Source organism: Melanostigma gelatinosum, assembly GCF_949748355.1.
Source record: "Melanostigma gelatinosum genome assembly, chromosome: 22".
NCBI classification, from domain to species: domain Eukaryota; kingdom Metazoa; phylum Chordata; class Actinopteri; order Perciformes; family Zoarcidae; genus Melanostigma; species Melanostigma gelatinosum.
This window is the reverse complement of record NC_136655.1, coordinates 15,215,616-15,503,973: the sequence shown is the minus strand read 5'-3', so window position 1 is coordinate 15,503,973 and position 288,358 is coordinate 15,215,616. Positions and strand designations below refer to the sequence as shown.

Here is a 288,358-nt window from a genome sequence, read left to right as displayed (position 1 = left end):
ACAGCTTTATCTCTATATGACAAACTCACCTGGCCTGATAGTGAGGTCAGGTAAAGACCTGGTGGACCTCTCCCCAACTACTGCTCGATTGTCTAAAACCGGGAATATTTATACTCTAGAAACACCGGAGGAAAGGTTCAACCCCCCTCCATGCCTGCCTCGTGAGACAGGACTCGAGGTAAGGCCTCAGGGTGTTGATGGTTCCTTCACTGATTTGAGACAAGTGTCCCTATTGGTTGCACTTCCATTTGTAGCCAGGCTGCACCACAGAGGAATTGGGCTTTAAGAGTTGTTAGTGACGCAGTCTTCTGTAAGGCAAGGCAAGTTTATTTGTATAGCACATTTCAACAACAAGGTAATTCAAAGTGCTTCACATAAAACCATTAAAAGCATCAAAACACAAGGCAAAAGAAAAGGAGATTTCAAGTTCAAAGTTCAAAGTTCAAAGTTCAAAGTTCACTTTATTGTCAAAGTTTCCACATGTGTTATGCATACAGAAAATTCGAAATGCCGTTTCTCGCAGTCCCACAGTGTAATATAGACATGAACATATAACATATAATAGAATAAAATAGAATAAAGTTAAGAACATAAGGGCCTAGATAAAGGATTAAACAAGTAGCAGCAGAGAATAAAAAGTGACTGGTGCTGATAAAAAGTGACTGGTGCTGATAAAAAGTGACTGGTGCTGGATGAGGGAAGGGGTGTGAGGGGGAGTAGATGTCCTGGTATGTTCCATTTGAGGCAGTGGGGAAAGGTGGGTGAGGGGGAGGGTAGAGAGGTCAGGGGAGAGATGGCAGAGATGGCAGGGGGGGAGAGAGGGGGAGCGAGAGGAGAGAGGGAGGGAGAGAGTTCAGCATCCTGACCGCCTGGTGGAAGAAGCTGTTCCTCAGCCGGGTAGAGCTCGAACGGAGACTGCGGAACCTTCTCCCTGAAGGCAGGAGGCTGAAGAGGCTGTTGGAGGGGTGGGTGGGGTCACCCGCAATGCCGAGTGCTTTGCGGGTGAGGCGGGTGTTGTAAATGTCCTGTAGTGTAGGGAGTGAGACTCAGATGATCCTCTGGGCAGAGTTCACAATGCGCTGCAGGCTCTTGCGGTTGGAGGCGGTGCAGCTTCCGAACCACAGCGTGATGCAGCTGCTGAGGATGCTCTCAGTGGCGCCTCGGTAGAATGAGAGCATGATGGGGGGGGGGGCTCCTGCTCGCTTGAGCTTCCTGATGAAGTACAGGCGTTGCTGGGCCTTCTTTGCCAGTGCAGTGGTGTTGCTGTTCCAGGTGAGGTCATCTGTGATTGTCACACCCAGGAATTTGGTGCTGCTCACCTGTTCCACAGCAGCACCATTGATGGTCAGAGGGAGGGGGGGTTGGGAGTGGGTTCTCCTGAAGTCAACAACAATCTCCTTTGTTTTCCCCACATTGAGGAAGAGATTGTTATTTTGGCACCAACGGACCAGCTGGTCCCGTACCCGTACCTGTTTTGAAACCGGTTTGTATTTTAATTGTTTAAAAACAATTAAAGAAACAGTGTAAGAAATAAAATGCAGTAGTAAAATGCAGAAATGCAGGAAATTGATTAATATATGAATTGAATGTGGTTCAATTAAAGGCAGCAGCAAACAGAAAGGTCTTCAATCTTGATTTAAATGAGCTGAGGGTCTCAGCAGACCTGCAGCTTTCTGGGACTCTGTTCCAGATATGTGGAGCAGAAAAACTGAACGCTGCTTCTCCATGTTTAGTTCTGACTCTGGGAACAGAAAGTAGACCGGTCCCAGACGACCGGAGGGGTCGGGATGGTTCATAAGGTAGCAGCAGATCAGAGATGTACTTTGGTCCCAAACCATTCAGTGCTTTGTAAACCAACAGCAGGATTTTAAAGTCAATTCTTTGTTGGACAGGAAGCCAGTGCAAAGACATCAGAACTGGAGTGATGTGATCCACCCTCCTGGTCTTAGTGAGGACTCGAGCTGCAGCGTTCTGAATCAGCTGCAGCTTTCTGACGGACTTTTTACAGAGACCTGTAAACACACCGTTACAGTAGTCCAGTCTGCTGAAGATAAATGCGTGGACAAGTTTTTCCAAATCCTGTTGAGACATAAGTCCTATAATCCTTGATATATTCTTCAGGTGATAATAGGCTGATTTTGTAATTGTCTTGATATGGCTGTTCAGGTTGAGGTCTGAATCCATAACTACACCTAGATTTCTGGCTTGGTTTGTGGGTTTTAACATCAGTGACTGAAGCTGAGCGGTGATTTTCAATTGTTCGTCCTTGGTACCAAAAACAATTACTTCAGTTTTATCTTTGTTTAATTGAAGAAAATTCTGGCACATCCAGTTGTTGATTTGTTCAATGCAGTTACCCAGCCCTTGTATGGGATTATAGTCCCCTGGTGACATAGTTATGTAGATTTGTGTGTCGTCTGCATAATTATGATAAAACACTTTGTTGTTTGCCCCTGTAGAGAATTTGTGTACCTTTTTACAGTGTGAGAGATGGATCCAAGATGATCTCTCTGCTATGCGGACAGCAGTTGGTGTGCTCAGGAGAATTTGAAAAATCCAGTAATCCTAGTGGAGAATGAACACCATCATTGATATTTACAAAATGCTTAGTGTGAGGGTTTTAAGTTGTATTTCATGCATTAAGTGTCTGTGAGATGGGGTTTGAGGAATGTGCAGGAGTGGGGGTGGTGTGAAAGTGGCAGAGAGAGGTGTGAAGTTTAGGACAATGGGGCATAGGCCCAGGTGGGGCTTGTTGGACTTCAGCCAATCAGTGAGCTGATCGATGAGCTGAGGAATGCAACTTTGAGGGGTCAAAGGGTTTGAAACTCTGGGGGGTTTTCAGATCTTCTGCTGGCCACCGAGGAGGCAGACCAGCCTTCTGGGTGGCTCAGATTGGATCTCACATTTGATTTTATATATAGGTTTGTTAATAATTGTGTGATTCGGTTTGTAACTGTTTGTATCTGTTTGTATCTGTTTTTATCTGTTTGTATGCTTCTTGGATAATAAATCCATTTGATTTTTACTTTAACCTGCTGTTGTGTTTTGGAGACGATTGAGACAGCATGGCTGCAAGGGGGGGGGGGGGGGGGGGCGATTTCTCCCTGTGACCAGAAGTTGTGGCCTTAACATTAGCTTGCCAGAGGTCATGCTCGGCGGGATCAGCAGCTGCTTGTAAGGCAGCCACGTCATGGAGCAAGGCAGACAACGGTGCTATTTTTGAACAGAAACTGGTAAATCGGCCTGCCGGCCTGTGAAGCAGCCGCTCTTGCGGCAGCATTACCGAGAGAGACCGTGTCTTTGTTGGAGGTGTGTGCATCACATTTAATGATAACGACTGCTGAAGGCAGTAGTAGGGCACCTAAGAGGTTATTAACTCGGGAACCATTTTTGATTGGAGTGCCTGCAGCAGTAAGGAAGCCCCTTCTCTTCCATGTTGTGACAAAATCATGGCAGGCCCCAAATGCATAGCGAGAGTCAGTGTAAATTGTGACCCTCTGACCTTCTGCTATTTTAAATGCTTCAGTAAGGGCAACCAATTCGGCCTGCTGTGCAGGCAATTTTCCTGACCTGACGACTGAGTGGTCATTAACAACTGCGTAGCCTGCGTCAATTGCTCCCAGTAGATTGCGGGAAGCACTGCCATCTGTGTATAGAACAAAGTCACAGTCATTAGGTGGCAATGGTTCATCATACATGTCCACACGTACCTGATGTGTTTCACTAGTAACAGCATCACAGTCGTGAGGGTCACCATCATGTGGACTGATTTGCCATGAATCAATACTTCAATCGTAGGTTCAGGGGTAAAGGTTAATGGTGATGCACATACTGGGGCCAGCGGGCTGTCCTATTGAAGAGGTGGTACCCACGGATAAACAGCTGGGCCTCGGCTATACTGCTGTTGGGTACAGAGACCACGAGCCTGTCCTTGTGAATAGAAGTTTCCTCCTTCTCTATTTCCTCGACCACGCTGCCTTCCTTGGGGCCTAAACTGTCCCTGCCAGTGGCGGCTGGTGGAAAATGTTCTAGGTAGGGCCATCCTATCAATTTCAGCAAACATCCCAGTATGATTTAATGCAAAAAATTAAAGTATCAAACACACATTATTACTTGGAAGTTAAATATTTAACATTTATTCCAACACGAAAACAATCAGAAAACAACACTTATATAATATAATATAACATGTTCATTTGTTGAGATGCCCCTATGGACCTTGTTATAGGAGGTAAAGATCAGGAGAAGTAAACATGAAGTGTAATTATGAATACTGATGTTAAATTAAGCTATGATGAGTTTTCACTGTTAATTTAACATCTCTATTACATGTTGATGCCTCCATGACCAAGTTAAGCAGATGAGACTGAGGACAGCTATGTAGAAGAAAAGATGTTCACTTTGTCTAATATGTAGCTTGACAGAGTTCTCCATGTGTGTCCTGGTGTTCTCATGTTTCCTTACCTCCTCATCCCTCACTCCCTACCCTGGTGTTCTCATGTTTCCTTACCTCCTCATCCCTCACTCCCTACCCTGGTGTTCTCATGTTTCCTTACCTCCTCATCCCTCACTCCCTACCCTGGTGTTCTCATGTTTCCTTACCTCCTCATCCCTCACTCCCTACCCTGGTGTTCTCATGTTTCCTTACCTCCTCATCCCTCACTCCCTACCCTGGTGTTCTCATGTTTCCTTACCTCCTCATCCCTCACTCCCTACCCTGGTGTTCTCATGTTTCCTTACCTCCTCATCCCTCACTCCCTACCCTGGTGTTCTCATGTTTCCTTACCTCCTCATCCCTCACTCCCGTAACTGTCCGTGCTGGATCCGTCCCCGTTGTTTTAAAAAGCTAAATAAATGATTAGCATGACATCATCCAGCTAGCTAACCTGTCTGGTGTACAGCTAGTGAAGCTTTGCATGTACTGCTTCCCTTTCCCACGAGTCTGCTGTCTGATTGTGAGGTCAGGCTGATCTGATATCAGCTCTTTGGCTGCAGAATCTCCGCCAAAGTTCTCCTCTCAAACGGGTCTTGGAGGAGGAGTGCTCGCCTGTAGAGACTTCTCCTGACGAGAACGCGCAGCGAGGGGGGCCTGATCGTTCTGGCCCATGGCTGAATCTATTTGAGGGCGCTGATTGGCTAAATTGTATGTCACTCATTTATATCTTGAATCAGCAATTGGCTAAACTGCTTCATAGACCCGCCTCTTTTGGGCCAAAACGATCAGGCCCCCCAAGCTGCGCGTTCTCAGTGTCGTGCACACAGACAGAGAGGACGAGCAGGAAAAGCATATATTTTGCGCAGATATCATACTTTACACACATTACTGGGTACATTCCTTAGTTCAAAAACACAAATATTGACAATTTGTATAATTTATTTTTATTATAATTATTATTTTTTTGTGTGGCTCAAGGTGGGGCCATGTCCCATTGCCCTCTATTGACCAGCCGCCACTGTTCCCTGCCCTTGTCTTTGCTGTCCATACCTTTGCTGTTCCTGCATTCTCTGTTCCTCCTCATAGCTCCTTAATATTTGTCCTATCAAGGAGGGCCATTTGGCCCCTACAGTGTGTCTCAGGTCACTGTTGGGTCATATATGGCCATCTGTTGGCGGAGTATGACGCAAGTGTGTCTTACATTTTTTTCTGGGTCTCCTAAGTCCTAAACCATCCCCATAATCTCCTCCCTTTTCCATGGTCGGTGTACTCGTGTTTGGTGATCTGGGTTATTATCTATGGGGGTTGGGAATGCTCTCATTGGGAGTACTTTGACTGTCTTACTCTTTTCATCTTGCTCCTACGTGAGGACTTAAATCCGCAAAACATTACAGCCCTTCCAACAGATCATAATTTGGTGACTTTCAAAACTTTCCCTTTACATTTCCTTCTGACTTTTCTGAATTTCAAAATATCGAGGACACATAATCCGTTTGTTTTTGTTGCAGTTAGTGTGAGATTGACCCACAGTTTTGGGTAAAATGCTTGGACTTCCTATAGACACACAGGAATACCTCTCCAGGCTTATACCCTTGCATGGATAATATCTGTTTCACAACAATCACTCTTTGATGATATTTCAGTACATTTCACAGCTAACATGCACATGAGCATTTGAACACAACACCTCCTTCCTCTTCCTACCCCTCACAGGCAGAGGTGTTCAATGCGTTGAGGGAGTTCTTCCAGGCAGCGTCGTCTCGACCGGCTCCGTGTGGTGTATGTCCCTACCCGTCATCCCGGGCCATCTACGCCGTGGACCTCATGCTGAAGTGGAGTACGGGGCAAAAGGGTGAGCGTTGGTTCTTTACATGATTCAACAGCATTCTAAAGAAGTGTCTACTGACGTTATAGTGTGAGCCTCAAGGGATCGGAGCTCGAGCCCAAACTAAATGCACCGATCTGACTTTTTCTGTCCATACCTGGGGTTAAGGTACCGATACCGCTGTTTAATAAATACGCTGTATGCCTCATTCTTTTGTGTAAGGCAACATCAGGCTTGACTTAAACATTGCTTTACTAACTTTGTAAAACAAAATGTAAAAAATAAATACATAGATATAAATTAACCAAATTGTTATTTATCAAAAATAACGGCATCCGATACCAGATCGGCCCATTGTCACAGATAGCCCTACTTTCTGCTTCGCTCAGATGTTGATACTGAAGAGGTTTCAACTTTCAAAATTGGCAAAACTCTTCAGCCGTTATATAAATAGTGCCTTTATCAGTGACCTATTTGTCACAGTCACATGATTGAGCATGCCAAGTTACAAAAATTCAGAGGTGCTCAACCAAGCACCGCGCACCGGCTAGTAAAAACTACCCTTTACTCCTTTCTTCGTAAAGTACCCGGCATGGAACAGAAACTCCGAGAGCTGCGACTCTGCTTCCGTTAGTGTTCTCCATTTTGAAAAAACCTGAAACGATAAATTCTATGTGTTACATGAAGTCAAAAGTTCACAGCTTCACAGTTCTAATTCAAAGTTATATGGTGATTTTCTTCAACATAATTTGAATAATGAAACACCCCATAACAGTAAGCTGTGAAAAAACATTTTTAGACACATTTACTCGTGACAAATCATTTTTTGAGGATTTTTAATCCAGGGTGCTCAGAACCCCCCACACCCGTATTTCACACACTACCTATGATACTTTCCGTGTGCTCAAGGCCTCCTTTTTTTTGGCAACACACACACACACACACACACACTCACACACACACACACACACACACACACACACACACTACATGTATTTTCCTCTTTTTGTCTTTTAAGATTACTTGAAGCGAGACCATTTCTCTTTTGAAAGAAGACATTTTTCCCTGAGATAAAGATCATGCACTTACATCTTATTTCCTTATTGTGACCTAAATCATACCGGGTTACCCCTACAAGATATTGGCAGATATTTTCACCCCCGACTCAAATACCGACTCTTGTGTCAGTGACTGTTGTAGCGAAAATGACGAGGACAGACGGTCAACTGGAGTTGCCAACCAGCGGGTAGTGTTTTAATAAGATCAAGCCACCATCAACAAGTTCAGTATATTGAATACGACTCCCCAGTACTGCTTTTCACAGATCACTCTTGTCGTCAAAATTCACGCCCCCTTTTGCTACGTTCCACCAATCAAACCTGTCTGTTGAATCAAGGATCAGGACACATCTGGACTCCTAATTAGGGCATGTTCTTATTTTGTTCTGGGCACACAGAACACACAGAACACAGCTCCATGTACGGAAATGTTTTGGTACACTTGAGAGATTAATTACTTTTTGTCTGGCCCTGATAGTCATTTCCCAAAAACGATGCTGAGAACCAGAATAACACGTTATGTAACTGTTGCCTGTGAGCCCACACTTGTGTTCAGTTCAATTCAAGTTCAATTCAAAGTTCAATTCAAAGTTATATGATTTTCTTCAACATGACCCTCAGACTTACAAACCTAAACACAAGCAAAAGACACAAAGGGACTGACTCCTACATTCAAACAATAGGAGTTCCCTGGACTTTCACAACTTGTGATGGCCATTTAAAGTATATTCTCACATAATATAGACTAAACAATTGGTCAAATATTTAAATGCATTCTAATATGTGTTGTAATGGTACATTTCTACTTATTATTTATTTCTACTTAGTGTATATTGTGTAAATGCTTAAGGTGCTGGTACTTTTGCTGTGAACTCGGTACACCTTCACCCTTTGTGTTAGCGTACATGCTCAAATGTATCTTGCTGTTGGCTAATGGAAATATTATATTCTTATGAGTAAACTGTTTTATAACTTGTTATTGTACAAGCTATCATAAGCTTGCATCATGTAGCTTGTGATCCATGCAGCAGCTGCCTGCCTGCACACATATCCTCTTCTTCTGTGTTGGATAACAAGTACTTACTGTATATTCACATGTTCTAAGGATACAACGTATCTGTGTGTCTGTTGTTACACAGATAAAGCACTTCTTTAAATGCTGTGGCGTACACGGCCTGAAACAGTTCCAGTGTACAGGCCCCCACCCTTGATCACTCTTCTATATAACTCTGTATACTCTGTGTGTTTAAGTATGATTTAAAAGACAAGCTGTGTTTCACGATATTCTTCATTTCAGCTGAAAAAGACAACAGCGGGTGAAATCATTTTCCATCACAGTGTAAAGAAATACAGTATTTTCCCTTCTGTGGATGTCTTTGTTTAGGATACTAACCTTTTACAACACACGTTTCTGTGTAATCGTCTCATTTGTGTGCCTTCTGATCCTGGGTCAGGTGAGCGAGTCATGCAGCCTCAGATCCTGGAGTTGAACTTCAGCCCAGACTGCGCCAGGGCCTGCCTCTACCACCCCTCCTTCTACAACCACATGTTCCAGACACTGTTCCTGGATCAGCCCGAGCACTGTCCGGTTACACAAATAGCATGATCGGCTCCACTCTGTATTTCTCTGTCACCGGTTTACCACCTACGTTCCAGTTGATATTCAGAGCTTATGAAACACTTTTGCCTCTGTCACTCAATTCCTCGTGAATCTTTAAATCATTACCTTTTTTTATTTGAATAGTTATTACAAGGTTGTCCTCTGAACCTGATGGTGTTATGAACTTGGTGGTGGTGATTAAAACGCAAACACTGCTGTACACAATGAGAAGCAATAAAACCATGTTTGGATTACACATGATTGTGATGAAATTTAAGTATTCAGTTACCTCTCCCCACCTTCCTGTTCATCACTTCTTTCTTTCCTTGTGGCTTCACACGTCGGTCGTCTACTTGAAGAGGAGAGAACATTCAGACAAAAATAGATTAACATCTGCTTAGTCGTAAAAAGGGAAGTGTAAGCAAGCAGCTCTAGATAAAGAATGTGCAGAAGATGAAATCTGTTCATTCGATGTGTGATTAGATATATGACCGTAGGTTTCCACCAGAAAAGTTCTTTGGCCCTGTGGCAAGCGTCTTTTTTTAAATTCTTTAATGTATTTTTCTTTTTTTCTTTGTTTCTATTATTATTCAGTGAATGCTGACTTGTCAGTGATTTTCTACCTGGTGTAGTGTAAATGTATCTTTACTCAAGTAGACTGGGCCTTAAATCTATAATCTGGGTATTTATGTGTGTGTATTTTTATGTTTGTCCCAATTAATAAATACATGTTTAACTTTAAAAGCTCAGAACCAACACAAACAGCATTTGTCATGTGGATTTAATTTCAATACTACTAACAATAATAAACTTTTGGATTCCAGACATCTCTCCCACCACTTGAGACATTGAATTGCCTCGTCCAGGTGCCTTATCATCCCCTCCCCCTCAGTATGAAGGTCAGAGCTGTGAGGCGTCTTTCTCCAAAAGAAAACACTAATGCAGCCACAGCCAACCAGTCGTTCAACCCCAGAACTCCTTTTTTTTTCTTCTTTTTTTTTCACTGAAATATTTTTCCCTGAAATGGATGTTTAATGAACTCAAGTTTGAACTTTATAACCCATCTACTTTTTTAACACTGTATTTATTGTGTTTGTACGTGACAATAATCAAGACACTCAGAGCAGCAACTAACCCAAACCCAAACTAAGGAGATAAAACCATATCCAAAGCAGCCAACCTCCACAATGAAATGTTGAGTGTCCGAGAGAGCAAGGATGGGTGCAGCGGGCCCCTCTGCCTGGAGGATCCACTGAAACTTGACATGTTGTGAGGTGAGAGCATGAAGAGGGACACCAACAGAGCAAAAGCTTCTGATGAAACGTCTGTAAAAGTTGGCAAAACCTAGGAAATGTTGAACTAGCTTTCAACTTGTAGGCGTGGGCCAATTCGCCACAGCACTGACCATAGAGGGGTGGGTCAATGACATGACATGCATATTTTTGTGTCAGAGTCCACTATTACCTTTTAAAATAATTGTATCAATTCATGACATATATCAGTTCATTCTATAAAACATATCCGGTTTTGATACATTTTCAGTACAATCAAATAATATATATTATTTTATGTTTTGGCACCTCAAAGGCTGAAAATGTCAGTCTGTGCACCTGTCCTAGCAGATGAACAGACGAAGAAAACTATTAAAAAAGGTATTTAAATGATAATAAATTACTATGGCATGCTTTTATTGTTGAAACGACGAAAATAAACCAACTTTTTACAAATGCCAATAGTTTTAAGCTGTTGCTATAATTTAAAAACTTGTCCAGCAATTTGAATGTTCTCAAATGTCAGGGTGGCACAACTGTAAAGATGGGACTTTTATTATGAAATGAAAGTGCAGAACAGTAAACAGGATATTGCATCTTCAAGAGGACCTCAACGGACCTTTATGGCAGAGTGAAAATATTTTTATATCTTTTTTGAATATTGATAAAAACAGCTACTTTCAATTTATATGTAGAGTGGTTCACTTTCCATGTCAGGGTGGTACAACCAATGTAAAACTAGAAACGTTTTATTTTATCATAAATTTCTTTATTCTATTTAAAATGTACATGCATGTTGTTGGCAAGAACAAAAGCTAATGCAAGTGTCCTAGTAGATGCCTGTTTAATTTGAAATAAGTTGCAAATGTCTGGTGCGGCGCCAGTAACTGTCAAGTAAAGCAAAATCAGCACGACACAGGGAGCAGACAAGTCCTGTATGGAGTGTGTGCAAAACGCTGACATAATGAGGTAGAAGTTGCAACACCCAGGTGGAAGCGACTGTGATTTTGCCTATTCCAGTTATATGCTAAACATGATTACTATGAAATATTTCCTACTTTTAATTAAAAAGAGACTGTTGAGAGACTGTTGACTAAAAAAATGTTGTTGTATTTGAAATAAAAATGCAAATTGTCTGCATATTTCCTATGATTACGAATATTGTCAGGTGGCACAACTGATAAATGTCATGGTGGTGCGACCAGGTAAAATATTAATTTAAAGCAATAAATAATAGGTTGAAGTGAATTTGGTTTTGCTTAATATGATGTGAAGAACTATTGTATTGAATGTTTGTATTATTATGTTTGAATGTTTAAATGTTAATACTAAATACTTGGCCAAGAGAACACAATTATGATAAATGATTGTATATACATAAAACACAACCACAAAATACGATGTGTTAGACACAGTAGACACTAAGGGATACTTGTCAAAAATTTCAGTTTGAATAAATATTCGGAAAATATATATATTCTTATAAATATGTGGTTACGCCACCTGACATTTTTTAGCCTGTGAAGTTAAAAATGCTTGAAAAAACTATTTAAAACACTATGAAAAGTTGGTTCACAACTTAGACTTGTTTCACCACATGGTTCCAGACACAAAAATATGCATTACATCCATTTTGAAGATAATTTTAAAAATGACCTTTTTATAAGCCTTATTTGTCAATGACCGGGTCCGTCTGTATGCAGTTTGGGGAAAGGATGAAGCCGAGGAAAGCGGGAGTGGGGGTTGTTAGATCCTGGGGTACTTCTGGCCCGATACGGGGCTACTTACTGACTCAGCTCTCTATTAAAAGATTGTCGAGCTGGTGTTCTTGCGAGGGAACTCGCCTGGCTCTGCTAACTGCCGTTACTTCCGACCTCTACCCTGAACGTGTCTGAGTATCCAAGGCGGCTTTCTCTGTGAGCTCAACTCTTCTCGACAGGGTGTGAAGGTCGCACTTCTCAGTCCAGGCAGGTGTACCTGATGCCAACATGTTTGGGGGTTTCCAAAGTGTATTTTTAAAAACTTTAATTATACATTCATTATACATTTAAACAGGTTATATGTCAGATCACTTAAATCATGCTACATTAACACTAATTATAATATGCAGATGTCATAGATGTGTGCATAAAACATTTAACATATTCAATAGTGCTCCAGCTCCAACTCAGGGTTCAATGTTGGCCTGTGTTATGGAAGAATTCATGGGGTCTGGAAATTTCCATTTCAGCTGACACTGAGCCAGGTGTCCTTTCTCTCATTCTCTCTCTCCCTCCCCCTCTGTCTCTCTCTTGGTGTGTCCACTCAGCCTGAACTGTTCTGTTAATGATTCTCATTCCTTTTGACCCTGGCGTTTTCGAGCACCGAAAACTGAGGAGTTTGAAAACGCTTCCGAGGACGGATAAGTTTGAAAAAAACGCTGGGTTTGCGTATACGTGTGGATCAGGGGTCACCAACCTTTTTTAAAGTGAGAGCTACTTCAAGGGTACTGAGTAGTACGAAGGGCTACTTATTTGATACAAACTTCCTGAATAACAAAATTGCACAGATCACCTTAATAATAATAATACATGTGAAGAGACTGTTTGATCACATGTCAGTTAATTATTCCTCACAATAATTATTAATAATGATTTCCACAACAATGATGGTATAGCTACACATATATATTTAAACATGCAACTTTTATTTCTGTTAATCTGTTTCAACATTTGAATGTCAGAGGTATCACATCTCTGATATTTTTGTATCATCACGTGATCAAAGCCGGTTACTTTTGCACATAGAGCCTGCTGGTGAATGATGCAGTGGTAATGTAGAAATTTTGCGAAGTCTGGGTCACCTTTGCATTGCGCAATGAAGCCTGCATGCCGGCCCGTCATCGCGGGAGCCCCGTCTGTTGTCACCAGCTTTTCCAACGGAACCTTTTTCTCCACGAAGAAACTAGTAAAACGTCTCGTCTATAGCCGAGCGGGGATCCAACCCTCCAAAGCGCCCGCGTTCAAACCTCTAGTCTGGGCCTTTTCGGTCGGATTGCGTTGCCTCGCCTCTACCCCGCCACCCCTGAGTTGTTGCCCCGCGGGCTGTTCCGAGGATTTATGGACCTGACGACGGGGTGCGCTCGCGGCGTGCGTCTGGTGCCAACGGGATGCGCCCGACATTCAGAACCTGAAAACCTAGTGCGGTGCGGCAGCCTCGTCCTGGCTGTCCGCCGTGCGCCTCCGGGTACCCAACTCTCTTAACTCTCTCTTTTGATTAAAAAAGAACAGCAACTACAATTTTAGACGGAGCTCCATAATGACTAGTGCTATTTTTAGAACATGTCTTGCGGGCGACTCACGTGGTCCCTGCGGGCGACAGGGTACCCACGGGCACCATGTTGGCTACCTCTGGTGTGGATGGTCGAAAATGCATACGTTTAGAAACGATGACGCCCACACCCGCGTTCGCTACTTGATTAGTTCTTAGCAGTCATGACGTGTCCTTCCCTGATTCGTCACACTCCTATCACGTGACCATATCCCGGAAATCATAAACAACATTGATTACCGATCGACTACCAGGTTAATTTAACATGGACAACTGATTACAGGCGATGCTGACCTTGTTGTCTTTACTAGCAGCTGTTGTGCAGTTAAAGTCTGCATCATTATGGAGGAAGCAGCTGTTATTGGAGCGATCAGCGAGCGACGTGTCCAGCGGCGTTATCAGCCCTACGGAGCGGACGTCTGAAGTCACGGTTAGCAGTAAATGCTCTCCAGTAGGACAGATAGCTAAGCCACCATCAGAGTTACGAGTGAGAACAGACAACAACACCGAGGAAACGAGTGAGAGACGTGTGTTGACCACATTTATGGACCATAATCTAGTAAACCTTTATGTGTAAGTGTTGATTTTAAGTAAATTTGATATGTGAGAGAGAGATAGAGCAAGACCTGCAGCGCTGTAACTAAGTCTGAAAAATAAAACTTCTAAAACTTTCCACGAACTGTGTCTGTTTGAGTTCATAGAGGAAGATTTTAGAGAAGATCTTAAGAATGAAACACGACCTTTAAAGACTACTTTATTACTCTGTCGTATTTTTTTTGATGAAGCAATCAATCTACTTCCTGTTTACATCGACATCCACACGCATGCCCAGTGTACATGAAGAGTCATGTGATATCAATGGTGGGCCGTGCATTTTATACCGGGGCCTTGTGTTCAAAAGTTTCTCAAACAGAGGAGAAAAAGCAGCTCAATGATTGGCTGAAGTCCAATAAGCTCCTCCTTGGCTCTTGACCTGTTGACCCAGCCACTTCTTCCAACCCCCCTGCTCTTAGCACATTCCTCAAACACAGACACTCAAACACACTCCTTGGTTCAACTTCTACAAGTAAATACACTGTATCACATAATATCCATCACTAGGAATGCTTCGAAACTTAAATTCCTCACAGCATTCTGTGCTGTCCTACTGAGCTACGGTTATTTGTTTCTACGGGTGTAACATCACGTATTCGTATTAAACCGTTCGGTACGAGGCTTACGAACTGAACAATACGCTTGAATAATATGAAATGCAGAAGCTTAAATTGTGGGAAATATAATGTTTTCGGTGGACTGCACTCACATAACAGACAATGGGATGTGTGACCTTTTGAACCCGGAACAATAACAAAAAACAGCTGAGGCCCCGCGTGTGTTCAGGGAGGCTGTGGCGGCTGCAAACTAGCTAAACCATCAATTATGAATACACTTGTTGTGATGTTGAGTTAAGGTGTTAACTTTCCTGTCAATGTGTTGCAGCCGACCATCCTGGCAGAAGACTGAGCAACTGCGTCACACCTCTCGAAGTAGAGCAGCCTGGATAATTGGACTGTGCCAATATGCAGCAGCAAGAGGGGTGTTGGCGGGAACCTTGCATCTGCGCCACAGCGGAGGAGTGTCTTCGCACCCCTGCGATTGACTATGGACTGGGCAGCCTTGTATGTATTCTGCAGTTAGGAGCGGGCGAATTGAGTGTCCCTTGATCAGAAGAGCACTCACTATATTGTTTAACCTAAGTTCTGTTTAATTATGTTAAGTTTATACAGTTCTTCTAATTTGTTACTTTGGCTGGTGTTAAATAATTTTAAAAATGACCTTTTTATAAGCCTTATTTGTCAATGACCGGGTCCGTCTGTATGCAGTTTGGGGAAAGGATGAAGCCGAGGACAGCGGCAGTGGGGGTTGTTAGATCCTGGTATACTTCTGGCCCGATACGGGGCTACTTACTGACTCAGCTCTCTATTAAAAGATTGTCGAGCTGGTGTTCTTGCGAGGGAACTCGCCTGGCTCTTCTAACTGCCGTTACTCCCGACGTCTACCCTGCTTCCTCCGGTCTGAGTGCTCTCGGCCGAGAGGCCAGCCTGGCCCCGGGGGCTCCTACCAGTCGCGTCGGTTATGGCAGCTTCCCTCTTCTGGATCCGTGCTCTTGGTAAATGCCAGGTTAGGTTTTGACGGCTAGGATTACTTCTAAAACCGTAAGGGGTTGTTAAGTGGATTCGGTCTCTAGGATAACCTTACAGAACTCAGTTGTTAGACATACAATGGATTTAACTTTTTACTGCCACGAGGAACTTTTTACTACTTGAGCAAATGAATGCAGTTGAGAAATTTACTTTAAATGCAGATTAGATATTTATTGCAGGTTATATTTAGTTAGTTAGCAAGGGTTAAGCTACAGCTCACATAAAATGTTACTACACTTGATTCGTTACTTTAATTTTCTTCTAAGATTATACTCATTAGTTTCAGATGCCGAGACGGCTCGGTTGGAGCTGGATTTTCAATGGTGCGATGAAAAGGTTCTTTTGGCGTTGTTAGGAGCAAAGGTCTGACCGGACCCTCGGATTCCTCCTGCTCGAGCAGTGGGGAGAGGAAAATCTCCGTCTTTCAATCTTTGTCCACGAACAGCGGTCTTCTTTCCGTGAACAGAGACGAAGTCCTCGAATACTTCAGTGGCGATCGTCCGTATCTTCTTCTCAGAGCGTCTGGACGGCTTGTGTAGAAATCCCAGCCTGCGTATCGCAAGCATCTCCTTTTATCCTTGATTTGGGCTGTCTGTTCCCCCCCCTTTGGGCTGTCTGTTCCCCCCCCCCTCCTATTCTGAACACATGATCCTTATCCCACCCATATGTGTGTGTGCTTATGTATGGAAAGTACCGGAGTTCTCCTCTTGCTTCTATGAGTCATCTCTTGCAACAGACTTTGCTGCCGCGTGTCTGTTTTTCCGACCTACGCCCAAAACATCTGTTCCTGACTCACTGTTTCTGGAAGGTTCCATATTTCCCCAAAACCTCTTTCATACACACACTTTTCACGTCTCAACTCTGATGCACAGATCCTTATTATAATCAGTTTTTACATTTGTTAAATCACTCTGTGCATTAAACATTCGTTATATAATGATCATAAACCTTATCTTTCGATTACACTTTCACTGTTGATTTCTGAGTATATGCTTCGTGCTTTTATATCCTGACTTTCCCCTGAATGTGTATGCATGTTTTCGAGGCAGCTCTCGTGATCTCAACTCTTCTCGACACTGGATTTGGTCACCCATCCTCATTATTGTACATGTTTTGGGTGAATAAAATCCCTATTTTTCCAACTTTACCTGCTCTCCCAGCTTTATGCGTACCCTGGTCCCTCACAGAGGCTAAGCTAACTAGCTTAGCGGGGAAACAACAGCAGTTAGCTGTTCCCTACTGATTCAAACAGAGAATCAAATGTCCGAAATAACCCCGCGATGACGGGATGCTTCGTCATTAACGAACAAGTCAGAATCAATGTAATTAACACAATGACAAGAACAAACTCACAAGAACCAGTCACATATATTTATATGCAAGTATGACAAATCAATCCAGCAACACAGCAGCGCTAGAGCACGAGCCATTCCTGTTATTCATAAAAATTACACGATGGACAAATGAACACTGTAGTACGGTTCCTGCAGACTTCAGTCAGTAACTCCTGAATCCATTTCTCCTCCTTCAGCCATTGAGTGTTAAAAAAACAAAGAATCTACAACAAGCAAAACACTAAAAATGTCATAACTTCTCTTACATATGTTTCAACCTGAACTCTTACTAAACACTAAGATCTGCTAGCTAGCTTTCTGTTTGACAGAAGTCACGCTGGCCCACTGACCAATCACGGCGCACGTTAATGCAGACGTACTTAGCAGGCTACCTGGGTACCACTGACACGTCAAATAATACGCCCAACATGTCAAACTAAAGATCTGATTGGTTGAAGACTATGACAATCAACAATATCGTCCCCATTCACTTAAAGGGAAGGCAAGGCAAGTTTATTTGTATAGCACATTTCAACAACAAGGTAATTCAAAGTGCTTCACATAAAACCATTAAAAGCATCAAAACACAAGGCAAAAGAAAAGGAGATTTCAAAAACAATTAAAAAACTGTAAAAAATAAAATGCAGTAGTAAAATGCAGAAATGCAGGAAATTGATTACTATATTAATTGAAGTGCAAAGGCTCTCTAGCGGGCATCGGGCCTCTCTCCTTACAGAGAGACATAGGGGCTGAATCTGATTGGATAAGAGCTCTCCTTATGTTGTGAAGTGGAGCTTCTATTGACGACCAAGACACGTCTGGTTTGAACAGAACACGTTTACTTCTCAAACTGCAGTATTACAACTGTTACAGTAAACAGAGCGCACTCTTGCACCCGACATATAGGGTTTTCCTTATATCATTATCATTGTTAGCATCAATAACACACGTACCATGCTACTTCTCGCTCCTTCACAGTAAAAGCACGTCCTGTTTCATGCTCTTCACAATAAAAGTAAACATGCAACTCAAACTATTTACAACACCTTAAAACAAGCTGTGCTGGAAGCAGCGCTGCAGGCTGGAAGCAGAGCAACAGAGGAACACAGGAGCTGTGCAATGAGAAAATAAGCTAATGGGGAAAAAAATTATAATTCATGTTGTGTATTTGTGAAAAATTATTAAATTATAAAATAGCTATAACTTTGTGATTCTGTTTAGGCCAGCAGAGAAGGCTTAGCTGGCCCTGACGGCCCACCACTGCGTGATATTTGTTTTCAGGCATTTTAGTATGGATGGAGATCAATTAGAAAACGATGCTGAAACGCCGTGTGGAAAACGTAGTAGAAAACGAGTAGTGTGGACATGGCCTTAGTTACAAGGCTGCAGGTCCTGCTCCATCTCTCTCACACACACATCAAATGTACTTTTAATTAAAATATGTGTTTCCTTGTTGTTTGTTCTCACACTCGTAGCTCTGTTGGGTGGCTGAAAGTCCTACTGGAGAGCATTTACGCATTTGGGGTTTCTTTGTGAACATCACAATACCTCTGTAGAGCAAAATAAGCATAGTTTAGTGGTTCATATGCAACCTGCACAACAGCGGATCCATAACTTTTGACTGACACTATTCATCCATATAAAACACATACCAACTGTCAAGAAGAGTTGAGATCCCAGGAAGGCTGCCTTAAAAGAAGGAATACATGTTCGGTATGTGAATCAGGCTAAATGGACCCAAAGCGTATACTTATGGTTGAAAGCAGTGGCGGCTGGTGGATTTATTTTGGGGTAGGGCCATCCAATCAATTTCAGCAAATAGTATAATTCAATGCAAAAAAAAGAAAAAAGGTATCAAAAACGCATTAGTACTTTGCAGTTACATTGTTATCATTTATTCCGACACTAACATAAGGACATCTTATTCATACAATTCTGTATATTAATATATATATATATCATATAATAATAATATTCAGTATAATATGATATATAAATACCATATAATCATAAATATACAATATAAATACCATGAATATATTATAATAAAATATAAATATCATATATAGTCTAATAGAACAAGTATATTTTAAGATGCCCCTATGAACCTTGTTTGTTGGAGAAACACCCAATCAGTGCGGTGAGGAAACCTGCATGTTTTTATGACAGTTATTTGTCAAGGAACTTTGCTCTTCTGAGTGGCAAACCTCTCAATGACCTTCTTATTGAAGTCAGGCATGTCCCTGACAAGTTTCTTCTCCATGGAGAGCATAGCCAGAGCATTAAGGCGATCCTGTGTCTCAGGAAGGTCTTGATCCTCTTCAAAGTAGAGAAACACCTCTCGGATTCAGCTGTTGTCATGGGTGTGGTGATGAGGATCCTGAGGAGAGTGACAGTATCTGTGAAGGTGCTCTGAAGGTTGTTCTCCATGAAAAACTGGTACATAGGCACTGCACCACTGCAAGCCTTGAACTCACTGTTCTCATAGATATGGGACAGTTCTGTTTTCAGCTTGGCCTGGTTCAACATGGGGTAAGCCTCCACTGTTTTTTCAAGCACCGACTCAGGGAACCTCACAATGTGTTGTGATAACAACGCTCCAAGCAGCAGTGTTGCGCTGACGGGGTGCTGGGTGAAGGATAACCGCGCCTTGGCTTGCATCAGGATGGTATCACATACCTGTAAAAGATAAATCAACTTAAATTTGCAATAAAGCTATTTTGATGAAAGTGATTCTGATTGAACACATGCTTATGTGATAAAGTCAAGTATTTAAAAAAAACAATGTATGTAAAATCTTACAAATAACTTTAGATGATGGGAAATTATAACTACATCATCAAAATGTATCAGACGGTCAGTTACCATTTTGTCCTCCCTTTTCAGGAGACGGTCAACTATGTTATTGAATATCTGACTACTTCCTGTAATTAGCATGTGCTGTGCATACACACCCACATAGTACATGTATGTGTGCGAGTGTATAAAGTATTTATATTGACAACTACATCACAACTTACCTCTGTAGCCAGCCTCTGTTGTTCCCCATGTCCCAGCATCCTGCGCTTTCTGGGCTGCTGCTGCTGGTCAGATCCACTGTCCCCACACAGAGGAAATGGACGCCCTGTTCCAAAAAATAAAGTTGAAGTTTCTAACTTGACATCTTCAAAAACAACTCTTCTAGAAACTGACTTGGTGGACACCTGAATAAGCATGTTATTACAAATTGTGTTTAATAACTACCTGCATTTTTATAGAAATCTGATCTTTTTCCTTTTAAAATATTTTAACAAATATCATTGTGATGTTTTCTATCATAATCATTTACTTTGATGACTTGGCCCATTTAGGCTTTTACAGACTGTTGGACGTGAGCAACTCATCTTTCTAACAACAAAAGCTTTATGAGCTAGTAGTAAATATAGTTATTTACCTGATTATTTACCTGATTATTTACCTGATGCTGTCTGTGAACCTCTGGAAAGTCCTTTAATGAAGACAGGGTCGATGTTCCTCTTCTGCAGCTGGCTGAATAGCATGTCCACATTTGGCATGATCTTGTGGAACAATGCCAGGAAACATAGAAAGTCTCGTCTTCAAGCATCCTCACGAAGCCCCCGGCCTCTCTGACAGTTGTGGGATCAAAGTTCCCAGAGTCTCTGATGTTCTGGAAACACTTTAGGAGGTCATCCTGGTGCTCGTACACAGTGTTTACAGCGCGACTCTGGAAGTTCCACCGTGTTGTGGAGGCTCGAGGAAGTCTATGCGTAACCATCTGGTCCAGCACGATGGTTCGCTTGGGTGTTCCATTGTCATGCCGTTAAAATGGTGGTGCGAGGGACGAGCAGACGAGAACACAAGAGACAAGAACACGAGAACACGCGAGATGAGAACTAGACACGAGTCCTGGCGAGAGACACGGGCACTCGCAGCCGTGGGCCAGATGAGAATGGCCCTCCCGGAAGTCTTTTATAGGGCGCTGATTGGCTAAATTGTAAGTCACTCATTTATTTCTTTAATCAGTGATTGGCTGAGCTGCTTATTAGACCCGTCTTCCTTGGGCCAAATCGATCTGGCCCCAGCACGTGCACGCGCAGTAGAGACTTGCACGGGGACAGCTGAGAGGTGCACTAGCGGAGAGGACAAGCAGGAAAAGCATTTATTTTGCGCAGATATCCTATTTTACAAATATTACTGGGTATATTACGTAGCTCAAAAACACAAATATTGACAATTTGTAAAATTGATTAATATAATTGTTTTTTTTTTAAATTAATACTCTTATAATTTTCTTTTGTTCTTTTTTTTCTTTTCTTTTTTTTTGTGGCTCAAGGTGGGTGGGGCCAGGCCCCGTGGCCCTCTATTGGCCAGCTGCCACTGGTTGAAAGGATGAAATCCAATAATCATTTTAAGCAAGTGTGTATTACATAAAAATATGAAGTGATTTAACAAACGTAAACTGATAACAATGATGTATCTGTTAAAAATTTGATGAAGTAAAAAATCATAGTCTGTGTGTGTGGAAAGAGCTGACATAAGGGGAAGTGAGTTGGGTGTGAGCCTTAGAGGCTGAGGTCATATTGGGTTTTGAGGGTGTGTGCAAGGGTGTAACCGAATGCATACACATAGAATCGATGAAGTAATGGCAAACACACCGAAAAGCATGGGTGTTAACCGAACAGATACACAGAGAATCGATGATGTAATGGCACACACACAGGAAAGTTAGGGGGTAACCAAGCACATACACAGAGAATCGATGAGGTCATGTTAATCATGTGCCGGAGAAGGGACTGTTGGGGAATGGATTTATCACTTCTTCAATCCAGCTCCACCGAGCCTCGGCATCGAAATAATGAGTATATAAAGGGCCGTATAATCTAACAAGAAATTGTAACGAATGGAATTAAGTACAGTATTATTTTGTGTGAGCTGTTGCTGTGCCCCTGCTAAAATATCCTGCAATAAATATCTAATCTGCATTTAAAGTAAATCTCTCAGAGAATTCATTTGCTTAGGTAGTAAAAGTTCCTTGTGGCCGTGAAAGGTTAAATCTATTGTATGTTCAACAACCGAGTTCTGAATGGTTATCCTAGTGACCAGTCCACTGAACAGCCCCTTACGGTTTTAGTAATCCTAGCCGTTAAAATATAACCTGGCAATTTACCAAGAGCCCGGATCCAGTAGAGGAAAGCTGCCATAACTGATGCGGCTGGTAGAAGCGCCCCGGCCAGGGTGGCCCCTCGGCCGAGTGCACATTACCGGAGGAAGCAGGGTAGACGTCAGGAGTAACGGTAGTGAGCAGAGCCAGGCAAGTTTCCTCAGAACACCAGCTTGCCAATCTTTTTTGTAAATATGTTTTATTGATTTTCACAGTTTTTATCCCACCAGGGAAGAGGATTACACATGTCTGAGGGCAATTACAGATTGAAATTTAAAACCTCATTCCCGACCCTGCCCACCCAACCTACCCAACCCACCCAACCCACCTAATGCAGGGTTACAGGCTATGGAACTTATACATTCAGGTAAAGTCAGGTACATTCAGGTCACGGAGCTGCAGACATATTATCAAATAATTGCATTAATCGATCAGACAAAGTAAAGCAATTTGGAAAATAAAAATAATAGCGAGAAGTTACATATAAAAACTAAAATGATTAATAGCTAAAGAAAACAAAGAAAATTTAAATTTAAAAAAAAAAATTTAAAAGGAGGAGGGGGGGGGGGCTGCTCACTGTTGCTCTGGGGCGGATAGGGGATCCACATTAGTCTTTGTCGAGAGGTTCTTGTAAGGAGTCGTAGTATTCTAGAAAGGGTCTCCATACGTTACGAAAGGTTTGGGAGGACACTCTGAGAGTATATTTAATTTTTTCAAGTGTCAAGAAATACATGACATCTTTGACCCAGTGGGAGAACGATGGGGGGGCACGTTGCTTCCATCTCAGAAGGATCAAACGTCGGGCAAGGAGTGTTGTGAAGGCTACGACCACATTGGCTTTATTTGGTAAACGGGCACGGAAGTCTTCTAGTATTAAGCCAAAGAGTGCGCAAATTGGGTCCGGGTCAAATTGAGCTGCAAACATCTCACTATAAGCTTTAAAAATACTTATCCAAAAGGTGGAGAGTTTCGGGCATAGCCAGAACATGTGCAATAAGTCTGCTGGCTGGCCTTTACATCAAGGACATAACGGATCAGAGTTATGCTGCGTTCACACCGGTCGCATTGATTTTTCAACGCACTGCAAAATCGCGTCCAACGCACTGCAAAATCGCGTCCAACGTGCCGCCGGTCGTGTTCACACCAAACGCCGCAAAATCTCGTAGCGCCGGAGAGGGGGCGTGGTTTATCGTCCTGGAAGCCGTTCACCTGGCCGCCATTTCTTGCCGCTGTCAACCGTGAAAGGAATAAGGACAATTGCTGCTTTGTACGTGTTGTGGAAGTCCCTCAAACATCGGAATGCCAAACGCCGTCATGTCTGGTTCATAATATTGTTCAGAGGAGCTCCGTGGAGCTCCGTCATATTCTTATTGTGTGATTTACTATTATGTTTGTACTCAAGTTATTGCTAAGAAGAGGCAGGGCTGCACAGACCACTGAGCCGATGTGGTGCCGGCAGGAGGAAAATTCTATTTGTACCCAGTCCGCCTTTCCCACAGTTGGCCTGTCTTCAAACCATGTAGCTTCTGGATATTGCATGCCCAATAGTAAAAGAGAAAATTGGGTAAAGCTAAGCCTCCTGCGCGCTTTCGTCTTTGGAGTTGAGGCTTGCTAATCCGACTAGGTTTGGTCCCCCATATGAAAGAAATTATATCTTTATCAAGATTTTTTTTTAAATATTTTTTAATCAGGATAGGAATATTTTGAAAGAGATATAAAAATGTGGGTAATACTATCTTTTTAATTAGGTTAACACGACCCACTACTGATAATGGTAACGAGGCCCAGCGAGTCATATCCTGTTTGCATTTATTCAACAGGGTACCGTACTTTCCGGGCTATAGAGCGCACCCGCATGTACATAGATAAGCCGCACTGGTCTATAAGCCGCAGGTGTCCCCATTGAACGGCAAGATGCTTTTAACAGTACTAAAGTTGTCTTCTTCTCTGAACATCATAACATGTCGCTAGCTTCTAAGCTAATTTTAACATTACCGCCAATGGGGAAATGCTAACCGCGATTAGCATTAGCGAATATAATATATCTTCGTACATCTTTTCATGCAGACATACTTACAGACTAAGGTCTCTCAAGGCTACCAAACGGAAGAAGTAAAACGAAGCAGCGTGTCTTCTCATTAGAATCTAAAAGCAACGAGGCAATAACTTGTTAAATAAGAGAAATGATGAATGCAGGCTATGAAGGGACGAGGCGCGCCGTCCGGTCTCCTCTGGATGGCCACCCTGTGCGCTCTGTCCACGGCTAAACCATGGGGAAAAGCCTCAGCGCCGAATAATTCTCCTATGAAGGATTCAATGAAGGAAGTTGGGCGGGTGCCCTCCGCTCTCTCAGGTATGCCCGTAATACGGATATTGCACCTCCGTGATCGGTTCTCGAGGTCGTCGACCTTAAACTTCAGTAGTTCGTTCTCCTTCATAAAGCTGCCGACCATGGTCTCCAGTGTAGTTATTCTCCCCTGAAAGTCGTTCATTGACGTCTCAATGGCTTGAATTGTCTGGTCGTGTCTGGTAATAGTGCCGTGGTTGGCTGAAATTTGTTCCGTCAGATTTGTGATTATTCGCTCCTCCATACCGGCCAGTAGTTTCTGCATGTCAGCGAGGGACAGCGCTGGGTTATTGCCGCCACCATGTGTGGCGTCGCCGCTAGCTAGGTCTGATGCTAGGCCGCCATCAAGTCTTTCCTCGCTCTCGCTTTCGGGTTTTTTACCTCCTCTGGCTGTGTTGGGCTTGCCCATGCTGAACTGAATACAGCGTACACCCTAGCAGGAATAGATTTTAGAAGCTGGTTCTCCAAGTTTCAGGTGGGTAATTATTAAAGCAAATGCCAAATAAATGTAAAATAGTGACAGAGCCCTTCCGACGAGCTGCCTACTCCGTCATTCGCTAAACCGGAAGTCGCTTGCCAATCTTTTAATAGAGAGCTGAGTAAATAGTTCCCCGTATCGGGCCCGTGAACCCCCGGATCTAACACAACGTTCACTGATTATAATACAAGGAAGAGAACATGTTGACAAAGAGCACAGTGACCTCCAAAGAGTGAGCATCCCGTCCTCGATACTCCCCTTTAGGAAAACAAAGAGAACAGACTATCCTGCCCTACTCTTGACACAACTTGCATCACACGCGGCAGAAATACGACCATTGCTTAACTGTATTTGATTGACATAATGCCAGAAAATCCCATCAGTGGAAAAAACACGAAGAACCCAGTAATGGGGAGTAACAGGAAGTGCTACAGTATCAGTGTGTGTCTATAAGCCACTGTAATGTGTGCATAAATCAGTTGTGTGCTCTGCTCATTTCTTTGTTCTAAAGAAACTCATGCAGATGTAGTGGAGAATGCTCCCCAGAGAAGGAAGTGTAGGGTTGTGAACGCAGCCCTCAGGCTAGGTTCCTCCCCCCAATCAGTGCCAGCATATAAAAGGCACCTAATCACCTTATCCCACAATGCCTTGGAAAGCAATTCACTTAATTTGTCACGTGTAGTGGGTCTTTATTTCTTAAAAATGAACCAAGCTTTTTTGACTTGCCTCTTCAAATATAAGACATGTTGCAATTGTATGTGCACTTCACTTTAGCATGTCATTCAGCTCACAGAGTTAAGAGTCAAACATTTGATACAATAATAATAACAACGGAGAGTACATTATGTGAACAATCTTTATTTGAGTTGTCTAATTTCAAATATTACAATATATTGTAGTATTTTTCATATCCTCTTAAATAACAGTGTCTCATACAATCACTCTAGTTAGAATGTAAAGCCCTCTGACAGGACAGTGAGCCTTGTTGTTGCCAAAATGAGAACGCTTGAAAACATGAGTGAGAAAAGACACCCTTGAGACAGCAGACACACACACAGTACCACGTTCAGTGTGATCTGGATTCTGGTCTGAATAAAAAACATGTATTTCAGTGGATTTTCCACTCGCTCCATATACTAACTCGGTTTTTGTAACTTGCAACAAAAGTATCTGCTTTGTGATTTCTGTCTCCTGCGACATGTTTTTCTACTACAAGCTTCTTCTTTTTTTTGACACGCAATCATACCCGCCCCTTTTCAACCCACCAATCAGAGCCCACGCTGTGCGTAATATATACTGTCCGTCGGTTGGCTCTCCTCCTTTCTAAACTCGGAGACTACCAGGGAAACTTTCTCAGAGTGGCGTGCTGCAGCAGCACACGAAGACTGCGGCTTCAGTGGGACTAACCTCGAGGAAATTCAGCCCCCAGCTTCTCTACTTGGGACCCGTGGACGTGCATGGACAACCGCCACAGGGGCTCCTTTGGCTGAGGGCCTTTCTAGCTTTAGGTTTTTGAGGGAGCGCGGAGAAAATGCGTTACGTTAGGTGACATGTGATGACAAGGTAACGTCGACGTTTTCTATTTTGAATGCATTTTTCCCTGAACCTTTTCTTTTAAATGTGTCCAACCGTAAACCACGTTGTTCGTTGCCGTTATCTCCGTGATTTCGGACGATGGCGTTCACGCGAGTGCATCGTAATCACCAACGGTGTTATTGCGCCGCTCGCCGCCGTGGGTGTTGTGGATCGCGGTCTAACAACACCACGCCCTCTCCTATGTACGGGACGCACAGCTTCTGGTGCAAAAAAACAAGTATAAAAAGCACAGCGCGTGAGGCGAGTTTACATAACTGCGTAGTACTTTATAGACTTATTTATTTGACTGTTACCGTGTTACAAAAAGAAGAGGAAGCTGGTGGGGAGTGAGATACAATGAAAGTGCAGGCAGGGAGAGACTGAGTGGTGCTTTAGTGCAGGCAGGAAATGAAGGGACTTTCCAAAACGGTTAGTAATACTTACTGGTGCAACGGATCATAACGCTCACAGATCGGATCGGAGCAAATACAACTTTTAGATCCCTGGTCGCGTTTTTTTTGCCGCTGATACTAATTGCAGATCATTGATGAGCCATATTGGCAGATACAGATCCCGTTGTTGTTTGATTATAACGGCTGGTCAAAAATACTTTTTGCCTTTTCTGAAGTCAGTGTAAACTATCAAAAATTCAAAATGCCATCTTTTCACTTTGTTATAGTAATTTATAGTGGGGTTTTTTCTTCCTAAAAACAGAATTCAAATAAGGAAATAAAAGATTGTATTTTTAATGAAAGAAACATTGTCAGTAGTTTTAATAAACTGTTAGAGCTAGTGTAGACAGGGTCATAATTCATCTCTAATATCTATTTATATTGTTGTGAAACATCTCCTTCAAACAACTGGATTTATTCAAAAAACACTACATTTTACGAGATCACATGTGAACACATCATGATAACGTTATAATTTACCTTCACACAATACTCATTCTCATGACTGCAGTTATGAAGCCTCAAGCCGCCATGTTGTTTTTTTCGCAACCAGTGAACAGAAGTGACCATATTTGTAATGCAGAGGAGTGAAGTAGCGATGCTGTATACAGCTCTGATAGTGGCAGTGGACTGCCAATCACTGTAAGCCCGCCCTAAAGCATACCCTGCTTTATGGTCTAGTTCAGTGGTTCTCAACTGCTCTGGCTGCGGGACCCACCATCACCCCTTATTTTCTCATAGACTTCTATACAATCTGAATTATTTTTGCAACCGGCAGATCCGCCCCTGCTGGTCAGCAGAGAGAATGCAAGTTTTAAGAGACTTCCGTATTGGCTTCACTCGGCAGAACCGGAGGTTGCTGCATGATCGCGATGCATCTTAGATTCAAGAAATTTCCACACCTAATGTATACATGCTGTAAATACAATGTGTAGGATTTGCAATGATGTTTGGTGCATTCAAAACTATACAATATATTATAATTGTGTATGTTTTGGTGGCTACATCCATACTACTCCGTTTTCAAACGTAAACTGAGTTTTCAAACAACATTTCAGCATCGCCTGTAATCAGTTCTCACCGCAGACTAGGGCTGGGCGGTAAACCGGTATACCGGTTTTATTTTCCTATACGATATGAATTTTTCATATACCGCCACACACACACACACACGCATTTGTTAATCTACCGCGTGTAGATGGACGAAGCTCACTGTATGATCTGTTCATCATGTGATGTATGCTGATGTCTTTTTATCTATGTGCCTATTGATGTGCATTCTACACAAATCTGCTTTCAATGGCTTGGTTTTACATAATTTATCCACATTGCCTGTTATCGGTGCGTACTCGTAGTGTTGCCAACTTGCCGACTTTCTTGCCAAATCTGTGACTTTTTCTGGTGTTATTGCAGACTTTTCTGGTGTTTTGGAGACTCTGACTTGAAAGCATGTATCGTTCTGCAGTTACTGTCAATGAGCAGCGGGAGCTGTCTTGAGCCACTCCGCCATCCCAAAGCACTCACCGGCGGTCAGTCTCACAGTAGCCTCGTGCAGCAGTCCCAGCTGCAGTCGGGGCAGACGGGTCTTTTAAAACAGAAACTCCTGGGGTCCATAAGAAGTGATAACTTATTTCAATGGCAAACAAAACAAGAATCAACAGAAGAAAGTTCATTTGTAGTTCTAAACATATTTAGGGTGTTTTTACTCACTTTTTACAATTAGGCAATGACGTCATTTAGCGAGTTGGCAACACTGCGTACCCGGGGGGTGCAGTGCCCAGGCATGTCTCACGAGGCAGGCACGTGGGGGCTGGACTCTGGTCCGCGGAGCTGGCTATAAAAACCCTTGATTTTAGAACATCAAGGCAGTTGTGTGGCGAAGACTACAATGTCGTACTCTTTGTTGGATTTACAAATCTCCGGACTTTGTAAATACTTACTCAATGGATTAAGGGTTTTTTTCCTTCCCTTTTTACATTTTTTTGTGGATTTACTTTTTCTTTGTCTTGGAACCAAAATAAATATACTCTGAATTGGATTAAATGAGACGAGTGGAAACTACATTTTTCTTTTCTTCATTTTTCCTTTTTGGCGGAATACAAAAACTTAAAAAGAGGCTGAGCGAGTCTCCCCCAAGAGGAGACTCGCTCAGCCTCTGTGGTAAGTTGCAGGATAACTACACCACGGCACGCTACGGATAGCAAACGCACACATTTTACAGTAAGACAAACCAACAAACGCTCCAAGCCGGCCATAAACGACCGTGAGCTTGGATGACACTTACAGCTGTTCAGCTTTCTGCAGGGGCTAACTCATAAAAAGTGAACTTTTAGATGACATCGCTATACATGTTTGCTTGTTTGTTTCGTATAATGTTGGGATAGCAATTTGGCTGAAGTATTTTCGCCCCGGGAAGACATACCTTGAATCCAGTGTTTTAATCATTGCTCTGAGCCCGTCTTTCTCAACTGTCTGTAGCGGGATCATGTCCTTGCATAGTGGATGTTATTGCATTCGTAATGTCGCTCCACCGCTTGCTTTTCTTGTCATATGCAGTGCCTCGAGCAAATGCCTCTTCAAGCGATGTCTGACCCTTTGGCTTCACTGTTTCACTCGCGTTAATGTTACTGGTTGACGACCGTCATCACACTCTTGGTATTCCAACACATTCTGCTGAGGTGATGGAGTAATGGACGTCGAATTTTTTAAAAGCAAAAAACTTCCAAACAGCAGACCCAGCTCCTCTCTTTGGCCCAGACTCTATTGGTGCATCTCCGGTCTGTTTTTGTTCATCCTGCATCGCTCCTTTCTGTTCTTTAATCTAACGTTACTGTAGCGATGGAGCCTCTCCCAGGTGTTAACAGACTGTTGTGCTACCAGGCTAGCTATCGAGCTGTACCCAGCATGCCGTTCAGCGGTGTAACTTTATAAAAGTACAAATTGTTTATTTGTCACAAAATGTTGTGTCGTGGTATTTTGCCCTGTTAAAGATCGTTAGTTGTGAGTTATTAATTGTTATAACCATGATTAAGGGTCCCTCTCAATACACTCTAGACAACTAGCTCCAACCATAGCACCCCTAGCGGCGAACAATATATTCAGCTGCCTGTTGAAGAGTGACAGCAGTTGTTCCGGCTATAGATATTGAAAACTGCACCAAGCCCTCTTCAACAATGTGAAGTTAATCAAATATCTGAATTGGTTGTCTTTAGCATTTTTACAAGTCAACCTCAACAGATGTTCTGGTTTCTCTGGAATTAAACACAGCTGTGTGGAGACTACCAATGTCTCCTAATGTCCAATTTAACTTAGCACATGTGTCAGAAATGGTGAAGATATATCTGCGTTCCAAATTGCAAACTTTATCTTTTTACCTTTTTAGTAGGTTACTACTGCTGCTCTTCCAAATGGCATACTATTGGATACAGTATGCTTTCAATTAGGACATAGTACTTCCTCATAACAATGCCCCTTGCACTGGTTCATCAGCAATGTTTTGGACATTTTTTGCCTTTTGCAGGTGGTATACTTAAACAAACTCCCTACAGATTTAATCAGGTTGACTTTAATCTGTGTCCAAGGTCTTTGAGGTTTGCTATGGTAAAATGCAGATGACTAGCATTGGCGCGTACTGAGTGAGCGAGTTGAACTGTGTAGCATTTAACATACCTGCAAAATTATTCACTTTTCGGCGAAATTTCCCATTTTGAATCAAAATGTCATCCACGTGAATTGTGTAGATCCGTAGAATTTTTTTGGGGGGGGGGGTTGTTAATCACATTGGCGTGAGACAAGGAGAAAGGGTGATGTCGTGGTCTTCGCAATAAAACGTCTTTGATGTGTCGAGTCTTGGCCAATCAGCGTTAAGATGTCTACACCGTCTTCATGGCATGCGAAACTGTCGACTGTTAACGTTCGTCATTATGAATCAGAACTGTTTATTGCCAATGTATGTAACATACAAGGAATTTGTCATGGCAGGTGTAACATTAGACAATAACATTGAACAATAAACAGTGCAAAAAATAGAAACATATTAAAATTTATAATAGAATATAAAATAAAGTGCATGACAAACAGATAACAGGACTGTAAACAAGTGTAATGTAATGTAAAGTGACAAGTGTATTTATGATGTGAAGTGATGTGCAGGGGAGTAGTAGGGAGGGAAGGGAATTGTCCTGGGGATGACGGAGTCAGTGGGGGACACGGGCTCTGTTAATGAGCCCGACTGCGGCCGGGAAGAAGATGTTTGTGTGGCGTGAGGTCTTGGTCCTGATGGACCTCCGCCTCCTACCAGATGGAAGGGGCTCGAACAGTTTGTGTCCAGGGTGAGAGGGGTCGGCTGCAATCTTTCTTGCTCGCTTCAGGGTTCTTGAAACGAACAAGTCTTGGCGCGACGGCAGATTGCAGCCAATCACCCTCTCGGCTGAGCGAATGATGCGCTGCAGCCTGCCCTTGTCCTTGGCGATGGCTGCAGCGTACCAGACCGTGATGGAGAAGCAGAGGATGGACTCAATGATGGCTGTGTAGAAGTGCACCATCATTGTCTTTGGCAGGTTGAATTTCTTCAGTTGCCTCAGCACATCCTCTGCTGAGCCTTTTTAGTGATGGAGCTGATGTACAGCTCCCACTTGAGGTCCTGGGATATGATGGAGCCCAGGAAATGGAAGGACTCCACCGCATCGACGGGGGAGTCACACAGGGTGATAGGGGCAGGTGGGGCTGCGTTCTTCCTGAAATCCACAACCATCTCCACTGTCTTTAGAGCGTTGAGCTCTAGGTTGTTCAGACCGCACCAGGTCGGTCACCAGATGGTCAGTCCCCCACCTGTAGGCGGACTCATCCCCACCAGAGGTGAGTAGGGTTGGGTATCGTTTGGGTTTTTTACGATACCGGTGCTAAAACGATACTTTTAAAACAATACCGGTGCCTGAACAGATACTTTTTTTCTTCAAATTGAACAATATATTAACTGTTAACAGTATACTTAAATAAATATAAATAATACAAAACACACACTCTGTACGCACACTACAGCTTCAAACTTCAGCAATTATTTTGCAGAAATATGAGCATATTTGCCTCTCCTGACTTATTTTATTTAACCAGTTGGTGGCGCTAATGCGCAAATTCGTCGTTTGCCAACCGCCACTACACCTCAAAGAAGAAGAAAGTTTCCAGTGCCTGTGTTGTGCTTATGAGCGGCAGCGCCAAGTACCTGGATGTCGATGGAGGAAGTCTGTAGCCTGCCAGCCGTTTGACAGATCACGTTCTCGTTTTTTGTTTTTTTCAAATCATGGCCCGAAGCTTCGTCAGAATGATGGAGGGGTTTGTTTCTAAGCGCGCACTGCTCGTCCGGTTGTAATAATATTATGAGAGAGGAGCGGAGGACCGATGCTATCGTTAGCATCGGTCCTAGGACGAGGTAACCTAGGACTGAGTCATCAGAGTAGTGAAAAAAAGTATTTCAATCTGCTCGGGCACCGAAATCTGCGTTGCATTTCGATCTGGTAGATACCGGTCGTATACCGGCACCGGTTTTTGGTACCCAACCCTAGAGATGAGTCCAATGAGGGTGGTGTCATCCGCGAACTTCAGGAGCTTGACGGACTGGTGACTGGAGGTGCAGCTGTTGGTCTACAGGGAGAAGACAAGAGGGGAAAGAATGCAGCCTTGGGGAGAGCTGCTACTGATGGTCCTGGAGGCTGAGACGTGTTTTCCTAGCTTCACGTGCTGCTTCCTGTCAGACAGGAAGTCTGTGATCCACTTGCAGGTGGAGTCGGGCATGTGCAGCTGGAAGAGCTTATGCAGCAGACGGGATGATAGTGCTGAAGGCAGAGCTGAAGTCCACAAACAGGATCCTGGCGTAGGTTCCTGGGTAGTCCAGATGCTGGAGGATGAAGTGAAGGGCCAAGTTGACTGCGTCATCCACAGATCTGTTGGCTCTGTAAGCGAACTGCAGGGGGTCCAGGAGTGGGTCGGTGAGGGTTTTTAGATGGGACAGGACAAGGCGCTCAAAAGACTTCATGACCACAGAGGTCAGGGCGACGGGCTTGTGGTCACTAAGTCCTGTGATCCTTGTTTTTTTAGGGACAGTCCTTGTTTGTTTTTTTAGGGACTGATCAGCACAATGCTTCAGGGTGGAGGGGGAGAGAGTCCGGGCCGGCTGCTTTGCAGGGGTTCTGTTTTTTTAAAAAGCCTGTTGACGTCACTCTCCAGAATAGAGAGTCGTCACTGGGGAGGGGGGGACGTTTATGGACGAAACGGAGAAAAATCAGACTCTACAAGTATGTATCCGACCATTCAGGCAACAGAACAGTATCCAGTTGGAGACCCACAGATTATCCACAAGGATTTTGATTCTATTGATAATTATTTTGAGTTTGTGAAGTCTACTGTGTTCCCACTAAAGGGCTTGTTCCATCCTGTCGTACCCTACAGGTCTATAGGTAAACTCATGTTCCCGCAGTGCAGCAAGTGTGCACGAGTGAATGTACGGACAGTGACCGTGATGGACAGATTTGGGTCTCGCGTCAAAAGGCGGTTGAAAACATGTATCCTAGTGTGGCATTTTCCCAACAAGACACATTGTTATGGGATTATGTTGAAACATTTCTCCAATGTAGGCCAGAAGCTTCTGGCTCCCTGAGGAGAGCAGCTCAAATACATGACTGTGAAAAGGGCATCATCTTTACAAAGTCTGTGTCAACAAGGCAGTCAGGACTCCTAAATGCTTTGTGAGGCAGGTTTACATGAGTGTCCTCTTGATCGCTGATCACTGAACCAGACAGATTTACATAGCTGATGTTCAGCAATCATTACGATGTGCGGCAATTCTGTTTTATCTCGGATGAGGTGGCAATGGTGCAACAGCTTAATGGGGACGACAGAGGGTCCCTCAGAGAAGATGTCTTCATAGGGGCCAAGACCACTGCCCATGTCAGACTGATTCTTTATGATTTGTGGGATAAATTGCAGGAACATGTGTTGTAATGTTTCACTAAAAGTGTTGTCTTTACATCAGGGGCTCGTGATTGGGTGCCGCCCATCCAATCGTATCTCAGTGATTTGACAGATGAGATAAATGATGGTGACGTGTGTGTGTGAGGCCCCCCCAGGAAATTACAGCACCGTTTGTATTGGGGGCCCTAAAGTATTGTTATGCCTATCACACGAGACTTGGTACAACACATCTGGCGTTTCTCAGCGCCTGGCTAAACATGTATTTTGCCTCTTTGTACAAGTCCTTGTCCCCACTCCTGAATGCCTGATCTTTCTGCAGCCTTAGCTTTCTGAGTTCTGCTGTAAACCAGGGTTTGTCATTGAGTTTTGATTTATTGGTTGCCAGATTTCACCCATTTTTAATGATGAATATACAATGGGGGACAATGTCAGGGTTCCCATTCTTCCTAGAAAACAGACATTGAAAACATGGAAAATGCGAGAGAAAGTAAAATGTTCTGGAAAATCTAGTTTTGTCCTGGAAAATTCTTTGAACATTTTCCTATTATCTTTTGGCTGACAATGAACTACCCCGCTATCTATCATGGCTCTCCAAACAAGATAACATGGCTATCTGAAAGTTATGTTCAGGGTAATATTAACTAGTGATGGCGAGATGAAGCTTCATGAAACATTGAAGGTTCACTCATGGGCTTCATTTGCTCTACTGTGCCATCAAGTGGACAATAAATGTAAAACAGGCAGAGTGATTATGACACCATGGCTTTAGTGTGTGAAGCTTTGAATTTAATAAATGATGTTTGTGATGCTCGAATAGATTGCAAACAAACGACAAAGTCCCAAGTCCACAAAATGTGTGTGGGGTGGGGTCCAGTTTCGCTGCCCCTTATATTTCGAATCGCACGCCAAACCAGAGAACCATTCCTGAATCAGTCACGTGGTACGGCCGGCTCGCGAGGCTTCGAACGCCACCACATACGTCATCAACACAAGCCTCGATACGCGCTTTACAAAAACTCGACACGCTTCGAAGCCTCGACACAGGACACATCACTAATATTAACGTTGACATGGTAGTTTAAGGACCAGAGTATTTTGATTATGTTGTGGAAATGCTTTGAAAACAACCCCCAAGTCCCATAACATTAGTAGCACATGTAGGTTTGATGACATTACATAAGTTTGCTTGAAAAGTAAAAATAAGAGCTGTGATTTCAGAGAACATGCCGGCATCACGGGAGCAAGAGAGGCGTGATGTTCTGACACAATAGGGTAGGCATTCCTCCGTGCCGACTGTCCCTTTTCACACAGACGTCTTACACCGCTGCCGGCTCAGCAGCCAAATACCTCTGTCCCCCCCATTTTGCCATCAGTGTATGAATGGGTGTGAATGTTGACATGTCGTGTTAAAGTGCTTTGAGTGATCGGTAGGCACAAATTGTAGGCTACTATTTGTGTCATTACTGTAAAGGCTATCCAGTTATTTGTCTTCAGGAAGCAATGGCTTATATAATTAGAAAAAGGGGATTCATTCAGTGTTTTGGTGACTATTTCTGCGGAAGTGTTTCAAATAGATTGAAGCACAATATTTTGTCGGATAAAAACAATGTTCAGCCGGAAACAATTCTACCCAGCTACCACTGGAACGTAATTCTACAAATAGTACATGGTTAATCACTTCTAAATCTGTTAATAATTGGTACTGGTTATCTTAACGTCATCTGTCGTTATGTGTGGAAATACCGGAATGAAATAGACATACAAAATAAATGGTGCGCAGCATTCGCATGTTGATTTACAATTTTAATGTAAACGTTATGAATGCTTTGAACTATTCGGTAAAGCCCAACAAAACTTCCATCCAAATCGGATAGGTCAAAGAAATAAATTTTGGCCCATAATCTGCCTCCCTTTTAAAGACGTTTGCCTACACAACATTGTGGATAATGTGGTAGTTGATTTTCTTTGAAAAGACTGGTCACAGATGAGGTTTGAGTCGAAGATCAACTTTTCAGAATTCTTTATTGGCCATGAATCATGGGAGGAAAAATATAGCTTGCATACATTATTGTCTGGCTTCCCATCCATACATTGGACCATATGTTTCAACCTAAAGGTCAGATAGAGAAATGGGGAACCCTGGCATCCCAGACCTAATGCGTTCACACCGGTCGCGTTAATTTTTTGACGCACTGCAAAATCGCGTCCAACGCACTGCACAATCGCGTCCAACGCGCCGCCGGTCATGTTCACACCAAACGCCGCAAAATCTCGTAGCGCCGGAGAGGGGGCGTGGTTTATCGTCCTGGAAGCCGTTCACCTGGCCGCCATTTATTTCCGCTGTCAACCGTGAAAGGAATAAGGACAATTGCTGCTTTGTACGTGTTGTGGAAGTCCCTCAAACATCGGAATGCCAAACGCCGTCATGTCTGGTTCATAATATTGTTCAGAGAAGCTCCGTGGATTGTATCGAGCTGTATTCACTGTCTAGCAAGCCACCGGTCGCTGTTTACTACAGCTGTAGGAACACAAAATAAACTGATTTGGCTGTGATTCAACGGCAATAAACCGACAAAAAGGGACTCCGAAATAACTCCGTAATGATGCCGATTTGTACTTGTCTTCTCCGACAAAAAGGGACTCCGAAATAACTACGTAATGATGCTGATTTGTAGGTTACTGGTCTTCTCAATGGAGCTCTGATGGATCGGTGCTAGGCTATGCTAACATCGTAGCAGCTCCACCAGCACTCAATAACGTCACGTAGACGTAAATACGGCAGCGTCTATTCATTGTTTGTACCGTATGGTTTACACACACACATGTATACACAGAGTTTGGTCCGGTCTCTATTGATATGAGGTATCGTAGAGCTCTGGGTGAACACAGACGGCTACAGGATTTATTCCCTGATTCAACAACGGCAGGAAGCCAGTGATGACAGGGGGAGCAACTCAACGCTGATAGGCTATCGCGCCACAGCGTCACGCGATTATGTCGCTGAAGTTGAAAATTTTTAACTCGCGCGTTGGCGATTTTGCGGCGTCCAACGCGTCCACTGCAATAACGCGTCCAACGCGCCGCAAAATCACGGCGCGCCAGTCTCATCGCGTCTGTGCATAGACTTTGTATGTAATCTCGACGCGCGACAAAAAATCTACGCGACCGGTGTGAATGCAGCATAAGTCAATATTTATCAGGGCTGAGCCCTGGGTCAACCAAACACATCTGTTCAAATAGGGTGCATCTGGTCACACAAAGCTCGCATTACAACAAATTGAAAAAATACATTTGCGTTTCGTTGAGAATGCACATAAGCTGCTATAATACGCCGTACAATGTTATCAATCCTAACATGTATATACAGGATATAAAATAGCTCTACAATAACAATGGGGTTTCCTGGTATTGGAGGTGCAGCAGAGAGATTATTAAGATAGTGGACTGCCGAGTATTTAAATGCCTAAACCCCAACCTTGGTGAACTGCAGTTGTATGTGATTGTAAATGTTGTCTTTCTCTATATTAGCTCTGTTATTGACTGGAGACCTCTCCACGATGTGTCCGTCCTCTTGCCCAATGTCAGCTGGGATAGGTTCCAGGCCCCCACGATCCTGCAAAGGATAAGCAGTTACATATTACAGAGGTTACAAATAATAGATGGATGGATGGATTTACATGGGATGGGACTCTCACATGGGCCCCACCAGCAGTAGGAGGTGGACAGAATGGAGTAAATGGAGTACACAAGACTGGCACCAGATTAGTTCCCACATTGCCGACCAGCTCTCCAGAGCTGGGTTTTCTCCTCGGGACGAGGTTGATGCTGGACTACTTTCTGCACTGTGCTGTTAAAATAAACCTCTCACGACTTGATTTGCTCCTGAATGCGAAGGCAGTGAGAGGGACTGTATAGAATGTGGTAGAGAACGTAGTGCTGGATAAATCATTCAGAGATTTTTGTTATTCTTCAATCGAAAAAATATTGCAATGTAGCGTTTGGCTGTGTTGTCGGGTTCCCACAGTGGAAAAGGCCTATATTGTAGTGATGTGACTCCAACCAATCACTAATTTTCCTTCTGTTTGTTTCCTAGATTTGAGAAGCGAACTGAAGTCATCACTTGAAAGATTGCTCTACATGCGATGCAATCTGGATGTCCACACAGCCTAGGAGGATTCTATTCTGCATTCCAACACAGGAGTAACGTTGGTGCTCAGTCATCACCTCAGGCCATCAATGTTACACCTGTACCAGTGGTTCACCCTGAGAATGAAATACATAACATGGTAGCCTCTCAATATCCCGGGGAGCTTGGAGTGGTTCACGGGCCTGCTCTGTTGCAGAAAAGCTATAGACAATCACAACAAAATTCACAGGGACTCCACCACCAACAGGAGTCACTGGTAAGTACAGTAAGCACTGGATCCCAGCCCCCCATATGGACTAATACAACGACTAAGTTGTATTCATCAGCTGACTTTTATTCATCAGCACACATCTCTGCACAGCACGGCAGTCATTTTGGGACATCAGTTAATGGTTTTCTGAAAGAGTCGGATTTGGACAAGAATACTGGACTGCAGCAAAGAAAACATTTTTCCAATGGTAGCAATTCTGCAGCACTTCAGGGAGACAGCCTTGAAGTAGCACAGACAATTCCTCAAACGGTTCAGTGTCCTGTGCAGAAACGTTCTCCATTGCTGTTTGACTTACTGAAAGGAGACTCATCCAAATCCTTTACCTCCACGTCTTCTTCATCAGAGGAAACTAATGCAAACATGGCGCTCAATACCGTTACTCATGTTTCAGGCAGAAGACACCGTAAAGGTCTACAAGTTAAAGGTTCACCAGCTGCTCTAAACTGTGGACAGACTAGAAGACGACACCTACATCATTCAGGAGGAACTCCTTCCACTGCCCATCAGCAGCAGGTCTCCTTTCCTTCTCTCAGCCGTCAGCCATCCACAGACAAAGTCTTGTCAGTTGGAGAAACGGAACCGCCTACACCAGTCGAAATACATGCCTTTATTGCAGAAAAGCTTGCATATTTTCGCGACTGTTTAACTAAAAAAAACAGAAATGATAGACATGCCAATAAGGAGTTGGGCAGGGACTCCACACTGCAGTCCCATCTCCCCACAACCTCTGCCTCTAAAGAAGATTTGGAGAGGCAGAGTCTCAACTGTGCTGCGATAGAGTACTATGCTGCAGTTGGACAACCACTTGAAGACAGTTCAAAAAGCGGCAAAGCAAATACTGAGTTGATGCCCCAGTTTAACGAGACACGTGATTGTGCTACATCTGCTTCAGAGAAACATTCAACAGGTATACTAGACACTGCTGTAGAAAACTCAAAACATTCTCCTAAAAATGTATCTGTAGAAAAGAGTGCATTGGTAGTTTTTGATTTGTCAGTAAAAAAACATTTGGATATATCTATGCCTGCTAATAGCCATTGCAAACTTGTTTATTCGGATGACTGTGAAGATACATTTATCAGAAACAATGATGAAAGTTTCCGTAGTAAATGGTGTGATAAGTACTTAAAGAATGGCATGAGCACTCTTTATTATTCACCAACTGCACTAAATGAGCTCATTGCCAGTCTAGAGACTGTAGACAGCATTGCCAAGACAGATAACGTTTCTAAAGTCATACTGCAACAATATTGGAATGCGAATATAGATAACGTTAATCTCTTTGCATCCACAGAATATCCACAAATAATGCTGAAAGTTGCTGACACTTGTACAAAGAATGAAGATGAGAGTCCAAGGGTTATCACAGCAGTGCCTGGAGTGACCTGGGATGACATGAGGGAGAAGCAACCCACTTTAATGCTCAACCACAGCTTGTCACAAGAACAATACAAGTCTTATTTGTTATACAGCAACAAGAATTTGGATGACATAGACCAAGTGCCTGATGTTTCGTGGGCTCTCAACCACATGACAGAGAGGGAGAAAGAAGATGCAGCCCTTAAAACTGTGGAGACAGTAGGATTGGACAGTGCGCAAGGTATGGCTGATGTCTCAGAGGATCCTCAAACTAAGTCAAGTTCAGTGGCGTCTGGAAACAAAACATTTGGATTCTCATCACTCATTGAAAATCGAAATGCAAAAAAAAAGAAAAGTATTGAGGATCCACAACATCGCGGGGTTACCCGTAAGGAAGCAACTGCACATTCAGAGTTAAATTCTTCAGTTGGGGAAATTCTGATCCATAATATACTATCAATTCCTACAAAGCAAAGTGAATGGCAGAGCAGCCAAAAAAATCGTGAATGTGCGAGGGAGGACACTGGTTCTGCGCATTCACAAAGTAATTTAAGCATGGTACCTGCAAACAAGTTACAAAAGCATGCTCCGCTATGTGAAAGCAAGGTTGAGGAAGCACATCCACAGTATGAAGACGTTTCAGACGATGACATGTCACAGCTGGCCACAGAACTACCAAACACAGAGCATGGGGAAGTTAACAGTCCTGCGTGTCAACCGTATGAAGATATAAGTGAAGCAGAAAGTCAGACTGAGTCTAAGGCTGTAAACCCCTCTGTTTCATGTAGTCCTTCCTCTGTTTTGAACAATGAAGTTGAGACTGATGATGAGGTGGATGGTGACGACTATTTAGTCATACCTATAAGCATTTTCAACCTTAAATATGAACCAGAAGATGAAGACCAGGATAGCCCAGAAATGATTGTCTCAGAAGGTGGGGAAGCAGGAGGCCAAGAAAGACTGTGTGGCACAAGTCCAACACACTGCCCATTTTCAAATCTTGCGCTAGCTACTGCTTTTCCCCCGGTGCTGGTGTTTGACACACAGGAGTGCTTTCTGCAAGCTGTGCATTGTGAAAATATGATTGAGGCGGTATTAGGCATTAGCCCCCTTGAACATGAAATAGACTCTGAGGGAGATGTACAGACACTTCAGAAGAGAAGAGTGTCTGTAGACGGCTGTGAAACGGAAGACAGTTGTGAAACGGAAGACAGTTGTGATTACTCATCTGCATTAGAACGCAACTTTTTGACAGTGTCCAGGGAGATGTTGACTAGACGCTCAGCACCTGTGCCCTTAGAGACAGATGATTCTACGTCTGAAAAAGAGGGTGAGGGCAATGAGGTTACAAATGTGCGAAAAGTCCAAGCGAGGGGTGTGGACAAGTTGCGCAGTATGCAAAAACCTAGACAGCCGTTTCAAGCCGAAGCCCGCTGCGCTAAGCGTGTTAGGAGTTTAAAATGGGAGGACGTAATAATCATAGACTCTGACACAGAGGATGAAGATGATCAAAAGAAGGCAAAAAGAAAGAACAGGTTACACTCTTCAGGCTCAGACAGTGGCAATGACACACAGTTTAGAGACGCAACGGAGGATGCGTGCTCTGACCTGTTTCACAGTGGACCGCCGATTGAAGTTACAGGTGTCTCTGAGCATGTACTACACAAGACCAACAGACAAACAATGTCAAAAAGAAGAGTAGATAAACATCATTCGAATGAAGTGGTTAAAAATGGCCATTTCAAGAAAATGAAGGCAGTTACAGAAGGAATATTCTCATCAGGATCAGAGGACAGTAGTAATGATTTATTTGCTACAAATAGACCAATTGAATCCGTGGACCGTCTTGGTAGAACTGCGAACGCAAAACCTCCAAAAAAACAAATGTCATCTGGAGACTCGCCAGAGAAGCAGGCCCAGTCTGTGAGGAAGGTGGCAGACTCTCATTTGAATCTCAATCCTGTGATTCCTCGCTATGTTGCGGAGTCTTCTGGATCCAATGGCCGCTTGAAACTTTTAAAAGAACCTGTAGTCCACACACAGGGTAAAGATGGAACTCTGTCTCCAGAGACCTCCACGGCATCCAGCAAAAAGGCAAAGTCCTGTGAAAAGAATAAAGCACATTTGTACAGAAATAAAAAAGTACAATTCCCCACACCCGAACCTGCAAATAATAGAAACCAAGGAATAAAGAATAACATTCGGGCCAATGTACAAAAACCTGCAACCTCAAGACCTATGCAGGAAGGCCCATCCACCTCCTTCAACAGCTTGTCAGCCACAGGTGCACAACTCAGACAAAGTGCTGTCTCCACAAGAGGTTTGTCTCCGTCAGAAGCCTTCTCTAGTCTTCCATATGATCCCAGAGAACAATCGGTTCCACCCAAACTGCAGCGGTCTTACAGCAACCCCTCAACATTAAAACATCCTCCTACAAAAGGCCCAACATCAACCATGCAATTAAATGCAACTGGCAACGCAAAGGTGCAAGTGAATAGCAATCATCCAATCAGGAGAGATGGTAACAATTTAAGACCAGGACCTAGTCACCATGACAGGGCTGGTGGTGCCAGGGGACCCATAAAGAGGCACATCTCCCACAAGCCTGCAACAAGCCTGATGAAGAGAGCCACTAATGATGCCAAACAGTGGACGAAGGCCATAAACCGGGTTTCCCACAAAGAAAGAAGTGTGTACTTTTGAAGTCTTTTTAAAATGTGTTTTAATTGTCCTTAATAAATTCAGATAGTAGTCAAGTTATTGTAATCCATCTAACAAGAATGCATGTTAACCCTTATTCCTACTATAGGACACTCTGTGGGTGACGGTTACAAGTGGTCAGAGAAGTCAACGGCAAAGCCATCAAAGGGTGACGCTTAACATTTTCTCTAACATGGTTTGCCCCATGCACGATGGACATTTTTTTAAAGCCAATCAACGCACTATGCAATTGAATCTGGATTTCTCAGATACAGGTGTAATCCTGTTTTTCTGTTTCCTGCGGTTTGTCATCGTAGGTTCCAGCATGGACGAGAAGAAGGGTAGATCCCCTCCAAGACCTTATCTGTGAGAAAAGGGTGCCAGTGTCTACAAATCCGAGTCAAGTTTGTTTCACTTCCAAAGGGACAGCCGTTGCTGTTCTTTAGGTCTTTTGATTTTTCAAAACGTGTGTGTGCGTGTGCACACTTTAAATATGTTATACTAGCTGTTTGTGTTAATGACATTGCTTTTGAATGTTTTGGTGTCGAGTGTTCTTTTTACCAGCTACCTTTTTTAAATGTATACACATTAAACTCTTAACTTGCTAAATCTCTGAATGCAGTTGAAACTTTTCAGCTATATCAGGTATTTTGATATTTGTTTTTTATATCTCTATATATATATATATACACAAGTATATATTTTACCTTCTTTTTTTACTTTGAAATGTCAGCTCTGATTGCAGTATTCATATCGACAATGTATCACTTTTTAACGCGGCAATGTGAAAATGCATAAAAGTCTTAAATCAAACCTTTGCTATTTGTCTTGTGTGCTCTTCTGTGTCATCAGTAGAGAGACATTGGAATACATACTGTGCCTGTGTTAAACTATTTATTGTAACCTGACACATTCTATTGCAAGCCATGGAGGAGGAGGAGGAGACAGGTATTTTGGGGTGACTGCCTCGACTCTGGTGGCATCAGCCATCTTTTATGGAGTGGTCTGCTGGGGCAGCACCGTCAGCTGACAGGAAGAGACTTAATCAACTTGTCAAGAAGGCCAGCCGTGTGCTGAGGTCACCCCCGGTGTGTGGAGGAGAGGTACCGCCGCAGGTCCTTCCTGCCGCTGTCTGACCGCACAACCAGCTGTGCTCCCAGTAGACAACACATTATAAATACACTGCAATAAAAAAATATTCTGTCTGTATATGTAATATTTTTAGTTATTGTGGATTTGTTACTGTTTTATTACTTATATATATATATACTTGTTTTGATCTTGTTTTTCTACGATGTCTCTTGTTTGCACGATACTGTATGCTGCTGTAATCCTGTAAATTTCCCCACTGCGGGACTAATAAAGGATTATCTTTTATTTTCCATTGACAAATTGTCATGTTTGCAATTCATGTGTTTTGGGCTTTCCATTTCAGATATCTACAATTGTAATTGTTGCTAGACCTAATTTTAATTTCAGATATCTACAATTGTATTTCTGAACACTGGAAATCTGTAACAGAATTCTTACGAGGATTAAAAATCCCATTTCAGACACGACAATTCAATTGTTGCTCGTCATAATTTTAACTTCAGATATCCACAATTCTACAAAAGAATAGGATTATGAATATAAACAATGCAGTTGCAGATATCCACAAATGTATTGTTGACATGTGTTCTGGATGTCCAGAGAGGTAATATGCCCATATAGCTCACTTCAGTATGACAGTGGGATTGTCGATATCTGAAATGGGAGTTTTTACTGCAATCTCCACAAGAATGTATTACAAAGCTAATATAAGAAATAGTAAGCGTAATGGGGAAAAGTAGGTTGTAACTAACAAAAATTCTTTGAGAAATGCATTCGTGTTAATTAGCAAGTGGAGTCCTTGTCTGGCTTTTAAAACAACAAGCATGACTCAGACTGCATTTTTCATTTGTTGAAACTGATCAATTGGTGTATTTCAATGAGTCGATATCCAAGAAGACAGAACCTGTGTTGGTTGAAGGTTGTACAAATGTGTACTTTGAAAAGTCAGCTCTGATTGCAGTATTCCTATGTGCAATGTTGTATCACTTTTTAAAGCGTCAATGTGAAAATACATTAAAAGTCCGAAATCAAACCTTTGCTGTTTGTCTTGTGTGCTCTTCTGTTTCACCACTAGAGAGAGACATTGGAATATATACTGCACAAACAGTTCATTTATATTTGTCATCACACACACCAGTGCCTGCATTACACTATTTATTGTAACTTGTCACATGTTATCATAATTGTAACATTTAAAAACTAGACTGGATATATATTTCAGATGTTCGTAATTCAATTGTTCCTAGTCAAAATGAACATGTCAGACATGGATTCTTCCTAGAAAAATAATGTCACATTTGCCAGTCACATCAGTTAGGCTTTCAATTTGCAGATTAAAATTACATTTTCAGTATCCAGAATGTTCACAATTGCATTTGTGAACATTCTGGATACTTGAAATATAATTCTTACCCCCAAAAAAACCTCCCATTTCAGATATCTACAATCCAATTGTTAGTAGTTATAATTCAGTTGAAAATAAAAACATTTTTGATTTAGATATCTCAAATTGAAATCCATATACACATGAATGGCAAATGTGACGTAATTTGTCCTAGGAATAACGATGTTATGGATATCTGAAATGTTCTTTGTAATAGGAGGAATTCATTTATTAATAATTATGAGTTCATAAATTATAAATATCTACATTATATATCCAGTCTATTTTATGCCAAAACGGCTTCTTTATAAGGATTTAAATATATCTTAAATTTAGTTGTATATCTTGAAATATAATTTCTGTGAGTAACAACGGTATTGTGGATGTCTTTCATTACCATCCCGACGAGTGAGAATACAATTTTTTGCTGGGAGAAATGCTATTATTTATTTCTAAAATGTAATAAAACTGCTTGACATACACATTCTGTTCATACATCTGATTAGGGGGAGTAGTTATACTGACACTTTGGAAATGGTCACATGTTAAATTGGCAGCTGTACAATTTTGGCTCCAAGCATTGAGATTGTGTCACACATTATAACAGCTGTGATAGCAGAAAGTGGTGCCTTAACACCTCATCTGTCAAAACAAATGTTCAATACTTGACCATCGTTCATCAGAAAATCGAATGGATTTTTGTGTAATTGACTAAAAGTGGATACAGTCATTATTTATTTTAAAAAATGGAATCCATGTCCATCTTGGTAACTTCTTGGTTGACCATTACAATAATAATAACAAAACAATCAACAACAACTTAAGTTTGTATAGCACTTATCTAAACAAGGTTACCAAGTACTTATAATACATGAGAATACTCTAGAAAAAGATAAGTGACTGTACAAAATAATGTTAAAGATGACAAAGATGACAATTAAAGAAAGAGTAGATCGTCAAAACAGAACAAAAGAAAAAAAAACATTAAAAAAAACGTTTATAAATGATACACATGCTGCCTGTTTTGTTTTTGCATGTTGGACTCCTATACAACAGAACATGGTCTTAGACACTGATTGCGGCCCCATTAAAGACTTGTTGCACCCCTGGCAAAAACCTGTTAATGCCAAGCAGAAGAACGAATTCATCCGCGTAGTCCTTAGGTGCAGGCAGCACTATGGACATAAAACAACAACAACAACAAATAACACTATGGAGTGGTCTCGTGTGACGTCACAGTTTAGCTGTCGGCCATGTTGGAGTACATGTTGGAGTACACACAGCCACTGGCATGCACGGCTGAGTCGCATAACCTATCGGTGGTGAACTTTTGTGCTGTCTTTGGTTGTGGCAGCAGAGCTGATAGAGACAAGAAATCATTCTTTGGTTTGCCAGCGGTCATTACACATCAAGGAAATGACACGAAGGAGCTATCCAAGCGACGTCGCCAGAAATGGCTGTCGCGCATCTCTCGGGATATAAAGGAATCGAATTTGGCGTACACTAGAGTATGTGCGGATCACTTTATAAGTGGTCAGTGATTTTATTTGCAAATTCGTTTGTGAACAGTATTTAATAAAGGAAATATAAATTAAACATGGACATGAGAAGGTTACCGAAGCTTCATCGGCCCGTGACAGCAGTCGGTACCAGAGACGTGTCGAGCGTGTACAACAGGCCAAACACAGAGATGCAGCCTCAGCATTGCTTGATATGAGTTTAACGTCGGATCATGTATATATATATATGTGTATATATATATATATGTGTGGGGGGGGGGATGAAGTTAGGAGTTAGTTGAAAGTGAATTCCTACACACACGCACACAATGACATGCACGTACAATGTAAACAAACACACGTGTCTGTTTGCGCTGAGTAAACATTGAATATTGCTAAATATCGGACCAGATCTGTATATATTTACTCTTCCAATGACGAGATGAGAATTGTCGACGACCGTTGCTTTGACGTCTCGGACCCATCCACTGACCAACTGATTATAAGAGTCGAGCCCTTTGTAGCACTCCAACTCGTCTTTCGTGTAAGGACTCGGGGTGTTCACGAGATACGTGTAGATGTTGGCGTAGTTTACCGATGGAAGATAAGTAGGATCGGCACTGAAACGATCTGCACTCATCGTATAAGGATCCAAGTTACCAATAACCTTCAATTTGGCAAGGTAGCGAACCTTTGATGCACTATCCAGTGATTCAAAGTATGGTATTTTCGCCGCACTTCCTTGTTTACTCGCCGCCATGGAGGATCTGTATGTACTCCAACATGGCCGACCGACCTCGTAACTAAGGAGATCGTGACGTCAGTGAGACCACTCCATACTACATGATGACGTATGCCATGCGCATTAATATGTAGCCGCGGCTGCTTTGGTGAAATACGTTTGAAACGTGACTTGGGAGAGCGGTGAAGAGGCAAATGATCACTTTCTGTCCCATCCTTAATAACAAGAAACACGTTACATTTGGCCCTATGTTCCAGTTAACAGGCTGACGGGACTGAACGGAGGACTAGATTTAAAAATCCCGCCCTGCCCAGTGACTCCTCCGAGCTCCACCGAGCCTGAGATTCACACAGCGCTCTCCCGTCCAGCGCAGGCAGTAGTGTGTGTCGTCAAGCCCGGGCACGACCCCGTTGAGAGCGGACTAGCACCGCAACAACATTAAAACAACGTTAGTATGCTACCAGTCGATCAGCTAGGAACCGACGCAGAATCGTAGCCGAGCATTTTACCCCCCCACCCCGTTTTTTCCCCTGAAGATGTGTCGCTCGGAGAACTAGTAGCGGACAAGAGCTCCACACCGTCGCCGGGATGAGTTCCGCGGTGTCCTCCGCGGCGCCCTGCCGCTTCGCCCACTACTTTGCTATCTGTGGAATAGACACAGAAACTGGACTGGAACCGGACGAATTAGCAGGTATGGCCTCTCTATTCTATGACATATTGTTGGTATTGAAGACAAAAATAGAACCACAGCAGCCCTCCAACCCAACACATCTTCGAAGAATTGTTGAATACAAATAAATCCTCCACCGCTGTAAGTTAGCTAAAACATGCGTACAACAGTGAGTGTAATGCTACATTATGATATGAACCACAAAACACCAAGGACAGTGACCTACACTGCCAATAACGTTCATTAACAGCGGGATAAAGAGTTCCAGCAGTGCTTGGTGTCAGCACCCCAATGAACTGTGGTCATTAAAGGTAGATGAGCTCCTCGCGCGTTAACAGTGTTACTGTCTCAGTATCTTTTCTAAACTTTATATTCTGATTTAAGCTTCCTGTGCTCAGCTGTGCTGCACTGAACCCGTCGAAGTGAAACTACCGTTCATAACTGGACTGTAGTTTTTACTCACTGTGTTTTCCAAATAGAAGATATCATCTTTGGTCACGTGTGCAACATTCAGTCTCCTGTGAGCCATGTTCAACTTGTTTAAAAGGCTTTTTTAAATTAACCTTTAAAGCAAAATAAACCACAGAAGTAAGAGCTTGTCACAGGAAGGTCTGACCAGTTTAAATGTGTTGTTAAAGCAAAAGGCGAGTTGCATTTACGTGTGGTGAGAGGAGGTGATGCAGCCTCCACAGCTGGAGAAGAATGCTCTTATTAACAAAAAAGGGGGCAGTGTTTATTCAGGTTTGATTAACACCTGTATATTTATTATAGGATTCCTGTTGTTGTGTTTAGTCATAGGGATCCCTCTTCCCCCTGCCAGTACAGCTGTGGGCTTGCAGCGTGTTTACGCTGTCATATATATTTATTTTCACTCATTTTACTCACTTATTGTCTTTACTTTTTGACACGCTTTACCTACAGTGCTAACAGCATAGAGGGCTGCCTGCTTTTGTTGCCGAGGTGTTGCATCACAGGCAGATTGGTAGCTTCTGTCTGTGCAACTGAGCCTCTGGACCAAAGTTCAGAATAGTAAAGTGCGTTTGTGTGTGTTTCGAAAGTGAGCTATGACTGACACAAGTGGACATGTGTTCCAAAATGTACCAGTCAAGTGGCAAAATATGTTTTATTTCGGTGACGCCACCAGAGTTGCACGGGCCCTATTTGTAGGCCTCTGCTCGAAAATAGCATACCCATACTAAGGAGACCACAGTTCTGTAACTACAAGGTCTATTTTAATAATTGTTGAGGCTATAATCAGACCACAACACTGGGGAGATTGCTCAGTGGGTAATATTGTGTATATGTTGCTGGTTAATATCTTAAATGAAGACATTACACAGCTCAACTTTAAAATATTCAAGTTTGCCTGAAAAAAAAGCACTTTTATTGATATTGTGTTTTTGAAATAATGCAGCAGCTCCTTAGGTCATTGGACTACAAACAATAGTGATTAAACTACTAATTTGCAGAAACATGATCCTTGTCAGTGTTTTACTATTATATAGTGTATTTTTTGGATCATTATTCCTGCTGCAGATGTTTCAGGTGGAGCTAATTTCTCTTTCATACACTGTTGTTCAGTTTCGGTAGTTGGGAAGGGTTTAAAAATGATAATGTGCAAAGTAACTAGTAACTAAACCTGCCAGACAAATGCAGTGGAGTAATAAGTATCAGTATCTGTAATCACACTTCTTTTTGCAAAAGGAGTCGCCCCCTGATGGCCAGTAGAGAGAATTCAAGTTGTAAGACACTTTCACATTGGCTTCACTTTTCAGACCTGGAGGTTGCCATCTGGTAAAAGCACCAATGATCAACCCTACAATATGTTGATACTGTGGTATTTGGTAAAAAATATTGTGATGTTTGATTTTCTCCTTATCGCCCAGCCCTAATCGAAAGGCGGGTTCAGAACAGAAAAAGCACATAAACACACGTTTAAATCTATGCAAGTATAAAATCCACATAAACACCATACCGGCATTACATAAACGGACTTATTGCAAGTGTGTGTTGCACGTGTGGCACCAGGAAAACAACAGAGCAAACATTATTCACACCAGCTGATCCATGTACATGTTAACTGAATATTGAAGAACAATATAAATGTGAGTGAAGTCGGCAGTTTTTCTCCGAAGTGAACATGAATTGAGCATCAGTAGAGCATGAAATCCCCCCCCCCCCCACACGCTCGTCATTCATCCCCAAAGCTGCCCACCCCCATTTGTGTATCATCCAAGATCATTTACAATTCTGATGAGGCTTGTTGCTCTCCTCCCCCACGATGCCCCACGATACGGCCGACACTAATGCTGCCATGATTGATATCATCGTGTTGCCTGTGGCGCTGCGTAAACCTCCGGTCGTTTGTCAAGCACACAGCTACATCTCAGCATCCTCACATATTCTGGGACCCAGAGTTTGAGGCAGCAATGATCGCAGTGACCCACCCTGAGCAGCGTTCTATGCCTTCGCTTATTTCAGGCCATCATTTCCCCTCCTCCCTGCTCTTTGTGTGGCACATGGCCTTGTTTCCCTCAGCCCATTGTTCTAGTCAGAGGGCCAGACTTCCTGTAGACCTGCCTCGGGCTTCTCCGTGGTGTGCGTTACCTCCTCTCTCTGTCTCTGCGTGCGTTTACTCTCTACAAGATTAAACCATATTTAACTCATCTATTTCAACTCGTAATAGATGAGCCTGAGGCTCTTTGGTGAAATGCTAATTAGCTGGTTTAATTCCTATAGTAACTAGCCACTTTGTCAGTCCAGGCACCCCCCCTCACCATGCCATTGAGCCTCTGTGGTAAAAATACACCCTGGCTGGCATTCAGAACCTGAAATAGTCCCCGCATTCTAACACCAGATGCATTTTAGGGTCAGCAGCATTGTGGAGTGGAAGGGCGAGAGGAGTGAAGAGCTAGTTTGGGGGAGATGTTTGGCGTGCCAGTTGTAGAAGGAGATATGCTGCCACAGTGTGAGGTGTGTACCACTTTGCCATCTTCTACCTCTCTTGCAAACCATTTTTCCCAGACTTACTGATGAGCATGATGGTTGCAGTCCAACAGCAAACCTGTTTCTAAATCTTTCCAGGTTTTTAAAAAATGTTTCTGTTCCACTTTAATGGAGGTCTGAGTAAAGAGATATTACTGTTGTTAGGACTTCAACATTGATGAAGCAACTAACAAATGGTTTTATTATTGATTAATATGTCTATTTTTCCGATGTATTGTATAGGCTACAAAATATCTGAACATTTTGAGAAATGGGTGTCACAATTTCCCACAGTCCAAGGTGACCATTTCATATGCCTTGTCAGGCCAAAGATGTTGCATCGACTCTACAATACTTTGCTACTAAGTTGATGCCAAAATTCTGAAATGGGACTGTACTTGTCTTTCTACACGGGGCAGAGCTTCCGACTAACGGCGCCCCAGGGAACATTGAAAATGTAATTATCGTCTCGCAAGCTTGACCAAGTGCTAATGCGTTAAAATCTGAGATGATACAGTTAAGTTACTATCAATGCGTCCAAGGCAAGCACCCAATTTTTTTCCCCTGATAATGCTACATTGTGAACAACAAATCAGTTTTGAAATCGGCAGGAGAGCTAGTTAACGTTAGCTGTTAGCAGCCGGTGGGAAACACAGTCCTGCTCGGCTAAATAATGGAGCTAACAGCTAACGTTAACGGAGGTTGCATTGAGTAACTCTACAATGAGTTCAAAGCAAGCTCTATTCAGTAAAAAAGTATATTTGGCAAAGGTAAATTCTAACTTTACCATAATGCATTCAAATGTAATTTTGTAAAAAAATAAAACGAGAAATATGAATAAATCCAATTGTTTTAAAGGAGATGTTTTCACAAAATAAAAATAAAAAGGACATTGAATTGGGTAGTTCTAAATCACTGTATTACTGCTTTTAAAATGATAAACTACTGTAGATTTATCTCTCAAAGAAGAATAGGGAACAAGAACAATCTCATTGAAATCAGCAGTGATGCTGATAGAGCGGGGCGAACCTTCATGCTGGTTTGCATGTATCGTTACTGATATGCATGAACACACACAGATGTATGCAAGCTCATCGGTGATTCTCGCTTTCAGTTTTCAGAGGATCTGGTCTGTCAGGTGTTCAGCCCCGCCATCACTTGCCACTGTTGCCAGACACTTTTTTTATTTTGCTCCAGCAGCACCAGACTTTCTCCTCCTCCTACACAGTGTGCTCCTTTTGTTCTCCTTTCATGTCCTCCTCTGTGTCTCAGTGATTAACACCTCATCACACCTCACACCCGAGTGTCACCCACCGCTCTCCTGCAGCAGCACTACTGTGGTCTGTTAGACGGGCTCCTTTCATGAGTTAATATCACCTCAGGGAGAAACGGCTGGGCTGGTTTAAGCACAGGGATTTCCTCTCCACCTACAAGTTTCAACATGTCTATTTCAAGGTGAATTTCTTTTTTGAAGAGCTAGAAACTTTACTGATTGGACTTTTAATTATATAGTCAATGTCCATGTTCTAGCAGCAGCGAACAACATGAATTGTCATGTAATGAACAAGTTGCTATATTGAGGACTTTGCTAAACATGACTGCACTTGACCTGATCTCATGAGATGAATGTGATAAACCCTAAAACACACCTGTGTAGACCTCGCCAACCAGTATAATGTAAACAGTCTGGGACATTTGATCCTCATCCGAGAAATCTACAGCTACAGTGGGCCAGTCTTATTCATTTTGTACAAAGAGCTCCCTTGCTGCCATTGGGAGCTATGAAGGCGGTCGCTGCAGCTTTAAATAGGAACGGAGCACAGAGGTGTGCTGGCCGGGGCTGAGGTGGGAGTGTCCTCGCAAAGGGATTTGAGCAGCTAAAGCTCCCCTCTGGACTGGACCATCTGTCCACACAGAGGCCGGCCTGGGAGTCAGTCAGCACAAAGGCTGCACGCCGACACTGCCCAGTGACGTATGCTAATGATGACGGGGCTAACCAACGCAGACGCACGTCTCTGTGGACTTATGCCAACACAGGGTGATGGGCAAATAATCGTTTGATAGCTCCATGAAACAAATAGCAAGCCTCTGTCTATTGTAAATGAGGAATCTCCTGTTGATCTCATGCTTTATAATGACAACATTATGACAATATTGTCACTTTATCTAATTTTGTGTTGTTTTTCGAGATGATGAAACCACTTTGGCCATGCTTGCTTTTGCTACGGATTCTCTCGGTTTCTCTTTGACTCTTCCTTATCTCTCATGGCTCATCAGTTTGTTCCTCCTCTCGTCAGCCTTTAGTGATTACATCCATCTCTCTGTTTTGTCCCCAGCTCATTTCCTCGTGTTCTGTTAGCCTGGCCGGGCTGCTGTTAAGCCTGTTAGAGTAATCCATTCAGACAGCTCCTCCAGGCTATACTGAAGGCATCGCTGTAATGTAACACACAGCCAGGCCTCACCACACACACATACAGATTCATGGTCATAACAGTGACTCCACTCCTCCTGCATTGTTTGACCAGAGGCATCCTCCTGTCTGTCATCATAAAGCGACTCACTGTAGGTCAGCTTTAATGCCTCTTGATGTTTTGGCTTCACTGGACAAATAATGATTTTGTGACCAATTTTAGGATAAAGTGGAGTTCAGGGGTTTGTTGTCTGTGTACCATTACCTCTGGGCTTGACCAGTAGTAACTCCTGCAGAAACAATGGAGGAAAATGAAAAATGCAGCAACCCAGAAGTCACAGCATTTGCTCCATGCTTCCTAAATGTCTGTGGTAGCTTTTACTCCAGTAAACTCAGCCACAGGATAGAAGCAGTTTCCACCAGTCTGTAGTTTCTAGGCAGGAGCTTGCTTGTGGTGGGAACGCGGGACTAACTTAGATGTTTAGACTTTTGTTGCCTCAAGTGCATTCTGTAGGTTTAAGTTGAAGAGCCCTAAACCTGCCCATCATCTGCCTAAAATGTTGATTGTCAGGGATGTGTGGTCTCATCCGAGAGAAGGAGAGGTTGACATGTACTGCTAGTCAAAGTTCATAATGATGGATGGCCTCCTCTGGGAGTTAGCGGGACCTGACGACCTCTGAAGATGCTGCTAGCTGTTGCTGACTGGTCGCTTCCCTTTCCCACCGCCTCTCCGTCTCCAACGGCAAAGTGAGCAGTTGATCTTGGGAGGCGAGAGGAGCCATTTCACAGCCCCTCCCTCAGAGCGACCTCTGACCCTAAGCTCCATATGTTCTGTCTCTAAGAGACAAAAGAACCACGGCGGAGTTTGGGGCTGATTGTTTTGGCTTATTAGAGGGACCCACAAGTTGGTTGGAGCTGGACTTGACAATGGACACTTAACTTAATGCATGGTGTAAAGGCCAAGATTGTTTAAAGCTGTTCTGAACAGACACTCTTGGAGGCGTGATGTCATATAGACGAGTGAGAATTTGATGATCGTTCAAACGTTAGTCTTTCCTTCGAGGCATTCCTGGTTTTCGTACAAAAAGGTGCAGAAGTAGTGTGAAGAATGAAAAATAAATTCAGATTCTGTCCACCATCTCACCTCTGTACACCTGGCCAATCTCGTCAAGTTGCCGTGATTGTCAGTTGGTTTCGGAAAGGCGTTCTTAATTTGAAGCAGTCTGGCATTCTGAGCCCTTGATTTAGCCCATCTTTTTATCAGAAGCTGCAGTAGTCCTTGTAGCCTCGAGGGCCTGCTCGAGTCTGTATGACGTAGATTTTGTCGGTTGCCCATGTGTGCATTGACGACTCTGTAGACTGTCCACACGATAACACACTATAAGTTTGCCGACAGTACATGCGCTTAGGGTTGGGTATCGTTTGGGTTTTTTCCGATACCGGTGCTAAAACAATACTTTTAAAACGATACCGGTGCCTAAACGGTGCCTGAACCGATACTTTTTTCTTCAAATTGAACAACATATTAACTGTTTAAAGTATACTATAAATATGAATAAATACAAAACACTTGGCTTCAAACTACAGCTTCAAACTTTTTAACTATGAACAATATGTTAACTGTTAACAGTTTACAGTATACTTAAATAAATATAAATAAATACAAAACACACACTCTGTACACACACTACAGCTTCAAACTTCAGCAATTATTTTGCAGAAATATGAGCATATGTTCCTCCTCTGGCAAAATACGACACGTCTCATGACTTATTTTATTTTACCAGTTGGTGGCGGTAATGCGCCAATTCGTCGTTTGCCAACCGCCAGTTGGTCTCAAAGGAGAAGAAGAAGCTTTCACGTGCCTGTGTTGTTGTGCTTATGAGCGGCAGCGCTAAGTACCCCGTTGTAATAATACTATGAGTGAGGAGCGGAGGACCGAGTCCTGCTGCCAGGACGGAGTCATCAGAGTCGTGTAAAAAAAAGTATTTCAATCGGCTCAGGCACCGAAAGGAAGCACCGAAATCGGCGTTGCGTTTCGGTCCGGTAGATACCGGACGTATAGGAACCGGTTCCATATTGCCACCGCTTTTCGGTACCCAACCCTACATGCGCTAGAAAAGCAACGAAACAGCTCCCCCTGTTCTTGCGTCCTTGTGCGTTTTGAAGGTCTATAGGTTATAAAAGGTCATCAATCCAGTCCTGAAAACCAAGCCTCTTGTTTCCCCGGGGTGCTATCTGTGAATGTCACATCATGTCCTCCAGACTCAAGGGTTGATATTCCTTGTAGCTTGTATTGTTCATGGTTTCTCAGCTAAAACAGTGCAATAAGCTCAGAAATGTGTATAAGAGTGTTGTCTGGTAACCACAGGGTCAACGGTTCGATCCTCGACTGGGACGTGACGAAGTGTCCCTGAGCAAGACACTGAACCCCCGGCTCCCCGGGCGCCTATCATTGGCAGCCCACTGCTCCCTATATACAGGGATGGGTCAAATGCAGAAGTCAAATTTCGTGTATGTGTCTATGTATATGACAATAAAAGTGGTTTCTTCTTCTTCTTTCTTCTTCTTGACTGTAGCTGTATAGGCTACATCAGGGGGGGGGGATCTACATTTAAATTGTGTCACAATATTACAATGAAGAAGCAAACTTAATAATGTACATTAATGGGACATGAACTCATACAGAAGGAGATAGCGAAGAGGAGAGAGAAGCTCAGTGTATCCTAGGAAGTCCCCCGGCAGTCTAATCCTATAGCAGCATATCTAGGGGCTGGTCCAAGGCAAACCTGAGCCAGCCCTAACTATAAACCTGAGCCGTCCCTAACTATAAGCGTCAAAAAACCATAAGCATTATCAAAAACTGAACAAAGACTCAGTGGACACAGGACAATAGGCCTTCAGAATGGACATACTTCCCAACGAGCGCCCAGAAGCGCTCATTGTGAAAATGACAGCAGTGAAGAACATGCACATAACTAGGGCTGCAACAACGAATCGATTTTATCGATAAAAATCGATTATTAAAATAGTTTTCATTGTCGATGGTCAAATTTCATTTTCGATTTGTTGTGTCGCGCGATTATTACGCCACTCAATGAGTCGCGGAGATGTTTGGGAAGGAAAAAAAGAGCGGAGCACAGCGCAGGTTGTTGTGAAGTGGAGCTTCTAATGATGACCAAGACATGTCTGGTTTTGAACGGAACACTTTACTTCCTGAAAACTGCAGTTTAACAACTGTTACAGTGAACTCTTGCACCCGACATATAGGTTTTCACTTATCATTGTTGTCGTTGTCGATTAATGACTCTGAGTGAATGTTCATTGATTGCTGAACATTATGCCGTAATATTAACACCTTGTGAGTCTCCAGGGACACACACAGGTGTCATCAGCTCAAAGGAAACCTCTTCATTGTACCAGCGTAGAGTGTGCTGTTATGTCAGGCTGTAAATCTCCTTACATAACCGTGACAGGCTGCACCACGGTAACTATGACAGATTCGAGCTGCTGACAGGCCCTCACCTCACTGTGAGACATGCTGGACGCCGGATTATAGAGAGCATTACCGAGCATTTATTTACTATATAATTGCTTCTCAGGCTACTAATCAGCAACAGTGTGTGTTTGACAGAGATTGCCAAGGCATGAAGCCTCTTCTCATGCACATATCTGTTCTGTCTTCATGTAAACTCAATAGTGCTCTTTCAGGAATGAGGACAGAAATGTGTCTGTCTATGTTATGAGGACGCTTGGTTGGTCCGTCATGTCGACTTGTTCTAGAAGAAAGAACACGTGTGTGTTTGTGCTTCTGATGGCTGGTTAATTAGACTTTGATCTGAGTTCCAACTCATCCACTGGCCTCTGGCCTGAGTGATAAGGCTGGGTAAACAAAGCATGCCCGCTATCAGATAAGCTGCTCCATGTCATGTTCTCCCTCACCGCCTTTTGACAAGCTTTCTGTATTTGTTTGGAAACAGGCCTTTGCCTCTGGTCTCCCTCCTCTCCCTCCCTCTTCTGCTACATCTTCCAAAGTCCTGTATGAAGAGTATTTTATCATTGTAATGCTCCATGTAAAGTATTTTTTCAACCTGGATCCTATTTGCCCATGTTTTTGTGTCTAAGTGACAAATGGGAGAACCTTGAAATGAGCTGCGACAGTAATTGCACAGCGTCAATGTAACGTTACATTCACTAAAAGTGCTTCTTTTTGACACTGACAGGCTCAGGTTTCTTTACCTTCCACTTGGTCCAGACTTGGACCAATACAGGAAAAGTCTCTGGAATCTTTCACAGCGTTCTTCTTTTGTGGTGCGTAGGGTCACACCTCCAGTGTCCAGAGCTTTGCGGGCTTGCAGCAGCTGGTTCACCCTGTTTTTGCCTCTCGCTCTCTCATTATCCTTATAGTGTGGCTCAAATAAATACAGGTGGCCACCGAATTGAAAGACCTCATCAACATTGTCAAAATCATCTCAATATTCAGGCATGACATTGAGAATCTTTTGGATAACCCTAATCTAAGTTTTCTGTACTTTAAGACAACAGAGTTTATCCGGCACACTCTCTCCAACTCTCACACACGTTTTCACTGTCGGCATCAAGCACAAAACTCTCCTCAGTAGACTTCTTTCCATAATGTTATCAAAAAATAATAATCTGAGCCTGTCAGTGGAAGAAACAAGACATTTTAGTGGACGTAATGTAACATTGCGGCTGAAGTAATTGAATACTGGACCAATTTCAAAAACCATTTGACACACCAAAACATGGGAAAATAGGGTCCAGGTAGAAAAATACCTGACAGCCTGCAGTCCATGTTTCCAGAAACAGCAATTTATCTATGATCCATATATATATATATATATATATAAATATATATATTCTTCTAATTTACTTATTTAAACCCTTTCTACAAACCCAACAAGAACTGCATCAAATTGAAATGACTAAATAATCAGATAATCAGATGCAATCAGTAATATTAGTGGGAGCTCAGCACAGCAAGGGATCCACCCAGTGGGATTGTCACAGCACACAGCAGCTCAATGTGAATCCCCCAGAATGTTTTTAACAAACCAAATCTCCTGCAGCACCACATCATCACCAATTAGTTGGCTCCGTTTGTGTGGGTGTGATTGAACTTCACGTTCCCTCCTCAGTCGAAGCCCTCTCTTCTCCCCTCAATGTAACATCAGGTTATGTAATTGGTGGGCTCGTCGAGGCAGATTAGACAGACTCTCGGCTATTCCTGCACCAGGGCCTTGAGTTGTTTATCCCAGCGGAATGAAGGGTAAAACGGAACAGGACAGCAGAAATTAGAAATCTTGAGAGCACAGACTGATGGGAAGGGTACTACCACTGATCATCTGGTGAAAGAAACTGTATTTTGTTATCAAATTTGCATTCCAGTTTAGTATTACCTTTCCATAAAGTTGGAGTCATTGCATGTGACAGAAAAGAATAGTTAACACAGCAGAGGCCAAGATTTTCAGACGTTTAGTCCAAAACAGCTGAATCCTACATTTCCCATAATGCAACAAATGGAATCTGTTTGTCAAACCCTCCGTGCCTGGCAGTCGCCCAAATCTTTCAAATGCCACACCCCTGATTTATAGCGCCGGCTTTGTGTATACATTTGTAGCCTACAGACCTAAACAGAGATGACCCAGGTGACATCACTATGACATCATCAGGGTTATTTTCAAACTCCTCCAGAGCCAGAGAAGAATTCCCATTTAAGGTTGTAAGAAAATTCGTCTTGTATGCAAAAACCATACAATGAATGAAAAGGAAGCTATCTTGTCCTTAATTATGTGAGCGTAGTAGTGACTCCTCTATTTCAGTATTGATACTGTTCCCCATCCACTGGTCCAGTGCTCACAGCTGTGTTATCTGAGCTTTGATCTGCTGCATGGAAAGCAGAACATCATTCACAATCCTGTGTGGACACATGTTTTTGTAGCTGGTTTAACAGATGAGACTCAAGCAGATTGGGTATTTGCATGAAATGCACTCGTGAGTTGTGTCCCTGCGCTCCAGTGTAGCTCTGTAGGCAGCACCCACTAAACACACTCCCTCATGTATACACACACACACACTCCACACATTTCAATGAGTTGTCCCCCTGGGAGTTTGAGGGTGAGGTTGTGAGATCTTTATCAACTCTAGTATTTCAAAGACACATAGTGAAGTTTTTACTTATTAGATATTGCGTGATGTAATCTTACGTTTAATTAGAATTTGAAGAGTTCTACCTGTACATTCTCCTCACAGTGCACAGCGCAAAACTTAATTTCCCTACCGGCCAATAAATATAAATCTGCAGAATATGAATTTATATATTTAGGCCCATATAATATTTATATATATATATGTAAACACCTATTTTTTCACTTGTGTACAAAGCAGTCCTGTCTATTCTTTACATGCATTTGTCTAGCTTTGCTGTGCATGTGCCCAGCTTGGGGAGTGAAATTCCTTGTATGTGCACGCATACTTGGCCAATATGTGCGACTCATTCCAAAGTGTCAATAGTCGACGAATGGATCCAAATATTTACCGCTACTACTTTAATGCAGGTTTTGGTTGGAAGGCAATGCAATTAACATGTGCCTGGGTTCAGATGGGGATGACGTAACCTTTATTAACAGAGGCCCTTCAGCTTTTCTATGGGCCACGGGATGCACAGGGGTTGCCTCCTCTCATACACCTTCGTCCTTTCTCCTTCTGATTATATGGACTCATTTATGTCGGCTGTCAGCCGGCCAGGCTTGAAATTTCGGCACATGAACATGGCTGTCATGCATGATGTGAAAGCACCATGTTTGTTATATTCTTTATCGTTCTGTGGACAAGTTGACAGCTCCGTGGACATTATGGACTGTGAAACGTTTATTACAGGGAAACTTGTAAAGTACTTCCCGGTGCCATCCAGCCAGCCCACAGATTCAGTTTCACTGATGTGCTCTGACTAAAAAGTCTGGAATTGGTTTGGGATAGATGTGTTGTCAATGAGACAACATTAGACCAACAATACTGGTGATTGGATAAGCATTTACAAGCCAGAACTAACAGAGAAATAAGAACATTTGTTTTTGTTTAGAAATAAAGCTGGCATTATACGATATTTTTTTATTAACAAATTTCATGAAAAGAACCAAACCAACAATGTGTTGGTCCGTCTCTCACTACTTTCCTACCCAGTCTGTGACTCCAAGCTCATTGGTTCCTACTTAAGATGTAAATCTTTAGAAACGCCTCACAAACATATGGTTTCATTTTTTTAAAGAGCTCAGTATTTTCCTGAAACAGCTGGTCGCTGTAGTTTTTTTTTTTTATCAAACATTACTCAAACGGGAGAAAATAGCGCATTTGTTGGGGACTACTTTCGGTTTGTATCATATCTTAAGAAAAGTTTTTTTCTTTTTTCGCGTTTTTCTACGAATAAACAGCAACATGAGCGATCACTGCACTTGTTCAAGCCCTTGCAGTGTTTAGGCAACAAAACTACAGTTTAGGAAAAGATTGCTGTTTGGGTTAAAATTACTAAAGAAATGATGTACGGAAGATACGTGAAAAATAAGCCATAACTTCTGGGTTTCACATGGGGCATGAACAGTGGTCCGCTGGGTGAAAGTCTGCTGACTTTTTTGTTGTTGTTGTTGTTGTTGTTGTGATGGGCATCTATAGACTGCTCAAATTATCAGCAGATTGATTATGAAAATAATTGTTCGGTACAGTCGCAACATCAAGACTTAAGCTGTAAGGGGTAGTGTCATTAACACACCTCCTCTGCTCATGTAAATACATAGCTTAATTAAGGAAAGTCAAAGACAACTCCTTGTTTTCAGTGCTCCCCTCAAACTGCCCTGTGAACTAATGTTCCCTGAAGATCAAAGATGTCCGCCGCAGGCTTTATGGAAATGGTCCAGCACTGTTTGAGTGATCACAGCGTTTGAAGAGGCTCTTCAGGGCTGCTTTAGGTCTAGCTGTGAATGATGTGTGTTTAGAGCCAGGTTCGTACATCCAACTGGATCTCTTTATTTTTTTGTAGAATCTGTGGGTGCACCTTGCTGATCGCAGCTGGAAAAACCCCTCTACCTCTGTAATCTGATCATTCATGGAGGATATCAAAGGAGGCCGAGTCAGACCTCACCTCTCTCTTTTGATTCCTTTATTGCTTCTGCAAGCACAATGTAAAAACCTTATTGTCGTGCATTGATTACTTTGAAATTACATTTGAATTCAAATAAATGATCTTTTTAAGAGGATCCGTCCTTCACTTACCCGGTACTTTCTGTAGCATGACCTGAGGAAGTTGGAATGCATTATGTTCTACAGTGTGGTTGAATGTTAGGATTTGGTTGGTTTGAGGTTGTGTAATTGTCGAGCTGCAAAGGGAACAGAGGCTCTACAAGCAGGGCCATTTATGCTCCAAAGAGCCAGTTTAAGAGTGAGACAATTAGACACATATCACATTTCAATAATTCCAATCGATGGAGTGGTCTCACCGACGTCACGATCTCCTTAGTTACGAGGTCGGTCGGCCATGTTGGAGTACATACAGATCCTACATGGCGGCGCGTAAACAAGGAAGTGCGGCGAAAATACAATACTTTGAATCACTGGATAGTGCATCAAAGGTTCGCTACCTGGCCAAATTGAAGGTTATTGGTAACTTGGATCCCTATACGATGAGTGCAGATCGTTTCAGTGCCGATCCTACTTATCTTCCATCGGTAAACTACGGCAACATCTACACGTATCTCGTGAACACCCCCAGTCCTTACACAAAAGACGAGCTGGAGTGCTACAAAGGGCTCGACGCTTCTAATCAGTTTGTCAGTGGATGGGTCCGAGACGTTAAAAGCAACGGTCGTCGACAATTCTCATATCGTCATTGGAAGAGTAAATATATACAGATCTGGTCCGATATTTAGCAATATTCAATGTTTACTCAGCGCAAACAGACACGTGTGTTTGTTTACATTGTACGTGCATGTCATTGTGTGCGTGTGTGTAGGAATTCACTTTCAACTAACTCCTAACTTCATCCCCCCCCACACATATATACATATATACATATATATATATATATATATATATATATATATATATATGTCTGCTGTCACGGGCCGATGAAGCTTCGGTAACCTTCTCATGTCCAAGTTTAATTTATATTTCCTTTATTAAATACTGTTCACAAACGAATTAGTAAATAAAATCACTGACCACTTATAAAGTGATCCGCACATACTCTAGTGTACGCCAAATTCCATTCCTTTATATCTCGAGAGATGCGTGACAGCCATTTCTCGCGACGTCGCTTGGATAGCTCCTTCGTGTCATTTCCTTGATGTGTAATGACCGCTGGCAAACCAAAGAATGATTTCTTGTCTATCAGCTCTGCTGCCACAACCAAAGACAGCACAAAAGTTCACCACCGATAGGTTATGCGACTCAGCCGTGCATGCCAGTGGCTTTGTGTGTACTCCAACATGGCCGACAGCTAAACTGTGACGTCACACGAGACCACTCCATTCAGCTTTTTTTCTCAAAAAAAGTAAGTAAGTCTAAAAGTATTTTACACACACACACACACACACACACACACACACACACACACACACACACACACACACACACACACACACACACACACACACACACACACACACACACACACAAATAGAAACTCACCAGCCACAGAAGGGGTAATACACTTTGGTCGGTGGGAAAGCTTTTAGTGAAGGACGTCTTGAGTGTTATTCATAGTTGCTTGAAGGTGATAAAGAAAAACTAAAATGGACTCGACATAATAAATTAGTGGTGACAGTATTTCTGTGAGAGAAGACAAACTGGGCAGCAGTTTACCATACCCATCAGCTATCAGTTGTTTTGCTCATTCAGTGTTCTACACATTATTCCATCGATTAATCGAGCAATTAGATAAAAATACTTTTGCGTCATTAAGATTTTTTTAAACCGTCAACAATAACTATGTTGTCCTTGTACCTTGCTATTCTCATCCATATTGGTATTTTGGGAAAAAAAAGACACAAAATTCAAATGATAAGGAAATAAATGATTGTATTGTAAGTATTCACTTGGCTTTAGTAGTTTAAATGATGTATTATACACCGCTTAGAGCTTGTGTTGGGAAGTTAAACAGGTCGTTATTCCCCCTCTAATATCTATTTTCATATTCTGTCAAACAACTAAAACTATCCGGGTGATTCAGGTCCTGTGTCATGTCTGTTTTGTAAAAAGCAGCTCCGTTTCTGTCCCGTGTGATGAGACGTTGGCTGTGTCCTCCTCTCCTTCACTTCCTCCTCCTTCTGCCAGTCCTGTTTGTACTCCCGTTGATTTAATCTCTCCCTCTCGTGCGCTCGTCACGTCTCGGCATCGCCACGAGCCTCGCTGCGTCTTGGATCCGTCTTGGATCCGTCTTGGATCTGTCTTTCTGTCTCTAGGAGTTGTCCCTCGCTGTACATCGCTATATGTTTCCGTGCGATGCCCGTTAAACTCCCTTCACCTTGTGTTCATTCAGACAACACACAGGCTCTGTCCATGCTGCTTTGTGTCACCTCTGCCAACAAAGATAATGCTCTCAGAAAGTAACGGATGAATTCATAAGGTAACATCCATGTGCTGCTAGGAAAGTCAACATTTCAGAAGTCAAATTATCACACATCCTCAAATAAAAGCCAGTATTCAAATAATGGTACATTATATCATACTCACAATCTGAGTCTTAATTACCGGTACTGCTCTTGTTTACTAATTTATTTCAAAAGCTTTGACTTTGCAGTGTTAAGCTGCTTCAACGAAACTCAACAAATAGAGCCTTTCACATTAAAAGTCTTTTGTTGTTAAACTTAATTTACTAATTCATTTTGATCACTTCTACTTTGCAATTCTTTCTGTTATAGTTAAGCTACTTTGAATACAACTCATAAATGTCTTGTAGATTGTAGTTTTACATTTAAAATCTCAGGAAGGGATGTTTTATTGTGAAACTGAGTTGACTGTCACTGACAAAAAGTGAACACTAATTGAGAAATGCAGGAAGACAGGTGAGACTTGAGCCTGACACGCACACCTGACTGCCTTAACAATCAACTTCTATCAATATATTCTCTTCACCCCCATCAAACACATCTCCATCACCACCACGTCATAGCCTTGCAGCTGCTGCGAGAACAGCTGCCGTTTGCTCACACACACACACACACACACACACACACACACACACACACACACACACACACACACACACACACACACACACACACACACACACACACACACAGCAGCCCAGACAGCTATAGTTACAAATCTAGTCAGTACATCCCTTTAAGAGCATGCACTGTATCTGTCACTTTGTTGTCCACAGTGGCGTGAACCTGTTGAATACTGTTCAGTTTACGTGAGAATATTCAAAATATACCGGCTTCTTTTATCTGGTGGCATTTCATTTGCAAGTCATTACCATGTATCAAATGCATCACAAAGTGCACTTTCGTCCACATTATTTTTAATGTACATTTCCAATTTGAGTGTAAAAAATAAACATGTTTAAATGTTGCAAAGCTGTGGGGAAACAGTTTGTGTATTGATAAAAACAAAACGCTGGTGGACTAAAAGTCTGGACAAATTGGCCTCTGTTGCTTCAACTGTGATAATTTATGAAATTCTGTCTGTCCAACTTTATGGAGATGCTGGAGCATAGAAAAAAAAGATGGTCATGAACCATCTAGTCAGCACAAAAGCCAAGGCACATTCAAATTGGTTGCAAAATAAGCAAACATTATCTTTATTACATGCTAAAACTACTAGTTATACTGTATATTTACCAATTTGTGTTGTGTGGTTGTGTTGTGTGGTCTTGGTTTTTCTGTATGCTAATCTAGTTCTCCTAGTAAACAGGCCTCTGGCTGGATTTCCTTGTTTTATTCTCACCTATTTATATTGTGCTGACCAATGACAAACCCACATAAAGTCACTCTAAACTTTAGCCCATAGATGCAATGCCCGGCCGAAGAAATGTGATGCACAAGTTGGTGTGCAGCTGCAGCAGAGCTCGTCTCTAGCTCGATTGAGTCATGAGTAAAGAATGCTGGACGTCTGCCACTGTGGCGTCCGCAGCCTAACGGGGGATAAATGGATTGGTGGGGACACGTTTTCCTCTCCAAATCCCTCGGTGTTATCATCCTCTATCGCTGCATATGTACACGCGGAGTGAGGGTTATCTAATCTGCTCTCATCAGCCAGTTATCTGAAGTCTGAACAAGAAGTGAATCAACAGCAGCTGCTAATACAGTCAGGTGACAGTGAGTCATGAAGCAGGGACGCAGAAGCATCCCGTAATGGAAGGACCCAGGGGAGCAACCAGAGCATGTGCCTGAATGAAAACACCTCCTTTCTCTTTTCTCCTCCCTCCTCTTCCCTCCGTCCTCCTCCTCGCCACCTTAAAGTGGATAATGGAACAAAGCCGTGTTTGACAGCATGACAGCGTGGTGACATCACCATGGTAGCGTCCTGAATAGAGCCAGTAGAGCCAGTTTAGCCCTGGCACTGGGACACTGGACCATTGTAACACACACCCACACATTTGCCCTGCCTCCCTATAGCCCTGATCCCCATCATGTATGGATAACTCATAATGATTAGGAGATTAGAAGGTGTTAACTGCCGGCCCGCCACCACCACAACAACAACAGCCCCCACCCCATCTTCAGTTGCCCTGTTGCCAAGGAGACAGATGGGTGCTGATCTAGTGCAGCCCAGTGCCAGGTGTTGGCAGCCCAGGTGTGTGTGTGTGTGTGTGTGTGTGTGTGTGGGGCCCAGGCGGCCTGCCCAGTTGCAGCAGGTGCTGCTGGTGCAGCACTGTGTGGTGGAATGTTATGGTGAAGCCACATGGATGGGAACCCCCTGCTGATCTGTAGTGGAGCTTTGGCGTGAAGAAGAATTGTCTTTTCTTAACTGCTGCTAAATGGGGACAGAGCTGGCAGCACTAGCAGTGGGTTGTAGCCCTGTGAGAAGACCCGCTGCATTCTGAAGGCAAAGATACTACTATTATACTTCATATTTTATAGGTGCTTTTTGACGAACTAGAGATGCAAAATGACCTCTAAAAGACGCATAACGACACAAAGAGATGCAAAAAAATATATAAAGGGACACAAAACAACCATGAAGAGACTCAGAAAGAAAGAGATGCGATCGCATGAGGAATGCAGGATCCAGTGTTTTTGGATCTTGGTCATAGAAATAGAATAGAAGTGACATTCAAATCAACGTAGGTGGTCAGAGCGGTGCTGATCTTTGTATATAATGTTGTCATTGCAACGGTATATACTGTAACATGCACAGAGTTGTGGACTCAATCATTGGAGCCACCACGTGTGATCCACTTAAAGGTCCCACTGACGTAATGACCAACACAATCACCATTTTTTTCTGACCGAGTCGGATGACCACGAAAAGCAGTTCAATGTCAGTTCTGCTCTTCTATTCTGTTTCTATGGACTGGATCCAGACTACAGTCAAACATTCAGGACTCTGCTACTACTTTTTTGGGGGTATCCGTCTCTTTCAAGTCCCCCTGTCTTATGGGGTCAATACTGATGGGATTGCTGGAGTACCGCTTGAAAAACAAGTTCGAAAAGCATTTGGAGCAAAGTCTGCTGGTCGATTTCGAGAGTAATGGCTACACGTTTCAAGCCTCGTTTTATTTGCTCCAATGCCTTTCTGGATGGCTCATGAATAATAAATTCAATATGTGTCTGCGGATTTCTTTTGACCAATGTGATTCCAACCAGACCTGAGTAGTTCAGTAGCTCTACAGGCTGTTTTCGTGCTCAGAATGCTTTGTTGCATGATTGCCTCGTTTGGGGGGGGGGGGGATTGAACATATTCAGCAGTGAAGTGGCACGACACATTCAAAGCCCCGGAGGCGGTGGATGATGAGGATCACAGGCACGCTTTCAAAGCCATGCACACACGTTGTCCATACCGTTTTTGCTGCAGCTTGTCAGCTTGCTCTCACGGACCCATAAACACACACACACACACACACACACTCCTGGAGCAGGTTGTCTGATCACCCTGTATTGCAGGGCAATAAGCTCCACATATATTATGCATCGTGTCTGTGGCCGACATATGATTACATCCACTGCTTTGTGTGTGTGTGTGTGTGTGTGTGTGTGTGTGTGTGTGTGTGTGTGTGTGTGTGTGGTAAGTGGGCATTTTCCCCTGAATGTTTGCTCGGTAAGGGACTCTAATGAGATGCTGCCTCACACTCTCGCCTCATTGTGTTCTATGTATAAAGTGTGTATGAGTGTGTGTGTTCATACTAGTATGTGTACTAGGGGCCTATTGGATGTAATTAGAGGTGCATTAAGTGATTTGTGGCTCTAATGATGCAGCGTGTATCATATGATAGTCTGTTGGGGGGGGGCTGTAGGGGTGTCTATTGATGGAAATGACCTCATTATTTTGATGATTGTCAGAGAACTGTTACGGTTACTGTATAATCAATATTTACCTTTTTTCTGAACAGTTGTATTAGAAGTCTTTATGAATCCCCAGTAAGGAAACTCATTGGGGAAGTAGTAAAAATCTGTAAAAGTTTGTAAGTTTTATTGTAAAGTATATAAAAAGTATTCATGCAACTGTGACTGATATATTATTATATGATTCGATTATTATTATTATGACTAATACATTCTTGTGTAGGAAGCATTTTACTGCTGTTGTTGGTTGAGATGGATTAATTAATTAATGAAAAATAAATTAAGATTATTAAAATAATTAAAGTAAAAAGCAGCAAATCCTCACATTTGTGAATTGACTTTTTTGGCATTACTGTATTCAAAATAAGTTGTAATTTCTAAATAGCTATTTGAAATACACAAAAAAAAAATCAATCACAAAAGTCTAAATAATTCTATGATTCAAGATCAGAATAAAAATGATATTACGGCAGGAGCTGTCACGTGATGAATCAGACGTTCTCTGCAGAGATGATGTACCTTCACAGACAAACCCCGGAAGTCAGCATCACACTGGTTCCCTCCAAACTCATTTCAGGGTTTCCAGGCTCATTCCCGCACCACTTTGTTTCTTTACTCTCCCGATGCAAAGGTCACGTTCCTCTTTGGACCTTCTACTACATGTGTGTGTATCCAACCTGTTCGCCTTCTCAACTTGTTCCATCAGGACACTTGGTCAGGACCCCTTGTCGTCACCTGGTTAGGTTTAGTTAAACATTGTGGTTTGGGTAAAAGTAAGTGCATTTGTTACGTAACTTCACTTACATAGTTACATACTCATGTAATGTTGACTTTTGGTTTCACAAGGACACGAACGGCGATCTCCTGGGTGAAAGTCCTTCATTTGTTTTGCTCATCCATCCACCCCAACCTCCTCCCTATGCAAACTTTATCCTATGTCCCCTGACTTCTGGAGCAGTGGCTCTGTGCATCTAATGTTGCTGCAGTGCGTATGGGTTTGCATTGGAGTAAATGGAAAGCCCGGTGCGTCTCATTCAAAACGCTGGTATTTGACGCTCTGGGAATGGGACCGGGCTGGTGTGTCCATGGAAGTAGACCTCAATATACCGCATGTGTAATCATCTGTTGGATATTATAGTCACAAAAAAGACTGAATTCATTCTGCCTCATGTGTATCCAGCCCTTAACTTATCGTGACTAATGACATTGTTCCGTGTAGAAACAAGTATGAAGTACTTTAAATAAAAGTATTCATAAAACGGTGTAATCATTGCGCGAGAAGGTTTGCAGTGGAAAGCAGAAAATGAGAGGTGTGACCGTTTATAAGGAAAGAATAGTAAAGAAAGAGGCAGTTAGAGACACAGTAAGCACACACACACACACACACACAAGCTACATTTATCCATTGTTGTTGAACTGCTGCGCTGCAGCTGCTTTGCAATTCAACTTTGGGAGGCAGCACTGAGGGCTGTCCACAGAGGGCCGGCCGGCTCCTCACACACACTCTCATTCACTTTTAATGGCAGAGCTGCTTTTCTGGTGTGTAACCCGTGGCAACCACACACTTAACACCTTGACAAGGGGAGAGGGGAGGAGTTGAGGAACGAGGGAACAGATTGCTCTCACTCCTCGCTCAGCGTTGGTGATGAAAGGCATTCCACCAATCTGAAAATAAAACAGGCCGTTTTTGTCTGACTCGAGGGGATCTTAAGTGGTTTCTTGGCTGTGTAAATAGGTGATGATTAATCAGCAAACATTGCTCGGAGAGTGATGTCGTTTCCACAGACAGACGTAGTCCTGAATGCTCTTGGTAATAGGTAAAATGATGAATAACTGCATGTCTGATGTTAAGCTTAGTGCTGTTTTAATTCAGATGGTCATGACTATTATGTATGAGATACACTGTTGAAATGTGTGCAGGTTGAATTGAAACCACACAAACAACCTCACAAACCAAGAGAAACGGTTGAGACATCCCCAACAACAGAGCTAAAGCCAAATGGAGTGTACAGAGCGCCTGGTGGAAAGGACTCCACCGTAATGAAGAAAAGACTGTGGGTTAAAATGAACGAGGGATGTGAAACCACAGTGGGAATTGAGGGTAAAGAGTGCATTATAATAAATCTGAATCTGGCTGAAAACAGTCCTCTGCATCAATACAGAGTCCCAGAGGATCAACACTGACTCACCCATGTAATCTCTTTAGTTTGCTGTACAGTGAGCAGCCGAGGGAAGATCCTGCTCTGATGCAGCTCTGCTGCTGTTTTCACCACATTGTAAGAGACAAGTCCTCATGCTCTGGACTGACACTCATGCAGTACTTATTACAAAAGGATGAACCTGCCAAGAGCACCAAAACTCCACTTGTGTCAATGTCTAATCAGCTCCTCAAATATACAGTTGTTTTGTTTTTCAAATAAAAGCTCAGATATTTCCTAAAACAGCTGGTCACTGTAGTTCTTAAGTTACTCAAAAGGGAGGAAACAGTGCATTTGTTGGACTATTGGACTATTTTCACTGGCGGATTAATCCACATTTGGAGATCTAGTGAGGCAGCAGGGCGGTGTATGTGGGATTAAATTACAATAAAACAGTGTGTTCATGATAATGAAGGAACATGCCATCCAGTGCAACAGTGTGGCTCACTCATGTGCTTTTAACTTCTGAACACAATGGAGCTCTAAGGCACAGAGGAAGGAGACGTATCAGGCTTTGATACACACCCAGTACTTCTAAGGAGATACATTCACTGTTGGGTTGGCTCTGCAGCAAAGTATTTATTACACTTTATTACTGACACTATATTTAAACCTTGTAGTAAAATGGATTACCAGGACTGAGCTGGAAGAGTATCAGCAACATCAGATGTAATGGATGTTCGTGGCGACCAAGCAGCAGACCAGCTCTGAACCGCTTCATTAGTCTCCTGTGCAATCCGTGCATGCAGGGATCCATGAGAGCGAGTGTGTTTTCTAAAGACCTCATTTGAAGCAGAAAGATTGTTTACATGATTCCGATTTTTTTCTGAGAAAGTTACGATGAATGAACTATGAGAAATTAGATAACAGTAAACAGAGCCGGGCAGATAAACTGACGGAGGTGCAGTGATGTAAGAAGCAGATAATGCCTCTGTGCGTGTGCGTGTGTGTGTGGTTTTCCTGTCACACAGCAGCTGAGTAGTTCCCCTCATTTGTGACTTTTCCACCATTTGAACCAAGTGGTACCTCATTTAACATGATGACTGGTGGGACTTTCTGTTCGGTCCGAGGAGGCACAGCAGCTCCTGCGGTGTCAGCACACGATGGTAAAAAATATCCTCTCCTGTGCAGAATGAGAAACTGATCTGTGAACAGTTCCATTATGGAGGGAGGAGGTCGTGATGATCCATCGTTTAGACTTTGTTTTTCAGAAAATGAGCGTACCATACCAGTGGATAAGCATGTTGTAGTCCCTTAACTCATTGGTTTTCTTTACCAGGCAACCATGGTAAATGGACTTGAACTTGTAAAGCATCTTTCTAGTCCTCTGTCCACTCACAGTGCTGTATATCACGTCAATATTCACCCATTCAGGCTGCCATACAAGTATCACCATCTACCGGTAATCTAATGCTTTTCACACACACTCACACATTTGGAGTTCAGTATCTTGCCCGATGACACTTTTTACATTTTTAGTCATATATTTTGAATTATTAAATGCTATGCAGTTTGTTAGGCTGGCCCGCAGCGGCCGGACTTTGGAAGTAGGAGGAGGACACAGAGAGTACGTGTGCCCAACCAGGTGTTTATTTCACCAACAAAAAACAACAAACAAATACATGCATAACTTTTCCAGGGACCACGGGCAGCATGTGGTCCTGGCAGCGACAGCACTATTCATATATTCAATCAATTAAGTTACAGATAAGCAAACTAATATGTTTGTGTCTACAGGCCCGACCTTCAATAATTACTCCTGAGACCATATCAGAACCTTACAATAAACATTCAACTCAGTGTGTGAGTCTCTTATTGTCTGGACAGTCCACAAATGTGTGCAATGGAGAGGGTCTTTGTCACACAGTTATACATCATCTTCATAATAAACATCAGTTCGTCAAACTTTTCACCCCACAGTCAAACAACTGACTTTGCTTCGCCATTGCCTCTAAAAGAGACGCCTGTGTGCAGGCGAGGAAACGCACCGACGCAGGGGCAGCGTTGGCTGGTTTCCAGTTCTGACTGTAACAGCAATATTTAAGTCAATCAATAATTCAACAAATATTAAAAATGTTTATTTTTGGTTTGTTTGCTATCCCCTAGTTTTCATATGTTGAAACGGGGTTGCCACTGATTGCAACCAAAGGCCAAGAATTGGTTGCCAATGCTAACCTAACCCTTTTGGCATAAATAATCCTAGATGTAATAATAATGTATGGTGTACAATCTTTGATTGTAATCAGCAGAAAGGGAGCATGTGTACAAATAAGTGAGTCTGTGGAAGAAACTGTCCCAGACAGGAAGAGTCACACCGAGGAGGGAACAGCATGAGATAGCAGACTCGATGTATGTTGTAGACTCACACAAAACTGACAGGTGTGTGTGTGTGTGTGTGTGTGTGTGTGTGTGTGTGTGTGTGTGTGTGTGTGTGTGTGTGTGTCAGTGTGTGTCATAAAGATTAGCAGTATGAAATGGGGACAGTACTCTAAGGCAGTGATTCTTAACCATGGGGCCGCGGCCCACGATTGGGCCGCGAGCGCCACCTAGAGGGCCGCAAAACACTTTCAGGACCAGGGGTCGGCATCCTGCGGCTCTTCAGCCCGTCTGTTGCGGCTCCCTGAGTCTACATCAGGGGCCCCAACTTGCGGACCGGATCTGGACCCAGGCCCTAAATCCGATTGATAATTCGTAATTATACATATTAGGCACTGAGTTTATACTTTAACCGGCGTTTATACTTTAAATGTCTTCGTGATCATCACATTGTATCATCTCATTTATTTGACAAGGGTTTTGCTTGTTCAACTGTAAGTGGATTTAATATAGTTATTGAATACAAATCAAACCAAGAGTGAGATCAATTAGTTAAACTAATAGTGTTAATATTTGAATGGGCCCCGAGGTCAAAAAGGTGAAGAACCCCTGCTCTAAGGTTCTATCTGTGTGTGTAAGAGAGAGAAACACACACACACACACCTGGCCAGAGTGTGCACTTCTAAGTCTATTTTAGGAATGATCGAGCTCAAAATTTTGGATCGAAACATGGCCGTTATAATCCAGTACAGATTTCAAGTATATACAAGGCGAACACCGCCATGATTAGGGATAAATAGTCCCCTGTTCTGTGTTCAAAACCTTTCTCAAAACTGTACCAAGGCACTTTGGATGAAGCTATCTAACACGCTGTTGGTGTGTAGGAGAGAGCTGATTAAGTCCTCGAACCTTGGGCCGAGTGATTCTCTCACAGGATTTAGCCTACTGTCTGTATGCTCTCACAGTACCTCCATCAACAGAAATATTAGCTGGTTTCTGTTCAGCTGTAATCTAGACATTAACCTTTATTCACTAAATATGTTTACAGTGTCCTAAAGGGGAACGCCACCAATTTGTAGACATCACCATCAGTAAAATCCTCCCAGGGAGTAATACTCACCCTGTCATATCAGTTGTATAATGTCTTTTGTGCCTCTGGAGGAGCTTTGTCAAGTCTAAGAAAATAATCCCGGTGATGTCGTAATGACGTCATCAGGTTTAACTCGGCTCGGCCTCGGAGACTTATAGCAGAATGCCGGCATTACAAAATGGGGGCTTTGAGTTTGAAAGGAGTTGGCTTTCACCAGGCAGGGCGGCTACAACGCAATATGCTTTACAGTTTTACATTATTATGGAAAATGTACGATTCAGTGTGAAATATTTTAACTTTTTTTTTTATTGCCGGAACATTCAATCAAATGGAAATATTTTAGATGTTTTGTGCATCGTTTTCAATGCATTCTTCACAAATTCTGCCTGACATTAGTTATTTTGGAAACACTGAGAAATGTGTGGCTTTGAACAAAGTTTGACTGCACAGCATGAGCATCTAATGATGGTGGGTCAGAAGTCAAGATGTTCAAACAAGCACAAATTCCCATCCTCTCATTCATACAGTTTGTCATATTCACATTATAAATGCAAACTTCCATCTCTGCTCTGTTTGATTGGAAAACATCAGGAGTTTGACTGAGATCTAAATATGATGTCAGAAATGTTTCTTGCTGTGCAAATGCTGCTTGGTTTAACTCTGAAGGGTGTGCCGCTTAACACTAAACCACAAGCATGCATCTTAACATTGTCTGAAATAGCACTTTTTACTCCCTAAATACAAAGTATTCATTTAAGTCTGATGAAGAGACAGAAAAGAATGTCACACTTTGCAGATGATGACCCACAATTTCTATCCAATATTCTGCTTGTGTCTACATTTTGTGACATTTTGCGACATTTTGTTTTGTCCTCCTTATTCGGGAATTTGACCTCTATAATTGTACTGGTAGTTGGTGGTTCAGTGTCTAATAAAAAGTGCCCTTTCAGAATGCTGATACTCCATCTCATGTGTGTTGAGTCTTAAATGCCATGCGATGCTCTGTTGTGATATCGATAGCGTGTGTTTCATGTTCATACTCTACTCATTCTCATGCATTTATTAATCTGCTTTTCTGTGTGCATTTGTTTTGACATTGCGCTCTTCTTTGTTTTTTGCTCCATGTGTTTCTGCATGCGACTCGTCCATAGCTTTGTACCGATGGCTGGAAGCAGACCGCCAAGGCCGGGATCCAGACACTGCAGCCACAGGTAAACGCCACCAACTGTTCCAAATGTTCATCACGGTTCGCTACGCTGTCTGCATGCCCGCCTGCTTTTCCTCAATCCTTTGATGACGTGACAGAAAATACATGACTTGAGACACGACTTGGAAGTTATAGACTCTGGCCTTGACTTGAGACAGGATTACTTGAATGACTGTCTGTCTGTGTTCATTTTTGTTTATGAAGTTATACGTTTTTTTTATTTGATTACATTTATTTCATTGAATATCAATTATTATAATACATATTCAATTCCTTGTCATCATTTTTGAACAGGTTCAATAAATTGGCCAATAATATAATTATTAGTCAAGTACTCATACCTTGTTATTTCTCTTTATAAAGACCGGATACTGCAGGTCGGACTGCAGGATCTAGTGAGGGAGAAAGTGACCCCCCCCCCCCAAACAAACGACCTTCAGCCATGTACACACACGTATATGTACACACAGAAATATACACACAGTGAATAAACACACATGTAGACACAACGGGCATTATGGAGGTCATGACCATATATGGTACGATAAGTCGATAACGTAATTATCTGACAGGCCTCAATGTTACCTGGATCATATCTACATTGCTCTATATGCTAATAAAAAAGACAGAGTGGAAGAAAATGCTTTGATTCAAAGTGAGTTCACGCAAAAGTCATCATCACTGCAATCAGCTGATATAAGAAACAAATCAATAAACAGCAAACAGCTTGTGACCCGGAGTCAAGATGTTATGCGGTGGTGTTAAGTTAACCATCTGGGGAGGATGACGATGCCAAATAGACAACCTTTTACACTTAAGCAATAGCCTGAGCTGTGATATAATCACAACATATCACGGTCTGAAGGGAGCTATTGCTTTTGCAAAATGGTTACAATTTGTTTCGGTTACATTTACATAATAGACATTTCTGATATTTATTTATTTTGTATTGACAAAATGCCAGTATTTAAATGCCTTAACTGTTAAAGTTAGAATTATGGTGAATGGGTAACTGTATAATGAAAAGTATTTATAAACAGTATAATAATATAAACAAAATAATAAACAAAAATAAAATTAAATAAATGTTAGTTTTCCCTATTGTACCGAAAACGTACTGAACCGAGGTACATACTGTGAATTGTGTGTACCTTTACTTATTGATTCAAGCTCTCCACGTTATACATTACATTATCTGTCTTTATTTACAGTATTATACTTGAAGAACTAGGTGAAGTGCACTTGCTATCCATGATTTGATTTTGAGAGATATTCAATTAAAACCCCATTTATTTACCTCATAGAGAAATCCCTTCAGTCTTCATTATATTTGTGTTAGGCTGACATCACGTCGATGGTCTCCACCACTTCTACCTGGATTACTTCCATCGTTACATTTCATCCTCTAACCCAGTGGTCCCCAACCTTTTTAGCGCCAGGGACCGGTTTCATGTAAGACAATATTTTCACGGTCCGGCCTTCAAGGTGTGGCGGAAAAACACGACGAAATAAAATGATACGATCGGCATGAAAACAAATATAAAATGCATAAATAAATACAACTCACAATAACGCTGAATCAGTGGGAGCCCTGAGCTTGTTTCTCTGCAACGAGACGGTCCCATCTGGGGGTAATGGGAAAAGTATTTATAAACAGTATAATAATATAAACTAAATAATAAACAAAAATAAAATTAAATAAATGTTAGTTTTCCCTATTGTAAAATCCAATGTTATGAACCCAGACAAGACGGCGTTTAGTTTACCGGCATATCTGTGACTTCCACAACACGTACTAAGCAGAAATAGAGGTTATTTTTTTCATGGTTGATGGCGGACAGTTGAACGGCTTCCAGGGCGATAAGACACGTCCCCTCAGGCGCTTCCAGCGCGATTCACGCGAATGAACACAAATGGTCCCCGACGAGACCGGCGGAGCGAATGACGCAATTAACGGTGTGAACACGGCATAACACACACTGGTTTTCTAGATTATGGGTCCATAAATGTGGTCATCACACGTCTCTCACTCATTTCCTCTTGGTTTCATTGTTGTCTGTTCTCACTAGTAGCTCTGCTGGTGACTGAATTCTCCGTCGTACTGGAGAGCAATCAATGTTTTGTTCCTTTACAGTTTATGTGTGTGGACTTCACAATAGTTGTGTAAACCAAAATAAGCATTCATAAGAAAAGGAAAGTCCTCCATTTTGTGTCCGTCCTCCTCAAAACCGCAAACTGTGACTTCAGACTGTAGGTCTGACAACGCTGCTGGACACGCCGCTCGCTAATCGCTCGAAAAAAAGTACAAAATGATCCGATTTTTTATGTGAATATGTTGTGGTTTCTTTACTCCACGACGGTAAACTGAATATCTTTGAAAAGTCTTTAAAAGCAAGCCATTGGAGGATGGCAATTTGGGCTTTGGAAAACACTGACCAACATTTTTCACCATTTTCTGACATTTTATAGCCCGAAAAACTAATCCATTAGTCGAGAAATGAATCAACAGATTAATCGACAATGAAAAAAAGTTGCAGCCCTTCTATGGACACACACTGTAGGTTATTTTCCCACATACACTGTCTTGCTGCCAGAAATACTTGCTAGAGCACCAAATGTGGATTAATCCTCTGCCTAAAAATACTCTCCAACAAATTAACCGTTTCCTCCTGTTTGAGTAACTTTTTACAGGGACCAGCTGTTTCAAAAAATTACTGAGCTTTTTTTTTTAAACAAAACAATACATTTTGTTGTTTTTTAAGCTTTCTGAGTTGTATGCTCTGTTATATAGCAACATTGTCTTTCTTCTCCCTTTGACGATATCCGCCTGCCCTCCTCCCTCATCTTTACCTCGAGTGACATTACAAATAACGTAATGTGAGCCTGATTCTTATAAAGGCTTCTACAGGTTGGATAAAGACCCTGGCTACTATTTGAGAATTTATGCAGCGAGTCAATGTATTCCCCGTGTCCTCACACAGAAGCCTTTTTGATCTGATGACGTTTGAAATGATCAATGACTAAACATTTCAGTCTGCCCCTTCTCCTTTATCCTTCATCCTGCACTCTTCTTCACTACCCTTCTGACCTCGCTCTTATCATAAAAACTATCGCCAGTCGATACACAGATTCTCCGAGTCACAGAGCCCATTCACTTATCTGAAATTCTGAAAATCTGAAATGGGACCTTGATGAGAGAGTGCAGTCGCTTTGCTGCTTGCTCTTGCCTCTGCTTGCCTCTGCTTGCATTTTCTTGCTTCAATTTGCCAGATATATCACATATATCTTGCCAGATATATCACATATATCACTCTTCAACGTTTGAGTGAAGACAAATCCAGAACGTCGTCGAGCTATTTGGATTGTTGGCTAATGCTAACTAGCAGCTAAGCTAAAGCTAAGTAGCAGCAAGATGCCTCCCTTCTCCACGGACTACTACTACTACAAACTCCTACAGAAGATTGCAGTCTTGGAAACAAAAATCTACCGACTAGAAGTAAACGCAGAAGTAAATGGACTGTGTGGTGTATGGTGGTGAATACAGGATTCAGCATTCTGAATCATTAGAATGAGAACCATCTCCAGCAATTCTGAAAATAGCAAAACATAGTACAGCTACAACAAGAGAAAACAAGCTGCCAGAGAAGAAACACCAACGCTTTTGGTTTTAATAATTATTTAATAATAATGATCAGCTTCTTTGGAGGTTGACCAGTGAGGAGAGGACTGAAAGAGACCTCAGGCTTATTAAAGTTGTGTGTGTGTGTGTGTGTGTCCAGTGAGTTGTGTCCTGATATGGGGGACGAGGGAAATGTAGAGCAGTCCAGCTGCTGACAGAGAGGAATCTCATGCATGCAGTCAGAGTGGACGTCAGTGACACACACTGTTGATGAGATCATCCTCCCTGAGCCAGTGCTCCTGATTCTACACAGCTTCATGCTTTTGTTTCTAAAGCCCCTCTCCCACTGGACAAAAACAACACTGGCGTTGGTCTTCAGTTGGAAAAGTTACAATCGGCATTTATTCCCTGGGCATAAACGGTATTTAATGGCCCCTCTGCCAGTGCAATTCTATGTGACGCATGTTGAAGTGAATATATCATAAATAAAATCAACAGGGATTTGTACAATTATTGGAATTTATTAACGCACAATACGTTCAATTACTATGCTCTCCTCAAAGCCACAGTCATTTTAATACGCTGATCATTGAAACATACTTCATTCACTCGAAAAGAAACAGATAAAACTCATCAAAACTTTTGTTTCTATTTTCCACTGTTCCAAGAATCACCAACTGAATGAGTACATTTTTGTTTTTTAAATAACCACCACAGCAGTTGACTAAACCTGTTATTCAAAAATCTAACAGATAGGTAAACTGGTCAGTGCTCTTTATGCATCCATGAGCCTACTGCTCTACTGATATTGGGAAAGGAGTCTATCGCCTTTTTTTGCCTGTTTTCAAGTATTTAAAAAAAACTGCATAGCGATAATCTTGATGGAAAAAAGGTATTACAGATTTTCCCTCTGACACTTCCCTGATCATTTGCACCAGAAACATTCAACTATACAACACACAGAAACGTACTTTATATCAAACGAAGATAAAGCTTTACGCGAATATGATCGATTGTTTATATTGGCGGTTGTTAAACTTGACATACCAGCTGGTGTCATGATGCTGATGTGTTGACCAATGCATCATTGCGTTTGTCTCTGCGTCTTCTCGTCCGTCCAGGTGAAGACTTTGAGCAGAACCCCCTGAAGAGGACGTTCAAGTCCAAAGTTCTGGCACGCTACCCCGAGAACGTGGAGTGGAACCCCTTCGACCAGGATGCCGTCAACATGGTAGGTGGACTGTGCCAATATATTATGTAAAATGAGTAGATGTGTGACAACTGTAGTGAGCTAATAATACGTCCAGCAGGGCAGGAAGAGACTAGAGGGATCAATTACAGAGGACACTGCAGATCATTTAAACCAGTATTTTGGGACGAAGACACTTCTTTGTTAGGAGGAAACCACACATTAAAGGCCCTGGATTACATAGCCTTCTCAAGGGATCGATCTTATTTATTCAAATATTTTGCACTCTGATAGCGCTACGTTCTTATGTGACTGTGATTAATAAATGTATTCTTATGTTGGTGTTATTTAGTCTTTCTGAGGCTATCAAAGAGATGAGCGATGTTCCCACAAATCTGGACATATGTTGTTGTTTTTTAAATGTATTTTGAATAAATACAACGTACAAATTACTGTATAGAAAAAAGTTAACACTGAAGTTGAGTTTGTTTCGGTGACTTCTGTTACAGATATTGGTAGTTTTGTGTTACACCCTTAATGATAATACATCGTTCATTGTGGAGCGTGCTACCTATTGAGCAAGATTGGGAGATGGAAAATAGAATTGAGATAAACAACAATAACAACAGTGGTAGAGCAGGGTCGTCCTTCAATCAGAGGGTGGCAGTTCGATCCCTTGCTCTGCTGGTTTATGTCGATGTGTCCTTGGGCAAGATCCCCAAATTGCTCCTGTAGCTGTGCCTGTGGTGTGTGAATGTATGAATGTTAGTTAGTCCTGATGGGCAGGTGGCACCTTGCATGGTAGCCCCTCCCATCAGTGTATGAATGTGTGTGAATAATGACATGTAGTGTTGAAGTGCTTTGAGTGGTAAGAAGACTAGAAATATACAAGTCCATTCACCATTTACCATCACTCTGGACCTTATGTTTCACCGTATCACATCCGGAGGGGGAAACAGCGTGAAGAGAAATAATAAACGGGATGTGTGGATACGATGAATATAAAGTCCTTCTGTTTCACAGAACCAGACCTTGAGAGTCATTGAAAACTCCTTGAGTTCTAAACTATTGGTACGGTGACCTTGACAGGAAGAACAAGAGTGCGCACGGTCACCTCCCATTTTTCCACCTGCCCTGGCATCAGCGCTGATGAATAATTCAGCCACGCTTCTTGCCTTACGTCGACATGGAAACCCGACACCCGGGTGACTGTGACATTTTCTCTCTCTCTCTCTCTCTCTCTCTCTCTCTCTCTCTCTCTCTCTCTCTCTCTCTCTCTCTCTCTCTCTCTCTCTCTCTCTCTTTCTCTGTCTCGCTCTCTTTCTCTGTCTCTCTCTCTCTCTCTCTCTCTCTCTTTCTCTGTCTCGCTCTCTTTCTCTGTCTCTCTCTCTTTCTCTGTCTCTGTCTCTCTCTCTCTCTCTCTTTCTCGCTCTCTTTCTCTCTCTCTCTCTCTCTTTCTCTGTCTCGCTCTATTTCTCTGTCTCTCTCTCTTTCTCTGTCTCTGTCTCTCTCTCTCTCTCTCTTTCTCGCTCTCTTTCTCTCTCTCTCTCTTTCTCTGTCTCGCTCTATTTCTCTGTCTCTCTCTCTGTCTCTGTCTCTGTCTCTCTCTCTCTCTCTCTCTCTTTCTCTCTCTCTTTCTCTCTCTCTCTCTCTCTTTCTCTGTCTCGCTCTATTTCTCTGTCTCTCTCTCTTTCTCTGTCTCTCTCTCTCTCTTTCTCTGTCTCTCCTCTTTCCTCTCTCCTCTCTTCCTCCCCTTTCTCTACACCTCCATCACCCATCATGCTCTCCTCTCTGTAATGTTCTCATCCCAGCTCCTCCTCCACCTCCTGTTGCGAGGTGAGAGAGGAGGATAGGGGGGGGGGGGGTGTAGTCACACTTCTTGTCATGTCGGTGAAGCCTCTGTGATTATTGTTTTTAAACTCCAAGAATCTCACACACACACACACACACACACACACGCACACAACAATTTGTGATATTTTCCACCCACGCCAATTATTTTCAACCACCACAAATGGATCTCTAAAACATCTGAAATCTCCAATTTAAATGGAGGAACATAATTTTGTCTGATGCTGTCACTCAGGCTTTCTCTGTAACCATCAGACAATGCTACTGCTAAAACAAAGCTACTTCATCAAGAGACATAACATGTATTGGAACAGAAATCCCTCTGCTGACTGAATGAATTATTGGCTAATGAACCCTCCTTGTTTTGAACAAAGACATTCACTAAAGAGACTCACTAAAATAAGCAACAAGAGGGGGATGACCAAGCTGAGGTATAAAGAGAGAGAACCGCTTGCACCAGGCTCTGAGAATTAACAGTGTGACGATACTGCCAGAGAGTTTTGTCTTGATCCTCGTTGGCAGAGTGAGATCACAAAAATAACACGATAGTTTATGTTGAATAAGATAATGCCTCATTTGCATATTTTAACCATTCATTTTCAGAGCACCTGTAACACAGGTAATCAACTGGGGAAGTTTCATAGTGATATTCACGAGTTCATTTTTTACCCTATACCTAAACGTAGAAATTTATTCCAACAATTCCTCTGATTAGTTTAGTCAGACTTTTCATTCATTATCAAACGTGATGCAGTTGTCTGTTACAACCATAGACTTTATTTAAGAAGTGGACGTAGTCATCGTGACATCACTCATAGGTTTTGAAGTCTTGAGTTTGGTGATTTCGCCGTCGGCCATGTTGTTTTTTCGCAATCAATGAACGGAAGTTACCATATTTGGAATGTGGAGGAGTGATAAAGATACGCCGTATAAGGCTCTTGTAGCGGCAGCAACCTGTCAATCACAGTAAGCCCACCCTAAAGCATACTCTGCTTTATGGTCTATTTGAGTCTAAATAGACCATCATTTACTAAATGAACATCATGCTGTATTGAAGAAGACTTGAAACTAGAAATTGAGACATAAACTCATGTTTACAATGTTTACTGAGGTAATAAATCAAGTGAAGCCCTGACCGGCTGGTTAAGACGAGTGAGGAGTCAGCAGTCAGTGACGCTATGAAACGATCAATAAAATGGGTTTTTCAAAAATTGCAAATCACCGCAAACAAAAGAGGTTGTGAGTTCAAGATTGGCCGTGGACCGACAGACACACACTCAACCAAACTCATCTCCCGGCAAAGATAACAATCCACTTAAGGTATTTCCTCGAGTGTGGATTTGTCTCTTTGTAATGACTCTGTTTTTAAACACGAATTATCTTTAAAATATTTGTAGTTTAAAACCACTATGTGTAGACTTACAAAGATTGCAACTTTGATAGTATCAGAAAAGGCTATGTGGTAGACATGCATGCTTCTACAGTTCTCACAGAAGAAGAGCTAACATAAACCACAGCAAACAAAAACATAAAAGTAAAGAAAATAGTGTTTTTAACTAGAATTGACAATATCCTGTGTTGAAGTGAGTCCTGTCCTCTCCCTTTCCCCTGCAGCTGTGTATGCCTAAAGGCCTGTCGTTCAGGACTCAAGCGGACCAGCACGACCCGCAGTTCCACTCCTTCATCATCACAAAGGAGGACGGCTCTCGGACCTACGGGTTCGTCCACACCTTCTACGAGGAGGTGACCAGCCCGCAGATCTGCTCCGCCATGCAGACCCTCTACCAGATGCACAACACGCAGAGTGCCACTGCCAACACAACTTCCTCCTCCTCCTCCTCCTCCTCCAGCATGGACTCCCTGGCCAGCAGTTTGGACGAGGCCGACCCCACTACCTCCTCGTCCCGCCGGGCGGGCGGCTACAACTCATCGCGGGACACCCTCTATGTGTCCAAGGCCCTGTGCCTGATCGTGCCCATGCCCTTCATGCACGCCTGCCGACGCTTCCTGTCGCAGCTGCACAGGGCCGTGACGTCAGCCACCACCCCCCCGCTGCCGCTGGAGAGCTACGTTCACAACATCCTGTACGAGGTGCCGCTCCCAGCTCCGGGACGCTCGCTCAAGTTCCACGGCGTGTACGAGCCCATCGTGTGCCAGAGGCCCGGCCTGGGGGAGCTGCAGCTGGCCGACTTCCCCCTCGCCGAGGCCTTCAGTCTGCTGGGAGTGGAGAACCTGGTCCAGGTGTTCACCTGCACCCTGCTGGAGATGCAGATCCTCCTCTACTCTCGTGGTAAGGACACTTATGATTTAAAGTCAGCATATCAGACTTATCTTAGCACCGTCAGGCATTTTTGTACACACACACACAGACACACTTGCAAACACACACAATGGCAACTGGGATTTAAATATGTTAATTAGTTCGAATTTCCCTTTTTTTCTTTTTGATAAGGACAAGGGAATTATACATTGTTTCCTTTTTTGTTGTCATCCGTTATTACAAACATCAAGCAGTGTAAACATGAAATCATGCAGACTGACAGGTAACTCACTCACTGTACAGTTTGGTGATGTCATAGTGCATCATCAGCACTACATTGGCACAGGATTAACAGTAAAGACTGGACCTCATCAAATTGAATGACACTGATGAAAAAGCAATATGAAGAAGAGTACAGGAATGTTAGGGATAGAATAGTTTGTCGAATTCACTTATTTTTTCATAGTGACTATAAATCTTAATTGTACAGCACAATATCACAAATTCCAAATTGTCTCAGCGGGCTTTACAATCTGTACAACATATGACATCCTTGGACCCTCATAAGGACAAACTCCCTTTTAACGGGGAATAAAAAGGAACAAACCTCAGTGAGAGCAACAGAGGAGGGATCCCTCAACCAGGATGGACAGATTGTTTTAAGAACGTGGTTACCAAATGATCTACTATAACTACATACATACTACATTGCTTAGATTTTAATAGTAGATCATCTACAGCAGGGGTCTTCAATGTTTTTCAGGCCAAGGACCCCCAAACTGATAGAGAGATGGAGCAGGGACCCCCGACTATATATATTGTATAAAATTGTGTTTTATATTAAACTAGGTCTAGTACCATGAATACCTATTTATTGTGCATTCAATACTAAGCTATTCAAATGATACACAGGTTCATATATTCATGTTCTTACTTTAAACATGTGCAACGTACAGTGAGTAGGGAGGCCGTGCCACTGACATTTATAAACACACCTTGTCAACTGATACCAATGCCAATATCAACATTGTCTGTCAATTGCATGATAATCATGCACACAAGCTATTCAAACTGATGTTTTCATTTTAAACACAAATGTAGAAACGAAAATGAGTGATGGCCTATTAGTGCCACTGCCATGCATAAAGATAGCTGTTATCTTACATACAATACTGAACTATTAAAATAATGGACAGATTCATGTTTAGAGAAAAAAAAATTAAAATTTTAAATAGTCTAATCAACCAAAAATTCCGCGGACCCCCTGCAGTACCTCCGCGGACCCCCTGTTGAAGACCTCTGATCTACAGCAATGCATCATATTCTATGAGCTCATTGTATGTTTGTAGTGTACAGTATATTATTTATCCTCTGAGATGTAGTGAATCTGAAAACCACCTCTATATCCTACCGTATGTGTCAGAGTGATATCCGTCCGTTTCAAAGACGAGGATTGTAACCAATTAGTTGTAGTGATACAATGGCAACTGGATCCGCCCACTTAGTGTCAAAAAGAAAAACTCGCAAGTGAAAGTTCCGCGAGCAGAAGAGCAGTGCTGGAGATCATAGAGATCCCTTTATTGGCAGTGTGAAGCAGGCGCAAGGCACATGCCAGAAAATGCGCGTGGTCACAGCGCTTGGTCATGCACCTCTGAATTTTCGTAACATGGTGATATTCAACCCGTTTCTCTACAATGCATGTAATACTTGACTTGTTTCTTTACAGGGCTTATATAAAGGCAATAAAATAGCCCATGCATATGAGATATGAGTCAACAGTTAATTACATTACATTACATGATACAGCGAGTACAAACAAGCTGTATCAGTTATTCTGCTTACCAACACAGATGAAGCATGGAGGCAATTAAGGTACTTTAAAACCAATAGCATGTGATAGTCACAATTTGGATCAAAATTAGCATTACTTCTCTGCAATGGAAAGAATAAGAACAAGAGTGACAAAATCCATTCATATCAACATATTTCATGTTGCATTATAAATCTTTACCAGCCACAGCAATGTGGGACGAGTATTGTTTTCACCTTGTGAGTTTGTGTGTGAGTCGTCATGGCAGAATCTGGTCCTGGAGACGACTACTGTAGCAGGAACTACCACAGGAGGACTTTTCTAGGTGTTTGTCTGTGTAAAGATGTCTCACTGCAATAGCATCACAGCCATTTAAGGTGCAGTCACAAAACGTTAAAGGTGTGTAGTTGAGATTAAAATAAAGGTCCCGTTGAGGCGAACTGTGCACAGCTAGGTTTCCCTTCATCCATTATTCGTTCGACTCTCGGTTTCACTGCTCCGGTCTGCTCTACAGAGCATTTTGTAACACTCTGTCTGTTTGTTTAGCTTCTGTGCCGGATGAGTCATGGAAACCCCAAAACAAAACCACGCATCTACGGTAGTCTGCAGCATGCACAGTGCATACAGTATGTGGGCCCGTTCTTGTCGTGCAGACCCATTGCAAGAGGTGAACATGTGAAATCACAATGCTGGTGTTTGAAATGGGTGCGCTAACTCAGCATCAGTCTAAATCAGGACGTGCAGCTGTATATCCTTCTGAACTGTGTATGTTAAATGAGTACCGTACATTCATCATGGTTAATGGAGTTCTGATACAGAAACCGGTCATAGTATTATACTATTATGTCACAGTATTACAAACAACGGTGCAGACTTTTGGCATCTGAGGATGCTCCAAACTTCTGGACCTGGGAGACTATGAAGTGAGTGCTTTGACATGCAAGGCAGGTGACTTACAGCAGGCCACTAAGCTTTGTAACCTATTATGATCTTCTAGCCCACACACTTGTGAGTTTGATGATGCTATACGTTTTTATTCAAGAAGAAGTTCAAATGGACACATTCCAATAGGAAGTCACGAGTGAAAATTATGCTTGTAGTCTTTTTGTTTACAACAGTAGCATTCATTTGTTCCATATAATTTAGCTATATTGTTTGTTCTATATGGAGACATTCTGAACAGCTGTTGTAAATAGTTTGCTTGGAAACAGACTCACACATTTATGAATTTAGGAGAAAATTCTTGTAAAAGTAACTTATATTTATTCTTAAAGGGGTACTTTGGGGTTTTATGAAATACTAATCTACAGTCTGTATTACCTACAATAAGCCCTCTCAGACAAATTTGGGATTTTGGGTGATACAGAATATATTGAATTGAATTGAATAGATCCTTGAAGCAAAATCATAATGGGGGTCCTTTGTAACCAAGTGGTTACAGCGCATGCTATACAATTGCATCGTCTGTTCGATTCCAGCCTCTCGACCTTTGTTGGATGTCATACCATTTCCATTTCAACTAAAGTCAAAAAATGGCCACAAAAATGTCCTTGACAAGGAAAAGTTGAGAACTGCTGGTATTGGTGTTTTATCGAACTTTGGACAAAGCCACGCCAGTCTTTATGCTGAGCTAGACTAACCACATCTCTGTATTTAATGCACAGATATTATATATTGATATCAAAGGTTGATTGATATCAACCTTCTCATCTTGACAGAGAAACAACGACAGTAATGATCACATAACACCAAAATGTCATATTGAAAAAACAAGTCAGACGTCTCATGAGTTTGGACTGTATATGTGCTAAATTTAAGGATATTTTAAGCAAAAAAAGAAAACAAATGTTAACTGAAGCGGTCTCATCGGGAATCTCCATTGGCCTTCAGCCCGGCTCTGACTGTGTTACACGTATGTCCAAACGAAGCCTCATTTGTTGGTAACGAAGGGGAAAAAAAACTACACGGAGCGTCATTTGGCTGGAGACAAGAGATGGAATGGTTCAGTTTAGGGGAAATGAGAAGCTGTCATGACCATATGTTCCCACGCTGCGTCTAAGCTATCAACAAGCAGTTACACCATGACAGATAGAGGCATCAGCCCCCCTACCTGTCCTCACACACTTACCGGCTGTGACAGGGATAGAAAGTGACAGGCAAGGTACTCCTCCAATTATGGGGTACGGTGGGGGGCTGGGGGTGGTGCATGCAAGAATATAATTTTATGGTAATCAGTGTAGTTCATTTACATTCCTGGCTGCCACACAACTAGTGTGTACATGCTGATAGAAGCTGCTCTCATTTAAAGGAGGTGTCTCACTTACTACCACTGGTACAGTATTTGGCCCAAAGCATATGGTATGTTTTTCATGCTTTGGGCTACACCCCTCAGTTTTGATAGAGGGAAAACTTCATGCTGAACCATGTATTGATATTAAGACAACAGTTTGTTTCCAACTTTGTTTGCGATTGTCTCTTTCCTGTTTCAACATGAGGATGCCCCTGAAAGCAGATCCATAGATAAACAGTTTTCCCAGTTGGGTGTGGTAGAACTTGACTGACCTGCACCTCACCTCAGCCCCATCCAACTTGGGATGTTCTGGAACACCAAATGGGAGCCATGCCTCCAGGCCTTCAGAACAAAATAAGCCATTGCAGCACCCTTTTTGGCCGCCGTCATCTTGTTTTTTCACAAGCAGCAACAATAAGACATGATGATCCAAAAAAATAATGTGAAAGGGTTAAAGTTATAAGACGAAAACACAGAAAACTACCAGACCGTGGTAGCGACCTGTCAATCACAATGCAGCCCCGCCCTAAAGCATACCCTGCTTTATGATCCATTTTACTCGAAATGGAACCATAATTTACGAAATGTAATGGCCATTTAGTAAATTTCGCACTGGCTTCCCTTTTCAGGACCAGATTGTGAGCCTGATTGTAAAAAGAACGCAAGTGTGAACATCATTGTGAATGTTGCAGACGGCATGTGGACCATACTGAGCCTGCAATGCTCTTGTGGTTGAATGGGACCAGATCCCTGCAGCCAGATTCCACTATCTGATGGAAAGCCAGGAGGGTTCCTGCAGGACTTCCTTTAGTGGAGGTGGTGGCCATTGCATTGGGGTGAACCTGCCCTTTAATGTAACATTCTGCTCAAATTATACTAACCTCTCTTGTCAGGTCAGTTGAACAGTGGTTGACCAAGGTTGTCACACAATGTAAATGATTTCTTGTTTCTTTGATTTGCTCTGGGATGAGATGCTCCTCTAAGCCTCTTTCATTTAGATTTCTTTCCAATTGTCCCTCCACACAGTGATGATCTGACTCTTTTGTGATGTCAGCATTATCATGGTGCAGCAGAACTAAAGTGTACCATCTCTGCATTTGAAGAACACCTGATGTATGCTGTTCACCACAGACTGCTCACGTCTTCCCTTGTGAGACTGAGCTGCCTGTGTTCACAAGTCCCTGATGCACCGTTACAGTTTCACAATGACTCAACATGTCCTGTCCTGTTGTTCAGCATCCCTGAGCCCTGTCTCTGCTGGGGCTTTCTGCAGCGCTATGCTTTGCCATATCAGATTTGTTCCCTTTTTAAATGATTACATGCTTGCTCACCTATCGCAGGCGCTTGCAACTTGTCATATTTCAAAGGGAGTTTCTTTGGCGACCCCGCAAATGGAAAGGCAACAGGTAGGAAAGCATTAGATGTAACAAGAAAAAAAGACACGAGAGTTTCAGTTACTCCTACGCCGTGTTTCCCACAAAGGGGTGTGTGTGGGAGAAACGTTTGAACCTGTTCAGACTTGGCATAAAGCAAAAACAGACTTGAACATACAGCGCACACACACACACACACAAGATGAGGGTTGTGGGGCGGTTCTACTTTATTTGTTGCATGAATGTAATGTTCTGTGGGTTAAGAGAAATGGGAGGTTAGCTGATGGGATTGTCATTAGTTCTGCAGGTATAAACCAAAGTATTGGACGACGTGAAATTTTGGCCTGATGAATCATAAGGTCAGCAACCAAAGCAGGTGGTGCATGTTGTCAATGAAAGTTCAGTATGAGCATCTGACCACTTTGACCATATTTTCAGTCAAACCAATCCAAGCAGCGTTGGGTGTCTTTCAAAAACCTATTTGCTGCACTAGCACATTGGTACCATACTAGGTCCGTACCGTACGAGGTCAGTGCCCACTGGGGGCTTGGCCGTTAGCAGCCGGCCGATTGCTCAGATCCTCTGAAGTTCTAAAGAACTGCTCATCACCCGTCGACTCCTCCGCTGTGGACAGCATTCTCGACTCAGTCCGCAGAGCCCTGAAGCCCCACCCCCGCTGCTGCACAGAGCACTGTTCGCTTGTTTGTTAAGACTTGGTGCAATTTGGACACGCGACACGGTTCAATATTAACAAGTCTTAATAAACAAGCGAACCGTATTGGGGCGGGACTCCAAATACTGCACGTCCTTGCGTCCCCATCAGTACATCCGCCAAGTGCGAAGTAGATGAGATGAACAGTTCTTGAGGTATGCGATGGACCCAGGGACAGACCGACAGACAGATAGAGATTGTTAGATACAACCAGGAAGACAAGTTCATCCTTAACATGAATGTCTGTACAACACATCATGGCATTCCATCCAATAGTTGAGATACTTCACTCTGGACCCAAGTGGTGAACAACCTTCCACAGTACCGCACCACTAGCATGGCTAAAATAAGAGAAGAGGGTAGAACCCAGAATGTAGAAGTAGTCTGCCGATGTGTGCTTTTGTGTTGGTTTCCACTCATCCATTATTCAGACTCCTTAGTGGGCCGTCTGCTACAGTGGGAAGGACAGAGTGTGGTTGTGTGGCTGCTCATCAGCAGAACTGCACAGGTTCATTAGAGGAAGGTGGAAGGTCAAAGGTAACACACCCTGAAGTCAAACTGCAACTGTATTTTTTGCATCCACGATTTGGAGTGTTTGATCATCAGGAAAAGATTTCAGCATGGAAACATTTGAAGTTGTAATCATTTTTTAGTCCAGTACTAAATGAAAGTACATAGGTACAAGAAGTGACAAGAAGCAAAGGAATCCTCGGTTCAGCCAAAGCTGAAGGAAAAAGAAAATGTGTTGACACTGATTTATTGGAGTGTGTGTTTGCATTTTTGACCCTTATCTTGTTAGCATGGAGACATTTCTGAAGTATTTGACCCACTTCACTAGCATCTGTATCATAAGAGCTACTGTTCATACAAAGTCAGTGCCTGTCTAAAAGACACATCCTCACTCTCACACACACATTCTCTCCTTGAGAAGTGAACAAGCAGAACAACTGCTTGTTGTTGAATATATATCCTTGAGGTCTGTGGTTAAGGCACCGGAGAGCTCAATGCATTTCCAATGACAGTGCACAGATTACATATGTGCACGTACAGATAGGAGGACACTGAACTAGACTGAACGAAAGAGGGGGGAGGGAGTATAACTCCCATCATGTTTTATATATATATCTTTTTTCTTTCCTCGAGGTCGTGCAGGCTTTTCAGTCTGGCCATCACAATAACATCTGATGAAACTGCTGCTCAGCTCAATACGAAAGCCAGCCAGCAACAGCTGGCCTTCATCTGTTTTAGGGGACCAAGGCAATTCTCTCTCTCACTCACTCACTCACTCACTCACTCACTCACTCACTCACTCACTCACTCACACACACGTGAAGATGTGATTGAAACAAATCCATCAGAATGTAATTCCGCCTGTGTTTAACCCTAAACTCACTCTCAGATTCAATTTGAATCTGAGTCGAAAGAGTTACCGGTAATTGAAAATGCGTGTTACTTTTATATACTATGTAAAATGACCTTGATGTAGTAATCTGAATTTGAATTATTGCTATTTTACATGCTCCATTTAAAAAGCTTTACTTTTTGTAAAATCATTTTTCGTACATCTTGTATGGTGAAGTTCTTTGTTTTCTTGTCAGCGAATCTCATTTGCAGAGCCAAACCAACAATGAATTTATCCCACTAATTGTCTTCTTTTTTATCAATGAGCCACACTGTTGACATGTCAGCTTCATCATTATGAACACACACACTCTAGTTCATTTTGACTCAAACCCACAAACACCTTCCTGCTGCCAGAAATACTCACTGGAGCACCAAATGTGGATTAATTCACTCCCTGAAATGTCCTCCTGTTTGAGTAACGTTTAATAGAAACTACAGTGACCAGCTTTTAAGTTTTTAGGAAATTGATTTTACTTTCTTTCTTTTTTTAAGTAAATATATATGTGAATTTTTTTGTTTTGTTTTGTTTTTAAGGTTGGCATCTTCAGTAGCGATCTTGTGGCTGGGGCTTTTCATGGAATTCAACAACATAATAGAAACGAATAAATAAATGATAAATAACTTATTTTCTTTTTGCCGTTTGTGGTAAATGTAAAAGTAACACTGATTTATTTCACATGAACAGAGCAAGAGCAATAAAGAGGTAATTGACAGCTGATCTCTGGGAAGTTTAGTAAACATGGAATGACATTAATATTTTACATCTAAGATGCAAACGTTAATCTTTAATCAATCAGGCTCATTACTGTGCAGTTTGAAACCACAGAAACTACCATTAAAATGTACGATTACCCCTTCTTTCCCAGGGGTGGAGCACAGGGATAAAGTGCTTCTTCCCTACATGTTCTGTCAGATTTGTCTTCCTACATCCTACAAGAATGAACCATAGAGAGCTTGTAGATTGTCCCCTGATATTCTTATGATCCTTTCTCCTTCTCTCAGACTACCAGCGGTTGATGACCGTGGCCGAGGGCATCACCACCCTGCTGTTTCCCTTCCAGTGGCAGCATGTCTATGTTCCCATTCTGCCAGCCTCTCTCCTCCACTTCCTGGACGCTCCTGTTCCCTACCTGATGGGTCTGCAGTCCAAAGAGGGCGCGGACCGCTCCAAGCTGGAGCTTCCTCAGGAGGTACACAGCCAACCTTATGCTTTGTTAACTCCAGGCCTTGTTTGAACCTTCGTGTTGGGCTTTCTCCGCGGTTCAAGAAAGGCTAGTGTTTTTGTTATTTTAGAAATTTTGTATTGATATTATAGTATCGTGATCTTGGCATGTACGTAGATATATCTACAGTCTGTTATCACGACCTCTCACTCCTCCGTCACCCTCCCACTGCTACATCCTCTCCCCCAGGGTCACACAGATCACAGAAAGAAATCAGATGTACACATACAGAAAAAGTAATAAGACTAACAATAGTAGTGATAATAATAGTAAATAATTAGGGGAAAATAATAATACTATAAAAATAAATAAAGTAAGTAGGGCTTCAACTATCGGTTATTTTTGCTATTGAATATCTGCAAATCACCCTCGATCAATTTGTCGGTCCACAAAATGGTAAAAAATGTCTGTCCCAGTTTCTAGTCCAAGGCGACGTCCGCAAATGTCTTTGTCAGTCCAAATATTAAAGATGTTCAGTTCAACATGATACAAAACAGAGAAAAGCAGGATCTCTTCACATTTAGGAAGCCAACAGCAGCGCCCATCTGCTTTAGAAAACCCCTTCAACGATCAATCGACCACCAAAACAGCTGCCGACCACCCTTCTGTCGATCAGTTGACCAATCGTTGCAGCTCGTTAAGTAGGTAACAATCAAATACACCCCTGTATTTAAAATACTGCAGTACCTGACATATCTTCAGCCATTGTGTTCCAGTTGCCCTTTATGTGCAGCATTTGCAATTTATTCATTTCAAGGAAATAAAAAACCCTCAACATAACAACACAGCCCAGGATTAATCAACGGTTCTGCTCGATCAACATATCAGATACTTACGCCTATTAGAGATATTCTGGTTCATAATCATTTCAATCAGGAGAGACTTAATTATAATTTAACAATAATTTATTACACATGCATAAAACAATTGGACTCCATCCTGAAGTAGGATAATAAAGGGGTAGTGATGCTGAGGTCAGATAAGGCAGAATCCCCAGGAGGCCAGACACTGGTGGTGGGGGTGATGAAGATGATGATGAGGAGCGTGACTGTGATGCTGACTGGAGGTGACTGGGGTGGAGAAGGGTCACATCTGATTTGAGCTGAAATGACAACTGACAGCAACAGAGAGGAGAACTTTAACTTTTGGCTTAAGGAAACTGTGCAGAATCTGGTTGGTTACTTTAAAGTGAACACCCCCAATCAGCTGATAGAGCAGGGGTATTCAATTAACATTCAACGAGGTCCATTTAGAGAGAATTTCCTCATGCAAAAGGTCCATCACAATAATGTCTAACTTTCACTGTGGTTTAGTTCCATATACTGTACTATAATAACAATACTCTAATAATAAATAAATGTTCTTCTCTCGTTTTAATTCAAATAAGGGCTGGATTAAAGAATAAATGACATAACAGAAAGCTTTTGAAAAATGTGACTCTTAAAATAAATAAGAAAAATGACTAACTTGATAAAATTCAGTTTAATCAGGTGTGACGTGATGTCACTCAAAAAAGCCACAATATAATATTTTTCTCATTATTTAAATCTGTGGTTGTTGAAACCACTTGTTTCAGCCTCTGTTTACAGCATTTTTGGGCAGTGAATTCATGTGTTAGGATTCTAATGGATCAATCATATTGGGCTCAGACAGACAGGAAATTGTAAAAAAAAAAATACTGCACACACAATAGGACAGGGAATTATCTATTGTTCATCTACAAATACACCTTAAGGCGAAGTGGATTTCCATCTCTCCTTTCTTCATTCTTCTTAATTTCCACTCTTGTCAGACAGTGAGGATGTGACTGGATCTAAACCAGTATTGGGCCCGATGCAGGGTTACGGTTAATGCGTGTGTGTGTGTTCATGTGTCAAAACGAGATAAGGCGGAATAAAGCGGAACATCCAGGCTTCCTGCTTCGCTCACATCACCCCCGACTCCCGGCACTTGTTAATCTGGCACATTCCGTATGGATGCTAATCATCCCAGTCACCTCCAGCCCATCGTGCCTCTCCTACCCTACCCTCCCCACCTCCCCAAAGCCCACTCAGACTGGCGGATCTCCCTGTGTTGCTGAATGATCCTTTTGAAGTGGCTGTGACCTAGAAATGGGCTGATGATGAAAGAAGCAGAGGGAACTACGGATGTAATTGTGGAATTAATGCCAGACAGTGTTTGTCCTTCTGAATCCTGTACTTCAATCCATGTCTTCTTTTTTTTTTACCTCATATCAAATGATAACACTGTTACGGTTTCATTGCAGAGAAGATTATGTGGCACTGTTATCATCCCTTTTCTACATTGTTCTCCTCTTTTCTCTCATTCCTAGTGGGCTTTAGATTCAAACTAGTGCAACGTTTCTGGAGACAAAAAGACTTCTGATATGCAGAGTTTGTTTGACTACTTTTTTTTTTTTGTTCTTTTTTGGCATTTTAGTCTTTATTTGACAAAGTACAGGCAGAGCGGAAACAGGGAAGGGGGGTATGAAATGCAGCCACGGCTGGAATCGAACCTGGGATGACTAAAAGTGCTGTAACGATACACGTCATCATTCACCGATTCACACCGATTCATACACTGATGGCTGGGGCTGCCATGCAAGGTGTCACCTGCCCATCAGGACTAACTAACCCTTAATATGGGGTTAAGTGTCTTGCCCAAGGACGCATCGACATGGCAAGCGCTCTAACCGCTAACCCTAACTTTGGCTACCAAGCCGCTCCTGCTTGAGTTTTTGTTTCATGTTTTTGAATGTCTCCTCCAACATCTGGTGGTGGCTGAACAACCGCAGCCTTTACAAAGGATATTATCCCCTAAACAACGTCCATGTTTGATTATGATTGGTTTTTCGTCTTCTGACAATATAGCTATAGAGAGAGGCTTGTGATTAACACAAGTTACAGCGACTGTCACGTTTTCTTCTACGAGATAAAATAAGTCTGTTATTACCCCTCTGGTGAATTTAGAAGCTTTTACTTGTCTTAAAAAAGGCGGTTGCTAACAAGTGTCTACATATAACGAGAGAACACCAGTCCTCCTTTATGACATGAAGTCATGTGACCATGATGTAGTTCCTTTATTTCCAACTTTTAGCTAATTACTTCTGTTGATTGCATTAAGCTTCAGAATTCATAAAATATCTTGATGAACAAAACTTTTCAGTATCATAAATGTTTGTTTGCCACACCGATTTTATTATCCGCAATAATCCAGAATCCAATGTAGAAATCCCATTGTCTTTTTCTCAAGGGAACCAGTGTGATGCTAACTTCTGGGTTGGCCCCTTCATAATACGTCATCCTTGCAGCACCTTATTGCATTGCAATCTTATAGGCAGCCCATATATGGTTGTTGGAGATTCCACCAGCACTTGAACACACCACGCACAGGGGTCCAACCTTCAGATTTCAATCTGGAGGTTTTCTATCACTCTCTATCTGTGTTATCTGCCATGTGTACGTCACATGGGTGGTTTTGAGAGGTTTAGAGTATAATCAGGTCTTACTTTGATCCCATATGAGGGTGTGATGCTCACTCCATTATGTCAGATTTAGGTTGATATCCGACAATGCGCTATTGTCAATCACACACTGACCTACATTATCTGTACTCCACATGTCCCAGCCCCCGTCATTCCTTCTAAAACCGATTTTCCCTCAATATGACTCCTGATAATACCCTCACTCTACACCTCCTCCTTCTGTCAGTGGCACCCAAAGGATCTTTTCATGTTTTGTCTGTGATGTAGACATTTGGTTTTGTTTTTTTGGTACCAAAAATGTCAGTAACATCAATTTATATGGATGATTGTCTATTCCTGAGCTCAATTGTTGTAGTTTTAAAATATGTCCCGGTCCCAGGCCAACCTGTGTTTTGTGGATATTGACAACCACTACATCGAGCTTCCGGAGGACTTTCCCCAGTTCCCCAACAAGACCGAGTTCATCCAGGAGCTCAGCGAGGTGCTGCTTAGCTTCGGCATCTCCGCCAACACGGGGGCCCCACCGCGGACCCGCACCAGTCCCGGCAGCGCTCCCGGCAGCACCCCCTCCACCCCAGCTAGGGAGCGCAAGACCGTCTCTCTGCGGCAGCTGGAGGACGATGGGCGCAACGGCAACCTCGCAGGGGACGAGCTGGCCGTGCTGGAGCTGCTGCAGGGGAACGCCACCCTGGAGAGACTGCAGGCGCTCACCAAGCGCACCGGGGTGACGGTGGCCCGCGTGGACGCCCTGAGGGCCGGGGTGAGAGCTCAGGGCACCGAGGGGCAGGGGGGCCGAACGGCCGCAGAAGAGGAGGAGCTGAGGAACGGCAAGCTGAACGTCCAGCTGCGGGAGGTGTTCGCCAGCCGCTTCACTACCATGTTTGCCGACTATGAAGCCTTCGTCATCCAGAGTGCTCCGGACCTGGAGTCCTGGCTCACCAACAGGGAGCAGATGCACAACTTTGATAAGGTGACCAAGTCTGCACAAAAAAAACACTTCTTTCTGTACTAGGTGTGTTTTTTAAGGGTGCTCCGATCAGGATTTTTGGGGCTGTTAACATATTGTTGGAAGCATGTCAGCCAATGCTGATCACAGATCACAGGGTCTATTTGAAGCCTTGAAGCCGATTCATCATGGTGGATTTTTTTCAAATTAAGAGACGAGAAAGTACCATGAAACTGTTTATTTGCTGTCAGGCAATATGTAAAACATATTCCACTCTCTCTCATGAGCCTCTTTTATCCAGAGATCCCACTATAGTGCTGTAAAGTAGATCCCACATTACATCGTCTTTGCCGAAGTTGTGATGTATAACACAACAGCTTCATCGTTCAGTGTGTGTCTGTAGTCCTGCTATGCTGGTGATCCCTTTTACACAGACGTCAATTCAGCTCTGTGACTACCTCCACTGCCGGCTTAGCGGCGGAGCAACAACGCCACGTGCCCCCCTCCCATGATGTGTCCTTACCTTTTGTACAGAACAGCGAGGGTAAAAGGGGCTTCAGAGACACGTCTCACAACTCCAGTGAAGCCATTTCAGCGGTATATAGAGAAATTGTCCCACTATGTTTTGTGGTTCTTCTAATTGGTCTTTACAAAGCCCACCGGTCAAACTATTTTGAACGAATATCAACCGATACCGGTCGGTGGCAGATCTTTCAGAGCATTCTTACTTTTTAAAATATTTAATATTTTATACTACTAGCACATCCACTGCCTGCTGGTTCTGATACTTTAAATCCACCATCATCCGCATTAAATTGAATTTTAAAACTGGATTTACCTGTAAAAAATGTCTTACGCCTGCAAAACTGTGCATCCCAGCCACAGCAGTAGGAAGGAAAGCCCTGTTATCGCCTACACTGTGTTTCAATACAGTCCAACTCACAATTTCATTTGTCTCATGAACATATTACAAACAGCTGAATGAGCGGCATTAAGTGATTTGATGGCTCGTAATCCTGTTAACTAAGCGAACCACACTGTGTGGATATCTCTGTTGCTGACTATATTGATGTTTAAAATGAATGATTACAATAAATGAATAAAGTTTACTTCTTAAAGGCAGGGTTAGTCATTTTGAATAACTATCAAGAGTATGCCAGATTTAAAAAATGATCCAACCTAAAAACTCTGCCCAGTGTTGCTAACTCTTCATTCACACTGCAAACCTCCTGTATTTGTCTGTAGGAGCAAACGGGTGATCACAGTTATTGACTCGGCAGTACATCCTTTTTGGTCTTCAATTTGCCTGAATGTATATACATTTCTCCTCCAGGCCTCGTTCCTGTCCGACCAGCCGGAGCCCTACCTCCCCTTCCTCTCCCACTTCATTGAGACGCAGATGTTTGCCACCTTCATCGACAACAAGATCATGTCCCAGTGGGAGGACAAGGAGCCGCTGCTCCGCGTCTTTGACGGCCGTATAGACAAGGCCCGCCTCTACAACGTCCGTGCTCCCAGCCTCCGGTCCTCCAGCTACCAGAGGTGCTCCATCCTCAAGGAGTCTGGTAAGCTCAGCAGGGGGAGATGCGAGCAAGGTTTTTACTTCACTTGATTAAACATGAAACATGATTAGAATTGTAACAAAAGTGGTTGGAGGGACCTATCAATCAGGATGGTAGATGTTTGAATCGGCAGCAGGTAAAGACCTCACTCATAAGCATGCTGCACATGTCTGTCCGTCCTTCAAAGCATGCCAGTCGTCCATTGGCCGAGGTCAGACAGGATTGCACTGCACCATGCAATTTAAAAACACAAACACTCGTCTTCTATCTCCCTGTCTCCTCCTCCGTTCCTCCTCCCCCTCTCGTCTCTCATTTTAGCGTAGCTCTTGCCAGTGACCAGAAAAAACATACTTTTCACTTCTCTACAACCCGACACTGCAAACACTCCATCAATCTATGTCTCTCTCTCTCTCACACACAAGCACACACTCTCTGACACGTCTTACTGCTAGAGTGTTTACTCAGGCCTGTATTTTCTTCGTTCGTGCTACGTGTGTTTTCCCTCTGATGAGCCTTTAATTGGTGCTGAATGTGCAGAGTGAGGCAGGAGGTCCGACTCGGGACTGACGCAGAGAGGTGGAGGCCAACAGGGAATCTATGCCAATAAATGACAGAATTTGATATTATGGAATGGTATGAATTCATACTGAAACACTTTTATAAGCTGTTCTATAATGATATGTTCGATATGTCAGACAGATGACGGACAATTGAAAACACAGCTATGTCTGTAGCTATTCTTGACAGTAGAGCAGACAGTGATTGTATCAGCTTTAAGTTTGGCTCTGGTCGGAATGATCATTTTCACCCAGACTCCTTCCCTGCATTCTTTCAGTGTGTATGTGCGCATGTTGATGTTGAGCTTTTCATTGCCATCTGCAATTAAAGCTCAACGAACCCACACTGTTTCATGCTAATGGAACGAGCGATGTTGAGCTTTAATCGCAGATGGCGAGCTCATTTGGGGGCGATGGTGCGTGCAGGTAGCCAATCACTCAGACAATAGGCCGTCTGCCTTCCCCTGTGGAAGACTCGCTCTGGTGCCCTCGCTCGCTGTTTACTCCAGCACTGAGATTGATACTGCAGCTCCTGTCTGGGTTCAGTCACACACAAAACCAGTTCAATGTTCAAGCATGCAGGGCAACATAACACAGACAGTTTGACAACAAGCAGCTGCAGACAGACGGTCGGCCGATGAAGATGATAGTGTGATAAGAGAAGATAAAGCAGGTGACGGACACAGAGGGAAGAGTCAGTTTGGATCCCTGGGGTTAGAGAGGGAGTAGTGAATGGGTCAGACAGAGTGTGCATAACCGCTCACGTTTCTCAGGTCTTGGTTTACATGGCTGTCTCTTCAAGCTCAGTCCCACAATGCATTTGAAGCGTGTACTCTCTGTGTATGTCGTGCGTTTGTAATTGTTGGACGTCGTTCCTTGTATCTGCTGAGAACCAGGAACAAGTTTGGTTCATCGTTTTTACCATGTGAAAGGTTGAGCGATGTTGCGGTGTTCTCTGATCTCAGTAATTATGTTTGTTGAGTACAATATTATATCATCATCACAGTAACTGATTTTAAAAAAGAGACTTAAATAAGACCCAAGTTACTACAAATGGAATTATGCATTTGATTTTCTCTGCGTCAACTTTCTATGATTATATGGACTGTAAAATGACCACTAAACTTATACTAATTGTTCCTTTTCATATTCCTGTTTAGCATTATTTCAGACTTGACAAAGCTCCTCCAGAGCCACAGAGGACTTAAAACAAGTGCTTTTTAAAGTCTGGTAAGACTCACCATCTCAAATCAGTAGAGGAAACTGACCCTGATGTGTAAAAACAGGTATACACCAGGGGTTTTTCATTCAAATTCAAAGAAAAGGGTCAGACACTCATCATGTCTAAATTGTGTCTTACAGCCCAAAATACAATCAACAAAGTACATTTCCATATGAGATTAAACAATATTTATTTTTAATTTCCGAAGGTGTAACATACAGACACATTGACCTTGTATGGCACTTGCATATAAAAAACTATGAGTCGCCCTTTTTATCTTTTTTTATTTTTCTTACATTTTCCTTTCCTAGGGAGAGAAATGGGTGAAATCAAGTGACCGCATCTTGGCTTGAATGGAGTTCGTGTAATTTCTCATGCACACGTGTAGCTCACTGGTGAGCCTGGAACCAGACTTGGCGTTGCTGTAGATCGGCACAAACGCGGTCGGGGTGTGTTGTGCTGCTTTGGTTAAACCAAAGAGAAAAGAGTCTGTAGTCAGACAGTAGCTTCATCTCTCACAGATGTTGGCTAGATGTTCCCTCTAGCCCAGGGGTCCCCAACCTTTTTTGCACCACGGACCGGTTTTATGTAGCCATTATTTTCACGGACCGCATGAAAAAAACAAACTGAAAATACAACTGAAAAATACAACTCGCCATATCGCTGAATCAGTGGGAGCCCTGGGCTTGTTTCTCTGCAACGAGCCGGTCCCATCTAGGGGTGATGGGAGACAATGACACCCGAAGTGTGTTCCTTATGTCCAGTCTGTTCCGTAACTTTGTCTTGGTTGTTGTCACTGCAGAAAAGCCCGCTTCACAAAGATAGGATGTTGGAAATGGTAGCAAGGTTTTCAGTGCTTTTGTGGCGATGTCAGGATATTCTGCCTTGATTTTCATCCAGAACATCGGCAGAGTGGTTGTCTCAAATGTACGTTTAAAGCCACCGTCATTTGCGATCTCCAGCAGCTGATCTTCTTGTTGCACGGACATGCTGGATTCGCCCGGTTTGTTTACAAATGGGTCGCGGATCCATTCCCTCGCCGTTCGTGGGTCTTTTGTGGTCGGGAAGTAGCGCTGAAACTCTTGTAAAAGCAGAGACAGGTGGTCGCGCACCAGCTGGGAGAATGCTGGCTCAGGCGCAGTGTCCTCCTCCAAAATCCCCACTAATGTTTGAAACATGTCAAATATCCCTCTGTCCACTCGCCGTCCCCATAATTCCAGTTTGGCTTTGAATGCAGCTACTTTATCTGCCAACTTGAACACAGTTGTCATTTTCCCCTGAAGTGACAGATTAAGTTCGTTGAGCAGGTTGAATATGTCGCACAGGTAAGCGAGTTTTGCGACCCAGTCCGCATCACTGAAATGAGCTGCCAGTGGCGACTTTTTTTCTGAGAGAAATCTCTGCAGCGGCTCTCGTAACTCAAACACTCTGGCGAGTGATTTTCCTCTGGATAGCCATCTTATTTCTGTGTGTAAGAGAAGGCGCCTGTGCTCTGCACCCATCTCCTCACAAAGCTGCTCGAACAGACGGGAGTTGAGTGCGTGTGCTTTGACGTGGTTAATAACTTTAACAACATCATTAAATACACCATGAAGTTCAGGTGACATTTTGCGGCTAGCCAGCATTTCCCTGTGAATGACACAGTGCGTAGACTCACATTCAGGTGCAACCTCCTTAATCCGAGTGGTTAATCCAGACAGCCGTCCAGTCATGGCAGCAGCTCCATCCGTGCACACGCCGACGCAAAAGGACCAGTTCAGTTTTCCCGATATGTAGTCATTCAGAGACTTGAATAGTTCTGCCGCTGTGGTGTTGGTTGGCAATAACAGTGCACAAAACATATCCTCATGCACATCCTCCTCATAAAGATATCGCACATAAACGAGTAATATTGCCTTGTTGTCAATATCAGTAGACTCATCAACCTGGATTGCGTACCACGGTGACTTTTTAATCCTCTCTAACAGCTGCGTCTCAATGTCCTCTGCGATGTCCTCGATTCGCCTGGTGACGGTGGTAGCAGAAAGAGGCACCTGTGCCACCTTTTTACAGCAGGGCCGAGATCCTTCTTGTGGCACGCGTCAGTCTGTGGCACGCAGCGTCACACAGCGTCCCTCTCTGTCACTCAGCGTCCGTCTCTGTCACTCAGCGTCCCTCTCTGTCACTCAGCGTCCCTCTCTGTCAGTTCAGCGGAAAGATTCAGCTGTGGCACGCGAGCATAGTTCGGCAATTGTCAAGAAGCTGCGGAGCTGAGGGGGCGGAGCCACATTTCCTGAGACATTTCCTGAGAACACCCGTTGTTGTTACGACAGATCAGCTTCCATAAATCAGTTTTATGATTTTAGTTGAGTCACAGGAGCCCCCTGTTCTCTGTATGCATCCTTAGAGTAAGTACGTTGTACTTTTTTGTTTCTCATTCATTTTATTTCAGTATGATTTAGCTGGTTTTGCAACAAAATGGAACATAATACACTTTCCAAATTATTACTTTTATAGTCACTTACAACAATCGGCTACAATAATGAAAATAAATCATCCGTTTTAGAATCATTTAAAAGTATATATTAAAATTAAGACATAAAATGTCCAATCCAAAAATACATGTTTGAAAATATCTTCACTCTTCCTCTGCTTATATGTATATGTATGTCAGTAGGACATATGTTAACTGTTAACAGTTTACAGCATACTTAAATAAATATAAATAAATACAAAACACACGCACACTTTGTACACACACTGCAGCAATTCTTTTGCAGGAATATGAGCATATTTTCCCCCTCTGGCGAAATACAACACGTCTCATGCCTTATTTTATTTTACCAGTTGGTGGCGGTAATGCGCCAATTCGTTTGCCAACCGCCAGTACACCAAAAGGGAGGAGAAGAAGAAGCTTTCCCGTGCCTGTGTTGTTGTGCTCATGAGCGACAGCGCTACGTACCCCGTTGTAATAATACTATGAGTGAGGAGCGGAGGACCCAGTCCTGCTGCCAGGACGGAGTCATCAGGGTAGTGTAAAAAAAGTATTTCAATCTGCGCAGGAAGACAGAGGGTTACGCAGAGTGACAGAGCGTGAAGCAGTGTGACGGAGCTTGAAGCAAGGTGACGGAGCGGGACGCAGGGTGACCGAGCGGGACGCAGGGTGACCGAGCGGGACGCAGGGTGACCGAGCGGGACGCAGGGTGACCGAGCGGGACGCAGGGTGACCGAGCGGGACGCAGGGTGACCGAGCGTGATGCAGAGTGACAGAGCGTGACGCAGGGTGACAGATATTTGATGTTGATGGTTAATTTGCAACCAAGTTGTATACATCATGTATTTACTTGTTATTTGTATGTAATAGAAAAGTGAGCATGTGTACTTCATGAAGCAATAAATAATGACAATTGAAAAATATAGAGAGATGTTTGGTTCATTCTTTTCAAACACTAAGCCTAATTTACCTGAGTCATTGATTTAATTGTCACACTTAAATCCTGAATTGACTGGTGAAACAGAAGAAGTTAAAGGCCAAGATGAGAAGATATAATGTTGGTCAAATACTGTGGTCCAAATTCAATTTATTCAGTTGTATTGGCATTGAGATATAGAAAGTTTGACTCTAGAATATTCAAACAATTCCGAATCTCACAAGACAAGAGCAAAAACAAGATGAATGTGTTCTCCTTTCTTCGTTGCTGTCATGTTAACTGTCTTGTGACCGCTAAGATTGATCTCTGGAGCTGTAGGTGGAGGCAGACTGTCAGAAGTCTTACTATTTTGAAAATGTATCACTGATTGTGTTACTATGGTAACTGAAGCAAGGTCCACTGGAGGCTGTTTAATAATAGAGTGCAGTGATGAGATTAACGTGTTATACATTCATAATATCAGCAATTTCCTGCCACGTTTTTAATATTTTGTGATCCTATATTGAACGTAATTTTCTTTTCTTTCTCGGAACTGAATCACGCCGCTCGTAGATGAAAAGCAATACGTGTTTGGGATCGTGTTATAAAACGTGTTAAAGGGAACGATCTACGTGGATAACCTGTGGATACGTATAGTAGGTCGAAGTAATCAGCATACTTTTAGGAGAAAGGAAGTTGATTGACTGACTTGTACGAAGGAAATGGATCAATAAAACACGTATTGCTTTTCATCTACGAGCGGCGTCGGTGTGAGATATGTGCAAAAGACAAGAAACACGCGTCAACTAAAGGTTTACTTACAGCTAAAGATTTGGACGCTACATGTGTTAAATGCCATTTCCTACTTGTGTTAAATAAACGTAGTTGAACTGTTATGGAAGTCATCACAATATATAGCACAACATATAAAAAGCAGATAAACATTGGCGCATTACCGCCACCAACTGGTAAAATAAAATAAGGCATGAGACGTGTTGTATTTCGCCAGAGGGGGAAAATATGCTCATATTCCTGCAAAAGAATTGCTGCAGTGTGTGTACAAAGTGTGCGTGTGTTTTGTATTTATTTATATTTATTTAAGTATGCTGTAAACTGTTAACAGTTAACATATGTCCTACTGACATACATATACATATAAGCAGAGGAAGAGTGAAGATATTTTCAAACATGTATTTTTGGATTGGACATTTTATGTCTTAATTTTAATATATACTTTTAAATGATTCTAAAACGGATGATTTATTTTCATTATTGTAGCCGATTGTTGTAAGTGACTATAAAAGTAATAATTTGGAAAGTGTATTATGTTCCATTTTGTTGCAAAACCAGCTAAATCATACTGAAATAAAATGAATGAGAAACAAAAAAGTACAACGTACTTACTCTAAGGATGCATACAGAGAACAGGGGGCTCCTGTGACTCAACTAAAATCATAAAACTGATTTATGGAAGCTGATCTGTCGTAACAACAACGGGTGTTCTCAGGAAATGTCTCAGGAAATGTGGCTCCGCCCCCTCAGCTCCGCAGCTTCTTGACAATTGCCGAACTATGCTCGCGTGCCACAGCTGAATCTTTCCGCTGAACTGACAGAGAGGGACGCTGAGTGACAGAGAGGGACGCTGAGTGACAGAGAGGGACGCTGTGTGACGCTGCGTGCCACAGACTGACGCTGAGTGACGCAGAGGTGCCAGTGCCACAAGAAGGATCTCGCTGTCTCTCCCTTTTTAACTGCAGCCTCTCCTAAAAGTTCACGGCAAATATCCTTGGCGGCGGGCAGGATCAGCTCTTCACCAATAGTAAAAGGTGTTTTAGCCTTAGCAATGCGGTTAGCCACTAAGTATGATGCTCTCAGTGCACTTGCATTTACTGAAGTGGTGGCCCTCAGCAATTGCTTCTGTCTTTCTTGCTCACGTTTTTTTCTTTCAAAAAAATCCAAAGGCTTGTTTTTTAATTCAGGGTGCTTGGTCTCCATGTGCCGAAGCAGTTTTGAAGGCTTCATCGCCTCGTTTGCTAGCTTGTCGCCACGTATTACGCAGAGCGGGCTTGGCGAGTGAGACTCACCTGTGGCGATAAATCCAAATTTTAAGTAGGACTCCTGGTATTGTCTGTTAAATGAAGCCTTCTTTTTCTTCTTGGAGGTCGAAGGCTCCTCTTCTGTCTCCTCAGTTGGCCTTTTCCCCTTTGCAAAGAAGCTCTCCAAAGATGTTTGTTCTTTACTCATTTTCGCTGGTTTGCGGGCTTAGTTTTGGAATGACGCATCACGTGACCGAGACGTCTTTACGTGTCACGAGGCACAGGCGGATGTTAAGCAGCACAAGAGAATCCGGTCGTTTTTCAAAATAAAACATCTTTCAGACTCTAATAAGCAATACAACAGAAATTATATAAATTATTTATTTTTTCTGTGCGGCCCGGTAACAAATGACTTACGGCCCGGTACCGGTCCGTGGCCCGGTGGTTGGGGACCACTGCTCTAGCCAACTGTCTATGCACAGGAAACAATCGATTTGATTGGCTCAATTGAGTGAAGCTATTAACCGTATTAACTGGATTAGCAGCACCTGCGATTTATGAAATCAGTGACCATTAGAGAAAAACAAAACAACACTCAGTGAAGATTTATTTTCTTTATTCATGAATTCGTCAAACATTGGTCACGGATCCCGATAGAACCGTCACTCAGTCTGGGTCCGGACTGCGGTCCACTTTTTGGCAATTCCCCAATTCCCTTCAATGCCGTGACTGTAACTAGACTCCTCCACCAGCTACATTCAGTTGTGCTCCCTGTGACTATGATCTTTGCGTGAGCGTTGAATTGTGTCTCCCCCTACAGCTCAGGCCATCGAGCAGCGGCTGATGAAGATCGACCACACCGCCATCCACCCGCACCTGCTGGACATGAAGATCGGTCAGGGCAAATACGAGCAGGGATTCTTCCCCAAACTGCAGGTCGACGTGCTCAACACGGGGCCGACCAGTAACAAGTGAGTCCACATTTCACATCGGGATTAAAATCATCACACTAAAGCGGCAGATGAAGTCAGCACGTCAGACCAACACCTGACTGATTTTGACACTGTTGCGTCACGTCATGCCTCGGGAATGGTGTGAAAAATCTTACTTTGTTTGCTGTATTTTAGACTGAGTCAGTCAGAGCTACAATACTAAGTGCATCGTTAAGCAAGGAAATAACTTGAAGTGAACGTGTGCTTTGACAAAGGATCTAATAAAACGCAAATAATATAAGTTATTTATAGTGCTGGGCAAGTTAACGTGTTATTATCGCGTCGACACATTCATTCATTAACGCCGATAATTATTTTATAGCGCGTTAACCTGATGTGTTTGAAGTGTTTACAAACCAAATGTTATTGCCCTTTTGTTCATATAGCAGTACTTTTAAAATGAAAGTGCGCAATACACTACTTTTGAATTCATTATTGAACTTTGCCATAACAATGCGATTAATCGCGATTAAAAATTGTAATCGTTGCCCAGCACGAGTTATTTATTCTTTCTGTGCGGCCCGGTACCAAATGACCCACAGACCGGTACCGGTCCGCGGCCCAGTGGTTGGGGACCGCTGCTATAATGGACTGTTGAGAGTAGAGAGATGACTAGAAAAGAGGGAGAGAAATGGGGAATGACATGCAACAAAGGCTCCTGGTCAAACATTGATCAGGAATGCAGTTTCCTCAATCTGATCTGCTTTTGTGTCATTTTGAACAGAGCCAGCCTTGCTGTTTCCCCCTTTATGCTAAGCTACGCTAACCACATCCTGACTCCAGCTGTGTACTTAAATATTAAGACATACGCTTTTTGACTCGTCTTCTCGTATCTCTCTTAAAAAACGAAATTGAGTATTGTTCTTCACCAAAATGTTGAACTCCTTCTTTAAAGTGCATCAAACAGAAGGGTCATGGAGAAAGCAATGATTTGATAACCTCTATCAATGAATGGCAATGTGTTAATAAATTGTATTTCGAAGGGCTTTGAAATCTTTTTGGAACTGGTCTAATGACACATTGTTTGAACTGCAGGTGGTCTCACAGGACGGCGACAGCTCAGCGAAGGAAAGACCGTCACAGACAGCAAACGGAGCATCTGGGCCTCGACAACGACCTGAAAGAGGTAGAAAAACCTCCTCGCAACCGTCCCATAACCTGCCCCGTTGCCTCCTCTGTTCTCTAACGCTATGTATCGTACAAGCACGTCGTTATTTTCTGTTTGTCTCATGGCGTCATATTTTTGTTGGTTTTCGTTCTGCATCTGAATTTCTGTTGGTTTCTGTTTGAGCTTTCTTTGTCATCCTTTTTGGAAAACTTCATGTGCATGCTGCCTTCTGTTGTCCTCTCCATTCTGCTCTTTTGTTCCTGTCCTCTCCTGTCTTTTTGTGTGTCCTGTTCCTGTCGGTCCGGGGGTTCGGGTCATACCCTTCTTCCTCCTCCTCCTCCTCCTCCTCCTCCTCCTCCTCCTCCTCCTCCTCCTCAGCAGGTGGAGGTCTGTCTGGTCCTGCAGAACTCCATGGCGTTTTGGGAGTGGGACAAAGCGTCCCCTCCGCCTATCAAACCACCTAAAAAATCAGCCTCTGCGTCCTGCCTGGTATGTGGAGGAGCTGCCTGTATTGTGGACTTCCTCTGTCAGACCCCTCCACCCCATACCGACTTCACACTCACTGAAGCAGCAGTGGTTGGGGGGAGCAGTTTAATCCAGCTCTGATGTGGTGTACTGACGGTGAACTGCAAACAGTCACGGGCGATATCAATGAGATGAAATTGTTCTGGATTATATGGATGCATTGTTTTCCGGTCAATGCCTAGTGCTCAGGTCAGCAACCTGAGTCCACCTGAGTCCAATGGCGGACTCCGCCACTACCAATAAAAACTACGACTAGTGAAAGTAAATACATAGAATTGCTACTGCAGAAAATATGTCTAACATAAAGACATTATCAAAAGTAGGGTTTAATTTTATGACAATAACTTTTATATAATTTTATATATTAATATTATAACTTTAAAGGTATTCAATTTGATATTCAGAGCATTAATATAGCATCAAACAGCTATTTATCGGGTCAGGCCTAATCCGGTTCGGACAAAAAAATCCATATTTAATTAATCATTATTGCAGCCTAAAATCACACCAGGCCAGACCAGACCCTCAGAAGTTTTCTGAGCTGAAAAAAAACAAAAATGAACCAAGGAAAGAGCAGTTGGAAAGTTCTTATGTTGAGGAAGCACTCTGAGCTATGGAACATTGTGGAAAATATCTGCTACTTCAGTTTTGGCTTCAGTGGGAAGTCAACTCACCAAACCCCCCAACACTCCCACTCCTTCTTAAAGGACGCCCCGGCTTTCACTCCTCTCCTGTGTCACACCCTTTCCTCTTAACTCGCACCAATTCTTTGAGTTGGATTTTCACATCTTGTCACTTGAAAAACAGCTGATTGATGTTTGTCTGATGGACCTTTTCGTGTCTGCGCTATAGATAAAGCATTTTTCTCCAGAGCTCACTAACCAGTTCCGTTTGATCTCCAGAAATACATGCAGGAGGCCCGCAGCCTGGGGAAGAACCTCCGGCAGCCCAAACTGTCTGATCTGTCTCCTGCCGTCATCGCCCAGACCAACTGGAAGTTTGTGGAGGGGCTGCTCAAGGAGTGTCGCATGAAGGTGAAACATACGACAACAGCATGTCCCTGCACTTAGAGACAACCTGTGATGTATTAGTGACCTCCTGAGACCTTTACTTACTCACACACACAGTCACAAACCCAAAGCTTTGAGGGGAATCATCCCTCATGAATGATGCATGATGGGAGAGACAAAGGTATAAGGCTTGTTCGAGAACTGCTTCTCGCCTGGCGAGTAGGTGGCAGCAGCAGGGGGCGTTGACAAAAAACTGCCGTCTTCAAAGAATAAAAAGGAAGTCAAAGTCACTTCCTGTTAGATCTGATGTGAAGGCTACTTGTAGTTTACAGACCTCGTTAGGATTCATGTGTGTTTGTAAATATATATTTATGTGGAAATGTGCGTGTTTCTGCATTGTATGCTATCCTTTGTTGTTTTTATGTCTGCCTGTAAAACACTTTGCTGCTCATCGTGATATGTGTTAAATATAAATAAGCTTTATTATTATCGACCACACAAGATAGGTTTTTAGATTAACCTTTCTTACACAACATGAGACTAATAGCCAACAATCTCAGAGCCAATCAGCTTTCTGATCGGGCGAGAGCCATGCGTTTCCCATTGTGCTTTGGCTCAAGCAGTCGGTGGAGAGCCTGGCTCTAAAATCTGTGGCCGCCTCGCTCTTGTGAGGTTATCATCGAGTTTGAATCAGAATGATTGACCAGCAAAAAAAAAAGAAGAAAAAAAAAAAGTATTTTTTTTTACAAAAATTAAAAGTTAGATGTGAAAATAAAAATATCCCCATGGTCGAAATTATGAGATAGAAAGTCGAAGTGATGAGATAGCATGTTGTCTGTGTGCCGACATTAAATGAAAACGAAAACAGCAGGGTTGTCATATTTAGTTTGATTGTAAAAATACTTTACAGAAAAAAATGGATTAAACTCATGAGACCAGCTGAGGTGGTGATGTCATCAAGTAAGCTGTTGTTCCAATTGTCTGTAGGGCTGCAACAACGAATCGATAAAATCGATGAAAATCGATTATTAAAAGAGTTGGCAACGAATTTCATTGTCGATTTGTTGTGTCGCGCGATTATTACGCCACTCGCGGTCGCGGAGATGTTTGAGTGTAAAAAAAAAGTTGAGTTGAGCCATTCGCGCCGCCGGTCTCGCCGGGGGCTATTTGTGTTCATTCGCACTGGACACGCCGGAGAGGGGGCGTGGCTTATTGCCCTGAAAGCCGTTCAACTGTCCGCCATTAACCATGGAAAAAATAACCTCTATTTCTGCTTAGTAGGTGTTGTGGAAGTCACAGATATCCCGGGAAACTAAACTAAATATGTTAGGAGTAGTTACATTTACAACCGGCCCTTTGAGGGCGACCGTGATGCTGATGTGGCCCCAGAGTGAAAATGAGTTTGACACCCCTACTTTAAGCTGTGTGTGTGTGTGTGTGTGTGTGTGTGTGTGTGTGTGTGTGTGTGTGTGTGTGTGTGTGTGTGTGCGTGTGCGTGTGCGTGTGCGCGTGCGTGTTCAGACCAAGCGTATGCTGGTGGAGAAGATGGGCCAGGAGGCGGTAGAGCTGGGCCACGGTGATGTCAACATCACTGGACTGGAGGAAAACACTCTGATCGCCAGCCTGTGTGACCTGCTGGAGAGGATCTGGAGCCACGGGCTGCAGGTCAAACAGGTCAGCACACACACATACACTGAAAGGGATAGTTTGGATATTTAGAAGTGGGGATGTATGAGGTGCATATCTGTAGTTAGCGTATTACCTACAGTAGGTTGGGTTTGGAGACACAGACAGGAGTACCAGCACGGGAGTTAACCCTGAGTATGGTCTACCACCGCCTCGATCGGTTAGTTTGTTTGTGTTATTAATTAGTTCAGATTCACGAAAGTCACAGAATAACACAAGCGAACTAACCGATCGAGGCAGCGGGAGTCCAGCAACTCTTGTGTTCTGTGAGGTAAAATTGCTGTTTTTACCAATGGAGTCTGGTGCCTTTTGAAGAGAGCATAGATAACGGCTTCAGTTCCCCGTCAGAAAGGGCTGTCTGACAGCAAGGTATAGCGATGACAATATTCTAAATATAGCGTACACTTAAACTGACATAGATTTGTTTTATCTGTCTAAAATACATCCACAGCATTACATTACTTTGATCCCATGCTGGTTCTCCTGTCTGTTTCTCCAAACCCCATCTACTGTAGGTAATACACTGACAGTGGAGAAGTACCTCATACAACCCTACTTCTAAACAGAGTTATAATAAACACAATCTGATGGCACACACAGCCACCCATGCTGTCAGTATAAACACCCTGTGGTTAATCAGGTTTGTATGATCATATTGGATATTGAGGCTAAGGGGTTATTGACTGAAAAATCCTCTTTCTGTGTGTATAATCTTCCTCTTCATCAGTGAATGCATTAGCTGTCTATACGTGTGCCTTGATTCTGGTTCTCTGACCTCTCAGGGGAAGTCGGCCCTGTGGTCCCACCTGCTGCACTACCAGGCCCGAGAGGAGAAGCTGGAGCAGCAGCAGTCACCAGGTCACACAGACACTCACACAAACTGTCTGTCCTACATTACCTAAAACACATCTCTGATTTTAACAAAGCCATTATATCTTGTATTGTTCTTCAACAGTGTCAAATGTTCCTGAGAGGAGGAAGTCCGACTGTTCCGTAGCAATGCCGTCTCTACGCGTGTCCCTCATACAGGATATGAGGTACGTGCTGCTGTCCTCTAGCGATGGCAGGAGGACACTGGCCTGCAGAAACAGCCTCAGTAGCACACTGCTGGTTAACTACAGACAGTAGTCCATTCTGGGTTCAATACAATTTAAAGGTTCATTTTATGGACAATTACAGAAACATAGTTCATAATTGTCTTCTACTTGCAGTATTTCAGAAATACCCATGTGAAAACATAAACCGCTCAGAATCAGAGAACAAGCTCTTCTTTCTAAAGCTGCATCTTTGCACTGACCATTTAGTCAATTCCAGAAATGATTGTCAACTATTTCCATTCATCTTTTAATTTAGACATTCTCTAATTATAGACATTCTCCATTTGTCAGATGTGTCGATTCGTTGCTAGTCTTTGTTTTCTGTGGTAGTAAAATATACATGTTTGTGTTTTTTGATTGTTGAGTCGGACAAAACAAGACATTTGAACACTTTTTACCTCTGATATTTGACAGACCAAACAGTTAACAGATACATTGAGAAGATTACATTATTGGCTACCTTCTTGCTTTTACCATTCCATCTCCAATACGCCACCATCCTCACATATTACATGTATGTAATGAAGAACTGGATACGATGTTCCATAGGGGTGTAACGGTTCACAAAATGCACGGTTGGGTTGGGTACGATACAGTGGAGCCACGGTTCGGTACGTTTCGGTACAGTAGAAAACTATAAATGCCAGAGAAATGTACTTGATTTTAAAATATATTTATTCATTACAACTAACATCATGAAGTTATTCTTTGACTTTGAACAATGATGGAACTATACCTGAGTGACCCATCTTCTGGGGTGTCTTCTTAGCAACACATAAGCATAAAAAACAAAAACTGCTCCTTAATGTTATGTAGTATTGTTACTTACATCTTGTTTACATCTTGTATTGTTACTTACATCTTGCTTACATCTTGTATTGTTACTTACATCTTGCTTACATCTTGTAATCTCAATGGGACTACCTGGTTAAATAAAGGTTTAAAAAAATAATTATTTTTTTTATTCAAACGTATTCGGTTCATCATGCGTACCGAACTGTGAGCCTCGTACCGAACAGTTCAATACGAATACGCGTATTGTTACAACCCTAGTGTTCCAAGATGGCACCCCAAAGACAGTTGTTGACTGTTTTTCAGGTTTCCTGAGGCTTTTGTGTTTTCAGGGCCAATAAAGAGTTTACATTAGGCCATGCTGAGCAACATGATACCAGAAGCTGAAGCAACATGCCCACAACTTGTATTATTTTAACTAAGAACTGTTGTTTGAGTATTAAGACCTAATATATACAACATTTTGACAATACAAAGAGTCATTTTGGGGTGTTTGTGATACTCCGAAAATAGTTTCACATCTATTTCTTCTTCACTGGTTGTAATTCTGTAACTGTGACCACTATGCTGAAAAGAAAATGCTGAACTGCCTAATGCTGTCTCTGGGGTTCTTTGATACGTAGCACAGATAAACCCTGTTTCCCTAGGTGTTGTTGAGAGGCATTCTGGGAGATTTAAGAATCATGTCAAGTTCATTTTGTTTACAGAGTTCAAAATCAGGGTTTCTAGTTCAAAATGGGATTCTCATGGTTATGGTGTAGACTAGAGCCTGGCTACTTTGCAAACTACTTTTCACGTAGATGTTTGTTTATGGAACAAAGAAACAAAGATCTACGTGAACTAAATAAATGTAGAAGCCAAGAAGAGCAAGTTTACAACAGGACATACAATAAGTTCTGTATATGCAGTAGACAGGAGTAGCAGTGGTAGAATTATACAAACAGAATTGTAATATTGCATAACATGACTATTGTAAGTATTAATACTGCAAAAAGTAAAGAACAGTCTGACTCTCCTCTTCAGACTGAAGTAAAGGCTGAAACCAGCAGGTTCATGTTAAATTACACTCGTTTATTACTAAGAGTCACTGATCATCAGGGTGATGAGGGTGGACTTGTATGGCGGTGTGCCCGTTTTTACGAGCCTTCATCCATCTGTCTTCTGTCCCTCCATTGTCGGTCTCCTCAGGCATATCCAGAGCATGTCCGAGATAAAGACAGACGTGGGACGAGCGAGGGCCTGGATCCGCCTGTCTCTGGAGAAGAAGCTGCTCTCTCAACACCTTAAACAGCTGCTGTCCCGACACGCCTTAACCAAGTGAGCACACATGTGATCAACTCTCTCACACACACACACTTGCTCTGTGCTTTTGGTGAGGGTGAGATTGATTTCCGTGTTCTGAGATGCAGCCGTTCTAATATCATTGCATGTCCCAAAAGATGAGTTATTGTAAACCAATCACACCAATCTGCGAATCAAAACAAAATAAATTTATATCAAATGTGTGAAGACATTTATCTCTTTCTCCTCCCCCTCGTGGGAGACGGTTGCTCTTCATCGGACCAGACACGTTTTAATAAGTCTTTTCTCTTGTGAAAGTGAAAGTTATTGTTTGAAAATACTTCAGATAAAGCATAAACCTCACCATTATTTGGCTTGTCCAAATAAGCTTTCAAGTGTGCCGTCCATAGACTGTATTAAAGAGTGGACGTAGCCTCAGGGTCTGAAAAGTGAAGCCAATGCGGAAGTGCCTCAAAATTGCATTCTCTCTACTGAACCAGCAGGGGGCGACTACTCCGGTTGCAAAAAGAAGTCGATGAGAAAATGACTCTACTTCTCACTTGATTTATTCCCTCAGTAAACATTGTAAACATGAGTTTATGTCTCAATCTCTAGTTTCAAGTCTTCTTCAACACAGCATGATGTTCAGTTCGTGAATTATGGTCCATTTAGAGTCAAACAGACCATAAAGGAGGGGATGCTTTAGGGCGGGGCTACCTCCTTCAGTCAGATCGGCGGTTCGATCCTCAGCTCTGCTAGTCCATGTCGATGTGTCCTTGGGCAAGACACTTCAGCCCAAATTGGTTCCAAATGCTGTGCATGTCCTGCTCTGCCTAATGAGTAATGACAGGAGAAAGTGATATTAATACATGCATTAGATGCTTCGTCTACAAGCCACCAAATTATTAGAGAAATGTCATATTATTTATGAATGAAGTGCTGTTATCCAATTCAGAATCTTCAAATTCAAAAAAGTGGAAAAGATACTCCAGCTGACCACCCTGGATCAATTGTTCCCTTTCTTACATAAATCATGCCTGATGAACAAAACTAAGTACTTTAGTTTGAAGTATAAGTCCAGCCTTATGTTGGTACTGCAGCACTGTCCTCATAATCTCAATGAAAAATGAAGAATACCTTGAAAAATGTTTGCAGTTTTACACAATATACACAGAAATGATCTTAATATAATTTGAATGAAAAAAAACCACCAAGAAAAGACATTTCTCTCTGGTTTACTTACTGATACATGGCTGTCCATTACCAGCAGCTGACCCAACATGAAAAACTATCCAAACTCAAGACTGAGACAAGTTCTTCAAACAGTAAAGAAAAGGGGCGGAGTTTGAACAGCAGATGATGATATTCTAAAGTGAACCTAAGCTGGCTGTGTGGTGTCCTACAGGAAGCTGTACAAGCGCTACGCCTTCCTGCGCAGTGAGGAAGAGAAGGAGCAGTTCCTCTTCCACCTGCTCTCCCTCAACACCGTCGACTACTTCTGCTTCACCAGCGTCTTCACTACCATTAGTGAGTTCTGCCTTGCATGACCTCCGACCCCTATCTAATCAGAGTTAAGCTTCCACCTTAACATCCAAACCTCAGCTCCGATTCAAACATTAGTACAACACCACGTCTGCTTGCTGGAACACCATGATTGGTTAGAATAAGACAGTGTGGAGCATTCTGATTGGACCCTAAAGAAATAGACGATAGAGTTTTGCACTGTAATGTGTTTTGTTCTGTATTTTTCCAATACAGTAGCTTTTTAAAATATGGAAAGTATCCTCACTGACTCCTGAGTTATTTGGTTAACTGCAGCTGCTCGATGGATTCATGTGGATCAATGACTGGCTGAGCTATTAGTATGAATAAACCATGAGGATGAATGTACGGTTTAATCAAGTTTTAAATCACAATGTATTATTCAGCTTACAGACCAGCTGATCCCATTCAGATAGATGAACACACTGTACATGCAGAGTGTGCATGTCTGCAGCCACAGGCCATGCTTTAAAGTCCTCCGTTTCCTTTCTGCTACAGTGTGTTCGCCCTAAATCTGTGATTTCATTGTTAAATCAACTCAATCTACCTACATTGAGTCTAATTAGCTTGTTATGGTTTATTTCTCTGCTGTGGCGCTGACGTGGTGTTTCTGCCCCCTCAGTGATCCCGTATCGAGTCGTCATCATCCCCATCAAGAAGTTGAGCAACGCCATGACCACCTCCAACCCCTGGGTGTGCGTGTCCGGAGAGCTGGGAGACTCGGGCATCATGCAGATCCCGAAGAACGTCCTGGAAATGACCTTTGACGTGAGTGGTGTGACCTTTGACCTCTCACAAGCTGAGCACACTCCGAGCACAGTTTGGGTGATGTCCAGGCTTTCTGTGTGTCGGGCATGATGTTCAGCTTTACGCTTTATCACTGTAGCACCGCCCCTCTGTGACACCGTCACACTCTGCATGCTAGCAGCGCATACATCAAAGGAACTACTGCTAGTTCTACTTGTTCATTAAAGTGCCAGGAAAAACCATGCTTTTTTGGGGATGTTCTTGAATTTTTTAAAATATGAATGTACACACACATTATAAATAATAATTTATAATAACTATTCAATATATGAAATAATAATGCCCTTCCACAAAAATCCAACAACAATACAATATAAATATAACAATATACACTGCTGGTGAGTTGTTGTGATTACCCTAAATTATAAAAAAAAAACAATGGCTGTCCTGAAAGAAATCTCTGTTCGTTTAGAGAGGTCAGTCGACTGTTGTTCTGATGAGGACATTAATTGGAGTGCTGAGAAGATTAAAGTAGTCTACTGTTGGTAAATTCAGCCCACCTCCCAAAGAGACATGGATCACTTCCTCCTCACCTTGCATCTGTGTTCGGGCGCATGTTGCCACAAGTAATGTTTTCGTTCAGTCCGCATGATGGTTGATGTTCTTGTTTTTGGTTGTGAGATTGCCACACCACCGCTTTGATTGTCCATCCGTTTTGTGTTAACAAGTGTTTTCATCTCCCTCAGTCTGCTTTCAGGCCTCACACACACATCTCCACCTTGTTCAAGGTCAGAAGAAGCCCCTGCTCCACCTTTCATCCAACTCCCATTACCTCCATCTGTCCTGTCGCCTGATTCCCCTGTAGCCTGTGTTGTCATGTTAACTTTGGATTGGGTTATAGTTGGTCTGATATCCTGCTAGAACATGTTTCCAGAGTAGAACACCAAATTTTATTTTGCTACAATCTCAGCCATGAATTTTCTCTGTATTATATTTTATGGATTGAAAGATAAATGTTTCATACAGCTAAATGTTAAGAGTTGCTCAGTGTGGAAATTCAGCTCAGTGCATTCTGGGATAGTATCCTCGAAAAGGATTAAGGATTTTATTCAGCTAATTCTCATTTCCAGAGTCCATGAATTAATCAGGGAAATGAGATAAAGAAACATGTACAAAATTGTGACGAAATATTAATAACATTATATTTTACTGTCTGAAAGATGGGAGGTAAGAGAGGCACGGGATTACTAGAACCAGGACTGAGTGAGGCAGACCCGGCTCCAGTAAAATGAGAGGTTCTCTAAAGGGATTCTTGGGTTCGGAAACACTACCACTTTCGTCCACAGGGGCCGCCAAAATCAACACAAAATGAAAGTTCCTTGTAGTAATTTTGGGTAATTTAACGTAATCCCCGGTTCTTTTTCTGACGTTCAGTGTTTCACTATGGGAATCGCCTCGGTGTGACCACTGTCAGACAGGTCGAACTGTGCTATAGCTCCGCCCCTTCATATTACCACAGTAGACCGCCTCCTTGCAAATCATTCTCGCTTTCTTCCCGTGAAGAAACTATAGCTCCCTCAGCTCATCTAGGCTAGCTTGGATTTTCTACTCTAAGGTTCACAGACCGGGTAGTGCTCTGGGCTTGGCCCGTGAGAGGTGGAACCTGAACGGCAGGCCTGCCTGCACGGGTCATTGACACCATTCAGAGTGTGAGGGCCGCCTCCACTCGCTCTCTTTACAGTGGTAAATGGTAGGTTTTTGAGGAGTGGTGCCAGCTGAGGCACACCATTCGTTTTCAGTGTTCAGTGGTTGACCTGCTGTGTTTCTTGCAAGAATTGGTAGATAAGGGTAAGGCCTTTTCTACTGTTAAAGTTTATTTAGGCTTTGGGGAGAAGCCCGTGGGTCAACATCCTTTGGTATGTCGTTTCATTGAAGGTGCACACCGTAAGCTCCCTGTTTCACGCCGAGGTGATTCCCACAGTGAAACACCGAACGACGCTATAAAAATTGCTTTGATTTTGTTAAAGATAGTGACATATTGTCAGATAGTAAAAACAGCAGCAGTAATATCAGTCCTTTGTACTCGGGGTGGGAATCGCCAGAGATCTCGCGATACGATATTATCACGATACTGCGATATTATCACGATACTGCGATATTATCACGATACTGCGATATTCTGAGTATTGTGATAACATAGGCCTATATTGCGATTTACTACTTTTTTCAACTTCAAATGATGTCCCCAAAGTAAAACTGTGTCAACATGTTTTATCTAATCAGATAAAGTTTTCAGTCTGTTCATCTCACTTCAATCATTTTTATTGCAGCAGAATATGATTGTCAAGCAGACAGACTGACCAACAATGTCATAAATGTTGCATGAACCTGACAAACTGAACTGTTTGTATCACTACATAGTCCAACTTAACTAAATGCAAACGTGTGGAAATATATGACCTATAACTATAACTTGTATAAGTAGGATATTAGAGTTATATAACTCAGTATAACTTGTGACAGTTATGCGCTGCACTCTCCCCATGAGCCGGCTGCTGTTGGCAGGTTTAGCCAGATGTCGCTCTTTGTTTTGACCAATCACGCTGACCCAGGACCTTTGCTGACCTCACCAGAAAACAACCCAGCACCATCTAGTGGACTGAAAAAGCAATTGATTTGATTTTTCTAAAAAAGATTTTTTTTTTTTTATAGTTTATAAAATAAAACCGACACTTGGCGTCCATGTATCGATATATCGGCACGCAAAATATCGCGACACTATGCTGTATCGATTTTTTCCCCCCACCCCTACTTTGTACATCAGTTGATTGTACACTGATAGTGTATATATAGTAGGGTTTGATGTTGCAGTGTTAGACTTATTCGGTTTTGTCCTCCCTGTGTTTAGTGTCAGAACCTGGGGAAGCTGACCACGGTGCAGCTGGGACACGATAACGCCGGCCTGCTGGCTAAATGGCTGGTGGACTGTGTTATGGTGCGCAACGAGATCACAGGACACACATACAAGTGAGTGGAGTGCTGTGTGTTGTCGGCTGTGCTCGGTCACTCCGGGTGTCCACCACCCACACTGAAATATCTCAGCTATCTGATGAAGTGACATTTTTTACCGCCATTCATGATCCGCAGATGATTAATCCTACCGATATTGGTAAACCTCTGACTCTCCCTCAAGTGCCACCATGAGGTTGTTTCTTATCTCGACAATTATCAGATGGATTGCCATGAAATTTACAGACAATCCGGAGAGCTTGGTGAATAGGTTTTCAAGAGTCTGGCATTTGATTTAGACATACAATAACCAAATTATCATGAATATAAATTCCTCAGTAATATCTCCCTTAATATAAAGTGAGAAAAAGAAAGCAGGAAGAGCATGAGTCAAGTCCAACATCAATTCCAGACAGTTATTTTTTACAAAAATGACTGTTCCAGAAACCTTTTAACCTAAACTATACACACCACTTGAATATGAAGCATGGGGGAAGGATCTGTTATCAACGAAAACAGATCCCTCTAAACCCCTCTGTCTCCAGGTTTCCATGTGGTCGGTGGCTCGGTAAGGGTGTGGACGACGGCAGCCTGGAAAGGGTCCTGATCGGTGAGCTGGCGGTGCCCAGCGGAGAGGAGGATTCTGGGAGAGGCTGCCGTACACCCCCGCTGCAGCGCTCGCCATCCCAGACCAGACGCATCAACATCACGTCGTTGTCTGGACGAGGATACAGTGAGTATCTGTCAGGACGCACTGCTGTAGACCCACTCTGGTTTATATCCCCATAGCCCCACAGAAATGATGACTTACTTGGATTACCGTCAATTTGTTATTTTAAGAAACAAAAACATAACAAACACATTTTTAACTGACTTTAAATATAATTATCTTCCTATAATTAATACCAAATGACAGTTATTTACAGGATACTGCAATTTGTTAATTATACCGACCCATGAGATAAAGCTTTATAGTTATATCACAAGATAAAAGCTGTTTCAGTAGGCTGTCCAGAGTGTGGCACCAGAGGAATCACAGACTTTTAAAAAATCTATTTTAAGTTCACCCCAAAACTAAATACATTTCCTCTCACCTGTAGTGCTATTTAACAATCTAGATAGTTTTGGTGTTAGTTGCCAAGTGTTGGAGATGTCTGATTCCTCTCCGATATAATGGAACTCGTGGACACTTGTGCTCAAAGTGTTACGGTTGGTTATTCTGGACCCATGCGCAGACACCGGGACAACAGGGTAGGTGAAAAAGGATTTATTTTGTTGTCGTGGAGCCGGTGGAACATGCAGGTAGAAAGGTGAGGCGGTGTGAGTGGCGATGGCTGGGCGGCGACGCGGCACAGGAATCTTGGAGCACAAGAAAAACACAAGTTAGTTGCAGATCGGGAACACAAGCAAACTAACTGTTGAGACGAGGTAAACCTCAGAGGGGCCGAGGCTGTAGCTACCACTGAGCTGAAGAAACAATGTGGCGATGAGACTGAAGGAAGCCGGGTATTTGAGTAGTCAGTGATGATGGTCTGATTGTTGGCAGGTGTGGAGATGAGCCCAGGTGCCGGATGATTGAAGCCATGCCCATGCCATACACACGCACACACACACACACTGACAGAGAATACAGAGGGGAGACACCGACACGAGCTGAGGTCACAGCGGAGCTGTGACACAAAGAGCCAAAAAATCCATTTAAGAAACCTAACAGCAATGTCTCTTTCCAGAATTCATGACCCGGTTACTCAAGATAATCCACAGATATTGTAGTAAGCTGTTTTTTTTTTTCTACCCAACTACACCAGCCAACTGTATCACTGCGCAGAAAGATGCATCTACTCACGGACGAAAGGCTCGTGCTTGTGACAGCGCAAGGTGGAAACATTCATGGTGTCCCCCTCGACTGAGCTGTAACATTGGCTAGCTCAGTGGTGCTAGGGGAGCTAGCAGTAGCAACAGCGGTGATACGGTTGACGGGTGAAGCGTGGCACAATGAAAATAGTTCCTACATTAAACTGCTCACAAGGTCTGTAGATCATCTTGAGAAACCGGTTCAGACAGCTCTCTTTATGTTTAACGAAAATGCAAAAGGAAACCTCTATTTGCACTTTCTAATGAATAATATCTATTAGTAATTGTCTTTGTCTGTCTTTTAAAGACATAATAAGGAAACTGAATTAAGTCGACTAACTAATATTAGTCAACTAATATTCCTACGTTGTTGTTGAGTCAATATTTAATCAATAGATCTGTAAAACTGAGTTTCACCACAAAGAATCACACAAAATCACCACCTTCTTTTCATTCATACATTCACATGTTTCTTGAAAATAAGTCATTCAGCATGAAAAAGCATAAAAGATGACTAAGAGGGGGCCGCCATGCTTCTCTCTGCTTGTATATCAACACGGCCGTTTTCTTAATTCCAGAGCCGACTTCAGCCCAAATCCAAGAAGCCATCGGGGAGGCTGTAAACAACATTGTCAAACACTTCCACAAGCCAGAGAAAGAGGTGAGCGACTGATCTCCTTCTCAGAATCAGTGATGAATTAACTGATTTTTATTATTTGAATCACTGCTGTACTTTCTCTGAACATCACCAGACTGTGTGGATTTAATTCTCTCCGTCTCCATCCGACTGTTCATTATGTTTTACTCAGTAAAGTGCTGGTCTAACAGTGCAGCCCTCACTTTAATAAGTGCGCTCTTGTTAGAGGAGTGATGGAGTAAAGGGCAATGCATGCAGCCCTGAAAGAGGCTGTGAACCAGACAACACTGATTCCATGTAGTCACAGGCAGTTTTTGCCTCAAAGGGCTGCGTGAAATTCTCTCCTGCCACACTACAAAACTACAAATTCCACAGGACCACGTAAAGATTTAAGGCATCAGCAGTTTTTGTCAGCTGTGTCATGCTCTCCGATGTTCTTTGTTAACCAGGTCAAACTGCAGGATCAAGTTCAGGGGCGGAAAGTAGATCCCAACTGGTGGAGTTTGGTAGAAACAAGGCACTATTTTAGCACTAACCAGCACCAAAGTCTGAAGAAGTGGTGATCGCATGACTAAGAACAGTCCCCTGTAGTTAGCAGGGACTTTTCATTTAGCGTTACCGTAGTTTTTAGAATTGTTTTGTTCGATTTAGTCGTGACCAAAGACAGTAAAACAATGGTGTTCTTCGTGAAAAGAAGTAATTCAAGTTAACGCGTAGTGGTTATGAACCTCGTGTCAACAGTTTGCTGATATTATTGTTCTCAACTTGTTTCCACACTATTCACAGGCTTTTTTTTCTTTATATAATTTGTTTCTATATTGCTGTTTCTGTTGTCAACAGAAACAGCTGTAGACCCAGAGTTGTTTTAAATCCCATGGATGAGGTGGAGTTTATGTTTATGATTTCTGTTCTCTCCCTGTCACTCCTGTGTTGATGTTTTGTCTGCTGGGGTTGTGGATGCAGAGAGGCAGCCTCACCGTCCTGCTGTGTGGAGAGAACAGCTTGGTGGCAGCTCTGGAACAGTTCTTCCACCATGGCTTCAAGTCGGCGCGGCTCTTCCAGAAGACTGTGTTTGTGTGGGACTTTGTGGGTGAGTGTGGAGGGAGCGCCATCTGCTGACAATAACATGTGCTATTTAATCTGGCACATTTTAGGTGATTTGTGGGGAAAACATTTGTTCATTTAGTAAAAAAATTTAAAGTCAAATTTTATGTATTGAACCAGATTTTGTCAATGTGTATGCAGCACCATCGTGTATGTTTTTTATGTATTTCAGTTCAGAAATAGATTTTTATGTAAAAAGAGAAGGAGCTGCACACTGATTAGTATTTTATGTTGGCACCAAATGAATGATTTGCAGAACGTTGTGTTGGGAAACATGTCGTCCCCCTTCCCTCTGCAGAGAAGGCTGTTGCCTACATGGAGTCAGCTGACCAGATGGGAGACCTTCAGGAGACTGCGGAGCCCCTAGGGATGACCTGTCAGTCACTCTGTCGCTACGTCAACGCGATCAACTCCACCCCCAGGAACATCGGCAAGGACGGGAAGTTCCAGCTGCTGGTCTGCCTCGGAGCCAGGTACGTTTTAAGAGAGCACTGCTGCACCTACCTACGGTTTATAATTCTGTGATGTAAAGATAGTTCACCAAGAACAGGGGCGGAAATGTATGAATTATGTTTTAGAAAATGCATTTCAAGACAATATGCCACTTTTCTAGAAGGAACTCTGGTATTAAAATATTCACACACACCAAAGAGTCACGTCAAGTCAGAGACGATTTATACACTATATTTACACATTTAATGAACAGAGAGATATTCATGATCCAATATGTCCTTTTGACATACATTGTATTTGGACATAGTATGATGAGTGTATATGAGTGTTTAGGGTCCAATCAGGATCCAACCACAGAACAGAAACGTATCGGAGACAACAGCACAGACAGAAATAAAACTTTGAACTTTGGCTGAAAATATCAGTTATGGTAAGAAGCTGACCGACAAAAGAGGTGTTCAGGGACCTAGAGAATCTAACTCTCGCTGAGCTGCTGCGTCTCTCGTGTAGCGACCACACAGACAACGTTGCTGCCGGCCCTTTTTCCGACATAGTTTGCATTTAATTATTGCCATAATGTTTGATTTCATTATGAATGTCATAAAAAGGTTAAAAATCGCATGCTCATTTGTGAATAATAACAATCCACAATCAAAAGCTTCGTACAGAAATCATTTTATGAATTGATTATGTCCACAGAGCGACAGCAGAGGGCTTTATTTTGAAAAGGAAACAGGAAGTGTTTTTACCATGTCTGTGACATTTTCAACCGACTTAGACATCAAAACTGTAGTAATGTTGCTGGTATCAAAAGATCATTTCCACTGTTTCTGCTGTTAAAAATAGGCGAGACCTCAAGTCTCTGGAGGAGACGCAACAAACACACAGCCGAGTCTCAATTGCTGCTCCAAACTCTTAACATGGCAGTGTGGCAGAAAACAGATATCAGATGCTTGGATGCACTATATAGGCATCCTGCTGCCACCCAGTGTAGAAACGTTATCTCACTGTTTGTGCAGAGACCGCCTGCTGCCCCAGTGGCTACCTCTGCTAGTGGAATGCCCGGTGATCCCGCGGATGTACGAGGACATTGCTCTGCTCAGAGGCCGCACCACCGTCAACGCCCTCATCGGAGTCCTGGAGACACTCCACGACTTCCCCGTCACACTGGAAGCCTCGCTGGTTAAAGGCATCGACCTTTAGCCCTCAGGAGAGAAAGCTCTTAATTTTCCTCTAATACTTCCCCTCACTACCACCAACTGCACCCCCCTTCCACTTTTAGCCTATTGGCTCTGGGATGAGTCACATGACCAGGGAAGGAGGAAGTGAGGGACATGAGAAGTTTGGTTACCAAAGCAAAAAGTTCCACTGCTTCATGTGAGAGGTTGAGGCTTTGGATCGGCCATAAGCCTGGATGCAGTATTATTACCCCGCCTGTGGCTCTGAAAGACCCTTTTTAATTAAATTACAACCACTGCTTCATCATGCTTTATGTCATGAACTACAAATCCCAATCACGTTACCTTCCACGGAGCCACTGGCTGCATTTTTTTCATTACGCTTTAAATCTACTTGCTGTTATCCCTCGTAATATTTTATATTTTTCTTATTGTCAACACATTCCACGAAAAGACCCAAACTAACAATGTGTTCGTCTCTGAATACTTTGAATTCCTGACCCTTAGCTCCAAGCCCACTGGTTCCAACCTAAAACAGCTCACAAAGATATTGTTTTTTTAAGCTCAATCATTTCCTAAAGCAGCTGGCCACTTTAGTTCTTGAGAAACGTTACTGGGACAGTAGGAAAAAAGTGCATTTGTTTGGGAACTATTTTCAGCGGCGGATTAATCCACATTTGGTGCTCCAGTAAGTATTTGTGGCAGCTGTTTGTGAAGGAACGTGTCCCCCAATGCAACAGTGCACAGATAATGGAGCTCTATGTCTCAGAGGAAGACCATGTATCAAATCCAATGTGGGTTTTGGGTCATTGCAGACAAATATAAAATATCACCAGACTTTTTCTCTCAAATTTGTCAACATGTAATGTTAATGTAATTCCACAAAATATAACGGCAAGCAAATGGTAAGCTAATGTTTCTGCAAGTTGATTTTAAAAGTTTACTGAAATGAACTTAAACAGTGGCTGCTTGGAGAAAAGCTCAATTGAACCAAAAAAAAACAAAAAGTAAATTACTCTTTGGAAAACCACTGACAGCAACATACACTGATATACGGGGCAGGAGCATGGGTGTGTTTCTTTCAACTTTAAGGAGCAGCAGCAGCAGACACTTCCCTGTGTGCTAGCTGTGTCAGCTGAGCTTAAACTGTGATATTCACTTTCCTCGTCTGCAACTGGCGATCACAGCGCCACCATCCCTGCACCCCAGTTAGCCTTAGCGAGCATGCCTACGGGACACTGCACTGACACACTGGTTCCAGTGGGAAGGATTATGATGAAGGTGCTGATGAAGTCTTGTTGGTGTTGTGGAGTCACCGGCTCCCCATGCCTCTCTTTCTTTGGACTTGCTGGACTTGTGCTGGACATTACCTCTGCTTTGAGCCTGCGGATGGACACAAAACCTGTTCTCAGTGATGTGGCTCAGAGTCAGGAGCTGAACCCTGTGACTGCATGGACATTCCTACTCTTTTTAATGCTGTGTGTGTGTGTGTGTGTGTGTGTGTGTGTGTGTGTGTGTGTGTGTGTGTGTGTGTGTGTGTGTGTGTGTGTGTGTGTGTGTGTGTGTGTGTGTGAGTGATATGTTGTGAGTGTATGGTTCGGTGTGTCATATTTGAAGTACGTACATGCGTTTGCCCTGCATAGATTTGTATCTCAGTGATCAACTGGTTACTGCAGTGAAGTGTTACTGTGTGTGTGTGTGTGTGTGTGTGTGTGTGTGTGTGTGTGTGTGTGTGTGTGTGTGTGTGTGAGAGAGAGAGAGATTTGTGTCACACGTTAATTTATCCTTTTCTACCAGTTTGCCAATATCGCCACTTCAATAGCAGCTGTAATAGTAATCACTGGAATAGATTTGCCAGCCGTAGAGAATTTGGAGTGAACTTGCAGTTTGGTCCCTTATGGAACATGATCTCATAATCTGATTTCAGTATTATATAATTATTATAATGCACGGCTTAAGTCATACTTAAAGTCCCAGTGAAACGGAAGTTGGAGCGTATGCCGGGTGTACAGTTACAAGGGGGATTCAAATCAAATCCTTGATTGGCCACACACCTCCCTTTAGTTCGGTCAGGAGGGAAACTCCCCGAGCTCCCCACATAGTGTTGCAAGTTTCATTTGATCGGATTATTTGTTGTCAACGCCCTGGATTGCAAAGGTATGAAACCGTAAAGCTAAAGACGCTCTATATCCCTGGGACTTTAAACCGCACGAGTCAGTGTTTTACATCTACAACTGCTAGGTGCCAACAACAATAACTCCAAATATAATTATTGGACTTTTCTTTCAATTAGTTGACAACATTAAAGTATAGAATATTATTCTTTATTTCGTTACGGACATATACAATAAAATAGATTCATTAGATATCAGTGCGTGATGTTACAAGCTAGCTGTTAAAACTTCATTCCCACACTGCTTGAATGCAAAAGGACCTCTGTCACATTAAAATGGAAGAACAGGATCTTACGCTTCATTTCCGAATGTTAAAAGTATTCAATTCACCCCCACCTCCTTCAAACACACAAACTGCATCCTTTTTTTGGTGGAAACTCTAATACTGGTTTTCTTTTCAGACGGATTTTTTTTTCACCGGTAAAACATTTGCTGCATGAGAGATTTTGCCGCTGTTGCCACTTCCTGCTGTCTGAATGAATCCTGTCTGAGAAACGGTGTAAATACTCTCATTACTCCATGTTGACATTTCTAGTCTGAGCTGTGTTTATCGTGACCCCCCCCCCCCCCCCCTCTAATGAGATGGTAGATGAGTTTTGAAGGGACAAAAAGTGGACATACGTACGAACCTGTCTTCCTAGTAGTATTTTTGCTCTTCAGTGTCACAGCCTGTCATGGTTTGTTTTGAATGTCTCAGCTTCATGTATTTATTCATTTTATGTTCATCCATGACAGCAGCACTGGTATTTTAAAGTTGATGGAGCCTGTGGAATAACTGGACACATTCATGTCTTTAAATCAGTAACCACTATTTCCACTTGGTGTGTTTTTATCATGTTTTTACCCTCTGCTCTCCTGCTGCTGTGCACTTAATGCCTCACCTCCAGGACTACCCACAGACTCCTCTCTCTCGGTCTGGATTTGTTTGTGTCTTCAGGAAAGATTTCTGGTGGAACAGATTGTTGTGGACGTTTTGAGATTCCTCCTTAGACTGCTGCACACTTTGCTTACTACCTGAACATGTCGTGTGATGGGTTGATATTAACCCGGAGTGGATCTGCTGAAACAGGAAATGCTACTGACGGGGACTTTGCATCCTGCTCTTGGCATGAATGCCACCGGACAAATAGTCTGTGTAAGACTGACTTCTGTGTTCTGATATTTATTTTGTCTCTTTCAATAAAATCACCCAGTGTGTTAAAGGGTTTTGCGTATTTGTCCATAAACTACACATCATGTGCGAACAATGTCTCCATCTGTTAGAAATGTTTTCTGACAGGGAAACATGTTCAGGAAAGAGGTTTTTTATGTTTAACTTGTTGTAAATATGTTTCCTTTTTGGACCATTGCTGAACTTACAAACTTTATTTAATTTGAAACATCAGTTTGTTTTCAGGTGTTAGGGAGTACTATTGCATATGTCCAGAAGTTGCATAAGGTGGTCCTGAGAGCTCAACACGCTGCAAGTGGGGGATTTCTAAAATGTGGGGGTACAGGACAAAGTCCTCAAAAAGGGACTTCGATTTTCTTCCTGTAAACTTCTACCTGGGGTGTTTTTCATAACTTTGATAATGATGCTCGCAACAAAAATAGTACAGCAAAAAGTTATAAAATGAATCAATACTGACTCACTAAACCACATTCCATGTCATGTAAAATGATATAGTATAAGTGTCACAAAAAACGTCACAAATGAATCTCATAGTGTAGTATGTTGAATCCCCCAACATATAACCCACAAAGTTTATTTCTAATCCTTTGTTCGAGAGTCACCGGGAATCCTTCTCCCGGAGCCCACGATCTAAACGGACTGTGGTGAGATAGTGTGGGTTGAACGGACGATTGAACAGCGGCGCGTCGCCGCGTTCCCACCTGTTTTTAATTACATTTTCATGAATACCTGATGCTTTCATCACTTTAATGCCAAAAGGGGCATTTTCACATTTTATGCATAAGACGTTTCAGGCTGGAAAGAGGCCTTGAATCAGGTGTTCATGATGTGTTCATGAATACCTGATGCTTTCAACATTTTACTGCCTGAGCCTCATTTTCACCTTTTAGGCTCCCAAAAGACGTTTCAGGCTGAGAAGAGCCCAAATGTGGATTTTCTGAAAGAAAACGTAGTTTACATGATTGTCTTTACAGAAAGTGCCTCAGAACAGCTTCACTTGTTTTTTTTATTTAGCATCTTTAAACATGTCACAATCGTCTTGGGCGGCACTAAACAGTTTTCTTGCAAAATTGTTAGCGCAGATAGCAAAAGTGGAGTAGAACGACTCATGCAATATGCCCCCAATGGTGGGCTTGAACCCTGACTACGGTACATCCTGTGCTTCAGGCTCGTAAATCCTGCATTCAGATTATAATTTTTCTCCCCATTACACTTGTCAGGCTGCATTATGTGCCTCAGAGGAAATTGTACCAACTGGATGTCAATCAAACCACAACTTTGAATACTACCAATTTCAAATAAAAACCTTGTTTGTTGTTTATTGCAGTATGAAACAGTAATTTGCAGTGATTGCAGTGTACATATTGGTGTTTTAATTTAGATAAAATGAAATAAGGTCAGGGTGGGAACACGAATACAAGAAGAGTGAGTTGATTTCGTGCTGTGTGGATAGGTGGGTGGAGACGACACCATTCATAGTTCCATACTGGGAGCATGCAGTGGTGCTTTCTCCTGGATGAGGCTGACAAACTCGTGTTTCTCCAGACAGCCTCGACACTCTTCTCCCCACGAGGCTAAAATGTTCCTCAGCTCCAAGACTCTCATCTTTTTGAGCCCATCACTGCTCAGATTCTTCAGCGGAGGCTCTGCAGACAACCGGCAAAGACAAGGACAGGCTTTATATTGTGTCCACACGCAAGTGAATGGTCAGTCTTTGTTATGGATGTGAGCACAATTTACCATATCTGAGCTGGCAGATCTGCGTGTCTCTGCTACCGAGGCGCTGGCAGATCTTCTCAACAGGCACATGGGAGGCCAGAGGTTGAGACACTGATGCTGTGACACGGGTTGCTGCATCACTACTGGCTCCTAGGTAGTAACACTAGGACAGCACATGAACATGCTATTGATCAGCTTTTAAATCATTATATTAATTTCCATCCCTGAAAGAAAAAATGCTGAGTTAGGTTTAGAGGCCATAACATGAGTAGTTTTAGGTGCCAAAACGACTTTGTTTGGTTTGGGCACCAACACTACGTGTTTAGGTTTAGGAAAATATCATGGTGTTAATAAGTAACATTATATGTTTATCCCGGAGGGGGGCGTGTCCCGTCATAAAGTGGGCGTGAATTGTAAAGTAAACCGGCTATGTCTGCAGATAGAATCTTCTCAAAATGTTGTATCCCAAAGATAAATCATCATCAGACAGACAGCCGATGGGTTCCGAAACTGCATCTACGCTGTCAGACAGACTGCCGACTCGCCACTGTGTTGGTCTGAATCAGGTATTGGTCAAATCAAAGTAATATGTCTTCCAAAGTCTTCTAAGTAGATAATGCCCTTCTTTGTTTGACTCTCAAAACTATATATATATATATATATATATATATATACATACTGAGAGAGGACAAATGTATGCGTTTGCCACTATATTATTTTCTCCAAGGTTATCCTCTGTGTTTATTCATCTATCTGTAAAATGTTTTGGTTTTGAGTCTATATTATACGTTTGCGCAGGTAATCTTTATAATCTTACTTTTGTACTCTTTTGTATCAAACTCAGTTCAGGCCCCGGCATAGTCATACAGTCACTGACAGAGGATTAGTCACAGGATTTATGTCTCTCATGAGTCCTAACATTTGGTGAAATCTAGTTGGGACTGGCCGCGATATCACCCCTACCACGCCCGAGGACAACAGGACGCCCTTTGTGTACGGGCCCAGGGACCAGAATGTCTCTTCTTGGGTCTCCAGAAGTTTGGCAGGAGCATTAATAAATAAGAAGGAAGGGAGGGGGGACTGAGACAAAGCGGGGAAAGATTGAAAGCTACCATCCAATCAGCACATAGGCCCATACATAGTAGATGCACAGATACTGGACATTGGACTGCATTCCTGTTGAGTAAGCATGACGGGGAACAGGGATCAGTGGGATCGTCTGACAGGTGTCCCTTATGATATTGATTCATTAGTGAACCAACTGCCTATCTCAGCGGCCCAGATGTCCCCCCCCCCCCATCCTGCATGGGGGGGGGGGGGGGGGGGAGAGAGAGTATAAAGTAAGTTGCATTTCTTCGTTCTAGTTCAGTTGAGTCCGGACAACTGGATTTGCTTGTATTGTGTGTAGTACAAATAAATCTGCGTGAACTGAAGAAACTTCAATCTCTCTTGTGTTCTGTGGGTGTTCGTCACTGAGTTCCTGTATTAGTGAGAATCCTGTGGTATCGCACCACGAGTCAGATAGGATATAAGTGTTAAGCCAGCTTTTAGATATTACGGTAGAATCAACTTCAAGGCAACGATCATCGACATTGAAAAAAACACAACAATACACACTCACGCACTCACACTCACGCACACAGCCTCACGCACACAGCCTCAGTTTTTATTGAGGATATGCAGTCTTTGACGCAGGTTCCACACATTGTTTAACATTCTTACATTTCTTACATGGTTTTTCATATCCAACTGAAGCTGACAATGTTGTTTTTTTACACAGAATGAGAATTACTGGCTAATAAAAGGATATTGACCCAAGTCACCCCAAACTTTTATGATGGAGATGCAATGGCGAGAGATCTCTTTCAAAGTAAGAAATGGCCATGACAAAAGGAAGACAATAGAATGGTTGCCAGTTTAGAAAAGGAGGTGAATATAAAGCAATGGCTCTCTTGTGCCTTGATGGTCAAAGATTGGTGATCATGGACAAGTTGGTGTCCATATTGTAAGAATGCATGTCTCTGCTAGGTTACATGGTATAAATGATCTAAATCTTTGTAGTTATGTTTCCGTGATTGTGTCTGTGTTCTCACCAGCCTTGCCTCCTTCCCTTGGGCGGCAGTGCAGGCATGGATCAGCTCTTCCTCCACCAGGGACGGAGTGAGTTCTCTGTGGGCTGAGGTCAGACTGCCATACAGCCTGTAGAGAAAGTCCACACACACTGCAGACCAGTTCACTGTTAGGAATCAAGCTGCTCAACAGCTCTGGTTATTTGTGGACAAAGATACATTTAAGTTAACAGTGTGTTAACAGGCTCTTCGGATTTGTTTTTTTGTACATTTTGTGAGTTTCACAATTAGCAGTGTTTGTTACAATCAACACCATATCTGTTATAGTCAAATTATTCAGTATAATCATTTGAAAATATGTATGATGCATATGTATGTTATTCTGACTCAAAGATGTTATGCTCTGTGGGCGTTTCATATCCATACTCACTCCAAATTAAAAATAGATATAAAGTAGATATAATGTGCTGAGTAGCCTGACCTCTACTTTATTCATATTATGAGTATAATTTCTTGTTTTTAATAGAATGCTGACATAAGTAGGCCTTCATTGGAAGTAGAGTGCAGGACATGAAACCCAAGTGTCAAAGAAATGTGAAGAAATAAACCAATGTAATGATGTACATTTCTTTTGTTTTGAAAATCTCTGAACCTTTGTCCTATATTCTCTGTCTATACTCATAAATTCGCAGCTATATTCTGACACAAGTGATTGTAAACGTATTAAGCAAAAATCCATGTGTTGGGCTGCATCCCTAATTTGGTCCACACATGCAGGGCAGATTATGGGAGGAGAGCTCTGCACGGTTCGGTAAAGTTCGAAGGATATTGACAGATTCGGACTTATTTCGGTTACATTACATTGCATGACAGTGAAGCTATTGAATATTGTTGCAGGAAGTATTTTCCGCATTGCACTTTGTAGACGGTCCTTGCGCACTCGTCTCGCAGCCGGCCGCTCATTGAGACCAATGCCGATTGTCCAGCTCGGAGGAGTCCGTAAGACGGCCCGTTTTAATTAAGTTAAGGTTGTAGCTTGTTGTCTACTCACTACGGTTACAGGGAGGTAACGTTTGTAGTTTAGCAACGTTTCGTTCACGATTTATTGAACCGGGAAGTCCGAATCTGTCAATATCTTTCGAACTTTACCGAACCTGTGGCCACAGACATGCGCAGCTGATTTTGACATTTCAAATAAGTTCAAAGTTCAAAGTACAAAGTAGCTTTTATTGTCAATTCTTGCATGTCAGGACATAAGGAATCGAAATAACGTTTCCCACTCTCCCACGGTGGAACATAAAGTGCAGCACAACACATAAAACATAAAACACTTCCTAGGCTAAGTGAAGACAGATATCCTAGTTAAAACATATACTATACTACAATAAAACATTCAATACACATAAAAACGGGAAAAGTGGGCAATTAATGTAATAAATAATTAATAATGTAGGGGCAGGTGGGCAATTGATATAATAATGATGGGAAAATGGGCAATTAATATAATACTGTGTGTGTATGTGTGTGTGTGAAAAGTGGGCAATAAATATAATATAAATATAAATATGAGTACATATTTACAGTACTTCTGTACTTTCAGCTTCAGCTTCCGTCAGGCTGGAGGATATGATTGGGGGGAGTGAGGGGAGAGAGTTCAGTGTCCTGACAGCTTGGTGGGTAAAACTGTTCTTTAGTCTGGTGGTGCGGCAGCGGAGGCTCCTGTACCTTCTTCCAGAGGGTAGGAGGCTGAACAGACTATGTGCAGGGTGACTGGTGTCGCTTGCAATTTGAATGGCTTTCCGGGTGAGGCGGGTGGTGTATATTTCCTGTAACGAGGAGAGTGGGGCACCGATGATCTGTCCGGCTGTCTTTACAATGCGTTGGAGTGCTTTCCTGCTGTGTTGGGTGCAGCTACCGCCCCACACAGTGATGCAGCTGGATAGGATGCTTTCAATGGTGCCCCTGTAAAATGATGTCAGCACTGATGTGGGGGCTTTTACTCTCTTCAGCTTGCGAAGGAAGTAGAGGCGCCGCTGGGCTGTCTTTGCCAGTGATGCGCAGTTGGTGGCCCAGGAGAGGTCGTCAGTGATGTGCACCCCCAGGAATTTGGTGCTTTCTACTTGCTCCACAGCAGCACCATCGATGGTCAGTGGCAGGTGTACAGTGTGGCGTCTCCTGAAGTCAACAACAATCTCCTTAGTTTTGGTGACATTCAGCAGGAGATTGTTGTCGCTGCACCACGTGGTCAGAAGGTTGACCTCCTTCCTATAGTTGGTCTCATTGTTCTTGGTGATGAGACCAACCAGAGTGGTGTCGTCTGCGAACTTCACCATGTGATTGGTGCTGTATGTAGGTTCGCAGTCGTGAGTCAGCAGGGTGAAGAGCAGGGGGCTGAGCACACAGCCTTGTGGGGCCCCAGTGCTTAGGGTGATGCTGCGTGAGGTGTTGTTGCCGACACGTACTGCTTGTTGCCTCTCACTGAGGAAGTCCAGGACCCAATTGCACAGTGGGGTGTTGAACCCCAGCTGGTCCAGTTTGCAGATGAGTTGTTGTGGGATTATGGTATTAAATGCTGAGCTGAAGTCTATGAAAAGTATTCTTACATACGAGTCTGCTTTTTCTAGGTGGGTGAGGGCTGGGTGGAGAGCAGAGCAGATTGCGTCCTCTGTGGAACGTTTTGCTCTGTATGCAAACTGAGAGGGATCCATGGTGGGGGGGAGGATGGACTTGATGTGGGCCATGACTAGCCGTTCAAAACACTTCATAATGATGGGGGTCAGTGCCACGGGGCGATAGTCATTGAAGCAGGTTGGAGCCGGTTTCTTGGGTACAGGTATGATGATGGAGGTTTTGAGGTGTGATGGGACAGCAGCTTGACTCAGAGAAGTGTTGAAGATAACAGTGAAGATATCTGTTAGCTCCTCTGCGCAGTCCCTTAGTGTGCGGCCTTGGATGTTGTCTGGGCCTGTTGCTTTTCGGGGATTGATGGTGGAGAGTGCTCTTTTCACACTTGCAGCAGACAGGCACAGGGCCTGGTCGTGGGGGGAGGGTGAGGTTTTCTGTGGGCTAGTGGTGTTTGTTGATTCAAACCGTGCGAAGAAGCTGTTGAGGTCGTTCAGCAGAGAGATGTTGTCATCACAGGTCTGTGAAGCAGGCTTGTAGTCCGTTATGGTCTGGATGCCCTGCCACAGGCTGCGTGTGTCTCTGCTGTCCTTGAAGTGGTTGATGCTTTTTTCAGAGTAGTCCTGTTTTGCTTTTCTAATGCCCCGGGACAGGTTGGCTCTCGCTGTTTTCAGGCCATTTCTATCTCCGGCATTGAAGGCTTTGTCTCTGGCCCGCAGCAGCTGATGGACGGCTGTTGCTGATATCAGCACAGTTTAGTGTTGGTAAACCACGCTGTGTATAACTTCTGTCCACACCATGCTGTCTAACCTTCACAGTTGCCTGCAGCAGAAAAAGTAAACCCTCTGAAAAGCAGCAGAATGGCGAGGGACAGCACCGACATGGTGGCGTTGGTCGTTATTATTAGCTCCACGGTGTCCCAGCCAGCAGACACTTTGGGATTCACGTCACCGCGTGGTTATGGATCCAACTGGCCTGAAACTTGAACAATTAAACGAACTAAAATATTATATTTTACAGATTATACCAGCGGTCAATTTGAATTCAGCTCCACCAGCTACAGCATTAAGATACGACTCAGATATTGAGTGAACAACGAAATAATATAATAAATAAGAGCCATTTACAATATGTTTGATAGTTTAAGTACAAAGTACTCCTGTACTTTGAAGAAAGTAAGATTATGAATGCAGGTATTTTAGTCGTTATGGAGTCTTTTTTTTTTTACTGAAAGAGCTGCCTGTGGATTTCTGCAGATATAAAATATATTGATAAATTCTTTGAGACAAGATTTGCGGTTTAGACAGTGAGTAGGAAAAAAAACCTGCTGAATTTACAAGCTATGTGGGTATTTTCTAGAAAGAAATGGATACTGTGATTAAAATGATTGTTCTTTATAATAATGATAATAAATATGCACGCACACAAATAGAAAACAAATGAATAAATTGCATTTGTTTATTTTTTATATTGCCAGTTTTAGTACACCATATTATGTCAAATACTATCAAATAATCATTATCCAGTTTCCGAGTTCCGTAGGCTCATACAAGTTATACGCTTTTGCTCTGAAAAAGTTCAACCGGAAGTTGTTCCTGGAAGCGCAACGTGGGCCGCATGCGCGCGCTCCACAGCCCTCTGAGTTCTTTCCAGCATGGCGGCCATAGGAGTTCATTTCGGATATACTTGTGCTTGTGCTGCGATATTTAAGGTGAGTTAGGCTCAGTTGAATCCCACAGGGCTCTCCCACGCTTTCATTCTTGTTCTGCTCCATAAGATAGTCGAGTGTTTAGCTCCAAAATCCTACGAAAATAGTGCTAGTTGCTCAAATGCTAACCAACTGTGACGTTAACGTTAGTTGCGGACACGATGAATGAAGTCATTTCATTTCAGAATTGGCATTAACAACACTCAAGTTGACACAAAGTATTGATAGTATTATGGCTGCAGCTAATTATTATTTTCATTATAAATTATTATCTTATTTGTTTACGTCAGCCATCCCTCTATTTCCCGTCACTTATGCATGTCCAGCTCACGTAAAGCAAGGTAAACTCCTAATTGTATCCCTAGCAATGGCCTTCAGCACTTGCCAGGGGATTCACAGTGTTCCCAGGTCTCAATGGATATGTTCTCTCGTCAGGTTATTGGTCATCAGTGGAACTGCTCCACAGGGAGTCCAGCAGGATCCTGACCTCAGCAAAATCTACAAAAAGAAATGTTTTCAACTGAAAGTGTGTGTGTGTGTGTGTGTGTGTGTGTGTGTGTGTGTGTGTGTGTGTGTGTGTGTGTGTGTGTGTGTGTGTGTGTGTTAGGATGGGCGGGCTGATGTGGTGGCTAACGACGCAGGAGACAGAGTGACTCCAGCTGTGGTGGGCTACAGAGACACTGAGCAGGTACAACCCACACTTCATTTTGTGTCAGTTATCATGGCGGTCATAGTCTTTGGGGTAATCACAGTTGAAGCTTTGTGCTCTTCTCAGACCTCCTCTGATTTATATTATATTGTTGTGTTCTGACATCATCACGCCCACTGTAGGCTCCACAGGACACTCCGCTGTCTCTATAACTTACACTTAAAAAGAGGTTTAAACTGCTTTCCACACTTGCACATCAACGTACACATCTGTACTATGTAAAACCAAATTATCATTTGATTATTGACAGCTGTAGCTCCCTCATTGAGTATCAGACAATCTAACATTTGGCCTTTTATAGCTGTTTATTTGTTGGTCTGCTTATTGGCTGATTTCTATGTTTTGCAGATTGTCGGCATCGCAGCAAAACAAGGACGGGTCCGCAACGCTGCCAACACAGTCGTCAAAGTGAAACAAGTGCTGGGGAGAAGGTGACATACTTAATACTGTCTTGTTTCCAAATCTTAAAGCTACAGGGGACATCAGAGCATAATAGCTTGGCTCACTTGCTCCATATTCAAATCTAAATTATAAGCATATAGGTATTTAAATATATATATATATTTTATATTCTAAATATAGCTTACACTTAAACTGATGTCGATTTTTTTTTTTAGCTGTCTAAAATACGTCCACAGCATTACATTGCTTTGATCCTTTGCTGGTACTCCTATGTTTCTCCAAACTCTATCTATTGTAATTGATACTCTGACTATGGAGAAGTACCTCATACAACCCCACTTCTAATCATCAGACTGTCCCTTAAGTGCATATTATCACACTGAAGCTGAAACTTTCATTTTGGCAGCTTCTGTCTGGAATTCCTTTTATTTAACAAGTTAAATTTGTTCAGTAACTGCTCTGGTCACCAAAAATGTAACAATGGTGTCTCATACAATGTCAATCCTGAGAACATTTGTGCTTTCACATCACAATTAGATGAATGCTTGAAGAGTTGTCATGATATGATGGTGCTGGTATATTACTGAGATGTTTAGACTGACTAATTGATTTTCTCTTCCCCCATCTCTCAATGGGCAGCTTCGATGATCCAGAGACACAAACTCACAAAACAGAGACCAAGTGTCAGGTGAGTTTGATTGATTTACAACATAGATTGTGTTCCCCCATTAATTCCTCTGATGCTGTTCATGTTGCAGAAGTTTGCTGGCTCGTTAGTTTTGAAACCACTGTTTGAGCCCACAAGGACCGACTGTACAGGTAAAAGCTTTGGTTGCTGTGTTCAGGTGGTCAACAGACAGGAGAAACCTTATTATGAGATCACAGCGGGAGATCACCCAGAGTATGTCTCTCCAGAGGATGTTGCAAAACTCATCTTCCACAAAATGAAAGGTAGTTTGTCACACACTCACACACACGGATGCATGCCTTGCTGAAAAACGGCAAGCTGATTGATCGTTCCCACTCTCTCAGAAACGGCTCAGTCGGCTCTCGGCTCCGATGTCACCGAGGCGGTCATCACTGTCCCTTTTGAGTTTGCACATGCTCAGAAGCGCGCGTTGAGGTAAGCCAAATCACAACCCACTACAACTGTCCCGTTTCTTTTGCGGGAGAGTGAAACCTTTTAACGAAGTCCCACCACTGGATGTGCTTTGTGCAGGGAGGCAGCTGAAGCTGCAGGCTTCCATGTGCTGAGGCTGATCCACGAGCCTGCTGCGGCTCTGTTGGCCTATAACATAGGACAGGAGTGTTCTTCTGGAAAGAGGTATGCTGCTGCTGTTGTGTGATCACTTAATGGATTCATTATGATATCAAAACGTATCTACTCCAAACCATGTGCACTTATGTATCTGCACCGTGTTGACAGCCACGTCGTCGTGTATAAGCTGGGCGGGACGTCCCTGAGTGTGACAGTGCTGCAGGTCAACGGAGGAGTGTTCCGGGTCCTCAACACCCACACCGACCACAGCATCGGAGGAGAGAGCTTCACCCAGGCTTTGGCCCAGCACCTCGCCGCCGAATTCAAACGGTAGCTCCAGTGTTTCTTTCTGCTGCACCCCGAGGCTCTCATCACACTCAGTCACTTGTTTTCTATGATGTGTAACACACTTATATCGAAGATCACAGTTATGTAGCACTGACCAGTGAACTTGGCACTGCTTTGTTATACTGTGTAAAAATATTAAGGAAGAGTTTGGAGAAACAGACCAGCACGGGAGCAAAGCAAAATGTATTTCAGTTTAAGTGTACGCCACATTTAGAATATTTTCACCGCTTATCCTCGTCAGACAGCTTTTTCTGACGGGGAGCCAAAGCTCTCTTCAAAGACTCCTTTGACAAAAACAGCAATTTTACCTCACAGAACACAGGAGTTGCTGGCCTACTGCTTCCTCGATCGGTTAGCTTGTGTTATTGTGTGACTTTGATGTTCTAAAAGGGTGAGTTGGGATTCACTAAAGTCACACAATAACACTGGCTAACCGATCCATGCAGCAGTAGACCAGCAACTCTTGTGTTCTGTGAGGTAAAATTATTGTTTTTGTCAAAGGAGTCTTGTGCCTGCTGAAGAGGCTTCAGTTTCCAGTAGGGCTGCACAATTAATCGAATTTTAATCGCGATCACGATTTTGGCTGCCGCGATTAAATGAGCATGATCGTCTGCGATATTGACGTTTAAAATGCGTGCTCTGCTACATATCAAATCAAGCGCTTCCTCGACTAACAATCAGCCGACCACCAGGGGGAGTTGTATTGCATAGCAATACAACTTACTTGTTCAGCCACCTGAAAAATCACCACAAACCACAGTACGGCGAATGCATTAAGGCCAAAGCTAACGTTACCTCATTGAATCTCCGTCCATGTCCAACGTCAACCCAGAAAACCATAACAGCGACCCTGCATAGTGCGACAGCGTATCCATCCACCTCCCAAAGACACGCTGAAATAACGGATGCAATCGCATTTCATTTGGCCAAAGATGTGTGTCCAATAAATACTGTGAGCAACACAGGGTAGGAAATTTACATATTTTTTTGGGGGGCAATTTTTGCCCCCACTGACTGAAATCCAGGGGCATTTTCAAAAAATTGGGGGCACTTTTTGAAACTTGTGAAATAACATTTAACCTTTGTTCAAAATAATAAATATACTTATTTAGGCTTACAGTATATGAGCAATTGTCATCAAATGGCAATAAGACTATTAGGCAGCAGTCTACAGATTAAGAAGCGCTCCCTTTTTTTATTCGTTTAGAAAGTTCGGGGGCATTTTTTACCCCAAGTGATATCGGGGGCAAAATTAAATTTCTTAGGGGCAGTTTTGCCCTTTGCCCTCGTGTATTTCCGACGCTGGACCAACACACACATTTATTTTTAGTTAGCCCTTTATTTTGGGTAAAAATGTTATTTATATTTTGCTTCAGGTGAATAAGAACCGTATAAGTTTTATTTTGATGCAAAGACGTGTACATTAGCTCGAATGTAGCACAACATGGAAGTGAAAGCAGTGCTGTTGATTTCATTTTGGGTAAAAAGTGTTGATACTATTTTATTTATATTTTCCTTCTACGAGATGCACTGTGATCAGGACCAGTCTGATGCAAAGATTTGTACATTAGCCTGAATGTAGCACAACAATGGAAGTGGAAGCAGTGTTCTTGTTCATTTAAACGTGACAGTGCAATAAAAAGATGTTGTCCCTAAAATTAATGAATAATCGTGATAAATAATCGTGATCGCAATATTGATCAAAAATAATCGTGATTATGATTTTGGCCATAATCGTGCAGCCCTAGTTCCCAGTCAGAACGGGTTGTCTGACGGCAAGGTAAAGTGTTGAAAATATTCTAAATCTAGCATACAGAATAAAATACGACCACAGCAGTACATCACCACTTTATTATGTACAGCTGGGTAAAATTAAAGCAGTGTGATACAAGAGTCCTGCGATACATCCTCCCTGCATGAAGGTTCTGATGTTTTTGTTGAAACAAGCTAAACTGGAACAGTTTTAGAGAAGTTTGATTCAACTGTTTGATGTTACATCTTGTTGCCTGGTTCACCCACACAATGTGTGTCATAGCTCGTTGACATATTTGACTCCTGCCAGTCACCTTCATGTTGTGCGTCTATGTTTGCTGTGCAGCACCTTTAAGTACGACGTGAGCACCAACACCAGGGCAATGATAAAGCTGATGAACGGAGCAGACATGGCCAAACACTCTCTGTCCTCGCTGGAGTCAGCCAACTGCTTTGTGGACTCATTGCATGACGGCATTGACTTTGAATGCAACATCTCCAGGTGAGCTGGTCTCCACATCTGACAAGCTATGACAAAAAATATATTCTACTAAAACTGCTAAAGATTCCAGCTTTACTGCTTTGCGTAGGCATGAGTGCATCTATAGAATAGAATAGATAGATAATCTAGATACAAGTGAACAGCACAGACGGGAGCCAATGATTAGTGATTAATCCAATGATGGACCGCTCACCATCTCGCTTTCAGATTAAAACTCATCCTTACGAATAGTGTAGCTTGAAGGAGGTTGACGTACAAGGTCATGTCTGATAGATGGAGCAGCTCCTTTTGGAGGATTAGTAGTTTTGTTTGCCTCTGAGCAGCCATGTTCAGACAATCTGTGTCCATAGGACAGCTTCATCCACTACCTATCCAACTCTGAAGCCTTTTTATTTAATTTATGCAGTTACGTACTTTCCGACTATAGAGCGCACCTGTATATAGGCCGCACCTGCTGATTTTTAAAAGAAAAAAGAATGTGTGCATAGATAAGCCGCAGGTGTCTTCTTGTGAAATGAAATGTAATTTCTGGTCCAGCAAACATGATATCGGAAAAAAACTGATTATATTAATGTAATTGATATGGGTACTGCTGCTGCTCAATGTTAAAATCTGGCACCACGAATGAGTGAAATGATGCGAGTGCTTGGATGATGACGCAGCTGGAAGGCACAACTGTACTGATGTTCCTCCTTCTGCTTTAAATGCTAAATAATGTCCAAATTTCAGCATTTTCCTTTTCACGTTTCTTTATTTGCATATTTGGTATTGAGGTATAAAAAGCGCAAAATAGAAATCTGCTCCAAACTTGAATGGATGTAAATATAGTTACAACACTAGGAAATTTGCATCGTCACAAGAAACATCTGCAAATACCAAAACCCAAACACTACTGAAGACAAAACTGATTTTTTTTAACATGCATTGTGATGTTTTACCTTTATAAGCACATTTAGTGTATGCATAAATTATCATTGTGTTGACATGCAGTAGTAACCAACATGACGACCACATTGCGTGTTTCCTTAGAGCTCGATTTGAGCTGCTCTGCTCCTCCCTCTTCAACAAGAGCATCCAGCCAATCAGACCCCTGCTGGAGGAGGCGGGACTCTCCACCAGTGACATTAACAAGGTACGGTTTGTGAGGGGAGTTTTTTACAGCCTTTGTGCTTTAATTTACACTCCATTGTTTGAAATGTACAACTATAGATGTGGATCAGAGCGATCTTTATTGTGACAGATTTTTAAGAAAATAAAAGCCTGGGATCTATTGGTGATAACAGAAAAATTGTCTGATGGGTGTGTTTTAAGGTGGTTCTCTGCGGGGGTTCAGGCAGGATCCCTCGTCTCCAGCAGATGATCCGAGAGATGTTTCCAGATGTGGAGCTCCTGAGCTCATTACCGCCTGATGAGGTCATTGCTATGGGAGCAGCCCTGGAGGCGGGCTTACTGGTTGGCAAGGACGGCCTTGTCCCCGAGGAAGAGTCCGTCACAGTGGATGTTTCAGCCACCGACATACTAGTGAAGGTATTCTGGTCATTTTAAAACATGGCATTAGTAGGTTATAGATTACTCTTAACAAATTGAATCCGGTCAGTTCTAATCTTTACTGTCTGGCTCGGTGGTGTGTGGCCGTTGCAGGAGGTGGATGAATCCGGAGCCGAGGTGTTCACTGTTCTCCTTCCGTCGGGCACACCCCTCCCCGCCCGCAGACACCATGTCCTGAGTGGAGGTGGGGAGCTGTCCTCCCTCTGCTTGGAGATTTACCAGAGATTTGTCACGAAGCAGCCAGAAAAGCTAGCTAAGGTATGGAACCGCACCAAATGTTAACCCCCGTGCCTCACTAGGGACATCTCTGGCTGTGTTAATGCTTATGACATTCATTTGACAAAGGTGTACGTTTTGTTTTATTTTGAAAGTCATATGATGAGTCTAACATACACTGTCGGTGAGCTTGGTCAGGACATGTTGCATCACTTTCTAGCGCACTGGGTAGCCAAACCATGACAGAATCTAAAAGCAACGAGGCAATAACTGTTGTTGTCGTAGCTCTGCTAGCTGCTAGCACACCAGCTACGGTATTCAGAAGCTACGAGCAACAACAGTTATTGCCTCGTTGCTTTTAGATTCTAATGAGAAGACACGCTGCTTCGTTTTACTTCTTCCGTTTGGTAGCATTGAGAGACCTTAGTCTGTAAGTATGTCTGTATGAAAAGATGTACGAAGATATATTATATTCGCTAATGCTAATCGCGGTTAGCATTTCCCCATTGGCGGTAATGTTAAAATTAGCTTAGAAGCTAGCGACATGTTATGATGATCAGAGAAGAAGACAACTTTAGTACTTTTAAAAGCATCTTGCCGTTCAATGGGGACACCTGCGGCTTATAGACCAGTGCGGCTTATCTATGTACAAATTTTTTTTTTTTTTTTTTTTTTTTTTTTTGGGCATCGGCAGGTGCGGCCTATATGCCGGTGCGCTCTATAGTTCGGAAAGTACGGTGTGTATATATATATATATATATATATATATATATCCCCTCACGCAATTCCTGAGGCGCTGGCGACTCTGTTACCTGTGCGTCTGTGTTTTTATGTCTTTTAAATGCCTTCTGATTCATGATCATATATATTTATTTATTTATATATATATATATATATATATCTATCTCTATCTATCTCAGTAAGAGAACTTCAAAATAAGTTTACAACGCTTTGTAAAAAAGTTAATTTAATTCATTAATGTAGTTGCTGTGTGCAAAATGCTGGGTAAAGGAAAATATAGATCACAGTGTGTAAAAATAGTGATTTATACATATTTATTAATTTCAAGAAACATTTGTCTGCTTGTGTGTACGATGCATAGATTGTCATGAGGGACCTGGAGCCCAGAGAGGAGAACCACGACATCGACACTGTGGTGACCATGAAAAGGTACCCACCCTTCCAGGGGTCAGCACTGCGGGTCCTTTGACATGACTGCCTATATATCACGACTGCTTGTATATCATGATGTCTGTGTTGCAGGGACGGCTCCGTTCACGTGTCCTGTGTAGAACAGAGCAGTGGAAGGCCAGAGGTCGTCACCATAGCAGCTGCATCATGAAGCCGGTCTGCAGTACAAACACACACCAGCACACACACTGTCACTGCAAATGTTTAGATTTTTTTCTCACTCAATAAACATACTCAAACTATATGCTCAAGATTTTTTCTGATCTTTTAGGTTTCATTGCAATCATGGAATAATGCAGAATGTTGCGAACTTTCAGTTGAACTGTTCCGTAGCTATGCTGGTCACACAATTATATAATAAATATAAAATCTCGCGTGAGAATAAATGTTGATTTCTGCGCATGAGCTATTTGGTTTATGCACTTGTCTTTAAATGAACAGGATATGATTTACCGCACGGTTACGGTTAGCGCCTGTCTCCTTAAATCTCCCTCACGGAAAAGCCCAGTCTCCTCTGATTGGACAGCATTTTGCAGTGTTCCACATCTGCGGGGCCAACTTCAATGTATGTTAAATGTATTTAGGGTCATATTTCCTCACCATGCTGTCTGGAGCTTTTTCTGTCGCAGGCTTGTCTCCCACATCACTTTCCGTTTCAAAAAAAAATCTGGTCACTGCATTTGAGGGAACATTAGCTAGCTAACATTAATTAGCTATTAAATATATGAATCTATAAACAATTTTCATTCAATATAACCATTTGGCAGTACGTAAACTGGACCATGTGGAGTTTATCGGCACCAAAGATCTACAACAAAGATGACTCACTACAATCTCCACCAATGTCTCGTCTCGCAAGTGGCTGTGGTCATTGTGCCCCCCCCCCTAGTTTAGAAATTATATTTATATTTTCTTTTGTAACGAAATAATTTACTAACATTAGTTGCTACGATCTCGCTAGAGTGTGTTTCTCGACCAAAGACCTGAAAATGTCATTTTATTATTTGAAATTGTCGTTTTTTCTTTTTTTCTGTGAAAGTTTTTTGGGGGTTTTCTTTGTCGGGATCATTTATAAGTTGTTCGCAACCAGAAACTCTAAACTATGGGCTACATAAGTAATCTTACCTTACACTCCAAGTATCTCTATAGAATTGACACAAAAAAACCATTGCACCAGTGTTTCTTGAAATGTTTTCTATGGTACCATTCTATTTAAACATGATGATCAGGAGTCAATAATAACACGCATTCCACTCATTCCACTCTCAACTCACATTTATCCACACTACATGATATCAGGCATGAAACGGGGGCATAGTCTTTGGGTTCCAGCAAAACTCCAGTCATGATAGGAGTGAACATGCGTGCGGATCAGTAAACTTCCCGTACAGCTGAATCCGTGCAGTCTCGCCAGAGAGACGATAGGTGAATTCTTCCAACACTAAATTCTCTTTTTAGAAGATGAGAAAAGTATAATATTGTGGCCTTTTCACTTCATCCTGAATGGACTGAATTTAAAGCTGCAGGGTATTTCAGTGAAAATAATTTATTTTTTAATCCAGCCGTTATTTTACTTGAAATGAGAAGAACATTTATTCATGTATTTTTATGTATTATTTATAATCCATCTAGTTACATTTGAAAAATTTGAATAATATTTGTTGAAATATAATTGATGTGTACTTTCTTTATTTGATTTGGCAGTTGTTTACGACACAGATATGTTACTACTACTAGACTTCTTGAATATATACCTGTAAGTATGCTTGTCATTAAGGGGTGATGGTGGGTCCCGCAGCCAGACCAGTTGAGAACCACTGCACTAAAGGGCAGTGGGCATTACTCCACTATATCTATTCAGAGCAAGTAGTTGTTTGATCATTATCGAATGTTAACTTTTGGTGAATTTAGGAAAAATCTCAAGATACCAATAGATGTGGTAATAACATAAAGAAGTAGAAATATGAGCACCTAAATGTATATTTCATATTATTGTGTTTTCTTGCCATTAGTCTGAAAGAAGCTATGGAAGCAAAAATAGCCCAAAATCTCAAAAATGACCATAGCATGAAAAACATGTTTCTGTCTGGAGTGTCTCACCTTAACTGAACTGTGTTAATGTTATTACAATATGTGGACATTTTCTTGACAATAATGAGAATAAATAAAAGGTTGTATAATAAAAGAAAGATGTTTAAAATAAGAATACTTTCCTTTCATAAAGAGAAACTGAGCAGGTTTGTTCAGGGTGACGGTGACGAAGTTCCAGTGATCACTAGAGACTGGAGTCCACGTGACGCCGCTGCACGTTCACACACACACACACACACACACAGGAGCATGTTGTTGGGCAGACGGTCTCGTGTTGTCATATTCAGACTGACCTGCAGGGTAACGGGGTGACTGTAACAGTCGTACATGCCCACAGGCCAGCACCCTCACAGGCTTTGGCCTTTCACTCCATTTTGACGGAACAAGAACTGTTCTGTGACGACTCACCAGCGACTGAAGCTATACCACGCTGAAATATACTTTTGTTCATCAGTGTCTGATTTCTTTTCCTCGAAACTACACATCAAATTGATGAGGGAATTTGATGCCGTTATGAAAAAAAGCATCTAATCTAACAAGTCCTGATTGGCTGACGGCTTTGCAATCACTTTTGGGAAGAAATTAAAATGTTGGTTTCTTCTTCGCAATAACGGAATTATGTTAAACATTAATGAAACACAGTGGTGGGCCGTCAGGGCCTGCAAGGCCTTTTCTGCTGGCCTAAACAGAATCACAAAGTTATAGCTATTTCATAATTTAATATTTTTTCTTAAATACACTACATGTATTGTAATTTATAAAAATAATTTTCCCATTATCTTATGTTCTCATTGCACAGCTCCTGTCTTCCTCAGTTGCTCTGCTTCCAGTGCAGCTTGTTTTAAGTAGAGCTTTTATCCAATCAGATCTCACCTCTGTGTCTCTAGGTAAGAAGAGGCCGAGGCCTGCAGACTCACAAGTGCATCCCTTTGCAGTTTAAGTGAATGGAGACGATATTGTTGATTGTCATAGTGTTCAACCAATCAGATCTTTAGTTTGACATGTTGAGCGTATTCTTTGACATGTCAGAGCTGCTAGCTGGCCTACAAGTACGTCAGCATTAATGTGCGGCTTGATTGGTCAGTGGGCTAGCTTGACTGTTGTGAAACTAGCTAGCAGAACTTTGTAGTAGTAGTTATGCTGCGTTCACACCAGACGCGTCGATTTTTTGACGACGCGTCGAGATTACATACAAAGTCTATGCACAGACGCAATGAGACTGGCGTGCTGCGTGATGGCGCGGCACGGTGGACGCGTCCATTTTTATGATATGGTTAATATTGTTCCCTCTGATGTGAATAATATTTGAAAGGCCCGTGTGTTCTTGAGTGTGTGGATGAATGTGTGTTTTAGCGCCGCAGGTTTGCTGGATTGATTTGTCATGCTTTGTTGTCATATAAATACTGACTCCAGTGAGATGTACACACACAGACACAGAAACAAGATCTAATCTCATTTATTCCTAAATCAGAGAAAGTCAAAGGGAAAATGAACACCCATTATGCTTCTAAACAAAGATTCTAAAAGTTTTACAATTGTTCTAGGAGCAACACTAAACAAGAGTATACCTGATATTATAGGTCGCCTACGACAAAGATAGATCACTGTACAATAATGTGGTGGCTCTTTAAACAATGAATTCACAAAGAGCCGGCTTGTTCTAAAGTTTTATTGCAGTAAATTAGGCTCACATTTGCAAATGCAAATCTCCCAGCTAGCTGGCAAGGGAGATACTGATTGAAGTTCAGATAAAGAAGCCTCAAGTCCTCAACAGACATCTGGCAGGGAACAAGTGCAAGTGAAGGGACCTAAATAGTGAAGGCTAATGAGGGAATGGGCTGCAGGTGAGATGGGTGTGGAGGACCAGGTGAGGGGAATGAGAGATGATCGGGTGTGAATGGTAGGATCTGAAATGACAGGAGAGTTAGTCAAATAAGCAACAGGATGAAAATAAACTAATATGAAGGGGAATTCATGACAATATCAGGGCATTGTTTTTTTCAAACACTAATTAATTTGATTAAAGGTTATTGGAATAGCAATTCTCAATCAGCGATTAATGAGCCTAGAAAATCGGAGGATTGCTTTATGTGGACTAAAAATGTGATAATATTTTAAGGGATAGTTTCAGAAAAATGTTTGTACCTAGGTCCAGAATACAGCTTAATTTAATGGACTTTACACAATAATATATCATTGCAATAGCATTTTTAAATGCATTTCTATACTCAAGGATTTTTCCTATGTTTGGGTTATTATAGTAATTATTTAAATAACAACCACAATAGTAATAATACTCATTCGTGTTGTTATTGCTAATAATTATTTGTGTCATTATTACAAGTATTATTAGTATTAGTACATAAATCAGTGACTCATTCAATTCCATTTATTTTTGTATCGCCCAAAATCACAAATTTGCCCCAGAGGGCTTTACAATCTGTACAGTACACATACATCCTCTGTCCCGGAACCCTCACATCGGAACAGAAAACTAAAATAAAAGTTGAACGGGGAGAAAAGAGGAAGAGACCGTAGGCAGAACAACAGAGGAGGGATCCCTCTTCCAGGATGGACAAAAGTGCAATAGATGTCATGTGTACAGAATGAACATCCGAGTTACAACGGTGAAACTCGTGAATTTGGTATTGTATGTCAAGACTCAAATAGTTTATTTTTAAGTTAAAGTCTGCGCAATAGTCTGTACAACCAAAAAGCCCGAATTTAGATGAAAAAAAGTGTGATTTGTTGACGTGTAGTCTGTGACGTGTCGCCAGACTATCCGGTGTCGACGTGCGCAATGTGAGCTTGTTTTCACTCTCAGTGTGCCCCGGAGGTAAAGTGTTGGTGGAACAAGACTACAAAAGCCCACGTTTCAGTTGACAGAGTTAGCGAGACACATGTATCAAGGTTTCTATGTTCGAGGCTTCACTTGGACGAGGAGTACAAACGTAGGCATACCGTGTAGCTACCGATCCACGGCCGAAAGCAGCGCGGTCACGCACCATAAACGAGCGCTTCCCTCTCGTCTCAGTTTATTGACTGCACTAGAAAACAAAGATGGCGGCGCCCACAGCAGCTGCAGAGCAAATTATGAAGAAAGTGACAGACAATTTGTTGGACCCCGTCTGCCCAACCAGCCAAGGTAGCGAATGTTTTTCAGCAGATTCGGGGACGCGACAGGACTATTTGGTGAGTTTTCTAGAGAAAGAGGTCGGCAGCGACCTGAAGTCCCTGACGAATGTTGGCGACCTGCTGGAAAAACTGCGAGAGGAAAACAGCGTACTGGAGGAACAGGTGAGCTAACCGCTTTGACATTTGACACAAAACATGTATTTACCACTTTGTGTTTTATAGTGTACTTAAGCTCAATTGCCCTAAAGTGAATTTGAAGAGAGAGCTTCTGTTAACTCAACAAAAGTGTTACTCGTTAAGCTGCTGTAACTCCTGGTTGCAGTTGCGGCTGGTGGAAAATGTTCTTCTAGGTAGGGCTGTGCCACATCCAATCAATTTCAGCAAACATCCCAGTATGATGTCATGCAAACAAATTAAGGTATCAAACACATATTACTACTTTGCAGTTACATATTTAACCTTTATTCCAACATGGAAAAAAAAAGCAGTAAACTGTTTGATAAACACGTCAGGACATCCCTCACAGGCGAGAGCGAGAGATCCCACTGGCAGTTCCTTTAACTCAAAAATCAAACTAACAAAAAATGTCCATGAACAAACAAAGCATCCCGGAGGAGAAAGTGGTTTATTCACCAAAAAAGTAATCCAACCCTGCAAAGTCCTTGGTATGTGTTCCTCCATGTAAGCGTCCTCTCTCCTACTCCGGGACCAACTCCTCTCGCAGTGGTGTTCTGCCCTTTATTCAGTTTCCCAGCCCTGCCTCAATTACCTTAAGCACCTGCAGCTGGGTGCCTGATGATGCAGGCTGGGAGCTGTAGTCTCTAGCCCGGCGGCCATTTTGGGTTGTGGGCCCTGATCCTGGGTGAGGATGTAGCGCCCCTCCACAACCTGTCCCCTTGTGATGCCACAATATATATATATTTCTCAGACAGGTGCTTCATGTCCCTCACTCCCGTAACTGTCCATGCTGGATCTGTCCCTGTTGTTTTAAAAAGCTAATAAGTTGTTAGCATGACGTCATTCAGCTAGCCAAACCTGTCTGGTGTACAGCTGAGAAGCTTCGCATGTACTGCTTCCCTTTCCCGTGAGTCTGCTGTCTGATTGTGAGGTCAGGCTGATCTGATATCAGCACTTTCACTGCAGTTTATCCGCCAAAGTTCTCCTCTCAAACGGGTCTTGGAGGAGTGCTCGCCTGTAGAGAAGCGCATCTATTTGAGGACGCTGATTGGCTAAATTGTATGTCACTGATTTATATCTTTAATCAGCATTAAAGCATCATTGGCTAAACTTCTTCATAGACCCGCCTCTTTGGGGCAGATTCTCCAGCGCCCCAGCCAGCTGAGACGTGCACACGCGGAGAGGGCGTGCAGGAAAAGCATCTATTTACCCCAGATATCATATTTTACACACATTACTGGGTGATTCCATCCCTCCACTCCATCACTGATGCTCGCCAACCCGTCCTTATCCTCACTAATGCTCTTGATGATGAAGACTGCAGAAAATACTTATGAATTGAATTTCTGTTAATGGCTCATTTCTGACACCCAGGAACAAAAAAAACACAATCACCATCACCACGGCAACACACACCATCAGTTACAATGCTAACTATCAAGCAGACCCACCGCTGCTACATTAATACGAAGGCAAACGGCAGAATCCAATCAAACGAAGAGAACATTTTAACAAGCAGACTGCAGCTTTTATGCATATTTACAAGCTCAGTTTGTGTCTACTGTGTCCTGTGTAAGCCATGGCTCTTATACTTTGTGTCATTCAGGTTCTGACCGTATCCAGCTCTGTGCCTCCTAAAGTTTCTGCAGCGCTGTCGGCTGCCGAGGAGGCCGCGTGTTCCCTGGAGGACCTGCTGCAGAGGGAGCGACTCATCTCCAACAAGCTGCACCAGGTAGAACTTCCACTGTGAGAGCAGAGGAAGAAGCTCTAGATGTTGACTGGAATGACAGCAGCGTGCGTTTACTAGCTTCTACCAGTCTGTTAGAAATCATTTCATCTGGTTCTGTGTTATAAAGAAGTTGCATTCAAGTCCCTAAGGTTGAATATCATTGAAAATACTCAGGTCAATACAGTATTTTTAGTTGGCTGCTGATACCCAAATACAAATATCCGTAACTTTATTCAGTACTTTAAATGCTGGGGTATTAATACGGTTTTCCATAAAATGCTTCCGCCCATTTGACAAATTCAGCAAAACATTTCAAATGGTCAGTGAAGGTTCAATGGATGTGCTAATAATTTGACATTGTGGTGCCGAACTCATGAAAACATGAAGAAAAAAATAATTTTTTTAACTTTTCCCTGCACAGCTCCAATCTGAATTGAATGCAATTCAGTATAGTTGCAATTAAAATATTGTTCTGCCTTCTTAAGACAGCAATGTCTTACATTCATCATTACCTTATTTACCACAAAAGCAAATTAAACTAAAACAATAAAATGCTAACATGTTGTTTTTTAAGCAGCTAACTATTCTTCTCCAATGCAGGTCAAAAAAGGAATAAATTAAAAGGGCTTTTGAGCTCCCCTTTCACATGCCACATAGCAAATATCATGTTTATCATCTGGTAGACTTTAACAGAGAGATGAAGCAAGCACTGGTCCATTTCTGACAGAGAATATAAAGGTATGCCATTCTGGGAGGTTTAAGGAATTGTTTGTCTCATTCATTATTCTGTCTTCTAGCACCTACAGACGGCCCAGCCGTGGATGGACAACCTCGGCCAGACGCTCAACCAAGTGGACACTATAGAAAGACACGTGAAATACCTGCGATGCCTTCAACATATTGAGGAACTCAGGTACTGTCAATGAAGAGTGATGAAGACAAATATAGAGGGACATGACAGATGTGTGAACAGAGAAAGGAGAATGTAGATGAAGCATGAGCTGAAGTAGAGTAGAGGTCCAAGGCATTAAACATCAAATGCACAATGACTCTAAATGTTGACATCGTGCTGTGATAGAAATGTGCTGACTGTGCCTGCAGTGCTGCAGTCCAGCAGTTTCTGATGACCAGCATTGTGTGGGAGGCCATAAGGTCAGTGGACAACATGGCCGCGCTCGACGCCGGACTAAACCGGTCCGGATGTTGTCACCTCCAGGACTTCCTCCGAGAGACACTTCACTTCTGGCACAAGATCATCAAAGACCGACTGGCCAGGTAGGTAATGCATAGATGTCGCTGTATCGTCATCCTGTGTTCAGTGTCTTCTTACGATATATTCTTCAATTGTTTCCTAGCGATTTTGAGAAAGTGTTGACTCAACTTCACTGGCCGATCATCTCCCCTCCTACTCAGTCACTGACGCCCACGGCTAACGGTCAGGAGATCAACAGCCAGCTGGAGCTGCTCGTCACGCAGTTGCTCGCCCTGCAGACCTCGTATCCTTTAGTTTGGCCTTTCTACACGTTTTTGTGCTTTGGAAGAAGTTCCATCCGCTTTACGGTCTTCTAGCAGCACCAGTCTAGAAATGTCCGTGTCTGTTGATTCTTCCCCCTCTTTTGGGGGGGACACTAAAGGGGAATATTTGGTTAAAAAAAAGAACTACCGTAAATAGAGCGCACCTGTATATAGGCGCACCGGCTAATTTTTAAAAGAAAAAAGAAATTGTACATAAATAAGCCGCACTTGTCTATAAGCCGCAGGTGTCCCCGTTGAAACATGAGATATTAACGCGGCAAGATGTTACAGGAAAGATTTCTTTAAACTTTTAATTAAATAAATGCCGGTAACATCCACAGCTTTTGTCATCTCCAGCGTCTCACCATCGATTCATTGATGCTGAGCGTACGTGCAGCAGCTCTATTTCCTTCTTCGACAGCCAGACGGATCGCTTTTAACTTGAAAGCCGCATCATATGCATATGATGAGGGTGCGTGCACGAAGCGCAAAATGGGTGATCTGAAACTGGCCCAGGTGTCTCCCGTTTACAATCTCCGGGTTCCTGCCATTAAAGGGACACACACACGCACACCAGGAACATGGCAGGGAACCGTCACACCCATGAAAATCCATCAATTAGCCGCATCTTTGTAAAAGCCGCAGTCTCAAAGCGTGTGAAAAAAAAGTAGCGGATTATATGCCGGAATTTACGGTAATAGATATCGCCATGAAACATCCCCAGACATTAAGATGTTTTCTGAAACTTTGAGGCATTATCTTACTAAATATGTGCCAATTTACATACATTTCCGGAACATAAATCAGAACATTAGATATAAAGCGAGGTTCGACATTCTTGTTTGACTCGGATATGTCAACAACATCAAAGGTTTTTACAGAGTGAATTTTGGATATCTCTTTGTATCACTCCATGAATCAGAAAATACTGTCAACAGATATTTAGAAAAAATAAAAAATAGTCTCTATGTTTTAGTGATAAAATGTTGTATAAATCAGGCTATGAATACTTTTCAGCAAGGGCCACCAGCAGGGTAAAATGTTCAGTTATCAAAATAAATATCGATCAGATGGGTTGCCATGAAACTTGGCGCAGACATTCATGGTGTACAAGACTGTATCCCAGTGACTTTTATGATCCCCTCATCAAGTGCCACCTACAGGTTGACATTTTTGGTTCATAGTAAAATGGGACGGCAAGTTTTTGATGTGTGGGTGAGTGAGAGGCAAATATTCAGTTTAGTTTCGAGAACTTTATTGTCCTCAAAGATGCAATTTGTGGTTTAGAACAAATGGAAAATGGTTGAAACAACACACTGCAACTTGCAGCCATAAACATGCCAAAGAATATAATGGAAATAAATGTGCAAATTACAGTCTGCCCATATGCTAAAATCATGATACTTGCACCAATAAGGCAACATCACCAAATTGTAAAGTGCTTTGGACAGAAATGTGGATACCAACGTTGTCCATTGATTTGCAACTTGATGTCCAGTGTTTGTTTCCTTTAACTTTCCCTGGCAGTGATGACCTTGTATCCCAGAGGGCTCTGGCCTCTTGTCAAGTTGCCCCCCCTAACCAGCCTGCTTCTCCAGCCACACCCCCATCCCAAGCCACCCCCCTCTGTCTGCCCATCCAGATCATGCTGCTGCCACTTAGCAGGAGGTTCAAATACCATTTCTACGGGAATCGACAGACCAATTCCCTCAGCAAGGTCTGTCACAAATGGAACGCATATCACACGAACACACACACACACAAGGGCAAACACTGAAATAAATGTCAGACTTGCACCCTCAAGTTGATACACACCAGTGAAACCAAATGGACCATCTTCACTTTGTGTATAATCCTAGCAAGGTTAGACACATAAACGTACTGTAGGTCATTCATACATGAATTGTAATTATAACCAGAATTATTATATTTAGCCTGGGACAACAACAGAAAACGTATTCACCATGAAATGTTTTAAAGCAAGACACAGGAACTCTACTTTTGTCCTGGGTTTGTTTGTATTTATGTTTCTATGAATGTTGATTTCACACCTTTTACTATATAACTTGTATTTTGCCATAGATACTGACATGTCTGTCATTTTTACTTCTACAAAGAGAGGCAGTTAGATCAGAGAGAGACTAAAATAATTGAAAATTGTCTGGAAGTCTTTGGCAAAGCTCCTCATCTGTCTGTGTATTTTTCAGCCAGAGTGGTACCTCACACAAGTTCTCATGTGGATGGGGAACAGCTCCACCTTCATGGAGGAAAAGATCCAACCTATCCTAGACCGAGCTGGGGCCCCCATCAGTGCCATGGTATGCTGTGCTGTAACAGGCTCAAACTGACTGCTTTTATCTCCTTTATACAGAAGCCCTGAGAGGCCAGAGACATTTGTAAAACGGGTGGAGAAAAATAAGTTTTGCCAGGATAGTTTTTCTAAGTTACGTTAAACGTTTTGGCGGGTGAATTCGTTTTTTCGTCAAGACAAGTCATTCTTGTTGCATTTCAGCTGTGCACCACTACCTCATGTCCCAAATGGTTCTCAAAGTGAGTTTTGCGTGTTAAAAAGTTCTGTAAATTTTCCCACCTGTTTCACGTAACTTTGTTTTTAAGGAACTTAGAAAAATGATCCTGGCAAAACCTTTTTTTAACCTGTTTTTAACTCTTAAACAGTTAAAACAAGTAAGATCAGAAAATGGATCATTGCATTATTTATTCTCACTGCCCTCTCAGGGCTTTCATACAGGTATACTTTCCCCTCTAGCACAGTAAGTGTTTCATGCGTTTGTGCGTGCAGGTGGAGCTGTGTCGAGGTCTGCTGTCTCTGGTTCAGGAGAAGGTGGCCAGTGACGCCTCCAGGCTGCTGTACGACGATGTGCTCTTTTGTCACTTGGTGGAGGAGGTGCTGCAGTTTGAGAAGGAGCTGCGGAGCAACCAGTCGTATCATGCGGCGCTGCCCGGTCTGCTCCACCTCCTGCTCGAAGACGCGATCCTTCAGAAGTGGCTAACTGTGGAAAAGAAGAGTAAGTGTGAGGGTCCGGAGCAGTGTTATGTCACTCATTAGTGTGATTATTAGTCAAAAGCATATTTTAGTTACTTCATTGTTATTAAGTCGGTTTATTATTAGTTGAAGTGCAATTTATGTTTGTATTAAATTGAGACCGTGGCAATTTTACTACAGCGTCTGCATCACTCCAAACGTGGTGGCAATGGAGGAGTGCTTGTACCAATGACAATGTAATTATGATAATCTGTTTTTTTTTAATTAGTTTTGCTTCTGGAAAGCAACATTTGGAAATGCGTATTGCATTGATTTTTATAGTTCTCTATCTACATTTGATGTCACATTCCCTATTCTGGGTATAGGCTCATTTAGTTGTGTTTCTTTCATGCATTCTTTTATTACACATTACAGACTACTCCACACTCACCCATGTGGACAAAAGGGTGGCTGTAAAAACAGATTCAGCTTGGATTAATTGAGTGGATTCTAACAGTGAAAAGAAGGTGCTGAGGAGCAGGTTGAGATGTTTCGATTCTTGTTTTTACTGTTGAATTGCTCACCATTGGAATCTGCAATAGAAATGTGGCGTTATTGATGAAAAGTAAATGTGTTCATCAAGATTGCAGGTTCTGCAGACTTGACTTGGACTGACGGTGCTGTTCCATGCTGATCAGGCCTTCATTTCAGGAATTGAGCCTAAGATGTCATGAGCTAATTGTGACCGATATGGAGCTCTACCTCACCATGCATCTGCTTCAATCTTCCGAACTTCCCTTATTTATTTATTTATTTTTTTACTCCCTGCAGCGCAATTATTTACGTATGTCTTGATCAGGTTTTGTTGGCCCTGATTCCGACCTGAGTCCTCTAATATTCATGGTTCTGTCCAATCAAAATACTGAAGGTCCAAAATACTGAAGGGCCTGTTCCTATTCAGCTTAATTTATTGGTTTGATATGAATAAAGGTCAAACTCTGAGAATGTGACTGAATGTGAATCCACCAGAGAGAAGATGCATCACTATGTTGGATTTGTCGGAACTGCAAAAACACGTGTACAGTGTTATTACAGAGTGGAGGTTCTTTCCTTACAAAAGATCTTTGGAGTACAGAAACTGAAGCCTTCAGTCTGCTGTGCGTCTGTTGACCTGTACTTTAAAATTCAAAATCGAATTGCTGTATCTAATAATTAATAAAAAAGACTAAATACAACAACATTTAAAAATCTTTCTACAGCTTAGTAACGTACAAGCTAAAATAAATAAAGATCAGCGTGTCAACAGAGGCACAGACATGTGTTTTATTGACATCACACTTTATACAATCCCATAGAAACATACTACTAGTCACATGATTAGAAATGCAGTGTCTAAACGCGTCCTCTCTTGTGAACCAACCCTGTACCCCTGTGTGTATACAGTGGCAGTGGAGAAAATGGACGCCATGCTGTCGGCCGAGGGAGCGTGGAGCTCTCAGTACAAAGATATCAGCGATATGGACGAGATGAAGGCTCCAGATTGTGCTGAGACTTTCATGACTCTTTTACAGGTCATCACCGGTAAGACCGCTCATCTCAGTTTATTTTCATCTCACTGTCAGAATGCTCTTATTTTGTAATAGCATTCAACATATACATGTAATACAGCAGGTGCTTGTTTTTCTGTTCTTCTGTAGTAGCTAGAGCGCTTAAAGTGGCATCGGGGGGGAGGAGGAATCTGCAAGTCTACCACTTAAATAGTAGTGATGGCGAGATGAAGCTTCATGAAGCTTTCCATCCAATTGGTTTACTCATGGGCTTCATTTGCTCTACTGTGCCATCAAGTGGACAATAAATGTAAAACAGGCAGAGTGATTATAATGACACCATGGCTTTGGTGTGTGAAGCTTGGAATTGTATAAATAAATGAATGATATTTGTGATGCTCAAATAGATTGCAAACAAACACGCAATAAGTCCCAAGTCCACAAAATGTGAGGGGGGGATCCATTGCATTTCGCTGCCCCTTATATTTCGAAATGCATGCCAAACCCGCGAGCCATTTCCTGAAGTCAAGGACACATCACGATTAAATAGCAACCACAATATTTCTAGCTGAGGAGTCAGTAAACCGGTGTATACTGTCTCTTCAGTTGGAAATATTGATAATATCTGCGTCTTGCATCCAGTAACGTTCTGTATGTAATGTTATCTAACGCTCTTGTAAAAAACATATTGAAAGCCCACTGAGAATTAGACAAGAAGCAGAACAAAACAATTGAGACAAACTCCAAAAACATGCATGTATAAGGTTTCCTGACGTGACATTATTAATAGCCGTTCCGTTCAGTCGGCTGTGTTCTGTGGCGCTAGAGGAGGAATGAATAAACTCCAGGAGCAATGCTGACTGACAGCCATCTCAATCTTTCTCTAACACTACGATATCCAACGCTGTATCTTCTACATTGGTCATTTCATCAAAACATTAAAAGTAAATCAAAATCGGGTATCTCTCTGATAATTAAAAACTGCACAGTAATATTTGATTGCATTAGGTGATACAGGCCACTAATATGTTAATATTATTACAGTACTATTATGATGTCCTCTCAGCGAGGTTAACGGCGTTACCACAGTTTTGAACTTTATAGCCAAATAAAGGCTATTAAAAGCCCTCATAAATAACAATAAAGAAATAAATATCATTATGTAAAAAAATTGTTGTACCTTGGTTATATGTTGTACCTGTATTTTTTTCTGTGTCGGTGTTTTATGTGTATGTCTGTCTATGTAAATTCTGTACTGTTTTTGTAATATTTCTATATTTGTTTACGGTTAGTTTGTTAACTGAATTACCATAAACGAATGTAAAAAGGCAACTAAGGTCTGACAAATTTCCTAAATAAAACATTTACAGAGAATGTTTTGGCACATTTTGAAACCTGCATTCTTTATGTTGCCAGCTAGCACTCCTCTTCTTCCCTTCCTTTTACAGGCACATTGATGCGTTTCTTACTTTTATCACCAACAAATGATGACTTGTGCAAAACACGCTCATAACAGCATTACTCTGTAGCTTCACAAGTGGTGAACAACGTCACAGTGCGCCTTTTTAAAGTATTACAGGATAGTATTGTTTGCTGTTTGAGCTTCTAAAACATTTGAAGTAAAAGTCTTTCTTTTTTTGTAATCCTGCTGTATTCTGTAGAGCGGTACCGGGCCTTGCCCTGTCCTTCTGCACAACTCAAGTTTCTGGGGCTACAGAGAGAACTGGTGGATGACTTCCGCATACGACTCACCCAGGTAACAAAGACAGAGAGACTCTGGTATTACTGAAAGAAAAACACTCAAGTAATGAAGGAAAGATGGTCAAGAAGAGGGACAGAGGCACTCAACTCATGATTAAAGAAATGATGGTGAGTGAGACACCAGAACTGGGCATTTCATCTGAAATTCACATCACAATGAATTGTCCTCACAGTGGACCTCTCATTAGTGCTTTAACTGAGCAATAATGTCAGAACAATGAGATACATTTCCTTTAAATCAGCACCAGGATGGAAATCAGTGTTTCACTGCCCTCTCTGGTTAAAAAGTTTCCATCCTGTTCCTGGCATGAATGTGATGGGGATGTTCTAGATTTTTGTCTGCTGGTACTTTTAAATTTGATGGATAGTTTGGATATTTTGAAGTGGGCTGTTTAAGGCTGTCAGTCAGCCCTTTTAAATCAATTAGAATTATTAAAGAGATAAGGGCAAGAGAGAAATGACAGACAGAGGTGGCTGATAGTTATTTTATTTTTGGTCCAGGTGATGAAGGAGGAGTCTCGCTGCCCGCTGGGTGCCCGTTATTGTGCCATCCTCAATGCTGTTAACTACATTTCCACCATTCTGGGAGACTGGGGAGACAATGTGGTGAGTGTCACGAAACAAACAAAATGGGGCTTGAAAGATGAGCATGCAGAAAAGTTGTTTCAACAAAAAATGTTCTGTTCCCCTATAATTGTGCTCAAAACCTTGAATGCAAAAGGAAAATCTTAACCAAGTTAGGTTAAGTGCAGTAGATTATCAGAGCATCACAACATTGTGATGCTCATCACGAATTCTAATCAGCTTAAAATAAAATAGTCACTGTCAAAAGATGCTGTCAAACAATAACAGTCTCGTCAAATTCCCTCACTGTTATACAAATAGATCCGGTAATGTAATTTAGAAAGAAATCTCACACATATATTTCGTTGCAACAGTCTGGTCACCATAAATACAAAGTAACCCCGGCGAGGTGTGAACATCAAGCTGCTTCAAGAAAATGCTGTTTCCTTAGCAGGATGGGAAATGTTTCTTGTATTGGTGCCCAAATACCGAAATGCAACTTTTGTGAATGCCTACTTTGAAAAAGGTTTGAAAATGTTTTTATTACAAACAATTTTGTCATTGAATAAAATATGTCACACTTGTCAAATGTTAAATGTTTTCTAAACACAAGCAGCAGCACAGAAACTGTAGCTTAAAATACTTCGCCCACAAAATGACCATTTGCATATCATCTTCTCAGCCCGTGTTCTTGAATTCTTGAAAAATAATGTTTTTCTCACATTCCTCCATGGCAAACACAGAATCAAAAGTTGGAGTCAATCAAAAATCTTGATAAATTTAAGTAAATGGGGGTTTTGTTACCAGCAAAAAATGTGTTCACAGACTCTCACACAACTTTTGTAGCATTTATCCATTCTTAAACTCACTACTTCCCACTCACTACTTTTTTAGCTAAAGTCTTCAAATTTGAAATACTTCTGTAAACAGTCTCATTGTTGCGGAGAGTCCAAAGTATTTTAAATAGTAAGACTTTAGTGTGGATGCATGTGTTTGGAAAGTAGAGCATATGACTGGATAAAACACACTTGGAATATACAGCACGAGTTTTTAAACTCAGGTTTTGATATAGTTTTGCTGTTACACGTGGCTCCCATATACTTCAATTGATCAAGGGTTCAATGCCAGCCTTCAGTACTTGACAGCTTGAAAACTAGGACACATGTCAGGATGAGCGCTATGCTTTGTGCTCTGTTCCACCACAAAAACATAGACCTATAAGTTTCATGTGAGAAACGAGCTGCACAGTGCTGCCAGAGACCGGCCAGAAGAGGGTTGTGTGTTCACCAGTTCCTTTGTTTCATTTTCAGTTCTTCCTGCAGCTGCAGCAGGCAGCGGTTTCACTTGGCGAGGAAGTGGTGCTGGGAGGCCTGGGGGTGATGGAAGTGGGTCGCCTGGCCTCTCTGGAGGGCTCGCTGTTTGAAGGCCTGTTGGCTTTGCTGGATCGACTGAAAGGAGACATGATGGGAAGGCTTCTTGAATGGACCATGAGAGAAATCACGGAAAAAGCCAAGCCGTACGGCCAAGACAGGTAAGACATCGGTCTGTTGATGAGTACCATTTACATTATGTTTTAATTAGTGCTGGGCAACGGTTCAAATATTGAATCGCGATTAATCGCATGGATTTTTTGCGATTAATCGCATTGTTATGGCAAAGTTCAATAATGAATTCAAAAGTAGTGTATTGCACACTTTTATTTTAAAGTACTGCTATATGAACAAAAAGGCAATAACATTTGGTTCACGAGATGCAGGTAGCATGTTTCATACTTAATGTGAATATAATTCATACTTTGTTGGCATCTTATTCTGAAAACCGGATGCTCGTCTGAAGAAACCGGATGTTGTCTCACGTTAATGTTTCCGCTAACTTTCAAAGTCCTTCGCTTGCTCCCGATCTGTGCCGTTTAAATGCGTTTACCGTGAATGTCAGCATATAGGTGCACTAACATGTGAGTGTCTGCTGAGTTGCTGACTTTACCGCAGCGATGTCCAGTAGTCTCCAGGGAGAGCAACAGCTCCAGAAGCAGAAGTCGCCTTTTCTCTACGGCCACACACACACACACACACACACACACACACACACACACACACACACACACACACACACACACACACACACACACACACACACACACACACACACACACACACACACAACTGACTATAGGATGTTTGCTGGCTTTTATCCCACTGTTCTTGTCATCCTCTTGTTATGTCTATGTATTGTCTCTTGTCTTTCAATGAAAAAATAATAATAATTTAATTTTAAAAATGCGTTAACGCGCGATAAAATAATTGTCGGCGTTAATTAATGAATGCGTTGACGCGGAAATAACTAGCCCAGCACTAGTTTTAATCGGTAAGTGTAGGAGCGCCAGGATTAACAAAATCAGCACACCTGTCTTTTTTGGCTGCACACCAAAGTTGCTGTTAAATCCACACTCCAAAAAACATAACCCACAAGCACTGACATCACCTTTAACCCCAAAATGGCGCTGCATTATCACGGTTACACTATGTTTCTTTGAAAACATGTCACACTTACCATGAGTAATATCAGAGTTCTAGCCCTGTGAGTCCCATAACCGAACAGTTCGTGCTGACTTCACACTACACCACCAGTCCTGTTTAATTATGTCCTTAAATCCATGAAGAGTCCACTACATTAGGATAGATATGAACTCTATGATAGTGATTTTAATAAAGCGAGCCGGCTATATACTTCCAGGAGATCAACTTTTAAATGAATTGGCACATTTTTCATACTCTTTTACAATCTGGTAACTTGACAAATGGTACATTAATACAACCACTTCAGAGTCTGTAGAAGCAAATCGATGTCAAATTGTTACACAGTGGAATTTAGCCTCTGCATTTAACCTATCCTAGTGTTAGGTTAATTATTAACACCCCTAGTTGTAATGCTACTGTGTTTTCCAGCGAGACTATTCAAGGGAAGACGATCAAACTTGACTATCTAGAGGAAGTAAAAGTCGTAACACGGTTTCCGTAGGTGAACCTGCGGAAGGATCATTGCATTCAGCCTGTGAAAACACAGGACACCTGGGGTGAGCCCTGGTACTGCATTACCAATTTTAAGAATATTTGGTCATTTCATATTTTCTCCCAACGACACCAAAACTGTGCTCAAATGAATTGTGGTGAAAATATGACATTTCATATTTAAAAATGAATTCGTTTAAATGAAGAAATGATGGGACTTGGCTGAGGTCTTATTCTGCCATGTAGTTATCTGATGCTGCTGCCTGGTGGACTCATAATGGTATTACATATTTTCTACAGAGGGCAGCATCAGTCCATGAGATTCCTCCAAAACACCAGACATGTAGCCTTTTGTACAGGAATCATCTGTCTTTGGAAAGTTAGTATTTTGTCAATGGCTGTTGACATCTCATGTTCCTCACCTGATTTCCTTCTTTGCTCCGGTCACATTTACCACTGCTGCCAAGGCCCTGTCAATTGAATGTAAACAGATGTTTGGGAGAGCTGTGGTAATTCCGTGCCAATGATTTCAGTGGCTATCTTTATAGTCCTTCTTAGTTTTTTTTCTGTTCTGTTCCAAACCCAGGAATTTAAAACTGTCAACAATCTCAATAGATGACCCGTATATGGAAATAGGAATATAATCCCCTCTGGGTTTTCTAAAGTCGACAATGATTCATTTTGTCCTATTGAAATTAAGTTGTTGTCATGACACCATCGGGCTCGGTCTTCCACTATTGTTCTATAGGCATCACTGTCACTCAATACTGTCTCTGTTCAGTCCAATCAATCTGGTGGCATCAGAAAATTGTGTGACATTATTGTTGTCATGTTTAGCAGCACAGTCGTGTGCCTTCATCATTTCAAGTGTTGATTGTAAAAAATAAATGTTATTTTTACAGTAGCGGACCCAGACGGCATCCTTGCTGCGGGCCTGTCCTGAGAGTTATTGTCGATACGTGTGGATTACCTTTTCTCATAATCCGGCAGCTGCCTGTCAAAAATAAAATAGCCAGTTGTAGATGGAGTTACCAAGACCTCTGTGTTTTAACACCAGTTTGGAATTTGCAATTGTATCACGTTATTTTCAGTTGCCTTGGCTCATCTTTTTAACAGTCTCTAAACCTAAACTAGGAGTAGGCACTAAGGTTGGCTTAACCAATGGCACACCAGCAACAAAAGTGCCCTCTCATCTGCATGCCAAATGACCTCAGCCATGGGCAGTGGCAGTCTTCTTGTATAGTGCTCTCATATAAACTTACAATGTATTCATTTTGGGGAAAAAAACTGTGGTAGTTGAGTGAAAAATCAACAAATTGGTTTTCCTCAAAGTGTGTAGGATCTATTATAGGTCCACTTCTTTTTAATCTATATGTTACCTTTTTACTCTGAGATGCCATGTCATCAATAGACATGGCATCTCTTTCCGTAGTTTACAACTTTACGTGGCCGTGTCCCTACATTTTACACAGGACCAATTGATTCCCTTTTAAATGTATTTTAGACATTAATGTCTGGATGTCAAGCCACATGTGGTGGCGGGCGTGGGTGACTCAGCTGTGGAGGGGGCGGAGTTTGGGAGTGGTTCGGGGAACGGTGCCGGGAAGGGAGGTAATTAGGTGCAGCTGAAACGGAGGCTGATTGTCTCACTCTCGGCCAGTGGCGGCTGGTCAATAGAGGGTCATGGGGCATGGCCCCACCATGAGCCACACAAAAAAAAAAATAATAATTATAATAATCATAAATTATACAAATTGTCAATATTTGTGTTTTTGAACTATGGAATGTATCCAGTAATGTGTGTAAAATATGATATATGCGCAAAATATATGCTTTTCCTGCTCGTCCTCTCAGCCTGTGTGCTCTCTGCTCGTGCTCTCTTATATAGACACTTATATAATATAACATGTTTATTTATTGAGATGCCCCCTATGGACCTTGTTATAGGAGGTAAAGATCAGGAGAAGTAAACATGAAGTGTAATTATGAATACTGATGTTAAATTAAGCTATGATGAGTTGTCACTGTTAATTTAACATCTCTATTACATGTTGATGCCTCCATGACCAAGTTAAGCAGATGAGACTGAGGACAGCTATGTAGAAGAAAAGATGTTCACTTTGTCTAATATGTAGCTTGACAGAGTTCTCATGTGTGTCCTGGTGTTCTCATGTTTCCTTACCTCCTCATCCCTCACTCCCTACCCTGGTGTTCTCATGTTTCCTTACCTCCTCATCCCTCACTCCCTACCCTGGTGTTCTCATGTTTCCTTACCTCCTCATCCCTCACTCCCTACCCTGGTGTTCTCATGTTTCCTTACCTCCTCATCCCTCACTCCCTACCCTGGTGTTCTCATGTTTCCTTACCTCCTCATCCCTCACTCCCGTAACTGTCCGTGCTGGATCCGTCCCCGTTGTTTTAAAAAGCTAAATAAGTTATTAGCATGACGTCATCCAGCTAGCCAAACCTGTCTGGTGTACAGCTAGTGAAGCTTCGCATGTACTGCTTCCCTTTCCCGTGAGTCTGCTGTCTGATTGTGAGGTCAGGCTGATCTGATATCAGCTCTTTGGCTGCAGAATCGCCGCCAAAGTTCTCCTCTCAAACGGGTCTTGGAGGAGGAGTGCTCGCCTGTAGAGACTTCTCCTGACGAGAACGAGCAGCGAGGGGGGCCTGATCGTTCTGGCCCAAGCTGAATCTATTTGAGAGCGCTGATTGGCTCAATTGTATGTCACTCATTTATATCTTGAATCAGCAATTGGCTAAACTGCTTCATAGACCCGCCTCTTTTGGGCCAAAACGATTAGGCCCCCCAAGCTGCACGTTCTCAGAGTGTCGTGCACACAGACAGAGAGCACGAGCAGAGAGCACACAGGCAGAGAGGACGAGCAGGAAAAGCATATATTTTGCGCAGATATCATATTTTACACACATTACTGGGTACATTCCATAGTTCAAAAACACAAATATTGACAATTTGTATAATTTATGATTATTATTATTATTATTTTTTTTTTTTTTTGTGTGCCTCATGGTGGAGCCATGCCCCATGGCCCTCTATTGACCAGCCGCCACTGTATTGTGCCATAAGGGTTCATGCAGTTATGCAAGGTATGCCAACATATATTGTAAATATAAAGTATACTCAGTAGATGTGTGTGTGACATTCTGAACCTAATTATTGCTCAGCTTTTGCCTGCATTGTTTTAAAGAGAGATTATTTTATTCTTCTATAGCTTTTTCTGCTAATGTTATTTAACACGGAGACCAAAGAATAACGGTTTGCACTGATTTATTCTCCTTCTTGCCTTTTACTTTGTCTTTTCTTTAGGTGGTTGTCCCTACCGCCCCAACAGGACCAGTCCACCATGACCCTGTCCAGTTCAGCATGTCCCATGATGCTGTGTGTGAGGGACAGGTTGTTAAACCTTCATCAGGTCCTGAGTCTTTCTCTGTTCCAACTGGCCTGGCAGGGTCTGGCGGAGAGACTCGACACCATCCTCTACCAGGATGTAAGAGATGAATACGCATTACAACCTCATCGGACTGTTTGTGTTTTGTGAAAGCATATAAAAACACACCACAAAGTAGAGCAGTTTAGATACCACAATATTTTACACTGACACATACCGGTAATATAAAAGAGAATGTAAGGTGTCGAAGGGATTTTCGGGGGTGAATTAACCCCCCACAAAGGTCCTGCTTGGGGGTAGTACTTTCTGAGGGTACAGTATCTTCCGGGGTGGGGTTTGCAGGGATGACCGTCGCTGATTGGTCCAACACACTCACTGCCACTTCTTCAACTGGTGCACTGCTTCATTTATAAAACAAGCAACTATTCTAGTGTTGATTTAGGACGAGGGGGCAGCATTTCTCTTTAATCGAACATATAAAGTAAAGTCAAACTTTGTTGTCTGCTTCCCGACTCATAAAAAAAAAAAATAATAATAATAAATAAAAAAAGACAGTGGTTTGTCTTACCATATAGTTACAATGACACTGTCTGAACATGTCATTGTCTCTCTCCATCAGGTGATCCTGTCTAATCATTTCAGTGAAGGTGGGGCAGCTCAGCTTCAGTTCGACATGACCAGAAATCTATTTCCTCTGTTTGGTCACTACTGCAAAAGACCTGAGAACTTCTTTAAGCAGTAAGTGTGTGTGTGTGTGTGTGTGTGTGTGTGTGTGTGTGTGTGTGTGTGTGTGTGTGTGTGTGTGTGTGTGTGTGTGTGTGTGTGTGTGTGTGTGTGTGTGTGTGTGTATGTATGTGTGTGTGTGTGTGTGTGTCTTCGCCGTTGAGAAATCTGCACTGTGCTTCCTGAACCCTTGTGCCTCACTTTAAAAAAAAGTTGCTCTGATGTCTGTAGAGGACAAAAATATCTGCATAAAAAAATTGTCATAGACATATTATATGTTCATATTATTGTCCTATCATCACTTCTAAATTTTGACCCATTAAATGCCAATACATAATGCCATTGTCAAAGGGAATATATAAACAAACTAGCATTTAAAGGGTTCCAATTCAGGAAATTAATGAATATTTGGTAACTGAAGTTGGTCAAAAGATTTAAAGTGGAAAGTGAAAAATTATATTAATATTAGTGTTGGGCAAGCATTAAGAAAAATATTTTTTGTATTACAAGTTTTCTGAAATGTTATGTTTAAATTATCTAATGGTAACTTTTGGTGGATTTAGGAGAAATCTACAGACACTAATACACAAAGTAGTAAAACAAAGCCCTTAATGTGTATTTAAGATATTTTCTCCCCTCACCCCCCACAGTGTTAAGGAGGCGTGCATCATCTTGTGTCTTAACGTGGGCTCTGCTATTCTGCTGAGGAATCTCCTCAAGGAGTCAGAGGAGGAAGGGACAGATTGGGCCAGTGCAGGGGATCCTCGACCAGAGTCTGCGCTGAACGAGTTGGGAGTTTACTGCTTGGCTGCCTGTGACGTGTTGATTCTCCTCAACCTCAGAGCCTCCTGGCCCGGACTGTAACGACCCTCCCTAATGTGGACTTTGTCAAATATTAGTAATTTGCTTTCATCTTCTTTTGTAACTACAATAAATTTGGACGGATCACCTAGTGAGTAAGTAAGATCACCTAGTAAGTAAGTCGTTGTATGAACTTGTTATTGTGTTGCACTATATTTCAGGGACTCACTAACCTGTCACCTCAGTTGACTGAAGTATACTACAACAAATGAGTAATGACAATTGTTATGTCAAAATGGATTATGTAATAAAACGCTGATGGTTTCATCACGTCTGACTTGGACGGCAGACAGCAAACAAAAGCTGAGGGGTTATCACTTACACTCCGACACAATAAACAAGCTCAACACTCACAAATTGTACCCTGAGCCCAGTGATCCATCTGTCCCAAAGTTTCTTCATTCAACTTAAATAGTTCGATGGTGAATAAGTCCCCAGTTAAGGACAAAATAATATTAAACTGTCGTATCTGCTGTTCTGATGTACTTTTTTGAAGAAAATCAAGTAAACTATGTATTCTTTCACAAAATCAACTTTTGGCCTCTGCCTGAAATGTCTTTTTAAGAGCATAAAAGGTCAAAATGCACCTTTGGCTTTAAAGTGGTGAAAGCATCAGGTTCACATGAAAACATCATGAAACTGATAAATATGAAGTTCCAAGTCCCTTTATTGAAGAAAATCATCTAAACTATGCTTTATTTAATTAAAAGAAATCCTCTTTTGGCTTCTGTCCAGCCTGAAACGTCTTTTAAGAGCATAAAATGTGAAAATGCACCTTTGTCATCAAAGTGGTATTCATGAAAATGTGAAAATGCACCTTTAGGCAGTAAAATGGTGAAAGCATCAGGTATTCATGAAAACATGATGAAACTGATAAATATGCGGAACTGTATAAAACGGAACTGTGAGGCGTTTCCATCATCCCTCAACAGCTACAGAATGTGGTTCAGGATAACCCGTGTGCAGTCCAAAGGGGTCGAGCATGGACCACCTGAAGAGGTACATGATAAGTGAGGACCAGAAGAAGAAAGCGGCCATCACAGCCACCTCCTTATCTTCCTCATGGCCGTCACCGAGGAAAAGAAAGCGGAGGGTTGTCAGAGGTACAGCCTACAGGATGTGGCAGTGCACCATCAGCTGCCCCGTCTGTGCCCACAGGATGACTGGATGTGGCCTGTACAAGACTGTTCGCAAGGTCTTGGACAGCGACGGATGGTATTTTATGGGCACAGTACCTCGAGTACGTTGCCGTTTTAATGAAGTGGGATGTTAAAGTGTGTGAGATCTTTTCTTGATCGTGCTCAGAACATCTGTTTGACTTTTGGGTAAATGACGCCGCTTCAGCGACACCTTGTTAATACATTAAAAAATATATAAGTAAACATAAGCGCCAATGGTAAAAATATAAATTATAAATATAAAGTTCTGGTAAATCAGAGCTGTGAGGTTTAATGTGACTGTTAATCTGAAATCAAATTAAAGAGTGTTGATTGGATCAATATCTTTTAAAATCAGAATGATCATCAGCTTGTAACTGCTTCATATTACTGTAACTTACATTTAAATCCATGGATCATGGTTATACCTTTGCCATGATCCTGTCTATTACTATTACTATACTATTAATACTTTGACTGTCATTCCGTTATATCCACTGCTGTTATTATTAAAAGGGTTTTTGAGGAGTTTTTCCTGTGCCGATGTGAGGGTCCAAGGACAGAGGATGTCACGTACAGATTTGTGATTTTGGGCAAGAGAAATAAACTTAAATTAAATGTTTGTTTTCTTCCCTGACAGCTTACAGTCATGACAACGACTTACATCTTCCATGTTCTTGTCTGGTTTCAGAAATGGATTACAAACCTAAGTTTGTGTATGTGCTTGGGCCCACTGAGCTGCCGCTTCAGGTCAGCTCTGAAGCAGCTCGGGTGGCTATTGAAAGCCATCAGCCCCTGTTGACCTAAAACCAATAGATAATTGAGAATTATAAAATTTTGATGGAGCACTTCTATTTTAACCGGCGCAGCTTTTCCAGCCTTTATGGCACTCATTCAGCGGTGCAGGAAACACACCGACCAATGCGTTGTAAATCACATCACATGATGCAGCTCAGCCAATCATCATGGGTATTCTGACAAGTTTCCTGACTCGAGTGAGAGACACACGGGGGAGAGACGAGGAAAGAGAACGAAGGGCAGGATAATAGATAGATAGATACTTTATTCATCCTCAGGGGAAATTAGTTTGTTAGAGCAGCAAAGATATACTTCAGCAAAAGAAGTAACAGAGTAAAAATTAAAATATTAAGTATGACAAATGCACAATACATACAATAAAATAACAGAGTAAAACATATTAAATATAAAGAAAAGAAAATAACAATAAAAATGCACAGTATATACAATGAAATAGAATAGTATTAAATTAACTAACTAGGTAAACCCCCTTTTCCAGATTGTCTTGTTTGCAGCCAATGATGGAGCCGGCCTTCTTAACCAGTTTGTTAAGCCTGTTGGTGTCTCCGGCTACAATGCTGCTCCCCCAGCAGACTACGGCGAAGTAAAGTGCACTGGCCACAACGGACCGATAGAACATCTCCAACATCTTGCTGCACACGTTGAAGGATCGAAGTTTCCTCAAGAAATAGAGTTGACTCCTCCCCTTCTTGGACACAGCGTTGATATTGGCCTTCCAGTTCAGTCTGTTGTCTTGGACACACCCAGGAACTTGTACTCCTCCACCATGTCCACATCCTCTCCCATAACTCTCAGCGGTTGTGGAGCCGTCGTCTTCCTCCTGAAGTCGACCACCATCTCTCACCATCTCTCTTATACACCCGACCACTGCAGAGTCATCAGAGAACTTCTGCAGATGGCATGACCCCGAGTTGTACTGGAAGTCAGTGGTGTACAAGGTGAACAGGAAGGGAGACAGATCAGTTCCCTGTGGAGCACCTTCATCACATGTGATGTGAGGGCAACTGGTCGGTAGTCGTTGAGGCCAGATGGAGTCGTCTTCCTTGGTACAGGGACCAGGCACGATGTCTTCCACAGCACCGGGACTTCCTCCTGCTTCAGGCTCAGGTTGTAGAGTTGTTGCAGGACATCAGATGGCGCAGGTCTTGAGGACCCTGGGGCTGATGCCATCAGGTCCCACAGCCTTGCCTTGGTGGAGTCTCCCCAGCTGTCTCCTAACCTGACAAGTCGTCACAGAGAGGTCATGGTGTCATGGTGTCAGTGGTGGAAGAGCCCTTTGAAGGAGAGGGCTCTGTGTCCATGCAGCTCACCAGGGGGGACAGAGGGGGAGGGGGGGAGGCAGCCGAGGTGTTTGTGAGGTGTAGTGTGTGGAGAAGACAGATGAGGGCTGTCATGAGGGCTGTGAACTAAACCTATTGAAGAAACAGTTTAGATAGTTTGCCCTCACCAGGGAGCCTCCTGGTTGTCTCCCTCCAACCTTGAAGCCAGTTATCTGCTTCATCCCGGTCCACACCTCCCTCACGTTGTTCTGTTGGAGTTTGGCCTCCAGCTTCCTCCTCCCTGGGCTTCACCTTCAGGTCGCGCTGGACTCTCCTGAGCTCATCCCTGTCCCCAGACCTGAAAGCTGCAGACCTGCCAAGGGGGGGGGGGGGGGGGGGGGGGGGGGGGGGGGGGGGACTGCTTTGAATTAGACCAAAACGCAATAGCCTATTGGAAACTTGACCCCTTAAACTCTGATTTCCAACTTAAATTAATTTAGGTTTCCTTGAACTTCTAAAAATAGCCCACATTCTATGACACTATTACATAATACATTTGTGTGTATGAAATATTTCAAGCCAAGACAGCATGTTTTCTTTAGGTTGCACCTCAGCAAAATTAAGCAGAAATCCTTTGGTGGTAAAGAACAGCTGACCCCTCAACTGAATGTACATAAGGAGGAAGTAAGGAAAGGGGAAGCGACTGATAATATTTGTTCACAGTGAAATAGATATAGTGGTGTCTGGTGCTGGTGGTATATTGGCATGAAGAAGGCAAACACCAAACACCAATCATGCTTTGCTAATCACAACTTTCTGTTGTTCTCTCTCCTATTCAGGAACAAAGGCACAGAGCAATAAAGATTAAGCTGTTATTTTCTGGCTCAATGAATAAGACATATTACAGTTTGCATTTTCTGAATTAGGCTACTTTGTAGAGTTTTACAATTGTAGAAATTATATCTCCACTGGGGGCAAGAATTCTCTCCCAAAACCAATATACATAACTGTTATGTCCACCGAGAATTGAATGTCCACAGTTAACTTAGATGAAATTGATAGTTTAACCAAACAATGTTTAGAAATTCTTTGATATTTTGTTTTAAATTTCCAAACCAGGGTAGGCCTAATATCCCCAAACAGCATAATAGTGGAGCATCTCACAATGATAAGCAATTTACAAGTAAATTGTATTGAAACAAAAGTAACGCGTGTTAATACACTCACACTGATTGGTTTCCATTAGCCTGGAGGTTCGTCAGTGTTTTTTGGTTTGTCGCTATTATTGGGACACTGCTGCCCCGGCGTAGTGGACAGTACCGAGCGCGAGTTGTTCGGTAAATCCCGACTCGAACCCTAGATATGCGAAAGAAGCCGAGCTGGAGCGGAGCTTTCCGGAACATCCGGCTGTAGCTTCTCAACATAAACAGCAATGGCGGAGGCAGCAGCAGCGTCTATGGCGGCTTCATCAATAACAGTAGGTTGGACCAAACACGTAACCTGCAGGTAAGACATGAAAAATGACTTTTAATATCAAAGATAGTGATATCGTCTGTCGTTCAACACCAAAATAGCTGTTACGCGGTGGCTGGCTAACGACTGACAACAGCGTCATCTTCGGCTCGGCTCAGCTGTTGTCTAGCTAGCTTCAGTACTCCACTGTGTTGTTGTGTTCACTGTGTTATGGTCTCAGAGTAGACTGGCGTGCTAGCTTAGCGGCCAGCGTGCTAGCCACATTTTCAACGACTAACTCGGCAAGCATTAATGCCAGACTAAAATGTTGGAATACGTAAACCAACTGTTATACAACCGAGTGATACAGTCATTCGTTGTGAGCTGTTCTCCTTTACTTTAAAACAAGTCAACGAGACCAGCGAGTCTAGTTTATTGGTGAGTTTGAATTTACTCCGCGTACCATGACCTACTATTCATAGCAACTGCTGGGTGCCACATCCAGACATTAGCTAGCGTTATCAGTCCAAATGTTTGGTGTGACCATGCTAAGAGGAGCTTTAATGCGTTGCCAATGTGAAAGTGAAAGGCGACATTTACACACAGTTGTCTCGCTAGGATCTAGCGGGTTCGTCAAACGTTTAAAGTTAGCTTTCAACGTAAAGTTAAGTTTAACATACGGATTTGAATGAACAAACAGATGTTTTCCGTTCAAATGTGTACGCCAGTAGGCCTATGACCTGAAATCGTTTAACGTTACTCGACTCGACGATTTTGTATTTTCAGGTATTTCATGCATGGTCTATGCAAAGAAGGAGAAAACTGTCGATATTCCCACGATCTGACCAGCAGCAAACCTGAAGATATGATTTGCAAGTTCTTTCAGAAGGGAAACTGTGTGTTTGGGGACCGTTGCAGGTAAAATCACACCTGAAATCTAAGTATAAATTAGAAATGTAACATATGTGGATCCAATCAATAAGGTTTGGCTCATGTTTGTAGTCAACTGGCATGGTCAAAGTCAGCTGCCACAGCTTAAAAAAGTGCTCCTGGTTGTCAGTTAAGCGGTATCATAACTTCCTTTCTAAAACTGGCCTTGCCCTCAGTCAAATGACAGCACAGCAACTTTGCTGGCAGGGCTTGTCTCAAGTGGATCAGACACCTGAGACTGCTGCTTCCTGATGTCAATATGTTGGTCTGTATCTGTGTCAGCTCCTTGTATGTCCAAAGAGGAACCACAATCACTTGTCTGTGGCATTTCAGAATTGCTTTGCTGGATAGAATAGTCTACTATAAAAAAATGTCGTTGAGTGATAGTGGTGTATGTTCAACACAATTCTAGTACATGCATAGAGCACTCGGCTCACTGTATTTGGGAAAATCTTTTGGACTAATTTTTAGTTTCCTCAAAATCCTGTTTAAAATATACAAGTTTGTTCTGTGTTTGAATATGATACACGGACGTGTTTTTAAAGGACCATACCACTGGGCTGCAACTAATGATTATTATGTGTTTTTTTTATTATCGATTAATCTGCATTTTCATCATTACTTATTTTGTTCATAAAAAGACAGAAAGTGGATAATGCACAATTTCCTTGATCCCGATTTAAAATACTTATTACCTGACTAAAAGTCCAAAACTCAAAGGTGGTCAGTTTACTATCATAGAGGACTTAGGGAACCAGCACATATTCACATTTGAGAGGTTGGAACTAGTGCATTTGTGGCATTGTTGCTTTAAGTTATGACTTGTCTATCTAAAAATCAATAACTGATTTGATAATCAATTATTAAAATGAGTACCTATTTATTGCAATTCATTATTATTCATTGCAATTAATTATTATTGATTGACCAATATGAAAATTAAGTTTTGAAGACTTTAAACTATCCTATTGAAATACATAAAAATCATGTCATGAGGTTGGCTGCAGATTAATTGAATACGGTTTGAAAATTAGCCACGTGATTTCCCTCTATCAATCATTTCCGCACTCAACAAAAACCTTTTTAAAATCCATACATAATCCGCATTAAACATTACGCAACAATTTTCATACTAGACTGAAATCAACGTCAACCATTTGCTTCCTTAAAAATATGTTGAGCAGTTTTATTTGTAGTAAATGTGCTGGAACATGCAGCGGTATGGTCTTTTGAGAAGCGGATTAGGCTCCCAGTATACAAGCTTGAATATACCCAGACAGTGTCTGCCCCATGTCTGGCTTCAGGAGCATCCCCATAGTTAGAGAGGCACTCGGATGACCCGCCCAGCAGCAGCAGGGGGACATTAGTTATTCACATACTTGATCATTTTCTTTCAATAGTCTTGCTTATTGCCTGTAGGAAGCCTTTGGTTCGGTGTATATAACACTGAGCTGCTTCTGTTGTTGTGTTGATAAGTCACATTCCTCCGTCCTTGTGATGGTGCTGCAGTGAGGAGGTTGTTCTCATTATGTCTGTGTTCCCATGGGGCTGTGCACCCTGTATTAAGAGTCCAGAGAAAAGCTCTCCCTGTGGGGGTTTATTATGGCTGAATTCCCTTGACTCTGTCTATTGTGATGGGCTCTGTCTCACTCTGTCTGTGTGTCTCTCTCTCTCTCTCCTGCAGCCCCCATGGCCAGACAAAGTGCATTCTAGCCTGCATGGCAATTGCATAACGCTCTCCGTTTCCCTCCCGCTCTCTTTCCCTGAGCTGGCCACCCCCTCCAGTGCTCTTGCTGGGTTCCTCAGGTTCATTCTGCTGCAGCACCCTCCTCTCATTTATGTATGCATAGATCCAGCACCGCTCTTCCCAGTCAACCAACGCTCCCAGTGGCTGTCTGGGAACAGACTGGTTAACAGTGTTCTGATTGAGCTCACCATCATGGATGAGAGATTGTGCAGGTGTTCCTTTTGTATGGCTGTGTGTGTGCACAGGCTGTCCTGGCCTACGATGAGCTCCATTGTTGGCGAGTCATTCAAATGATTAGAAAATAAATGATTGCATTTTTATCGAAATAGTTTGAAAATATTTAGTCAATATCAGTAGTTTTAATGATATATTATGAGCTGCTTAGAGCTAATTCCAACTCAAATATATTTTTCTATACTGCTGTAAAACATCTTATGTATTTATTAAAGTTTCTCGCCCAAAACAAAATCTTACAAGGTTGAACACATTGTGATGTCGTTGTGATAACTTCAACTAATAATCAGTTTTACTAAGTAAAGCTTGAGAACACCATAATTCCAGTCAATACAACCTCCAGTATGTGTTTGTGTGTATATATTAGTGCTGGGCAACGAGTAAAACATTTAATTGCAATTTAAAAAATAAAAAAATAAAATAATAATAATCGGATGATATTTTTTGCGATTAATCGCATTGTTATGGCAAAGTTCAATAATGAATCCAAAAGTAGTGTATTGCGCACTTTTACTTTAAAAGTACTGCTATATGAACAAAAGTGCAATAACATTTCGTTTGCAATCACTTTAAACAAATAAGGTTATTTTTAACAGCAGTATTCCCTTTACACAGTAGCAGTTATAATAGTTATGATTCTGATGATGGATATTCAGCCAGTGTTCACAACTTTATTTTGACGTGTAGTTGAAATATAAACCTTGAAAACTGCAAACCTATCTACGTCATGTTTTTTATGTTTGTTAAATTCTCAGTAGCGATAACTCAATTATATGGTTATTATACATATTACAAACAAAACTCTAAACAAATAATTTTAATTAATCATTTCTTTTTTTGCTTTTTTTTGGTATTTTCGTCAGACACATATGCAACGCTGATTACCGTAATATGTGTGGTATTTGTTATAAATGTATGTTGGTACATAGAGGGTGATAAGAAGCTGTACCTGGAGGGATTTAGGACCCAGGGGAAAGTAGGTGAAGCATGGAACCTGTAGTCTGTACCTTGACAGTAACCTGCATGAGGAAGTTATGCTAATAAAGAGTTGCACTTAACTGCAACTCTTTATTAGCGTGTTTTTAAATATATGTTTATTTAAAAACATGACAATATGTATGTTGTAGTGCTGGGCAAGTTAACGCATTCATTAATTGACGCCGACAATTATTTTATAATGCGTTTACGCTTTTAAAAATGTTTTATTTATTTTGAAAGTCCGTTGCTCACTGGCAGTGGTGGAGGGAGGCTTTGGCAGATTACGTTGATGCAGCGTGTGGGAGAAGTTTAGATAAACAAAAGCAAGACAAGCTAACAGATTACAGAGAAGTGGATACAAACTGCAGCCGGTTAGTATTGTGGAAGATTTCGGTCTGAGGAATGTTCTCAAGGTGCGCAGATTGGGAACGAGCGAAGGGCTTTGAAAATTAGCATAACGATTAACGTGAGACAACATCCGGTTTCTTCAGACGAACATCCGGTTTTCAGAGCCCAGCACTAGTATTTTGATATTGTTACGATCCTGTAACGGTAATTATCTTATTATCCAATCAGATTTCGCGCCTGCAGAGGCCTGCAGAATTACAAGTGAATCTCTTTGCAGTTTAAGTGAATGGGGACGATATTGTTGATTGTCATAGTCTTCAATCAATCAGATTTTTAGTTTGACATGTTAGGCGTATTCTTTGACTTGCCAGAGTCTTCTAGCTGGCCTACAAGTACGTCAGCATTAATGTGCAGCTTGATTGGTCAGTGGGCTAGCTTGACTCTTGTGAAACTAGCTAGCAGAACTTTGAAGTAGTCAGAGGATTTTTTTTAACACTCAATGGCTCAAGGAGGAGAAACTGATTTGGTGGTGGATTTACTGGCAACTGCTTTCTGGAGAAGGACATTTGAAGAAAAGCTGGACATTGTAAGACAGGGTTGGCCAACCCCACAGCTAGCAGCCCTGACCCAGCCAGGAAAAAGATCTGTGCGAACGTTATTCCTGGCTAACAGTATCTGAGAAGCGTTGCAAATTGTATGGCTAAGAATGCGTTTTATTTGCGACTGAGCGTCTTGGTGTTTGGAGCTATGCTGGATTTGCAAACCTGAGTTGCCCAACCAAGGCAGCAACAAGACACTAACAATCGGCTTGTTGGAAAAAAAGATGTGAAATGTGAAAGTGAAATCTGGAAGTACTTTGGCGACATTGCAGACCGTGAAGGAAAGCCCACTAACATACAACGACCCGTCTGCAAAACGTGTTTCAAAGCCACACCGACCAAGGGAGGCAACACGTCAAACATGGCAAAGCACCTTTCAGACAGACACCCCCAACTTTTCAAAGCAAATGTGATTATTATGTGATTAACATGAACACCCCCAAGCTCACCCATAACATACCCGCGAGTAGCCTTAGCCTAGTTTGACGAGAAGCCGATATGATCATGAGGTCACAAGTGTGTATATGTGTATATATATATATATATATATATTATATGATATGATATAAATTATCAGAACTGTGAAGAAAATGCACACTCCGGTACAGTAGGTGGCGGTATGCACTATGCAAGTTGGTTGCCATCTGCCAATGGAATTTAAAGAAGAAGAAGAAGCCGCTACATGTAGCCGATAGCTTCTTGTCACCGTCTATGTACATTTACAACAAATATTACGGTAATCAGCGTTGCATATGTGTCTGACCAAAATACCTTTATTGTTCAGTCTTTGTTCATCCTGCATCGCTCTTTTCTTTAATGTAATGTTACTGCCGCGACAGAGCCTCTCTCAGCTGTTAGCACTGTCAGCGAGCTTTACCCAGCATGCAGTTCGGCGGAGAAATTTTATAAATGTACAATTATTAGTGCTACAAATTGTTTATCTGTCAGATACTGTTGAGTCGTGGTGTTTTGCCCTGTTAAAGTGCATTAGTTGTGGGTTGTTAATTGTTATAAAGTAAACCATTAGTAGGGGTCCCTGTCGGTAAGACTAGCTCCGTCCGTAGCACTCCTAGCAGCAAACAACATATTTTGCTGCCTGTTGAAGAGCAACAGAAGTTGTTTCTGCTGTGTATGACTGTATATGAAAAATTCAGATCGTACGGGAAATTGAAGCCGGTATACCGCCCAGCCCTACCTAGTGCCATGGTTAATTGTAACAAGTAGTAGAAATATAAATGCTGTCTTGAAGTGGAGATACAGTGTCATCCAGAGACGCAGCATTAAATATGGGCAACGTCCTTGATTAATGGGAAACTACTTTTGGTAATGAGTCACTTTGGACTTGAAGGAGTTATTTGCTTCTGAAAAACTTTGACTTCTTTATACTCTTATGAACTTTGTATTGATGGTAGAAGTTTGCTTTGTGCCCCCTTGTAAGTAGCAGCTCAGTAGGGTCAGTAATGTTACAATCCTGGATTGCGTTATCAACTTGGGTTTTCACTGTTTGTATTTCAGCTCGTCCCTTATAGCGCTCTGGTTCTATCTTCCCTGCATTAGTGCTGTTGTTACATGTGAACTGTAACAATCCTGGTCCCGTGTGCCTCCTCAGGTTTGATCACTGTAAACCAGCAAAGAACGAGGAGTTGCCAACCCCACAGACGCTGCCGCTGCCCTCTGTCTCGCTGGCTGGCTCGTCAGACCCAGAACCCAGTGGGTCAACACCCGGTTCAGGGGCACAAGACTGGGTCAACGCTACGGAGTTTGTTCCAGGACAGCCGTACTGTGGACGGGGTGAGTTACTAGCATTGTCATGTGTCATATTGATGCTCACACCTCCAATAATAAATGTGATAAATCAACACTGGCGCACGTGTGACATTGAGACACAACCGCCCCCACATTTGTCATGTTCCAATGGACATAATTGACAGCTGCATGCAGCCAATCGGGTTACACAAGAGTTGTGAATTTATTAAGTATCGATTATTATAATGATAATAATAATAATAATAATAATAGTTGAAAGCCTTCAGTTTAATTTTGAACTTTCTGGGGTCTTCGTGGACATATAGCCTAGATGGAAGTGTGATGGAAATCAATCAATGAATCATAGAATGTACACTCCTTATGGAGTCTCCTTTATTTTGTCCTTCAAATTTCTGACACTCAACTTGGTGACGACAGTTGGTCCTTTTGGAGTTAACGTACATTTTTTTTTTGTTGCAATTCAAACAACCTCTGGCGCTTTTCTCCATTTGGCTTAGTTCATTTATGCTTGTCTGAACTCTTTCATTCAGACTCTGATGTGGGCCAAAAGAGTGAAACATGACCACCTGAAAAGGATATTATTTGCCTTCCTAGTGATGTTATTGCTTCTCGGTTTGTTTAGTCTGTAGCAGTCAACTGAGCAACAGCTGTGAATGACTCTAATGATGCAGTGTGTGTGTTAACGGGTTCATCCACTGTCATGAGGTCTGAAAATGCAGAGCATATGATTTTGTTGAAAGGTAACTTAGACCTAGACCCTATTTACACGTTTTTGTGTCTGACTGCATACTGTACCAATTTTAGAAATTGTTGTCTATTAGTCAGACGGCAGCCGCTAAACATGCTGCAAAGAATGTGATCATATTGGGACAATTTGACATCGTCGTTTACGTCCACTAAAAGTGCAACAGGCAGAGGAGGGGGAAGCTCAGGAGACTGCTGGTGTTCCTGTGGGTGCTGTGACCCTATGACCACCGAGGTTTGCTGCTCCATATTCAGATTTCACAACGAGACTTCTCCTTGAGCGAGACGTTTACCAATAACAGCAGGGATCGAGCAAAATGTAAGTTATATTTCTCCATAGGGTTCTTCACATAATGCTGTCAGACACTTAAGATAACAATCGGAGCCTGTCAATGGCAAAAACAAGGCATTATGGTGGAAGTAGCGTTACATTTGCGCTGCGTAATTGCTCTCGCAGCTCGTTTCACTGCTGCCGCTTACAGTGACTGATTCCTGTAACTAGGCGCTCGGCTGGGTGCGGGAGAAGATCGTTTGTTCATACTCTCTGCGACATAAAGATTCCAGGCTTTGCGTATCTTTGGGTGAGGTTCCCATTTAATTAGAGTTCACAATTGACAATATAACTTGATATCACTTAGCTGCCTGGTCTCCCTCTGGTGTGTCTGGCTTGCGGTAAAAAACGCGCAATCTCCCCGTCACCCATGCATCATCACCTGTCTGTTGCACCTCTGCCCCATATATTAATTACCTGCCACACTAACCCACACTGCCACCCGTGGTCAACCTGAGGTAGGCTCCCAATATACATTTATAATACCCAGACCTAACTAATGGCTCCTACACCCTCTATACTGGACCAATTTAAAAAAAAAAAAATATTGTTCGCATTATACAGTCGGGTACAAAAACATGGAAAATAGGGCTGAAGAGTTACCCGTTAAGTTCAAGTTTAAAGGTTGCTTAAGTTGAGGGCTCATTTACAAAAGAAGGCATTAGTGGCAGCATGATGAGTTTTAGTTTTGTGACACGAAATAAATGTAAACATATTTCCATGTACAGCTGAGCCTGAGAGGTCTGTCCCTCTCATCGAGGAGTTTGACAGAGAGGCATCGCAGGACAACAAAGAGCTGAGGAAGCAGCTCTGTCCGTACGCAGCCGTTGGAGAGTGCCGCTACGGAATCAACTGTGCCTATCTCCACGGCGACGTGTGTGACATGTGCGGCCTCCAGGTGCTCCACCCCACCGACAACGCCCAGCGCTCTGCGCACACTAAGGTAGGGGTTACACAAGTAACCTAACCATACCGGGCTGTGCATTTACTATCCCACATTTCCTGTAATATTCTGGATTTACGAGAGGTGGATAATAAAGCAAATTTGTTACAGCTGATATGCTGGCGACTTGTCTCTTTCACTGGTTTAAATGTCATTTGCCATTTTAACCAGTGGAAGCAACGGTCAGTACTGTCTTAAAATGAGAAGCTGTTACGGAAATGTTTTGTTTCGGGCCTCTTTGCTAGATTTGATAATGAATTCAATGGCGTCAGAGTTTAGCGACTGTGTGTATTTGGCCGAGTCACTTGCTAGTAGAGGGAGTGGTACTTTCAGTAAAGCGTACTCTGCATAGACAGCTGCTTTAAATCACACAAATATCCCACTATATGAGTGTTTTTAAACTTAATACCCTGGATATCTTCCCTTGGCGCCAACATGAAAGCTATTTTGGCTCACGATATCTCTGCTGTCAGCCATACTGTTGTGGGTAGGTTAGCGAGCCGGTCTTTAGCTTCGGTCCAACATTTGTCTTGGGCTTAGTGTTGAAACAAACAAACGTGGGCAGAAAGATCATGTGCGCGCTCATGATCATGAAAAGAATACAAACAAAGGGATACAGCAACTGTACTGATGGTGACGTCTATGCTGTTGGAGTACAGCTGGCACCCGTCTTTATGTTACGATTTCACATTAGCTTAGCAAGTAGCTAACCTACTTACTTAAAGTTGTCATAAAGCATAAATGCCTTGGCTTGCAGTGTCAATGTTACAATTAACTATTTTGTCAGAAGACAAGGCAATTATTTTTCCCAAGGGGCCACATGAGAAACGGGGACTGTTGTGGAGGGCCAGACCAATAGACTGAACTCAATCCTGCTCTGCATTATTTCACCTCTTTATAAAAAGCAGTATGTTGTATGGTTTTGACAAGAGTAAATATTATGATCAGTGGTGGAATGTAACTAAGTATATTTACTTAAGTACTGTAGTTGAGTAAAGTAGCTGGAATTTTTACTTACCGGTAAGTATTTCCATTTTATTCATCGTTGTACTTCCACTACATCTTAGAGGGAAACTCGACTTTTTACTCCACTACATTTGTCTGGCAGCTTTAGTTACTTTGCACATTATCGTTTTTCAAACCTTTCCTAACTACCCAAACTGAACAACAGAGTATAAAGAAGTTAAAATGAGCTCCACCTTAAACATCTGCAGCAGGAATAATGACCCCAAAAATATACATATGTAATATCCATATATATAATCGTAGACTACTGACAGGGATCATGTTTCTGCTAAATGAGAATCATATTTCAAATTGTAATCCTTAAACATTGTGATCTGTTATCCACAAACTAAGCACACGGCTTTACCTTTGACTTCAGTAAATAAATACTTAGAAGTCCATGTTTTGTTAAAAACTCTACACTCCGTGTCAGTCTTTCTTTTGTTTAACATAGGCTGACATTTTTGAGGGCTAAGAGCTTACTCACATCTTCCATAAGCTCAGTACACATTACTAACGTACGTAAATTGAGGAAATAAAGAGTCTCCTTCAAAATAAAAGCAATGCAGCTGTATTTTGTTCATGATGTACACTTGTTTACGGTTTATTCCTAATTTCCCATTGATGTCCCGCAGGCCGGTCGGCGACAGCCCGCGCGCCGTCAATGCAAGTCTAGTGTATAAGTTTGATTTATTAGTAAAATGCCAGCTGAGCGAAGCGTGTAAACACTTTCACAGGCTGTACCACTGCTGTGCCACTTGCCTGCCACTATCAGCAATTGCATCGGCTGTCTCTCCATCATTAGCGACCGTTGGCTAACATGAGCATAGCTGTATGTTTGTTTGCCAGATGATGGTCTTTTCTCCAATACGTTGCTGTGGCACTTCGTTTGGATTCTTTCACAAGTGTTAAAACGACAAAACATGGACAGATGAGATCTAATCTGTCCGTGTTTTGTCGTTTCAACACTTGTGATGTTTGGGCTATTTCGCAGTCGCTAGCCATCTGGGCTGTTTCGAGGATATTCCTTCCCACCCTGTTCCCAGGTTCCCACCCTGTCGTACTAGGGATGTAAGTATATACCCCCTTGGGGGCACAAGTGTGATTGGTTAAAAATGGAAGAGACATCTGATTGGCTACAAATAATTCCCCGTTGAAAAAAATGCTTTTGTGAAAAGAGTGATGTCAGGGGAGTCTAAAAACAACACACAAATGCATTGGATTTCACACATGATAAGCGGTTTGTAAATGCAGGTTCACCAGTTTGTATATGTAAGAACATCTAAATGTTTTATAAATATGAAATTTCAAATCCTTTTATCCATATATTTGCAGATTTCTATTACATTTAATTAAACAAGAACTATTTCTGTATCATGTTTTTTTAACTGGATTTTGTTCACATTTATACATGATATATATTTGTGTGGATTGAAAACCTATTTTTAAGGAGTCATTCCGACGCACCGCCCTCGTCCCACACAACTCTTTCTCTCTGTTGATGTTGTAGCGTAGGCCTTTAAGCGCCGTCGTTTAATTTGCACCCTCCCTAGTACGACTGACTTGCACACCAATCTGATTATTGTGCTAACCTCAGCACATGTTGCTATAGAAGTGTGTTCAAGTGGAACTCACTCTTGTAAACTTTGGGTCTACATCGCATGCATCAATCTATAAACCCCCATGTTTGAAACGTTTTCAAAAAGTGTCAGCCCCATCAGGTGAGACAATGAAATATGATCAAGGAAGTCCAGTTTGAGTAATACATCCCTCAGTTTGAAGGGTTTATCAAACACTAAAACACAGCAATTTATAACAGCTTAACGTCTGGAGATTTCCCATTACAAAGTCATGTACTGGGAATGAGAGCTTGCACGTATTTGATTAGCCATTGCATTCTGTTAATGGAGGACATTGTGTTGCATTGGAGCAAAGCTTGAGCCAGGACTACAGCTGCTCCAGTGCAGTGGTCTCATTTTAAATCAATGAGTGGCTGCTACTCTTGTCAACCACAGCTCAGGAATTTCACATGAGACACGAGTGAATACCTTGGTATTGTCTCAGCTGGTAGATACTGCAGTTATTCTGCTCCATTAGGTAAGGACCACAGTTTAATGGATCACTGGAGAAATGGTTGTGGTGTGTTGGTTTAACTGTTCCCTCTCCTAGGCATGCATCGAGGCCCATGAGAAGGACATGGAGATTTCATTTTCCATCCAACGCAGCAAAGACATGATGTGTGGTGTGTGTATGGAAGTGGTGTTTGAGAAGGCCAACCCAAGCGACCGCCGTTTTGGCATCCTCTCCAACTGCAGCCACTGCTACTGTCTAAAGTGTATTCGCAAGTGGAGGAGTGCCAAGCAGTTTGAGAGCAAAATCATCAAGTGAGTCACTAACGCATGGCAAGATAGGGTTTTGGAAGTGGCTGTTGGTTCCATCCTTGTATAGCTCGATGTTAAATGACTTAAATCTGTATCTCTGGTAGATTTTCTCAGGAGATTGTCAAATGTTTTAATCTTTATGAGATTATAACATCAAAACCAATGACTAAAAAAGTTGTCAGATATATGTGACCACAAGGTATTTAATCTACAGCTTGTTGACAGAAAGGGAACATCCACACAACTGAGAAGCTTAATGCTGCGTTCACACCAAACGCAATGCACACATTCGCTTTGTGTTACTCGTTGGATCATTTGTGTTTATTTGCATGGCTTATCTCCATGGAAACCATTATCAACCAAGCCATTTGTTTCCGGCATCAACCATGGAAGAAGTAACCACTATTGCTGCTTTGTACATTTGTTGTGGAAGTTCCAGATATCTTGGGAAACTAACAGCAGTCTTGTCTGGGTTCATAACATCATCCTGAGGCGCTCCGTGGATTTCATCGAAGAGTATTCACTGTATCTAGCAAACCACACGTCGGCTGGCTTACTACAGCTAGTTTACTACAGCTGTATGAACCCAAAATAAACAATTTTGCTGTGATTTAACAATAAACGGACAATAAAGGGATGCCAAAATAACAACATAATAATGGCAATTTGTAAAAAGTCTGAATTCATGTTTTTTTTGTTTTCTCCGAAAGACAACAAGCAAATCATTTTAAAATGCTTGTTTTCTCAATGGAGCTCGGATCGATGTAGCTAGGCTTTGCTAACATTGTAGCAGCTCCATTCCATCAACACTCAATATAATGTCGTCTAGGCGTAAATACGGCAGCTACACACACACATTTATACACATGGTTTCGTCCGGTCTCTACTAATATCAGGCATCGTAGAGCTCTGGGTGAACACCTACGGCTACAATATTTCTTTTCCTCCACAGTTTGATTCAACAGCAGCAGCACCTCAGTGATGACTGGAGGAGAATCTCAACGCTGATAGGCTTTAGCAACACAGTGTAACGAGAATTTCTCGCCCGAGTTGAATAATTTCGACACACTCGCGTCCATTCGCGTCTTTGCATTGACTTTTTCATGCCATCTAGTCATGAGAAAAATTTGCATCGTGTTTGGTGTGAACACAGCATAAGACAAAAAATATAGAACAAAAAACAAAACTCAACTCTTCAGTATTGCCATTGATTAAGCTATTGTCAATAATTTCATTACTGTTATCAAACAGTTACATCAGCTGTATTGAGCTGATGATATTTCAGTTATAGAATTTGGCAAGTTTGAACAAGTAATGCCACTAGAGTATCTGAAAAAAGGGCATGGATTGTTTACTTGAATACACAATCCTTTTTAAAAATGTAGAATTCACCTCTCACTGAGGTACATTTAAGGCTCAAATACGGATTGGTAAGATTTTTATTTTGTGAATGCATGACCAGAAATAATTTCCAAGCCTGTCGTTGTATATAAGCATTTGTGAACCAACGAAAAAACTCACTTTGGGAATGTTTGTAGCTCTAGCGTACACAATTTCAAATGCCACGTCCTTCTCCAAGCTCAGAAAGAAAAGGGTCTGATGAGAGAGGTGGGCCCAAGCCAGGAGCTCTGCAGCTAGAAATGAATCCCTTACATTGTTATTAATGATAATAACATACAATAAGGTCAACAGGTTGTGTTCTTAATTAAATGTTCTGGGTCATGATGCCACACAGGCCCAATCCCAGTGACCACACAACTAATCTTCAACAGACTGTTTCCATCACTTGTTTTTTTTTCTTCGCAGGTCTTGCCCAGAGTGTCGGATCACATCCAACTTTGTCATCCCAAGCGAGTACTGGGTGGATGATAAGGAGGACAAGCAGAAACTCATCCAGAAATACAAGGATGGCATGGGGTACACAGATCATTTCCTATGCTGAGGAAAACTTGCTTAAAAGCTGTATCTCTGCTGGACTTATTTCTACCAGCTGGTCAAAGAAACAGGGACACAATCTGTTTTTCTGCTTCTTTAGTTTTCACTAATGCTTAAGCTGAGTTTTTGTTTCTTTTTTTAAAGGCATTTAATATTTTCAGTCCGGCTTATTTTCAATCTTGGATGGTGATTCTGCGGGAGTGGGCGGATGATCCAGTGTGTAAAAGAAAATTCTGTAAAAGCTCCACTGAGAAAACATCTGTCTTCCAAAGATCAATGGTGTTTGATGCCTCTGGTTTTGTGCTCTGAATCACTGAGACAATCGTTGAACTTGCTGTACTTTTGCTCCTTTTGTCTTCTCCAGGAGTAAACCGTGTCGATACTTTGACGAGGGTCGTGGAACGTGTCCTTTTGGCTCAAATTGCTTCTATAAGCACGTCTTTCCTGATGGACGGCTGGAGGAAGCGCAACCCCAGCGAAGACAGACCGGATCCAACAGCAGGAATCGGGTAAGAGATCACACTACCTCCTCAAATCCTGTCATTGGCAAGTACTCATAAAAATACTGAAGTGCTACCAAGATTGTCACCGTTTGTCAAAAGCAACTGACGGCAACACCTTCTCACCTCTGCTGGATGTGGAAAATAGAAAGTGTAAGAATATGTGACCTGAAATATTTAAACTCACTTAAAAGGTTCAATGTGGCTTTTGTAGAGTGAATACTTTTGACTCGGGACAACAAAATGAACTGATAAATGCTGAATAGATGTGTCAGTTTAAATGCTATCATGTCCATTATACTTTTTTTCTTCATTTGTATCATTGAATTTCCAGGGCCAAAATGTTTTGACAATTGCCCATCCCAAGTGTGGCGGGAGTGATTTGGATATAAAAGCCATTAGTGACAGAAGAAACTGAAAAGTTAACGATGTCAAAATGATGAAATACTGAATAAAAATATTGATTTATGTGGTCAATATTTTGTGATATTTAAATCTAGATTATGATTATCAAAATAATGAGCTAGTAAATAAAAATGTTGAGTTGGTGAATTAAATCAAACAAAATTTTTTTTTCAGTGTCTTAATGGAAAACAATGAGAAAGTCGAGCATTATTTTGATTATTAGAAAAATTTGATTTATATTACGATTTTGACTTATCAAAGGGCAAGGTTTATTGGGGGGGGATCTATTAGCTGAAATGGAATATAGTACTCATAGCTATGTTTTCATTAGTGTATAAGCGCTTGAAACTGAGAAAGATATTTTCGTTTGTTTAGAGATGAGACCTTCATACCTACATAGGGAGCGAGTCCTCTTAACGGAGTCTGCTGTGTTGTACCACCATGTTTCTACAGTAGCCTAGAATGGACAAACCAAGCACTGGCTTTAGAGAGAGCCTTTTCGTGTATTTACGCTACCTGAAGGCCACCGTAGTACTCTGACAAATTTGGTAAATATCAGCCACCGCGTGCAAAACGTAATGCTAACGTAACCATGTTTTTGCTTTCTGCGGCTCACATTCTTGGAAGGCAGGAGTGAGCGAAGGAGTATTCAGTTGGTTTGCAATCTGCAACCTCACGTATAAATGCCACTAAATCCTACACACTGAACCTTTAAGTCTGAAATTGGTATCATCATTTTTGTCATTCATAACATTTCCTCTTACTTTTTTTTTTTTTTTTTTGTAGAAATGTGCTTCCATACTTTCCAAACTTTTATTGTCCTCAGAACACGTTCTTCGTTGAGAATAAAACTCTTTCCCCCTTCCTCCCAGAACTCAAGACGAACGCCGCTGTGGGACATCTTCGACGAACGGGAAAGCACCGACTCCTTTGACAACGAGGACGAGGAGATGGTGACGTTTGAGCTGAGCGAGATGCTCCTCATGCTCCTCGCCGCAGGAACAGACGATGAGGTGACAGATTCAGAGGACGAGTGGGACTTGTTTCACGAGGAGCTGGACGATTTCTATGAGATTTACCTATAGCAGCCCCCCCCCCCCCGTGTACTAGACACTAGAATGGACTGTCTTGTGCGAGTGATGGACAGTAGCTTTTTCCCCACCCCCTGTATTGTGGCAGTGCTTTATAGCAGGCCATTAATAAATGAACTTTTAAAAGAAAAAAAAAAAAAGTCCAACAAGTGCTCGTGCTAAACATTTTCTAGACTACTATCCTCTTGGGTCTATCTTGTGCAATTCATGTTAAAAGGGAAAAAATGACAAAAATAACTCAATATAAGATATAACAAATTATAACTTTCTTCAAATATTGCTAATAAACATTGTCAAGTTTATTTGTGGGTGTGGGTTTGACTTGTTAATCATCTACCCAGGTGTTAATATGTACTTCTGAGACTCTGAGGATGCACTCTTACTTACTCGGCACCATTTACTGTAATCGTGATGGGCATGTTGTAAGATTTTACATATGCTTTTTTTTTTCTTTATTAAAGCTGCTGATAGCCAATATATTGTGCTGATGTTAAATACATTCACCATGTCATGTTGTACTGAAAAGTATTTACTGTGTCCCTTTTTTCAAGGTGAAAAAGTCTGTTGTGAGGCATTTAGATTATAATGAAACGCACACTGTCCATCCCAGACATTGGAACTCAAGCGCTTGTTGTGGCTGTTTAAAGCAGGGTGACCCCTTATCCCGAATAGAATACTCAGACATTTTCGTGACATAACATAAGTTCTGGAAGAAATGTAAAATCTTTTCTTTTTCAGTGGAAAATTACTCAAGCACACAGATTTGGGCCCACAAAATTTGAGCTGCTCAATTCTGCCACTTGTGGCTGGAAGCTATACTACACAGCATTGTACTCTCCTTTACATGTCTTCCGCTTGGACAGTGAAGCAGTCTCGTTCTTCAGTAACACATTATATGTGGATCTGGGCTATGGGAAGACCTGCTCAGTGGCCCTCACCTTCCTCTTCTCCCTCCTCTCTTTCTCCTCACACACGGACTAGTCTATGAAACGTTCTGCCCTTAGAATGAATAATGAATTTATTGTGCAATTTTAGTGACATTTTATATTGGGTTTTCAAAATACTTTTGTTTTTCTGTGATCCAACTAAAGTATGGGCCAATTGGCTCCACACAGCGGTCAAATAGACAAAATAAAGAACTTCATTTTAAATTTTCTGAGCATCTAGGTACCAAGTCCTTCCTCAAGAGTCGACTCTAATAACTCTTCAGCAGTGCAGAGAATCACGGAGCTGAGAGACTTTCCATTCCCCACAACACCAGTGTGAAGTGTCCTGCTCTGTTTCTTCGCTGCTGAGACGCTTATCCACTGACTCCTGATCTCAACCTGTTAAACTCCATTTGAATGCATATGTTTGTACTGAAATGTGTGTTTTCTATGTTCCACAGCCATCCATCTTAACTTGAAATTAAAGTTTATCAACTTTAGACTGTTGCACTATTTGAGTGCTAATTTGAATACGGCGACTGCATGTATCAGAAGATCGGCGGCATGACATGTGAGCTTTGAGTGGTATACAAGTATTTACCATGTATGTTCTTTTCGAAGTAACAATTTTCAAAAACAGTTTATTAAACTTTGTACTACAGAGTGCACTGCACATGCCTCAAAACATAGTTAATCAAGCATTCACACAGTCAATGTAGGGTGCATCAGTATGTACACCGCTTTCTATCGGGTGTATAAATAGCTAAACTTCATTTATGGAAAATTGAATTTCTGGCTTCTCTGAATTGAAAACCTGTACCGTTTAAATTTCTCCAGCCATTATCCAGACAATATTGTTATTAATTTCTTTGTCTCTCAGTCTATGTTAGTGAAATTTCACTGACTCCACTGAACTTACCTCGGGCATTGTTGATTTGATGCATGTTGACTGAACCCATAATATAATGACCAGCGTTGGGCAGCTATTACTGCAGTGCCAAATAGCTCCACAGGATGGTATCTCCCTTTTATATGTTTTAAAGATGTTTAAGTCCTTGGGAGGCAGGAATTACAATCACTGTTTTGGATTCCGCATCTAAAGTGTTTTGCACACTGATTTCTCAGTTTTCACATTGGGGCCTGTGGCTCCAATGTGAAACAGGGTCGTCCTTCAATCAGAGGGCTCCACACCATGTTGTGTCCTGATGTGCAATTTGGGTAAGACATCCAAATTGCTGAGTATGAATGATTAGATGATGGATAGATGATTTGTGTCATGATGGTCAGGTGGCACCTTGCATGGTAGCCACTGCCATCAGTGTATGAATGGGTGAATGATGACATGTAGTGCACTTTGAGTAGTCAGAATATACAAGTATAGTTTACACATTACCCATTCTTAAGACAAGGTGTTGGACAAAAGCGTTTTCCAAATCATAAAGGTCACGTAAATTAAAACTAAAAACTGAAATTGAACTCTTGAAAGATTATTTTCTATTTATCAGTTACTTTTGCAAATATATATCAGTTACACTTTGAAATCTACACAAATAACTCTTCAAATCAGCATAAATTAGATCCACCGCAGAAAAAACGTCACTTTTAAAGATGGTTTGCCTGTTACTCCAGTTATTTCTTTATTTTAAAACAGTGGTGAAAACACCTGGAACAAATGCCAGGAGTAGGTAGAGTTAACATTAAAACAACATTTTGACTGGGATGTTAACTGCATGCCAAATGAATCAGAAGGCTCCCAAGCAGGTAATGTGGCTCCTGTTTCCACTTGAAAGCAACACTAACACATCTTATTCATCCTGCACGCTCACATGCACTAAAAGCATGCATGGCTATGTCAAGAAAGCAAGGAGAAGCTCTGATAACATCACATCGCACATAATAAAAACGAAATAATAAATACATGAAAATAATTCAGCTGAAGTCCAGTCCATCAGACTCCATGCCTTTCTTTGCGCATTTGCACCTTTAAGAGCATCAGGAAGGAAGAAAGAAGGGAGAAAGGGAAGCGACGCACGACTACAATGATTGCAAAAACTAGGAACGACAATCCGAAGGCAGACTATCTCCGATCCGAAGCGAGCTATTGCCCAGACTCTCCCATCTCCTCTTCTCCGGAAGCCGGGCAGCTAAGCAGGAGGCGGGACACCCAGACCACGAGCGGCAGCATTATCCAGGAGGGGAGCGGCAGCATCCAGCCACTGGTCTACTCAGCCGCGGCCGCCGCCTGCATCATGTCATCGGGGGAGTTCATGCAGACCGCTCCGCTGCTAGCGCACAAATCCAAGAGGAGCGTGCTGTACAAGGCGCTCTGCTTCCTCCTCCTCGTCTTCCAGGGGGGCATTCTGGACTTCTACCTCATCATCTTCACCGACTTGTACTGGTGCTCATGGATCGCCACGGATCTGGTGGTGATCTCGGGCTGGGGGATTTTCTTCATGAAGAACGCGCGGAGCAAGAGGGAGCGGGCCTGCGGCTTCCACCAGAAGAGCTCCGTCTTCGGCTGCAACCTCGGGGAGTTTACCTACGCATACCTGGCCTGGCTCATATATGTTATCGCCTGCACCCCGAAGGTGGTGCTCATCCTGGAGACAGCCATCCTGGACCTGATTGAGCTCAAGGTCCCGTGTGGAGTGACCGGCTTCAAGATCATCATGCTGCTGTCCGCGCCCCTGCTCTTCTGCCTCATCAACTCTATCATCGAGGATTTAAACGGGGCGACGGGGCACCACTCCCAGAGCTGCTTCATGAGCACCTGCTTGGACCTGCTGGACAGCTTCACACTGGTGGAGATGCTGCTGAGGAGCGAGATCCCCACCGTGTACCTGAAGTACACCGTCGTCTCTGTGTATTTTGTGGCCATGGCTGTGCCGGTGATCTGGCTTTACGAGCTGACGGCGTCGGAGCTGCGCTGCCGGTGGCTGTGGGCCCGCTTCGCCACGTGCCTGGTGGTCAACGCGCCCCTGCTTGTAGTCAGGTGCTTCCAGGTCTTCGTCTACAGGATGCCGGTGTCGGTGTTCATGTTCAAAAACATCTTCTTCTTGGTCTTTAAGTTCCTGGAGCTGGTGGAGCAGTGTGTGGCGGTGCGGGGGGTCCGGAGGCTCACCGGAAGCAGCAACCCGGCCCAGTTCTCCCACTGCGTGTCCGAGAACGACATGTGTCCGCACGGATACGTCAACACCCTGGCAGTCACCCAGTCCTAGAGTCGGGGACCACAGGCTGAGGGTCTGAGGTGATGGCGGGAAAGCGGAAAAGTCGTGTTGCGTTCCAGTCACGCTCAGGAAATGGGAAAATCCAACTGGAATCCAAATTAAAAACCCAACTCCTGCTTCCAGATTGTGGCTCTGGTTAAATTATGATTTGGGAATAAAGACCCCACAAACCTACATGAAATGATATTCAGGAAATAATATTTGTTATTATATTTGCGATTATATTTCAAATTAAATTAACATTGGAAAGAAAATCTAAAGCTAATTATCCACATCCAAACGTAAAGGGTCACTTTAACCAAATGGCAAAAACACATATTATACATGTTGGGGTCTGATAAATGGCTTCAACATGTGCTGTGGACAAAGACAATCAGGCCTTAACTTTTTCAAGCAAAGGTCTCATCCTGATTTGTAGTTGATAAGAGCAAAGGGATTTCACACTCAGGTGTGAATTCCCCCCCCCCCCAAATAACCATGGTAACCGCGGCAATCTCATTGGCCGAGAGCCAAGAGAACCCAGGACCCCTGTGGTTCAGCCGATGTTCTATAAAACTCTCTGCTGCCCCCACCTCAAAGCTTTCCCCCTTCGACCTCGGTTGAGTTAGGAGGCACACAACCGCTCTCTTCGCCCGGACCTTCGTCCTGGACGCATGAAGACACATCGGCCTCTCCTCCCCCCCCCTCCAGCACGACGAGGCCACGAGGAAGCAACGGCCCTTCAACCCTACTCAAACCCTGACAAGCCGTTTCGCTGGATGAAACAGCCCGCGATAACGAATCTGCTTCAGCGATCAGTTCAGCGCTTTTTGTTTCTTTTTCTTTTGGTGCACACATTCCGGCGAAGGAAAGACGACAACGCCTCCCTCCTTCACCGACGATTCCCGGTAAGACGCACGCCGTCAGCCGAAATTAGATCACCCTCCCTGCCGCGAGGACAGATCACGTCTGCGTTTGCTCCAGCCGAGCCACGCCACGACAGACCGAAACAGCGCCAGCTCAACGCCGCGCTGAGAAGCACCCCCCCCCCCTTCCTCTCGAAGAAAAAGGACAACTTTGCTCACGAACCCTTCAACGTTGCAACGAAGCATCTACAAGTAAGATTCTTGGCATTTGGGCATAGCTTAGCTTAAATTAACTTAAGTTTAATTCAGGCCATTCATTTATATGTTGATATTCCCGTGTTTTTGTGTGTTTAAGACTGTCGCGTGATATTGAGGTATTACGCAATCATTACGGCGCAGAGAAGCGCCGCTGTATTTGTGTATCAACTATGACTGTTTCTTTGGGATTAATTTCATTCATTGTCTTCCACTCCGTGTGGAAGTTCTCTTTTCATTAACTCGACTCGGTGAGTGAGCTGAGGTGCGTGGTTTATCACGGCATAAGTTACCGGCAGTTCTCAAGACGACAGCGGTATATTTATGCGTGATGGAGCCAGCCAACTCAGGCTCACTACAACGCGCACCGCGCGCAGAAGTCTGATTCATGAGCCCCCACCTTTTTTCTCTTTCCTCCTTTCACGAAACACACACACACACAGCTCCTAATTCTACCCCTGGGGAACCTCGTTCAAACGAGCGCCTCACATCACGTGCTGCCCAGGCACACGTGAATTACGTACAGCAGCCCCATTCTGCCATTTTGTCCGGGTCCCTCGACTCCGCCATCTTTGTAGTTTTTAGCTATAGTTCTTAAGGCCCCTCCCCTTTGGCCAGCGTCACTCGACGCCGCCATCTTTGTAGTCTTTAGCGTAGCTGTAAGACTCCTTCCTGTTCACCCACAGACCCACACACACACATACACATACACACACAGACATACACCCTCATCCACTTTATTCATTCTTTAGTTTAGGCATATAAAAGTGTATGATAACGTTTGTTGGTTGCAATATTAATTGATTTGATCATTTATTATTTTGATTCAATAAACTCTGTTATACTTTCAGGAGCAGTCGTCTGTGATTACTTGTGCATATGTATTTGATAAGACTGTATGTAGTAGCCGGTGCTCGAACTTAAAAACCTTCACTGTCACTGAATGTATAGTCATACGCAGACTATTGACATTATGAGTGACTACTAATTATGAGACTTAGTTTTATCGTTTGGTTATTGGTCCCTGTTCGCAGGGTGGTGCCCCGTTTATATTAATAATCATTAATAATTGTTACATACATCAATAATTCTATTGATGTCAAGAATTCAGTTTCTTAAATGCTGATAACCCAAACACGCTCCTTTAGTTCCCAACATAATGGTGCACCGTGTGAGGGTACGTTATTCCAGTTTTGTTACAGTATATATGCACATTAATCCATAATTATTTTTGAATAATTAATTTCCAAAAAATATTTTTTTTCGAAAAAATATTTTTTTCTTCTTCTTTTGAATGATCCAAATTCCTGGAACTTATTTCCCAAAATAGGTAGGCTTTGATCTTCAAAATCTTGTCTTATTGTAATTAAATTTTTGATTTTAAATCCAGATTTTTAATCTTAATCTTTAATTCCCTTCTCGAAATTTTATTTCGTTTCCAGGTTTAATGATTCGTTTCATTTCTTAAACTAACAGCCAGCTGTGTAGTAGATTTGATCGTTTATTTGTAATACCTTGCTTGTTTTCTTAAATCCCTCAAAGAAGTTACACACAGCTGTCACAGGCCCAAAGTGCTAAACCACATTAGCATTTTCGCACCTCTGGCTGCAAAGCAGTAGTGATACCTCAGAGCAGCAACAGTAGAAACGTAAGTCACAGAGCTAGACATTTCACTGTGCGCCTGCATGAACCGTAACACTAACAGTAATTAACATCTAACAGTAGAAATCCTAAGTCACAGAACTAGACATTTCACTGAGAACCGTAAACACTAACAGTTTCCGTTCTAACACTAGGGAATTAACAACCATTGGGAGTCGCACTCACTAGAGAGAATGAGCGACGAGAAATCCCTCATTCCTGGAGCTGTAGCTCCAGAAGACACCGCATTACGAGATGTGGTGGCTGATGTCCTCAGACTCACAGCAAAGGAAAGAGAGTACTTTGCAAAATACACTGCTGTCCTATGCGACGAGCAATTAGAGCAGCTGGTGGCTTATGTAAATAACCCAGCAGGTAACAGAGAGCGCCTGATTCAGGACGTAATCGGCGAAATACTGCTCATCTACCATCAGAAAATGCAGCTGCAAGCTGCCCGAACCCGGGCACAGAGCGACGAGCAGCAACGCGAGATCTGGACACTCCGAACAGAGGTTCAGGAGTTGTCACGTGACTGTAGAGCCCTACAGTCAGAAAATAGTAGCCTGCGCAGTGACCTCAGAGAGGTCAACCTAAAACTCTCTAAAGCATCAGAGAGTGATGACAAACTGAAAGCGCTTCAAGGTGTTCCAGCAACCCCGGTAGGTACTGCTACCCCCTACCGAGCCTTTCAGCCCAGTCATTTCTTGGTCTCGGCTCCCTCATTCCCCGAGACCCGAACCACCTTGCATTTCTTGAAGGCGACATCCCCAACCAGGAGGAGAGAGGACCAACACCAGGTCCTAGACAGCCCAGGTGGCTTCAAAACCACCTCAGGCGAACGCAATCCTCCACGCAGTTCACGCTCGCGACAAGAACTGACCCCATCCCCCTCAGGGAGGGAGGATGATAGTCGTTACCACCATCGCGAGTATGGAGACTCAGACGACTCGGACGGCCCAGGCCCCATCAACCTTGGAGGCCTGCGTACTCTGCAGATTGAGTCTCTGGTAAAAGACGTAGAGCGCTTCAATCCCGATAATCACGACTCGAGCATCGATGACTACCTAAGGGAGATCGATCGCTGCCTCCTCGACCTATCGCACCCCTCATCGCGCGAAAAGCTAAAGCTAGTGTGGAAAACCACAGCGCGAAGCGTCCACGCTTTCATGGAAACGCTCCAGCCGAGCATCCGCGACTGCTATTCATCCCTTTGTCACGCCCTTAGGGAGGAGTACTCCCTGTACTCTAACCCAGCTTCTGCCACCCTCTTCGCCTTTGCCATTTCCCAGGAAAGGCTAGAGTCTCCGAGAGACTACTTCAGGCGCTTGAGATCTGCGTACTTCCAAGGACGTAACGCCCCAGGTCTAGAAGAAGACCATGCCTTCAAGTCGCTTTTCTTGCACAATCTCCACAACAACGTGAGATACGATGTTACTATGCACTGCAGAACGAGTAACCTCACCATGCCAGAGATTAGGAAATACGCGCAACTTGCATGGGAGACACGCGGACGGCCGACAAATCGGTACGAAGACACCGCCATAGTCTTAGGCATCCAACAGTCGAGCGACTCCGACCTAGCGTCGGAAGACGACGAGAGGACTTGGCCTAGCGAGCCCTGGTCACCCCCGAGGAACAAACAACCCTGGCGGTCGAAAGACCAACGGAACCAGGGGGGTGAAAGACACCCTCAAGGGCAACCCATCAGGTAACGCTGACTCAGCCAAGTGACCTTTCCCCCTGCTGCCAAGTCGACGTGGTAGGGGGGGGGAAGAGAACTCAGCACACTTCCGGAAACGACCACTCCCATTTTCGCACCTCGTTCTTCAAACCTTCTTGGGCGACCTTGTTCGCAAAGGCAATGCCCGTTATGTATATATCTATACATATTCTTCAGTCTTACTGGGGGGTCATAACACTCTTGCTCTACCCGACTCCGGGTCAGAAACGAGCCTCATGTGTTCCCCCGCCTTTTCGCATACACCTCTAGGGTGCCACAACCTTAGAGGCCCTTCGAGCACCCTAGCTCGTAAGATCTTTCGTCAACTAAGCCTTCTTCTCCTGCTCTGTCAGCATGATCCACCTCCAGCTTGTTCCACGAAGCCACCGCCTTCTTTCAGCCGAGTCATCTCCCGGGCCTGTCAAGTCGCCAGTGCCGTAGGTAACTGAACTTGACCTGTGCGCCGGACCTGTCTCCATCTCTAATTAGGAGGGTGGGGGGAGGGAGATATCACCAGCCCGCCATGACACACTCCAGAGTGAAACTGTTCGCGACGTTTCCCTGAGTGCTGGCGGTAACGTGGGATATCTGCCCTCGCCACTTGAACAGCGCGAGGGGGGTGGATCTCTGACAACAGAAACTTAGAGAGATGTACTTCACAGGAAGTACACTCTAATCTCGCCAGTGCCGAAACCAACCGGCAGAATGGCAGCTTACTATTGACTACTAACGTTTAACTGCATGCTCCAACTCACCCTGTAGACATGCACTAACCGCTAACACAGTCAACTTCAACCAGAACAGTTGCATGACCTGAAACCATTGCGACTGTAAACTGATGCTCCACTCTCATAGACAACTCTTTGCATGCTTGATAGACTCTATCAGAAGTAACCAAAGAAGACATAACCTCTGCCGTAGCAGTCAGATTTAATCCAGGACCTCATCCGAGAAGGCTCAGCTGTCAACAGCTGGAGCAGCGAGAGACCAGCCTAGCTAGTCACACTAGCCGTGCTAACGAAATCTGTAAATCTGCTACCACTACTGTTATGCAACCCTCACAGGTACCTCTGGCCTATAGTCTTGGCAACGCAACTCCAATATCGATAGATTCTAAAACTTAGACACAGGACTCGCTCTAAATCTACCGATTAGAGAGAGGTAGACGCACATATCATGTACTAATAGATCCAGAAGCGACAGACTAACTGGATTCCCTCCTATTCATAACACCACGTAGCCAACCTACGACTGCTCCGCCGACGGACTCCAGTCCTGTCTAGGAGTTGAACCAGTAACCACTGTTTGCCCCTCACCTGCTTCTTGTCTTTCTATTCTTTCCTTCTCTCTCTTTTGTGTTTTGTTTTGTTTATTTGGGTTGTTACTTTCTTTGACACTGTGCCACAATGCTAGAATATCACAACATCATAATAGCGATTGAATTATTTGGGAATAATGTTTTGCTCACCTATGATTTGAATTGTGTATGATAGTAGATGTAGGTAGAAGTAGTTAAAGTCATCTGCCCAGATGCCACCTTAGTCATCTGCCCAGATGCCAATGAACTCTGAACTTGAACACCATGAACTTGACCACTATGAACCTTGAACTCTATGAACAATGAACACTGCCTGTTTTAACCACTGCTTTTGGTCTCAGGAACACTTGGACTGTCTCACCTCTTCAGGTTTCCCCACCACATGGATGCACATGCCAGCCCTTGGTTTGCTCCAAAGACCGAAGCCAACATCTCGCTCTTCAGAACAAAGGGGGGATGTTGGGGTCTGATAAATGGCTTCAACATGTGCTGTGGACAAAGACAATCAGGCCTTAACTTTTTCAAGCAAAGGTCTCATCCTGATTTGTAGTTGATAAGAGCAAAGGGATTTCACACTCAGGTGTGAATTCCCCCCCCCCCCAAATAACCATGGTAACCGCGGCAATCTCATTGGCCGAGAGCCAAGAGAACCCAGGACCCCTGTGGTTCAGCCGATGTTCTATAAAACTCTCTGCTGCCCCCACCTCAAAGCTTTCCCCCTTCGACCTCGGTTGAGTTAGGAGGCACACAACCGCTCTCTTCGCCCGGACCTTCGTCCTGGACGCATGAAGACACATCGGCCTCTCCTCCCCCCCCCTCCAGCACGACGAGGCCACGAGGAAGCAACGGCCCTTCAACCCTACTCAAACCCTGACAAGCCGTTTCGCTGGATGAAACAGCCCGCGATAACGAATCTGCTTCAGCGATCAGTTCAGCGCTTTTTGTTTCTTTTTCTTTTGGTGCACACATTCCGGCGAAGGAAAGACGACAACGCCTCCCTCCTTCACCGACGATTCCCGGTAAGACGCACGCCGTCAGCCGAAATTAGATCACCCTCCCTGCCGCGAGGACAGATCACGTCTGCGTTTGCTCCAGCCGAGCCACGCCACGACAGACCGAAACAGCGCCAGCTCAACGCCGCGCTGAGAAGCACCCCCCCCCCCTTCCTCTCGAAGAAAAAGGACAACTTTGCTCACGAACCCTTCAACGTTGCAACGAAGCATCTACAAGTAAGATTCTTGGCATTTGGGCATAGCTTAGCTTAAATTAACTTAAGTTTAATTCAGGCCATTCATTTATATGTTGATATTCCCGTGTTTTTGTGTGTTTAAGACTGTCGCGTGATATTGAGGTATTACGCAATCATTACGGCGCAGAGAAGCGCCGCTGTATTTGTGTATCAACTATGACTGTTTCTTTGGGATTAATTTCATTCATTGTCTTCCACTCCGTGTGGAAGTTCTCTTTTCATTAACTCGACTCGGTGAGTGAGCTGAGGTGCGTGGTTTATCACGGCATAAGTTACCGGCAGTTCTCAAGACGACAGCGGTATATTTATGCGTGATGGAGCCAGCCAACTCAGGCTCACTACAACGCGCACCGCGCGCAGAAGTCTGATTCATGAGCCCCCACCTTTTTTCTCTTTCCTCCTTTCACGAAACACACACACACACAGCTCCTAATTCTACCCCTGGGGAACCTCGTTCAAACGAGCGCCTCACATCACGTGCTGCCCAGGCACACGTGAATTACGTACAGCAGCCCCATTCTGCCATTTTGTCCGGGTCCCTCGACTCCGCCATCTTTGTAGTTTTTAGCTATAGTTCTTAAGGCCCCTCCCCTTTGGCCAGCGTCACTCGACGCCGCCATCTTTGTAGTCTTTAGCGTAGCTGTAAGACTCCTTCCTGTTCACCCACAGACCCACACACACACATACACATACACACACAGACATACACCCTCATCCACTTTATTCATTCTTTAGTTTAGGCATATAAAAGTGTATGATAACGTTTGTTGGTTGCAATATTAATTGATTTGATCATTTATTATTTTGATTCAATAAACTCTGTTATACTTTCAGGAGCAGTCGTCTGTGATTACTTGTGCATATGTATTTGATAAGACTGTATGTAGTAGCCGGTGCTCGAACTTAAAAACCTTCACTGTCACTGAATGTATAGTCATACGCAGACTATTGACATTATGAGTGACTACTAATTATGAGACTTAGTTTTATCGTTTGGTTATTGGTCCCTGTTCGCAGGGTGGTGCCCCGTTTATATTAATAATCATTAATAATTGTTACATACATCAATAATTCTATTGATGTCAAGAATTCAGTTTCTTAAATGCTGATAACCCAAACACGCTCCTTTAGTTCCCAACATACATCTATATATTCTCAGTTACCTCTAGTGAGGACTAGAGAGGCCATGGGGCCCATACCCTAGATCAGGGGTGTCAAACTCATTTTCACTCTGGGGCCACATCAGCATCACGGTCGCCCTCAAAGGGCCGGTTGTAAATGTAAGACGGTGTAAATGTAACTACGGTACTCCTAACATAGTTAGTTTAGTTTCCCGGGATATCTGTGACTTCCACAACACGTACTTCCAGTTGTGTGATTTCTCCTCCGCCATTGTTTCCTGTTGCTGGTGCAAAATGCATTCTGGGATATTTGGCTGTCCCAAGTACAGACAAGTCACCTCCGATGCATCCCGGGTAAAATGGGCAGAGCGAGCCACATCCGGGCATTAGGGCCGTGCTTGGCTCGATGTGAACTTTGAATTGGAACAGTACTTGGGCTGAGACTGATGACGTTTCAGTACAGAGAAGTACGCATGTTGAGAAACTTGTTGGAAATCCTCTTTATGGGCTGTTGCATCTCCTGTCCACCTGTTGTGATAGTTTTAATGTCGGCACACAGACAACATGCCATCTCATCACTTCGACTTTCTATCTCATAATTTCGACCATGGGGATATTTTTATTTTCACATCTAACTTTAAATTTTTGTAAAAAAAAAAAAAAAAAAAATTATTATTTTTTTTTTTTTGCTGGCGGATTCGCGGGCCACATAAAATGACGTGGCGGGCCGGGTCCGGCCCGCGGGCCGTATGTTTGACACCCCTGCCCTAGATGGTGATTCAACCTTATACAATTGTGGTTAATAGAAATAGCTTGTACCACAAATTGCATGTACTACTTAAATTGACGTCTATCTTCCCATAAACAGTGTCCCTGTGACTATGGTGAATCCAGAGAGCACGCTGGAGGAAGTTTTCATCCGAATGGCTTTCTAAAAAATAAATGGTTCCTAATAAAACAGTCTGGTGTCCTTTTGATTTTTCAAAGTAACAGGGAAAGAGATGTTGCTTTAGAACTTTTACAATTGTGTGAGCACAGACTGAATCCAACCCAGGGGTGAATAAATACATCTCAGAGATAAATAAAAAATATTGAATAAATAAAAAAATTCCAGTGAAAATATCTGCAGGTTTGATTCCACTAACATGTGGGCCTACCCTCAGACAAAGCTTGGAAGAATATAGGCCTCATCTATAAAAAATGGGCCCCATGACAAAATCACAGGAGCTACCTTCGGGCCCTTGCCATTTAGTGGTGTTACCAAACAACACTGTAATAGGTTGAGTGACAAAGTATTTGTGACTGTAAAACCTGAGGCTTTCGGGGCCTGATGACTGTGTTTAAACAACAAATATATTGTGAGTATGATGGCGAAAACATCATGAAAATAATATAATCTAAGATTATGTTGCTGAGTTGGATGTGAGATAAGGGCAGCTCTGAAACCTCGACGCAAACTAATCTTTCTGAGGTTTCTACTTGGAAGTAAGACATTTTACACAACAGGATGGATTTTTAAATTTTTGGACATGTCTGGAACGCATCATCTGGACCAGCCTTACAGCCTCAGATCAGTCTACAGCTGCTACAGTGAAACCCAACACCTCCAATAGCCTACAACAATTGGACCTTGTGTTGAATTATGTGTGTTCAGTCTGAACCGCTGCACTAGAAGGTAGTGTGACAAACAGGTCTTCTACAGCCAAGTAGGCTACAGTGGACATGGCAGATCAAGAAGAAGATGTATAGTAAAAACATTGTGCATTATGGATCAGAGGGGTCTGAATGGATTTTAGTGCCTATTATTTGGAGCTGAATTAACTCAATTTATTGAGGTGTGCAATTTGCCAGCTTTGTTTGCTACTAGTGATCAGTGTTTAGAGGTTCAGATGTTGTGCCTTGTGAACAGCGTAGCGTAGGACTGCTGAGGGATCAAGACTGATGAGAAAGAAAGGACGATACACAGAATTTTGTCAAGTTTATGCCCATTTCATGCAAATCACAAACCTGTTTACATTATTGCTAATATTTTTTGGACTGTTTTACATGTTTGCCTACATCCCAGGAAGCTACTAGTTTCCCATCATTTTAATACAACTTTGAAATTGAACTTCATCCCCACTAAACCACCACAGTGGTCAATGTCTTGACAAAACAAATGTCTTTTGTTTGTCAAATTATACTTACGCTTAATGTCTCTTTAAGTACAGATTGATTTGACAAGTCTGCACTGTATACCATGTGGCCAATAGTATGAGTACTGCCCACATACTTTTGGTCTGGTTTTCCTGGTTTGGTCTTGGTACTTAAGCTCAACGTTCATATGACGTTCAAGGTGGAAGATGACCTATGAAGTAAGTTTCAGGTCTCTGCAGGTGATTTTTATGCTGCATTGAAATGAACTGATCCCAGTGACTCCCTGGAGAAAAGCAACTGCAAAACATGCTGTTTGCTTAGAAAATGGCCAGAATCACTGGCATCCAAATTATGGACACAAGACTTGTAGGTAACAAGGGTCAAACATGCAAAGTGAGACTTGCTGGGCAAACTCTGCTCTAATGGTTATGGCTGCTGACGAACACAATGTCAACAAGGAGAAAAAGCTCAGTATAAATCAACTTTAAATATGTCTTCCACCCATACGCAAACTACTACTTGAATGTGAAAGCTCCATACTTATATAACATGTTAATGATGACAACAAAAGGATCTCCATGGCAAAGACTATCTGCTGATCCAGACCATGAGATGTGGTTGAAAGTGATGTTGAGATTATTTGTGTCAAAATACTGTTCACAATCTCCAGAACAAATTGTCGGAGGGATTTTTGAGCTGTTGTCGTTGCCACTCAAGCCAGCGAAGGCGCCCAACCATGCTGACTGAGGTGGAGTCTAACAGGTCCACAAGCACATTGGTGCCACACTTGGCCTGAAGAAAGGCGCAGAGCTTTAGCACTACGTCCCTGTAAAGGCGGTGGTCCTGAGAGTAGATGACCAGCACTTTGGGAGGCTGTTTAAGTTGCTGCTCCCACGGTATTTCACCTACCACAGGTGCTGCAGTAACACCAGGTTTGCCTGAAAGTGCATGAGAGCACAGATGAATGCCATAAGCAAATTAAGAGTCATTTTGAAGGTGCTATATGCAATAAAAAAGTTGAATGAATAGATATTTGTTGGATATTCCCGTTGCAGACACCAGGCTGCTCTTATGAAGTTGACCCTGATGTGTGACCTCTCTGTGGAGTCCTGCTATACCAGTGACGGGCCGTGCATTTTATACCTGGGCCTTCACTGCTGTCCTGCAGCTGAAATACCACCTTATAACCACAGGATGGCACCACCGCTATTATTCGTTTTTAAGGCTGTAACTATGTACGTCTTCGTATTAAACAAGGCTTACAATACGTTTGAATAATGCTAGAGCATTTGGAAAATACAGAAACTTAAATTCAGGAAAATATAATGTTTCTGCGCTCATGTAGTACAGTGGTTCTCAGCTGGTCTGGCTGTGGGACCCTCCATCATTCCTTAATGACAAGCCGTGACCCACAGAGATCGTTTCAGGATTTTACTTTCACAATTCAAACATTGAATGTACTGCTCTGCAATGTCTTTCCTCGTCTCAGTCCCCTGTGTCACAGTGTGTGGTACATCTCACTCGGGTCAGGAAACTTGTCAGAATGCCCACATTTGATTGACTGAGCTGCATCACCTGATGTGATTCACTTCCCAACGAAGCCTCTGCTGTTAAGTTTCGTTTCACGATAGTCACGTGCTCGCCCACTGACCAATCACAGCACACTCTGCACCTCGCGGCAGATCTGCACATGGACGTGGACGTAATGCTGACGTAGCTATAGGCCGGCTAGCAGGCTCTGACACGTCAAAGAATACACCCAACATGTCAAACTAAAGATCTGATTGGTTGAACACTGTGACAATCAACAATATCGTCCCCATTCACTTAAACTGCACATGGATGCACTTGTGAGTCTGCAGGCCTCTGCTTCTCTTCTTACCTGGAGACACAGAGGTGAAATCTGATTGGATAAAAGTGCAATGAGAAAATAAGACAATTAATTTTATAAATTATAATACATGTAGTGTATTTAAGAAAAAATATGAAATTATAAAATAGATAACTTTGTGATTCTGTTTAGGCCAGCAGAGAAGGCCTTGCTGGCCCGCCACTGTGCTGTACACAAAATACATGACTGCTTCAGTGCTTCTCCTAGCTTTGTTTCTCATGTTGCACTGAGAGCGGCATTTTAAATGCTTATCATATGTTGCCAAAGTGTTTAAAATGTTGTATTTTATACTATTTTGTATTATTTCCATGTGCCAGTAATCTGCTAAATCGTTGCATATGTAAGATACATATAGGAGGTACCTACGCTGTTGAAAAGGCTCTCTAACAATGTTTATTTGGATTTGCACAAGAAGCTTACCACACTAAACAGCAGGGGCATTTCTTGACATTGAACTTTAAACTGAAGTGTAGTAGGCCTTTAACCTGCATGAACAAGCACAGTGACACTGAAACTACCAAAGGCTTTCATGGACATGAATATTCAAAATGAGCCAATCATGCAACACAGATTCAAATGTTTAGCCTATGTGCAATGAAAAACACAATGTGTGCACTCTGAACACTCTCTTGTCTTTCATTATACAGGCTTTCTTTTTCTTCAAACTTGTTTATAGGGAAAGAACTGTTGTTTACAGATTGGATTTCACCTGTGCTGTAAAGTCGTACTGATATAATCTATGTACTGTAGATGTAAAAACCAATTATGTGGTTAAGACCTGAAATAAATCTGAGGAAACTACTGTACAAAGTGATTTATATTTAATATTTTTGTGGGATTTATTTATAACAGAGGAAAATCACTGACCCTGACCCAAAGATAAGTGTTGTAAAAGGCATTAAAGAACTTCATTATCAAGAAAGTGTAACCCACACAAACACACTGATAAAAATATTATTTACAATATTCCAGGATATTTGACCTTTCTCCCATGGATAACAGGACAATTGTTGAAGACAGCACACACATCACATATTTCCTTCAATGCAGTTTAACGACAGAAACAAAATCAAAACAGTAAGAATTCAGATGTTTTCAGTTTAAAACATTCAACAAATGAACTCACATTTGCAGAATGCAGGAAGTAAAAGGCTTCAATGATCATGTACTGTTTTGAAGAGATATCTACTGAAATGAGCGTGCTAACCACCTAGCCCCGGCACGTCCTGTCCCGCAATACCACTTGTACCTAGAGAGGCGGTAGTGAGTCACTGTAGCGTCCAGTCTGTCCTCAGTCCAACATGACAGGACAAAGAAGTAGAACTGCCCCGCCTAGGGCTTGTAAATCCTGTTGAAGATACAGGGTTTGTGTACATTTTGAGAGTTTGTTTGTTAGATTAAATCTGCCTTAAATCCGCCTTTAAAACTAGACGTCCACGAGATTTTATCAGGGCCCCCCTACAAGAGCGTGTGAGAATGCATGTCTCTAATCAGTTCAGAATGTGTTTCAAGTTACTGCCAATTTGTGAACATGGAGCTTTCGGGCCCCAGAGGATCTGTGCAGTTGGTGCTTTGCAACCTCCTGTCTGAGTTCAGCTGCAGTTCCTCTAATGCTCAATAGGTGCTGATGCAAATGTCTCCATCATTTCTTCCTCCATTTAAGAAGTCCAACATCATTTTCCTGTACATATCTACCGGATGCAACGCCCAATCAAAAAATTGATTTTAAAACTGACATGAACAATATTCATGTAAAGTCATTGCATTTTTGTTTTATGAAGGCATGATCATGTTGATTTGTCTTCATTTGTTTTGATCAAATAACAACAACAATACAAAATTTATATTATATCCACAAAATCATCAACGAATATTGGAGCCTCACCCTTTTACTGGCCACAGAAACACCTTTGTTTTGGGCTCTTACACCCTCCTACACTCATTATGATCACACAGGTGACACAGGTTAAAGTCAGTGGAGGTTATCCAAGATTCTTCTGAAACAGCTTCTCCTGCAGTCTTCTCAGAGCCACCAGCGGATCCTCTTTGACAGGGCATTCATGCTGGGAGGACATTTTGGAGATGTACCCTTGATCAGATCCACTGCTTGGACCCTTTCCATTGGGCCCTAGAACCTCGTCCTCCTCCATCTCCGCAGGCTGAGAGTGGCAGGTTTCGGATTGATGGAAGTATTCCCTCTGCATGCTGGTACAAGATAATTCTTGAGGTTTTAAATTCAGGGAGTCCTGTGGGGCAGAGCTTCTCTTCTCCGAACGAGCAGAGAGTTGGCCTTTCGGTAGCTCTTCCTCATCCTCTGTGGGAATTTGACTGCAGGGTTCTGCCTGGAGGAATAGCCAGTTCTGTCTTGGTGGTCGCAGGTTATTTAAAACAGGCTCAACCATGTAGACAGATTCTGGCCTGGGGCAGTGAGGATGCACATCATCTGTCAACACCTCATCCAGGTTTGACAGATACTGATATTTGTGCTTAGGGTTGACTACTGGTGTAAGTTTTGCCACTGATGACTGTTCGCGCTCTGGGTTGAGTTCAGGCGTAAGCACGAGAAGACTGTCATTTTCATTGATTTCTACCTCATGGATGTAGACAGGAAGTCCATGTCTGATTAGAGGAACACACTCTAGTACTGGAGGGATCTGTAGTTGGTCTAAGAGTCGGTTAGCCTCAGTCATGACCTCCTCCTCATCGTTCACACACTCCTTCTCGAACCAGTCAGGATTATCCAACTGGTAGGCCTGGAAGGCTTCGATGGCATTCTTCAGGGCTCTACCTGATGGACAGTCGAAATATTCATCCCCACCAATGCCCTTGATGTGGTTGACCTGACCTGGCTGATACTTCTCAATGTCTAGGATGCGGAAGTACAACTCTTCGAAATGCTTCATCAGCTTGTATTTGACTGTGATATCAAAAACTGATGGCACGTCTTGTTCCCTGCTGATGTCGTCAAAGTAAGCCACCATGTACTTGCCCAGCATGCCGGCCTGGTGCATGTCTGGTAGGAAGAGGTTGAGAAAGGGAGTGAGCATGTCATCAGTAGGGGAGAGAACGTCTTCCCTCAGAGTCACCCGGCCTTGACCGCACATGGCCCTCCACTTTGCCTGGACGCCTTGCGAGCACAGCACCAGGATTTTGTCGGAGGGATTTTTGAGCTGTTGTCGTTGCCACTCAAGCCAGCGAAGGCGCCCAACCATGCTGACTGAGGTGGAGTCTAACAGGTCCACAAGCACATTGGTGCCACACTTGGCCTGAAGAAAGGCGCAGAGCTTTAGCACTACGTCCCTGTAAAGGCGGTGGTCCTGAGAGTAGATGACCAGCACTTTGGGAGGCTGTTTAAGTTGCTGCTCCCACGGTATTTCACCTACCACAGGTGCTGCAGTAACACCAGGTTTTCCTGAAAGTGCATGAGAGCACAGATGAATGCCATAAGCAAATTAAGAGTCATTTTGAAGGTGCTATATGCAAACATTCAGATCATTGATAAACAACTATTTGCTATAACTATAAAACTGAATATGTATTGCGACTAACCTTGCTTCCGGCATAGGACGTACATAACAACTGCCATCACAACACACATAAATACCACTCCCAGGACGACAAATGTGTACACGGGGACATCAGGGGTATCTGTTGGCTTTGCTGTGGAAATCAGAACACAGTTCACTCATTAGCATTTCCCATAGGGTGTTGTTTTAGTCATGCTAATGGTAAAGCTCCTGGCAAAGTCAGTCAGTCAGTCAGGCTACTGGATTGGTTGCTTGAATTCAATTCAAGAAATTTTTGTTTAGCCCAAAATCACAAATCACAAATTTACCTCAGAGGGCTTTACACTCTGTACACATGCAACATCCTCTGTCCCGGGACCCTAACATCGGAACAGGAAGAACTCCCCCCAAAAAACCTTTAATTACTTTGTTGATCCCCGGACTTTTTCTTCAGCGCCACAAGCAAGTACATTTTTTTACTAAACGGATGAATTAACATAATTCTCTTAATCGAGTTGGTTCCCACATGATGAGGTACTGACGTGGGGGATTGCCTCATTTTCATCTCGTGTTATCATCAGGTAAAATATTTCAATTTGTACAATAGTCAGAAAACTTTTATTTATACAGCACAAATCACAAACTATCACCTTTGACATGGAAAAGCTCTCCCCAAAAACCTTTAACTGGTAAAAAATTGATGAAACCAATACTTTTGTTTGTGACCAAATACTTGCAAAACGAATGACTTTCCCATCATCCTCAGTTATGCTGTGTGTTTGGTGCTAACTTGTTTGGTTGATCCAAAAGGGCCTTTTCACAGCAGCCATTTTCACATGACATTGCAGGGTAATTAATCAACATTAATTTCAGAAGGACCGTGGCCCAAAAAATAGAATGAGACCATAATTGACTTCATCACTCACACCTGTGTTTTTACGTGTGAAAATGGCTGGTAGGAACAGGGCCTTTTCCCTTAATTGTTTCCTCATTCCTCTCACTCGTGATGTGTCATCTCACATTCAAGGTAACAAGGAAGAGCAGAGAAAAAGTAAGGAATTATTTTAGGAAAGGAGCCATTGTGCCCTTAAAAGTGACTGATGGATCACATGCCATTGGGCTTAATACTAGCGTAGGAATTGGTATTGGTATTAGAAATCTACAGAAAACTAAACATTCCATTTTAACAGGTAAATGCATTGCATGACGTAAGCTATTCAGCTTACGTCATGCAGCTGTACAAGCTTAATATAAAAACATGGTGTCTTGATGTAGGGAGAGTCTGTCTATCGGCGCTCATCTTTCCTGGCTGTTACTCAAGACCTTATTGCCAAGTTCACAGATCGGTGCGGTTCAGCAGTGAGCACAGAATGGCGAGGAAGTAGGAATTTGAGAAATGTCGAGAGCAGTTTGCAGTACAGGTTTGCAGTACTCACACTATTTTCACTCACATGGCCAAATGCTGTTAAACAGGTGTGGCTACCAGCTTCTAATTTGTTAGATTTGTATTAATCTGTACTTATTTTTTCCTGTTTTCCTTGTTGCTGAAAAAAACAATTTCCTCACTGGGATCAATAAAGACTGACTGTGCCTTGCAGTATGTTCACCCCACATGGCGTTGCATTAAAACCTGCTTGATATCAGGTGTTAATGCAAAATCACTGCACAGGAAGAAGACACTATAAGAGCACAATTATCAATTAAAATGTTTTACAATCATCTTTTTATATTTGGATTGTATGTAATGGACCTACACAAAATCAGTCAAAATTGGTGAGGTGATATGAAAAACAAAACTTGGATAAAGAAGTTAAAAAAAATAAAATTGGTATTGGCTAAAGGCCGTATTGAAACGCAGAGCAGATTTCCTCTTCTCAGTGAAGGTAAAGATCCATCATTTCTCTTTCTACCAGTAAGGGTCGTGATTAGATTCTCAGGAAGTTTTTTTTTTTAAAGGAGAAACAAGAAAGAGTTTTAATATCTATCTACAAGGAGTGAGAAACAGAGGATCCAAAACAGTGTTGATTCACCCTCTTTGCTATGAAGCCTGTCAATAACATCTGGTGCCACCAATTACCTTCAGAAGTCACACAACTAGTTTAAAAAAGTCCATTTATGTGCAAGCTAAGTGTTACATGATCTGTCACATGATCTGAGCACCATTAAATCCATTATTATGGGCACCACAACCCATCTGCCAAGAGAGGACAACAATTCACGGCAAGCAAGGAGGATGTTAATCAGAGAGGCAACAAAGAGACCAAAGATAACCCTGACAGAACTCAACAAAACACTCAACAAAGCTCAACAGTATCTGGCACAGAGCTGGGCTTTATGGAAGTGGCCAGAAAAAAGCCAGGTGCTTAAAGATATGAATGAATCTCAAAATCATGGCTAGGAGCCAACATACCAGGACAAAAATCCAGAGTTCTCTTTCGACGGGCACAGTCCTGGCCACATTGTGGGAAAAGAGGTTTGATCTGAAGCGAAGAATGAAGTAATTGATAATTGATTATTACCATCTCGAAAAACTAAAATAGTCGTACACTAACATCACTCAGCAAAATATTTTACCTCAGCATCAAACTGGCAGCAAAATCGTGGCCATTTATCCAGGCTGAACGTTACATTCAGGGTCTTCTGATTGGCCTGGAGAAGAGAGTTTAATCATGCACAGAATGTTATAATTGAGGAACAACATTTTAGAGCACTGCACAGGAAGAAGACACTATAAGAGCACAATTATCAATTTAAATGTTTTACTATCATTTTGGAGCATCTGAACGTGAAAACCTTTCTGTTTAAGAAAAAATGATGTCAGTTTACCGGTAGTTTGATCAAAACGTCATGTAACACAGGGCTCATGTTCAATGCTTCCCTGTGTATGACACAATGAGTCCACTTCACGTCGGGGTTTCTTTTTTAATGCGCGCTATAAGTCCTCCCGCGCTGCCCGTCATCGATGCTGCAGGATCACCAGCTCATGCCGTTTTACCAGAAGGTGCTGACAACATAAAAAATGGCCTCCCCTGTTGTTTTCCCCTCCAACGTTTTACAGAATGTGCTCATAAATGTCGTCGGTATCGATGTATCTCACAAAAGCAACAAGGCGCAGTGTTTAACTTCTCCGCTGCATTTGAGTCCAACATGTTCTCAGCCAGCATAACAGCGGCTGGAAGGAGCAGGTCTTCGGCGACAGTGAATGGTTTTAGCGATGAGCAAAGACATCGCATAAGAGGCCTCCAGGCCCTTGGCTGATGCCGTGGAGGCTTTCCGCATCGTGTCTTGAGATGACTTGAATTCAGAGAGTTTAAAAAACTCGGGTTACCAACATGACTTGCATGTTTTGTCTTGAGATGCCGCTGAAGACGTGCTGACTTCATGCTACTGTTGGCTAATCTCTCCCCACAGAAAAAACACAAAGCCTTGGGTCGGTTGCAACTCGTGGACGTAAATCCCATTCAAACATTATCTTTCTGAATACTGCCGGCTCTAGTTTCGCCTACTTTGGCACTTGTCCCTCGGTGTTTTCAGCAGCATTGCTGCTATGCTTCAACCACAACTCCATTGTTTGAGTTTTCATGGCGGCAGTGATTGACAGGTGATGACAGGTGGCGTGTGCCAGGTGGGGTCAAACCATCCTGGTATGGGGGAGACTCTGGGTTTTTAGGACAATGAAATTGAATAGCCTACTGAATATAAAATTCAGTTTTTGAACTTACACTTATATTTTATTGACCATTTATTCAATAACTATTTTTAAAGGATTTTTGAATGGATGCTAATTTTAAATATATTTTGAAAAGAAATCTCACATACATCCTGGAGTGCCTTCACGTACCCTCAGGGGTACGCGTACCCCCATTTGAGCACCATACCTTATGTTATGCATTCCATGTATTTTACTTCAGCTTATGTTTATCTTATTTTTACCATTATTATAAAGAGTGTTTTATGTTCCATCTAATTTTCCATTAATTACGGCATTCTATTCCTGATTTAAATGTTCATTCTATCTGTATATTTCCCCCCTTATTGTAAAATCTTTTGTGTTGCATTTCTTATATGAAAGCTGTTAAACAAATGAAGATCATAACATGAAATAAGAATTGTCGTTTCAGGAAAAACGCTTGAGAATTGGATTGGTCTGTATTAGAAACACCTCTCAGTACAACACAATCAAATTCAAGAGCACCACAAACTACAGCTTGGTGTGTGCTTTGAAGAGCAGCAAGTTTACCCAGTGGGTCAAAAACCTAATTCTGTATTATATAATAATCTAGTTATTTGAAAAGAAAGTTTCAATCCACATGAATATACTAGGTACACTACTAGGTAGACAGTAGTCCTAAGGAAGGACAGAGGGAGATGCTGCTGACATCTCACTCTTAATGACCTGCAGCTCATGTCTCTGTATAACAATACAGTACAATCAAGTGCTTTGCAAAAATAATGAGCAGCCTTTCTACCATCAGTGGACATATATACGGCACAGAGAGGCAGGACACAGTTTCCCGTGCTGACATGAAGACAAAGAACCAGGCTAAAAACTAGAGGCTGAGATACAAAACACAGGATGTTGTAATATGCACATGCAGAACATTTTCTGGCTCAAATCACTGAAAATGCATTCATCTTCTATGTGAGACTATATGTATAGTCTCACATAGAAGATTGTGAGTAGCCTACTGCGACTCAAACACAGAGAAATGTCCAGCATAATGTGACCTCACCTTGTACGTGCGGACTACATGTTGGGTAGTGGAGCAGCGAACAATAACAATGTATTCCTCACAGAGAGTGTCGGGAGTGAAGCTGACAGCCAGAGCGGATCTTCCACGGACTGCAGTGATCTTAGTCAGACTGATGTTAGGCTGCCACAGACTTCCTACAGTACAGCAACAAGGCAGCGTGTTAGAAGTGGTCTCTGTAAATGACCCACTCTTTCTGGGCTGTAGAATGTCAGGGACTCACCTCTCTCTATGCAAAACTTGGTCATCTGCATTTTGGGATCTGGACAATCTGTGTAAACCAGAGAATTTCATCAAATTCAAGTCAGGAGGACTAAGAGTTCTGCAAAGTGAAAACGACACTGGATGCACCTAGTTTGCTTTCTTTCACAAACTAGGTGCTGTTTTGAGTTTAGCAAATTGGGAAAGAGTTGTATGAGTAATCACACTGTAATCTTTTGTTTGCAGATATCAGGAGTCTCATCTATAACCGTTGCGTACGCACAAAACAGGGCCTGAAAGAGGAGTACGCCACTTCCCACGCAAACGCTGTGATCTGTAAAAACTAACTTGACGGGAGAATGTGATCACCTGTACGGAAACTCTGACCCATGCATACAAACATCATGGTGAGGTGGTGAATTGAACCCAGATTGTAATGTGAGGTATAATGATGGCGCTCACATTTCATTCCACTTCATATCACACGTTACTTTGCACTTATATATTCTCTTTATCATGAACATTTTTGAACATATTTGTGCTTGTACTAGTGTAGATAACTGTAAGCACATTTGAATTATAAAAGCTATAAACCAACTCAAACCTCAAATCTAATTTTGCAACTTGCGCTAAAGAACTGCAGAACAGAGCGTCATTCGTTTCAATAATCCTCTAACGCTGTTCAGATTTCACCAAGTACAATATGAGTTTCCATGAAGTGTTTGTGAGTAAACATCACTGCAGTGAACTTTAGTTATTCAGGGTTTATTCCATAGTGACAGATACAACACAGACAAACTGTAACCAGTTCTTTGATGCAGTATCAGAGCTCACTGGAGCAGAGGAGTCACCAGGGTGATGTCACACACCTTCTCCAGTCACCTCACCTTCATCTTCATCACCTGCATATTACGATTGTGTAAATGGGCAAAGTGTGGAGATAAAGCCAGTGACAGCTCTCGTACGATCACTCCGTATCCTCATTATCAGTCCTAATCATAATGCCATAAGAAAACATACGGAAATAAATAAATATATTGTGTTACCTATCAAACTTCCTCTTTTTTTTTTAAACGATATCCAGGCCACCGATTGTCGCGATCATTTTGGAAGCTATCGGTGTGATTGCTGTAAACACAGAAATACTACGGGGACTCGTGATGTGTTATGTTGTAAGAGGTAGATACTCTGGTGTGATGTTCACAGTAAAACTACGCCACTTGGTGGGCGGCACAAGATATACATTTAGCAAGCGTTAACAGTGTGTATACGAGCCTCGGAATAAAAGCCTGTTGCTGTTCATCAAGTTGTTGTTCGTCTGGTGTATAACTACACTACAGAAACATTACATCTGGCATTAAGACTGTGTAAATGGAAGAATTGGGAGTGAACGAGTGTTTTTCCTCTCGGTCGTCTCCATGATTCACCGTAAAGAGCCACTGATCAGCAGCTCATTCCTGTGCATCAACATTCATAAGGTGCTTTGCTTTGACCATGTATTGTTGAATGTGGGTGTGTAGTGGGCGGCATGTGAAGCTGAAGCAGCTGCTCACATTTACAGGTTGATTTGGGATTTGTAAAAGGAAATGTCTCACTGGCAGGAAGGTTTTATAAATCTGAATATCTTTTGCCAAAAACGTACGTTCCTCCTTTGAACGTACGCAAACATTTAGTGTGGATCCTACGCTCAGTTTTATAAATGAGACCACAGATCTGTAAATATATACACTGTGTATAATACATAATACATATACATAATCCTGTATATTCCAATTAACCATTTTACTTTGGCTCACAGACACACAGATTAATAACACGTGTTGAAAACTAACAAATATGAAAACTGGAGTGAGATAAATTTGACTTAACACAAATGTGTAAATACATTTAATAAAATAATACATAAGCATGAACAGACAAACATATAAACTCTTTTGGTTTTAACTCACCAGGAACATTGACATCAATGCTGACGTCGTAGCCGCTGTGGTTCAGCTCTGTTTTGGGGATGTTGAAGACAGAGACCCGGTATGTCTGACCAGGGTCCACCACGAGCGTGTTGTCTGAGAACGACCACTGAAAGAGCAAAACAATATTGTCCGGTAGAAACTTTGTTGACCGATTTGACCAAATACAAACTGTGTCGCTAAGCTCTACGTGGAGCTATGCAGCAGGGTTAAGAAACATCTCAGCTTTCCATCATTGGTTTCTTATAGAGTAACATATGAACTGTTTCGTTATGTGAATTAGCTCCACCTCTTTGCAAAATCCTGATGGTAATTGTCGCCAAGGACATAAGCAGCTAATATTGTTCAATGAAAGAACAGTGGCTGAGATCAGGTCCAGTTCTGATGTTATGAACTGTGCATATACCAGCAGGACATCAGGAAAAAAACACAGAAGTTCTGAGTCATCTGATCTTAAAATCATACGAACATAATATGAAATATTTGCTCCCTTTCTGTATACCAATAGAGAATATTATATTATAAGGGTCACAGCTTTATAATGGCACTATCATTTTACGACATATCTGAGTTGTTGTGAGCCACCCACCTTTTCCCCTGTCGGACTTCTCATTGAGAGTTTGTCTTTGAAGGAATATCGGACACACAGGTTCTGGTTGGTGGACATTACCAAAACATGAAGCTCGGTGGCTTTCAGGTAACTTATACTGCCTGAGGAGAGACATAGCAGAGGTCACTGCCTGTCTTCACTACATCACATCAAATGAAGCTAAACCTAAGTCATCATCTGAAATTTAACAATTATTAAATGGACTTTTTCCTTGTCTACCACTACTTCTTGCATATTTGAATGTAATACGTGAGACAGCAGATGGACTCACCATCATCCTTTATGTTCCAGTTAGCGACCAGCACAGGGTGCAGGTGTCCTGTCTCATCCTGCCTTGTGTTCACGCTCACCTGCAGCCCCTCTGGACTGCTGGGAGTGTACTGATTCACATCCAGCCATTTACTGTCCATACAGTTATCTGCATACAGACAGACACACGCTGCATGTCAGAGAGCTGGGAAACCGGACATCGCATTTTCAATAGTTGACATCTTTATTTCTTAATTTATTTCCTCATTTAACTTTAAGATAAAGTATGATTATATTGCTGACTAAATGTGTCGAACAATGTTATTTAAACCGCTCAGAATCCAAACCTGAAATGTGTGAACGTTAGGTGACTTTGTGTGCTCAACAAATGAGAGTAACTAGGAAATGACAACAGTAAGAATAAGGAAGAGTAAAATTCACTCACTTGTGGTGACTGTACACCTCAAACCCTGTGTCAGGAAAAAACAAGAAAAAAGAGATTAACGAGAATTGTAGTGTTGTCAATCTTACAAATATAAATTTACGAATTTGCCAAGTTTTCACCAATTACACAAAGAGCTTCACAAAACAACAAAAACACCTTTGAAAAAAACATAAATAAACATGAAACAAAATCCAACATCAACATCGACAACTGAGGGCAGTAAAGAAGGCCGGTCCTTCTTTGGTCCAATCATCAATACTGTGTGTGTAGGAGCTTTCTATATGATGTTAGTACGAGTTATTTTATTCATAAGTAGTATTGGTAAATTATTCTCGATGTTTGCTTGTTGAGGTTAGATTTTGTGATACATCACAAAATCGAACTAATTAAGACAGCTTTATCTTTTGACAGTCATTCGTTTCATTTAATTATTTTTGTTGTTGAAGTATACTTGTTTTTTTTGGTTTGCTCATTTGTTCATGAATTGGTTTATAACACTGCATGCACCGGGGTGGGCCTCTGGTCTTTTACCAGAGCAGAAGAGGCTGCGATAGGCGTTCCCTTGTTCTTTCGTTTGTTTACTTGTTTTGTTTAATCATGAAAAATACATAATCCTGTCTGGACAATACATTATTTTGCCTGTGTAAACCCACAAACCCATGGTGCGACAGTGGCCCTTTGATTTCTCATTGGCCTTTTGATTTATGTTTGTTTTCGGATGTATAATACAACAAATGGTCACTACAGTGTGTATCGAGGCACAACAAATCTGGTGATCCATTTTCTAATTATGATCTAAATAGTTTATTCCTCTTTTACGAATTAAAAACTGGTGAAAAAATGGCTTTACAAGGATACTCTTTCTCATTTCTTTTTTTTCATCTGTGAAAGACGTGGGAAAAAAGTTTTAACCGGTGAAACACCTGGACAGTTGTTTTGCCTGCTGCCTCATGCCTGACACCCACTGCTGCTACTATTTTTTTATTATTGTTGTTATTAGTCACATTTACTATATTACTGCTTTTTTATCATTGTATTTTATCCACCGCTGCTGTTATTATTAGAAATCAATCAATCAATTGTTATTTATGCTGTTTTTAGTGCTATTTAGTGCTCTTGATATGTATGATTTCTGTCATATGGATAGAACTATGTTGTAAATCTATTATGTTCTTTCTGTACACATGCCATCTATCACACTTCTGTCCATCCTGATAGAGGGATCCCTCCTCTGTTGCTCTCCCTCAGCTTTCTCTTTTTTTCCCTGTTAAAGAGTTTTTGGGGGCCTTTTTACTTTTCCAATGTGAGGATGGACAGAGGATGTCGTATGTACAGCTTGTAAAGCCCTCTGAGGCAATTTTGTGATATTGGCCTATACAAATAAAATTTTACTGAAATTTTTTTATTAACTTTTATGCACGACAAGTATATTTTAATGACTATTGTAACATGAAAGTATCTTCCTTTCACGAGAAACTGAGCTGATATATTTTTTATCTTGGTATAACTCATTGGTCATATCTTGGTCATATCTCTCTACATTATGATGAAAAACAGTCTGTTATCTGAATAAGTGTGTCAAGAAGCTGTCTTGTGTGTGGCTTTTTTAAACTGATGTGTTTTACATGTTTACTATATCCAAAATGACTCAATAGGGTGACAGTTGAACTTTTTGAGATGTCATTTTCAGGTTGTTACATATAAGTTAGATGTCAAGAAATTGCTAATCAGAACACATCATTTTGTCCATATGACAAACCATACCCAACCAGCAGTGTTCTGTAAGTATTTGTTCTGTTGGCAAAACCTTGTAGAGTTTCCTACTGAAAAGTAGACATATATCTTTTTGAACGATTGAAAGCTCAAATCGGTGTGTTTCCTGTGTCAGGCGGTGCCAGCTGAACGTTACCTGTCGGGAGCAGTTGAGAAGAGGCCATGATAAAACCGGCAACGCGGACGACAGCAACACACAGATTACCACCAAAACTAGTCGAAGAAGAATCATAGTGGAGGAAGAAAGCTTCAATCCACGTCCCTGCTATGAAAGAAACATGTAAAATAGAATTTCAAACCACTACACCTGAGCGGAAACAAAATGAGAGTGCGTGACTGCCGCTCGTGTCGATAACTGAAAACTTCCTGCTTTCTACGGAAAGTACCTGCTGGGTTTACAGTAAATTATCCTCTGCTGCCTTCAGGGGACGTGGGAATATAGAGCACTATTCTGTTGAGTTTGGCTGCTTCTGATAATGATGTCACCCCTTTAAACTTATATCGTCGTATAAGAAATAATAACACGAGAGAAACGTGTTGGAAATATATTAAGCATGTGTCTTGATGATTCTAAGAGTTATAGATGTCTTAGATTGAGATATAATCTATGAACCAGCCTATTACAAATGTTTTTTTAATTCAATAGTATTAATTGAACTATTGACAGAGGAATAGTATTAAGGATTAAGGAATCTGAAAACCTTTCATGGACTGAGTGCCCAGGACCCCCCACTTCAGCAATCACTAGTTTAGAGCCTAATTAACGGCAAGGAAATCACAGACAGACCTCAAATTCTGCGAATATGTTTGTAACGTCGTGCCTTTTTGATTTGAGAGCTTATGTTATGAAATAAAATATTGAACTGATTATTTGGATATTTACATCATTTTTAATTCCATAAGAACATTTTCAACACGTGATGCAAATCCAGAAGAAAGATGTGTCTGTGGCATAGTGTTTGCCAAGTAGAGCGGAGGTCAAATCAGAATCAGAACCGTTTATTTCCAATGTATACATATATATACATATATATACATACAAGGAATTTGTCATGGCAGGTGGTGCATAACATTAGACAATAACATTGAACAATAAACAACAATCAAGCAAGAAATAGAAACATATTAAAATTTACAATAGAATTTAAAAGAATAGAAAATAAAGTGCACAACAAACGGATAACAGGACTGTAAACAAGTGTAATGTAAAGTGACAAGTGTATTTATGATGTGAAGTGATGTGCAGGGGAGTAGTAGGGAGGGAAGGGAATTGTCCTGGGGATGACGGAGTCAGTGGGGGACACGGGCTCTGTTAATGAGCCCGACTGCGGCCGGGAAGAAGCTGTTTGTGTGGCGTGAGGTCTTGGTCCTGATGGACCTCTGCCTCCTACCAGATGGAAGGGGCTCGAACAGTTTGTGTCCAGGGTGAGAGGGGTCGGCTGCAATCTTTCTTGCTCGCTTCAGGGTTCTTTAAATGAACAAGTCTTGGCGCGACGGCAGATTGCAGCCAATCACCCTCTCGGCAGAGCGATTGATGCGCTGCAGCCTGCCCTTGTCCTTGGCGGTGGCTACAGCGTACCAGACCGTGATGGAGAAGCAGAGGATGGACTCAATGATGGCTCTGTAGAAGTGCACCATCATTGTCTTTGGCAGGTTGAATTTGGCTGCCTCGGGAAGTACATCCTCTGCTGAGCCTTCTTGGTGATGGAGCTGATGTTCAGCTCCCACTTGAGGTCCTGGGATATGATGGAGCCCAGGAAACGGAAGGACTCCACAGCGACGACGGGGGAGTCACACAGGGTGATAGGGGCAGGTGGCAAATTTCCTCTCTGTCCAGAGCTGTAGCCAACATTTTGGAAATACTGAGGCCATTGCATTCTCTGCCCCATCCATCCTCAAACTTCTTTCCATGCATATATGAGCATCTGAGTCCAAACAAAGGCTTGATGATCCTGTACAGTTTTTCAACTCCAAGTCCTGAAAGAAGCATAATCAGCAAACTCCGTGTAAGGCTGAGTGAATATGAATATGAAAAGCTGAATGGAGGAGTAATTTCTACCAGTACATTTTTCCCATAGACAATGAATGCAACATAAATAGTGATTCAGGTTTCTTCCGTGTTGTGTGGGCTTCTTCTGTTGTCTTCCGTTGTTCAGTCTACAATGAACATACATTTAAACCAGATGGTGAATATAATATAAAAGCTCTGTGAACTTTCTTCACTCTGGTATGAAACTCCAGTCAGTCAGTCAGTCCGATCAGCTGCAGCGTCCAATCACATAACTGATGAACAATGAGGGGGCGTGTCGGCCGTTAAAACACTTCCTGGAAGGATGTTGTCTATGAAGGTATATTTGTGTCTTTATTACGCAAACAAAACAAAACATTTTAAAAGCAAAAAAAAAGTTTTAAAAGCAAATATATAAACTGAGAATAATTTATTTGTTAGTTTTGCTTATGAAACTAGGGGGGGGGGGGGGGGGCTGGTGACGCAAACAGGAAGTCCTCTGTAGCATAGGCCGTCTCATTTCGGAGACCGCTCGGTCCAGCCTTCGTGGTCCTCAAAGGACACGGCCGACGTGGACCGCGAAGGCTGGGTCCCCCGAAGGATGCAGTTGCTGGATTGGGACACAAACAGTGTTTACAGTGGAAGCAGATACAGAGAGCCAAGTCAAACCGACCAATAGAAACTCCCCGCCCACTACACCCAACTCAGCTTTTGGCTTCAAAGCTTTGGTTTCAAAACTTCTGGTTTCAAAGCTTTTTTATTTTTTTAACCAACAATTCTAGTTTCATAAGCAAAACTAACAAATAAATTATTCTCAGTTCATATATTTGCTTTTAAAACTTTTTTTTGGTTTGCGTAATAAAGACACAAATATACCTTCATAGAGGAGGCCAAACATTTTGTGAAAGTAAACATAGTTTCAAAGATTTTCTTCAAAAAAGTCCCTCAGGACAGTTGATTTCACAGTTTGATGTCATGTTCATGAATATCTGCAGCTTTCAGTACTTTACTGCCTAGAGATGCATTTTCACTTTTTATGCTCTTAAAAGACGTTTCAGGCAGAGAGGAGGCCAAAAGTGGATTTTGTGAAAGTCAACATAGTTTCAAAGATTTTCTTCAAAAAAGTGGCTCAGGACAGTTGATTTCACAGGTTTTGTTAAGCCTTCAAAACACAGTCGGGAACCTGTGGAAGCCCACTGTGAAGAAAAAATGAAGCTCCTGTTATCTCGAAATTTCGACTTACTATCTCATAATAATGAGATATCTCATGATTTTGACTAACTGACTGAGGCGTAGCAGATCAGAGAAGCCATGGTCGAGTAACCGCCTCCTCTCGGCTTTTGCTTGAAATATTTGTAGGCAAGGCAAGTTTATTTGTATAGCACATTTCAACAAGGTAATTCAAAGTGCTTCACATAAAACCATTAAAAGCATCAAAACATAAGGCAAAAGTAAAGGAGATTTAAAAACAATTAAGAACATTCATTAAAACAATAGAAAGCAGTGTAAGAAATAAAATACAGTAGTAAAGTAAAATGCAGAAATTGATTAATATCCTTGAATGTGGTTCAATTAAAGGCAGCAGCAAACAGAAAAGTATTCAATCTTGATTTAAATGAGCTGAGGGTCTCAGCAGACCTGCAGCTTTCTGGGACTTTGTTCCAGATATGTGGAGCAGAAAAACTGAACGCTGCTTCTCCATGTTTAGTTCTGACTCTGGGAACAGAAAGTAGACCGGTCCCAGACGACCTGAGGGGTCGGGATGGTTCATAAGGTAGCAGCAGATCAGAGATGTATTTTGGCCCTAAACCATTCAGTGCTTTGTAAACCAACAGCAGGATTTTAAAGTCAATTCTTTGTTGGACAGGAAGCCAGTGCAAAGACCTCAGAACTGGAGAATTGTATTGTAGTTACAGTCACAAACATAGTTGTCATTAACTCAAACCTTGTATTTACTTACCATGGCTTCTCTGATCTGCAACACCTGTCAGTCAAAATTATGAGATAGTAAATCGAAATAGTAAGTCGAAATTTAGAGATAGTAAGTCGAAATAGCAGGATCTTTATTTTTTCCCTCACAGTGGCGTAAATGGGCTTCCGTAGGATGCTGACTACAAAAGAAAACCTTGATTCAGAGTGTGCTGTTGCACACTAATGTCCCACAAGGCAATGCAACAAGCAAACAAAAAGGTAACAGCTGGAAAACAATGAGTAACATGTCCAGACTTGTTGCTCACCTATTTTGAAACCCAACTACATCCCACTCAACCCTTAATGGCAACTTCATTGTGCACATGGTGTTAAAGTGCCCGAGGTGACATATTGTCACTGTGCTACAAAAGTAGCACATGCATCCTGTTCCTCGTGTGTAATTTCCTGTTTCATTTTGACGGCTGCAAAGTGTATTTCACAAGCCACAGATACTGAGCCTTCGCCTCAGACGTTGTATTCTTTGAAGCATGAGGGCGGTGAGGATGTTTCTGTGGGCCTGGATGATCCTGGACTCGGCGGAGTGTTCAGCCTCACTGCCAGAAATCACAGATGGGAAGTTTATTGATGAATGTGTGAGGGCACACAACGACGCGCGGTCGTCCGTCAGTCCACCTGCAAACGACATGCTGTACATGGTAGGCACGATGGCCATTTTGATTTCTCATTATCTTTCTCACCATCATAAACAAATAAACCTGGTAAAGCCCCCTCTCCAACGGGCGGCCAAAATAATGTGAACATCTAATGGGTAAGGATTGAATACTCTGAAGGAATATTAATGCAATGGTCAAGTTAGAAAAACGCCTCAGTTGGTTTTAGAATGTACAGTAGTGGCTTGAGATCCCTGGACCATCTAGGAAATAAATGCTAATGTATACTTTGAGGGGAAAAGGAAATCACAAATCTTTTGTGCAAGGTTCAAATTCAGTGCACAATGAAACATGAATTTGCTACATTGACTCATTACAAGCAAATTGAAAACGGAACTGCCATGAGGAGCCAGAAACTCTAAAATAGAGGAAGCTATCTTAGCTTATTAGCTGATTGGCAACATTAAGTTCAACCCTCCGTTGAATACAAATGGATTCACAAAAAAAAAATGCAGGATTTTTAAACAATTATGGGAGATGAGTCAATGGCGCATGTCTTTTAAACTAACTTTATTATCCGGTTAGCGACTGAGCTATTGTCCACACAACTTTGTACTTCTCTCTATTCCATTCATTTTTGAGAGAACCAACCCTTTTAAAAGTGTCAATTAAAAAAAAGGTGGTTCATACCAAAGAACTGCTTCATATTCTCTCCCTCTGTTCACTCAGACATGGGACGAGGGCTTGGCCATTACTGCAAGAGCGTGGGCAAGGCACTGTGTGTTTGAACACAACCCCTACCTCAAAGACATCCGCCGCATGTACCCTACCTTCACCTCTGTAGGAGAAAACCTATGGGCAGCATACCCACCATCATCTTTTGATGTGTTGAAGGCCATAAAACATTGGGTGGATGAAAAACAAGACTACAACTACAACAACAACATCTGCACAACCATCTGTGGCCACTACACACAGGTGCGTGCTTACTTCTTTGGAAGCTTACTGAGAGTTGCTTGTGGGTTTTTTTGTGTGGTGAAATGTTTATATATATATATAAAAAAAGGAACTGCTCATTTTGTCATAACCGGTCTACATTGCATAATCTAACCCTTTCCTCGTCTCCAGGTTGTGTGGGGAAGCAGCTACAAGGTTGGTTGTGCCGCCCAGCTCTGCCCGAATGGTGTGACAAGCTTCACTTCTAGAGAGGGTGTCATTTTTGTATGCAACTATGCTACAGCGTGAGTTGAACATGTCCAACAATACAGACTTCAGAGTTGATCACTTAGTGCACCCCTTAAATGTACAATGTTAACAAGGCTCAAGGGCTCCGAAAACATTGGATGATTACGAAAAAGCCGTATTGTCAACATTTTAAAATTAGCGTTTTTCTCCGGTGATGTCAAATGTCCTCTACACGCACTGTGTGATTACATTTGTCTTCTGGTGATTCAGGCTGAAGTTCAGGCCTGGTTTCATGTGACAAAAAGGGTATATATAAAGTATACATGTAAGAGATACAGCTGTAATAAAATACAGCGGGATAACAATACAGTTAATAGCTGTGCCACATGCCATAATTCAGTGTGGCTTTGTAGCACCAAGGCAGTTGTGCCAAAGCACACTATATAATCCATCGGGCTGAATAATATTCTTCAGGGCGAAAATACAAAAGTTTGATGCGCTTCTCCTCACACAGCGTTGCAAACACCTGCGCAAAAAAATACATCAAAACGTGCGGCCTGATTGGGAATTGTGTGTAGTGTATTTTCTAGAGAGATTACCGAAATTCGGAGCAGAATGTCTCCATTCACTTGAATGGGGTTTCGGCGTGAAGAGAGCTAAAAAAACAACACTACGTTTGGGCCCACATTGACTAGCCATACTTTAACGTAGAACAGTGATTCTAAGTTTAAAACTTAAGACAAAACACTGGACTTTATTGAGCCAAATGGGCATTCTGATAGCTAGGACAGTTTTAATTAAATCAACGTTTAAGTTTCAGGAAAATGTTGGGTCTGTTTCAGATTTTGTAATGGGTGTGTATTGCACGTAATGTTCAGCGCTAGAGTGAGAGCATAACTGTCAGAGTGGAGCAGAGCATGAAAAGTATTCTGTGATTGTTACGAACAAATTGCGCCGAGTCCCACAATTTTTACTCTTTATACACCATTTTTGGCCAAAAAGCTTGGAAATGTGCTGTCGCACACAGATGTCCAACAGACTTACACATTTGGCTCAAAGAGCCACAGAGCGACATGAACTCCAACCAACTGCTCCATTCAACTCCATGTTAAATCTGACCACTAATTCCTTAAAGGAAGCAGATGGTACCAGTTTTGTATATTGCCCTGGAGCTCACATTTTTAACGCCACAAAAATTAAAAACCACATCAACGCGTTCGGCAGTCTTATCTTTCTCATGATACCCATATTTTGAAGACTTTGTTAAAAGGAGGCAGGAGTTTTGTTCAAAATCAGTATGCCTCTCCAACCAGTTACACATACAGTTAGACCTCTGTCATTTAATAACCTCTGTATACATGTGTCAAACATGATTCGATCTCCTCCCGCCCACCCAAAATAAAAGCCCCACAGAGTGAATTCTAACTGGAACGCTTGTAATGAAGCTGTCATTTAATAACCTGTGTATGTGTGTCAACCATTACGATTGTCTCATCTCCCCCTCTCTCACCCACCCAGTCAAAATAAAAGCCCCACAGAGTAACCATCTTAACATTAAGCTCAGAATGAGGTTCATGTTTGGAAATGTTAAGTTCAAGTCTTTCCATCACAAATACAGAAATGTAATTTTCAAAGCTATGCATCTCAAACAAAGATGTATATCTCCAATACAGAAATGACGGGAGCCATGTCCATCACGAACATAAGATTCAAGCCACGAGTATGAATCTAAAATGCAGAAAAGAGAGAAACGATATCTCAATTGAAACTCAACGATACTACCGGCAATATTGGCGTGTATATATATTGCGACGTCGTCGGGCAGTAGCAGCCACACTGTCAATTTCTTGCGGAATTTTATAGTCAACTGATATTGTTCCCTCGGAGCGTCATTTTTAAGCAATATCTCATTTGTTAAACCCTTGACTCCTGACTCCTCGCATGTCTTCCTCCCCTCCTCTGCTAGCATCTCCAGAGGGTGGGACTAAAGCTCGAGGAGAGGCCACATCTCAAAGCATAACAATGTGACGAATATAGGAGACCCTCAATTTCAGAAAAAACAATCAGATGAGAGGGCGGACGTTCAGAGCAAAGATCAACCCAGAATAAACAAAGATTTGCCCGCTACAATATGGGAAAGCGATTTAACTTTGGTGATATTTCCTTGTGCAGGGGTAATGTGAACCGAAGGCGGCCATATAAACATGGAGGGGCAGGCTGCTCTGGATGTGAAGGCACCTGTAAGAAGAATCTCTGCCGTAAGTATTTTGTCCTTCATATCCTGGTTTTGATTTTCAGTCTCACAAATCACCAATATTTGTGGCTACCGTTTCATATTTTCACCCAAACCACATTTTATATATTTGGCTTTTTTTGTGACCTCTAGATTGTTAAATTTAATCATTTTGAAAACGGCCGACAACAGATTTAAGGAAGCCGACAAAGAACACAAGCGCTTCTCCATGTTATCAGCATTCCTACTGGCACAAACACACAATGCATCTGCTAAAGAGGTGCGTATTTCAACCGTTTCTGTCATCTTGCCTTTGCAGGTAGCCAAGAAAGAGATTCACAGAAAAGTAAGTATGGTCCATAAGCGTAAAAAAAAAAAGACAGTTTGGGTTGTAAAGTACACACCCACACTTTGCTTAAAATAGTGATTGTTTTAAATACGGTACTAGTGAATTACACATTCCACAAAGCTGTGCAAGGTACGAATACTGAAACCACTTCATTGGTGTTTCCAGGTTACAACTGGACTCGAGACTGGGACCCTGCCCCCGCCACCAGTGGCTTCAATTATGAGACTATTCTGGTTGCCCGACCCATTGCCCTCATCGTCACCTTCGTCGCAGCGTATGCGGTCCGCCACTTTTATCCTGATGTCTTCTGCTACGAATAGACCACCTGAGGTGACCTGAAGGACGCAGACTTGTTCAGCCAGTGCCAAGTCCCATCAGAGCTGTACATAAATGGAGAATAAGTGCATGCGTTTTACCCACCAGCTTCTTTGTTGTGAGCTAGCTAGCCCCAGATTTAAGCCATCCGACAGGACACAAGCAACCCAATAAACCTCAAGTTCGGGAGGGAAAACTAAAGTGAACGCGCCCAAACTGTCCACTGTGCTCGCTCATTTTACTGCAGTGGTGTGCAGCTACAGATACATTAGGTTTAAGCTGCACTAATTAATATGTTCATATCAGCGACAATGTCAAATTACTGCCACATTTCTACATAGTATTTAACATTCCGTTCACTCTGGCTGCTCTCATCAACCCTGGTTACAGACGGCAACTGCACACTAGCAGCACCGCAGACAGATCGAGTTCGTAATTAGCACATTGTTGAGCAGCTAGAGAGCCAGATATGTCCATCACGAGTTGGTGGAGGATGCAGAAAAAGTATAAAATAAAATTGCCAAAAGAAGAATGAAAGTTGGACAAACAATATGAGCAACTAAGCAGCTCTTAGCAATTTGTTTTGTTTATGAGGCAATAATGTTTACAGAATAATAAACTGCTCCCACTGAGACAAAAATAAACTATGAATAATTCATTAGGGGAAAAAAAGGGTACAGCAGTGGACCTAATTTCAAATCCTGTGAACTGACCACCCATGAATGTTGACTCTCCTATAATCCTGTATCATGTCCATCAAAGAATACTTCTACCATAAGTTTGTTTGTCAAAAGGAATCAAAGTAAACCTTAAAGTCCAGGATGTTAAAAATATGCCTTTAATTTGCATCTGATGGAGTCGGCCTCTTCCTGAATACACATCAGCCATGAGGAAGGACGACAACATACTTCGAAAACCTATAAATACTGACCATTCAAAATCTGGACAATAGTTAGAAAACAATTGAGGCAGAAAAGAAGACAATGTATGACATCACTCACTGGTGTACTACTCCAGATATGAGGATTTCCTGTTCATATTGCTTCGTATAATCCTCTAACTAGCACAGTGCCTCCGATGTCCCACCTACCTGTGCCCTGACAAGAGTCTTAATCTGTCCAACAGGACTGCCGAACCAATTCCATAACACATGGTACACAACTACCAGGGTGCAAGTCTGTGGTTAGCCTTTGTTTTGCTCTTTTTCTTTTTGCCCACGGTGCTGCTGGTGGGGAGGGCAGGGTTCACTGGAGGAGCCCCCAGCTTCTTGGTTTTGGCTTTTTTCACTTTCTCCTTAATGGCTTCGATGTCCAACTTGCTTTCTGTAGGAGCCGTGACAGAAACAATGGGGGGGGGGGGGGGGTTAGCTGGACTACTGCGGTGCACAGGTTCACACATATTTGTTCTCAGATGGAGATTTGCGCCCTTATTTCTACCTTTGTTGGTCTTCTTCATTAGAGGCTTCTCTTTAGGCGGAATGAAAGCTTTGTTCCGCTCTTCCTGCTTCTTGGTCAGTGCTTCGGCTTGTTTCACCTGAAAAAGAGGAACAGTGAGTCACACCATTGGCAGTTCTCCAGAATTCGATGTCATTTTTCCTCATCCTAACATGTTTGGGCAAACTTTTACAGCGACTCTGCACTCATTTGATCACGCCAACTAATCAAGCTAATTTTCAATGAAGCCTTAAAAAAGGCTTCCGTTTTTCCTTTTCTCAACAGAAGGAAAAAAGGCCTAAAACCCAGCTGGATACCATTACTGCAATATCAGGCATGTGAACACTGCAGGAAATTAATCCACTCAGCGCTCACCTTGATCTCCTCCATCTTCTTCCTCTTTTTAACACTTTCACGGAGGAAGAACTCTCCCGTGGCCAGCTCCTTGTCGACCTAAAAGATGACCCGCAAAAAACAAAGTTAGAATCAATCCCATAAATTAGTCTCAATATGCAGATGAGTCTCAATAACATGGTTCAAACGAAGGACCCCGTTTTGTTGGCAGTTTACATTGAGGTCAATCTTTAAAATAACTATTGTTAGCATAGCTTTTTTATAATAGAACACAATGTTGTATGAGCATGCGATTCTCTTTTGCTCTTTAAGCTAGTAAGCCAACATTACTGTGTTGTCCATGTCCATGAATGTTAGAATAAAGGTGTTTAAAGCAAGCTTCTGACCGTGCTCTCCGGCTGTGACGGAGGGAATGGTGTGTACTCCTTCTTCGCGCTCTTCTTCTTGGGCTCCCTGCGCTTGGCCAGGTTCCTGTGGCGGAACTTGGGCAGGAAGCGCTCCCAGCTCTGCAGCCGCAGGTCGGGGTCTTTGAACAGCTCCTGTTTGATCATCAGTGTCTGATGGATCCAGTCGGCAGAAAATTTGGTGGTGGTGGGAGTAAAAGTAACAAAAATGTTATACTCTGTCACGCCACAGGCCCTGCTTGCTCTCAAACGTAGATTCATTAACACTGTATGCATATATTAATAGTTATTTAGCTCGTCTTCTAATTTGAAGGCAGTTGTAGGCCTTTATGGTGGAAGTGGGCCTTTATGGTGGAAGTGGGCCTTTATGGTGGAAGTGGGCCTTTATGGTGGAAGTGGGCCAGAAGTGGTTTGGCGCTTGTCCTGTCATCTGATGAAGATGAGCAGCGCCTCGGTTCAGAGCAGTCTGTTCAGCATCTGTCCCCAGGACTACTCCGACACGGCTACTCCAGTGTTGTTACAATTAGACAGGTTTAAACCAATGAAACCTTGTGCCTCGTACGAATGGGTCTACTATGAGCACAATGAGTGCTGCGGCTCTATCATGCCCTCAGCTCCAGGTTGAGCCAGCCTTGGCGTTCAAACCCAGAGGGGTTCATTTCAGTCAGGAGATCAAGAACAAGGATGGAAAATATCTTCATTGGGCATGATTGCAGTCCGTCCAAACATTTCAATCCATCCAGTAAAGCTGCCGGGTTTCTGTCAGCGGCTTGAACGTACCTTAATGTTGTAGATGGGATGAATGTTCTTCATCGTGTCCATCACCACTTTGCGTACCTAAAAGACAGACATGACAAAAATAAAATGCTTCTACATCCTCTTTGGGACATGTAATTTCAAATGACATATGAGCTCATATGCCTGAGAAATGAATTATTGAAACAACTCAGTATTTCACTGTCATGACTGAATGTGGATATCAGTTTAGACATTTTTTTCATGACAGCAGCGATATTGACAGTCAGCGCCCACTAATTTACAGCCAATCTCGTAACCCCAACCTCCCCATCCCCCAGCAAGATAACAACTACCATCACACTTAGCGAGTTAGCTCCTGCTAGCTAGAACACCAACAGTAGCAAGGTTAAATTCATGCTCTTGCTATCAGGAGCCAACTCGCCAAGTCTGATAGCAGATGTTTAGCTTGCTTGCTCGCTCAAGAAAGGGGAGGGGGCATGTGATTGGCTGAAAGCACAGTGATGCCGCCACTGTAATAAAACGTGAAATAATGTGATAAATTATATGGAAAATGCAATTATGAAATAAAAAGATGTTGAAATGGGGTCATAATTATTTATTTATGTAAAACAGGGACCAACTCTTCATTTTATCATTCATTGCTGGATCCTGTTACTTTTTACTGTTGCAACTGGCCAGATTTCACAGGGATAATTGTCTCATCACACCTCTAGCTGACAGAGCCTAATTAAATCTGAGGAGAGTTTGTGTTGCACCTCAACTGAATACAAGTTCATTTTCAAGTCACCATTTGCTAAGTTCCGCCCCTCAAACTCTCTAAACTCTGCTCCAGAGCTTCTCTTCGTGTTCAGGCTGGTTTAGTGGATTTGGAGATGGTCATGGTTAAACGTTGTGTAACAGTGATACTCGTTACCCAGAGAGGTTGGAACGAGATATAAGTTTCTAGGATGTTACATTTCTACATAAAAACCTATGCAGCTAATGTTAGCAGAGTACGTTAACACATCAGAATCAGCTTTACTGGCCATGTATGCGTTCGCATACGAAGAAATATAAAAACGGGCAGTAAAAAAAGCATAGATAGATAGATAGATATATTAGTGCTGGGCAGGTTAACGCGTTATCGCATTCATTAATTAACGCCGACAATTATTTTATAAAGCGTTAATGCATTTTTTAATTAGGGCCCGAGCACAGTGATAGTAGTGCAGTAGGACTTATTTATTGTTCATCAGAGTGACGGCCAGTGGAAAGAAGCTGTTCCCGTGTCTGGTGGTTTTGGCGTACAGTGCTCGTAGCGCCAACCAGAGGGGAGGAGTTGGAACAGCTTGTGTCCAGGGTGTGATGGTCTGCAGGGATCACAGCATCATTAACACTTCTATGCTACACTAGCTACTGAAGGTACACTGAACGCATTCACATGTTGCTGAATAAAAACCTACCCGGTTTTACAGGAACAGGGTTGTTCCTTCATTTCCTTCTGTCTGGATCACCAAGTGATGTGGTGATACGCATTTACACTCTGATCTGTAGCTTAATCTGAATCTTTTGCGGTTTAACCTGTTTTCACTGCTGAATCAGTTCGACATCCTGGATATATCCGTTGTCTGTCTGTTGATCCTACTTCAAGGCCACCTACTGGAGGCCAGTTTCTCCACCCTTTATATTATCAGTAGACTCCTGTGAACAGAAAGAGGCTCTGTGAAGTCCTTACCTCCGTCAGGCCGTTGTAAGGCCCCAGGGCCGACACCGTGTTGCCCTGAACCATCACATAGCAGTTGGTCAACAACTCTAATGCCTGGAGAAAAGGGAACGCAAAGTAAAGCATTTCACTTGTGACTTAAAAAGAAAGAATCTGTTAACAGTAACAACGATAGTCAAAATGTGTGGCTGATTACAAGCAATGCTGCCACCTAGTGACATTTTTCCCAAAATACACCGTTGTGGCCCAAGACCAGGGGTAGGCAACTCGCAGCTCCGGATCAGCATGAGACTCTTCAGCCCCTCTGTTGCAGCTCCCCGAGTCTACAGCCACACTAATATGTTTTCATTTTAAACTGAGCTTTAACAAACAAAAATGATCTGTCCACACAGCGTTTCAGCATCGCTTTCGAGATGATCTCCGTCCACTAACGCCTGAAAACGAATATCACGTGACTATTCACGTACACTGGGCATGCGGTTGGGTGCTGGTATGAACAGGAAGTAGATTGGTTACTTTGTTAAAAAATACGAGCAATAAAGTAGTATTTAAGAATGAAGGGTCGTGTTTGATACTTAAGATTTTCCTCTATAAACTCAAACGGACCCATTTCGTGGAAAGTTTTAGAAGTTATATTTTTCAGACTTAGTTACAGTGCTGCGGGTCTTGCGCCATCTTTCTCTCACACATCAAATTTACTTTAAAATGAACACTTGCACGTAAAAGTTTACGAGATTATGGGTCCATAAATGTGGTCAACACACGTCTCTCACTCGTTTCCTCAGTTTTGTTGTTGTCTGTTCTCACTCGTAGCTCTGCTGGTGTCTGAAGTCTCTGTCCTACTGGAGAGCAATCAATGTTTTGTTCCTTCATAGTTTATGTGTGGACTTCACAATAGTTAAGAAATAATAAGAATAAACAATAAGAAGAGGAAAGTATTATCACGATACTGCGATATTCTGCGTATTGTGATAACATAGGCCTATATTGCGATTTATTAGTTTTTTCAACTTCAAATGATGTCCCCAAAGGAAAACTGTGTCAACATGTTTTATCTAATAAGATAAAGTTTTCAGTCTGTTCATCTCACTTCAATCATTTTTATTGCAGCAAAATATGATTGTCAAGCAGACAGACTGACCAACAATGTCATAAATGTTGCATGAACCTGACAAACTGAACTGTTTGTATCACTACATAGTCCAACTTTACTAAATGCAAACGTGTGGACTCAGTATATGAACTATAACTTATATAAGTAGGATATTAGAGTTATATAACTCTGTGTATCGATACAATATCGCCACGCAAAATATCTCGATACTATGCTGTATAGATTTTTCCCCCACCCCTAGTGAACATGTGATCGTTTCCAAACGCATCCGTTTACGCCACATGTGTCAAACTCAAGGCCCGCGGGCCGAATCCGGCCCGCCACGTCATTTTATGTGGCCCGCGAATCCACCAGCAAAAAAAAAATTAAAAAAAAATATTTTTCTTTTTTTTTTGGAAAAATAATTAAAAGTTAGACTTGAAAATAAAAGTATCCCCATGGTCGAAATTATGAGATAGAAAGTTGAAATGATGAGATAGCATGTTGTCTGTGTACCGACATTAAAACTATCACAACAGGTGGACAGGAGAGGCAACAGCCCGAAAAGAGGTTTTCCAACGATTGAAAAAGATCGACAAATAATCCCAAAATGTCCACGAAGAGAAAAATTGATGCAGAGGGAAGAAAATGTAATGAAAGATGGGAAAGTGAATACATGTTTGTGCTTCAAGGAGAACAACGGGTCTGTCTTCTGTGTTATGAGGCGTGTCGGTGATGAAGGATACAATTGACGTCGGGATTTTGACACCAAACACGGAGCTAAATTTAGCCTCCAAGAAAAACATCAAATTGTCCAAGAATTAAAAGGCAGACTGCAATCACAGCAGAATATATTTACACAGCTACAGCCCAGTGCAGGCTAAAGGTATGTGAGCAGTGAAGAAACACCATCGCAGACCGAGTTCATGAACTAGCAGCAATCTAACAACACAGCAGCTAAGAGACGAGCAGGTACTTGTGTTTCTAATGAACTGTTGATGAAAGCACAGACAACACGGATACATCATCTATCCATGTTCATCAGACCTGACTCTCAGTGAGCAGCTCTTGGATGTAGCTGCCATGCACAGGACGACGACAGGGAGGAACATTAGTGATGCAGAGAGGTGACACAAACAGCTTTGAACAAAGTTCATGTAATAACTTGTGTTTGATATTTGTCTTTGTTATTTTCTTTAATAGTTTGATCTTTGATAGAGTCATGTGGGTTTCTTAACCCTCAATTAAAATGATTTATGTTATAACAGAAATGTGTTTAAATATCATTTATATAACTGCAAGTACAATATTTTTACACTTGAATAAACAACAATCAAATGCAGAGAAAGTTATTTTACAACATGTTAGGAGAAGTTAGTTATACAGTCTTACAGTTACAACCGGCCCTTTGAGGGCGACCGTGATGCTGATGTGGCCCAGAGTGGAAATGAGTTTGACACCCCTGGTTTACGCCATCCACACGACAAAGCAACCCCGGAGTTTTCAAGCTTATCCGTCCTCGGGAGCGTTTTCAAACATGTCTATTTTAGGTGCTTTGAAAACACTGGCGTTGTGTGGACGCTCAGTGTAAACCTAGCAAAACATATGAGTTTTCAAATGGAAACGTAGTAGTGTGGACATGGCAAAAAACAACATGGAAATAAATAACGGTTATTTTATTGTATTTTTTGGACAGTGGACAATCTCTCAAACCTCTTATCTTGGAGTTTGAGGTGATACTGTCACAGAAAACAGCAATAAATATCAAGAATTGTCTTTATTCTTGTTCTATAATTTCATAAATACAACAAACTATAGTTCTTGAATATATAATATAACTATACATAAAACTTTATAAGCTGTGATATCTAAGCTTTTGCGGCTCCAGACAAATTTTATTTGGTGGAAAATAGGGGCAATGGCTCTTTGGACAGTAAAGGTTGCCGACCCCTGTCCTAGACAAACTATTTTCACACACCTGACGTATAACCATCTGCCGTGGGCGGGACTAAGACGCGAGGAAAGGAATCGAAGACGTACAAACTGGGAAATAAGCAAAACATTGAGGCTTTGTTCACACTGTATTTCAATTCAGACTTTTTCTCCCCTTATATTAAACGGGGTTACCCTTTGACGGAGTAACGGGATCTTCAGTTGAGAAAGAAAAGAATAAATTCTCATAATATTGTGACTTCATTCCTTTTCGTTATTTTCTAGAGTCAACATGCTCAACGTGTATATCAGGGGAAAAAAGCAGCAGGTGTCTGGAGACATTTCTTTTATATTTATTTCAGCAGTAAGTTTTCCAGCACCACAGCCTTGGCATGACCTGCAACTATTCTAAACAAGACAAGTTAGTCTTCATCTAACCCTGTCTTAGATGGTTTAACCGTGGTGCTTGTTTTTTTGCTAATTTTACAGATGCCCCTTATCACACAGTTAAAAGCGCCACGGAGTTTCACAGCCAAACATCTTAACAATCACCAACAATGAAAAGAAAGCAGTATCTCTGAGATAAGAGCTGCTTCCCAGCAGGTGTGAGGTGTGTTTTTGAAAGCTTGATATTAGTGTGGGACTCACTTTTAGGGTGGAGCCCTTGGGGCCAATCAACCGCTGTCTTCGCTTCACAAACCGCTCTCTGTTCCTCACCAGGGTCCCGATTTTGATGATGTCACATGCCATGTCATCCTGTAATATCCGCACTGCCTGGAAGCAAAAAAAAAAAAACAGTACGAACAGGGAAGCAAAACGACAGAATACATAAGCATCACTCTTTTGTTTTCTAAAAGCACAAGGAGCAATATGCAGGAAACAAAATCTACATGTGGCATGTGCCACGAGACAGACAACCCCTAGACGACAGCAGTGTCCTCGGATCGTTACCTGTTCGAACGGGACACTCCTGGACAGCAGCTTGATGAGATCTCTGGCTCTCACGATGGCGTAAGGGTCGTAAGTTTTCTTTGTGGTGCAAACTGTGATGCTTCCCTCAATTAGGTCCAGAGTGGCTTTGACGTGCTGAGAAGAACAAAAATCCACCTTAGGTAAGATCTGAACACCACCAGGTGTTTAAAACAAAATTGAACTGTTTGGTGCAGGGCTGCAATTCAGCCTGACGGTAATTAAGTAATCCAGCCAAATTCATTTTCATGTGCATACTGAGGGGTCATGTACAGGCTTCTAAATACACATTACTTTTAATACTCATTAAAAGTAACATGCATTTTAAAGCCTGTTTTAATTTTTTTTTATTTAGTTAGTTTCAATACGTATCCTACTTTGACAACAAATATCTTCATAAAATCACCCTCTTGAAACCACAATATTATCATCGCTTAAAGTATGAATTGATAATTTGAAAATAATCAAAAGAAGAGTAGAATTACTATTAGTTGCAGCTCTGATCAGCACAAAGATGTTTTCTTGTTGTTTTCTTCATGTCTATATAAATTCTAAGATCCAAAATGGGCAAGAATCGTCATAAAATGACTTCAACTGCCTTGGGCTGCATAGTCCACCTCTTCAAAAACCCTGCTGTTATCTCCCCATGCTTAAGTGACCCATGAAATTTAAATTCTATGTGCATAAATTTGTCATATTTGGTCCGATAATGTTGCGGTCCATTTTCAGCACTTTGTGTGTCTGGAAAAAGCTTGAGCTGACTCGGTGAACTTACTGCATCCCCCAAGGCCTTCTCCACAAGTGGCCAGCACTCTTTCAGGTAGGCTTCTCTGTATTTGGGGAAGAGGGTGGCGAAGCTGCTCTCCTCGAGCAGACCCCGGGGATTGTCGTCTTTGGTGAAAGTCGCCTCTTTCCATCCATCAGGAACAGTCAGGAGTTCAGATTCATCCACTGCATGACGCAGATATCAGAAACGTGGAAAGTTTGAAACCTGTTATTTTCCCCCACAGAGAATCCAAATACCATTTCCTCCATTAACATGGAAGAAACTGTCTGTCCAAGATACCAACGTACACAAAGCACCCTGTCTTGTTGTACTTTGGTTGTTTTAGGAGTGATGCTGCCATTGCTGTAACACACGTGTTTAAGTACATGGCAGGAGTGCTTTTCTGTCAAAGATGTTCAGAGGAACATTAAAAGATGAGGGGTTCAAAAGAACAGCAGTGGATGGTAGCTAGCCAACTGTAAGGACCTTCTATACTAGAGGGGTGTTTCATAAAACAGTAGCTAATGTGCAACAACTCGTGTGTTTGCCATGTCTGACCCCAGCAAGAGTATTTGACAGTTTCTCCATGTACAAGCAAAGAACATGGGGATAACTTTTGCGTTGAGTTTTAGTTGTTATTTGGGGGATGCTATTAAAGACTTCCACGAAAACAATTAACAAAAATATTATTTTTCTCTAGTTTTCCGTGGTGTGACGTGAACGCCAACCAGGGGAAATGTGTATAGGTAGCGTTATATCAACCAATGTTTCCAACACACGACGGCTCCCTTGCTAGCTTAAAGCTAATTCATGCGTGCTTCGCAACAGGCATGTACACACATCACAAAAAGGCTACACCATTCAACTCTGCTTCACAGTGAATGGGTCGCTGAGTGTCAAAAATGAGTGTTCAATTCATCGTCAATAACTCACCTTGGTTTTTCGTCTTTTTCGATGTTTTCCCTGCTTGTGCTTCACTCAGCACGTCTCCCGTCGTAGAGGACGCCATTGCTGTTGGAGGGTCCGGCTTTTTCTTCTTCGTTGGAGTTTAACGGTAGCGTGCACCCTTTGCGTTACACTACTGCCATCTTCTGGAGTTAGCCAAGTCCTACAGCGTCAGGTATTTTTGCGACCTGCAGTTTGAGAGCTGGTTCACTTCATGGTCCACTTCTTGGTCAGAGAGGAAACATTACATTACAGCCATTTAGCAGACGCTTTTATCCAAAGTGACAAGTGTATTCAACATAGGTTGAATACACCAGAAATCATAAGTGCATCTCCTTTTTTTAAACCAGAGCAAAAGTACAGTGCAAAAACAAACCAATACAATAAATGCAACAAACTAATAAGAATACAATAAGTGCTAGGTACTCCTTGAAGAGGTGTTTTCAGCCTGCGCCGAAAGATGGGCAGCGACTCTGCTGTCCTGACGTAAGTGGGGAGTTCATGCCACCACTGTGGAGCCAGGACAGAAAAAATGGATGCAAACAGGGAGAATGCAGAGCCTGAGATGGCCATCTCCTCAAGGGTGGAGACGAGGATCTGGTGGTTCACCGTGTCAAACGCCGCAGACAGGTCCAGGAGAATCCAGCCTTTGTTCACCCTAGCCGGACTGATTGCTCATTGTCTGCCAGGAGTAGAAGCCACCTCTCCCACTTCAGAGCAATTGGCCAGGTGAAACTCTAATCACACACACAAAGACTGCAAAACAGTACTAATCACTGAACCAGCCCAGGTACAGCTAAAAGAAAACTTGTTAACGCTAGAATAATATACATTATATTATATATTACAGTACATCCACACTACTCTGTTTCTATTTGGATACAGAGTTTTCAAATAGAAATGATCTCCGTCCACACCGGCGTTTCAGCATCGTTTTTGAATTGATCTGCATCCACACGGCAACCTTCGAAAACGGATATCACATGAGCATTAACGTACACTGGGCTTGCGCATGACGGTGTAAACACGAAGTAGATTGGTTGCTTAGTAAAAAAAAATACGACAGTAATAAAGTAGTCTTTAATAATGAAATGTGTTTGATACTTAAGATCTTCCTCTAAAATATTCCTCTATAAACTCAAACAGACAGTTCGTGGAAAATTTTAGAGGTTTTATTTTTCAGACTTACAGCGCTGCAGGTCTTTCTCACTCACACATATCAAATTTACTTTAAAATCAACACTAACGTTTACTAGATTATGGGTCCATAAATGTGGTCAACACACGTCTCTCACTCGTTTCCTCGTTGTCTGTTCTCACTCGCAGCTCTGCTGGTGGCTTAGCTATCTGTCCTACTGGAGAGCATCTACTGCTAACCGGCGTCAGACGGCCGCTCCGTAGGGCTGATACGGCGGAGAGCTGGTCACCCCGCTCGCTAATCGCTCCAATAACAGCTGCTTCCTCCACAGAAATGCAGACTTTAACTGAACAGCTGCTGGTAAAGACAAGGACACTAACGCCTGCAATCAGTTGTCCATGTTGAATTAACCTGGTAGTCGATCGGTAATCAATGTTTGTGAGCTTCTGGGTAAGGGTCACGTGATAGGCATGTGACGAATCAGGGAAGGAATACGTCATGACTGCTAAGAACCAATCAAGTAGCGAATGTGTGTGTGGGCGTCATCGTTTCTGAATGGATCCGTTTCGGCCGTCCACACGGAAACACAACCCGGGAGTTTTGAAACTCCGGCGTAGTGTGGACGCTCAGTGTAAACGTAGCAAAAGATATGTTTCCAAACAAAAACGGAGTAATGTGGACATGGCCTAGTCGAGTATCCCGTCAGAAGCCAAACACCTTCCTCAGACCGAAGCAGTGGTGATGCTGTTGCAATGATGTTCCCGTGTACGTTAATTATTAATGATATCCAGTCTTTAAAACAGGTGACAGAAAGGCTGCATGGTGCAGGGCAATATTTATTGTGTTCCCAACGTTCCACGTTCCCAAGAATTATATGGAACATAACGAACTTGACAAAGGGTCCAATGTTCCCAGGTTTATAAGTTCCTCTGCTCTATAAAGCACATAATAGGGAACCTCAAAAAGACGTTCCCCAGCTCCATATTCGCTTAATACGACATGGGCTGTTGTGGGAACTCGTCAAAGGAGTTTTCTGTTCCCCCAGCACTGCTGCACAGCTCTCATTATAGGCTTAAACTTGAGGGAACTTACCAAATGGTTGGAGTCATGGAACCACCAAAGCTCAGCGCTTAATACGGATAATATTTATGAAATATTTGAACTTGAAACGGGTCATTTGACTAAAACACAATAGGTGAGTGCGTTAAAACATTAAACTGGGGAACATGAACGCGCTTCGCTTGAACCTATGAGACAAAGTTCTGCACAACGCTGCAATAACAGCTTAATGCTAATCTTGTGTTTTTCCTATCACATTTATAACACTAGCGTTACATTGCAATACAAGAACAGTGCATTTGGAGGCGGAATCAGTTGGAGACAGCAAATTTCTGACAGACTCATGAGGCTAACATTATCTGAATTACCTAGCTCGCCACAGCTAGCAAAATTGTTATTTGAGGATAATAGTGAAGTTTAAGAACTGCGGTTGAGAGGAGACACATTGGGAAGTTTATTTTACAACATAAGGGTTGTAAATAGTGTCACATCTACAGTTTAGTTCATGTTTTGGTCACCAGAGAGAGGGAAATAGAAAGAACACCCATCATGAGAAGCACTTGTACGACTGACCGCATGGGCTCATAATCTAGTCATAGTTCTACTACAGCGAGCCTAAGAACTCCTCTTTATCCACGTTACCTCATCACTTTTATAAGGTTTAGAAATGCACGAAAAGGATTGTTTGTGGTGTTTGTCTCTATCCTGCTGTGTAATATTCAAATAGTTCTTATCTCACCGTTTCCTTTTTTCAAACCCCAGTTTCACCTTCAGATTCATGTGTAAAAACTTTCATAAGAATTGAGATACTTTCTGTAACATCAGTCTTTTTAGAAATAATGTTCGGCATCATCAGAAGTCGGTTCTCCTTCATGATCAACATATCACACTCACAGATCGTGTTCCAAACACTTTATTGCAGCCGTAGATGCTCATAGTAAGTCATGATTGCTTTGGTTGCGCTCACTGAGAGTATGGTTACCCCCAAAAAGCCTATTGATCCGGCCACAATAGAGATCATAGTCATGTGCTCTGCCCCTGCAAAGAGAGGCACACAGGTTAGTTCATTAACTGTGTAACCAGAGTGCATGTACACACCTCACACTGAACATTAGACTTATGATAGTGAACAACACATTTCAAACAAAACTGTATGAGAGATATTTCAGGGTTCATCAGTTCATTCACTACTTCAATCTAGTGAAAAACACATTCCAACTTGTCAAAAAGATACAAAAACAAATTAAAAAGCATTGTTTGTCGCATAAACATTGTAACATACATATTATGAAATAAGAAAAATATAGCTACAGATGCAGGATGATGTGATCACGCGACAGTGTGCACAAGCACTCCTCGACATGCACTCACAGTCAGATGGTGGGACTCCTGACGCCCCCCTCCTGTTGATGACCACCAGAGGTCCAGCTGACACAACAGCAGCTCGTTTCCCCTCTCTGCCCGTCCGGCTCAATGACCTCTTAGGGCGCTGCTGGCTGGTGCATTTCTAGTGCAAAATAAGGCTCAGTTGACTTCCACGCCTCGACATGTGTCATTATGACATGTTCTCAGAGCAGTGTTTGTCTATCAAACCAGTTTAGAAATGTTCACACAGCGGCCCATCTCTATTTCACAGCTTAATTGAACAGATAATGATTTTCCTATCACAGTTACCCAACAGTAGCCTGTATGAAATAGTTGAATAGCTCCACCTTGACCAACTAAAACATAAAACAGTAAATTGTTACTTACACATTGTAATAGAGTATTATTACATTGCAGTATTGCTACTTCCACCACTGATCAAAGCCTCAAGTCAGGGAAGGAAAGTCTCCCAATTACAGTTAATGCCACAGATTACATAAAAGTCTGTAACTTGATTGGCTGCAGCCTTAAATTCTGAAAGATTTCCACTGATGAGTATGTGTGGCTGTTCTGTTGAAAGGTAACCTTTAAAGACTCCTTGAAGATAGCAGCGCCATCATCAACAGCATTGGGACACGTTCTGGGCAACATCATGGACCGAGGAAGGTGACCATTAGCTGGCGTAGACCAGTAACTGGACAACATGTAATTGGTCCAAAACATTAGCCGGTCTACCTCAGACCCTTCAGTTTACCTTTGAACAGTCCTCGACATGTCCACATACGTTGGCCTGGCAGTGGATGTAGAGGGGCAGCCCTTTGGGCATGGTGAACATCTGAATGGAAAATCTGCTCGTCTGTGTCCGGCCATTAACAGAGAGCCAGTGGAACGTGTTGTCAACGGCACAGCTGGGGACAAGAGAGGATGACGTTCAGTATCGTTATCATCCAAGGCAGCTAAGGTGGTTCAGATATATGAAATACTATCGTTAACGTACAACAGCATCAATAAAGAAAACTATCTACGCACTGAACTGAGACAGGGTGATATGCCCAGAATCTTCTATCCTGATATACATAGGTCATTCCATATCTTGAGAACGAGCTATATTACCATATGGCATGTTTTCTGGTTAGTCAATACCAAAGTAAATAAATAGTTTATATGAAATAACCACAATTCTCTTGTGTGAATTAAATACTTTACAAATAAAAATCGTTCTGCACTAAACCAAGACAACGTGACATTTTTCCACCCACCCATCCTTAAGAAGAACACCCTGGACTGCGTCCTGTGGGTCGGTGCTCTCAGTGGCCCAGCATGACTCCACCTGCAGCAGCACGTCTGAGGCAAAGGAGTTGTTGGTCTGCAGGGTCACCTGGAAGAACAGGGTGTCCTCAAGCTCTATGGTTACAGCATCCCTGTAGCTGGAGGTGAAGGACTCGTCGGTGTGCAGGGTCATGGTCAGGCCCAGCTGCAGTGAAGAGTTGAACTCCACCAGGGAAATGGCCGAGAGCCTACGACGACAGAAAGAATGTGTTCTGGTTGTTTCCGTCCTTCACACATTAACAATGCCGTTTTCTTTAAATTCAGGCAAAGAGAAAGAATACGAGGATGTTCGTCTCACCACTCCATGTCCACACTGACTTGAGCGTTGCGAACATAGTGTCGTGGGTACACACACTTCCAGACGACTTTTAGATCCCGCCTGCTAATGGTTTGATCTCTGGTCAAGGTCACAGCCAGATTGTTTTGCAATTCGATGTGGGTTTTGTTCACCTGGAGGTGACGCAAGAAGCGACAAAAAGCACAAAAGGGTTAAAAATGTATGCCATGTCTAATTTTCTCTGGAGGTCTCACCAACTTGCTGCAGTTTAGGGAACATGTAGTTTGCTGAACTTCCAAATAGTCACTCAGTAACCATACCTGGTATGTGAAAATAAGCTTTATGGGGTAAATAGGGCAAATCTATGGCTTCTTAATTACTGATGATTCAAGGCTCTTCTCATTGTATCTGTATTTATGTTCTCGTTACTTCAAGTAGTAAGTGCTGCCCTGCATGTCGCTGCACAGAATCGGTCACTGTCACTTACCCGCCTCAGAGTTCCACATTCGGAGGCTTTTCGTGAGGTGCGGAAGTAGTAGAACACCTCACTCTCATCCACAGTGCACCGCCCATCGTTCAGCCTCACGTCAACATCACCCCCGATGTAAGAAGTCAGGTAGGGCTTTGCTATTCCACCGGTCACCATTCTATCCAGACACTGGCTGAAAAGGCCTTTTTCTGCCAGTCAAAAAATTGCAATTGTTTAAGGCGATGACAACACAGAAGTAGAAGTGTTCGCTTTTAAAAAGCAACAGAAGAAACGTAACTGAATGCTAAAGCCACAGTGTCCACCAGATGCTGGCTTCTGAAGAACAGTTTATTTAGAGAGAAGTTGGGAGCTTTCCCAGTTGCTTTCAAACAAAGTCAAATACTTTATCAGGGACACCATCAATGGAGCTGTTCTCAGAGCACCCTTATTACTCTTGATTAATGGACGAAACAACAATTACCACTCAGAAGATTCTAAGCAATTTCTTTTATATTTTCTTAATTGGCAGTCGCCCCAATCAATCACAGTCACCCTGATTTCTGAACTCCTAACAGGCTGTAAACCCAAAGAAAAAGTCACTGGTTAACTTATAGTTGATGTCCACAGCCTTTAAAACGTGGCAAATTTTTTGCAGTGCTCATAATAAAGAAGTGTCAGTATTGGATTCCTGAGGAATAGAATACAGGATAGAATTCATCCTTTAACTGAATTAATATAAATAGAACTGAATTTCCACCTGTTTAAAAAGGCAGAGTGTATTTCTTTGGATAAGAAATACACGCTTAACTTTAAAACGTTTACCGTTGCAGACTGGATATGAAGCCGCAGGAGGCGCGATGACGGAGCTAACGTCGTAGTAGCCATGTTGGCACACGCAGGTGTAGGAGCCCAGAGTGTTGATGCAGAGAGAGTTACGAGGACACAAAGTTCTCCTGGAGGAAGCACACAGATCTGGACCTGACAAACAGTCGAGGCAAATCAGATTAAAGTAAAGAGTCTTAGTTTGAAATCTATCACATACTTGAACCAGTCAAGCTGGTTGTTCGCCATCACCTACCCTTCCAGTGAATGACCCCATCTGTGACCGTTATGTTGTCAATCTTCAGGGAGTGAATGTAATCCAGCTGATCCTCAACAGACAGGGGCACGTCTCCTTCAGTTTGGGATGCATCAAAAGACATGAACAGAACCTCCGTTTTATCTGGCTCGTCTGCAGGCTCAAAGGAGGCCAGCTCAACGCGGGCTGGCTGACTGAAGTCTTGCAACAGCTCCTGCATCTGAACGAAACACACAAAAACAATTCAATGAACATTTGTCAGTCTAAAGGTCTTTACACAGCAGGGGCGTAAAGAATTAACAAAATGAAAATGCGATGTAGTCGCTAGCGAATAATTCTCATGAAATCTAGTCATACCGGCAGTGATACAAATTTTGCGACAGTTGCAGCAGAGGATCAACTACCAGGATCCTATTGACCCGAGCAGCAACTACCAGGATCCTATTGACCAGAGCAGCAACTACCAGGATCCTATTGACCCGAGCAGCAACTACCAGGATCCTATTGACCCGAGCAGCAACTACCAGGATCCTATTGACCAGAGCAGCAACTACCAGGATCCTATTGACCAGAGCAGCAACTACCAGGATCCTATTGACCAGAGCAGCAACTACCAGGATCCTATTGACCAGAGCAGCAACTACCAGGATCCTATTGACCAGAGCAGCAACTACCAGGATCCTATTGACCAGAGCAGCAACTACCAGGATCCTATTGACCAGAGCAGCAACTACCAGGATCCTATTGACCAGAGCAGCAACTACCAGGATCCTATTGACCAGAGCAGCAACTACCAGGATCCTATTGACCAGAGCAGCAACTACCAGGATCCTATTGACCAGAGCAGCAACTACCAGGATCCTATTGACCAGAGCAGCAACTACCAGGATCCTATTGACCAGAGCAGCAACTACCAGGATCCTATTGACCAGAGCAGCATCCGTTTCCTTTTAGAGAAAGGCATGCAGGTGAATTTTAGTTACGCAGCGTATATGTCTCGTGCTTTTATTGTGAAAGGTGAGAACAGAAGTGAATTAGTTCTGCGCTGCCTTTGTAAGGGCTTAAGGAGTAATACAGTTTGCAGTCTTGGTTTGGCCTATAGAGCCCCCATGTTGTTCTACACGGCAATGTATATTTTTGAACGTCAGTTTTTGCCCAATGTGACTGGTTGATGCCTTTATTCAAGGCGCTAAAACTCACCAAAACTTGCTTGGAAAAAGATTGCTCCTTTTTCAGTGCATAATATTTGTGAGAAAGTATTAGCAAAAACAGTTAAAAAATATATATATTGACGTGAGATTTAATTTGTACGAAAAATACAGCCCCAGTGGGTAAAAGCCTTTAAGCACGGCCTCTGGCGGTCAGGAAGGAAACAGAAAAAATGTTTTCTCTCACCTTATCTTTGTAAATCTTCTCCATTTTAGTTCTTGGTTCAGACGCGTCATCCTGTAGATCCTCAGGCAGGGACCAGGGGACGACCATTGTGAGACCCAGAAGGAAGAAGTCAAACTGCAGAACTACAGAAGCCACAAAAATGTAGAACACATTGGGTTACGTTTATCATGGAAGGTAGTTCACAATCAAATCAAGGATATCATAACCAAAAACCCCACACGACAGCAGTCGTGTTGGACCAATGGTACCTCAGACCGACCTTCGTCCAGAACATGTCCAGCAGCCCTCATATGGAACTCGAAGGAGGCATTTGATCCCTCAAAACCCACGTGGGAATGTTTAGACTCCCACTGTCCGTCACATTCCTCCCACACGTCGAGCATGTAGGTTTTCCCTTCCTCCAGCCCCGGGAGCCGCAGCTCTGGGTCGGTCACGCTGCTGCTCTGCATGGTGGTGCCGTTGTCCATAGACAGCTGATATAAAAAGGCCACAGCTGGGTGGGTGGCGTGTGGCATCCACTGGGCGGTGGAGTCATTCGAGCGATATCTGAGCTCAGACACACCGTGAGGTCCTGGATGCAGAAAGTATCGGGCCATACATGAACAGTGATAGATAATGGATTTATGGTCGACAAAAACAGACAAAAAGACATTCAACGACACACAATAATTTAAAGTTGCTGTGAAAAACCTGAGAAGCTAATAAGTGACAAATGTCACGGATCATTTTCCTAATAAAGAGCAAATCAAATGAAAATGGGAGGAGTAACTCGATTCCATTTTGTGCCAATACCCAAGATGCTAATTATACAAAACATTTTTAGCCAAACAAATGTTACAATTAACCTTCATTAGCTGAAAACACAGTGAAAGGGTTAAAGTTGTAAGATGAATACACGGACAACTCCCAGACTGAACAAACCGTTGGTAGCGACCTGTCAAATCACAAGGAAGCCCCGCCCTAAAGTATACTCTGCTATATGGCAATTTTGACTCGCCATGGACCATAATTTACGAGATGAACATCATGCTGTGTTGAAGACTTGAAACTAGAGATTAAGAGCATAAACTCATGTTTACTGAGGGAATAAATCAAGAGAGAAGTAGAGTCATTTTCTCATAGACTATACAATCTGATTTCTTTTTGCAACCAGAGGTTGCCGTCCGACTAATATCCAAAATGTTTTTTAAGGTCACATATTGTTATTTAGAGTAACTAGTGATGTGAATATCTGTCACAGTACATATTACTTAACTTTCAAGCGCAGCGCTATACATGTGGTGGAGAAACAAATATCCTTAACACTACATAACACTGCATTTTTATAGTGGGTTTGGCAGTAAAGTTGGAATATAAATCACTTTGTCCCCAGCTTAATGTATCTCATTGTCTTATAGTATTGATTGATGCATCATATATGGATATAAGACTTATACCCATATATGATGCATCAATCAAGTACAGAAGAATGAGTCATCTCTTTTATAGCACGTTATGGGATATGTGTGTAACACAGATGGATGAGCAAGGAATCCATCAGTAGCCATGGTGATGGAGGTCTCCTGGTTATGGTGTAAAGTGGCGAGTGTCTCCACAGTCCTTCACCGTTTTCTTTCTTTAACAATTTTTCTATTTTACTTTTTCTAGCGGAAGCAATGTTTATTCTTGGATCATTTGTGAATACTGGATTCTGGTTCAAGATTGCATTGTTTGATGCATTTCATATCAGACATGTTCTTTCGATGGGAAATATTTAGTTGTATACTTTACTTCTGATTTTCCACTCGCCAACAAAAGCCCCACATCAGTTGCAAACCAGCGTTTCCAGTCGCAAAACTCCGCTTGAGCGCTATATGTGTTCAAAGTCGCAAGTCGAGACGTTATGTAGCATGCATAACTAGCATGCTAAATATCTGGACGGGGAGTCTGTGAGGGAGCTACAGCCAATGAAAATGCAGGAAACTGGTTGAGAAAAAACCTGGTGGAGTGGACGCCAGCAACAATAGCAACTTTACTGAATAAGTTGCCTTTGCAACATGGACAAAATGTGTTGCTGCACCACGGCTGTTGGATGTTTGCCTGAATAAACAAAGACATAATAACACACTTTGTCCAGCTTTCTCTGGACAGATAAAGCAGTGCATGTTGGGTGGTCTTCTCGTCAGTTCTCCCCATTACCTGTGTGTGCTGTGACCGTCTTGGTGCTCATGAGCACGTCGTCTCCACACAACGCCTCCACCGTGGCCTGGTACTGTTGGCATGGCAGCAGCCCCCCCACGGTGACGCTGGTGATGAGCGTGGTGCCCTGCATCACCCCCTCATGGTAGACTCTGAACATGGAGATGGACGAGGTGTTCCTCACCTCCCAGCTCAGGGTGTAGTTGTCGGGGCCGAACGATGTCTGACGCAAGGCCCCGATGCTGGAGTGTGCTGAGGATCGGAGGGGGGGGGGGGGATTATGATTAGCACTATATTCTTTTACAAATGTGAAGATAAAATCATATTTCGAGGGTTTACAGGAGCTGCTTGTTGTGCTCTCTCAAATATACATTTCCATATGCTACTCTCGTGTAAAATTTAGTATATTCTTGTTGCTGCAATGACCATTTTTTCCCCCCCAGAGGGGATCGCTGACGTTTCACTTAGAACTTCTGCTCTTTCAAATGGGAGACTCATCCTTTGGTATCAAGTTGTAAGAGTCACACACATTTGTGGCTTGTGGTCAGTTAACTGGCAGCTCTTTAAAGTCAGACTGTGCAACTTCTGCTACAAGGTGACGTTAAATGCTGCAACATAGTGAAGCACAAGAACAGAAGAGTCAGCAGAAGAGTTACATGGCAATATCAACAAACTATTTCATAGTTACATTAACAAACATTTGCCACCATAACCTCCCGGACCGAGGAAAGTTGTATTGGCAAACCCCCGTGTGTATTGGACTGAGGAATGGTGCGTTTGATTGCTCATCATTTCTAATTTATATTTAAGAGAAAGAAGTAGATGTGCTCTGCGAAATATTGCCTGTATATGGATAGAAAAAAAAAAAAAGAAGACAAAACAAACATGATGACCGACCCTGTGCAGCGCTTACCAGAGTTTCCATCGTTCGGGACCATCTTGCTGTAGCGGGACTCCATCCCCGCCTGGCAAACTGTCTGCAGGCCAAACTGAACCCTTGTGCAGGGCTCCAGGTCAGACAAGACAAACGCAAAGTTGTCCTTTACCAAAAAGAGCACCTCCTCTGTGACGTGGTCCACACCGTTGAGGTAGAAGGCGGTGAGGAGGAAGAAGGAGAACTTCTCAGGGCAGTCCCAGGCCAACGATATGCTGTTGCTGTTCCATGACTTCACCTCAAAGTCCTTGGGAAGGTCTGGGTCTGGTATGACGGGAATAAACAATTGGCAAAGTATTTTAAACCTGCATTAACAGATATATGGCCACTTGGGGCAGTGTAAACAAGCTGTGGACAACACTTACAGAATATCACCTGAAAGTTTGGTAAATTGAACAGTTTCATAATCTAGCAAATACAGCACAACATTAGCATTCATTTTGAGTAGTGTGTCTGGCCACTTGATGAAAAAAAGCCCTTGAAGCTGTTTTCAACCAGCTTCTGAGAAAAATATCTGGCTCTTCAGCTGCCTAATGCGCCACTTTGGTCACTATATTTGCTGTCCGTCATTAGGTTCTGAAACCGGCCTCAGAAAATTGATCGGAAATACTGATAGCAATATGTAATGGAAAATGCCATAAATCATCCGATTCCAGCTTCTCTAATGTGAAGATTTCCTCTTTCTTGCTCATATATAATAAACCGAATATCTATCAATCAATTTTTTTTTCATTCTTTTAGATTCTATTGTAAATTTTCATACGTTTCTATTTCTTGCACTGTGTGGAATTGATTGTTTGAAGTTATGCACCACCCGCCATGACAAATTCCTTGTATGTGCATCAGCAATAAACGGTTCTGGTTCTAATCTTTGAGTTTAGAATTGTTGTTTGCACCAACAAGCAATAAAAAAAAAAAGAAAAAAAAAAAAAAAACTTCTTTAGCTCTGGAAACTTGTATATGATCTTTTTAATTTAATAATGATTAGTAGCAGCCTAATCTCAAGTGTTTCTGCATTCATGTGCAGATTCTGGCAATGAAACAAGATTTTAGTATCAAAGGGCATTCTGGTTTACGTTTCTATTCAGAGTAGTATTGACCAATCACATTGGAGCAGGCTTTGATGGAATGTAGGTAAACAGTCCATGTAAAGAGCATAAGACATGGAACGCGTTGGCCGAAATGCAAAAAACAGGAAGCCACCAACCTACCTTTGGACAGTGATTTAGCTTTTTAGTGGTTTAAAATTAGCTTGTAAACTGGCTTCTTGTGAGACAATCCGGTCGGACATGTCGTCTCTCAACACAAAACGCAGTCTTGTATCTCAAGTTGGTAATCGGACTGTAAACAAAGAGCAGCGCAGAACCCCAGAACATTATCCTTCATCAGACCCATAGCTGATGATTATTTCATAAAAATTTCACTGTGTAAACATTTCGTGAAAGTACCAACAGCCAACCCTCAATATCGTCGCATTGATATTTGGTTAAAATGAAAAAAGAAAAATCAAAATATTCGATTTTCTCCATATCGCCTGGCCCTATGTGCATGACTAAATACCAAAAGAGTTAAGAGACATAAGTTTGCATTTTGTAATCTGTGTCATTTTTTCCCACCAAATGTCTGCTCATCCATCCAACCACGAGACCTTACCGGTAATAGTAGAGAGGCAAGTGAGGGAGCGAGTGCCTGCAGTCTCCACACAGGGCACATAGGCACTGCAGGCATCCAGAGCTGTGAAGCGGTAGTGGTTGTTGGTGGTGAAGTCCATGCTCAGTGTGTTAAAGGAGCCCAGTTCAGTGTAGTACAGGGTCACGGTGTGGCTGCTGCTGACTGCTGGGTGGTTCTCTACCCACGAGACCAGCAACATGGAGGGAGTCCTGGACTCCAGCTTGACAGGGAGACGCATAGTGTGGCCTATGAGCAAAATCAGAGTCAGATAAAGAAAAAAAATAGTATAACGCATAACAAAAAATCCTAAATGATGAACACATGTACTCGGTAAACTTCACTGCCTTGACATATTGGAGTGCAGCACTAGAGTAAAGGTCATTTGTCTGGAAACTGTGGAATCAGTTTCTCTACCATCAGTCTGGTCAGTAGGTGCTCTAATATCTTTTTCTGGACAGCCTAATAAAAAGAACACACCTTTAATTTGAAATTTTGGGAATTAAGCTTCTTCACATTCTCACTAAGAATCAGAAGAGAGGATCAATATCCATCTCATGTCTACCAGTTTAATATGAAGCTAAAGTCAGCATAAGCTAATGCTAGTGTATAAAAAAAATAATTAAAAAAAAAAAAAGCCTGATTTTGCTACTTTTGGACAGAGCCAGGCTAGCTGTTTCCCAACCATTTGCAGTCTATACTATGCTAAGCTGCAGCAGCCACTGTGGCTGCTGCAGCTTAGACCCAAATCCGCACATCGTCTGCCCGGCTTAACCTAACCTCTGACCAAAGTCTGCGATCAAAGCAATGTTAACCCGGAGTCAAAACCAGATTATCCCCTTTAAGGACCAAAAGCCAGGTCCATATATCAATTAAAAAAACAATACACATCAAATTCGCCCAAACAGATAATCTCACCAATCGCAAGGAAGAAGTTTTCATCCTGGTGGAAGAATAATGTTCCATTTTCACATGCAAACACCTCGGTGGGACTCATCAAGTCCAGGAAGCCCTGAAGAGAGAACATCAAAGTAGGCAAAAGAGAGATGGACTGCTCCTGTAGTTTGATCTGTTCCATCAGAATTACCTTCGTGGCATTTGTTGTTTGCGCAACAGGTTTCTGCCGGCCTCTGACTTTAGTGTACCTAGTACCTTAGATGAACACATTTAATCAAACATTTAATAACTACTGATTATTTGTGGATAAAAGCATGATTCAAAGTTAAAAGATGCTTACGCGGGGTGATACTTAAAGTCCATGCTTGAACAGAGCCTCCATACTGCAGCGTTAGCTTGTTATCTACAGCTGGGGGCACCGTCAGGGAGGTAACTTTACCCTCCTTCCTGATGGATTTTAGTGCCGTATCGTTGAGCCATATGTTCCCATTCTGCCTACAAAGATTGAAAATAATGAAGCCTTGGTACAGTCTCATTTCCCCCCTTAAAGAGAAGGTCATTCCAAGTCATATCTATAGATCTGCTCATCACCACATGGACACACCTTGTAAAACTTAAATAGTGATACATTTCACCCTACCAGCTACTCTTCAATTTAACATCTATCTGATACACTAGGTCAGCTTGTCCAAGGTGAACTTTCTTGGCCAAAAGTATGTGGACACCCCATACAGTTGTGTACTTTGGGTCTGGGGGTTTTCATGGCTCTCAGCTGGGTCACTTAGTTCAAATTAGGGTAAATATTGATGCAACAGCACAAAATGAATTCCAGACAATAGTGCGCGTCCACCTTTGTGGCAACAATTTGGAGTTAGTCCATTTCCAGTTTCAACATGCATGCGCCCCAGTGCACAACTGGAGGTCCATAGAGAAATAGCTTTGGTGGGGAAGAACTTGACTTTCTGACCGACCAGCACAGATCTCACACTCGACTGGAACGCCAACCTCGAGCCAGACCAGATCACAACATCGGCGTTGGACCCCTCTAACACACTTGTAGCTGAAGGGGAACACAAGCCTTCCTAGAGGAGCGGAGGCTGTTCAGGCTGCAGATCAGAGGATGGTTTTGGAATGGCATGTTCAACAGTCCACATACTTTTGGCCACCGCCAAACAAATTGAAAAAAAAAGTAATTTCATAGAAGGAGAGTCTGTGTTAAAATCGTGATCCGGTTCTATGACAGCTGTTATAATTTGTCTAATACTACAGATTAAAATATTGAATATAAAATGATTCATACAATCTCTCAAGTAATGTTATCACATGTCTAGACTTGCCAATTAGGAGAGAAAACTGAAAATTGTGCTTTTGTAGATTTTGGCGTGAGGTTCCCTTCAAACAGCAAACGCAACATCAAGCATTGTGTTAAATACGAAAGACTGCACGTGTCCAAAGCCTGCTTTTCTTGACTTTACCTCTCCAGAGCATCGCCCTTATTCATCCAGCAGATTGAGAAGGAAATGTCGTCGCAACGTCCTGCAGGGAAAATCAATTGAAATACTTCCAAATGTAACAAAATGTGGTTGATCTAAACTCAGTCATGTGTCGGGATGCTACTCACCAAACGATATAGTATGAGGCACCAGTATGAAAACGATGAACGACAACTGTAGGGAGTTCCTGAAAACATAAAAGTAGATTAATCCGCTGAATTCGAGAGACAAGTGATATCAAACCGAGTGTGGACACTTGTTTTTTTTCTTCTTACATTGTCTTTGTGATTCCAGCAAGGCCAAGCCTGCGTTTAAAGTGAGCGCTCGGCTGGAAACCGCGCGCTGCTAATGAGTCTCAGGTGTGCGCTGCCTTCACGCACCTGCTCAGATTCAGGACACCCTTTGTATCATACATTTAAAAGCAACACTTTTCATTTCAAACGTCATTTCACAAGGTAACGTCACAGTAGGAAACGATATTTTGTTGTGATCAACAACTCACGTGTGTGTTCTATTTCAAACAGGCGTTCTTTTGTTCAGATGTGGAACGACTTTGCTATAATTAGACTTTGAACGTTGCACTTTACTTTCAAGCACATCAGTCGGGAAAGAAACACGACGAACTTGATTTTTTGTTTTTTAATATCAGACAAAGTCCTTGTTGCAAACATACAATGCCCGTTCCCTTTACAAAAAATATATTTCATTTTAAATTGAAATATTCTACAAGAAAGAAAGAAAATGAAACAGTACATTAACAGTGATTCAGATTCAGACAATTTTATTGATAATAACACATTTAATTTGCTGAAGACTTCTGTTTGCCGCTGCCTTTTATGAAATCATTTCTTCCAATGCACTGTAACTTTTGTTCTTCTATTTTATTCTATTTGGCTTGTTTTAGTTTTCTATGCTCTTGGCTCTTTAATGACTGATTTAATTAATGACTTCATTTATATGTTTTTTTACAGTGTTTCTTTTTCACTTTGCTTTTAATCTTTCATGTAAAGCGCTTTGAATTGCATTGTTGTGGAAATTTGCAATATAAATAAACTTGCTTTGTAATTGCAGAATATAAACTCCTCCACCGGCTGTTAAATCTGCCCCAAGAAACAAACATAGTTCTTAAAGGCCTATCTAATGAAAATAAGAACACTCTGGAGGACAACATATGTGATAAAAACTGCAAGCCAGTGTTCTGAAACCTTTACAGCTTGTGACCCCTTAAAATAAATGTTCTGGTGTCCTGTAATAACCTGGTACGGTTTTAGTGTGGATATGAGTGAGCTGGTGGCTTGATTTATTTGAAGGTTTTCTACAGCCTCAATAAGTAAATGTATTCGGTATTTAATAACAAAACTGCAATAAAACAAAGAAAACATTTTCATTATGTGAAAAATAAACATAATTTTGTGACATTATTGTGCCCCCTATCATGACACTTCATAATTTTTTCTGACGTATTCAATTAAATGTCAGTAACTGATAAATCTGAATAAATAAATGATTTACAAACTGTAACAACAATTATTCCTTCGTGATGCTCGCTGTGTTGTCCCCATTCACCTTCTGTGTGTGACTCTGTGATTACATGAAGCAAAGGGAAGACGACTTGTCCTCTATTAGTGGCCTCGCATCACAGCGGCCGTGTCGACTGGAAGCCACTCAGCAGTCAGACAGAGCAGCCTTAGTCTGATAAATCTTAACAAGCACGACAGCTAAATTGGAGTCACAAGTATGCACAGTCTGTAAAGAGTTTCAGGCTGCAGGCTTGTGGGAGGGGGGGGCTGCGACTGTTTCTTCCTCTGCTGGACCATAAGTCAAGTCAAATCATGATCTGAGCAGCAGGTTCTGGGGAAGAGTCTTCCAACGCAATATGGAGAGCTGGCACTGTTTGCTGCTGTGCATGCTAAGTTTGGCGCTGGCCCCCGGAGAGGCAACAAAAAATGATGATGACATCGACCTTGTCAGCTTCCTGAGAAGCATCTACCCCGGGCTGCTGGTGAGAGACGAGCCGTTCATCGTTAACAAAGACTTTGAGATAAACTCCCTCAAGGAGCTGGGACGGCCTGTGCTCCGCTCAATCACAGAGCAAAGCAAGGTCAAGCCAGTCAATCAGGAAACAAATGGGGCTCCTGGACCGGTAGTGGTGACCAAAGACGGCCAGATCAAGGGGATTACGGTGGACAGGGCCAATATATTCTATGGGATACCATATGCAGACCCCCCTGTTGGGGCTTACCGCTGGAAGCCCCCCAGACCTGCGAGTCCTCGGCCAGGGGTTTATGATGCCTCCTTCCCCAGGGCGTCATGCATGCAGGCCTGCAGCGGACCCATCACTGAGAAGCGTCCTCGGATAGTAAGGAACACTGCAACTTTTCTCTTAATTGCATGTTGTCGTAATATTTAACTTTAGGATGATAACATGCTTGCATTTGTGGTAAAGGTGACAGTTGTACTAAGGGGACAGAGAAGGCCCCTAGTGCTCTGAAAACCGATTCAAGTTTTGGAGATGTATCAAATATATTGTGTACATTGGTTAATGATGGACGGAACTAAAGAGCCACCACTGTTTCTGAGAGTATGAGTTAAAACATGAATGTCATATAAGGACTCATTTCTGGACTCCAAGATGGCACACATTCATTCCCATCGCAGTTGCACACCCAGTTCATGCCACAATAGAGTTTCTCTGTCTGATTTGCTTTCACATTGTGAGGAGGGCTATAGGGTCCACAAGTCCAGGTTCCCCCAATACATGAAAAACTTCTATAATCTGCATGATTTGTATTACGGATTACAGGTCTATTGTGAAAGAAATACTGAATATTTCAATTATTATTTGTTGGCCTAAAAGTAGTTGAATTTAAATATAATCTAAAAACACTCAACTCAGCGTGTAACAGATCTACAATAAGAATAACTACAAATGTGTCATAAAACAGTCCCACAATGTCTGCAACACCATTTACATACCATAGATTAGTCTAATTTAAAAGGAGTTTACTGTTTGTATCTGGTTTTACTTATTAAGAAACTGCTACCTATGAAGTAGCAAATTGAAGTCGGAAGAGGTTTTCTTATTGCGTGAAGGCCGACTTATCGCTCCATATTAGCTAATTGGAAATCGTAATTATCAAAGAAGGAATTCTTGTCAAATTATCAGCCTAGAACTACAAATTGCATCAATAATCATTTATTTCTCATTGTTGGGTTAGCAGGCCAGCTAAATAGTGAGTAAGCCAGTTAGCTATGGCTTGTTCGAACCTGGAAACTGGAGTTGTGTATTCTCAGTTGGTGACAAGAATGCTAGACTTCATAGTAGCCATCTCTTCTACCACTTCACCAAGCTTATGTCAAATAATTACTGAGTGCTTACACTTAAAAGGGCTCAATACAGTTCAGCACATATCTATTGCCTCCACACGGCAACGACTGAGCCAGCAGCTAACAGTGCAACCAAAGGCAACAGTGTTCTCCTGAGGCTGCTACTCTCCCCTGACCAACAGCGGCATTATCAGCTGTAACCGCCTTATGAGAGCAGTGCAGAGCGGCGGCCATGAGCTAGTAAGTGAGGCGTGCTCACATGCACTAACTGTCACGCTTCCAGAATAGAGCAGAGGCAGGCACTGGAGACGAGATGTGGGGGAAAGCAAGGTTCTTTATTAGGCACCAAGCAGTCATCCACAGGAACACAAAACAACTCCAACAGGGAACGGACCAAACATCCAAAAACTGTAGCAAGGCAAAGTCACAAATCATAGAAACAAACACGAGGACAGAAGGCCGGAACATGAAGCACACACGGGGAAGAACAGGGAAAGCAGGGGAGTATATACACGTGTGGGGTGATGAGTAGATTGCAGGCAGGTGAGTTGAATGAGTGCAGTGTGGGGTTGGCAGAGGAAAAAGCTAGGGGCAGGTGATTGAGCACAGGTGAAGTGAATGAAAGCAATCAGGAGACACTCAGACACAGGAGGGAGCCGGGAGGAGACCAGGGGCGGAGCCACACAGACACAGGAACACAGGGGGCAAAGCCTAAACCGTGACACTAACATGCCCTTAAAGGCACGCGCGGCCAACCCAGCTATGTAAACACAGCAAATAGTTGTTAGCTGCTATATTAATGTGCTAAAAGTCGTTTAAATAACCATTCATTTGAAAATTTACATCATAACCAAGGAATATTTGTAGTCCCGGAACAGCAAGTTACAGCTAGCACTAAATAAAATGTTGAAAATAAATGGATGAATATTTCCTCTAATGTCCCAAACAGGTCAGTGAGGACTGCCTCTACCTCAACATCTTCGTCCCTCTGGATGTGGACTTCAGCTCCCCGCTGGGGACCCCACTGCCCGTCATAGTGTGGATCCATGGTGGGGATTTCATTGCTGGCTCTGCCTCCAAGCCGCTGTACGACGGACGCTTCATCAGCAACTTCACCCAAACCGTTGTTGTGAACCTGGAGTACCGACTGGGTATGAAAGTTTGGCGTCATTTTCACTTTTATTGGCCCTGTTCTACTGTAACATGTGTGTTAGCATTGTCACATATTCACTTTATACATTATCAATATGTATATGAATCTATGTAGAAAATATATACTGTATACACAATAACATTGATATCTGTGTATTTACCAGAATTCTATCTTCTTCTAAATTGTATGTGCAGGGATAAAGGAAGGATGACTTGTAGCACTGGAGTTGGGCTGGTACAGGCAACAAGCAGGCATCTCGTGGTAGACATTAATTGTGTGTGTGTGTGTGTGTGTGTGTGTGTGTGTGTGCGTGAGACAGTATGAGACTGGCTAATGTGTGCGTGTCATCATTTTAAATGAGCGAGCCGGTTGCCGAAAAGAAAACAACAGAAGAGATATGTGGACGGTAATTCGGAGCTCAGAGGAAATGAATGTCTTGCTCGATTCAATTATGTCTGATCATGTGAATTTGTGCTTGACTTAAAGGTGCTTTTGGGTTCCTCGTGTCGGGCAAAGACCCTCACTCCTCAGCTGCAGGGAATTATGGGATCTTGGATCAGCAGGCGGCTCTTCTTTGGGTCCAGCGGAACATTGCAGTGTTTCAAGGTGATCCCAGCAAGGCAAGCTAGCACAGCACGCACGCACGCACGCACGCACACCATTGTACAACAGGGTTGCATGACAGAATGAAGATTGTAGTCCCATTTTACTACCCGACATTTTACACGAAAAAAATATTAAAATCTAAACTAAACCTGTATCATATGTGGAGGGTGGAGGATCAATTAAGGAGTCTCACAAACTCACAAACAGAGGAAAGAAGCTGTTCTGTAGTTCGGTGCTATACGGCAGCTGATACTTCTGTAAGCCTCTAATTATCTGAAGAACCTTAAAGAAAGAAAAACATCACTTTCTTTTGTGTTCTTTTTTAGACTGTCAAAATCTCCAGAAATAACCTGCTTAATCAACTTACATTTTGGGATTTCTGAGTAGCGAAGTAAAAAAAAAAAGCCTTCCTTTTTAAAAGCTTACTTTGGCATTTTTCATTTCCCCATGTTTTTGTTTGTGTGACTCATGGGGACAACAATTTTTGAAACGGGTCCAGTAATGAGGGAGAAGGCTGCAGCCAGCAGCCGCTTAAGGGCCGTAAAGTTATCCTACGAGGTCAATTTGGCTCCATAAATTCATTAAATCAATCAATTCAATGTATGCTCCCTAGAAGTGCTTCTCATTGCCACTGACAGGCTCTGATTGTGTCCGACAACATGATGGAAAGAGTCACAAATCTGCTTATTTTCTGTGTTGTGTCAGGTGACAATATTTGGGGAGAGTGCAGGTGCTCAGTCAGTGAGTCTTCACCTGATGATCCAGAGCAGCAAGCCCCTGTTCAAACAGGCCGTCCTGCAGAGTCTGCCCTTCTCCATCCCCCTGAAGAGCAGGTGAGGAACAGTCATCTGAGAGTTGACACTGGTCACTGATGTTATGCCTGGCTGCAACGATGAAAACACGGCGGCCTTTTTTTCCCGTGATAGCGTCAGTGTGATTTGTGTTTTCCTGAGCTGTCGCTTTATTCAAACCTTGCAGGTGTTCCCAGCATGGTCACAGACAACTTCAAGCTGACCTGTAATTTGTCTGCGTCTCTCTCCCAGACGCGACGCTCTGAAGCTGGGGAAAGACTTTGCCAAACAGACCAACTGCTCTGCGAGCGACATCGTCTGCCTGCTGTCTCTCGCTCCGCAGGCCGTCCTGGCCGCCCAGATGAAAACAAGTAGGGCGCCGCGAACACCGGCCTACGCTCGCCAAATTTAGAGCGACGGCTCTCGGGCTGCCCACGCAGTTACATAAGACGGCAGGATACGGTGTAGTTTATTTGCGAAAGATGATGAAAAAACGTTATTCATATCCTGAGCGGTGGCATATTGGAAAACAGAATCATAAAAACGGAGGAATAGTGGGCCTCTGAACAGGCAATTAGAGGGACTTTACCGCCTCACAGCACCAAATAACTGTAATACGTCTGCAGGGCTGACAGGGTTATTGATCAGCATCACTGACTGTGTGATTAGGTCATCAGCGGCTGTTTTCTGCCTCTCTGAACTCACTTTCAGGCTCAGATATCTGGAACAAAAACACATCTGTGACAAGACATTTCAGAATCACAATCACAATCAGAATCAGCTTTATTGGCCATTGTATTGCTTAAGCATACATGGAATTTGTCTGCGGTTTCCACTCCGCTCTCAATGTACAAACAAATTTACAATAAACAAGAAAAAATATGTATAAAGAATAAAAAAGGGCAGCAATGTCAGCTGTGAAATTATTTCTATTCATCCTTTATTGAGCCGGGAAAGTCCCGATGTTCACCCCCATCCTTTGTCTCTTATTGATAAACCTCAGGGTAGACTGTATTTTCCATCTAACCGATGTGTTTTTGATCTCAGGTTCCAAGGTTGTGAACCCTTTCAGGTTCCTTGAGGTTTTTGAGACGTGGGGTCCTTTCATCGATGGGGAGTTGATAAAAGAGCAAGCGGTCACTGCCTTCCAGAAGGGCCACTGGCAGAAAGAGAAGCCGGTGCTGCTGGGTAAAAGACTCACACCCACAGACATAAACATACAGCAGTGAGCGTCTTTATCTTCTGTACTAAGTATTCCCCAGTGAAGAAGACGATTTGAGCAGTGTACATTTACAAGAGACATGTGATCTACAAGGGTTATAAAGGCAGTTTTCATTTTATCTCCACTTATATACCTATTTAGTTTTACACCACTGTATGCTACTACTCATTTACATTGCAGCGGGACTTTGAGGCACTTTGACATTAAAAAAACATTAACCTCACTTGATTAGGTGACCATGGCGGAACCGAACAGACAGAAGGTATCCAGTAAGTACGGAATATTTTAGAAACGTTACATTTACAATGTGATCTTTCAAGTGGCTGCTTAGGCTGTGAACAGAAACCAATATTTGGCAATTTCTGCCTGTTTTAACTTTCCAACTTAAATATTTACACATAACATCATGGTAGTATAAGTGGGCAATGCACTGTATTAGAGTTAGAAGCATTTAACTAATTGAAATGAAATGTAAGAGCAGCAGATACAGAAATACTTTTTGTGCTATGTGGGCACACTATTGAAGTCATTTTCTTTAGCACATGAGGTTTTATGGTCTAGAACCACTGATTTTCTGGCAGTGTAACAGGTTGAATAATATGCATTTACTATTGTTAGGCTCCATATTTTTCAATCAAAAAGGTTCGGCCACACCTACATTATATGTTCAAGAATTAAGTATCTGCAAAGACAGTTGAGAAGTATCGGTAGCCCCTCTCCCTCCTAACATGACATAAACTCATCCTCATGTCAGACTTTACAAATTGCCATTAAGTTCATGCTGGCAGCTCTGTGGACTCCCTTTGGTTCTCGTTAGAACACGTTTTTTTCCCCAAGAAAACATAGCAAATATAACAAACCTGAAGGCAAAGGACCTGCTTTATAGGACACTAAGCAGCCTAGTGAATTAAAGTGAAAGACGAAGCCTAATTTCTGGTTGATGTAAAACTGCCCACAGTCTTCACACCTGATGACAATCAGAACACAGAAAGCTTGTAAATGAATAACAAAAAAGGCGACAGGCAACATGGAAGTCTACCTGTTAGTACTGACTCCGTTGTCTGTCCTACAGGTACAACCTCAGAGGAGGGGGTGATCTTTGCGTACGGTGTCTTCAACAAGCCGGTCTCCGCATTGGAGAGCACTGTGTACGTCACAGCCATCTTTAAACAACACGCACTGCGGATCCTGCACAAGTACCTGCCCCTGTACAAGGACGCTGACCGCAGGGATATGCTAGCTCAGGTAAGAGTCTTCATTTTCAGCACTGTAGCTGATATATGGTCCCAACACATTCTCACTCCCAACTGACAGAGTTTTGATTGCACAAACAACAGTCTCCTGGGTGAAAGTCCTGTGTTTGTTTGAGTCTTGCTCTTTATACTACATCAGTTTCTCTGACTAATAATGACGTGTAGGGGTTTACGTTAGTTAGTTGAAAGATGTGTTGCGTCTCATACAGACGTTGGTATCCAATGCCGAGTCTGTATTTCCTCTGCCACTGACAACTCTTATTCAGGCTTAGAGACAACGTGTAAAGTTCATAGAGAAATCTTCAGCTCACACTATGTAGATTCTACATAGTGTGTCAAAAGCAGTCTTCTACATTGTAGAAGACTGCTTTTGATCAGATTGTGGGAAAATTGCATGTGATTAATATTCATCCATCTGATGTGGCTTTGTCTCTTCATCGATAGCTATACGGTCAACCAATCAACAGTTGGCTTACTTTTAGACAGTAACATCTAATTTGTCAGAAACTGCGAATGTGTGGAACATCTCTTCAGAAGAAATGCCCTCTCTGTGTTGACAATAGGGAAGTAGCTGGTCTGGAAAAAGGGAAAAAAATGAGGCAACATTCACAGTGTAAAATGCTCACAGACTGAAAAGTGAACACTCAGACAAGGTCTCCCTCACACACCCAAACACACATTTGGTGGCTTTGCGAGGCGGGCGGTCATGCATGGGTCGATGTCCCGCCCAGCAGGAGCTCGGTGTGTAACAGGGACCCAGCTGTCTTCTGTGCTCTTTACAGCTTTCGTAAACAATTATTCTCTTTTGCTGCTGGGATTCATTTCTGTAAAAAAAAAGGTCACATTTCCTCGCAACCCAGGCAATTCTGAAAGACTGTGGACACGGTCCACCTGGAGAGCTATCAGCATGGTCCGTTACCTTAAGTAAAAGTTCAGTATTATCACCATCCTGCAGCAGTCAATGTTGCTCTTTGGCTCCTCAAACACAGCTACTGTCATTTGCCCACAAGGAAAGGCAAGTTTATTTGTATAGCACATTTCAACAACAAGGTAATTCAAAGTGCTTCACATAAAACCATTAAAAGCATCAAAACATAAGGCAAAAGAAAAGGAGATTTAAAAACAATTAAAGTGTAAACAGTGTAAGAAATAAAATTCAGGAGTAAAATGCAGAAATGCAGGAAATTGATAAATATATTAATTTAATGTGGTTCAATTAAAGGCAGCAGCAAACAGAAAGGTCTTCAATCTTGATTTAAACAATTTAAAATGTCAACCCTATGGTGGCACTGGAGGAAAAGTCAGAGGATCCTAATCTTCACAACTTCATGGCAGCATCCAAAAGTTACCGGTAGTCTGGACCAAACTGTTGACATGCCAACTGACTGACAAAATATGTCATCCATTGAGCCAAGCCAGTAGCATGGCGGAAGATCATTCAATTCAGTTGAAATATATTAAAATGTCTGACCAGCTCTCTCTTCCTTTCTTCGCTTTCCTCAGATTGTCACCGACTACGTCTTCCTTTGTCCATCCAGGAGGTCGGCACGTGCTGGCACAGCAGCGGGCAGTGAGGTGTGGATGTACGTGTTCGACCACGTGGCATCAGACTACCGCGTGTGGTCAGGTCTGACTTTCTGCTACCAGCACACCTGTCACGGCGCCGAACTGCCCTTTCTCTTCGGCTCTGCTTCGGTGGCCAACTTCACCCTGTCAGTACCAGAGAAGCTACTGTCCAATCGGATGCTGTGCTACTGGGGCGCTTTTGCACACACTGGTGACCCTTCCTCGCGGGCCCAACAGACGACTTTCTGCCGCCAGCAGCGTCTGCCCGTTTGGCCGCGCTATTCCGACACCAGCAGCTGGCTGGTCATGAACCTGACTGTGCGTTCGCATGCGCAAGTGGGAACCAGGGACCATATATGTGACTTCTGGGACCATCTGGGCATCTATTAGTGAGGGGGCACAGGTTGGCCAGGGACAAGTTACTTTGTATTGAAGTAGCATCAATACATGCTTTTGTTCCTCAGACTATCAATTCTGTCACTACATCTTACAGCATGGAGTTAAGGCATTCACCACAAAAATATATATTTATCAGTATTAACAAATTACTTTTTGGGCATTGCTACCAAGCAGCAATTATTTCTATAAATCACCAGCTTTTTGGCAGAGAACATTATTTCTGTTTCCTCTCTTCAGCAAAGCTGACAGTCCACATCAGTTTCTCAAAACTGCTATGAATATGAGCTTTCTGTCGTCTTCTATTGGTCACCAGTAGGTTTTGCATCTCTGGCCAAAGCCCCACCATTTTCCTTTTAACATAAGAAAGGATGCTGAAAAACAAGTTTCCTCTATTTCGGGTAAATTTGGGTGAAGATGAGTTTGCACAATTTAAGAAATATTTCATTCTGAGCAGGAAATGTACTCTAATCATATTCTAAGTGCAGAGACAAGGACAAATTGAGATGGTCTAAAGGAAAACTCAGTTTTGGAGATCAATATCTTTGTGCTAGTGCTCAACACAACTTTAGAGTGGACCCATTCTCAAAGTCTCCAAAGATGAATTCTATGAGACAATAAATTGCTGGACAAAAGGCCTAAAAGCGTGGTGAGAGTCCCAAACCATTTGTTGGCATAATTTAGTAAATAATGTATTACTACAAATGAACTACAATAAGTTCACCAAAAAGTGTAACTGAGAGCCCCGTGAAAGGGTCCGTTTCCTGTTTCCAAGAGCACTTATCAAATGTACCAGTAAAACAGTGTGGAAAAAGCTGATGTACTGTGGTGAATATTTGTCATTTAATGACTTCAATTAGCAGCTGTACTTTATGGTAACATCCTGTGTGTGGCAGATGCTAGTCTTCCAATTGTCTGTTAAAAAACGAAATGCTTCAATTGAAAGAAGAAAGTTCTCTTTTGGTTTTATTTAAAATTTTACTTGGGTCTGAATCCTAGAGCTCATGTTCTATTTGAAATGTATTTTCGTGGTTCACTTGTTTGAAGGTACAGTATAAGATGGGTTTGATTAAAACCCCTAATTTCTCATGTTACTGGTACTTTTATAGGAAAGTAGATTTACGGGGGACAATGATTTAGTACTCAAGGACAACTTATTTGTGTTGACCATTTTATTGCACCACTCCGACTTCCTGTTGGTATGGATACGGTATGGATTAGTCTCTTAGTCATGTGGAGAATTTCAGTATTAAACACATTATAAGTAGGATTAAATAACACCCCTAGTGATGAGTAGACGTGTCACAATAATAATATGATAGTCACAATATGTTTACAATATTCTTACTTATAGAGGATATTATATGTTACAGTATACTAACTAATTGAATGTATTAAATCATAAACGTATAGTCACTAAAGGTATTAAAACACTGTAAGAATAGTTTGAGGGTCAGACAGGGATTCTGAATGGGACATGCAGCAAATGGAGGATGTGGTCAGTGGGGAGGACAAGCTGACCAGAGGTGGAGTCAAGATGTTTTGCGAGGAGAGAAGCTGTTTCGCTAAAGGATCGATCCAGGGAGGGGACAGAAGCCAAATGGAGCCAATCACTAATCGCCACGGAGGGTTATTCAGATGTTTTATGACTGTTTCGGACATTTCCAACTGTCGGGGCATATAAGAGACTGTTCTGGAGAGCATTCCTCAGACCACATCCGCTCTCGTTTTTCAGTACCTGAATTCAGACCTGTGAGTGAGACGCGTGTGTGTGGTCTCTGTTCTCGAGAACATTACTATCGATAGTTGGTTCAGTTTGTAAGTGAACTTTGTGCAGTACATTAAATATTGTTTAATTTTGAAACCGGATTCAGTTCCGTTTTTCTGATGCGCGTTCGCAGTAGGAAGCTTGAAGCAGAAATCTCCCTGCAGCCTGTTGAAGCCTCGCATCCTTCTGTTTAAACCCTAACAGTCACTACGCCCAATGTATTTCTTAAATAAAATAAATCCTTAAAGTTGTACTAATCATTTTGTGTCAAAGAAAAAATTACTGTGTATGATGACAAAGATATCGCTAGTGGTGTCAAACACAGATCATCATCTGACTCTGCAGTTCCCCTCAGTTATAGAGTGTTTTAGCTTTCAGCAGATGTCTTGTTTCTTTGCCTGCAACTTTACAGTTTTGGTCACCCACTTTTAATGTAGTCAGTCAATTGAATGGGTTAGAAGGGGCTGCTTAGTAGGTTCTTTTAAAATATTTTTATTGATTTTGCAAATACTTTAGACAGAAAGGGAGAACAGGACTACCCCCCAAAAACTAGGATGTACAGGATATTACATTCAGTTGCGTGTCGCTTGGAGGTAGTATAACTGACAAACTGCGACTGAATACCAGTGGCGGACCGTGCATTTTATACCTGGGCCTTCACTGCTGTCCTATAGCTGAAACACAGCTACGGTTATTATTTGTTTCGTGTAAAAATGAAGCTCAATACCTATAAATAAAATGCAGAGTGCAGATACATGAATATGCCTAGAGTGTCTCCTCTCGTCTCCGACTGCAGCGCGAGGCTGCTGCGAGAGTTACCGCCTGTGAGTGCTTTGGGGGCGGCTCACGGCAGCACCCGCTGCTCGTTCACGACAGTGCAGAACGGTACGTGCTTTCACGTCAGAGTCAAAACACCAGAAAAAGTCGCTAGATTTGTCACTAAAAAAAAGCTTTTGACAATGGAAAGTCGCCAAGTTGGCAACACTGGCACCGGCTAAATATATCCCCAGCGCAACATTGGATGTAACAATAGTTCCTATCACATAAAACCAAACAAAAATCCATCTTCATAAAAACAAGTTGTACAAAATAATATATAAACAAGCATATTAAAGCTACTGCAGATGTAAAAACAAAAGCAGTTCACTTACCAAAGCTGTTCACTTAAAGATAAAGTCCATCCTCCTTTCTTTGTTAACAAAGAGTTTAATCTCACGGTTGTTCAGTACATCCGTGCATTGTAGTTCCAGTAAGTCCTTCTCCATTCATGGACGCCAGTGAAGCCAGTCGAGCCTCCCCAGTTGTATTTCTCGAATACGTTTTACTGCAAAAATGTCCGCTCGACAGAGGCAGCAGATATTGGGATTGTCACCGTATAACTTGTCACGCTAGCCCACTGACCAATCACGTATGGCTAGGCCAGCTAGAAGGCTCTGACATGTCAAAGAATACGCCCAACATGTCAAACTAAAGATCTGATTGGTTGAAGACTATGACAATCAACAATATTGTCCCCATTCACTTAAACGGCAAAGGGATTCACATGTAATTCTGCAGGCCTCGGGCCTCTCTTCTTACCTAGAGACACAGGCTGAATCTGATTGGATAAAAGCTCTACTTAAAAATAGCTGCACTGGAAGGAGAGCAACTGAGGAAGACAGTAGCTGTGCAATGAGAAAATAATCTAATGGGGAAAAATAATTATAATACATGGTGCATTTATGAACAATTATAAAATAGCTATAACTTTGCGATTCTGTCTAGGCCAGCAGAGAAGGCCTTGCTGGCCCTGATGGCCCACCACTGCTGAATACAGAAATTACAAATACAGTTTTATACCTAATACTGTCCCAAGTGTATTGAATATTTGATCCCAGAAATCTTTTATATTTGGGCACGACCAAAACATATGGTATGTTTAGCAGGTGACTGTTTGTACCTATTGCAGCTGTCATTCATATTCGGGTAGATTTTAGCCAGACAGGAATTTATCAGTGTACACGAAACAAAACCTTGCATTTCAGCAGCCCGTATCTTCCAAAAATAGAGTGGGATAAGGCCAGAATCCGAACCCAACGGTTATTAGATATTGGTTTACCAATTTCTCTTTCCCAGGTCTGTTTCAGATGAGATGTCTGGTCCGGGTTAAGGGAGTCAATGAAATCATAGATAGTTGACATGGAGCATTTTTGCACAGGCTCTAGAGTAAGCAAGGAGTCAATCAGAGATCCAGGGGGAGTGCTTCAAGAGCCACCACATAGACGTATCCAGGAGATGGGCTACAACTGTCGCATTCCTTGTGTCAAGCCACTCCTGAACCAGAGCAAACGTCAGAAGAGTCTTACCTGGGCTAAGGAGAAAAAGGACTGTTGCTTAGTGGTCCAAAGTGTCATGGGGCATGATGGAGGACTCAAACGTAGACAGAGGAGCGTGAAGCCGGTATTTATTGGCCGAAACTGGAGATCGCTGCTACTCTGAGACTACGGCGGCAGTCCATCAGGTCACGGTCTGCCTTCTGGACACTCAGAGGACCTCCAAAGGCCAGGCGGGTTCCCATAAACTGTGCATACCACTCAGGGAGACGGCACTCCAAACTGTGGTCTGCATTCTTGGCCAGATCATTCTGTCACGGGGCATGATGGTGGACTCAAACGCAGACAAGGCAGAGTAGCGTGAGGCCTGTATTTATTGAACACAAATAGGAATAGTTACCAACATACAACAGGGAGTCCAAGCACAAGACAAGAGACGAGGGGGAAAATCCAGCAGGACGGGGCAGGGCAGGCAGACGGGGAAACCCGGAACAGGACGAGCAAAAACGGGCAGGTAGACATGAACAATGATCTGGCAGCGAGTGACTGAGAGACAGGGGTTTCTAAAGTGGCTTGAACAGGTGAGGGGAGTTGTGCTGATGAGGAGGGCGTGCTTGATTAGAGACAGGTGAAGGGAGTTAGGCTGATGCTGAGGGAGTGACTGACAGGTAGAGTGAGGAGGGTGAAGCTACACAAAGACACACAGAACACACAAGGCAAAGCCTGATCGTGACACAAATTCCTCTTTCCTCTTCAGGATGAAAGTCAATTTTGCATTTAATTTGGAAATCAAGGTCCCAGAGTCTGGAGGAAGAGTGGAGAGGCACACAATGAAAGTTGCTTAAGGTCCAGTGTGAAGTTTCCACAGTCAGTGATAATTTGGGGAGCCATGTCATCTGCTGGTGTTTGACCACTGTGTTTTATCAAGTCCAAAGTCAGTGCAGTGTCTACCAGGAGCTTTTAGAGCACTTCAAGCTTCCCTCTGCTGACAAGCTTCATGGAGATGCTTGGCACCTGCCCACACTGCCAAAAGTACCAATACCTGGTGACGACAGCCCCCTAGCCCTATTTTTAGGCCTCTGCTAGAAAAGTGCATGCCCATACTTAAAAGACTGTAAATCTGAAACTACAAGGTCTATTTTAATAATTTTGATGGTATAATACAGATAAAACGTGTGAAACACTTGTTCAGATGTGTAAATATTGTGTACCGTACTTTCCGGACTATAGAGCGCACCGGTATATAGGCCGCACCAGCTGATTTTTAAAAGAAAAAAACAATTCGTACATAGATAAGCCGCACTGGTCTATAAGCCGCAGGTGTCCCCGTTGAACAGCAAGATGCTTTCAACAGTACTAAAGTTGTCTTCTATGAACATCATAACATGTCGCTAGCTTCTAAGCTAATTTTAACATTACGGCCAATGGGGAAATGCTAACCGCGATTAGCATTAGCGAATATATAATATATCTTTGTACATCTTTTCATGCAGACATACTTGCATTACAGACTAAGGTCTCTCACGGCTACCAAACGAAAAGCAATGAGGCAATAACTGTTGTTGCTCATAGCTCTGAATGGAGTGGTCTCGTGTGACGTCACAGTTTAGCTGTCGGCCATGTTGGAGTACATGTTGGAGTACACACAGCCACTGGCATGCACGGCTGAGTCGCAGAACCTATCGATCATGGTGAACTTTTGTGCTGTCTTTGGTTGTGGCAGCAGAGCTGATAGAGACAAGAAATCATTCTTTGGTTTGCCAGCGGTTATTACACATCAAGGAAATTACACGAAGGAGCTATCCAAGCGACGTCGCCAGAAATGGCTGTCGCGCATCTCTCGGGATATAAAGGAATCGAATTTGGGGTACACTCGAGTATGTGCGGATCACTTTATAAGTGGTCAGTGATTTTATTTGCAAATTCGTTTGTGAACAGTATTTAATAAAGGAAATATAAATTAAACATGGACATGAGAAGGTTACCGAAGCTTCATCGGCCCGTGACAGCAGTCGGTGCCAGAGATGTGTCGAGCGTGTACAACAGGCGAAACACATAGATGCAGCCTCAGCATTGCTTGATATGAGTTTAACGTCGTATCATGTATATATATATATATATATATATATATATATGTGTGGGGGGGGGGGATGAAGTTAGGAGTTAGTTGAAAGTGAATTCCTACACACATGCACACAATGACATGCACGTACAATGTAAACAAACACACGTGTCTGTTTGCGCTGAGTAAACATTGAATATTGCTAAATATCTGACCAGATCTGTATATATTTACCCTTCCAATGACGAGATGAGAATTCTCGACGACCGTTGCTTTGACGTCTCGGACCCATCCACTGACAAACTGATTATAAGCGTCGAGCCCTTTGTAGCACTCCAGCTCGTCTTTCGTGTAAGGACTCGGGGTGTTCACGAGATACGCGTAGATGTTGGCGTAGTTTACCGATGGAAGATAAGTAGGATCGGCACTGAAACGATCTGCACTCATCGTATAGGGATCCAAGTTACCAATAACCTTCAATTTGGCAAGGTAGCGAACCTTTGATGCACTATCCAGTGATTCAAAGTATGGTATTTTCGCCGCACTTCCTTGTTTACTCGCCGCCATGGAGGATCTGTATGTACTCCAACATGGCCGACCGACCTGGTAACTAAGGAGATCGTGACGTCAGTGAGACCACTCCATAGCTGTTGTGCTAGCAGCAACTGGCCAAGCCAGTTAGCCGTAAATGCTATTCAGAGCAATGAGCAGAGAAGATCAGCTTTTTCTCAAGTCTGCCAGTGGATCCTAACAGCACGGAACAGTGTGAAAGAATCCACCATCACCAACGGGTTCTGAAAGGCTGGGATACTATGAGATTAAGGGGACAGCGCAATGAGGAGGACAACACAAGCTCAAGGGCGGATTTGCCCCGGTTCATGATGTGGTGTGTTCAAGGACCCAAATGCAGACTCGTTTTTTGTTTTTTTTGTTTTTTTTACAGTTCTACAAAACTTGTTCTACAAAACATTTATTTCTCGCACTCAAAAACACGCGCACAAAAAAACTCTTGAACAAGTTTTGTAGAACAAGTTTTGTAGAACTGGGAAAAAAAACTGGAAAAAAAAAAAAACTGGAAAAAATGAGGTTGGTATAATTGTGTTTGGAGTGTGTAAAAAGTGACTTACATGATAGTGTTGCCCAGATGTTGCTGTTTAATAAATCTGGTATATAACATATGTATACATGCACAATATTCGCTATCGATATGTACATTTGTGCGACGATTTTTGCTATGCCACTTGAGCACAAAGCCCCCAAATTTGGGGTGTCGTGTATATCTCATTTAATGTGTCCTTTTAAAAAAAATAAAAACTGTATTCAATGGTCCAAGGTTAAATGGAAGAAAACACTCCAGTCATCAAAGGCCTATTCATACCGTTACCTTCCAGCAATATAAATAAAGAAAGGGAAAACTAAATAGAATGATGTAACATTGAATGAAATATTCTCCCCGGATAGGTATTAACCCCAGAAAAGGAAAGTATTTTGAGTGCAAATGTTCTTGGTCTTTCATCATCAAAATTTTATATCTTAACATCTCTGCAGGCGTTGTAATAATTACAACAATGCAGTACATTTAGCCTTTGAGTTATCTCCATGGCATTAAATAAAAAAACTCTGGTAATAGTTCTCGTAAGGAGGAGGAATAGGAATATATTTGCTGTTTGTTATAGCTGGCCCCTCTGGAGTACTCAAGCATAAGAAGTGTTTTTCATTTTCATTCATAGCCCAAGGATAAAGGATAGCAAGACCTTACAATGTGGAAGGAAAATAAGCTGCAAAATTGCACTGCTCTTGAGTCACGTCTCATCTTGACGTGTTCCTAATCATGAAAAGGAGACGTAGATGTCTATTTTAGCTTTCCTCCTCTGGAGACCGTCAGCTTTTGGATATCTTCCTCTGAGTGATTGAGCGGCTTTGTTTCCCTTGGATTTTCTGGTGATGAAGTTGGAGTTTTGCTAAGTGCCACGCTGTTCATGCCAACTGAATGCCAAAAGAAACCACATAATTTCCTGTTAAGGAGAACATTTTTTATTTCCAACCTCATCGCAAACTAGTTAGTTAGATATGAGGTATCGTAGAGCTCTGGGTGAACACAGACGGCTACAGGATTTATTTCCTGATTCAACAACGTAAACATGTTGGAGTCCTTGATGAGGAGGAAGCAGTGGCGGCTGGTGTAACATTGTCTATGTAGGGCCATCCTATTAATTTCAGCAAACATCCCACTGTGATTTAATGCAAAACAAATTAAAGTATCAATCACGCATTATTACTTTGCAGTTAAATATTTGACATTTATTCCAACACGAAAAAAATCAGTAAATAACACTTATATAATATAATATAACATGTTTATTTATTGAGATGCCCCTATGGACCTTGTTATAGGAGGTAAAGATCAGGAGAAGTAAACATGAAGTGTAATTATGAATACTGATGTTAAATTGATTTTGAATGTTGAATTAAACATGACCAAGTTAAGCAGATGAGACTGAGGACAACTATGTAGAAGAAAAGATGTTCACTTTGTCTCATATGTAGCTTGACAGAGTTCTCCATGTGTGTCCTGGTGTTCTCATGTTTCCTTACCTCCTCATCCCTCACTCCCTACCCTGGTGTTCTCATGTTGCCTTACCTCCTCATCCCTCACTCCCGTAACTGTCCGTGCTGGATCCGTCCCCGTTGTTTTAAAAAGCTAAATAAATGATTAGCATGACGTCATCCAGCTAGCCAAACCTGTCTGGTGTACAGCTAGTGCAGAAGCTTCGCATGTACTGCTTCCCTTTCCCGCGAGTCTGCTGTCTGATTGTGAGGTCAGGCTGATCTGATATCAGCTCTTTGGCTGCAGAATCTCCGCCAAAGTTCTCCTCTCAAACGGGTCTTGGAGGAGGAGTGCCCGCGCTGGCGCTCGCGCGTAGAGACGTCTCCTGACGAGAACGCGCAGCTAGGGGGGCAAAATATTTTTGGCCCCACACTGAATCTATTTGAGGACGCTGATTGGCTAAATTGTATGTCACTCATTTATATCTTCAATCAGCAATTGGCTAAACTGCTTCTTAGACCCGCCTCTTTTGGGCAAAAACGATTAGGCCCCCCTAGCTGCGCGTTCTCAGACGTGTCGTGCACACCGGCTGAGAGGACGAGCAGGAAAAACATATATTTTGCTAAATATTTTGCTAAAAATCAGCTAAATATTCAGCCGCGACTTTGAAAAGGTTTTATTAACACTCAGCTATGCTTTCTGTACTCCAACACAACAATCTGACAACATCTGCACTCCTCTGTCCAGCTCTCACTCACATTTCAACCACTGTCACATGACACAATAACAGACAGAAAGCGAAAGGTAGAGAAAAAGGTTTTGTTTGTCTCTTGGGTTCTTTCCATCATGTTAACAACTAATAATCTGAGCCTGTCAGTGTCAAACACATTCAACACTTTTAGTTAACGTACATTGATGGTGAGTTGTGTCCCGGAAGGATTACATTTTAGCCTGTTTAGCAGCTGCCGTCTGCAGCGTTCTTCCTCATTGCTGGACCAATTTCAAAAATTGTTGTCCCCATTCGTCACTTGGACACAAAAACATGGGAAAATAGGGTTGAAAAATACCACAGCTACTCATTCAGTTTAACATTCAGCATGATGACAGAGGGTGACTAAGCCTATGGATTACTGCACACAGATACATCGTGGGACTGAATGGTTTTGTCATTGTTGAAAATCACTAGCAGAATCAATGTTGCACTGCTAATCAGCGACATACCAGGGCACGAGAAGAACTGACAGAATCAGATTATTCCAAACAATTATTTTAATGTTTTACAAGTTATCTATTTAATCTAGAGAGGAATCCAATTTAGGAATCCTTTATCAGGTTCAGTGCTTATGCATTCTTACTCCACAGGGAAACCCAGACCCTCTATATCTCCATATAACCAAAGTCATGCCCCTTTTATTTTATTTTCTTTTGCCTTATGTTTTGATGCTTTTAATGGTTTTAAAAGGACTGCACAATATATCGCCATTTCCTCCAGGACCGAGTTCGTGCAAGGCGTACACTATAAAACGCAGATCGGCAGAGATCTTTTCCAGACGTGGTTTGTGTGCGAGTAATTGCAGAATTGCGGCAGTGTATGGTTGATTGCATGCAGCGTAATGTCTCAGGGAGACATCGATTATTGTTTCAATGTATGTTTTAAATCTCCTTTACTTTTGCCTTTATGCTTTTAATGGTTTCATGTGAAGCACTTTGAATTACCTTGTTGTTGAAATGTGCTACACAAATAAACTTGCCTTGCCTTCATATGGTTTGAAAAACACTGGCACATGCACAGTAGGTCCTTCAGGCACATATGCCTGTTCAAGCGGCAATGAAAAAGTCCCCTAATCAGCTTTTTTATTACTCTATGATACAGAAACTATGTGCATATAAATTGCTGCTTCCAGAAGATCTGGGTTTGTGCTGACTCGCAAGCCTCTGTCTCATTCTCTGGAGATTTACCATGTAATGGGAACGCAGCAGCCAGCGCTTTTTCTCTCTCTCCCAAACCTGAATTGAATTGGTCCCAAGAGCTATGTGTGAATTCAGAAGGTAGACTACAGCAGAATTTGCTCATAAATTACAAAAAGCACAGTACCGGTAATGTTGAGCAGAGGCTTATGTAGGGAAGAATGTGAAGGTGGGTGGGAAGAGATATCAGTGCATTCAGACTGCTACAGCCTACTGTAACAACAGTACTTGAGAGGGCAGTTTTACTGTACCGAGCCCACAGCATCAACGTTCTCATTATAGCACCAGAAAGTTCCCTTGTGTGCTACAACTTTACAGCAGTTTGACCCTAAGTGGTCTGACTGGAGAAGTTTTTATTTTGTACAAAATGGATAGTGGGAAATAAAAAAAAAAGAAAAAAAGATACAAATAAGAAATCACTCGTATGGAGTACTGCCTGTGGCATTTGACTCAGCCAACCCCGATGTATCCTGGTCTCAATGAAACCTTTTGGTTTGACATTTAGCCATTTCACCTTTAAAGGGTATTTAAAACAGCTTCCTCAGGAGGACTTATCATTCGTCTCTTTCAGTTACTTTGGTTAAAGGTGGCAAGATTTGGTGCTGAGACATTAAGTCAATGCAGAAGTGAGGAAAACTACAGTTCCTCAAGTGGCTACTTTAGGCTGGCTCCAAAAGCCAGTCAATCCCCATAGACCCCCTGTCATGGGAGTTCACAGGTAGGACCCAAACGCAAGACCACAGGAGACAGACGTTAATATAAACAGGTTTTATTTAGAATGTGTGTGAAGGTGTGGAGCCCGTGGTCCAACACCAGAGAGGCAGATCGACAGTGTGAGTCCCGTGGCTCGACACCAGAGGGCTGGCAGCTTGACGGCGTGTGTAGTCCGCTTAACACAAGGAGGGCAGAGCGGCGGAGTGTAATCCGTAGAACACAAGGAGGGCAGAGCGGCGGAGTGTAATCCGTTTAACACAAGGAGGGCAGAGGATGCCACAGGGTTGAAGCGGGTGAAAGACGGTACGACCCGACAACCCCAGACTGCAGGACCAGAGTTTATATAGAGACAGGGGAATCATTAGTGGGCCCTGAGTCTGGTGTGTCAGGCAGCAGGAGGTGATCGGCTGGAGTGTCCTCAGCTGTGCACAATCACGGGTGCGGCCATGGGAGGTGTCTGGAGGCAGAGGACAAACACAGAGCACATGGCACACAATAACAAACAGGGGAATGACAGAACACATGAGGAGAGGAGATCAGGGGAAACACACAACGGGTCAGACAGGGATCCTGGATCCTGACACCCCCATGGTAAAATGCACAACTTTACAATATAACTAAATATGTTTACAACATGGTACAATTTATTTCGTGATGTCGTGTGCACTGGGTTTATCTGAGCTTTTTTGCAGGTAAAAGCTGCAACATGCTGCCAGAAATAGGGATGGGCATCGTTAGTATTTCATCTCTACTAGTACTATTATCGATACTGCTTATCGGTTTGGTTCCTCTTATTGGTTCTTTTTGATTATTTTGTGAAATATTTACTTACTTTACTTTACTTACTAAATATTTTTTAAGTTGTCACCTAAATCCCTTTGACTCCACTGTTAAAAAGTGGTGCAGACAATAAACTGGGTCACAGCCCTATGACATTTGTCCACCCTCTCCTCTGTCATCTTCCCTGTAGCTGCTAGCGTGAAGGGACTTGGGCTAGGACCGTTTTATTGCATTTGAGACAACGACAGTTCTCAGGATCTACTGGAGTCTTTAAAAAAAAGAAATTGATCTTCTCTGCCATGATGTGTGTCTCACACTGTACTGAGCCGTGTATGTGTCAGAGTAAAGCATGGCTCCGCCCCTCGTGCAAAGACACAGAGACAGAGAGAGGAGGTTTGCAACGCTGCTTTTTTTCGCTGAGACCTCACTTGATAACTTCTAAAGTATCGATAGCAGAACCTGTAACTCCAGACCTTATCGATACTCCGGGGTTTTACTACTATCCTATCGGTTCCCGTTTAGAACCAGTATCGGTATCAGCGGAAACTAGATTGATGACAGCGGTGATAATGAAAAAAACATTACAATTTTAAGCCTGAAAACCAAAACAATGGGCTGAAAGATGCTAAAATGCTCTGCAGAACTGAGAAGTCCAATATAAAATGTCTAAGTACATTGCAACAACTGACCAAGAACAAGACCGAACCCCTGTCAAGAACATTGCAGTGAGAGGTACGAGGACAAGGCATTCAGGGTCTAGGCCTTTAACCTGGCTCGGAGGTTAGCACTTATTCATTTGCCCTCATTAGCAGCCAATTAGACTACAGCACAGGAGCTAACGGAACACAGCCGAAGCCGCCGGGTGATGGACACAGGGATCAATGCGGCTGACAGGTTCGGCTGTGTTGGGTGAATTTATCGGTCCATCCGTGAGCCCAGGTCTGCTCTACTGATGACCGAGACAGTTCAAGGTGCATCTGGCTGCTCCTCAAGTTAACTGCGCTGCACATCAGACACAGTCCCACTGGCCAGGGGGTTTATGGACCCTGAAATAAAGTGAGTTTATGAGGCCATTTCCTCTGTTATGGAATAATCTTGTCGGTAAGCTCTCGGAGCAGCACAGAATTTTAATACACAGGTTTTGACAGCCGCGGCCTGCTCCTTGAGGTTGAATGAAAATGACCTGCAAATGCAGCCATCTGTCAACAAGCATTAGCTTATCATGCCGCGTGCCACTCTGAGCCTTACTCTTAGGGCAGAGGAGTGAATCATCAAGTGAGTTGCAGTCAGAGCACAACGGCTACATTAACGCGGTCTCATTATAGCTGGAGCGTGGATCACTTATGTATTCACACACTGATAGTGATCAGACATGTCTTAAATAAAAAATACATTTCTTTCACCCTCCCTCACCAGCTGGATTTGGTGTGAATAAAGGGTTCAAAAATTGCAGTGGAGGGCCAATCACAATGATGTGAACACTTTCAGATTTATACATTTTTTACTCATTTGAAAAACTCATCAGCAATGTCTCTTCCCAGAAATCATGACCTGGTTACTGAAGATAATCCACAGACCTTGTTGAGAGTGGTTTAATGTAGGAACTATACGGTATTTCCTATTTTTAGACTCTCTATGACCAATATCTCCAACACTCGGCAACTCACACCAAAGCAATCTAGATTCAATCTATCAATCTTTGTCCCTGACTTATCTGTAGTCATTAGGATCCATATGAGACTCCCTTTCAACAACTGCACATATCTCACATGCAAACAAGTAATAGTCACCGCAATCCCAGCCTCGTCATGCCACAGTTGATTTAAAAAATAAATAAATGATCATGTCTTAGGATATACTGACTGAAAATACGCAAAGAAAGAGCACAGGACACTTTTTCTACATTTTTCCTACATTTTCTGAAGTGCAATTATTGGCTACTGTCACTTATGAGTAAGTTAAGGTGCAATTGAGTAATTCCCAGTGAGTCATTAATAAGTATCTGGAGGGTTTATATTGAGGACATTAGCCCCTACTTAGCCATGAGAACTTCAGTATTCTTCATTCATACAGTACAACAGGACAGGACAGTACAACTCTGTAGATGAATAGATAGTATAGGAGAAGGTAGACAACATTTTTCAAACAGCCACAGTTTTTTTTTCTCTTGAAATTGAAGGCTAGTGACTAATGATAGTGCAGCAAGTGGTGCGTTCATTCAGTGTCTATAGGAAAGGGTTAGTGTTGATGTTACACAGGCTCACCGAGGCACAATGAGTGAAGCATGGATAATGGGATAGCTTTGCCAGGATAACATTTTCATACCATGTACAAATTAACTAAAATCAATGGATATATGGAGGGTAGGAAATCAGTAACTAGGCTGCATTCAATGGTCAATAGTGAATGCAGTTTTTGGCCGAAAGCATATTGTTTCATTATAAATAAACAGCCAGTCATCGTAGCGACAGGATTGTTTTATAGCTTGAGATGACTGACAGTCAGCCCCCCACCCACTCAGTGCTTCTCCAGCACATAATGACTTGATTGATGTGTTCATACAAGCAGAGCGCCAGAGATAGAAGGAAATTGTCAATCGAGTTGAGGGTGGGTAGGGGGTTGGGGGTCTGCTGTTGTGTAACTTTGCTGGAGAAAAACCTTGAAATCTCCTGCAGTAAGATCCACTGGCTGGTCTTTTCACTCTGGCTGTTTGTCATGTTTGACTGTTACAGCTCTGAACCTGGGAAAGTTGTCTGATTACTTGCATCACAGCAGGGGGGCCGCTGCTGTGTGCCGTAGGGGAGATTCTGTCATCACTCACAGGAGGAAATGTGTGTGCTTGTATGAGTGAGTGAGGACTTTATTGGTTGCCTGTGACAGTGTCTTTCCTTTTCTGTTGTGCAATTACTGTATGTTTGCACTTCATGTTTTGATGAAGTGCAATTCAGAAATTGTCGTTCCCAGTGAGTCATTAATCAGTGTGTGGAGAGGTTGTAATGAGAACATCAGCCCCTATTCAGCCAGGAAAACTACAGTATTCTTCATTCATATAACAGTGGAAAGACAACTCTGTGGATAAGGAGAAGTTAGACAACACTTCCCAAACAGAGAGGTCATCATTGTTACCTGTGATTAGAGCTCTTTTTCAGCAGTGTGTGGGCTCACACAGACTGTTAGCGTTCTTTCAAAGAGAGGTGTTTATTCAACTGAATGGTCATTTTGGAGGATGATCTTTGTGCTGTTGTTAAAGTTGTTGGGAACGTAAAGGAGCGCGTTTGGTTGTCAGCAAATATGAAACTAAAGTTCCAGAGGTCTTCAACAGGAGGTACTACAGGGGGTCCACAAAATTTTTTGGTTGATTAGAAAATTTAGAAAATACATTTTTTTTTTCTCTCTAAACATGAATCTGTCCATTTTTTTAATCATTCAGTATTGTATGAAAGATAACCGGTATCTTTATGCATGGCAGTGGTACTAAGATGTATAGATGTATGTATATATATCTATATATGTATATATATATATATGTAGATATATATATATATATATATATATATATTTATGTACATGTATATATGTATATGTGTGTGTGTGCCTATGTGTCTGTGTGTGGAAGAGGAGGGAACAACTCAGACAGTGGGAGGGGTGATCTAAAAAGGGGCGTATGAGCCTATGAGCGAAGATGGCGGAGTCTAGAGGCTTGCGACAAAATAACTGAGAGGTGGTCACGTGTTACCACGTGGGACGGCGCACAATGGGTTGGGACAATAGATTACGCGACCACGTGTCTGAGAGGGTCAACCAACATCAGTGAATCTGACGATGTGTATGCTGTTAGTAGGAAGAGAGGGAGCGAGAGCGAAAACCCAGCTCTGAGCGCGGTGCTCGGCGCCACAGTGAGACTGTGAGAACAGCTGATCACTTCATAAAACTCTGTGGTCGGATTCTAAGCCGTTTATACGGTGGGAGTTGCGGTTCTGAATCTCACTCACAGAGCCAGTTTAAAGAAGAGAATAAAACCAAAACAAAATAAAAGAATCCCCAAAATACAACAGATCTTTATCACTGCGGTGAGATGCAAGTATTGCTTCCTTATCACCCCGAAACTCGGTCGGCGAGACGAGGGTCCGCCACCGTGATTTTAGTCTGTGATAAAATCACAAACTCCACATCCACCATCAGCGACGGATCTAATGCAAACAGTTACAGCAGGAAATACACAATATAACGGGACTCCGTGGCCCGCGATGATTGCGCAATAACACGTGGTGTGTGCACAAAAAGGGTGAGGGAACGGGGCATAGAAGTTATCCGTTCTCGCACTACAGGATCCAAAACTCAAAATAAAAACAGTCTGTTTTCGACCAGCGAATGTAACATGTGACCTGACAGTATTTGATGAGGCCGCGGCTCCTCGTGAATCTTGTGGACCTCCTCACATCAGCATGTCTGGACGGAAGAGCCTTGTGGGTCTTCTTGTCCCAGGACGAGTCCGGAGTGAAGAGGAAGAATGGAGCTTCCTGCTTGCTTATAAACCAGGTCTCGAACCCAGTGGGGGGCCCATTCTTGGCCAATGAGGGACCAGCATCAGGTTTTGGCCGGAGCTGGGGGGTGTGGTCATCAATGAGGTTTCTAGCCGATCCCAGATCAGGCCTTTGTTGAGAGGGAGGAAAACATGGATGCTCCTTTGTTTGAAAACACATGTGAGGGACTTAGCCAGCCAGGAGGCGTCGTCAGATCCCAACAAAGTGTATTGGGATATACTGTATAAGCTTGGCATTTCTTGGCATATAAGCTTGGCATTTTCGGCCTTTTGTTTTGAGCGGGCTTTTTTGGATTGCTTGACCTATGGAAATGCTGCCTGCAGCTATGTCGAGAATCGCTCTTAGATTGTTGACTCCAGGGAATTGAAGAAGAGCTTGGTTGTAGCGTTAGCATATACAGTATCCAGCAGCTACAGTGACCTGCAGTCAATGAGCCGCCGCCTGTAAAGGCCCGACGACATGCTCGACTCACTACTCAGCGCCCTAAAGCCCCGCCCCCGCTGGATTTTCTTAAAAATGTTGAATCATTAATTTTGGAGATACATGGTTTTCATTGGAGAGCATCAGTCACATGCTATATAAGCTGATAATAATAGTCTGAATCAGCTTAATTGGCCAAGTGTGTGTACAAATACAAGGAATTTGTCTTCTCTATTGATATCTAACAAAATGACAACAATAATAAAATATAAATACTTTGTACATAATGTGAGACACTTTGCATGCAATCACTCCCTCTTCTACCTCTCTATCATTCCAGTGGGCGTACCCTTCACCAGTGCGTTTATCTCGTTTATTATGTAAGTTTCAAATTGTCATGGAAAGGTGTTGAACACATAAACGGACGAAAATCAATTAACCCAGTCACCTTTCCTCTAGCACCACCTTCTGGGCAAACCTAACTTTCTAATATCTGAACTGGTCGGCTCCAAGAACAACTACATGTGAGTCAATCAACTTGGTCACTCACTTGATCTTAGTTACGGATAGACATCCTTCAGTTAACAGCATCTTCGTTTTAGTTTGCATTGTGTTTGAGTACTGTTGAGAAGCTCGGACATCTGACACTTGAACTGTAATTGCAAATCAGCACTGACTTCCTGCGAAAAGCTGAAAATCAGACACTCAGAAGCAAAAAACAATCAAATGTATTTCTTTCATTGCATCTCCGGCTTCTGTTTGGCAATCTCTCAAGCATTCAGATTTTAAAGTTTCTCACCAGGAGGCAAATCATTTGTGTCCTGGGGTATTGATAAATAATGCCGTCACCCTCCTGCAAAAATATTACGGCCATTCTAAGTTGTGGGTCTGTATTGACAGAGAGCCAAACGGACAGCTTTTCTCCAAAAAAACAGCCAAAGAACTGAGTGTGGTTTGCAGTGTTTCCCGCCCACTGCCTCGCCTTTCTTTCCTGTTCAGCCCCGAGCGTCTATCAAAACGCATTACATTCTCCTGTGTCAGCGCCACCGCAGGTCGCCTCTCCAGAGCCTGATGCCGCTTGTTGTGGTGACCTTACCCTGGGCATCATGCAGACTGGCCACTCTGCGTGCACCAGTGTGTGTGTGTCTCTTTAGGGTGGGCTGAGTCATTCAAGTCCCTGTCTGTCTCTCTCACACACACGCACGCACGCACACGCTCATTTGCAAGAGTACTGTCTCCAGTATATATCGCCCTTGTTTTTGCTTTTATTGTCAAGGTCACACAGTAAATTATATAGCATTGTTGGGATCTGACTATATGGCTTCGACATGTGCTGTGAACAAAGAGAGTCAGGCCTTCCCTTTTGCAAGCAAAGGTTTCATCCTGATTGTGGTTTGATGATAGCAAACCTCCTCTGAAGGAATTTCACATTAGGGTGTGAATTCCCCCCCCCCCAAAAAAAACTGCGTTCCTGAAGTCACCTGAATGCACCGCTGCAATCTCATTGGCCGAGAGCCAAGACACCCCAGGACCCCTATAGTTCAGCAACTGTTCTACAAAACTGCCTGCAGCTCACACCTCAATGCTTTTTCCCTTCGACCTCCGTCGAGCTAGGGAGCACACAAATGCTTTTTCCAACAATCCCTCCGGGGTAGCAGGAGGCACATCAACGTTGTTCCTCCTTTTAACCAAAATCCTAGGTTCACAGTTTATATTCGCTGGCCGAATTCACCAAACTGTCTATTTTTTCTTTGTTCGCATCCAAGAAGCGAACCCTTTGAATCCTGCAGAAGTGAAGAAGCCGACTTCTTCAGAACGAGAGACAGAGAGCTTCCACCCTCCACTCTCCACCAAGCGCCTCGTCTGCTCCGGCCATAAGGACACGAAAGTCCCTTCTCCGGACGACAGCGATTCGCTCCCATCGAGAGCATACCTCCCGTGGCCCACAGCCTGAGCCCACCGAAGCTCAGAAGAACTCCCCTCAATCGCCACGATTGCATCGTACCGTAAGGCAAAATAGTATGGGCAGAGTTAGAGAGAGTTCATTTGTGTTTATTTGATCTTGTTTACGTGCTTAAAGTACTGTTCATTTTTATAACGTGGTGTATGCTTAATATTCGCCGACACGAACGATCGCTGAGATCGTAGGAGTAGCGTGTATTCCATGCTACTGTGATCTGTGTTGAGCGAGCCGCCTGGTGAGATCGAAGCTGCGTCTCATCAGTTCAGGAGGTCAGAACCGCCGGCTGAGACAAAGAGTCGCTGTTCCTGCTCCCCGGGCTGAGAGAGCAACCTTCAGTACTCCTGCGAGGCGCAGAGGATCGTAATCGCTTGTTTTATTTCATTTGTTTTGTTCCTTTCCCTTTTACTCGCCACACACACACATATAGCTTTGAGCTAATGTAGCTCCGTGCTAAACAGCTACCGGCACATGTAGACACCGGGTCTCCCGTTGGCTCTCCGCCATTTTGGGTCTCACGCATGAGAGACGTCACCACGTCCCAACTACGTCACACGTCACTGAGCTGTTCCCTCGCTCCCCCCCCCTTTTGCTCACACACACACACACGCACACACACCCCTCTTTTCAATAGTCTGTTGATTTTAGATAGCGTGCTCATGAATGTATAGTTGTTAGTTTAGATATTAGTTGACTCGATCATTCGTATTAGAACGTAATAAACTCTGTTGTATTTTAAAGAGCAGCTGTCTGTGATTACTTTGTGCATGCGTATTGTGATAATAACTAGATGTGGTCTGTGCTCGAACTTCAACCTTCACTTTTGCTCTGAATGTGTAATCGTACTCAGACTACTGACATTGTGAGTGAACACTAATTATGAGACTTAGTTTTATCGTTTGGTTATTGGTCCCTGTTCGCAGGGTGGTGCCCCGTTATTATTAATAATCATTAATAATTGTTACATACATCAATAATTCTATTGATGTCAAGAATTCAGTTTCTTAGATGCTGATAACCCAAACACGCTACTTTACGTTCCCAACGTTCCCAACAGCATTCACTTCAGGTTTGTAGTTCATCTGAGCTGTTAAACAGCAAACTGACAAAGGAGTTCACGGGCAAACCTTTTCCGCATTCTCCCAGATTCTATTTCCGTTTTTTAACCCTTATTTGAACTCGACTTTACTGGATTCCACCCGCTTTTTAATGAGTTTCAGATTATCCCTCGAAGCAGTTACACGTTGCATCTTATCATCAATAAATCATTACCTCATTCATTTCAACATATTATTTAAGGGGTCAGCACTTTAAATAATCGCTTTGATCAAATATTGTTCGTAATAATGAAGGAATAATCATTAAGTGACTCTTTTCTTCTATAGTGCATCAATAAAAATGTGATCTGCCGTTTGACGAGCAAGCTTGATGAAATACATACAAAAGATGCTGTACAAACTCTTCTCAACTTACTGATTTATACTGCTATGAAAATGAATTATACTCCTATACATTTCAATACATACATACTTTATATACATATATACTACATACATACTGTATATACACTACATACATATATACACATACATGTATATAGATATATAAATGTATATACATATACTGTATATACACATACATATCTTGCACAGTTGTGACATTATCGCAGTGACAGACACAAAGTAGTCAAAACCTCGTCTGTTGGAGTTCTTGCTATGCCACGATGACAAGGCGAAAAGAATACCAAAGTCACTGTCACAGCTGTCCAAGTGCTCTTGACAATGCACTTGGAGTCTATCCACAGATGCTCAGTTTCAGCCCAATGTATGTATCTCAGTCTGAAAGTGAAGCGAGTATGTAGAAAGTATGAAGTTTCCTCTGCAAACAGTTGCCTTATCAAGTCTCTCTTCCCTCTGTGTCCCGTATCTCCTGCCTATGTCTCCTGACTTACAGAGGAGGGTCCCCCGGGGGGAAACAGGAAGCTGACAGCTGCACGCCACCGTCTTCACATCTTGCTTACATCCCTGCCACCTGATCTCCCCTTAATTTAAAGCTCTTCAGAAAGCACCCATTACTGTAACTCTACCTTTTTCTTTTCTCACATGAATGAACACCCACACAGTATACTATGCTGATGACATTCACTCTCTCCTTTCCTACAACACTATGTCATTGCCAAGTCTCATGGAAATAGCTAAAGGCCATTTTGAGGAGTGATTCTAAGAGCTGCTGATTGGAAATATGACCTTCGATGACCTTTACCTTCTTGCTTATGAAGACTAACTTGCTCTAAACAGCTGTGGGATCTTTATAAACACTCAATCACAAATAATACACAGACACACACTGACTGTCACCGGCGTTTCTATACCCACCACCCCCTTGTTACTCAATACCTCCACCCCACACATGTTGCTGGGCGGGGAGACATTATACTGGTGGGAAACCATTTAGACAAAAATCGAACCTACACAACCAAGACACTTAACACCAAAATTGCTGTACCTACGGTGTAGAAATGTGATAGAATCTGTAAGAATTGTAAGTCGCTTTGGATAAAAGCGTCTGCTAAATCACTGTAATGTTATATATAATATATATATATATAATATATATATATATATATATATATATATATATATATATATATATACATAATGTCAAGTGACTTTTTTTCTCAGTTTCCCAAGTGGACAGTAACACTATTTCCCTTTCCCACCTCCTCATTATCTCATATCCTCTCTCACCATGGCTTGTTCACTTTCCCATGTGAGAGAGAGATTTTTCAAAAAACTTTTTATTGATCGAGGACAGATTACGGTCACGTCATCAAAAACTCCACCCACAGAAACACAACAGCAAATCACACATGAACAAACAGCCTTTTACTTCAGTAACCTGAAGCACCTTTAGAAGAACCTATGACCTTTACTCTTTCTAGCATTTTTACCGTTATCTTCATTTTGTGTACTTTTCTAAGAACAGTGACGTGTTTTTTAAGGCGAAACCGCTTTTTCTCATCCAGAACGTCAAAACTGACCGCTTTCAATAGACATGGCTGATCTCATGAATTTCGGGGTGTCACTGAAGTGTTAGTTTATTCTAGCTTTCTTTTGATAAGTTACATCTGGAAAAGTGTTTATTTCCTTCAACGTGTACATATCTGCATCTTGTCCGGGGGTTCCGCTCACAGACTCATAGTCATGCTCCATGTCCTCTCCGGCTGACAGCTGACTGTTAGACACACTGGGTTCAACACTGGTGGAGGCTGCTTCCTCCACACTTTCTGCTGGCTGGGGCTGTCCAGTCTGAGAGCTGCTGTTCTCTGCAACATCAGCCTGTTGTTCCTCCGCTTGGCTCTGCTCCTTCTCATCTTTGTTTTTACCACCAGCCACTGCGCCTGCAGTACGGCAATCCGCGGGCCGGGCCCCAGGTCCGTCCGCCGCCGGTTCAACCACCCCCAGTGAGCATTTTTTGGTTCAAAAGACGTTTAAAAGAAGTCTAGGCCCGACGTTCAGAATTGGTTCAAAAGTGAAAGTTTTTTCGCCGACTATTTGTAGACGTTGAAAAGACGTTCACGCTTAGACCAGTGTATTCAACGCCGAAATGCTTACAGTGCTTCTGGGTATAGAACACATCAACAGTTTCCACTTACAGGACAAAAGACCAAGTGACACAGCAACAGTTCATTTGTATTTATTAAAGCACAATATAAATATAACAATGTTCTTTATATAAAAACATAATCTCCTTTTCCTTCTTTAAATGTCGTTTTCAAAGCCACACAGGAGCCTGTTTCAGGAGATCTGCCATATTTTCAAGCTGGACATCTGTAAATAAAACAAGTATTAGAAAAACATATTGACTTAGACCAGTTTTGAACGTCTCTACACCGGAGACCATAAACGTGTCTTCAACGGAACAATGCTGACCTGGATATTACACAATATTGTTTATATATTGCCATAACCCAAACAACAATGTTTTGACCATGATCTATTAACGTTGGTACAGTACATTAACTAACACACATGTCTACTGTTTACTGTTTAGGTTTACTGTTCGTAACATGCTAACGCTACATGCTAACAAGCTAGCAGCCTCGCCCGCATGATGATCATAACATGATAGTAATGGTATGGTAATACTATTTCGGTTTGCAATACTGGAATAAAGTAGTTCAAGTACTTACAGAGTACGTCGTTAGCATGAAGCCTCGTTTATTCCATCAGCTCGTTCACTTCCTCATCACTCAGTAAGAGCTAGCTAGCTCAAACCTTGTCGTGTTTCCAGCCTCTAACTTCAATGCAGAGTCCGTGCGCATGCGTATTCCAGCAGTAAACACTGAGTTGTATTTTAATGAACATATGCAGACATAATGTGCTCTGCTCTCATTATGATGTCCTGTGAGCTTCTTGTGGACAGCACACAGTCTATAGTTCCATATTTACGACGTTTTATATGAGACATTGAATGCGTTGAAATAATGTCTCCGTGTAGACCACATATGAACAGACAGCGGAATATGATTTTGGAGAAATACGTTTAAAGTAACCAAAATCGCATCTCTTTCAACCTACAACTGAACAAACCATCAATATTTTGAAAGAAATTGGTGTTTTGTGACAGGTTGATATTGTAACCGTAATTTAGACTGTTTAAAACACGTTGAAAAAAGGTCTTAGACGTTCAGGCTCCATTTCAACGCTTTTTCAACCAGATATAAACGTTGAAATCCGGGTTAGTGCTCACTGGGAGGCTGCTTCTGAAATAATAATAAATCATGAGCGTAAAGAGATATTTTATGTTCTTCTTTATGTATTATAGTTCCTTTTATTTAGTTGTCATCTCAGATGAGCTGGGCCAAGGGAAAGGGGCATGTTTGCGCGCGTCAATTTTCTTTGGGGCCTATTTGGGGCCGCGGATATCCATTGTTTCTGTTATGTGGTGGTGTAGTAGATGGACCCAAACGCACGCTCACACAGCAGATTAATCCTTCAAGATCTTTATTATAAATATAACTGCAGACTTAAACAGAAAACAATGAACAAACAAACTACGGCACCGTGTCCAGTGGCCAAAGCCGGGAGGGAAACTCAACCTTACTCACGGCTGGAAACGGTCCGGGATGGAAACAAAGGACGCCGACCGGTGAACTCCGTGGTACTACTCGGGTCGGCCTCTGCACACAGGTGAATTCCAGGGGATCTACTCTGCGCGGCAGGAGTGCTGCAGACAGCCAGAAAGGTTAGAAATAACTATTCACGAAAACACTGTTCAAACTCACGTGGACTAGAACCAGACTGGTAACCGGACGGACTGACAACGCGCCGGAGGACAGCTGGGCTATTTAAGTCCGTCGGAGATGATCACTGGAATTCCCCACAGCTGAGCCTGGGGAGAGGGCCGTGGTTGGAGACGGAACTCGGGGGTGGAAACGATAGGCTGACACAAAAACAAAACATAAGAACATGGCCTTCAAACAACAACACTGACAGGGGGAAAAAAAGAGGAGCACACACTAGGTCAGACCGAGATCCTAACAGTTTCAGACAGTTCATAGATTGGTTCAATCAGAAAGAGTGTGATTTTGCTCTGTAGTTTTGCTTCCATTCAGTATATGATAACACAAGAGACTGAATTTCAGGGTCATAGTGAAATGTGACAACACAAATATGAACTTTTCTCAAATAAAGAGTGAGAAATCATTTTCCTGCTCGTAAAGGAAAGACGGATAAACTAGCTTTCATGTCCGCATCACTCCCAAATCCTAATTCTTAAAGGGACCGCACACAATGGATGGAGAATGGACCTGACAGTGTCAAGTTTTGAGTTGTTTACAGAAGGGAATACGATTTTGATCAACATTTACATCTATTTTGTTGTCCGTGCAGTTTTTACATACCAGTGATATTTTATGCTCATTTGGACACTATCACTGAGATAAAGATGAACTAGTTCAGTGTCAAATATTGTCACAAAAATACATTCAAATTATTTCAAAATTAGAATCCAATGCACAGGAGATTTCAGACAATTTAAAGTACCACTGATCAACCATGTACCTAAAGGTGCAATACTCTCAATCCCATGCACATGCCTCTGCTATAAAGTGTGATTCATGGTCTATTCTGCCCACAAATTAATCCAGATAACTTGTAATCATTTGCTTTGAGCTAAACTCCTTGGCTAAACTCCTGGCTGTCGTTGACGAGAGACGTTACTTGGCAGAGTGAGAAAGCCAGCGCAGCAGCCTCCCCAAGATCCTAGTGCCCGGGGTTTATATCGTTAAGTATGATGGTAGGCTATTGGATTGTAATTTGAAGGGGGAGAAAACATACAAACCAGAACGCACGCACCTATGTAGCATGTTAGAGTTATAAATAACTTGTCCATGTGAGAAACAATAGTTTAATTTAATGACATCACCAAAATACATTTTATTTTTATTTTTTTAAAGCCAATAATGCCAAATTATTTGGGGGGGCTGAAGAACATTTTAGGGGGTCTTCATCCTGTTGTGTTGCTGACCCTCCTGTCCATCACCGCATTCCCTGAATAAAGGAATGCGGTGTTTTAAGTAGAGCTTTTATCCAATCAGATTTCACCTCTGTGTCTCTAGGTTAGAAGACAGGCAGAGGCCTGCACACTCACAAGTGAATCCCTTTGCAGTTTAAGTGAATGGGGATGATATTGTTAATTGTCATAGTCTTCAACCAATCAGATCTTTAGTTTGATATGTTGGGCGTATTCTTTGACGTGCCAGAGCCTGCTAGCTGGCCTAC

The 288,358-nt window shown here is 42.4% G+C and overlaps 11 protein-coding genes and 1 long non-coding RNA gene across 17 annotated transcripts in view; 9 read left to right on the top strand and 3 right to left on the bottom strand.

Annotated features, from left to right (window-relative positions):
* The window catches only part of ttll12 (tubulin tyrosine ligase-like family, member 12), a gene marked incomplete at its 5' end in the record, with an annotated part of 56,933 nt that extends 47,269 nt beyond the window's left edge, over positions 1–9,664 (top strand). Inside the window, 2 exons of the mRNA XM_079294907.1 lie at positions 6,149–6,287; positions 8,773–9,664. Of these exons, the coding sequence (XP_079151033.1) occupies positions 6,149–6,287; positions 8,773–8,924 (291 nt within the window). The 3' untranslated portion in view covers positions 8,925–9,664. The remainder of the gene's footprint in view (positions 1–6,148; positions 6,288–8,772) is intronic.
* Positions 9,665–26,375: 16,711 nt separating this feature from the next.
* On the top strand, positions 26,376–44,555 carry LOC306795884. Of its 2 annotated transcripts, XR_013773015.1 has the most exons (5): positions 26,376–26,564; positions 38,088–39,319; positions 39,707–42,460; positions 42,581–42,640; positions 42,789–44,555. It is a non-coding gene; the product is annotated as an uncharacterized lncRNA (long non-coding RNA). The 2 variants fall into 2 exon arrangements; XR_013773016.1 differs by having other exon boundaries at positions 38,088–42,460.
* Positions 44,556–47,704: 3,149 nt separating this feature from the next.
* Positions 47,705–127,901, top strand: LOC306795795 (DENN domain-containing protein 5B-like). 4 transcript variants are annotated; one of them, XM_079294427.1, is made up of 23 exons: positions 47,705–47,879; positions 74,528–74,587; positions 79,324–79,433; positions 82,857–83,532; positions 92,094–92,281; positions 96,178–96,768; positions 98,078–98,309; positions 106,331–106,481; positions 107,538–107,628; positions 107,989–108,099; positions 109,038–109,169; positions 110,667–110,819; positions 111,614–111,689; positions 111,787–111,868; positions 113,909–114,037; positions 115,407–115,528; positions 116,166–116,311; positions 119,199–119,317; positions 119,845–120,032; positions 121,732–121,814; positions 122,754–122,880; positions 123,193–123,367; positions 124,367–127,901. In XM_079294427.1, exons 1-23 carry the CDS (start codon positions 47,777–47,779, stop codon positions 124,548–124,550), a joined length of 4,029 nt encoding a protein of 1,342 aa, XP_079150553.1. In that variant the 5' UTR covers positions 47,705–47,776; the 3' UTR covers positions 124,551–127,901. The 4 variants fall into 4 exon arrangements, with proteins under 4 accessions (XP_079150553.1, XP_079150554.1, XP_079150555.1 ...); XM_079294428.1 differs by lacking the exon at positions 74,528–74,587; XM_079294429.1 differs by lacking the exon at positions 107,989–108,099.
* A 1,005-nt stretch (positions 127,902–128,906) lies between these two features.
* Positions 128,907–135,175, bottom strand: cdnf (cerebral dopamine neurotrophic factor). The gene is made up of 4 exons (XM_079294431.1): positions 135,091–135,175; positions 131,683–131,810; positions 129,611–129,752; positions 128,907–129,516 (listed from the first exon to the last, which is right to left on the bottom strand). Exons 1-4 carry the CDS (start codon positions 135,161–135,163, stop codon positions 129,344–129,346), a joined length of 516 nt encoding a protein of 171 aa, XP_079150557.1. The 5' UTR covers positions 135,164–135,175; the 3' UTR covers positions 128,907–129,343.
* A 713-nt stretch (positions 135,176–135,888) lies between these two features.
* Positions 135,889–145,007, top strand: hspa14 (heat shock protein 14). The gene is made up of 14 exons (XM_079294821.1): positions 135,889–135,991; positions 136,596–136,676; positions 137,046–137,128; positions 137,739–137,787; positions 137,945–138,050; positions 138,132–138,222; positions 138,319–138,423; positions 138,526–138,687; positions 140,804–140,959; positions 141,989–142,091; positions 142,271–142,486; positions 142,601–142,765; positions 143,826–143,893; positions 143,987–145,007. The coding sequence occupies exons 1-14, from the start codon at positions 135,935–135,937 to the stop codon at positions 144,063–144,065; spliced, it is 1,521 nt and encodes a 506-aa protein (XP_079150947.1). The 5' UTR covers positions 135,889–135,934; the 3' UTR covers positions 144,066–145,007.
* A 3,753-nt stretch (positions 145,008–148,760) lies between these two features.
* On the top strand, positions 148,761–167,946 carry rint1 (RAD50 interactor 1). Of its 2 annotated transcripts, none has more exons than XM_079294822.1 (15): positions 148,761–149,302; positions 150,924–151,049; positions 151,844–151,959; positions 152,148–152,321; positions 152,402–152,542; positions 154,089–154,278; positions 154,769–154,879; positions 155,362–155,587; positions 156,988–157,125; positions 158,753–158,847; positions 159,354–159,458; positions 160,727–160,947; positions 165,753–165,933; positions 166,454–166,572; positions 167,208–167,946. In XM_079294822.1, exons 1-15 carry the CDS (start codon positions 149,066–149,068, stop codon positions 167,419–167,421), a joined length of 2,394 nt encoding a protein of 797 aa, XP_079150948.1. In that variant the 5' UTR covers positions 148,761–149,065; the 3' UTR covers positions 167,422–167,946. The 2 variants fall into 2 exon arrangements, with proteins under 2 accessions (XP_079150948.1, XP_079150949.1); XM_079294823.1 differs by having other exon boundaries at positions 149,182–149,197; positions 150,958–151,049.
* Positions 167,947–172,062: 4,116 nt separating this feature from the next.
* On the top strand, positions 172,063–189,495 carry mkrn1 (makorin, ring finger protein, 1). The gene is made up of 8 exons (XM_079294591.1): positions 172,063–172,159; positions 172,892–173,023; positions 178,551–178,732; positions 180,512–180,726; positions 183,901–184,115; positions 185,919–186,029; positions 186,412–186,556; positions 187,825–189,495. The coding sequence occupies exons 1-8, from the start codon at positions 172,086–172,088 to the stop codon at positions 188,035–188,037; spliced, it is 1,287 nt and encodes a 428-aa protein (XP_079150717.1). The 5' UTR covers positions 172,063–172,085; the 3' UTR covers positions 188,038–189,495.
* A 1,513-nt stretch (positions 189,496–191,008) lies between these two features.
* On the top strand, positions 191,009–192,187 carry tmem121b (transmembrane protein 121B; the record flags this gene model as incomplete). The annotated part of the gene is made up of 1 exon (XM_079294906.1): positions 191,009–192,187. One exon carries the CDS (start codon positions 191,009–191,011, stop codon positions 192,185–192,187), a length of 1,179 nt encoding a protein of 392 aa, XP_079151032.1.
* A 13,004-nt stretch (positions 192,188–205,191) lies between these two features.
* On the bottom strand, positions 205,192–218,201 carry il17ra1a (interleukin 17 receptor A1a). The gene is made up of 11 exons (XM_079294733.1): positions 218,011–218,201; positions 216,102–216,126; positions 215,679–215,825; positions 215,387–215,508; positions 214,780–214,906; positions 212,853–212,900; positions 212,612–212,766; positions 210,453–210,527; positions 210,289–210,358; positions 207,922–208,032; positions 205,192–207,784 (listed from the first exon to the last, which is right to left on the bottom strand). The coding sequence occupies exons 1-11, from the start codon at positions 218,104–218,106 to the stop codon at positions 206,355–206,357; spliced, it is 2,406 nt and encodes an 801-aa protein (XP_079150859.1). The 5' UTR covers positions 218,107–218,201; the 3' UTR covers positions 205,192–206,354.
* A 3,907-nt stretch (positions 218,202–222,108) lies between these two features.
* Positions 222,109–227,260, top strand: glipr1a (GLI pathogenesis-related 1a). Its single transcript, XM_079294346.1, has 6 exons — positions 222,109–222,509; positions 223,194–223,442; positions 223,593–223,705; positions 225,822–225,907; positions 226,202–226,228; positions 226,397–227,260. The coding sequence occupies exons 1-6, from the start codon at positions 222,342–222,344 to the stop codon at positions 226,549–226,551; spliced, it is 798 nt and encodes a 265-aa protein (XP_079150472.1). The 5' UTR covers positions 222,109–222,341; the 3' UTR covers positions 226,552–227,260.
* A 101-nt stretch (positions 227,261–227,361) lies between these two features.
* Positions 227,362–236,977, bottom strand: krr1 (KRR1 small subunit processome component homolog). The gene is made up of 10 exons (XM_079294345.1): positions 236,892–236,977; positions 235,968–236,143; positions 235,175–235,309; positions 234,872–234,997; positions 231,211–231,294; positions 229,518–229,574; positions 228,720–228,890; positions 228,355–228,432; positions 227,983–228,079; positions 227,362–227,868 (listed from the first exon to the last, which is right to left on the bottom strand). The coding sequence occupies exons 1-10, from the start codon at positions 236,965–236,967 to the stop codon at positions 227,708–227,710; spliced, it is 1,161 nt and encodes a 386-aa protein (XP_079150471.1). The 5' UTR covers positions 236,968–236,977; the 3' UTR covers positions 227,362–227,707.
* A 17,082-nt stretch (positions 236,978–254,059) lies between these two features.
* LOC306795657 (cAMP-regulated D2 protein) lies at positions 254,060–262,645 on the top strand (the record flags this gene model as incomplete). Its single annotated transcript, XM_079294235.1, has 8 exons — positions 254,060–254,542; positions 256,460–256,661; positions 257,150–257,283; positions 257,975–258,102; positions 258,313–258,431; positions 259,108–259,248; positions 260,355–260,527; positions 262,039–262,645. 8 exons carry the CDS (start codon positions 254,060–254,062, stop codon positions 262,489–262,491), a joined length of 1,833 nt encoding a protein of 610 aa, XP_079150361.1. The 3' UTR covers positions 262,492–262,645.
* Between the last annotated feature and the right edge of the window lie 25,713 nt (positions 262,646–288,358).

Coding starts and splice junctions, on each gene's coding strand:
- hspa14 (XM_079294821.1), top strand. CDS start 135,935: ATGGCGGCCATAGGAGTTCATTTCGGATATACTTGTGCTTGTGCTGCG. Junction 140,960..141,988: donor TTTGAATGCAACATCTCCAG/GTGAGCTGGTCT, acceptor GTGTTTCCTTAG/AGCTCGATTTGAGCTGCTCT. Junction 142,092..142,270: donor CCACCAGTGACATTAACAAG/GTACGGTTTGTG, acceptor GTGTGTTTTAAG/GTGGTTCTCTGCGGGGGTTC.
- cdnf (XM_079294431.1), bottom strand. CDS start 135,163: ATGTCGGTGCTGTCCCTCGCCATTCTGCTGCTTTTCAGAGGGTTTACT. Junction 129,753..131,682: donor AAGGGAAGGAGGCAAGGCTG/GTGAGAACACAG, acceptor GTGCTGTCCTAG/TGTTACTACCTAGGAGCCAG. Junction 129,517..129,610: donor GATCTGCCAGCTCAGATATG/GTAAATTGTGCT, acceptor GGTTGTCTGCAG/AGCCTCCGCTGAAGAATCTG.
- il17ra1a (XM_079294733.1), bottom strand. CDS start 218,106: ATGATTCTTCTTCGACTAGTTTTGGTGGTAATCTGTGTGTTGCTGTCG. Junction 210,528..212,611: donor ATGTAGTCCGCACGTACAAG/GTGAGGTCACAT, acceptor TCTCTTCTCCAG/GCCAATCAGAAGACCCTGAA. Junction 210,359..210,452: donor GCTGCCAGTTTGATGCTGAG/GTAAAATATTTT, acceptor TCTTCGCTTCAG/ATCAAACCTCTTTTCCCACA.
- glipr1a (XM_079294346.1), top strand. CDS start 222,342: ATGAGGGCGGTGAGGATGTTTCTGTGGGCCTGGATGATCCTGGACTCG. Junction 222,510..223,193: donor CAAACGACATGCTGTACATG/GTAGGCACGATG, acceptor CTGTTCACTCAG/ACATGGGACGAGGGCTTGGC. Junction 223,706..225,821: donor GTATGCAACTATGCTACAGC/GTGAGTTGAACA, acceptor TTCCTTGTGCAG/GGGTAATGTGAACCGAAGGC.
- krr1 (XM_079294345.1), bottom strand. CDS start 236,967: ATGGCGTCCTCTACGACGGGAGACGTGCTGAGTGAAGCACAAGCAGGG. Junction 231,295..234,871: donor CCAAGGGCTCCACCCTAAAA/GTGAGTCCCACA, acceptor CCTTTTCTCCAG/GCATTAGAGTTGTTGACCAA. Junction 228,080..228,354: donor AGAAGATGGAGGAGATCAAG/GTGAGCGCTGAG, acceptor CCTCTTTTTCAG/GTGAAACAAGCCGAAGCACT.
- LOC306795795 (XM_079294427.1), top strand. CDS start 47,777: ATGAGTTCCGCGGTGTCCTCCGCGGCGCCCTGCCGCTTCGCCCACTAC. Junction 111,869..113,908: donor TCCCTCATACAGGATATGAG/GTACGTGCTGCT, acceptor CGGTCTCCTCAG/GCATATCCAGAGCATGTCCG. Junction 114,038..115,406: donor TCCCGACACGCCTTAACCAA/GTGAGCACACAT, acceptor GGTGTCCTACAG/GAAGCTGTACAAGCGCTACG.
- mkrn1 (XM_079294591.1), top strand. CDS start 172,086: ATGGCGGAGGCAGCAGCAGCGTCTATGGCGGCTTCATCAATAACAGTA. Junction 184,116..185,918: donor TTTGAGAGCAAAATCATCAA/GTGAGTCACTAA, acceptor TTTTCTTCGCAG/GTCTTGCCCAGAGTGTCGGA. Junction 186,557..187,824: donor GATCCAACAGCAGGAATCGG/GTAAGAGATCAC, acceptor CCTTCCTCCCAG/AACTCAAGACGAACGCCGCT.
- rint1 (XM_079294822.1), top strand. CDS start 149,066: ATGGCGGCGCCCACAGCAGCTGCAGAGCAAATTATGAAGAAAGTGACA. Junction 154,880..155,361: donor GGGCCCCCATCAGTGCCATG/GTATGCTGTGCT, acceptor TTGTGCGTGCAG/GTGGAGCTGTGTCGAGGTCT. Junction 160,948..165,752: donor AAGCCGTACGGCCAAGACAG/GTAAGACATCGG, acceptor TCTTTTCTTTAG/GTGGTTGTCCCTACCGCCCC.